Below are 288,358 nucleotides of genomic sequence, written 5' to 3' on the forward strand. Positions count from 1 at the left end.
CAATAGATAAATCAATTAAGCTTAATACAACAAAATAAGAAAATCCTTTGTTAGCCAACCCTACACAGTAGAATCTAACTCTAAAATAATTTCCTTTGTTAACCAACAGAAGCTTGGTTAACACTGCAAACTTACGAAAATCCTTTGGCAACTAAGTGAGCTCGATTAGCACTAGTTCCATCCAACTTTCCTTCATTACCCAAGTGAGCTTGGTTAACACTTTCTTTCTACAACTTTTCCTTTGACGCTCGAGTGAACTTGGTAGACACTACCTTCTAAACCAGGCAAACACAGGAATGCTTGGTAGACACTGAGAACTGTCTTTACTACCTGAGTGAGCTTGGCATATACTGACTTGTAATGATTATGACATTTGTGTAACATAAAAAAAAATACACAATTAATTAGTTATATCAAACAATCTCCCTCTTTGGCATTGATGGCAACACAACATGTCATAGCACAATAAAATTTTGGATTTGAAAACTCCCTTTGTCAGTATGACCTTTTCCTTTTACTAAATTATGTTTGCAATGGCTGTTATCAAGTTCATTCAGAACATCCTCCCTCTTTCAGCATACTTCATCTTTAGAAGACTTCTCCCTCTCTAGATTCTAACTTTATTCTTGTTCCAAAAATTTCTTAGAGATATGACAGTAAACATCTCCCTCTTTGACAACACATTCCAAAGAAAATAACTTTGTAAATACCAATGTACCTTAAGTACTAATTCATTTGCAATATGCCCTTGCCAATTTTGCACCAACTGATTGATCTTCAATAGGTTCTAGTTGTGTTAGTTTGTGGTGACTAATCAAGAAAGTACTATACATACTTCATAAATTCTTTGGGCCCTATTTTATCAAGATTTTGGGCCGACATGTAATTATTAATTATAACCCTAAGCGGTGAAAATAATTGTATAAAAGGGCTTAGGGTTAGGGATTATTTCATAAGGTGATGCAAAAATTGGTTCTTGCGGCAGTATTCAGCTATAAGAGATTACAGATTGTAATCAGGTTGTAATCACTAGATCGTAAAATATTGAACTTGTTATTTGGTGGACGTAGCCCAAAGTTTGGGTGAACCACATTAAATCTTAGTGTCTTGTGTTCTTTTCTATGTGATCTATTATTTTCTAATATTGGTTATATTTGCATGTAATTGTTATTTATGTCTGTGGTTTAATCCTAACAAGTGGTATTAGAGTGAGGTTGTTTTTCAGTTATCCTCTGTAAGAAAGTTTCATAGTTGAGTGGGAGTGATGATAGACAAGGGTAAGCTGAGGGTTGATAGGTTTAATGGGTAGAACTTTTAGTTATGTAAGATGCAAATGGAAGACTATCTATATGAGAAGGATTTATGGAAGCCGTTGAAGGCAAAACCAAGAATCAAGGATCTATATCAAATGACGAATGGGATTTTTTAGACAAAAAGGCACTTGGAAGCATTTGATTATGCTTGGTACCATCAGTGGCATTTAATATTACAAAAATAAAGACGACGGAAGAATTGATGCAAACCCTAGTGAAATTGTATGAAAAACCCTCCGCTTCAAACAAGGTATTTCTCATGAAGTGTTTATTTAATATGAAAATGACAGAAGGTGGATCTATTGCAAATCATTTAAATGAGTTTAATACTATTACTAGTCAATTGTCTTCTGTGGGTATCAATTTTGATGAAGAAATTAGGGCTCTCTTGATTTTGTGTTCTTTTCCTGAAAGTTGGAATGGCTTGGTAATGGCTATGAGTAATTTTGTTCCTAGATCTAGTACCCTAAAATATGATGATGTGATCAGTGTTGTTTTGAGTGAGAAAACTCGTAGGAAAACCTTAGGTGGATCTACATCAAGAAGTAATTTGAATGCACAAAGCAGAGGTAGAACGACTGAGAGAGGAAGTAATTTCAAAAATTGTGAGAAATCAAGAGGAAAGTCAAAGGGGAGGAGGTTTCAATCAAGAGGACCAAACAATTGCTGGTACTATGGGAAACTAGGGCATACAAAGAAAGATTGTTGGAATTGAAAGAAAAATGAAGGAGATAAACTAGATGGAGACAAGGAGGCAAATGTGGTAAGTAACAATTTTGAAGAGGATGCTTTGCTTCTATCTTTAGAAAGTGTTGATGATTCATGAGTTTTAGATTATTGTGCTTCATTTCATGCTACACCTCATAGAGGTTATTTCATTGATTATGTCCAAGGGGATTTTGGACTTGTTTATTTTGGGGGATAATGAATCTTGTCAAATTGTTGGAAAGGGAAAAATTAAGATTAAGATGCAGAATGGGAATCATTGGCTACTACATGAGGTAAGACATGTTTCAAGGTTGAGTAGGAATTTAATTTCAGCTGGACAACTCAGTGATGAGAGTTGTGTAGTTACTTTTAATGATAAAAATTGGAAGGTTTCAAAAGGTTTCCTTGTAGTAGCAAAAGGTGTGAAAGTAGGCACCTTATATTTTTGTACAGGTCATATTGTTCCTTCTACTTTAATTGTTTCAGAGAAAAATGAATGTTTAGGAACAATTATTATAGTTGAGCAAGGAGAACAAGTAGCTATTGTAGATTTTTATACAATGCTATGGAAAAAAAAACTTGGGCACACAAGTGAGAAAGGTATGAAAGTACTTCATTCAAAGAATGTTTTACCAGGTCTAAAATATGTTAATATGGATTTCTGTGAAAGTTGTGTATATGGAAAACAAAAGAGTTTTGTGAAGACTGGGAAGAAAAATAAAAAGGAGAAATTAGAGCTTGTGAATATAGATGTATGGGACCGGCTTTGGTATCTTCCCTTGGTGGCTCTCATTATTATGTTACATTCATTGATGATGCAACTAAAAAAGTATGGGTTTATTTCCTTAGATAGAAATATGATGTATTTCAAACTTTTAAGAAATGGAAATGCTTGATTGAAAATGAAACTAGTAAAAAATTAAAATGCCTCAAATCTAATAATGGCAATGAGTATTGCAGTCATGAATTTGAAGATTATTGCTCCACTAATGGTATTTGTAGACAAAAAACTATCCCAAGGACTCCACAAGAAAATGGAGTGGCTAAATGGATGAATAGGACTATAATGGAGCATGCAAGGAGCATGAGGTTGCATGTTGGGTTGCCTTTAGACATGTGGGTAAAGGTTGTCAATACTACTATATATTTGATTAGACTCCTTTGGGCTATGGTATTCTAGAGGAAGCATGGACTGGTAAGAATGTGAGTTATTATTTTCTGAAGACCTTCGGTTGTGAAGCTTTTGCTCATATAGATTCTGAAAATAGAACAAAGCTGGAAGCTAAGTCAAAGAAATGTATATTTTTTGGATATGGAATTAATGAATTTGGTTATAGTCTTTGGGATTTTTAAAATCATAAATTGTAAGAAGCAGCGATGTCATATTCAATGAGAGAGTGTTACACAAAGATCTGTTGCAGCAACATGAGAAGAAACAAGATGGATCATAAAATATTGGACTTGTTATTTAGTGGATGTAGCCCAGGGTTTGGGTGAACCATGTTAAATCTTGGTGTCTTGTGTTTTTTTTTGTGTGATCTATTATTTTATGATATTGGTTATATTTGCATGTAATTATTATTTATGTTTGTGGTTTAATCCTAACAGGTTGATGCATTCACCAAATTTTATTTAGTGAATTTCAGATAGGGGAATGATCCCTAGCTTAACTCTTAGATACAAAAATGCAGCCTTAGGTAATGGCTTGGTGAATATGTCTTCAATATGTTCCTTTGTATTCACATATTCCAATCTGACTTCTTTATCTTGCACCAATTCTCTTAAAAAGTGGTATTTTATAGCAATGTGCTTTGTTTTGGAATGCATTATTAGATTCTTTGATATGTTGATTGCACTAGTGTTATCACAATATATGACAACTAAATCTTTGATCTCTACCTTCATTCCTTCCAATAGTTGTTTGAACCAAACAATATTAGAGCAATTGACTATTACTGCTACACATTCTACCTCTTTTGTGAATTGAGATGTACAATTTTGCTTCTTGCTTGTCCAAGATGCTAGTCTTTTGCCAAGAAAGAATGCTCCACCACTAGTGTTTTTTCTGTCATCAAGATTTCTTGCCCAATCAACATCAGTAAATACTTTCAAGTCCAAATTGTCTCCAAGTTTGTACCATAAACCATAGTCTTTAGTACGTTTCAGATACCTCATGATTCTTTTGATTTCCATCATGTGATTTTCCTTAGGATTTGTTGAGAATCTTGCCACTATTCCAACTACTAGTGCAATATCAGGCCTTGTGTGTACTATATACTATAATTTTCCAATCATTGATCTATAATTGGTCTTATCTACTTCTTTGGAATCATCATTTTTGGAAAGCTTATGTCTAGTAGACATAGGTGTACCAACTGGTCTTGAATCTTCCATTCCAAATTTCTTCAGTATCTCCTTGATATACTTAGATTGAGTGATGCAAATACCATTCTTGTTCTATTGTATTTGCAATCCAAAAAAGAATTTTATTTCACCAAACATGGACATCTCAAATTCTTTGCTAATTTCTTCTAAGAATGCTTTGCATAAATCATCATTTCCTATAAAGAGAGTGTCATCAACAAATATTTCTGCTAACACAATCTTCTTATATGGTCCTTCCTTGATATACAAACTATTGTTATCATTAGTCCTTTGAAAACCAATCTACAACAAGTAATTATGGAGTCTTTCATACCAAGCTCTGGGAGCTTGTTTAAGACCATATAATGCTTTGTGTAGTTTTTAAACCATGTATCCTTTGCTAAGATCTACAAAATATTTTGGTTTCTTAATGTAAACTTCTTCATCAAGAATGTAGATTTAACATCCAGTTGATATACTTTAAATCCTCTATGTGCTGCATATGCTAGTAAAGTTCTAACACCTTCAAGTCTTGCTATAGGAGCAAAAGTCTCACCATAGTCAATACCTTCTTCTTGAGAATAACCTTTGCATACTAATCTTGATTTGTTTCTTGATATATTTCCATCTTCATTCAGCTTATTTCTAAATACCCATTTTGTACCAATTGCATTTTTATCCTTGGGTCTAGGAACAAGAGTACAAGTTTTGTTCTTTTCTATCTACTCTATCTCTCCATTCATTGCTTCAATCCAACTTTCATTTTCTAGAGCATCTTTAACACTTCTAGGTTCAAATTTAGCAAGTAAACATGTACCTTTTAATTTGCTTCTTGTCATTGTTCCATCTGATTTGTCTCTAATGATCTGATTAGGTGCATGATATCTTCTAACATATCTTGCTAACATAGGCTCCTTGGTCTTTAAATGAGTTCCACCATCTTCTTCTTGAATTTCAGTTTCAAGCTCAAGTCCTTCTATATGTGACTCAGGTCCATTAGGCTCAGTTTGAACTAGCTCAGAAACCTCTGATTGTGACTCAGGTCCTTGTAGCTCGGGTTGCACTATCTACAACTCAGTAGCTATTGGCGTTTTTGGGGACTCGAGAGTTGAAGCTTCTTTTCTTTCAGATAGATTTGGCAAAGTATCAGGTTCATAATAAACAAATCTTTTGTAGTCTTCAGGTTCCTTATTGCTTTTTTCTTCACTCTTTTCTGCATATTCATCAATTCTGACATGTGCACTTTCTATAATCTTGTGAGTGGAAAAATTCAAATATCTATATGCTTTACTTCTGAAGGAGTATCCTAGAAATATGCCTTAATCACCTTTTACATCAAATTTTCCTTTTCTAGATTCTTTCAATAGGTGACATTTGCTGCCAAATACTTTCAATTAACTTAGGTTTTAGTCATACCATAGTTGATAAGGTGTCTTGTTTGAATCTTTCTTCAACTGAACTCTATTTAAGGTACGAACTGCAGTGCTGATAGCTTCCTTCTAGTATTTGAGAGCAACGTTGTTTTCAATCATCAAGGTTCTTGCACAATCCATGATAGATCTATTTCTTCTTTCTACTATACCATTATGATGTGGTGTACCAGGGGAAGATGTTTGTCTTTTGATTCCTCTTTCAATGTAGAAATTGTTGAATTCATGGGAGATGAATTCACCACCTCTGTCTGATCTTAGGCATTTCAACTTCTTTCCAGTTTCTTTTTCTACTCTTGCCAGATACCACTTGAATTTTTGAGAGGCTTCTAATTTTTCCTTTAGGTACATCATTGTCATCATTCTAGAGTAGTCATCCACAAAGAGAATGAAAAACTTTTCTCCACTATTACTTTCTATACTAATAGGTTCACATAAGTCTATATGAACAATTTCCAAGACTTCTTCTGGCTAATAGTCTTTGCTTTTGAATCTTATCTTTCCCATCTTACCAATTTGGCAATTCTTACATAGACCCATGTCAGGCTTCTTCAAACTAGGAATACCTCTTACCCTTTTATGTTTGCTTATCTTAACTAGATTATCAAAGCTCACATGACATAGCCTTTTGTGCCATAAACAAATTTCCTCTACTTGAGCAATAAAACATGAACAATCACTGAGATCTAGATAAAATAGATTACCTTTTGTTTGCATGCTAGAACCAAAAAAATTTCCTTTCCCATCCAGTAGCTTGGCCTATCCATTCATGAATTCTACCTTGAATCCAATGTTATTTAGTTGTGCCACACTTAGTAGATTATGCTTTAGTCCTTCAACCCAATAGGCACTGTCACATACAAGTTATTTAGTCAACAAGATACATCCTTTTCTTTTTATGTTACAAGTTTCATTGTTTCCAAATCTTACACTACCTCCATAATAATATTCCATATGCTCAAATTTTGTTTTGTCACCAGTCATATAATGTGAGCAACCACTATCAATAATCCATATATCATTTTTTCTAACATGAGAGATAAGTGCCATCTTATCTCCTTCATCATCTAATTCATCTTTCACAACAATATATATCATTTCATCTTCACTGTTATCAAAATCTTTAGCCATAAAACAAGATTTCTTACCTTTTTCCTTGAAGCTCTTGTAGTTCTTGAAGTCCTTCTTTCCTTTATGCTTATTGCTTTTCTTCTCATCCTTTCTTTCTTTGTTTGGACACCTAACAGCGATGTGACCAATTTCTTCACAAGAAAAACAGATCAAAGGAACTTTACCTTTGTACTTTCCTCTCCCTTTGGAATACTTCCTTGCAAATAGGGCTTCAACAACTTCAAGATCACTGTCTAAACTTTTTTCTAATAATCCATCTTCTCCACTTCCCGATTGACTGGATTTTGACTTTTTACCCTTTTCTTTGAGTGAGATTTTAGCTTTAAATATAGATTCAATATTCTTTGAAGCAAGAACATAGTTATCATAATTGTCTAACTCAAAAGCTGTTAATCTTCCAACTAGAGCATCCAACCTTATCTTATTAGTTGGATCACATCTCTTTCCTTGAATAGCAGATACTCTAATTTCATAAATAGGAAGAAGGGTTCTAAGCACTTCACTTACAACAATTTCCTCCTTGATGTGTCCTGCAGATGCTTTGATTGCACTTACACTAGCCTTGATCCTTTCCACATATTTTTTAATTTTTTCATCTTCTCTCATTCTCATTTGATCAAATTGTCCTCTAAGGCTTTCTGCTTTGGCTTTTCTTACATTTTCATCTCCTCCATAGATATCTTTCAATTTGTTCCACATTTCAAAAGCAGTTTTGCAATCTTTTACCTCATCAAATTCAACATAACTGAGAGCAGATGTAATATCAATCATCATGATATTATGATTCTTCTTTTCAACAATGTCTTCGACTAATAATGTTCCAATGGGAGTCTTCTATTTGGCATCAAAATACTTGCAACCTAAATCACTGATGGTAGCTAGATGTAATCTCATAAGTCCTTGCCATACTACAAAATTATTTCTATTCAGCTTGGGAATCTCTCTTTTGTAAGACACCTTGATCTTTAGCTTAGGTCTTTGAAACCTTATCTACAAGCACCAAAAGCTCTAATACCAATTTTTGGAAATATAAGAGGAGTAACTAAGAGGGGAGGGGTGAATCAGTTACTACAAAAATAAATCCCAGTTTATACATATTCAATCTTTGTAACCCACTTGATCATCTTAACCTAATTATGGTTTTCTTACCTTAACCATGAAATTTCCATAAACCATTTTCTTTTTAGTTGTACTAAGATTATTTAACATTTCCAAGGTGTGATGTTCTTTCATCAAATCCTCCTTGTGATTCTCACTTGATCTTCATTATAAATCTTCATGCATTGTTCTACTCTTTGTATTCTCCTATGTAAATCATTTAGAATTTTTCCTTGTTCATTGTTCATCTAGTTGTAACATGATAATCTTGATATGTACTTGTCTAAAACTTCTTTATTTTTTGATACCTATTATCTCTCTAATAGCTAACTCCCTTATTTTGAGTAGGCACTATCATGTTCGATGTACTCATAACTATCTAGTTATCTAATAGTTCACTTTCTATTTTTCTTACTTCTGACAAATCTTCTTGTTGATAGTATATTACTATATTCTAATAAGTTACAATTGTTTACCTATTAACTTCTCCTCTTCACTTCTTGATTCTACTTGTATCTTTGTTTAACATTAATGACAAAATTATCATGTGATCATATTCCAATACCTACATGTTTGATGTATCATGTGTCTATTATAAGAATCCCCATCACAATTAGAATGTCACATATACCTCAATCTAATATATTTGAACACATAGTTGAGTTTGAACTATATCCTTGACTATTATTAATGTATTTGTTTATACTTGTACTCATGGTTATCTTAGTACTTATGCCTTGATGTTGGTGTAATATTTCAATATCAACTAAAACTTAACCAAGACCGGTTCAACATCTGTGCCTTGATTTATACATTAATTACCTATATCTTATATAATAAAGACCATATTTGTATCCTCATGATTGCAATGGCACCAATGATGGTTGTATGATCTCATGATGTCCCTTAATAATGCTCTATGATGAACTTAAGGAGCAAACGTGACCTGTACAATTTGTACTTTCATTTTCATCCTAGGATTGCATCTTATTCTTTACATATGGCATGAAATAAGGAGAGTGTCTCCATCTCATAATTTTTAGATAAACCCAGTCATCATTGTCTTTTTTTGTGGTCAACTATGATAATTTATTCTTCTATTTTCATCCATCATCTCATCATCTTTTCATCTCTCACTCATCTCTTTATCACCTCTCATCAAACCTTTTATCTTATCCCCTTATATAGATTTTGACCTAATTTTTAACTATCTCATATTTCTATTAAAAAATGTACTCTTATCTAATTTCAATGCTCTAAAATAGTTGACCAATCTTATGAGGCACATATTTTTATCAACATGAGGCAAAATCACCTGATCTAACCTAATATTAATGCTACATCATTCTAATCAACCTTGCTCACACTAGTCAAATTGGGGTGAATTCTTAATTCTAGGCAATCAAACTTGGTTTGAATGGTCTTCAAATCTCTTTGAATCAATTATAAATCATCTTGGACCTTTTCTAATCTTTATTTTATCAAATATATTTCATTCCTAGAATCTCCTTAATATCATTTTGATTTCAATCCTAAGGGGGTAGGAATATACTATCGAATCTACAAATTGATTATGGTATCACTGTTAGGGGAATCTAAGCTTCACCACTTCACATCAAGTTAAGAATTATTCAATCTTCTACATAATTGATTTCATCAATCACGTCAAATTTCTAAGGACATGTGCTTAATTTGGCTAGGGGTATATCAGTTCTCATTACATCACATCAGTTTTGTATTTTTCAATCAACCAAATTAGTCCTAATGTTCAGTTTCATTGATTTACATAAAATTGTGCATTTAGGATTTTCCCATTGATTCAAGTTCAATCAAATTTCTATTCAATATAAATATTGTTTTGTTTGATCAAGTTTAGAACTAGAGCTACCTAATCTTTTTGATTCAATGTTCATTCAGGTTTAGAATTAGTGAGTCTCACTACTCTTTGTTCGATTGGATAGTACTATGCTTTTTTCAATTCAATTTAGAGATAGTATCTCTTAGAATAGTTTATTGCTTCAAAATAAATGTTTGACTTCATCATATTTTGTTCTACCTACATAGTGACTCGAAGAGGGGCAAATGTAATCACCTATTTTTGGTCTAGAAAACTATAATATTTCTTTGTAAGTAATTTAAAACAAATACTAGAGCACTATTATGCATTAATTTATTTTTCATAATTAATTAATTAATAATCCTTCATCAAATCATCACATAATCATTTATTTGATTGTATCATAATGTTTGACTACTTTATCCTAAGTTTATTTGATTAAATCAACATGTCCCCTTTTGATTAAATGAAAAATTCCCTTTATCCTAAGTGCACATGAAAAAAGCGTTTTAAAACTAAAAAGAAAAAGGAAATTCAATCACTTAAAGGCACACTTTCCCATGTGAGTGGAATCTTTAATTTTTTATTTATTTTTTAAAGATTTTTTCCTCTTTATCTTAGCCTTTCCTTTTTCCTCTTAAGACATGAGGGCATGGATCAACCAAGAATTAATCTCCATCATTTCTCGTTATTTTACCTCCTAATCTTGACCGTCTTCTCATTCTAATAAAAGGAGGCTCTCTCCTTATCTTTTCATATGATGCCTATTTTTTTTAATGTTATGTTGTTACTTTGTCATGTGAATTCTTGATCTTTTTCATTATCATCTAGCTTAGCTTTGTTGTTTCCTTGCCTACATTAGCATAGAGAATCTAGCTAAATTAGTATGGTATAATAATATTTCATCCATGTTAGCATAGCTTGCATCTTTCATTTTAGCTTGCGTTTCTTTATCATGCATGAATTCATGGGTATCATCTAATGCTTGCAAATTCATTGCTTGACATCCTTTTGTATCTTCTATATCAAAATGCATCGTACAAAGGTATTTCTCTCTCTATTTGAGAGCCTTTTATCATCTATTGGATTCCTCCACGCTATGACTAGGAAGCTCTAATCTTCTATTTAGGAATTAAAATCCATTGGATTTCTCAAATATGATTTTATATAAGAGGCCACACTTTTTGTCTCACAACATGTACATATTCATGATAGGGTTTCACTCATATTCTTAGCATTTTCTAACACTTTGCATTTTTTATCTACAATTTAGGATACACAAGAACAAACATATACACCAAAAATATTTCTAATTCCTACTCATGGAGGTGGAAATCACCAAAAAAAAGGGTTGAACCAGGAAAACTCCTTTGTAGCTACCTACACATGTTGATTCTATAATAGGCTTGCAAGTTATCACAATTTCGACCACAAATCCAAAAACTACTCATGCAGACCTTTACAAAGATGTTGGGTTGACTTTGCTACTATGTCCTAATTATATTTCCACATTCCCATAAAGTTTCTAGATGCTTTACCAATAAGTCAACCCATTCCTAGAGGTTTAAGAAAAATAAGATTTTCTAGGTTTTCTATAGTGATTGCAAATTTTTAATCAAAATTACAACCATAGTGTTAGATCTACAATTTTGAGAAAAAAGGGCATATTCCCTTACACATTTGGAGATAAGTACTTCATCATTTGTTTCATATTTTAGCTTAGACCTATTTTCATATCCTAATTGGGTTGATTTCATATATTTAGCACCTAGATCTATCCTAGTCTTGTTATTAAATCAATTATTTTAGTCTACTTTTACATTGTTAATTTTGAGACAATTTGCATTACATGAAAAAGCCTTGCTTGCATACATCCTTATTGATATCTTAGTTTAGTATTGGAATCCCTTAATTCTATTTGTATTTTTTCTAATCTAACTCGAATTGCATTGAGAGTTATCCTAGAAGTCCTTATTTCTCTTGTATTGAATGTCTTAGGGAGAAATAATTAAACTTGTCTTATCTAGTTTGCATTGTCAAATCATTGATGTTATTTTCCCTCTGAACACATTTCTTCCATAAAGAAAAACATGGATGTATTTAGACAATGAAGAAATTGATAAATCAATAGGAAACAATAAGGAAGTCAAGATTAAGTAACCTAAAGTTGAGAGTGTGGGCTCTAATAAGCCCCTACATTATAGAGTCCCTACGTTAGGATGTTGCTTTATGTTGGAAATATATATGATAGGCTAAGTTACTAAGACGAGAGGGGTGAATCAGTAACCAATTAAAATTAATCTTTATATACCAATTAATCCTTCATGTGTATTCTAATCTAATTGCATGCATGAAAAAATGAAAGCATTAAAACATTCATAACACTTTGACACACAATATGGTGACCCAAAAACCTTCCAAATAGAAAGTAAAACTGGGGTGGGGACGATACCCACAAGCTTTAGTAATATAGTATAAAGTTGGCCTATTAAGGCTTACAATGATCACTTTTGCCGATTTGCCCTATTAGGAGCAATAAGGACTACTAGGTCCACCTTGCAAAAGTATTTACAAACATACAATGAAGTATGCACTTGGTAAAGAGATTTACAAAAGACTATTAAGTCTACCTTGTGAAAGGATTTAACTATTCCACTTGTTAGGATGAACCAATGGATGATCTCTGATCTGCAACTTGGTTTGTTGAATGAGATTCCTTTGAGTATAATAATCATCTTTCTATGATAGATAAATCTTTGCTGGTCCTTATACTGTTGCAACCCTTTTACTTTGCTCTACTGCTCTTTGTTTGTTACATCTGATTATCTTCCATATCTTTATGATGTGATACAATACATTACATATATACCAATCCAATTTACAATTCAACAAAGTTAGCTACAATACAAGTTTCACCAAAATACACAAAGTTGGCCCAACTGTAGGAAATCAGGTTCTGATACTCAACATCCATTGTCAATTTAGTAGACATAGAAGCTCAGTTCATATTGATCACTTCCAAGTAGTCTAAACTCAATCTACACTGGTAACTCGGTGAATATTGAGAAACTCAGCATATAAACTAAATCACTTGATCCAAACTACATAGCTTGGTCAATGTTGTCACTAGGAGCTCGATATAAACTAAATCACCTGGTTGACACTGTGTGGCTTGGTCAACACTGGATTCATGTCACTGTAACTATGAACTTGATAACCATTGCAAAACTTGGTTTGCATTGAGAAACTTGGTAAACACTAAGAAGCTCAGTTTACACTAATAATCACTAACCTGGTAGAAATTGTTTGGTGCAAACTAAATACTATACCTAATACTCAATAGCAACTATAGAACTTGGTAGAGCCTGAATTACTTGGTTAACATTGTTAACTGTACAATATGCTTGGTAGATACTAACCATCTAAATAGGTGTGTGTATCACTAATAAACAAACTTGACTACAATGTCAACAATCTCCCCCTTTGGCATTAGTGACAAAACACTTAATCAATCAAAACTGAATTCTCAAAAAGTTTCAAAACAATCTTTATTCTTCATCTTGTGTCTTCAACTCGGTAAAGTATTCTATTTTTGAAAATTTTCAAAATTTATTTTGTAAGAGATGTTTATCTAAATATCTGTACATGTATATAATGTGATGTTGCTCCCCCATACATATATATTCAATATATTTTACACATTATATATATCTTCTCATTTTTTCATTATTGCATCTTATATTACATCTTCTCTCCTTTATACAATATGCTTCTTCTTCCTCTTTACACTACATTATATACATCTTCTCCCCCTTTTTGACATAAATGCCAAAGGTGTATTCTATATAGTAATGTCAAAATGTGACAAGAAATTAGAATGTACCTTTAGAATCAGTGTCATTGTCTTGTCCCAGTTTTCTTGCAACACCTTACTTTTGTGTAATGCAATCTAAACTTATGCTGCTAATTCTATCATGTGATCAACAATGGAGAAGTTGTTATCATGGATGAAGGTTTTAGCATGTGCAATATGTTTCTACAATGCATCTATGTTAGGAAGAATGATGCCTTGTATATCTACAAGTGTGGCCCTTATCTCGGCTTCTTCCTTCAGCAATTCTACCTGCATATCAGTTAGAAGTTTGATCTTTATATAGTGAACAAAACTATAACTCAAATCAAGTGACAACTTTTGTGCACTTGCCTTCAAATCTTCATCCATTTTAGAGAGTTCATCTTTTATTTCCTAACTAAAAATAGATGTGTCATAGAGTTTACTAAATAAAGAAATTACATTATTGCAAGAGGTTTTCAAAGAGCTTCGAATAGTAGACAAGTCTACTTGATGTATTGTAATCTTCTGTGCTACTAGCTCCAATACTTTATTTTCAAATTTCTTCTCTGCTCTTTACAACAATTTATCTTGTCAATTCAAATCTTCATTGAATTTCTAGATCACTTATGCTAGCTGAGCCAAAATTGGTTGAGAAGTGTCAATCTCAGTGCTAAGTACCTCTACAAGAATGTTCTTTTCATCTTCAAGCACTTGAAACTCTCTGTTTCTTTCCTCTCTAAGCCTCTATTGCTTAGCTTTCTTTTGTAGTAGCTCTCCTACTATATGCATCTGATTAGGATTTAGATTAGAGATATCCCAATTCAGCATAACTATATCCTCATCAAGATCAATGTCTTCTTCTTTATCTTTTCCTTTGTTGAAAAATTCTGTACTCGGTTGAGGCTTGTACTTAATTGTCTTCATACTTATTATTTGCATGGTTGGAATAGAAACAGTGGTAGAAATAGATTGACTAGTAGTAAAAGTAGATATAGCACTTATTGAAGAAATACTTTGAGTAACCAAAATTGATGGTGGAGGAAGTACTGACCACTTGGTAGGTGAAGTGCTAGTCACTTATGTTAATGAAGTACTGAGTTGAATAGGTGCGAAGATTGGTTGAGTGCTTGGATTAGTAGTGTTTGACACAACCAACTCGCCAGTAGCTTTCTTTGAGTTGGATGTCTTCAATGCTTCACTCGGAGAATTAGGAAGTGAGGCTATGACTGTTGTTGCAATCTTCTCAAAGTCAGTCTCCTCAATGCTCTGAATCTCAGGAGATTCTCCTTAGTAGCTTCTTGTTCCTAGTCCTCATCATCTATATTGTCGTAATGTGTTACCTCTTCATCATCAATTTCCTCTTCCTTGTCATTTCCATCATCATCATCATCCTTGTCATTGAAATTAACAACAAAATAACTCTATTTATGAAGATTATAGATGTTCTTCCATGTGTTAATGGTATTCCTCACCACATGTTCAATGTCATTAATCAATATCAGACAAGTGTTAAATCTCAATGTAAGTTTTTCTTCATTCTTCTTGATAGATTCTTTCACTTCTTTGTCACTTAGATTCAGCATGAGTTTCCTCAGAGTCTACTCATAAATATCTTTAGTAGTTTTCTTTGCATGCTCCCATCTTGGTTTAATTTTCTCCATTAAATCATTGGGAATCTGTTGTGCAACTTGATCTAGGGAGTATTTCCATTTACCTAGCTATGACATGACCATGTCTTCAACTTGTTGCTTCTCCTCTACAGTTCTGATTTCATATTCCAATGCTTTGAAATTTGTTATGCCGGCTCCAAAATCAATTTCTTTCAATATTTCTTGAAAGGTGGGTGGGGGCTTTTTGAATATCACATCCTCTGCTTCTTCACCCAACTTCAGTTTATTTATGGATGTCCTCCTTGTAAACACTATAGTAGATGATTTTGTAGGTTTGCTTATAATAACCTTACCTTTCTTCTTTATTGGCTCTTCTTCTTCTGACTTTTCTTCATCTGTTGCATCATCTTCTTCTATGTCATCTCCTTTACCTTCAGTCAATAGGAAAGTAGAGTTGGTTTGTTTCAACTTTGCTATTTTTTTCTTCCCTTTGTTGACCACCTAAGGGAGTTTTATCTCAAGTTCAATTCTTTCTTTAACTTCCTCATATGTCCCAAAATATGCATCCTTTGGATCAATAGGTTCATTTATAATGCTTCAATTATCCCTTGGTTTCATCAACATTAACCTCATAACCTAGAGGCTTGACCCATACAATTCTTAGTTTGGCTGCTTGAATATATACTTTATCACAATCAACCATGAAACTAATATCATCTTTTTAGTCTTTTACAAGTTTCTTAGGTCTCCTGAATCTATTATTCATCTTGTCCTTAAATGCATCAAAATAGTTATCCATGATACTAACACAGTTTTCTCCCATTTCTACTATGTATTCATTGATTTGATAAAGGAAAAGTACATCTTTTCTCCATACAATTGTACCTTTAGATGGGAAGAACTTTTGCATAAGAAAAATAAACAAGTTAAGAGTGAACTAAACTTACAAGGGTTATTCTTTGAAGTTTTTATATTCTCCATATTCTTGTTGAACTGGTTGAACATCAACTCAACAAGGTCAAATGACATGTTGTTCTTGACCACTTTAAACGCAAGATCCATAGTTTCACATAATACACTGTTTAGATGACTCGAGCTATATATTTTGTGAACAATTACATGTATTCCAAATTTCAACTCCATATCAGTAACACAACTAATCTTCATTCCTCTTTTGTCCCATTTGGCAAGGGTTTTCTTCTCCAATTCTACTTGACTTAAGCTTTTAGTCATTTTTGTCTTGGCTAGTATTGCAAGTGTTAGTTTGTGGTGACTAATCAAGGAAGTACTATACATACTTCATAAATTCTTTGAAAAAAAAATTGGGCCCTATTTTATTAGGATTTTGGGCTAACATGTAATTATTAATTACAAACCTAAAGCAGTTTAATGCTTATATAAAAGGGCTTATGGTTAGGGATTGTTTCATAAGGTGATGCGAAAATTGGTTCTTGCGATGATATTGGGTTGTAAGGGAAAATTGGTTCTTGCAGTGATATTGAGTTGTAAGGTATTACAGATTGTAATCAGGTTGTAATCACTGGATCATAAAAATATTAGAATTGTTGTTTGGTGGATGTAGCCCAATGTTTGGGTGACCCATGTTAAATCTTGGTGTCTTGTGTTCTTTTCTGTGTGATCTATTATTTTCTGATATTGTTTATATTTGCATGTAATTGTTATTTCTGTCTAAGGTTTATTCCTAACAAGAAGTGTTGTGATCCTATGGATCATTTTCTTTGTTATCAAAATAGGTTGTTCTAACCATAACTACCTATTGTGCACTCAGATAAGGATAAATCATATGCACTTAATCTGAAAATTGCAGGGCATGTGTGGAATGTGAGTCAAACCTTTCACTTCTTGGTGTTGATGTTCCGATTTTAACACACCATTCACACACAACTTTTCCAACAACTCATCCATCTCTAGGGTTCCTATGTCTTGGATAGAACATCAAAAATGCGAACAAATATCATTTACTAGAACTACCTTTGATGGAATTGGAGATTGTGCTCTGGTAAGATCAAGAGTTTCCACAATAGCTAGACTAAGCTTGAAATCAAGTGCCTTCCATTCAACACCTCGAACCAACATTTATGACCCTTTCTTTTTCTTGCTGCTAGAGGATGCCATTTCTCTATAAGATTTGAGAGAATATAGAAAACTTTAACAATAATTCACACAAATCACTTAGATGCATTGAAATCTCTCTACACAAAAAACTTTTGAAAATTTGTGGTGACGAATGAATTTGATTTTGCCCTTTTATCAAAATTTTCCTTTCAATCACCATAAATGCCTAGTATAATTGCTTGGTTAATGACAGGCTGTCTTCCACTTGGCTTGAATTAAATGATTGGTAGGAACATTCATGACTCGGTGTCCACACAATAGTTTATTAACTCCTAACCTTGCTCGGCAGGATCTTGCAACCTAACCTAGCATGGTAGTGTCCAAAATTTCTTTAGACAATTGGTGATCCCTTTGCATCTTGAATGCTAATATGGATCTTTCCTTCTAGCTAACTGGAACTAATGTAAGATGTCTGCTTCAAAATCCTAGTTCTAGTTCTCCTTAGAAATACTTGAGTTACCCAATTCTTGAGTGACATGTTCTTCATTACCCAGACTTGCATTCTCAAAAGATTTTGGAATCCATTGTTGTCTTGTCTACTTTTTGATGTTATCAACCTTGGTCTTCTTTTCATCTTCAATTCTTCCAGTGTTCATATAGTTCTTGGCAAGGTGTCCAAGTTTTATACAAATAAAACATCTTTTAGTGATGTCTCTTGTCCTCATGTGATGTTTTACACAATTCATTCCAATGTATCCAAATTCTCCATAGTAGTGACATCTACACCAAGTGTTGTAGTCCCAACCAAATATAGCTTTTACAATATGTTCTATTGGATTTAGTATCTTAGTTTTGGATTCAAAAGATTTTTGCCCATGCATCTTGCATGCATTCCTTAGCTCTATGACCATGTTGATTACAATTGTAGCATTTTCCATTGAATTTAGCTTTGTCACTACTCCAACATCTATTTGATGTATGATCTATATTACCACATTGATTACAAGTAGGTCTTTGATTCTTTTGAGCTCCTTTCTTGGATGATTAACCTTCTTCTACATATCCAATTCCTGCTTTGCCCTTTTGTCTATAATGGATTTGCTCATTTAGTTGATCCATGTCTGCTTGAGATTTCATCATCCTCTCATTGGTTTGATTGTTAGTGTTTAGATCATTTTGCAATCTTTCATTCTCTAATCTTAGATTCACAATTTCTTCATTTACATTGGTAAGCTAATCAATGAAGTCTGCCTGTTGAAGGGTTAGATGTTGAATTTCATTATTCTTACCTTCTAACTCTTCTTTTATTTTATTTTTCTCTTGCATGACTTTACACAATCTTACGGATTGAATTTCTTGTTCTCTTTTCAGCTTTTGTTACTTCTTCTTGAAGTGTACCATTCTTTTCTAATAGTTCTCTGATTGCTTCATTTGCTTCATCTGAATTGTTTTCTAAATAGATGTCTATAATTCTTTCTTCAATATAGAGTTTGTCATTCATCTAAATTGCAAGATCTTTTCTTCCTTTTAAGGAATGAGAGAGTTGCTCCTTTTCTTTCTTGAGTTGCCCAATAGCCAATTCCAAATCTAGCTTTTCATTGTCAACAACCTTATCAATTATGAATACCTCCATTGCCTCTGATCTTTGCTCAAGCTTTTAAACTTCTTCTCTAAGAACCAGAAAGCTCTGATACCAATTTTTGGAAATATATATGATAGACTAAGTTACTAGGAGAGGAGGGGTGACTCAGTAACCAATTAAACTTAATCTTTACATACCAATTAATCCTTCATGTGTATTCTTATCTAATTGTGTGCATGAAAAACTAAAAGCATTAAAAAAATTTATAACACTTTGACATGCAATATAGTGACCCAAAAACCTTCCAAATAGAAAGTAAAATTGGGGTGGGGATGGTACCCACAAGATTTAGTAGTGTAGTATAAATTTGGCCCATTAAGGCTTATAATGATCACTTCTAATGATCTGCCATGTTAGGAGCAATAAGGACTGCTAGGTCCACCTTGTAAAAGGATTTACAAACATACAATGAAGTATGCAATCGGTAAAGAGATTTACAAAAGATTGTTAAGTCTACCTTGTGAAAGGATTTCACTGTTCCACCTACTAGGATGAACTAGTGGATGATCTTTAATCTACAACTTGGTTTGTTGAATGAGATTCCTTTGAGTGTAATGATCACCTTGTTGTGATAGATAAATCTATGTTGCTCCTTATACTGCTGTATATCCCTTTTACTTTTCTCTTTTTATGTCACATCTAATTATCTTCCATATCTTTAGATGTGATGCAATACATTACATATATACCAATCCAATTTACAATTCAACAAAGTTAGCTACAATACAAGTTTCACCAAAACACACAAATTTGGCCCAACCGCAGCAACTCGGGTTCTGAAGATAAACTTGGTGAGGTTCTGATACTCAACATCGATTATCAATTCGGTAGACATAGAAGCTTGGTTCATACTAATCACTTCCAAGTAGTTTGAACTCGATCTGCACTAGTGACTTAGTGAATACTAAGAAACTCAACATATAAACCAGATCACTTGATTCATACTGCATAGCTTTGTCAATGCTATCACTATGAGCTCGGTATAAACTAAATCACTTGGTTGACTGTGTGGCTCAGCCAACATTGCATTCACATCACTGCAATTGTGAACTCAGTAATTGTAGAACTTGGTTTACATTGAGAAACTCAGTAAACACTAAGAAGCTTAGTTTACACTAATAATCAACAACCTGATAGAAACTGCTCGACGCAAACTTAATACTATTATTGATACTTGGTAGCAATTGTAGAACTAGGAGCTAGAGCCTAAATTACTTGGTTAACACTATTAACTATACAATATGCTCGGTAGATACTAACCATGTATGAATATATGTGTGTGTGTGTGTGTGACTAATAAAAAAAACTTGACTATAATGTCAACAGTTTTATACCTTATTGTTGGAATACAAACACCACTGAGAGGGGGGAGTGAATCAATGGTTTAAAATACTTTTCAAAACTTGAAACAATCACAAGTTATCAAATGTAATACATGAGCAAGATACGTAATGCATAACAAAGTGACATAATATTTTAACATGGAAAACCCCTTAGGGTAAAAAATCACTTTAAATCTAAAACTTTATTGGCCTCTTGGGAAAACCTTTTAGAGCACCAACACCTTGTTTTAGAAGCACCAATCCCTTACACCTGAAGCACCAACTTCATGAATACAAGAAGCACCAAATTCAAAATTGAACAAATGAGATACAAAATTAGAGGATCATCTTTGTTACAATACAAATCATGAATCACTAGTTTCAACTTCTTGTTAAAAACATAATGCATGATATACTTCTATTTTTCTCTTATTGATTATTTTACATCAAATATTGCACCAATGTATACAAGACTCTTTAAATGAATTTATCAAATGATTACATGTATAATTAGATCTAAAACAAAATATATGATTTCAATAAGATGACTTGAATTAAAGTCTTTCAAACTATCAACTTTATTGAAGTGATAAACCCTTGTTTCTCCTCAAAACATCAAGTATCCAAATATGTTTTCTTTTTCCATTATAAAATTTGATCAAATACTCATATGAATAAATAAAGAAGCAATACATAACCCTTTTTCTACCTCTAATAAATGTTTGCAATGAAAATCAATCACAAATAGGAAAATAGAAACATAAAGCATTACCCTCTTCTTTGTTGTTTAAAATCTTCCTACAAACTGTTCGGTCTGCAAAGAATTGCATACAAATCATATAACTTATGTCAAAACAACCTATTGGAAAATTTAGATGAGTGTATCCTCTACTTATAAACCAAAAAAATTGACATTTTGGAGGTAGGTACATACCCCAAACTTTAATTAGACCAAAATTGCTAAAAACTACTCAAATTGTCATAACAATTTCGTAATTGCTTATGATAAACAAAGTTTTTCTCTTTCCATACATGTTTTATGCAAAAAATAACAGAGGCCCTTTTTAGATAATTGAAATAAATTTCAAAAAATGGATAGTTGGGGTCTAACTAATAAAAAATCATGTTGGCTTTCCAATAGACCAAAACTTTTTTTTTTATAATTGTTTTCTTAACCAATGTGAACATTAAGTGTTAATTGTATAAAAATTAAGTGTTTTCCTTGAATATATTTTGAAAAACATTGGAGGACATCAAATAAGATAATTACATGATATTAACCATACCATATTCTCATTACAATTGAATGGATGAATTATTGACATCAATGACAATAATCAAAGACCAATTACCAAGGGTTCAACATACTCCCCCTTTGGAATTGATATCAATACCAACTTCCACCTATATATCCATGTGCATCTATATATCTTGTATCTATACCTATATCTTCATGTGTACCTATAATTGTATATCCATCATGTAGACATCTTCAACCTTATTATCCTCCTCTGACATCAAGGACAAAGGAGATATACCAAGGTTTTAGTGTAACAAAAAGATAAGCAAAATATGCTACCCTTGAAACCTATCACTCATTGATGAACTTATGTAAGAGAAGAGAGGGATAAAAACACCAATCTTGTTCTTGACCCTTCAAATATGGCTCTTGAGAGAGGTTTGGTAAATATGTCAGCTAGTTGATCTAAAGAAGGAACAAATTCTAATTCAGCATTACCATCCAAGACATGTTCCCTTATGAAATGATCCTGAACATCAATGTGCTTGGTGCATGAATGCATAACTAGATTCTTAGAAATATTGATTGCACTTTGATTATCATAATAGATAGGAACTGGTTTAGACACTATTACTTTCATATTTGATAAAGTTTGAACCATCCAAAGAACCCGTTGACAACAAGAACATGTAGCTATATATTTAGCCTCTATAGTAGAAAGTGTATTAGATTCTTGCTTCTTACTATGCCAACACACTAGCTTGTTACCCAATAAAAATGCTTCTCCTCAAGTACTTTTTCTTTCATTTAAACAACCTACCCAATCTAAGTCAGTATAAGCAAGAAATCTAAAATCATCCTGTTTAGGATACCAAATCCCATAATCCAAAGTACCCTGAATATATCTAAAAATTCTTTTAACTGTTATAACATGAGATTCTTTAGGGGAAGATTAAAATCTTGTAACCAAATATATAACATCCATGATATCAGGCCTTGAAGCCATCAGATATAGTAAACTACCAAGCATGAATCTATAAGCAGTTTGATCAACATTAGGAGAATCATCATTTTTAGTAAGTTTATATCCTATTATCATTGGTGTTCTCACAGGCTTACAATCTTCCATATGAAATTTCTTTAACATTTCTTTTGCATACTTAGTTTGGGATAAGAATATACCATTTTCCAACTAAGAAATTTGCAACCTAATAAAATAGGATAGTTCCCCAAGCATGGACATTTCAAATTTATATTGCATAAGCTTTGAAAAATCTTGACTTTGTAGATGCTCAACAATGGTTCGCGTCTACAGTTTCATCAAAATGAAGCTCCACTTGACATATAGTGCACCTCTTGAAAGCAGAAGTCTTCACCTCATTCTAACTGGTCCTCATCTCATCTCTTTGATCTTCTTTCATTCATATCTTCATTCATCATCATGATCATGTGTTTTGATACACCAAATAATCTTCATCTTGCATTCCTACATTCCTACATCATCATCCTATACTATTTGTCAACCTTCTAGGGATTTCTACCTAGTCCAGCCTCAATCTGACCTTTGTTTGACCAAACATGACCATGTTTGACTTATTTCACTAATTTTTTGACCTCTTTTTTCCATTTTGGGTACTCGTACAAAGTTTTAGGTCATTCCGAGTCCAATTGGGTTATTTCTGGCCCCTAGAGCCTTCTAGGGCGCAATCTGCACTTTCTAAGGGCATTTGGGCTTCCCAAGTGCACCATGGGTGCAATTAGTACTTTAATAGTGCACTTAGGCTTACCAAGTGCACATTGGGCACCCTTGGGTGCATTTTGGGCACACTTGGGGCAGTAAGATGCCCAGAACTGCTCTTGGAGCCCCTATTTTGCACTCTAGAGGCCATAACTTTTGTGTTTCAACTCTGATTTTTGAACAGTTAGTTGTGTTGGATTCATATCTTTTTTGTGAACAAATTGAGCTATAATTTTCATTATTTGGTCACTATATTGAGTGGTAACCCTCGAAAATACTCTCGGGCCCCTGAATCGACATCACTTTTCATGCTAATTCATCTTGTTTTCTCATTCCACTAACTCTGATCTTTTGACCAACCTAATTGTATCTCAACAGTGTCTATCATCATTAATATCCTCTTTCACATCAATTGCACATCATTTTGGAAATGTTTCAACATCATCAAAAATCATATCAAATCAACTCGCAATCATATCATACCAACTCAGAATCATATCAAATCAACTTGGAATCACCCCAAATCAACTCAAAATCACCTAGAATCAACAATAACCAACTTGAAACATGTCAAATACCTTAAATCAATTATCATCTATCCAATCCTAGGCATTTTTGTGGCTTTCAATGCCTTGGAAACCTATCAATCTATCAAATCTTATCAATCTGACCTTAGTATTGTCATGGCTCTCAGTGCTAGGTCAAACTATCATTCACATCATCTAATCTTTGACATTGTCAAGTCTCTCAGTGTCAGATCATAGTATTTTCAACCATTTAATAACATTGACAATATCTGTTGATGTTATTATGATCAACCTTATCAATCAATCTCGATCTTGTAGCATTTACAATGTCAGTTAAATGTTACAAATCTTTAGTTCATGTCATGTGTCCTTGGCATGTTATAATTTAAATCCATTAATCAATTTGACCATGGATTTTGTCTATCCATCATAATCCTAGTCATTCTATGTTGTCTTCAAAGGATACTATCACACTTATTTAATCAGTTTGGCCAATCATCTACTAATTCTTCCTATAGGATTAAATAACCCATAATTTAATCGTATGTCAGTTTACTAACTATTCTTCCTAATTATCATCCCCAATTAATTAATTTTATTAATTAATTGATCCATTATTCATGAACCATGAAAATTCTCAATTTTCTAAGTCGTATTTTCCACCATTAATTCCATTTTCACTAATTTCTATTTGTGGGGAATAATGGATTTTTAATTCAATTATTCCACAAAATATTGACATCATCATGACACATGGGTGTGACAGCTTGTGTTTTCTCCTTTGACACTTGGTTAAGATATGTCATAATCCAATATTCTTATTCTCTTATGCACATCCATATTTGGCTTCCATTGTCATAGATTTTTGGCTTTAAGTGGGTTTGAGGTGTCATATGATGCGTCATAGATTCTCTTCCATCTTTAGCCAAGTTTGACTTCAAAGCATCATACAATCCTACACTTGGCATCTTGTGTCATATGCATCATGGATTCTCCAAGGAATCTCTTACCATGTCACATATCCAAGGTGATGATTCCAATGCTCTCATCCTTTATGTTGATTATAAAATGAGCATTCTTTCTCTCATTTCTAGTCCCTAGTTTTTAGTCTTTTGCTCCATCTCTCACACTAAAATCACATCTTCTAGTATTCTCATAGCATTATCACCATCTTAGGCTTTTGCTTCAACATTGCGTGCACTATAGGCAATTTGGAGCTATATCATATGGAGAAGAAAGAAGGACATAAGAGCTACAAATGAAAGAGGGGGTTTTTAACCTTGTGTTTCTTCCTTTTGTTTATTTGGCTTTCATGGTAGACTAGAGGGTGTTGATGTATGTTTATTGAGTTTGTGATTTGCTCATAGTATGTTAGACATTAGCCCATTTTCTAGTCCTACAGATTTAAAGCATCATCATTGGATCCAAATACTATATCATCAACATAAACAAGAACAATGAGAATATCATCACATGTACCACACATGTACAAGTTACTATCAATACCACCTCTTTTGAAGCCATTTATGATAAGATACTGATCCAACCTAGAATACCAAGCCCTTAGAGCTTTTTTCAAACCATAAAGAGCCTTTTAGCCTGTAAACATGATTAGGATAGTCTTTGTTTTCAAATCCTTTAGGTTGATCCATATAAACCTCTTCATCAAGATAGCCATTAAGAAATTTTGTTTTCCATTTGACATATTTTAAAGCCCTTGAAAGTTGAATATGCAAGAAAGATTCTAATTGCTCCAAGTCTAGCAATTGGTGCAAAAGTTTCATCAAAGTCCACACCTTCTATTTGTGCATAACCCTTACAAACCAATCTAGCCTTTTTCCTTGGTATCTTTCCATTTTCATCAAGTTTATTTCTAAAGACCCATTTAGCACCTATTACATTTTTATCTTAAGGTCTAGGCACTAATTCCCAAGTTTTATTCTTTTCAATTTGACTTAGTTCCTTTTTCATAGCATTAACCCAAAACTCATCCATACTAGCTTCTTTATATGATTTAGGTTCAATTTGAGATAACAAACAAAGATGAGCACATTTAGTAGATGTAGTTCTTGTAGATTATTTGAATAGATGCATGTTTATCCTCTATAATTTGTTCTTTAGGATGATACTTCTTCAATCTTGTTCTCGTAGCCTTTCTACCTTTGGGTTCTAGTATTTCTATTTGATCTTTTATCTCTTCTTCACCTTCATCAACTTTTTAATTTTATTCTTTCAAGTATTTATCACTTTCTTGTAGGAAAGTGTTATCTATTCTTATTTTCTTTTTATCCTACACAACTTCATCCACTTTCGCATGTACACTCTCAACAAGTTTATTCAACCTTTTACTAAAACATTTGTAAGCTTTACTTTGAGAAGAAAATCCTAAAAAGATTCCTTTGTCACATATTGAATCAAAGCTACCTATTTTATCATCACAATTTTTAATGAATCGTCTACTTCCAAAAATTCTAAAATGCTCAACGGAAGTAGGATGTTTGTACCATAACTCATAAGGAGTGTACTTAGTTTTTACCCTTAGTTCTGCCTTGTTTAAAATATATATTGTTGTGTGAACTGTTTCTTTTCAATACTAGTTTTGTACTTTAGATTCATCTAACATAGTTCTTGCTATTTCTTTCACTATTCGGTTCTTTCTCTCAACAACTCCATTTTGTTGAGGTGTCCTAGATGCTGCATATTGTCTTTTGATGCCATATTTTTCACAATAATCAAAAAATTCATTTGAAGTAAATTCACCACCTTTATTTGATCGTAAGCACTTAATCTTCATGTCTGACTCATTTTCAACCATTTTCTTAAAAAATCTTAAGAGTGTTAAATGCCTCTGATTTATGCTTTAAGAAAGTTACCCATGTCATTCTTGTATAATCATCTATAAAAAGCATGAATTTTTTTTCGCCATTTAATGACATTGTCCTTGTAGGACCACATAAATCAATATGTACTAATTGCAATGGTTTAGAAGCAAAATATTCTTTTGAAGGAAAAGATGCCTTTGTTTGTTTACCATGTTGACACCCTTCACAAATAACATTATTTTGCTTGCTTATCTTACTTTTTGATGCTTACTAACTTTTACCAAGTTGTCAAAATTCAAGTGCCCAAGCCTTTTGTGCCATAACCAAATTTCATTCATCTATCCCATATTTAAACATCTTCATGATTTTTAGTATTTGTGGTATCTTTTTAAACTGTATACATTCCCTTTAGATCTTTTACTTGATACAACCAATTATCTAGATTTTAATTTGATTTGACAACCATGATCATCAAAAAAAACTTCATATCCATGATCACAAATTTGACTAACACTTAGAAGATTGTACTTAAATCCATCAACATAATACACATCATGAATGAACTTTTTTTCACTAAGCATCAAAGAACCCAAACCTTTAATTTGCATTGAAGAATCATCACTTTGTAGTTAATCAATTTGTCAAATTTTGTTTTATCTCTTGTCATGTGTCTAGAACAACCACTATCAATTATCTACAAGTCCTTTTCTTCAGAATGTAGAGCCATTTGAAAAAACATAAACTTATTAATCTTAGGACTCCATATCTTGGCAACTTTAGTATCAAATTCTTTATCAACTTGTAGACTAGCATAAGATTGATCATTTTGAAATGAATTAGTTTTGTAATTCTTCATAACATGACCAAAGAGATTGAATTTTTAACATCTTAGACCATTCATTTTAGGAAAGGAATAACCAAAATAAAACTTTGAATACCTCCTTGACATGTATCTACAATTACTTATTCTATGTCCATATTGATGACACATGAAGCAATACCCATCAAAGAAAGAAGTAAACTTGTTTGAGTATCTTTTACCCATGAATGAAATGCTTGATATAACCTGATTTTTATAATTATAAATCTGATTAAAATTTTCATTTTTACCTGCATTTGAAGTGGTAGTAATCTAATTTGTATCCTTACTTTTAGATTTAAATATCTCAAATAAAGATTTATCTTTCTTGTCACTAGAACATTGTCCAAGTTCAAAACCAATTCCTATTAGATCATCAATTCTTCTTTTTTCCCTTAACATATTATATGATACTACTTCATTCATTAACCTTGTACATTCTTGATCTTTAGAACTTAAGTCTTCCTTAGTGACAAAGACAATTCTCTTTTGTTCCTCAACTTGTAATTTCAATTCTATAACTTGTTGATTTAATTCCTTAGTTTCTTTTTCAAATTTCTCTTTTTCCTTTAAGAATCAATTTTCTTGAACACTTAAATTCCTTTTTAATTCCTTGATCTTTTTAAGTGCATAAAGAAATTCACATTCTAAATCAGCCTCAACAAGTTCAACATCATCATCACTATTTGATTCTTAACATTAGTTTCTATAGCCATGAATAAAACATTATTTTCATCACATTCAAAACTACTAGATTCACTATCTGATACATCGGCAGTCAAACTCTTCTTCTTCTTAAAGAAACTTTTTTATAGAATTTCTTTTTACTTGATTTCTCTTTCTCATCATCTACTTTATCATGACTATTATAAGGACATTTAGATGCAAAGTGCCCTATTTTACCACAATCAAAGCATTTGAAAGGAAGTTTACCTTTGTATTTACCTGCCCCTTTCTTTAATTTCCTTGATAAATGTGCTTCAAGAACATCAAGATCTTTTGATTTTGAAGAGACTTGCTTCACTTTCTTTTCAACCTTGAATGTTGCTTCTTTGCTTATGGATTCATGCTTGCCAAAATTTTGCATTTCATAAGCTACAATTGCTCCATGAATATATTCCATTGTATACTTGTTAATATCTCTAATTTCTTCTATAGAACATATCTTAGAATCAAATTTATTAGGAAGAGATCTCAAAACTTTCTTTACAACAACAATATCATCAATTTTTTCACCAAGTCCTCTTATGCCGTTTACAATTTCATCTATCTTAAGCATATAGTCTTCTACCTTTTCATCATTACCCATCTTAAGGTCTTCAAATATTGCTTTCAGATGTTGTATATTGGCCTCTTTAACTCAATCATTACCATGATATGTGGTTTTCAATTTGTCCCATACTTCTTTTGAAGAACTATAATGGTTTACCTTAACAAAAACATCTTTAGATAATTCTTATTAGATTTCCACAATCCATTGGAGTATAATTAGTGCTTCTGGATTTGATTGTGTCAAAATTTGATGCTAAAAAATTTTGACACAATCAAATCCAGAAGCACTAATTATAATCTTTAGATAAATTGTTAAGTATAGAAAATTTATCTTTCATGTCAATTTCATATTTCCTCTTTTCATTGGGATCTATAGGTAAAGTATTAGGAACTTTATAACCATTAATAACTAAAGCCCAAACATCAACATTAATAGATAACAAATATGTTTGCATCATTACTTCCCAAAAAGCATAATATGATCCATAAAAAATAAGAATCTTTGAAGAACTATCTTGAGCCATAAACGATAAGTTTTCCATCAACCAAAATCTACCCAAAGTTTTTAAACTTTATGTAAAGAAACTCGCTTTGATACCACTTTTGGAATACAAACACCAATAAGAGGGGGGATGAATCAGTGGTTTAAAATACTTTTGAAAACTTGAAACAATCACAAGTTATAAAATTTAACACACAAGAAAGACAGGTAATGCATAACAAAGTGACACAATATTTTAATGTGGAAAACCCCTTAGGGTAAAATACCACTTTGAATCTGAAACTTTATTGGCATCCTGGGCAAATCTTTTAGAGCTACAACTCTAGGAAGTGCCAACACCCTATTTTAGAAACACCAATTTCAAGGAACACCAATCCCTTACACCTGAAGCACTGACTTCATGAATACAAGGAGCACCAACTTCCAAACTAAACAAATGACATACAAAATCAAAAGATCATCTCTATTACAATACAAATCATGAATCACTAGTTTCAACTTCTTGTTGAAAACATAATACAGGATATACTTCTATTCTTCTCTCTTAATGATTCTTTTACATCAAAAATTGCACCAAAGAATACAAGCCTCTTTCAATTAGTTTATCAAATGATATAAAACAAAATATATGATTGCAATAATATGGCTTGGATTAAATTCTTTCAAACTATCAACTTTCTTGAAGTGATAAACCCTTGTTTCTCCTCAAAACATCAAGTATCCAAATATATTTTCTTTTTCCATTAAAAGATATGATCAAATACTGATATGAATGAATAAAGAGGAAATATATAACCCTTCTACCTCTGATAAGCTTTTTCAATGAAAATCAAAACAAATAGGACAATATAAACATAAGACATTACCCTCTTCTTTGTTGTTTAAAATCTTCCTACAAATTGTTTGGTCTACAAAGAATTCCACACAAATCTTGTAACTTCTATCAAAACCATCTATTGGACATTTTAGAGGAATGTATCCTATACTTATAAACCAAAAAAGTCAACATTTTAGAGGCAGATACATACCCCAAACTTCAATTAGACCAAAACTGCTCAAAACTGCTAAAACAATCATAATAATTTGGTAACTACTTCTAATAAACATAGTTATTCTCTTCCCATACATGTGTTATGCAAAAACTAATGTAGACCCATTTTAGCTAATTCAAAGACCTTTCCAAAAAGGTGTAGTAGTTGGGATCAAACTAATAAAAAAACTTGTTGACTTTCCAATAGACGAAAACTTCTTCTTTTTTAATAATTATTTTCTTAAACAATGTGAACATTAAGTGTTAATTGGATAACAAGTGTTTGTCTTGAATATGTTTTGAACAATATTGAAGGACATCAAATAAGATAATTGCATGATGTTAACCATACCATATGCTTGTTATAATTACATGGATGAATTATTGACATCAATGACAACAATCAAAACCTATCATTGGTTATTGTGACTCATGAATTAATAACTTTGAAACAATTTGTAACTATGAAGAATAAAATTAATGTCAAACTATCTTGAAATCAATGATAAATTTAAATGCCTTTGCATATGTGTAACCAGAATTTTTTCTATTTTATTTCTAATCAATGGAATAGTGATTCAAAAATAAGTAATTAATAAAACTGTTATCCCTATTATAATAGGGAAAATAAGGAAATTAAAAATTAGAAAACTGTATGTATCCTCTGGGGAAAATGGAGATGTGAATAACTTATAAAAAAAATTGATCAAATTCTTAAGATGGTGAGTAAAAGTTAGAGGCATATTCTTACCTTAGAATGGAAGGTAGTTAGACTACTTACATCCCTAGAAGATGAGAACGAGTCTCAGTCAAGACATAGGACTCATAAATTTAACAACTTCAAAAGATAGCAATGTGAGGATTCTTTTTAAATATTAGATGAAGCTACATAGAATTACAAACTAGCTAAGGAATTATCCTTCAAAATAAAAAATCTAAGGTTGTATTGGGTGCTTTCTAGTTGGTTGGAGTGACATCCACCCTATGCACAAAAATAGAATGATACTCGAGCTAAAATCAACCAAGGTCACATGGGAGTGTCTTAAAAATGTGGTTACCAAAAGTCTTTTATTATCAAAACTTAAAGGAATTTTGAGACTTAAGGAAAGGAAGCATACGAGTTAATGAATAATGAGAGAAATTTACTAGAAACTTAAATTAAGACCCTTAATACCAAGAAGATGAAACTATTCATGTGTAAAAATTCATCGCAAGGTTCAAAAATAACATTAGAGTGTTTGTAGACATTCTGGCACCTCATACTATAGATGAAGTTGAAGAAAGAGTAGTATGATGGGGACAAAAATTCAAAGATGATGACATTACAAGTAATTTAGGGAAGAATAAATTTGGCTAGAAGAAAATTATCAAACCTTCAAAAGAAAGGGATTCAAGGGGAATAACACTAAAATAAAGAAAAGAAATGATTATCACAAGGAAGGTAATGAGACTTCTAGAAATCCTATGAAGAAATGACTATGAAATGTTTTACTTGTGGTGGATATAAATATGCTAATTAGTGCCCTGTGAGGATGTTTGGAAAGCAACCTTAGAGATTCTCTACCACGAGAGTATATGACATTTCAACAAAAAACTCACACATAGTGGATAATAGGAAAACCAAAATTCAAATCACTCCCACATAAAGTATAGGCACTCATTATGGATATTTCATTTTCAATCTCATTGACACTAGAGTTACTGTTTATGTCTCTTAGATTACTCAACGAATTTCCTAATCAAGATAAAATTTTAGAAAAATTCTTGGTCATTTGAGTATAATAACCATTCAAGATAGATGGTTTTTGAAGCCAAGGTTGAACTCCCTGAGTTTTTTTTTATCAAAGTTAACTTATATTTAGCTCCCTCAAGGTCCTATAATATAACTCTTGCGATGAACTAGTTATGGAGATATTGAGAAAAAATAGGTTATTTCTCTAAGAAAGTAGATTTCTTAGATGATAAGAGAAACAAAGTCACTAGTTAAGGAATATGCTAAGGAATTTAAGTGTGACAAACTTAATCCATTAAGCTTAAAAGTAGGAGAAGGTGATGTCATATGTTTGTAGTCAAAATGGAAGAGGTTGGAGAAGTAGGGGAGATAACTTATTATGTGATGATAAAATTCTATATGGAATGAAAACTCAAATCTTGAAAGACCATGATATGCCATAATAATTTGAAGAGAAATATCATTTTCTACAATATTTTCATATTTGTTCCTAGAGAAAATATCAAGAAGCCCCCTGATTGAATGTCTGACTTCTCCATTACTCTGGTGCCTAGAACCAAACCTATGTCTAAGGCCTCGTATTGGATGCCCATCGTCAAGCTAATGGAAATCAAGTCAAAACTATTGGAATTAATTTTCAAGGGGTTAATTAGACCTAATGTGTCTGCTTGAGAACACCCATAATATTTGTGAGGAATATTTATGGATTTTTAAACTTTGTATTGGTTAAAAACTGTTGAGTAAGGTCAACATTAAGAACAAGTGCATGTTATTAAGGATTGATGACTTATTTAATCAATTATGAAGGGAAATATTCTCTTCTAGGATAGATATACAATCAAGTTACCATCAATTAAGATTGAAGGAGGAATATATTCATAGAACAACTTGTAGGACTTATTATGATCATTATAAATTTATGGTTTTAAAATTTGCTCTCACTAATGCTCCATCCAACTTTATGAATCTAATGAGCAATATATTTCAAGACTAACTAGATAAGTTTGTTCTAGTATTTCTAGATGAAATCTTTATCTATTCCAAGAATGAATATGAACATCATCGACACCTGCAATTGTCCTTTAGTGGCTAAGGGACACAAATTATGTGGGAATTTGTTTGGATGTATATTCTTTCATAAGGAAAAGTAAACTTTGAGGCATTTCATCTCCACAAAGGGTATTACTATTTGTTTTATACTTAACTTATCCCTTATTGCATGTCCAATTACCTCTCTTTAGAGAAAAAGTAAAATACTTGAAGGAATTGATAAATTCTAGAAGGCCTTTGAGTATTTATATAAATTTGAGTATATAAATATTTTAATGGCCTAATAAGTTCTAGAAGGCATTTGAGTGTGAGTGTGATTGTGTGTGTGTGTATTTATATATGCACACACACACATATATGGGTGTGTGTATACTATGTATATTTATATGTATGTATGTATATATACATCAAGCTTTATAATATAGTCATGCCTTGTGAATAATTGACTCTTGGGAATAGTTGTACTTTATAATATTGCTAGGTTGTCTACAAACTTGGTGAGAAATGTGCCAAAACTTTCTTTTAGTTATTGCATTCATTTGGAGGGATTTTTAGCAAAGCTTTTAGAGGCATATTTCATTTTCATCTAGAAGGGTTTTGTCATCATTTTGAATATATTTTATCAAGTTGTTGCAATCAAATGATGAGATTTGATCCAATTTTCAGTTGGGGAGAGAGGAGAAAGGCTTTACTTCAGTAGACGATGAAGAAAGAGGACACGTGGAATCAAAAGATTAGATTTAGTCCTTCTTTGTTCTTTTATTTATTCTTCATCTCTCTCATTGTCTAGGGTTGGTTCTAGCTTGTTGGGCTAGTTCCACAACTTGGTTTTCCACCATTCTTCATCATTTTTCATGTTTTGAACAATAGATATATTTTTCCTAGAGAAAAATAAGGAAGCAATGGTTTTTTACTAAGAAAAGAGGTTTTGAAGGGGCCCTGAAACCCTATACAAAAGACCTAGAGATTAAGCATTAAAGCCCAACATATGACAAAACACAAAAGACATAGCCAACACAAAAAAGCCAACCACCAAAAGACAACAAAAAACAACCAGAAACCAAAAAGACACAGAAAAGACCAGGGGAGGAGGACTAAAGTCAGACATTAACCCATTCTATTTATAATCTCAATTGTTTGTTTCTCCATCTCATCCATCTTCTCAACAACATCTTTGATCTATTTAATTTTTGAAGAGGCCTCAATAAATATTTTCTTTGTAGTGGCCCTAGTCCTTCTTCCCATACATTCGTTGTTCTCAACTATAGGCCCAAAATCATCAGCGACCATGATAATGGTTTTCTCCCCTGAGTTTCTCTCCATCTTAATGATCATAATCTTTATTTGTTCATTAGAGGCCTTGAGAATTTTATAACTTTGTTCAACTATAATCCTAAGGGTGCCTTCAATACCATTGAATTTGTTTTCCAACTCCATCACCTGGGCTTCCAATCTATAGAAGGTGCCCAAATAAATCAAAGAGCTGGAGAGGGTGTTATCCAAGTTAGTTGCATCCTAGTTCTTGTTCCCATCAACCCACTCCTCAACATTTGTCATGCTTTCCTTCAGGTCTATAATCTAATGAAACATCCATTTTATTGACTTGAAGTTATCAAGAAGGTTATTCCTAGAATTGTTGAGAAGGTCAATGTCTTCCTCCTTTATATTATCACTAAGAATTATCAATGAGGGTCTGGAGGTCCACCTTACCTATATTAGATCCCCCAACCTTTAGATTAATTTTCTCCCTAGCAATCCCCAATCTCACAGAGTCCATAGACATATTTTTCCATGTGATTTTTCCTTCCTTTCACTTGAGATGAAGTCTCATCCTTACTAACATTTTGAGTAGATAGAGGAGTGATGTTTTTGTCCTAAGGGGAAGGAAAATCACCATACTGGTCCTAAATATAGTCTAGGGGGAGATCTCACCAGGTTCCCTTTCATTCCAACTTTACCCATGGTATTCTTCACACTGCCTTGGTGGACCCTTCATCCTGACCATCGGGGTCCATCTCATCCCCTTTCTCATAATCATCAGAAGAAATAACCACTTTAACCTTATTTTTTTGGCTTAGGGAGTTTGACAATCTAAACTAGCTTTATTTTCTAAAAAGTCCCCTTCCTTTGATTCAACTCCACATAATCTTTCAAATCTGCAAAATCTTCCTCATACAACTCCTCATTTGGCTCCACTTTCTTTTTCTATTTTGTGGTAGAGTTGAACCTGGTTCCCTTGGGGACTTGATAGGTGTGTGGTAAGTGGTGTGCTTTCCCTTCCCTTTGGACTTTGGCCCAAGGTTCTCCTCATCAAAGTATAACCCTTCATTGTCTTCGGTACCAAAAAATCCTTGAGAGTCTTCAGGATCATTATCAGTGTATTCCTCCTTACCTTTTAGCTTAGGAAATTTCCCCACAGAATGGGATTTGATGTGCTCATAGATGAGTAACATAAGACCATCATGTAACAGAGGATTAGCAAGATATTTCTCCCTAATTACCTTGCTACTAGTAGTTGAAGAGGAAAAAGGTAAAAAGGGATAGAGACCTTAATGTCGTGCCTAAAATAATTCAATAGAAAAGTGGTGTGAACAAATTTTAGAAAATATGGTATCCAAAGAGATATAATAGATAATGGCTCAAACGAAAAATTGCCAAAGTTTTGATACATTGAGGCTGGAAATAGGTCTTACCTTCCTCTTTCACAAGGGCCTCGCTCTCTCTCGACTCCTTAGGGAAATCATCAATTGCCACATCCAAAACCTTATGGTCTATGTAAAACTTCCTCCCCTCCATTGGAATGTTTGTCACTGTAGAGATGAGCTCTTCATTCATGATGAATTTTTTGCCATCTAGGTTCAGTGAGCCATCACTCCACTTCTTTTGGAACAACTTAGTAACCTCTGGGTTTCTGCCATGAAGTCTCACTATGAAGGTGGTAAGGTCTCAATTTTCCCAAATTTCCCACACCCTCAAGCATCTCTTCCATTTGTTGTAGTTTAGTAGTTCACACCTTCTCCTCTGGTCTCCCATCTATTTTGTGTTGCTATGAGTTATCATATGATCTTGCCATATTTAGTTTCAAAGAAGTGAATACAAAACAACTATCAAAGTATTTTCATTTTGAATCTTGTATCCTATCTTTGAGTTGTGCAATTTTCTAGGTTATGTGGACAAAGAGCACAAATCATGATTATAATTTGTTTTGAGTTGCATAACATAGCATGTTTTTTTGTTAATATAAAGAGTTAAGTAGATGCTTGACATACCATTGACATAATTGTAGATCTCATGGAAGGGTTTTGATGAGTAGAGGATTCATAGTGAAAGCTTGTGTCTCATTTACAAAGTAAACGGATAGATCATAATGGTCATCATGTATGTTGTGGCTTATGCAACAACTAATGGATAGGGTATTGATCATAGCTATAGGATTTACATTTTTCTTGTTGTTTGGTTCATGGTTCTTGCTGAAATTTTTCAAATATTAAAATGATTTTTCCCCTTTCTTTGTAGGAGATGAAAGGAAGACCCTCACTTAGCTTGTGAATTCATAGGTTTTGTAACCAACTATTGCATACCTATGTTATTCCATGAGTAAAGAAGAATCAAGGGTTATATCTATTTTGTTAGACTCAGATTTATGTTTTAGCATTGGTAACATTGATGAATCTAGGATTTACCCAGCTAAGTCCCGCCAAGCCTGAAGAGTAGAAGGATTGTTGCCTTGTTAGTTGGCCCAGGTTCAATTGAAGTGCATCAATCATAGGAATTAGCTTGTCCTTATGTGTATTTTATTTTAGCTTCCTAGTTATTTTAACATTGTTAATTCAAGAGCCAACACTTGTGACAAGTAATCTTTGAATGTAGGTGATCTTTGCTCCATGAAGTTGGATTGATAACTTCTACACTATTTATGTTGGTCATGTTAGGGGAATTTCCCTACTGAGTCACCATATCAACTTGTTAATGGACATTTTGTAGATAAGTCTTTCCTCACTTTGATTGAGGACAAGGAGAATGTTAAGGCAATTGTTCAATGCTTTGATACCTTTTGTCAAGCTTTTGGGTCTGCCAGCTAGTGACATAAAACCCAATGTTATGGGAAATCCTTCCTTTTGAATCCACCTTGGATCCTCCAGTATGGCAAGAGGTGGATTCAACATGGAAAAAATCACACTTTCTAAGTATTCCCTTTGCCTTTCAAGTTTCATCTATTCAACTTTGGAATGTCATTATTGCATAAATAGAGAAGAAACTAACTTATTGAATTACCAAGTCACTCTCTTTGGTAGACTCTTGATTTGGTGGTCTCGCTACTGCTTCTAAATATGCTTCATAAGCTTGACATATATTCTATCAAGCCATGGTGGAAATATTGGAATTAGTTCCCGCATACTTCATTATGTAACTACATGCCCAAGATGGACTATCAATAAATGTTTCCCCATCTTCCAATGGTCTCCATCCTCAACCTATGTTGACATTTATATCTTCTTAGAAAGATTTATGACTCATATTCCTTATGGTTTTCTTTGCCATTGTTGAACCCCCAAGGTATCTCATTTTGCCTGTGTATTCTTTCGAAGTCTTGCCCTTGGGTTCTAGGCTTTGACATCTAGGTGTGCTAGATCCTCAATCCCCTTTCTGTAGGTAGCATGAGACCTTTAGTCACATCTTTTGGTTTTGCAGAAGAACTAAAAAATATTTGACTTGGATTCATGGCTTATTCTAGCCTCTTAGATTTGAACCCTTTTCCTAGAATATGGTTTTGTTGGGAGATTCTCCTAGGCTTCTTTTCAATTCTTTGTAGATATGGCATGCTTTCTAGATGGAATTCCTCTTCACTCTTTGAAAGGATAGAAATTATATTATTCTCATTTGCAACGTCCTTGATATTTAAATTTACCAATATACACTAAAGCCATGTATATGTAATAATGTGATGCTACAACTTCAAGTGTAGGCTAATAAAGTGGCACTCTGACATAGGAGCATCCTAGGGTAGTCTGCAATCTTATATGCAGGGGCTTCAAGATTAGAACGGTGGACTAATGGTTAGTGTAGTTGGGGATATGTTTGAGATATATTAGCAAGCCTTGTCCTAAGTGTGCATGATGATTGGTGTAATTGTGTTGAAGTTAGAGCCATTTTGGTAGCTATTGGTCACATGTTTTTGATTTATTTGGTGACCTTGGAGATTGTATTCTCGAGCTTCAATTTGAGGGAGTTGACATGTGTGCTCTTGGATTTGGATCGATGGATGGTATGTGGACCTATACCTAAGGGCACACACTCTTATATTGTCATTTGAGTTAATTATGCATTGTAGACTTTGGGCTTATCCCAAGTATTTAGTTATTTCATTTAATCTTTGTTGCCAAGCCGATTTGTGCCTTGCAGGTGTATTTAATGTGAGAGTTAATTTAAGGTAACGGTTGCTAGGTTGACTTGTGGCTTGGTTTAGTATAAGTAGGGGGGTCTTGTCTTGTGTTGAGACCTCAATGGATTTAGTTCAACATGGAGTAGCTGAGAGGAACGAAGTTTACCATAGGTAGTAGCTAAGTGTGGGCTTGAGAAACAAGAAGGTTGCTTGATGGCTTGCGAACACAAGTTTAGATTCTTATTAGGGTTTCTACCAGATTATAGTTTGGGCTAGCTAGAGGGTGGATCTTGTGAGGTCTTGTGGAACTGTTATTGTAATTACAATTGTGTTTGGCCATAACGTGAAAGGCCTTATAGTCGGGCATGTTGGATGCAAATCTAATGATTCTATCAAGAGAATTGATGTTGTTTTGGATCTAAATATCTATGTTGTTGTGTATATTCGGCTCTATGCTGATTTTTTGGGGGCTTGGACATTTCCTTTGGAGACTCTCTTGCCTTGCACCGCATCAAGTGGTATCAGAGCTAGTTGATCTTGTGGAGCTAGTTGATCTTGTAGAACTAGTTGATCTGGTGGATCTGTTGCTTTGGGTTTGTGAAGATCTTGGAAGATGCCTCTGAAAAGATTGGACCCTAGGGTAATTGATGATCTCTATGATGTTGTGTAGACTAGGATTTTAGAGAAGGTTAGATCAAATTATATATATGAGATGGAGTGGATGCATAATGAGATCATGAGAAGTATAGTTGGTGTATCGGGGAATGTGAGTATTGAAGGTGGTTATGAAGAATTTGTTGAAGACTTTGAAGCTACTGGATGTAGTGGTGAAGACAAAACTGATTGCATGAAGAGACCTGTGGAAGATAGAACTAGTCAATTGGATAGATCTAGAGCTCAGTTGAAGTTAAAGCACGATACAAATGTTTCTAATTTCTCAAGTACTTTGAACCTTGAAGATGTGATTGATTGGATTGGTGAATTGAAAGACTACTTTGAGTTGGAGAATATTGGAGATCTCGTTAGAGTGTGGCTTACACAAACTAAGTTAATAGGACATGTTGCCCTTTGGTGGAAAGAATTGCAAATAGTTCGAGAAGAAGAAGTTGAAATGAAAATCAGTAGATGGAGATTGATGGTGACTAAATTGAAGACTAAGTTCATCCTTGTTGATTATGAACTTGAATTGTTTAAAAGGTTGTAGAATTTGAAACAAAAGGATATGTCTATGAAGGATTATACTGAGGAGTTCTACAAGTTGACTATTCGGTATGGGCATAGAGAACTTTCTAAAGAAAATGTGGCTAGATATATTAATGGCTTGAGATTCAATATCCAAGATGAGATTGGTATGCTGAATATTGCTTTAGTTGAGGATACCTATCAGTATGCTCAGAGGGTAGAAGAAAAGTTGAAGAGGAGACATCAAGGTAATTCTTAAAGTAAGGAAAAGAAGGAACACTCTAAGAAGGATAAGTAGAATGTTGAGGATGAATCAAAACCTGTTGAGAAGAAGAGAAGAATAGGTAGGGTTGCATTTAAAGATTATTGTTTCAAATGTGGTGAAGGAGGACATAAAGCTTTTGAATGTCTCAATGTTGATAGGAAGGCTGGTGATAAAATAGTTACAGTGGTGAATGAGAATTTGGATTCAGTAAATGAGCCTAAAAGGGATAATTTACTAATTCAACGAGTGTTGCTTAGTAAGAAGGTGTTGGAACCTTGTCAAAGAAGGAATTTGTTCAAGACTCATTGTAAGTTTGGAGGTAAATGCTAGAATGTGATTGTGGATGGTGGAAGTACTAATAACCTAGTTGTTGATGAGATGGTTCAAAGACTTGGTTTGAAGAGAGTGAGACATCCTTGTCTTTATAAGATCACTTGGTTAAAAGATGAACATGCTTTGGAACTGAAGAAGCAATGTCTCATTAATTTTCAGATTGAACAATACGTTGATCAAGTGTTGTGTGATATTGTGGACATGAGTAGTTGTCACATATTACTTGGCAGACCTTGGCAATATGATTGCAGAGCTGCACATGATTGTGTTAAGAATGTGTTTATTGTTGAGAAGGGTGACGGGAAGCATTCCCTGATTCCTTTGCAAAATGCATAACTTAAAAGGAGGAACCCGAGTTTTGCTAGCTGAGTTGAGTTGAAGGATTCTAAAAGGGTTAGAGATTAGCATGGGAAACAGATCTGTGGCACACAGAGAACATATGTGAAGAATCAAAGAAAATAGTTGACAGTTGTAGAAGTGGAACAAAGGCAAGAGTGTGTAAGTTAATGTGGTGGAGGACATGTATGTGAAGAACCAATTTGGGATTTATGTGTTGAACCTTGAGAGATATTCTTTTAGCTATTAAGAACATCTTTTCTTCAGACTTGGGGTGTTTGATATAGGAGTGTCCTATGGTAGTTTGCAATCCTGTATATAGGAGCATCGAGCTCAGATTTTTGGACTGATGGTTTGTGCAATTGGGGATATGTTCGAGACATATTAGTGAACCTTGTCCTAAGTGTGCATGATGATTGGAGTAATTGCCTTGAAGTTAGAGTCATTTTGGTGATTGTTGATTGCATGTTCCTAATTTAGTAGCAAAGATTGGAGATTGTATTTGCGAGCTTCGATATGAGGGAGTTGAATGTGTGCTCTTAGATTTGGATCGATGGATGGAACATGGACCTACACCTAAGGGCACATACTCTTAGGTTGTCAGTTGAGCTAGTTATGCATTGTATACTTGGGGCTTGTCCTAAGTATTTAGTTATTTCATTTAATGTTTGTTGCCAAGCCAACTTGTGGCTTGGTTTAGTATAAGTAGGGGGTTATTGTCTCGTCTTGAGATATCAATGGATTTAGTTCAACATGGAGTAGCTAAGAGGAGCGAAGTCTAGCAGAGCTAATAGCTAAGTGTGGGCTCGGAAAACAAGAAGATTGCTTGGTGTTTAGTGAGCACAATTTTAGATTCTTTTTGGGGTTTCTACCAGATTATAGTCTGGGCTAGCTAGAGGGTGATCTTGTGAGCTCTTGCAGAGTTGTTATTGTAATTGCTATTGTATTTGGCCATAACCTAGAAGGTCTTATAGTTGGGCATGTTGGATGTAAATCTTATGATTCTATCAAGAGAATTGATGTTGTTTTGGATCTAAATATCTTTGTTGTTGTGTATATTTCATTGTGTGGTGATTTGTTGGGGACTTGGACATCTCCTTTGGAGACTCTCTTGCCTTGCATTGCATCACGCTCAAAGTGGCCCACTTGTAAGAATTACTTTAGCATTGGGGCAATGCTTCTTGTATAGTACCTAGAGTTTCGTCAAATATTTCTATTTTTGGTGATAGATCACCACCCCATGCGTGTTGTTGTGGTGACAATTCCTTCGCCCATTGCTCATAAATGACATGTTCTCAAGCCTCTCACTGCTCCTTTGGTAGGGGAAAAGACTTTTGGAGGTGTCACTCGGCTTCTCCACCCCATGGTGGCTCAACCTTGACTTGGCTGATGAACAATTCCACTTTTGCTACTTCGAGTGGCTCTAGCTTGGCCAAATGCTGATGATGATTCTAGTCGGCCCACATCTTCCAAGTGGCTCCTGCAATTCGCTCCACCTATTTTTTATACTACAAAGTATGGAGAGGAAAAAGATAAAACTAATGATAATTGGTCCTTCTCAACCCAAAACTTGGCCTTGCTAATATACGATGTAACATAAATTATCAAGATCCTCGTTCCTCCACTCGCTTTGCTCTAATAACTTAATAGAAAGATAATTTCTCTTAACTTAGACCCTTATTTTGTTGTTGCTAGGGGAGAGGACCCAGTAGTTGTGCACCTTAACTTCACGCTTCTCAAAATTCTATGTGGAAATTTCAAATCACTCTCATTTTTTGATAGTAGCTTACTTGGCAAGTCCCCTGCTTATAACTAAGGTTTTAGAGCCACATCATCAAATATGATGCCACATCAACATGCTTTTTATCGAAGTGTCCAAAACAACCCAAAAAAAAAGTGAGACCAATCATACTGCATTGGAGACCCCGTACTTGTGCAGCTGACGTGGCATTACACTATTGGTTGTTTTTTGGGAAAAGGGACACTTTTCATTCACTTATGGGTAATCATCATTAACAAAAACAACTTTAAAGTCACATCCATTGGTACAATCTTGTAAAAAATGTTGGATATTAAATCAACAAGTATGGGTATTAAGTTAACAACTACTGTCACAACTATTGGAACGTGCACAACTACTAGGTCCTCTCCCCTATCCGAACTTCATTCCATTTCAAAACTTTGAAAAACTCAAGGCATGATCTCATGTTCTCAACTTCTTCTTTTTTAAATATATAATTTTATTACTCAATTCATAGAAATGCTTTCAAATTTTTATCTATACTTTCTGGAGAACCTTACGCCATCTTTGAACCAAAAAACCCCGATATGAGAAAAAAATACTGAATATAGTATGGACCTCTTCTATATCTTTCCACAGTGCAGATATGGCTATTCTAAAGGTATTGAGTTTCTCCATACCTGCAGCAGCCGTAGCAGCAGCCGTCTCATTTTCCACCTCATCCTCTTCTTCTAATTCCTCCCAGAGGTGTCAGCTAAGGTGGAACGCTAGCCAGCATATCAAGAGATCTAATTTCTTGGTGTCTTTCGGAGCATCGCAGACCGCGTTCTACTTCAGCGCAGCAACGCCGAGAGCGCAAGCAGTTCATCTAGAAACAGCTATGGAAAATCCTAAGGTAATTTTTCATAAGTGCTTTGGAGTTATTGTGGTAGCTTGAATTTAGTTTTGATTTTTGTGCACAATTCGCCTCGTTTTCACACAATACTTGAACATTAGATTTGGGTAAATGCTAAAGTTTTAGATTTTATTTTGCCAAGTGAGTATTCTTCGTTGTCATATATCGGCACTTGTGACCGATTCAATTTCTTCTTCTCAGAATTTACTCTAGTACACTTATTATTTTTCAAGTTTGAAGTAGAAACAAATTCTTTTATTTACTAGTTGACAGTTGATGAATAATTTCTATTCCTCAAAGCTTTTTGAACTGCAGAATGTATATAGTCCCCATGGAACTTTCGCTGAAAGTGAATATAGTGGCATGGAGTGGGCTCTAGCGCGCGTTTTAGCAGGCGTTAGGAATAAATAGGAGCTAGGTGCAGAATTAGGGTCCATAGGACAATTTAATTTTGTGCTGTGTCTGCTTTGTATGATAGAACCTGTTACTCGTTTGTAGAAAATAAAAAATTCGAACCCAATGATGCCATCTGGCAAAAATAAGGATAAAAGATCTTTTTAGGCAATACAGAATCATAAATCCTCACTGTACCTAATGCTTAAATTGCTCCTCATAAATAACAGTTTCACATTTTCAGGTATAAGAACAATGAATTTCATGGAACATTCAGTGCTGTAGTAATATAGGCAGTAGAATAGGCAATAATGACACACACAATTCTATAAGTTTTTTGAGTTGAAAAGAATTGCCTATGATCACACTTGCAAAAAATTTCTTTACTTAAATTTTGCCTTGTTGCATACTTGATATGGATTTACATATTTACATTGGGCTGGAAATGAAGATGGAGAAAACCTTAATTAGACTGTGACATAATTTTTATGTAATTTTAAATATAACATAGTCTTGTACCTATTAAATTGATGACACAAGGATTATGGTAGAAGAAGAAGAAGAAGAAAATTTTAATGCCCACGAGGCTAAACATAGCCCATGGGACAGCCTGCTGACTTCAGTTAATCAACTCTTTTCCTATGCAATTTAATTATGCTTCTCAGTGTTCTCCTTGCTGAATAAATTATACCAAGAGCAAGCAGCTAAAATATTCATGAATTTGTTCCTTCTGTCCTTGTATGCAACACACAACAATAAAATGACATTCTGTTTCCACATTCCCCGAATTGCAAATAAGACGTACCCACTCTTCCCATGCCTCTTTTGGTCTATTTCAATGCCCTTTCTCACTACAAAGCTGATACGAGTCAGTCCTAAGTTGAGCAATATGAATTTTTGCTTTCCAAGCAATATTGGCCCCTATGTAAGGTTTTTCAAGTTGGTCACGAGTGGGATTTTGCTGGTATAAGGACAATTCAAAGAATGTGGAAATTTTTAGTGGTTAATATTTGTTTAATTTGCATGAAATACCAAAATTAAACTTTTTTGTTGGGGTTTAAATGTTAGCAGTTTGCGTAGGTGACACATTGTGTCACTGAATAAAATCTGAATAGTATTTTTTTTTTAAAATGAAGATTTATGAAAAAAATTACCAAAAAATTGCTTAAGTGTTTCTTATTGGTAAGTTCATCTTCTGTGATATGTTTGGATTAGATGTGCCACAGTCTAGGAGTATCTCTTTTATGAAATTCATTTGAGAGACCACATCTCTATAGATATGAGGTACCTTGCATCCAAATTGGATATGGTATTTTTGAATGTTCCTTATTTTGAAGGCAACTTTTCTCTCAGGGACTATCTCTCGGACTGCTACAAAAATCTATAGTACTTACTGACTTACCACTTAATCTCGTTGCATTGGGCAAGTACCCACAAAATTTTATTTTAACTCAGATAACTAAGAGAAATTTGTATTGGTGCATTCCTAAAACAGTTTCCATAAGTATGCATTTGTATGAATTCTTTTGACAAGTGCCAAACTCAAGGATAAAGTAAAATGAATGTGCTTGAATTATCATATTGAAGTTTGTTGAACTTTTCAAAATTTGTGCTTCCTTGAAATATTGTTCATAACTATTACTGTTTTATGTTTTTCTTGACTGTTATGATTAAGCTGAAGCATCAACCTCTTATATCATATGTACTTAATTATGCCTAATAATTTTTTAAGATCGTTTATAAGATGTGAGGAATTCACCATCAACAGTAAATATTGTTTTACCATTAGGGTTTTGCTATTGATAAGAAAGTTTTACTGATATGGTAACTAACTATTTTTTACTGACAGTGATTTACTATTTACCAAGAGGGAATCTTGGAGGATAAGTTTGTAATCTTGGAGGATAAGTTTGTTAAAAATGTCAACTTCCTAAGAGGGTTGTTATGAGGTTGTTTTTCATTTTTGGATAGCTATTGTTAAAGATAAAATGACTCCTGGTTATAAACAATTACCACCAATTTATTTAGAAATTATTAACAACTAATTGTTTAAATCATGTAGGTGAGTAAATTGGGTGGAACCTGTTTTATCCTATGCACTAAATGCCTGGATTTATCCATGCAAGGTGTTGGGATTTGACAACCTACTTGGATGAACCATTTGGGAGGTTTAAAATGCTATATAAGTGGTAGTATGTTTCTTTTTTATTAAGTGATATTTTATTGCTTCATAAAGAAGATTTTACATTTTCAATAGAAGAGGCCTTGATTTACCCATACATTGCAGCATACAAGAACTGACAAGCTTCCCTTTGACCATGGACACAGACATTGTATCAAGCAACACATCAAAATAAATAAACCTTACTAAGGAAAAAGGGCGTCTGAGACACAAGACCACATAGGGGTTCACATATGGTGACCCCAACGGCTCAACATTTTGTCCCTAGTTTAGCTGACCATCACTCCTCCCACTGTGTTGACCTTGCTCTCCTTTCTGCCTAGAACTGGTGGTGGTACTGCCCTTGGGATCTCCCCTGTATCTCTTTCTCTGACTTTGCTTGGCGTCGGTTTTCGCTTCCTTCTCCGCTCTTCTGCCAACCTCTTCCCACTAGGACATGAAATGCAACCACTCCATCCATGCCGTCATCGCTTCCCCAACCCTATCCCAAACCGACAATGCATAATTGAAGACAATGAATGATTGCACTCCATCCGTTGACCCTCAAGGCGCCTCTAAAAGTCCTCCATTGTACGAAAACCAACCCCAACATCTGCCAAATACAACCACCGTTGGCACCCCAAATGCCACTCCAATTCCAAAAATAATACAATAATCCTTTCTGCCTTTTCTTTATCTTGAGCTAAAAGAAAGGCCTTGAACAAGGACGAAATATCAACATTCGTCCTTGGACAAAAGTCCTCTCCGGTGAACTCCTTCCCAAACAATTGGCAAACAATTCTGAAAAATTCCTCCTCATCAACATGGAACACCTCTGCTAAATTCTTGGGTGTGATTTAATTGCGGAATCTTGGTGTTCGTTTTTTCTTTTGCATCAACAAATAAAAGTTAGCTTGCATTTTTAAACCTCTTGTTTTTCATGACTTTGTTTTTTGAAAGTGATTGCAGTTGAGTGGGCCTGCTAAATACCCTCCTAAATCTAGAAAGTTGTGTCACTTTCCTTGCGTCACAAGGAATGACGCCATTCCATCATTGTAATCACGACCCACAATCCAAAATCCCCAGTACATGCTCGTGTACACCGCCACTTGTGTCCACTCAACCAATCACTCCACCTCATAATTGCATTGTCTTTCCCAAGAAGAGTTTGAGTATCATCTAAAGACTATACTTTAAAGGAATGATAGATTACTAAATCTAAAGTTTCCCACCAGCTCTGTATGTTCTAACAAACCCACTCCAACGTTAGCCATCTTGTCTGCTAACACATTCCCTTCTTGCCTAGTGTGGCTAACTTGATAATCCTCAAATCCCTCTAAAAGCCTTCGAATCCTTCTAACATATTTGTCTAGAAACCAAGTCTCCATCTTAACCTTTATAGTTGCATTAGTCACGATTTGAGAATCACCAAAAATATGAATTTTCTTACCACCGCTTTTCTTAACCATTCGAAGAACAAATATAGCAGCCAAGCATTCTCCTACATTATTCAACCCTTTTAGCAATGCCTTCGTACCCGGAACCAAAGTATTGTTGTCTGCATCTATAATGCCTCGCTAGGGAACCTGAAAGGATAAGTCTAAATGTTACAAAGTTTGGTCAGAAAGTTTTTTTTTGAACTAACTTTTACTTTCTTTGTTCACTTAATCATAGATGTAAAAGTCTTAACAGGTTCCCTATCCTTAAAGTATTTAAATTTGATTAATTTAAGAAAGTCCTATCTCTAAGACATAATTTCATAACAAATTGCACTTGAAATACAAAAGTGGAACACATTTCTTAATAAATACTTGATACATAATACTTTCCAACTTTTCCAAAAGAATAACTGCAACATTTGTCATTAATAAACTTTCAAGAGAGGGAGATAACAACCATATCTTTACATATCAATAGTTCCCATTAAAACCCTTCTTTCCTATCTACCCAACTGTTTTATGTTGCTTTCTTTAAAATACAACAAGTTCCCTTTTAAGATTTATATTTTACATTAATTCAAATACATCTAGTACATCATAGTTTGGAAACATCTTCAAAACATCATCATAAGCATCTTCATAATCATCTTCATAAGCACCATAAAATTTCAATACTGGACCATGTGCAAGCCTATAATGTTTTTGCGTCCCAACCACATGAAACCATAAGGGACCACTCAAAAAGTTTTGGCTGCATACATATGTATTTATGTATGCGTGTATATATAATTTTTATATGTTTTTGTACTAATGAACCCAAACCACATTTCAAAATTTTGTCGTACCAGCAAACCCGTTCTTTGAACCTGAACTTGAGCCCAGACTCGAACCGGTAATTTAATTGCTTTGATTAAAATAACAAGATATCATAGAAAGAATGGACTTCTAGGGCATCCTATTGTGAATGCTGGGAATGAGGGATTACAAGTAGGGGAATGGTGATGGGTCATCTTCTAGGTACACTGCCACATGGTATATGACTGGGGAGCCTTGTGGGGCCAAAGAGGTACAAAGGGTATTGCCTTTGGGCTTAGAAATGGTGGACTTTTAGGGCACCCCATTGTGAATGATCCTAATGCTCTTTATCATGCCAAGATAATGCATTAAGAATGTTCAATCTTGGGAAGTAGGATAGAAGCAGTGAGATTGAGGGGAATGGTTATAAGACTCCTCACTTGGCACTCCACCTCATATGGATGACATGGGCCACATTACGCTAAGAGAGATGGTAGAGGATCTATAGGGCACCTTATGAAGTCACCTATCTTAGCTCTTCTATGGTTGAGTCTTCTTAAATTTATTTGAGTAATCTAGTGATTAGATCTACATTTCTAATATATTCTTATTCCTAATTAAAAAGATTTATTTTATGAATTATGATTATAAATGACTCCCAATTTGTTTGCAGGGTCTCAATTAATGTTAGGTCTAAAACCTACTAGTTTCAATAAAAAAATGTGACCTAGGGTGAAATTTGGGTATTCTTAATTTGGGGGACGTTACAAAGTGGCAATATTCCTATGGTCCCTAAGTAAACTTAAGTAATGTGTGTCTATTTCCTAGGAGAATTACATACTAGTTACAAAACTTAAACAAACCAACACCTCCCTTAAGTGTAACTTAGGGAGAATATATGCAAACAATGCAAGTTGGCTCTTGACTACAAGGCCATGTTAAGTACCCATGTACAAGCACAATGCAATCTCTCACAAAGGAAGAAAAGGAGAAAGCCAAGTGGGAAGAACAACTCCTTCGCAAAGGAGAGGTGCAAATACAAAATAGTCTTAAAGAACAATCAGAAGGACAAAACCCCATTTGAGGGAAAATTTCTGTCTCATAAGAGAGAGTGGAGAATTGAAGTGACCCCCACCCCTTGGAAGAAACATTTTAGTATTTACATCCCCAAGAGAGTTTACAATTCATGATGCTCTTAGTGAATGGTTTGGTGAAGATACCTACAACCTACCTTGTTGTTGGACAATACCACAAAATACTGACTTGCTCTTAAATTAGCCTCCTGATGTAGTACATATGGATCTCTATGTGTTTGAACTTTGGTCTTTCTATGATGAACTATGTTCTTGGAGATTTGGATGACACTCTAATTGTCACAATGAAGGATTGTTGTGTAATTAAGAAGCCAAACTTAGTGAGAATATTTTGAAGCCAAACAACCTTAGCGGTGTCATCAACAACCAAATGGGGCCAAAACCATGATGAAAGCTGCAGTGAGAGGTGGACTTATGATTGTCAATATAATCTACCCAATCTAAATCCATAATACCAAGTCAAGTCGTGTACCTTCTGCATAGTTAATTCCTATAGTGACATGTACCCTAGATGTAAGGCAAGATCCATTTGACAACTTTCTAATGAAGCTCATGCGGTTCCTAAATAAAGCGTGAAACCAAACCAACCATAAAGGAAATAATAGAGTGTCTGTGAGTCAAGTGGATGAGGTCCCCAACAAGATGATGATACAAATTGGCATCAATAGTTCGAGTAGAACACTTAGCCTCAAGCTTAGGGAGTTAGTGTAGACTTACAATTAACCACATGGAACCAAGCTAGGAGACCAAGAACATACATGGGCTGAGCAAGAGTGATCTCTGAAGAAGATAGAGTGATCTCAATCCCAAGAAAGTAGTATAGATGACCCAAGTTAGTCATAGCAAGCCTATTGTGCAAACAATATTTGACATTTCTAATCATGGATGTACTCCTTGTGCTGATCAAGTCATCATTGTACAACACAAGAAGCAATGAGGGGCACCCTTTAGAAAAATGTAGACATTTGAATTTGAATGAGACTTGGTGAGTTCTATTGAGAGAAAAAAGGTGTGTACCTTAGCATGCTAAGCCAAACGGGTTACTTGAGGCCATAGATAAACTTCCTTAATCGGAAGACCAAAGAAGAATCTTGAACAAATTCCTATAGTCCCTCCATGTGATCTTTGTGAAGAAATGCACTTCACATCCATCTGAAGATTCAATTATGGAAAGAGTCAAATGAATGGAGCTTATCTTAGTAGTGGATGCAAAGGTCACTATGTAATCAATACTAGGGACCTACGATAAACCTTTTGCCACAATCTATGCTTTGAACTTGTTATTGTTCCATCCATTGCATACTTGGTTGGATAGAACCACATATAATGAACCAATTTACTCCCTTTAGGAAGAGGAACTATGTCCCATACGTGGTTCCTCATTTAGGAACTATGCTCTTTATTGTTGAATCCCACTCAAGGATTCCCAATGCTTCTTTAAAGGACTGTGGATTAGAAGCAGTAGCAATGTAGACATGTGGAATGTTGTGACCGAGTCCTTTAAGTGTCTAAAGGACCCCCACCATGATCACTTGCTAAATCAAGAGTTCGCCAAGCCCCATGAGGCCATGAAGTAGATGGGGATGAAGGATGAGTATCATCAATCTTAATATGTGAACTTTGTGATGGTGCAAAACTATGGGTAGGGGATGAATTAGAATTATCTGAATAATTATCATTAGTATCCACTATGGGGGAAGAATTGAGAAGATTAGAGGCCAAACTAGGAGAGATTTCCTCCAAGTGAACACTCCTCTCAATGAATAGCTCATGTTTCTTCGATCCAAGAGTTGATACTCTTTGATGTATTAGGATATCCAACAAAGATGCAAGGCCTACCTAAGATTCCATAGCCTTGTGCTTTGCTGGAGGAATGTGTGTCCAAGTTGGAGAGCCAAAAATTGTAAGTGTTTGGCAATTTTTTTTCTATCACATTGAGACTTTAAAGGAGTCATACCCTTCCATGTCTTGTGAGGATTCCAATTCTAAATGTACCTAGCACAATTAATGGCTTCAACCCAAAATACACGACCAAGAATAAGGATGATTCATGCAATTGATCATTTCCTTATGGGCCTATTCGTCCTTTTTGCAATGTCATTCTATTGTGGTTCGTATGTGACTAAATGTTGAAGATCAATTCTCCTAATTGTACAGAATTGCACAAATTTTGATTGTTTACATATTCTTTGCAAAGGATCTGGACTTGCTTCCATAATTGCTTTCTAGCACAAGACTCGAGGCTTGAAACTTGTCAAAGACTTCATTCTTCTGTGGAATGAAGTAGACGCAAGCAAAGCGGGAGTAGTCATTAATGAAGTTAAAAACATAGTGAGCCTTATTAAATGATAACATTGAAAATGTTGTGAACCAAACAAAGAACTTTTGAAGCTCTCCAAGACTTCCCTTTGTAAAAATTCTCTTCAAGACGCTTACCCATGGAACAACATGGGCATACACCTTTTGAAAAGTTAATTTGAGGGAGACCTGTGACCATTTCCTGTAAGCTAAGTTGCCGGAGACAATGGTAGTTGATATGTCTAAACTGCTCATGCCAAAGTTAACTCTCTCTATTTGAATGAGTGAGCAATGCTGTAGAAGGAAATTGAGGCACAAAGTGGGAGAATGAATACTATTGAGTATCATGATTGGCTTGTCCAATTGTAGATAAGGCATCATCCTCAAGTTCTTGATCACAACTACTTTAGGTGAAAACTTTGTTTCCATGTCCAACATGAGTGATTTGGTAGATTGAAAGAAAATTGACGTGCAAGTTAGGAACATAAAGGACTTCTTCAAATGTTACATCATTCAATTCAACCAGTCCTTTCCCTTTAACTCTACTTGTGCATCATCATGAGAATGTGAGTTACCATGCAAGGCTCCAATGAAGAAAAGTGTTCTTTTATAGGATCCATGTAACCAGAGACACCCAAGTCAAGTATCCATTGCTTCAATGTCCTATAGCTACAACAAGTACTTGTTCGTTTCCTTTCTCTGACTGTGAAGAAGAGGAAGGAGTTAAGTTTTTCTTGCAGACTAATGAAATATTGATGTTCTTCTTGATGATGTTTGTTAACTCATCAATTTAATTAACATGGGAATGATGCTCATCATGACCACCCTTTTTGCAATATGAACGAGTTGGCCTCTCCTTTTGTGTATTTTTCTTTTTGGAAGATGATGTAGAACCTCCTTGTTGAGGAGAAGATGATTGTGCTCCATCCTTGTGTGGCTTTGGCTTTGATTGCTTCTGATCTTGTTAGAACCTTTCCCTTGATTGCCTTGACTTACCTTCAAAGCTTTTGACTTGGAGGATTTAAGAATGCCCATTGTGATCAACTTTGATTGCTCAAGTAGCAACATCTTTGTGAACAAATCAAATAAGCAAGTCAAATTATGATATTGCTATCAGGATTTAACTGTGTGATTTTGGAGTCAAACTCATTGACCCATGATGACGTAGTATAAGCACTCTGTTTTCAACTGCTTAGTTTGAATAGTGGGCCTTCACACAACACTGCACCTTCACTCCACCCCCCACCCCCCCACGTTCCACTCAATCAAAGAACCCCCCAAAAGCAATGATTTGACATTTTATACTCAATGCATTTATAATGGCAACTTTTGAGACAAAGGCGAACTGGGCTTCTGATTCAGTGATTGTAATGGCCTCAATCAAGCTACATTAGACTTATAGCACTATGCAGAAAGATCTAATTGAGATCTGTACATTACAATTGCCAAAATAGGCTAAATTAGGTCAAACGCTGAAAGTACAATTTCTGATCACAGTGGCAACAAATTGATAGTATCACTAAGATGTAGACAAAAAATATGGCCACACGGAAAAATGACTCTTGAAGAGGAGTTTGGAAGAGCCCGAACAAAGCCCAGGAAATTGCCAAAATGAGAATTGCTTAGCTGCAGTAATGAAAAACTCAGTTTTTTGAAAAGACCAGGCACCAAAATTAGAAATCACATGCACCACTGCGAAGAGCACGATATTGTAGCCCAAATAAAAAATATAGCCCTGAAAAAAGACTTAAAATGAGCAATTTATGGCTATTTGAAGTTTAATTACAAAATCAAAATGCACACCTATGAAGGGGCCAAATTTTTTCAAAAATTGCTGATATACATAACACTGTTAAATTTGACATCAAATGATTTTCACAACAGAAGTGCAGGATTAAATCTGATGTCCAAAGGCTGTCACTGCAAAAAATACCTGCACAGGTGACGACATCAGCAGCTGATTGGGCAACCATACGGTATGGATGCTGGCTCAGTCTGCTGACATTGCAATTTATGGATGCTGACATGTCTAATAATATGGGAGGTGTTGATGTGTTTGATGATGATGATGCCACATGGTCTATGACCAATGACATGGCAGTTGTTGACTTGGCACAGGATGCAGGTTTGTACTCCCAGTGGGGTCAGCCCGTTGAGCTAGAATTGGCTGCTCATAATCCGTATGACAAGATGTTCAATAAACAACAAATTGGAGGAATGAAAACAGGTGAAAACAAAAAATATATAGACAAGTTGACTCTTTCAAAAGAATTAAGCATTTGTTATAGATTCATAGAAGAATGAAAGCAAAACAAAAATCCAAAACATTTTTTAACATGGTTCATTTGTTAAAAAAGAAATGTAAAAATAAAAACCGGGAACTTGAAAAAATATGTTAAAACTTGCCTCTTTTGCAGAATCTTCATTTAAGATTGCCTTGGCAACAAATGGACTCTTGCCAATGCATAGGAATAGTAAACCAATCTTTTCGTCTTCAAAATGTCTTGGAGTGCATGCTTTAGGTTTTGCCGGTGTGTTTTTGGGCATGTGGTTGAAGGCAAAGTAGAGGTTTTATTGAAGGTCAAAATTTGCTGGCTGGGCATGTAAAACAACAAAATTTGTTGTGGGTTCACTTGGGTTTATCTTGGACAGAACTGTAACATTGGGAGAGGACCCTGGATGGCCCCTAGTGCATATTGGATCTAGACACATATCTTGGCAGGACCAAATCCAAAACAGCAAGCCTTAGGGCTCAAACTGGTAACACAGGTAGAAACTTTTGCACCCAGTAAATTTCAGAAAATGTACATGTGGACTTTCAAACACTCATATCTTGAAACTTTGTAAATCAAAGCTAAAGGCCAATACAGCTGTTTAATTCACACAAGGATGAGTAGAGTTTGGAAAATTGTGAAGGATTAAGTAAATGCCACACTCTTTTTAAGTTTTGACTTCTAAATTGCTTATATCTCATGACATTATGAATCAAAGCTTAAGGCTGACACAACTGTTCAATGCACACAAGGATGAGAATGTTTGGAAAATTGTGAAAGGCTGTTATCAGTTTAATATGATATGACACACTGTATTGACTGTTGCAAATTAATTTGAAGCGGTTTGACCTTGCTTTATATTATAAGTGAAGAGTGGATGCTAACATCTGATTAGAATGAGCTAAAGATATGCTGCATTTTTCTGTATGAATCAAATATTTAATCTCGTTCAAATGTTTATAATTTCTATTTTTATGATGGCTTTGCAGGGCAATGGAAACATTTTACCAGACCTTATGGTACATTTGTGCCAGTTTCCCATGCTTAATCAATGTTTTTCTTATGTTTAATGTATTCTGGAATTTTACGAGTTTATTATTATTTCTTATAAAGGATGGAATTTCAAATTCTGTCACAGTATTGTTTGAATCAGGGGTATTTATTTGTCACATTTAACCTTCTTAAATACAAATATTTCTGACTTTTGTAATTTGTGCTGGCACAATATTTTACTTTTCTACTCTTTACAGTTCCATGATATAGAACATATACCATATACTTTATGTTCAGTCAAAATATAAGAGATTTGTACTTGCACAATCATTTAACATAGGCCATTTTTGCATGCTACTTTGAGAATTTAACAAATGATTTTCTTTATCCTTTCAGAAAGGAGAATTTCTCGCACAAAGCCCATATTTTCCCTATTATGGATAAGTATTCATTGGCATTGTGTCTACATTTATTTTTAAATCCACAGGTTTGGCAGGAATTGGAACTTGTTTGATTTCTATGGCCTGACTTCACAACACTTGAAGGTTGCTTAAGCTATGAAAAATAAGACTCCGATATAGAGATGGATAGAAATGGAACAGGGGGGATTATAAGCATCTCTTATTTGTATGATGCATAATGTCCGAATTGCTTAGACTGATGCTCTTAGACTAACCAGACTACACTCTCAAACAAATGCTCAAAGTTATTAAATGTCAACATGTATAAATATGACAACCAATTTCATCATTGGATTATGTTAATGTTGATTATGATGGTTCAACTACCACAAACACATAACCAACATATGCAGTTCGGCATAGATATTAAGAAAGCCAAAGGGAGCCTTTTATAGGCCGATCATTGGATCATTCAACTGCACAGTAAATAATATCATGCTCACAAATTCTTGTGTCACTATGGTTTTTTAGCATTTGCCATGTAAGCCAGGTTATGATGTTTGGGAGGAAATATGTTTCTGGGATAGGGGACATTTACGTGGGTGTATCAATCTTGAGATCAATGGAAGAAAACTTAGGGATAAACTCAGAAATAATGGAGGTAGCAATACTAGCTGTGCTATTTTTTATTCAGTCAGGATACAAAATGGGTTAAAGATGAAGTGGTTGATGCTTGTGGATTGCAGCCAACCTTTAATACAAGGTCATACATGAAAATTGTTTTTAATATTGAAGAAGTTTACAAATATTGCTCATAAGAGCAACTAATTGCAGATGAGACTAATACTTATCTCCTTATAAAAAATGTTGATACCAATATTAAGCTCCTTACTTGTACTAATGAGACTATTACTTAGTTCATTTTGAGTATTATCATTAGATAACAACCTAGATATCTGTATTTGTAATGTCCCCAACTAGGACCATACCTGATTTACCCAAAATTTCTCAACTAGGGACTGGATTGTGTTTGGAATAGCAATTTATCTAGTCTTTGCAATGTTCCCCACTAGGAAGATTAACATACATCACTATGCATTTGAATCAAATTGAATTAAGAAACAATGAATGTTTCATAGTATATTTGACAAATAACATACTTAAGTTCCAATTCCTTCTCTCCTAAACATCAATCCTAAGAAGGATGGGAAATTACTTGTCCTTAGGGCCCTTGTAAACCAATTGTAAACCAATCTACAAGTGGGTTCCTTTAAAGCATTGAGAATGCATGTTCATACCCATCTCCGGACTTATCCCTCAAGGCATTGGAAATACATGTCCTTACCCATCTTGGGACTCACCTATGTTGGGAGGAATTACTCCACTTGTCCTTGACAAAACCAGCCTATCTTTTCAAGGGGCCATAGTGAGAAATTAAGGAATAGGCTATGTATATATAATACAATACAATGTGTAATATTCTACTTCCAAACAAAAGAGAGAGCAATCATAGTCGGCCAAATCATTATGCATTATATCAGTATATAAGTCTTCTCTTTGCCTTATAGCAGTCTAATCCACTGCTTATATTCAGATATCTGTCTCTTATTCTGATTGATTGAATGTCTTATTCTCTTCTTATTAAATATTGATCCTCGTGGATTAAAATAAGATAAAAGTTTCCCATTTCTTGAATGAATGATGGGCACTGCCCTCTTATATCTTGTGCTTGGATTGGGTTGCATTCCCAATTAACATGTCTAATGTCTATTCATTAATGCTTCTCATTTGAAGGCTAATCCCATTTCCATATTATAACTTGATAGCTAATCTAGACCGCTGGCAATATGTATCTTCATATTGCTGATTCCCTTCGTACGAATTGATTTGTCTTGTCGCTTGTCTTAACAAAGTGCTATGTTGTAACTTGATATAACATCGACTAATTAATTCATTGGTTAAGGATTATAATAGTTGCCATTGAGGGTCTATGTCTTTTGACATGGCATAATTCTTATTGTGCCAAAGGTATTGATTACAGGATAAATGGTAGTCACTAGTATAATTCTCAGCATTTGTATATATCTTGAATCCTTGTTACTTAACACAATAGCTTTGAATGCCTTAGTTGATTATGTATTCTCTGGTGCTTGATTATTAATATGGCAATTGTTGTCATCATTAATTGTGCTAGATACCATTCCTTCATTAATCAATGATACATCAATTCTTCCTTTATTCTTTGACAGTGAATATTGGCAACTAAATTGATTTGTTATGATGTCGATTAATAAATTGTCTTTAGACGACACCATTGATGCCTAGACTAATGTCGTTAACATGATGAACCATGTATTACTTTGTTATCTTTCTATCAAATCTTTTGATATTTAATATCTCTATTTCGAGCTTCATACTATGGGTTTGTGTTTGAACACGGTCAAGGTTATGTATTTCTGGCTGACTCCATATAATTTGCTGATCTTTATTGATGAGAAACCCTTGAACTATGAGCTCGATGCTATAGTCATAGATGCCTAGACTCAACTCTTTGTATCCACCTTCACAAAATTGAGATGTCTTGTAATTATGTTATATTATAATTTATTTGTTATTTAATTTATATATATTGATTTTATTACGATTCTTAAGTATTAAATCCTATTTTAGAAAGGGGACATCACCCTATTAGAAGCCAAAAGTCAATAGTGGAATATCGAGTCACATCTTAAAAGTCCACTATTCACCCACACCAAAGCCAACGACAAAAGAGTAACAATTACAACTTAGGATTCCACAGAAGGTGACCCTTTGGTGATTTGAACTTTGGTCTCCACCTAAGGTGCTGATTTGAGTTCCAATTCGGGTGGAAGTATGCGAGTACGGTTTTTTTTGTTGTGTATGAGTTTGGGTTTGGGTTTGTCCATACGTACGAAGACATGTATATTGTAAATTTATATATACATGTTCAAACATCAAAGTTATGAATTGAAATAGAGAATTGATACTCATAAATCTATAATTTCCTATAAATTTATATATAATATACCTCATATATTGGGGTTGATCTTGTAGTGCAACGACAGTTGCAACATAGTATGAATACTGTGATCATGGGTCAAACTTCACTTTGAGGTGTTAATGGCTCGGTATGTTCTTGAGAATGCACTCCCCTTCTCCCCCATTGTGACCCTACTATTACAAACTCCAGTCAGAAACAGTTACTGATAGAAAAAAACCTCATATATCATATTTATAATTTGTAAAAATGAAAATACTCAAGTCTCAAAATGTCATTACACAATGAAAATTCAAATTATAAATTTGATATTTAATATTCATATTTTCTTCATCAGAAACATCATATGCTGTTTTGTCTACTTTATATTTTGCTTCTAAATACTTGCAGGCTTAATATAGAGATCTATGTGGTATATTCAGATAGAGATTTGACGAGAATGTAAAAGTAATGCATATTTCATTTCATATGCATGCACATAATTTGGTATATTTGCTTGGGTACTGCAATTGGGTACTTACTGGGTGCTTGAGAAGGACCCATAAAGAAACCAAGCACCTAGAAAGAACCAATACCCGAACCATACTAGTATCAAGACCCATGCCTAAATTGGCAAAATCTGATAACTTAGTTCTCCTTAATGAGAAGTTTTAACTAATTGAACTTAGCCTCTTAGGGAATGCATGGAAACTTGGAATGTTTATCCCTCTATTCAGTAAAATATTCAATATAGATAGATCTTCAGATCTAATTTGCCAGCTTGCACCTAGTTTGACAAATATATCAGCGTTACTCCAAGCTTTTAAGACAAGGGGATGAGTTTTTTTGGGAACAATGATTTTTTTCCAAAAATTAAGGGGATGACTATATATACCAAAATACTTAATGCAAATAAATATTTTAATATTGCAAATATTACAAATTATAATATAATAAATAAATGTAATAATTATAAATTTCCTATATTCCATCAAGTTTTGGGGACAAGGATACATGTTCTGGAGATGAATTTTTTGAAGGACATTTTTGGGGATTTCGAGGAACAATTATTAGAAAAATAGGGAAATTTTTGATATCCCTATGATAGAATTTGTAAAGCATGTTGGACTAACCGCCAACGTTGCCCTTCAAGATTCATGACATGGCTTAACCACCTCCTGTGTTCTATAAATCTAGTGGTTTTATCAGCATTAAAAGGTTGATCTTTTGGTGCAACAACTCTAGTTTGTAACAAGTGGTATCAGAGCTTGGCCACAGGTTCGAATCTCCTTGGGTAACGCTGAGGGGAGGGATTGTTGGATTAACTGGCAACATTCCCCTTCAAGGTTTGTGACATGGCTTAATCGCTGCCTGTGTTCTATAAATCTAGTGGTTGTATCAGGCATTGAAAGGTCGATGTTTTGGTGCAACAGCAACTCTAGTTTGTAACAAAGCATTGATCATATGCATTATAGATCTTATACATAAAGTTTACAATGAAATGCCCAAAGACCATAGTTTGAATTGGAAAATGACAAAAATTGTAAAACATAGAAAATATGTTGCTACTCGTGAACTTGCAAAGAATTTGTGAAATCAATGAGTGTATCTCCCTTGTCTCAAGATTATAGTGGTTGACATAAGTGAGAAAAAGGTTCCTAACTTTGCATTGAGAGAATGGAGAGAACTTCAATAAGATTGAAAACTTTTCCATTTTATGTTGGGAATTACAATTTTTTGAATTTGAAAATGTCTACAAACTATTGTTTTGAGTGATAGAAAATTGTTGTCTTGGGGTTGAAAAAATGCCTTGGGAGGACAAATCGAGGTAGAAACCAGTGTTATAGGACTTTGTGAGGCTCGAGTTGAGTTAGGGCTCCAAAGATTTTTGGCCCTGGACTCTAACTTGGCCGAGTCTTGCAGGACTTGCAGAGTCCATGAACTCTCTTGATTTGGAGAGTCCCGTGGCCACTACTCTTCCATGGCCAGCTAAGCCATAGAGTAAAAAATAAACATTTTTTATTAATTTTTCAAATGATGTTTTTGGCTTTTATGATCGTATTGCAATATCAAGTTCCAAAAACTGTAATGGTGATTCCTAATAAGGTAATCAGTATGGACTAATAAAAAATTTCTTGCATGTAGCAGGTTTAAAACATAACAATTTGTCTATAAAGTGGATTAGAACTAAGATTTCACTAATTTTTTTTGCCAAAAAAGTAGTGACATATCGTAGGTTGTAATCACAAAGTCCTGGAACTAGGTATTTAAAACAGCACTATCAAATTTGAGAGCATTGCAACAAACAAAATGCTTTGCTTTTAAAGGATTGGACATCTCCAGAACACTAAAAGAACAATTTTAAGGTTTGTAAAAGATTGAAAAAAGAAATGTCTATTAAACTGACCATCAGGCAAAGTTAAAAGATGATGACATTTGAGCAATTATGTAGTTGTTATCATTCCAAAAATTCATAATGATCTTTCCAATCCTACTAAGAACAATAAATTTTGGCAAAGCAGTTATGAAATAACTTGCATGGTAGAAAATAATATATGAATGCTTTTGTAAACACTTGATAACAATATGCCACTTTGAGGGAGCAACCTTGTAGTCCACTTCAAGGGAGATGCCACCAATAGTCTTCGACATGGACACAATGCTTAATATGATGATAATAAATAATCTATACCTTCTATAATTTTAGTTTAACTTATTTCCTTAAGAAATTTGCATTGATACTTATGTGATCAATGTAAACTTGTGCATGTGTGAAAAGTAGTTTCTATTTATCTCAATTATTGTATCTTTGATGTTAATTGACTAAATAATGCATGGAATTTTTATTAAATCCTTAAATATATTTGAATTTGCTGGGTTTTCAATTTGCTGAGTCCTTGCCGTGTCCAAGTTCAAGTTTGAGCTTGAAACCAGCTTGCCGAGTCCGAGTCTTGTAACCTCTTAGTTTTGTTTTGCTTGATTTTATCTTGAAAAACCTTGCTAATTTTTGAACTGAAATGGGTTGAAAATATTTTCAAATCTTTCAAAGACAATTCTAACAACATGTGACTGTCATATGTCATAAAAGAGCTTGAAAATCAGTTGCTTTACAGACCAAAATCTCTCATTTAGGTTGAGACTAGAGAGTAGTGTTGATCCCACAAAAGAATAATGCTTTTCTTTTGTTCATTTATTTGGGAACTTTGTTTTAAAGAAGTGTAATTGCAAGGGGATGTTAGACTGGTCTTTGAATGGGTAAGAAGGGATGACAGTGAAGTCCTTTCTCGTCCTCCAGAAATCTTTATGCTTTTAGGATGTTGAGACCAAAAACATTTGACTAGGGATGGCAGGGGATATTTTTATGATGTCCTCGGTTTTGGGATGTGTTAGAAATGTCGAGAATTTGTCCCCAAGGAACATAGTAAATTTCAAGCTTGTGCAACTTTAAATTTCCTCAACATTCACTAAGGTTGTGCAAATGCACTCCAAAGAGCTTGGATTGTGTTCCTTAGAGCTCACATTGCATCTAAACTATGACATACAATACATTTATAGGAGATTAAATGCAAAATGTGACTGAACAAAAATATAAAAATTGCCATTCTATTATGTGCCCTAATGATGGTCACTTTGAAAATCGCATGCCCTAGCACATGTAACTATACGAAGCATGTGCAATCCTAAAATTGTTCCTATGTGTTGTTGTAATTAAGTATTCTTACACTATGAATGCAACTTACAAACTATTTAGGTGCATTTGTATATATGTTTGATTGTGTAAAGTTGGTTGGCTTATCTATGGAACAAGGCGAGAGTTTGAGCTTTGGTTGAGTCCTACATAAAATTAAATTTTTGGGGGAATTTGGAAGCTATCATTGATAATGTTGTTGTAATGGCTAGCAACTTGAATCCTAGAAGCTTCTATTTGATAGTGATTTTCTACGAGGTTGTAGATAGGTATTTTTCACTAGTAGGTGGAATGGCATGAGTGGTTCTACATTGTTTTTTGTTGCCCAAGGAAGACTTCATTACGTTGGGGGCTTCTTTGTGAATGATGATAGAGGTGGCAATGCTAAACAACATGCTAGAGATTAAGGTGGCAATAAAAAGACTGACTTGGGGTTGGGGACAATTTCGATTTGCTAACAGTGGTTGACACTAGCAATGCATATGTTGTAGTAGTCTATAAGTTGGAGCCAATACAACTTTGTATGAGTGAGAGAAAAGGGTTTGTTTTGCCATGTTTTGTTAGGTGGTCTATATCACCCATATTTGACTCCCTTGCTCAATTCTTGGGAATGCATTCTATTGTGAATAGCTTCATTGTAGGGTTTTTGGCTAGATTTTGTAATCATGGATTGGGTTAGTGTTGGTAATGTTTAGTAACCTAAGTTGCTGATTCAGGTTCCTATTCGAGGTTCAGGTGTGGGTGTGGATATAAGGGTTGGGTACATAGGTATGACAATTTGTTTTCCTTGGGTACAGGTTCAGGTTTGTCTACGCGCACACACACACACAAATATTATAAATTCATATTTACATGTTTAAATATTGAAGTTATAAATATAAAAAGAAGAGTGATATTCATAAATCCATAAATGCCAATAAAATAATAAATAAAATACCTCAGATATCATATTCATAATTTGCAAAATGAAATTATTGAACTCTCAAACTGTCATTACACAATGAAAATTCAATTTCAAATTGATAATTAATATTCACATTTTCTTCTTTAGGAACTTGAAGCACAACCTCGGGTACTTCATATTTTGCTTCTAAATATTTAAAGGCTTAATAGAAAAATATGTTCACTTTATTCATAGTACATACTGATATTTGGTTGGAATTTAAAAGCACTGCGTATTTTATTTCATGTGCATGCACATATTTTGGTTTATTTGCTTGGGCGCCACCCCTGGGTACATCTTGGGTGCCTGGGTTGCTGTGGGTCCTTCACTAGAGGACATATAGAGAACCCAAGCACCCAAGAAGAACGCTTGATGAACCACTACCCAAACTGTACTAGTACCAGGACCAAGGCCTAAATAGCGAAACCCCGTAACTTGGTAATGTTTTTGATTCTAATCATATGCAAAGCTTGGATATGCTTTTTGTACCTTGTATACTATACTTAGTTACTAACAACCCGAGTGTGGGACGTATTCATGATTTTCCAAAATACAAATATATTAAATTATTTGAAAGTGTAGATATTAGATAAATTTCTTAGAATTAGTTTTTAAAATTTGCATTTATTATAATGTTGATGAGTATTTAAGATAATGTTATTATTACAAGTAATAACAATTATAAAAGTATACAGTAAGTAATATATATTTAAAATTCTAATAAAAATTATTAAGAGATTGTAATGTCCCCTTTTTGGAATTGCCCAAAATCTTGCCTAGGTACCTTGTATTTGAATATTTTGTTATCAATGGCTAGTTTAGTATTACATACATGTCTTGGTCTACACGTGAACAGTTCCAAAGACTCTGTTTAGAAACAAGATCAGATTTTTGGAAATTGAAACACGCCAATCTTTCTAAAACGGACACTCTAGGAGACGATTTTGAGGACACCACCATTGCTTGCAGAGGACATTAGTTGGGCCAGCATCACCATTGAAAACCTCCTACAATGATTTGCTTAGTGCCGAGTTTTCTGTTACACGATACAGGATCAAGCCTGCAATTTGTGATCGATCAACCTTACCAATGATGAGCAAAGAAATGGGCAATATGAGAGGCAAGCAAAGAAATGAAGGAAATAACTTTGCAATGCTAGATAAGATAAGATAAGGTAAATTTATTAATGTCCAACAAAAGACCACAAGGGTCTATGGGACTGAGAAGCATACATGACAGAAGACCGCTAGCTACAAGAACAGCAAACGGTATCTGGGAAAGAGAGCAAATAGGAAAAACCAGAAATACAAGAAATACAAGAAGTAAGGAGCAAAAAAATGAGGCAAGGACTAAGGGTCCTTCCTCGGTAAAAAAATGCCAAGCACCAAAGAGTATGGGCTAGGGTGAGCAGGGGCCCTAAGCCGCTGCCGAGAAGGACTAGGAGGGTGCTGCTGACGAATATAACCACTACGAGGCCTCACGGATCTGGAGTGACTGGCGGTGGTGGCATAGGAAGGCCACTTTGCCCCACGTGTCGAAGACGAGGGGGAGAAGAAAGCGGTAATGAGCTGAATCGGAGCCTCTCTCTGGGGAAATCGGAGCTGTAACATGTGGTCACAGAACTGCATAGTCTCTCTAAGATATAGTGCAAGGCATCTTTGGTCCGTGTAGCTGAAGAAGGCCGCACGGGAACTACACTTCCTAAATAAGCAATAGAATCTCCCACGAATCTCGTAGTAGGTAGGACAGTGAAAGATGAAATGGATCTCCATCTCGGCCGTACCCAAGGTACATAAGTGACAAGTACGGTCCTCTCTATCTATGTGGTGATCTATCTGAATACGAAGCCGGTGGGAGCCAACCCTGAAGAATCCCTGAGAGATGTGTAAGGCATGACACCAATGCTGAGACGAGTAGCTAGAGGGCACAATAAAACCATCCCACATAACAAGAAAGTGCTCAGCATAAAAGGCCATCTTCGGGCGCAGCCCACAAGCAAGGTTACACCATGTCATGCTGATATACTGTCTGTAAATGTCAAGTTTGACGTGCCTATTCAACTCTTGTTGTGAGGGGAGGAGCTGAGTGGGAGCATCCAAAATAATGTTGAAAATGTTTCAGTTCAGGTGGCATATTTGCAGAAGTATTATTCAAACAAAATTGTTCTGGTGAAAATCTTTTGTTGAATGTATCAAGGCATAGTCTCAGATTATTTCTATCACATATACTATAGATTTTCTTGAATAATCCTTACTTGTAGTGCAGTCTATAACCAAAAGAGATCTGATCTGTGTTGGCATGAAGTCAAGAACATTTGTTACTATCTATTTTGTGAACTTATCTGTACCATTGTAAATCTATCTATCTATAAACTTCATCATGTTCAAGAAAGAGAAGCTTTTGGTTTATATTTGAAGGGACAGTGGGAGGCAGGTGCACGATGATTTGTTAGTTGGATTGATAGTTACAAGTTTACAACTTCCCACCTGATGGAGAAAGGTTCTACTCTATTTGTAGATTGCATTCGATGGTAAAAGGTGTGTGTGTATGCAATGAATGTGAGTTGATTTTGTTGAAGATAAGTTGTGAGTTATTGACATTACTGAAAGGAAAAAATCTTCCTAGAGAAGCTCGATTGAAGATTTTAAGACCAGAAGTGCAGATCGTTGATACACATTTTGAACAGAAAAATTTGATGAGACTATGAGAGCAAATTTTTCAGAGAAATAAGATTTTTTTTGCAGTGATCAGATATAACTTGCATACGGTTTGGGTTAGATCAGAACTCATATAAGAAGAATTCTGAAGAGTGCTTACATGTTGTAGAATTTCATGTCCAAGTGTTATTGATAAAACAATGAAGTGCATTAGTGATTTCAGAATGCAGAAGTATATTTGCAGGACACAGTACAGAATGTTGAAGATGATCTAAACTCAAGGTGTAATGATTTGTATGTCTCTAAATTTGTACAATCAGTGATAAATTGTAATTATTACATTCTTAGATTTGGTGCTTTAAGAATGTTAAGTTGGTTCCTATCATTGAGTTGTGATTTGGAAAGTGTTTTGTGCTCTTATAAGGAATTTGTTGATTTATTGAGGTTGGTGTTCTAAAGCTTTGTAAAGATTTTAATTTGTGAGGCTGGATTAGGACAGTCGATCCTAGCAGCATTTTCTCACTGTGGTTTTTCCCATCTTGGGTTTCCACATATCTTTTGCGCATTGACTTCATTGTGTGGTTGCAATTCTTTCTGATTTCAGTTTCAATTCCTTTTAGTTTTCAGATTGAAGTTTGATAAATTTAAATTGATTAAGGATTGTGTTCTACACCTTGTAAATATCAAGTCTGCTGACTTTCTTTTGTTGGATGCTGATCGCTGCTCTCTTGGATGAGTGTTATTGCTTGATGGTTCGATTTTCCTTGATTGATACCTTGAGGTATGGGTGAGTGATGACTTTCTCTTGTTGGATGCTGATTGCTGCTCTCTTGGATGAGTGTTATTGCTTGATGGTTTGATCTTCCTCGATTGATGCCTTGATGTATGAGTGAGTAATGATTGACAAGTCCCTTTCAAAACTTAGAATGAATCCTCCTTTATACTATATTGGTGGAAGGGGCACTTTTTCTTCATAAGGATTGAGTCACCACTTTTCATTTTTGCCATTGAGAATAATATATTATTCTCCAAATTGATCTCCCTCCGGTCTCAAATGTGAGTTAGAGTCACACCTCTTCATAATGGTCACAACATTTTACAATTACCACCTTTGAAAGAGTCACAACCCTTCATTAGAGTTGCCCTTTTGATAGAATAGCTTCCTTATCTTCTTCCCATTCCTTTCTTCTTCCATTTATACTTCCTTAATCCTTTTGATCCCTTCTTTCTTCCTTCTTCCATGTATTCCACCCCTTGTCAAAAGCAAACAAACACTTATCCTCTCCCTTTTATATCTAATGTTTGAGGGAGTCAATACTTTTCATTTCATGCCTTTTGACCATTCATAAAACTTAACTAAATTTTAATTATAATAAATTTTATTTTATATTCTTTTATATTTTAATTATTTATTAGTATTATTATTTATTAATAAATCCTATTTTAACAAGGGTACTATTGATGGGACTTTTGTGACCACTTCAACTTTCAGGATAAAATACTAAGCATTCTACCCTCTATTGAACAAGGAAACCTTATATGACAAACAATTTGACTTGTGCAATCAACTAAGACAATCCCAGGTTTATAATTCATGTGAGTAACTGTGGTGTTGGACACATCTCAGTTTAATGATGTGATTTGCTGGTAATCGCAAAGGGACTTATGCTATTCGTTTAATTGTATGTCAATTTTCTCATATCATGATTTCACAACGTGGCACTTCAACTAATACTTACAATGGCTTTAAATAAAGTGTGAAAGAGTTTGAGTTTAGAGATCTAGACTAACTCTAGCTATGCAAGAGAATATTGATGAAGTGTGATCAAACCAAACTTTATTTTGCCATGTGAAACTACCCAAAGTTGACACCAATCTTCCATGGGCACATGAATGATTATCAAACCACTTATACACATCAACACCATGAGACATTTAAATCTATGAGCATAAAGTAATTGAAGTTATTCCTTGCAATAAGTTCAACCCAAACTTGCACTACAACTTGTAATTAATAAATAACAAAAGTATGAATATAAGAGGTTTCACCATTGATCAACAACATCTTTCTCATTCAAACACTCAACATAAACAAATTCTGAGTAAGTGAGAAATAAGAAACCATGCAGCACTCCAAAATAACACTACTCTCCACAAAGATTCAATCAATTTGCAATTACCTTGCAACAATTTCACAAAAGTCTCTCTACAAACGGAATGAGTAAGTCTTACATAGAGGCCTCAAGTACAACCAACGACCTAGATTGAATCGAAATCAACAACTAGAATAATTCAAAGCATCTCTAGTTAGGGCTTTCTGTAACTGCCACCTACAAATTTTAGGTGGCTAACCAATGAGAAAATTTTCATTGTGGTAACACATTAAATGTCCTTCATATCTCCATTTATGAATGAACTTGGACATATCGACTTGGAATCCTTTGATCGGTTCAATATGAATGGATACTACCTCAACATACTTATCCTGTAATCTTTATTTCAACTCCACTTAGGGTAGTTTCCTCTAGGTTGTTATTAGAATATTCTAATGTTTCTTTAATGGTCATCTTAGTTAGTCGTTAGTTTATTAGGTAGTTTCTATTTCCGTCATTAGTGTATGATTGTTTCTTTTAGAAACGTCATCGTTTTAAATCTATATAAGGAGCTTTCATCTCCTTTGTTTAATACAACTACAACAACATTGATTTATCATAACATGGTATCAGAGCTATTTTTTTTCAAAAAATAATAATTTCATTATTGGAATTTTTTGAGTTATTTTTTGAAATAGGTTTTGACAATCTTTAACTTCTTGAAATTTTTAGACACATAAGATATTCAACATCCTTTACTTGGGTGTGTTCAAAAATTTTGTTTGTAGGGATATTTTCTAAAATTCGTCTAAGTTTTTTGTATATTTTTTTTCTCTAATCGGCTTTTCATCTGCAACTCATGCGTCATCTGCCTTTCCCCTTCTTGCATGACCAACTTCCCTTGAAAGAGGACTGGCTTTTTGGTATTTTTGGGCTTGCATTTGACTTTTTTTTTGTAAGCCTCTTTTTTATGCAAATATCTGAGCTTTCATGACCGCCTTTGGTTCTTGCACTTTCGGCTAGGGTTTCTACCATTTGATCAAGCTGAAATTTTATTTTACTTGAAGATTCGAATTGGGTTTTTCTAGATCTCTATTGGGTCAGTCTTCATTTTTTCGGGTGCATTGTTTTCCATGCCTCAATTTTTGAGCCAGTGGATTTAGAATCTAATTTCAGATTTTTTCTAAGGTTTTCTGCCCTCTCTTCTGGGTGTCCTTTCATTTTTTTGGGTCTTCATCAATCTGCCTCGAAGTTTGTTGATTTTCAAATAAACGTGTCATGGCATCTCTCACCAATCTTCTCTTGGAAGGCAGTCAACGATTTAATGGAAAGAACTACAGACACTTGGAAGCAGAGAATGATGACGATCTTCAAGTACTGTCACCTTAATGTGCTTATTTTGGGTACGGAGACTCGTCCTACCACAATCAATGCAACCATAGACCAATATTGTAGAACATTTAGAGCTCATTGATCAACGCGAGTCTGCATTTTACGCCTTTTGAGGATTCCCCTTGTAAATTTTTTGGTTTGAAGTTAGATTGACCAGTAAGGGAGGGTATTAGATTAAAATCTCTCTAATTTTGTTTCTCTCTCTTACGTAGATTTGCTTCTATTTCTAATGGTCACTTTGCTTCTATGTTTGCATATTCTCTCTCTGTTTAATATAGAAACTTTATCTTTCTCTTAGAATGTTTCTATTTCTCTCTCTTTGTTCATTATAGAAACATTCTTGTGTATACTTGTATATATAGATCATTTATGATCTTTGTTTAGTAACACATTCATTATTTTACCATAATATGGTATCAGACCAAGTTGATGGGTTTTTATAAAATTTGGCCGATTTTTTAAGGAAAATTTGAGCCTTTCTAGTTTGGAATTTTTTCCAGAAATTTGTTTTTCGTTTTAAAAAAAATAAAAATTGTTGGAGGTATTTTATAAAAACTTTTTTGGTTTGTCTTCGAGGATTTTTGCTAGAAATCACAAGCCTGGTTAAGGGTTTTGATCTTGCAATTCCTTGGTTGTAGCAAAAGTCTTTGATTTTTTAGGACTGCATATACTTGCATGTTCGTTACATGTATTTGCATGTACTTGCATGTTTGTTACATGTATTTGCATGCACTTGCATGTGCTGGTTTACCATGCAAAGTCTTGTGTTTTGCTGCCCTTAAAAATTTCTGTTTAGTTTTCTTAAATTTTTCCCTTAAAAAAATTCTGACGTGTTTTCATAATTTTTTCCCTTAAATTTTTTTATGGGTTTTCATAATTTTTTTCCCTTAAAAAATTTCTCAGGGGTTTCTATAAGTTTTCCTTTAAAAATCTCTGATTCCATAATTCGCAACATTGTGTGGAATTCCTTTGTGGGTTTATATTTTTTTATCGAATGGGTTTTACCATTTTTTGTAAAAAACGAAGCTTTGTATTGTCTGGTTTTGATTGATTTTTCCTCTCAAAAATCATGTTGGGTATTGATTGATTTTTCACCTAAAAAATTGTGTGCAGTTTTTCCTAGATTTTTCTCAAAAAAATACTCCTTTTTACAATCTGTTTTAGGGCATCATGCCCATTTTCAAAGTTTGGAGGGTTTGGTGATTTTTCCGCAAAATCATGCTAGCTATTCTCAGTGTTTGTCTCTGTCTCCAGGGAAGAGCAGCTCCCTTATCTAACATCAGGTTGGATATTAAATGATGATTTATGGTTAGATGTTTTGTTGATTCTAGGAGGGTTAGTGGTGGACTTATCTCAATGGCAAAGTTAGTGGTAGGCTCTTGTCTAGTTTTGCAGAGCATTCTAGAAGGGGGCACCTTTCTTTGATCTTTTATGGACGAATTTTGGTTTCTTGGTCATTAACATTTTGTAGATCTAAGGAGGGTTTCAGCAACAACAAAATGTTTTGTAGAATATGTGACCAAAAGATAGCAGTTAGACAATGACCGTTAAGGGAGGGTATTAGAATATTCTAATGTTTCTTTAATGGTCACCTAGTTAGTCTTTTGTTTATTTATTAGGCAATTTCTATTTCTATCATTAGTTCACGATTGTTTCTTTTAGAAACATTGTCCTTGTAAATCTAGATAAGGAGCTTTAATGTCCTTTGTTTAATATAACTATGACAACAACAATTTATCATAACAGTAGTTTCCACTTCCTTTTTAGTTCATGCCTCCTTTGTATACCTTCTATCCTTGTTTGGCAGAAGGGGGATTAGTTTTTGGAATTGGTAGAGGTACAACGTCTACTATGTCTTAGGGTTATTCCCTCCATTCCCTTTCTTTGCATTGTTGTATTTGATGTCAGCATCATTCTCGTTCCCTTGCCTTATGTTCTTCTTGGAATCCAACAACGTGTGAGCCAACAATCTTGGAAGGCTACCTAGAAGACCGTACATTAGAGTGCTCACCGTTAGTTTGACATGTACCTTACCAGTTCGAAGAGCTCTTTGCTCTACCTCCCACTGCACGTACTTGCCTACCACTGTGTCCTACACATGAACCAAGTCTTGTGTCAACTAGTCTTCTTGAGTCACTTCCGTATTGTCCTCTCCATGTCGTCGTTAGTTACAACTGCATGTTGATCAAAGGTACTACCCATTATGCTTCCATTTAGCCTATCTTCCCTCCGTTAGACCTCCATGTTTAAACTTAGGTAACAATGCCAAAATGTTAGATGCCTAGTCTGAGATGTATTGCCAATATAAAGCAATTATAATTAATCAGAGAGAATTAACCAAGAGAATACAACATTCAAGGGGATATGACAGAATAATATGGCTTTTGATAACATCATAGTTTCCTTCTATAATCACCATGATCCCTTGCTTCCTTCCATTGAGGATACAAATAGACCCGACAATTGGTTTTACACCAACTAACGCTAACTAATAGTGTGTGGAACAACTATTTTATTATTCTACCCCTTATTAACAAAGTATTATTATGGCACAATAGCCTCCACCACCATCCCCTTCCCCCCCCCCCCCCCCCCCCACTAAAAATGTTTTTTTCCCATATGACAAAGTAGAAAACATAAAAAAATCTATTGGGATGGGCTAGAGGACACCCCCTAAGTTGGTAATACAAAATCTTCAATCCTCTTATCAAGTACTATCTTCTTCTCACGCATGACCTTTAGCAACCTCAGAGCATTCATGATATCCTTTTCAGCAGTCTCCAAATTTTGTTCCTTCTCCATATATGTTAACTTCTCCAACTTTTGCACTTTGATCTATAGGATAGTCTCTTTTTGGACAACAAGCATATGCTTCTCTAACTTCTGAGCCATCCATGTAGCCTGTTGCAACTGTAAAAATATAAATTTGAAAATCTTCCATGCTAGTAAAGGTGCGCATCATCTGTGTGCCCTTTATGCCTTGTCACGACATGTGTTCACCTTCTCTCGTATCTTGCCTCTGCAACTATGTTTCATGACACACTCACTGAATTCCGCGCAACACTCTTCTTTTGTAAGCCTCAATAGTGTCGTTATGGCCTTTGTTGCCATAGTTAGAGAACCCCATATCCAACTTCCTTTCTTACTCTGCCATGTCTTACATGGCAATTGTGATGGTCTCGATTCTACCAAGAATCTCTATGTTGAGTCTTCAAATGGGGGGGATGCGACTTTCTCCACCAATGTTTCCACTTCATGTTTTTCTCCCATATGTTGACTTCTATGCTCAACAAAATCTCTGGTTGGGCTTGGGTAGCCTCCTAATCCCGGTGCTCAATCATTAGGGTGGGAGAGGGTGGCAGAATATCTTGCACCTCCATTTGGAATTTTGCTAGTAACTTGTCATCTTCCGCGTCCATATCGCCCCCTTTATGATCACTCCTTGCCATCCTCGCCATCTTGGTGCCAATTGCCATTTGTCCACTGCCAATTACCATCTCCACATTGCTAGCTGCCATTTGGGTGCCAATTGTACTACCAACTCCCAAGGTACTACTAATGGCCATAGTGGTGCCAGTTGTATTGCCAAGTGCCATGGTAATGCTAATTGTACTGCCACTACCATGATACTGCTAAGTGCCATGGTATTGCCAACTCCATTGCCAATTGCCATAGTGTTGCCAACTGTTAAGGTACTACCAATTCCACTTCCACCTCCATTGCCACCACCACCACTGCTAACTCCACTACCAACACTACTGCCAACTTCATTGCTAACTCCATTGCCCATTCTACTATGAACCCCATGACCAACTCCACTACCAATTCTACTGCCGTCTCTATTGCCAATTATGCTGCCAACTCCACTACCAACCTTCTATCGTGCTGCTGCCATGTGAGTGCCAATACCAACTGCCATGCCACTACCAAGTGCCATGTGATTACCATTGCAAACTACCATGTTACTGCAACTGCCAATTGCCATGTAACTGCTAACTGTCATATGACTTGTACAAATGACCCTCCCCGTGCTCCGTATATTCCACTAGTGTAGTCTGTACAATCTAGTAGTATGGTTTGTGTGGCCCACTAGTATGGTCTGTGCGTTCCCTCAGTGTGGTCTATACAGTCCACCAATACGGTTTGTGCAGTCCACTAGTACAGTCTGTGTGTTCTACATGTACGGTTTATATGTTCCACCAATATAGTCTGTACGGTCCATCGATATATTTTGTACATTTCACCAGTTACAATGTGTGACCCATAGAAGGTGAACGATAATCCCTTGTTCCTTTCGTACGACACCCTATGAGTTTTTGCCTTGAATTTGTATAATGATGTTCCACTTCTTGCTACAAGGGTCTTTTATAGGCTTTCATTAAGGTTAGGTTACCAACAACTCTAATAAAAAAATAGGAGGAGACTTTGTGGGGCCTTCTATTTCTTGATTTTCTTTTTCTCAATTCCTTTATTATTCCTTTATTAGCTGTTCAATTAGGATTTTTTCCCTCTTTGTTTTTCAGACTCCTTTTCAACATTCTCAACTTTAAGTCATTTAATTTTACTTAAATATAATTTTTTTCAAAGTCCTTATACCTTTTAGTTTTCTTTGCTTTTATGCTCCTTGGCCTTCCTATTTAACTTTTGCATATTTCCAAAAATTTTAAAGCACCCTTTCTTTATTTTCCTTGCCATCTTTTCTGGTCTCTGGGCTTTGAATTTCTTTTCTATACTTAGTTCTTTGTATTTGACTTCTTTGTCCCTTTTGAACTAGTGGGCAAGAGTCATCCACCCTTGCTACTCCTTTCTTGTATTGGGCGTACTTCTGCGGATAAGTGTCCTCCGCTTTTGCGTGGATTTCCAAGATATTCAACACATGATAGTTGGGTTAATTTTTTTTGTAATGTGCCATCTGCCAGTAGAATAACCCATTGAGGAAATTGGTTTCATCTTCTAAGTGATTCCCTAGCCTCAATACTCATTTGTCATTGTGTTTCATCCCTCCTTCAGTGTACTTCGCTTTGTCATATTCAAAATCTAATGCCAATTCCTGGCTCATTGTTTGGTTTCGAAGGTCGATGGCATATTTCATCTGTTCACTCTCAATGGAGAGAGCGTCTTTCAAAATGTGGTTTGCCTTTGCTTTGATGAGTCACCCTTTCTCGACGAGGGTGTTGTATCCCTTCTTTTCCAGGGAGATGACCACAAAGTCCAAATGGTATTGTTGGGTTCAAATGGTTACTTTTTGGGCCATGAGTGTTCCAATTGGTTTATACCATGTTGGTTGACAACTACCGAGTGGAAAGTTAGCGGCCATAGTGTCAAATTGCCAAGGGCTCTCCATGTCTCTTCTGGAAGAACTTTTATTCTTGACCCTCCATCTATAATGGTGTTTGTGAGAGTACAACCCCTGATTTCCATTTCTATCATCGCAATGGTCCATCTTATACCGATAGTCAACAACATTGGATTTGGAGGTGTGGAAGTTTCTTTTATAGTGCTTTCTTGCCCGACCTCTGTTGATCCTTGGTTGTCATTTTCCTTGCATCCACTTGGCCACCAATGGAAGCACTCATGGGTTTAATTGCCACTTTAAATTGTGGTAGTGTCCCTAGTAGGTTCATGACTCGTACTAGGACAGTGGCGTGCAACATCTAGTGTATGATGTTGGCCTCAAATGCTGATCGTACTGGGGTATTGGTAGTGTGGTGTCTCCATTCTTCTTCCATGGCTAATCTTGTTTCCCTTTTGGCTTCATTTAGTCTTTCTTTCACTGTAAGTGGATCGGGGTATGTAGCTTTCTTTGCTTGGAGTATGATAGTAGCTAGAACTTCCTTTTTTGGGCAATGTTTTCTATCATGTTCATTGCCTTCCCCTTTGGGCAGTGTAATGCTCCCATTTTTAACAGGCTCCTGCAATTGGCTTGGTCAGTTAACCATTGCAACCCTCGTGAGCTAACAGTGGGATTTGAGGGTGCCAGTTGTGGGTTTATAGGCTTTCTAGCAGCCTATGGTGTATTTTAGTTCCGTTGAGGAACTTATTATTTATAGCAAGTCAAATTGTTGGTTCCAATGAGCTCAGTTGAGTTAGAGGAGTTGAATGATGCTCTCAATTTTTATTTTTGGTTTTTAGTTTGGGCTCCAAGAATTTTGGAGGGAGCGTGTATTTATAGTAAGTCACCTCATCAGGTTCATTCATCATCTTTCTTCATCAGGATCACTTTGGTTTTGTCAGATTTCGGTTCTGATGTTGCTTCAATTGTTTTTGCAAGATGGGTGAATTATTATTATTATTCATCTAAATATGTCGAGGTTGCTATTTTTTTTGGTGTTGTATGTTGGTCACCTTAGTATTATAGCTTGTTGGAACCATTTGAAAAGTTTTAAATTGTGGGCACAAGAAATAGTGGCCTTGTGTGTCATAATATTATGTTATAGTGGCCTTGTGTGTATAAATTATATTATAATGACACTTTATTATATTTTAATGTTGTGACGAAGAAGCTTCTTAAGTGGAGTTTATTTGAGAAGCTTGTGCCATTTGGAGATTATAAATATGAGCCCATTTGATGAGAAAAACATTTGATTGATTATTTACTTTTGTTGCTTGTGAAAAATTTCTGATGTTTGGTTTTGTGCCCTTGCTGAAGTATAAGGGTTTAATGTTGGTTGGTGTTCTCCATTGCTGAGGTATAGTGGAATTAATTTTGAGAGTGATTCAAGTGTGAATTGATTGAGTCTTCTTCCGTATATGCTGTGACTGAGTAGGCATTGGGGTTATTTGGAAATCAATTGCACTGGACCGAGAGAAATTGAAGAAGTCCGCCTCCACCTTGAATGGCTTGTTTTTGCAATTCTAAACGCTGATTGCTAAGCTACATGTCTGGGCATTTCAAGTTACTGAATTTGGGTTAATGTTGGCACTAGAAACCAATGCTGTGTATCCTAACCTGAGCATTGGAAATCTGGAAATAATTGGTGGCATTTCCAACAAATATTCTGGATGCACAAGTCTGCACTTTGGGCATTCATCCGTAAGCAGATTGCAATTGACTGCTGCAATCCATCCTAGGCTGTAAATTATCAGGTTCTTGATTATATTTTGCAATAAGGACAATTTCCTGAAGCAAACGATTTGATACTAGATTTAATTGCACGAGTTTGTCACAATTTCCAAGCATGGGATTTGACGTCATTAATGGTCTGCGAATGTGTGTTGTGGAATCATCTACAAGTTCTTATCTTTGTTATATATTGCTCTAGAATCTGAATTTCAATCAGTTATCTTTGTAAATTTGATTTGACAATTATTACTGTGCTTAACAAAATGAAAGGGGAATTATAGAAAGTCGTTTATTTTGATAATTCTTATCAGTATAGTTGATTCATGGTAAACTTGGTTAAAGGCCTGCTCATTTGGTATTAAGCATTTTGTATTATTAAAGAACTCTTTCCATTTAGAAATATATGTGCAACACATAAGGAAGAGATATATATCAGTTTTTGGGTATTTCATCTATGCAAGAAACTTGGAAGTCTGATATAATTGGTAATTGTGAGTAGTTCGTTACACATCTTGGAATTGAGTGCGAGATTTTAAAACATCATTGATTGCCAAGTGTTTGATTAAATGCCAAACTATTGATTAGTAAAGGAGATTGACGTTTGTTAAAGCTATAAACGGTTAAGGGTTATTATAGTGGTATCAGAGCAGTTTCCTGCCATCCTGTGGGGTAGGAAAGAAATATTATTTCAGATCTGTTGTTGTATTTGGAGTAACCAACACTTTAGAATTTTTTAGCCATGGACAGACATAGGAGGATTGGTAGTTTTGGAAATTGGAGGAGTAATGAGGAAGTAATTAGGAAAATGAATGCTTTGCGAGAGAGTATGGAGAAACTTAAGCTTCATCAGCAAAGGTTGGCAGAGAGCTTGTCGGATCTAGAGACGGTTGATAAGACAACGAGGTGTATGGTTTCAGCTTTTAGGAGACCGACATTGAGGATGCAAGGAAGAAGGCTTGAGTTCTCTCCTATTGGCATTTAGGAGGCAGATGTACCTGTGTTCAGTACGTTACCCACTAGTCCTATCCGTAGTCTTGATGATGGACTTTCTACACAGAGACATGTGGATGTGATAGTGCCATTGGTGGATAGCAACATTGAGCTTCAATAGGTTTAGGATTCCAGAGTTGAGATAGAGCAGGGGCTATTGGGGCAGTTGTTACCACTGATTGTTTAGACTCTCTCGAGGAGGAGATTGTTATTGGTGATTTGTATCAGTTGTCACAGTCTTGCTCCTTTGCGATAGGCAGTTGCTCCATCATACGAGACTGATGCATGTATGGAGTCACCCAGTTGAATTATTGGTGATCTGGGTGTTACAATGGAGTCAAAGGATGTTGGTTTAGGCTCTAGCATTGTTGATTCTCAGCTTGGCATAGAGTCATGTGTGTAGAGTCTAGTTGAGGCTTTATTAGGAGATGCGGATGTAGATAATATGGACACATTTGATGATCCATTTGATGATGCTATGAGTTGCACTAGGTATGATACCCCTTGCTAGTTATTGGGTGATGACTCCAAGGAGGTTTTGGATGGGTCCTAGGATCAAGATTTACATGGACTTTCTGTTGAGAGGGTAGTAGCGTCATGCGAGGAATGTTCAATTGCACGGGCTTCCGCTTTTTGACAGGAATGTGTGTAGCTCGATTGCAGATGTGTGCGAGAACAGTCACACATGCAGTGAGCGATCATGTGGTGAGCAATTCCGATTCAATTGTGTATCATAGTGCATTTAGCGATACAAAGAGCTTGTATAGGAGTCTCAGGGTACATAGGCATCATGTGGCTAGTCAGTTGAAGGTGAGTGATGGTGACATCTCTTCAACTTTTGAGTATTACGATGCAATTCGTTAGATGTTAGATAGATATGGTTGGGGTGCTCCTATTTTAGATGAGCATGGTGATAGTAGACTTTCCCTAGTAGAGGTTGATGCACTTCGAGAGGCTGTCAGGATCTTGAAGCATAATTACTCTCAGTTAGTTGCTAATAGGGATTACTTAGGGAAAGAGGAGGAGGTGGCTGAGCTCACTTAGGAGCTTGGGAGCTTGGGGTGACTGTGGACTCTCTTCAATGTACTCAATTGGTTCTTCAAGATTCACAGTCACGATTGGATGAGGTGACTGTGGAGTTGGAGCATGTACAGTCCACACCAACCCCAAATGCAGTTCTGTTGCACATTTTGGCGGTTGGTGGTGAGTTTGCTTCTGTGGGTGGGGATGAGGGATGTGATGATGCGGTAGTCGCATCCATCCAAGATCTGGGTGCAGTAGGTATAGAGGAGTTGCGGGCATTAGTGGAGATGAGCTCTCATGGTGATTTGCTTCCTTCTGCCGAAAGCGAATCTATTTCTTCATTTCATACAATTGGTAGCATTTGACAGTTGGCAGTGCCATGTTTTCAGAGGGATCAGTTGTGGGTCGCGGGGGAGCAGGTTGACGCTTCGACAAATAATTTCTACTGCATAGTCTTTCATGGAGTATCTTTTGGAGAGTTTGGATGTGCGAGAGGATTCATACAGAGTGTCTGAGGGTACTCTCATCCGGGGCTCTTGTGCTATTTAGTGGTTGGTGGGAAAGATTATAGAAATTCTGTCTACGATGCTTCCCCACAAGGATCTCGTGGTCAGGCTTGCTGAGAGAGTTGCCTAGGATCCTGCGTAACCAGTAGTTTGGAGTTAGAGATTGGAGTCGTCTCCTAATTCCCACTTTGATATGATGAGCCCTTGAGAGAGATTGGGAGTTTTTATCAACATTACATTGTGAGGAGTGCTCATCACTTCTCTTTTTGACCCACAAGTAGAGGATTTGGTTTCACGTAGGTGTCGGTTGGCTCCAATTTCATACCATCCATTATCAGGTGGGTTGGCACTATCTTTTGTAGATGGGATTGGTAGTTGCAAGTTAGACCACTTGCAGTATCCACACGCCCAGGGCAGTTTATCAGAGTTTGGAGTTGGTGATAGTGATTTAGGTACTTATGGTCGTTATCATCTCCATAGTACAGTTGGGTGTGTGTCACTTTGATAGGGACTTAAATGTTGACTGAGCTGGTATTTCAGTTGGATTGAGTTTCGATGAGTTGTTATCACCATCAGCATGTACAGTTAGTTTCTAGTTGATTTTGTCATTGATATCAGATATTTGGGTGTTGATGCTATAGGAGTTGCTTGTACATTGTAGGGATAGTATGCAGTTCTGCCCTTGGGATCCAGGTGGATTGTGATGTTCATTTTTTGCTTCAAGATTGCTTGGGGACAAGCAATCTTAGGACTGTAATAGCAGGCTCCTACAGTTGGCTTGGTTAGTTCACCATCGCAACCCTCGTGAGTTGATAGTGGGATTTGAGGTTCTCAGTTGTGGAGTTATAGGCTTTCTAGTAGCCTATGGTGCATTTTGGCTCTGTTTGAGGGACTTACTATTTATGGTAAGTCAAACTATTGATTCCAATGAGCTCAGTTGAGTTAGAGGAGTTGAGTGATGCTCTTAGTTTTTGTTTTGGGCTCCAAGAATCTTGGAGGAAGCGTCTATTTATAGTAAGTCACCTCGTCAGGTTCATTTATTGTCTTTTTTCATCATGATCACTTTGGTTTTGTCAGATTTTGATTCTGATGCATCTACAATTGTTTTCGCAAGACGGGTGAATTATTATTATTCATTTAAATATGTTAGAGGTTGCTATTTTTGTTGGTATTGTATGTTGGCCACCTTGGTATCATAGCTCATTGGATCCGGGTTGAAAAATCTTAAATCACGGGCACAAGAAACAATGGCCTTGTGTGTGAGAATATTATGTTATGGCAGAAAAAGTTCATTTTGGGAATTAATAAATAAATTATAATGACACTTTATTATATTTTAATGTAATGAGGAAGCTTCTTAAGTGGAGTTTATTTGGGAAACTTGTGCCATTTGGAGATTATAAATATGAGCCCATTTGATGAGAAAAACATCCGATTGATTATTTACTTTTGTTGCATGTGAAGAGTTTTTGATGTTTGGTTTTGTGCCCTTGCTGAAGTATAAGGGTTTAATGCTGGTTGGTGTTCTCCACTACTGAGGTATAGTGGAATTAATTCTGGGAGTGATTAAATTTTGAATTGATTGAGTCTTCCTTCTATATATGTTGTAACTGAGAAGACGTTGGGGTTATTTGGAAATCAATTGCACTTGATTTGGAGAAAATTAAACAAGTCCGCCTCCACCTTTGATGGCTGGTTTTTGCAATTCTAAATGCTGATTGTTTCATGGTAAACTTGGTTGAAGGCCTGCTTATTTGGTATTATTAAAGAACTCTTTCCATTCAGAAATATATGGGCAACACATAAGGAATAGATAATATTAGTTGTTATCAATTGTTTGGTATTTCATCTATGCAAGAAACTTGAAGTCTGATTTAATAGGTAATTATGAGTAGTTCATTACACATATTGGAATTGAGTGCGAGATTTTAAAACATCATTGATTGCCAAGTGTTTGATTAAATGCCAAATTATTGATTAGTAAAAGAGATTGACGTTTGTTAAAGCTATAATAGGTTAAGGGTTATTACAAATGCTGCCCTATCAATCGTTTGTGAATTCGATAGTCTCTTAGCCAATCTCTGCTGATGAAGCTTAAGTTTCTCCACACACTCTTTCAAGGCATTTATTTTCCTTATATTTTCCTCACTACTCCGCTAGCTCTCAAAACTACTAGGTCTCCTATATCCATCCATTGGTGGAAAAAGCTTTAGTGCTGGTCACTCATAAAACAACAAAAGATCTGAAATAAAAATAACTTTCCTACCACACAGGATGACAGGAAACCACTCTTATACCATTGTAATAACCCTAGGTTGACTCTTAACTGTATTGGCAAAATTATTGATAATTTTCTTAATTGTCTTTCAGTTTGAATTGAAATATGTATCACTTGAGTTTCTTTTTCTTTAATGAATATGGAAGACCAATACAAATTAATTGATGCTAGGCTAATAATTGTTTTACTATTCAAAGCTGCAACCTCACACACAATTGAAATTTGCAAACACTACAATTTCTAATTCATCATCAAAGTTGGGATTGCAATTATTTTTTTATTCAATTCATTTTTTTACAAAATGACAATTCTAACAAAATAAATATAACCAGTATAAGAAACCTGGAAACTGATTTGTAGGTGCATTCATTGGAAACTGCAGCAAATTGTATATCTTAACACAATTTCAAATGCAGTCCTCAGAATTGAATCCACAATTCTTCAGCTATAGATACTAAACCCTTATACTTTAGTAAGGGCACAAAATTTCAGAACTTCAGAAGTGTCACAAAGGCAACAAGAGAAAAAATAATGTTCAATCGGATGCCTTTCCCATCAAATGGCCTCATATTTATAATCTCCAAATGACACAAATTTCCCAAAAGTACTTCAATTAAGAAGCTTCCTCCACACAACATTAAAATATAATAAAGTGCCATTATAATATAATTTCTTAATTGCTTTTGGCTCCAAAAATGATTTTTTCCACCATAACATAATATTTTGACACACAAGGCCACTATTACTTTTGCCCACGTTTTGAAACTTTTCATCTCAGTTCCAACAAGCTATGATATTGAGGTGACCAACATACAACACCAACAAAAATAACAACCTCAACATATTTAGATGAATAATAATGATAATTCACCCATCTTGTGAAAACAATTGAAGAAGTATCAGAATCAAAATTTGACAACACCAGAGTGTTCTTGATGAAGAAAGATGATGAATGAACTTGGTAGAGTGACTTACCATAAATAGATGCTCCCTCCAAGATTCTTGGACACCAAAGCGGAAGCTCAAAATAAAAATTAAGAGTATCACTCAATTCCTCTAATTCAACTGAGCTCATCGGAACTAATAGTTTAACTTATTATAAATAGCAAGTCCCTCCCTCAAACAGAGCCAAAACACACTATAGGTTGCTAGAAAGCCTATAACCCCACATTGAGACCCTCATATCCCACTATTAGCTCACAAGGGTCGCGATGGTAAACTGACCAAGCTAGTTGTAGTGACCAGCTAAAAATGGGGAGATTACAACCCTCCCATCCTAAGATTGCTTCTCCTGAAGCAATCCCAGAGCAAAATGAACATCACAGTCCACTTGGATCCCAACTGTAGAACTGCGTACTATCCCTGCTATGTACAAGCAACTCCTGTAACACTAGTACCCAAATAACATACATCAACATCAGAATCATCTGAAAACTAACTCTAGGCACTAGTGAGGGCAACAACTCATCAAAACTCAACCCAACTGAAATACCAACTCTGTCCACACTCGAATCCCCATCAAACTGACACTCATACCCAACTGCACTGTGGAGATGGTGACAACGATAGATACTTGAAAGTTGAAACACTACCATCAACTCCAGCGTCTACCAAATTGTCTTGTGTGTGTAGATACTGCAAGTGGTCTAACTTGCAACTGTCAATCCCATCTGCAAAAGATGGTGCTAACCCATCCCATAATGGATGGTATGAAACTGGAGCCAACCCACACTGACACAAAACCAAATCCTCTACCCGTGGGTCTAAAGAGAAGTGACGAGCAGTCCTCGTAGTGTAATGCCAATAAAAATTCTGAATCTCTATGAAGGGCTTATCAATATCAAATTGGGAATTAGGAGACGACTCCAATCTTTGACTCCAAACTATTGGCCATGTAGGATCTTAGTCAATCCTCTTAGCAAACCCAACCACGAAATCCCTGTGGGGAAGCATGACAGACAAAGTGTCTACAATCTTTCCCACCAACCTCCGAATAGCACAAGAGCCTTGGATGGGAGTACCGTCAGACACTGTATGAATTCTCCCACACATCTGAACTTTCCAAAATATACTCCATGAAAGACTGTCTAGTAGAAATTATATGCACAAGAATTGACCTTCTCCCTAGGTATCCACAGTTGATCCCTTTGAAAATGTGGCACAACAGAAATCACATTGCACTTCTCAATTGCTACTCTCACTTCTTCCATACTTACTGCACCCATATCTTGGGCGGATGTTTTTGCTACATCATCACACCTCCCATCCTCAACCGTGGAAGCAAACTCACCACCAACCACAATATGCAACTGAATAGGGTCTTGGGCTAGTGTCAACTGTACCTGCTGTACTTCTATGGTAAACTCATCCAACTATGACCATGAAACCTGAAGAGCCAACTGAGTACTTTGAAAAGAGTCCACAGTCACCTCAAGCTCTTGGGTAAGCTCAGCCATCTCAAGCTCCTGGGTGAGCTCAGCCACCTCCTCCTCTTTCCTTAATAATGTCTCATAACAGTTGCCACCCCACTCCAGAAGGTAATCCCTGTCAACAACTAACTAAGAGTAACTTCGCTTCAAGACCTTGATAGCCTCTCGAAGTGCATGAACTTCTGCTAGGGAAAGAGTACTATCACCGTGCTCATCTGACATAGGAGCACCCCAACCATATGTAGTTGGCATTTGACGGATAATATCGCAATGCTCAAGAGTTGAAGAGATGTCACTTTCACTCACCTTTAATTGATTGGTCACATGATTCCTCTGTAATCCCTGCCTCCTATGCAAGCTCATTGTCTCACTAACTGCACTATGATAAGAAACCGAATCAAAATTGCCCACCACGAGATTGCTCACTACATGTGTGCTATTGACCTCACAGACATCTGCAATTGAGGTACAACTACTCGGTACCTCAACCAACATCTGCTCTGAACAAGCAGAAGCCCTTCCTGTATCACACTTCGTGCATGACTCTATTTCCTCAATAGAAAGTCCTTGTAAATCTTGATCCCAAGACCCATCCAAAACCTCGTCAAAGTCATCACCCAATAACATGCAAGGGGTATCATGCACAGTGCAACTCATAACATCATCAAATGGGTCATTAGATGTTTCCATACTATCTGCATACACATCTCCTAATAAAGCCTCAACTTTTGACACCTGACTCTGCACTCGTGACTTTGCACTAGTGACTCGACGTCAGGCTATGAATCAATAATGCTAGAGTATGAACCCACATCTAGTGACTTCGTTGTAACACCCAAATCACCAACATTAGCTAGGTGACTCCATACATACATTGGTCCCACCTGAGGAAGCAACAACATCCTATACTAGAGCAACACTACAAGATCTCACATACAAATCTCCAATAATAATCCCCTCATCGAGAGAGCTTGAAGTATCAGTGGTAACAGCTGCATCAACTGTCTCAACACTAATTGTGGCAACAACTCTGTGAGCTTCAACCTATTGAAGCTCAATGTCACTATCCTTCGTTGCCACTGACACAACCACATGTCCTTGTGAAATAAGTCCATCATCAACACTGCATATATGACTAGTAGGTGTCATACTAAACACAGGTACATCTGCATCATGGGCACCTGTTGGGAAAAACTCAAGCCTCCTTGCCTACCTTCTAAAGGTGGAAATCATATACCTCGGTGCCCTCTCAACCGTTTCAGGATCTGATAATCTCTCTACTAACCTTTGCTTGTTCATCGTCTTCCCCTTTGGGAAATTAGCATCCTCATGGTTCCCCCGACCATAGTATCTACATAACATGCTTTCACAACTTTTTGTAAGGAAACTTGCAACAAAAAATATAACTGTTTCCACATAACCGACAATAGATCTGAAATAAACATCTAATTGAAATTCACATGCAAGAGAATAGATAACATACGCACAAAAAATGTGACATAAGATATATCCTGGGAAACCCTTATTGAGGGAAAAACCCAACCTCCAAAAGCAACTATCACCATGTATTATTCAACAAAAAATACCATTGCAATATAACCATAATAGCCTTCAAAGCCATAGCCACAACCAAGCAATCCATGTGAACAAACATGAATCCACACATCCCATGCAATGCTTCCAACCTTCACAAATGCTCCCTTAGCTAATTTGTCATGCCTTGTCTTGCTCAACTTTCCTTTTTGCCCTTTTTCCTTCTCTTTGTCTCTACAACTACTCGTGTGGCTGCTTATAGAGTAGTAAGTCCCACAAAATCACCAAGTGGTATTACATAAACCATGTGCTACCTAAAACATTGAGCTCACATTTAATATTGGACATTTAATTCTTTTTTCCCAATATTAAATAACTGCATCAAATACTATCACAATGTTACAATACAACTCATCAGGCATATCCCATGGGAATTTTTACATGTTGCATGCCCATCTAGGTGCTCCTAGGTGCAACATTACATAATAAAATAAAATATTTCAATAAAACAATATTATGCAATGTGTGCAACACCCATAATCTCAACAATCTCCCACTTGTATACATTGCATAGGGTCAATCCGCAGCCACATAAATGAACAAGGAAACAATCCCTCCTAGCACATCCACCATCATGGATCAAAGTACACCATGTGCTCCATTCTAGTATCCCCAACAAAATCAAAGTATCCATCCTCTCAAACATGAATGATGCCACCTCCCATTATGCCACTATCACGAGACATACATAGAAGCCATCTAAAGAGAAAACCACTCAACCTGTCACACAAGAATCATAAGATCTTGTAGCAACTGAAATTCCAAGCACAAACACCTGATCCAAAAGCAGTTACATGTATCCATAGTTGTCAACATCCATAGCTGAAATAGCACCCACCACAAGTGCCAACTTATCCAACTATCCATACCTCCAAAGGTATACCAAGTGAATCTCATATCATCAACATATCCAATTTGTAACCTGCAATCACAAGCCTCAAGAGCAATACCTACCACATATATATTAAGAAGCTCCCACTGCAAAAGATAATTTCAAATTTATAACCAATCCACTCACACCATCTCAAAAAAGTGAATCCATGTAGTATCAAAGACATCCACAATACATAAACGAATAACTTGCAAAAACAACTCTCATAACAAGCTTCCAACACTCCCAATCTCTCCACAACCAACAAAGGAAAGAGATAAAGGAATAACCATGCCATCTTACATGAACACAAACTAGAGATCACAACCTCCAAGCAATCTCAAATCCAATGTAAGTGAATCCAAACATCCAAAAAGATAACCGAGACTAAAGAGAAAACCATGCAAATCATAACTTGTATCATGTCCTTCTACACACACCTCTAGATGTAAATTGTGCCAAGTAAGATCTCCATAAAATCCCAACCAAGAAACCACAACACCCAAACCATACCATATAACTAATCATAGATGTAAGCCTCTCACAAGAAGATCAAACTCATAAACCATTCATAAACCAAGGAATAACCATTCCTAATCCAATGAATCCGCCCAATATAAAACCATCTCCCAAACTCACCCAACATAACAACAACATATGCACATGGAGATTGCCAATGTTAAACCATCTCTCAAATGAACTCTGGAGAACTAACTCATGTGCCATAGCTCAAGATCCATATTAATGAAAGACAAGCATAAACATAATACACTTGAGAAAAATAATGGGCTATACCTCTCAAGTAGTAAACCGCCGAGTAGACTAAGAGTGGAGAATGAGAATGATCATCAAGATATCCGAGTCTCCATCAAGATATCCGAGTCTCCAACCAAGACTTATTTAAGAACAATCTCCTCTCAATTCATATCAGGTGAATTCCCCTTGGACTTCTTTCTGAAACTATCAATCGTACCAACAAATACTTCTCTAATCCAAGAGAAATCAGCATCACCACTGTCTTTAAGTATCAATGGGCACCTGTAACCTATCAATCTATGCCAACTCCAAATGCAACATAGCAATATCATGAAGAATACAACAAATGACCAATGTACTCAATACCAAAAAATTAAACCAAGATCGATGTCAAAGTTCTACCATGGCCTCAGGAACATAAATATGACAACATGATCTAAACCATCTCAACCAAAGAGATAACATGCTCCATATGAACATACCATAACATGTCAAAATCTCTAAACGCATATCAAGAGTATACTATGACATAATAATAAAACCATCATATTTCCAAGGATAACATGTCAAATAAAAGTATAAACTGCACCTTTACCAAGAATGCCATGACTCCTTAAGATGCAACCATCTCCACACACACACCATGAAGAACCATCTCCATACACCATAAAGAATCAAGTGCACCATGCAAATGTCAAAGATGCTTCTATAGCAACAACATCTAAGACATCCTCCAACATCTGCAAACACTTAATAAATATATCAATGCCAAAAACTCTCACTTAATCATGGTACCGAGTCCCCCATGGCATCATAAAATCCTTCTCGTACATGATCCTCCAGCTCTATACACACAACTAAAGAGTCAGTACCAAGTGAAATCAAGATATCCAAACCAAGAAGATACAAACCAAACCAGGAGCTAATTCTGCACTGCCATCTCATTGCTATCACAAGCTCCCACTAAATTGTGTATCCAAACTATCCATGACATCATGATGCAAAACACCCTCTAACCATGATAATCAACTAAGGCATTAAACCATCAAAGAACTCAATGTGCACATCATGAGCTTCTCAAAAGAAACCAAATAAACATGATCTTCAACCAAGAAGATATACCGCCATAACTAAATTGAGAATCCAAACCCATGAACATCAAGGATGTAACTGTATATCCAATCATGTCATGCCAAAATTCATAGCACCATGATCATATCCATGAACTGAGCATCTAACTCTCAAAGTTTCCAACTTATCAGCATAAAATAGTCAACTATAATCCTCCACCATGACTATACCTGGTAACATCTCATCCCTTCTACATGAAGAAAAATTAGTAAATCATGTGACTAGGGGCATAGACAACTCAAATCCAAGCCACAAATATGAATATGCATCAATAATGAAAGATCAATGGGCAAAGACAACCCATATCCAAGCGATAAATGCAGCCTATAAGTATAGACTGCTTACAACATTGCACAACTTATGGACTTAACAAGTCATCATACATATCCAAACCAAACACTGATATCCATATCATCATGAGACCAATCTGAAATATAAGCTGAGTATACAATGACATCAAATCTCAAATCTCCAAAATATACAATGTTATATGCTCACAATGTTACCATACTCAATATATATCATAAACTGGTCAGATCAATATATCATCTAATAAATCATGCCAAACTTGCACTCAATCTAAACCAATGTGTAGATCTTTCCAAGAGCTTTCTGTTGACTAGTCGATGTTCAAAATTCGACTCCGTATGCCCAACTTATATCCAAAACTGTGTTCAAAATAAACAATATCTGACTTTCAAGCTCTTAAAACTTAACAAAATTTTAAAATCATAAAATCAAACCTACATCAAGTTGTAGTGCTTTGAATTAGCTTTCCAATGATTGTAAGAAGTCCGACATCCAATATTCTGAGTGAAAGTTATGGTCGTTTTACCAAAACAATCTTTTTACCATTTTCACAGCAATTTTTTTGGGTGATGAAAATTGTGACAGGATTAAATTTGACGGCTGTCACAAGCTGAAACTAAAAGGACTTTGCATTTTCTATTGGCATGGCCAAACTAGGGTATATTATATATCAAAATTTATAGAAATGCCAATCCGGATCTAATGGTGAGGTCTATTTTTGCCTAGGATGTCATTTTTACAAGCGCCGCCCAAAAACCTTTATTTAAATGAAATATTTAAAAAACAATTTTGTTTAATAATTTCATATGCCCAAAATTTGGCAACATCCCATCATAACAGTAAATCCAAAACTCTCAGATCTGCAATAAACAACCTATGAAACCCATATATCTTGCTAAATCTTTTATTCTTTCATACATTCTCATGGATTCAATCTAGGGTTACAAGAAGAAAACCATAGCTCTGATACCACTTGTGAGGAAACTTGCAACAAAAAATATAACCGTTTTCACATAACCCATAATGGATTTGAAATAAATATGTAATTGAAATCCACATGCAAGAGAATAAATAACATACCCACAAAAAATGTGACATAGGATATATCCTAGGAAACCCTCATTGAGGGAAAAACCCAACCTCCAAAAGCATCATCACCATGTATTATTTAACAAAAAACACCATTATAATACAACCATGAACGCCTTCAAAGCCATAGTCACAACCAAACAATCCATGTGAACAAGCATGAATCCACACATCTCATTCCACGCTTTCAACCTTCACAAATGCTCCCTTGGCTAACTTGTCAAGCCTTACCTTGCTCAACTTTCCTTTTTTCCTTTTTCCCTTCTCTTTGTCTCTACAACTACCCTTGTGGCTGCTTATATAGTAGCAAGTCCCACAAAACCATCAAGTGGCATTACATAAACCATATGCTACCTGACCCATTGATCCCACATTTAATACTAGACATTTAATTCTTTTCCCTAATATCAAATAATTAAATCAAATATTATCACAATGTTACAATACAACTCATCAAACATATCCCATGGGAATTTTCGCATGTTGCACGCCCATCTAGGTGCTCCTAGGTGCAACATTACATAATAAAATAAAACATTACAATATAACAATATCATGCAATGTGTGCAACACCTATAATCTCAACACTTTGCTCGCTTTAACAGACTTGTGCGAAATTGTTCCACTCACTGCATCTTCGACATTGTAGCTATCATAGGACACCCCTTTGCATTGTACTGAATGCGACTTTTTGGCGTGTTATTATTGCTATTATTATTGTTGCCTTGTCCAATTGATTTGGTATCCTCCTGGGGGGTATTTGAATTGGTAGGTCTTGGGGGTGTGGTTGGTGGGGTTTCCTGAACCCCTATCAAGAGCACTTGAGTGATCCTTACTTTTAAATTATAAGGGTACTCTTTAATTGAGTGTTAGGGCACTTGACAAATGTCACAAAATGATTTCTTGGGACAATTTCCCCTTGTGTGTCCCTCTCTTTTGCACTTTGTGCATCAAGCTTCCTTGCTCTCCTTTGTTTCCTTCTTTGCCCTCATTTCCTTCATCATCTGCATCATGTCTTTGCGGATTGCCTAGATTGTCCATGGCTCCATCACTGTCATCGTCCGTATTGCCATCATCACTCGCCCTCTTTTTTCCTCTTGATATCTTACTCTCACTTTTGATGTCCATTGACCTGATTTCACATCTCCCTTTAGGAAGATGGAGGTACTACCTTCATTTTCTTCTAGATGAATGGTGTCAGTCTTATAAACCATCTCTTCTTCAACCTATTGGTTGGTTGACTATCTATTTTACCAATTACTTCCTTTAACCTATGATGGTAAGCTTAGACTTTTTCAGTTTTCCCTTGTGACACGTTATACATTTCTACTATCACCTTGTCATCATTGTAGAGTAGTCTAAATTCCTTTTCGAAGGCATCTTTGACTTCATTCCATGTTGTCATGTTTGTCGCTGTGAGGCCTGTGTACTGATCAATTTCTATAATTTTGGGGGTGGTTGGAAATGCTTTCAACCAATAGTCTTTGTCATTTTGACTGTTGGCTTCCCATATGGCTACATGTGTTTTACAGTGATGAGTGGCATCCTCAAATCTGTTTCCATTGAATCTTGAGAGTTTTATTTGTGTGGGATAGTCATCCTTTGCATCCACATGACACCATGTGGGTTAGTTATTCTCCTTGTCCTTGTGCTTTTGTTGCACCACCAGGATTGCACAAGTCTTCTTCACTTCCACCATCGTCCTCCTTGCTCTGGTAGTGTCGATACTCCCTCCAACTGGGAGTCTTTGGTTGCGTTTCCACTATCCTTGGCAAGACTTCCTATACCATGTAAGGTGCTCTCAAAGAGGTCCACCATGTCGCCTTCAAGTTTTCCCTGTCACCGTCCTTTAAATGTACAGATGGCTTTGTTGGTGTAGAGTTGCTCTCCTCATTATTTCCCTCCTACGACCACGAGATGGTTGAAAGTTGTAGTTCGTGTGCAAGATCCTCCCACTCCTCTTGTGTGGTTGACATTTGAATGTTCGCACATGTGTTACTCTGTTTGGATGGGCTGAGAGATCTTTTTGCCAACTGTCGCGACCGTTGTTGTCTTTGAGCTTGTTCTTGGATATAGAGTGATTTCCTTAGGGTATTTCCACTTCCTTTCCAGTTTGTGCCTCTTCCTTTGTACGCCTTATATTCTTGTTTGGCAGAAGGGGCATTATTTTTTCGAATTGGTAGAGGTACGACGTCTACTAGTATCTCGAGGTTCCTCTTATCTCTGTTCCCTTTCTTTGTATTGTTGTAGTATTTGTTGTTAGTGGCATTCTTGTTACCTTGCCTTATGTTCTTTTTGGAATCCCAACAACATGTGAGCCAACAATCTTGTTAGGCTACCCAAAAGACCGCACATTGGAGCGTTCATCATGAGTTCAACACATATTGTACCAGTTGGTAGAGCTCTCTGATATGCCTCCCACTACATGTATGCATCTACCGCCGTGCCCCTCCCACACGTGAACCAAGTCCTATGTCAACTAGTTTTCTCGAGTGACTTTTGTATTGTCCTCCATGTGGTTGTCAATTACCACTACTTGTTCACTAAAGGTACAACCCATTGTGCTACCATCCGGCCTATCTTCCCTTTGTTTGACCTCTAGGTTTAAACTTAGGCAATGATGCCAAAATAATAGATGCCTAATTTGAGATGTATTGCCAATATAATGCAAGTATAACCATTCCACATACATTATTAACCAGAGAGAATTAGCCTAGAGAGTACAACATACAAGGAGATACGATAGAATCATATGGCTTTTCATAACATCATAGTTTCCTTTTACAATCACCATGATCCCTTGCTTCCTTCCATTGTGGATACAAATAGACCCGATAGTTGGGTCCACCAACCAACAGTAACTGACCTTGTTTGGAACAACTATTTTATTACTCTACCGCTTAACCAACGAAGTATTATTATGGTATAATAGCCACCTACAACAATGTTCTTCATGTGTAGAACTTATTCATTTTCTTTGTTCTTTAAATTCTTCTTGATCTGAATCTTGCCTTTCTTTTTGCATAACTTGATTATCAAAACTCCTTGTTGTCATTCACTTGAACGTTAGCATTTGCAGTCCCAATTCCTTCTTTTGCTATCACCTTCCTTGAACTCTTCATATTGTTGTTGTGATGTCCATCCGCAAGCTCAATCCTTACAATCCCTCCTTCAGTGGCTTCGCTTGATCATCAGCTTCTACGATCATCTCCAATTTTCCATGTATAATTCTTGCAGAACAAGAGGAAATGTTCGTGAACAAGATGGAATGCAAACAGGTTTTGAAGAGCTTGAAATAAGTCATTATAAAATATCCTTTCTAAAAGAACATAATTTTAACTTTCAATTTACACAAAGTGAACACCTTCAATTTCTCATTTCCCCTTGATAATCTTTTAATGCTCACTGAAAATTGCATGTTTTTAACACAAATTTTTCCTGAAATGGCATTTCTTTGGTCTGATTTATGATTTTGTTTTCAAACCCTTGTTCTGATTTAAATTCTTTCCTTTGATCTGGGAATTTAACTTCCATATCTGCTAGCAATACACCTTAATCTAGAAAGACCGGTTGTTCTTGCTTGAAATCACACCTTAAGTTTGGAAAGTTGTTAGGATCTCCTAGGCACCTGCTCATTATGTTTCCTAATTATCCTGAGTCTGATAATGTATCTCATCCTCAAATCTTACGTTGCTCAAGTTTGAATTCTCTCCACCATGCCTTCATGAATTTAATCTTACTTTCCTTTCTTGCAAATTTGTACTGGGGATTATGTTATCTGATATTATGAGTTTCTGCATTTTACTTCTGACTCTATCTCCAAACTCTTTCTTCACTGACTAGATCTGGAAGTAATGGCTTGTCTTGGCCCTCCAAAATCAACTTCAATGGATCAGATTTGCATGTATTTCTTCTCTGCTCTGTTGGTGATTGATTTGTGTTTTGAATTTTATTTGAAATGCTCCATTCAATCTCCTTATATAGCCTCCAAGTGGATGTTAATGAAGGGCTGTGTCTGTTCCCTAAGGAGGACCATCTTGGGTTCATCATGGTTGCTTTTGCATTCAAAATCATCACCAAAGTATAGATGTAGTGGCAGATATAGAGATGCTAAGAGGTATAGATGTAGAGTTCTGGGAAGAGGGAGAGGGAGAGCGAGAGGGAGAGAAATGGATGGATATAGAGAGAGTGACATGTCTAGAAATAAAGGGGAAGAGATGAAGATAGAACTAGAGATAAAGATATAGTGAGAGAGGAAGAGGGACACAAATGGATGGAGAGGGAGAGATAGATAGGGGTAGGGAATGAGAGAGAGCAAGTGGTATATAGAGAGATAGAAATAGGGAGGGAGAAACAAGGTAGGTGGGTGGGTGTGTGTGAGTGAGAGAGTTATGGAGAGAGGTGCACATACATATAAATAGATAGGGAGATAGGGAGGCAGGGAGAGGGAGGGAGAGAAATAGAGAGAAGAGAGTGATGAGAGATAAAGAGGGAGTGATAGGGAGAGAGGGAAAATTGAGACAAAAGATGAGGGAGAGATGGAGACAGAAAGGAGAGATAGTAAGATAGATATAACTTAGGAAAGATACAAGAAGTGAGAGAAAGAGACAATGAGAAAGGTAGAGGCAGAGGTTTATAAATATGAACTAAGTTACCGATTTGTCTTGGTCTTGCCTGGATTCCAAATCAGAGGTGGATGGATGCGTGATACATGAAGAAGCCCTAGGGAAGCTGACCAGAAGCCAGCTACAGGCTTCCAGCTAGCTTCCATAGGGCTTCCTCATGTATCCGAGAGCACCCATGGGCCTAGCAGCCAAAACCATTAGAAAAACCCAAATAAAAACTTAAGTTGCCCAATATGCATGTGCTTAAATTGATTTTTTTTAGATTATTTTTTGCTATGAAACCCTTATGTGAATTTTGAAGCATTCACAACTCATTTTGGAACTTTGTTTGCACCTACAACCAACCACTTGTCATTGGGTCTGTAGTTTGCATTGCCATTATGAAGCCAAGTTCGATATTTTTTAAGAGGATTGATTGAAGGGCGAGAGATAGCTTTCTCAAAGGAGTTTAAATCATTCAAGGTGAGTGATCAATCCCATTCTTGAGTATTTTGATGAAGTTTTTCTAGTTCTTGAATAAAATTTCCAAGTTATTTTTCAATTTTTTTATTTAAAAGATATATAAAGAAGTAAGTTTGGGTATCTATTTTAGTATTTTTTTCACTTCTTTCCACTTGTATACATGATGTTCATAGTTGTTAGGACCTAATTAAAATCTATTTATTTTCTTATAGAATAGGTTGCAAAAACTAGGCAAGAATGGATGCTAGTGGTAGTGCTAGTCAAAGTTCAGTGGGGGGCAAAGGAGGACAAGGGACTGATAATTGCAAAACTGATATAGGTTCTCCTTTGTGGAGACATACAACACAGATGTTACAGGTTGTAGGAGTTGGCTCATACTATTGGAAGTGCAATTATTGTCAAAGCAACAAAGGAAAACCTTTGAATAGCTTATATTCCCGGGTGAAGCTTCATTTTATGGGCCCTGTTGGCAAAAGATTTGGAATGTGCAAAGGCAAAATGGTACTAGGATGGCTAGTGCAGAAACACATTCCTTTGTAAGAGACAAGAAGTTGTTGATGCATTGGTCAATAGATTAAAAAAAAGCTACTATCCAGGTCCATCCTCAAAGAGCAAGATTCATGTACCCATTGAACCAATTGTATCCTCCTAACCCCCATTCTTGCAAGAACCCGTGCCAATGAAGGATGAGGAAGAAGTGGGAACTTCAATCCGCAAAAGAGGCCTATTGCATACTGCATTTAAAATGGAGGCAAGAGACCATGTTGATGAAGCTATTACACGTTGCCTCTATGCAAATGGGCTTCCTTTCAACTTGATGAGATCACCATATTGGAAGGAAATGGTGGTAGCAACCAAAGAATCACCAGCTGACTACAGAAACTCGAGGTATGCAAAGGTGCATACAATTCTATTGCAATAAGAGAAGACATAGATTGAGAAAAACCTTCAACCAATAAAAAAATCTTGGAAAAACTCGAGTCTAACTATTGTGTTAGATGGTTGGAAGGATATAAGAAACCAACCACTGATTAATGTGATTGCAATTTTCCCCAAAGGGGCAATGTTTTTGAAGGCTGTTGATTGTGAGGGGCAAGTGAAGGATTCCAAATTCATTTCTAGAATTCTCATTGAGGCCATTGAGATGGTGGGTAGTGAGAATGTGGTACAGGTGGTCATAGGTGATGCCAAAAATTGTAGGGGTGCGGGTGCTTTGGTTGAGAGTCGGTATGACCATATTTTTTGGACCCCATGCATTGTTTAGTCCCTTAACTTGATCATGTAGAAGATTGGAACTCAATAGATTGGGTGAAGAAAATATACCAAGAGGGGGAGGAGATACAAATATTTGTGACAATCCACCACATGTCACAATCCATTTTTAGATCACACTCCAAATTGGAGTTGCTGAAGGTAAGTTAATTTTTTTAAATTACTAAGTTTCATGGATTTGTAATTTAGTTGAAAATTAAAATTTGGAATCTTATTGTCAATTGACATATTGTTAACTTGCTTAGGTTGCTGAGACACGTTTTGCATCTCATTCAATTGTTATGAGATGACTCCTCAAAGTAAAAGATGCAATGAGCCAAATGGTCATTGGTAATCAATGGAGCATATGGAAGGCCTCAAATTCAGAAAGGGCATAAAGGGTCAGGGATTTGGTCTTAAATGAGAGTTGGTGGTCTTGTGTGGTATATGTATTGGATTTTACCAAGCCCATCATGACTATGCTCCACTTTTCTGATATAGATACGCCTTGCTTGGGGGATGTGTATGATGGCATGGACACCATGGTTGAGAAGGTAAAACATTCTATACAAGCACATGAGAGTGACCCTGCACAAAGCGAAACCTTATGCAATCAAGTGGAAGCAATCATCCACCATCGCTGGAATAAGATGACTACCCCATTGCACCTCCTTGCATATGCCTTATCTTCTAGGTACTATAGTGAGGAGGTACTTGGTATGTTGGGTAGAGTTGCACCATTTGCGGATGAGGAGATTGCTGAGGGGTGCCACAAAGCTCTTACAAGACTCTTCCCACTTGAAGAAATGCATGAAAAAGTGAGGGAAGAATTTAGGCTGTTTGCTTCGGGGTTAAAGCATTCTCCATTTGCACTAAAGGATCAAAAATAGAATGGGAGCTATCACATGGTGGTACATGTATGGTCAACCTTTCAAGCATCTTCAACCTCTTGCAATCAAGGTCCTATCACAAGTGATTTTTTAATTTTTGTCTTGTTTTAAACTTTTATGTTCACACTTGCATTCTAGAATTTAGTGTTTCGCACATTCTTTAAAATTAATTGGCTTTTCATTTGTATGTTTTGCGACAACTATCTAGGTTGCTAGTTCTTCTACTGCTGAAAGGAATTGGAGTACATACTCTTTTATCCATTCAGTGAAGTGCAACCAGTTGGGCTCCAAGAAAGTTGAAGACTTGGTCTTTGTCTACACCAACTTGTGTCTTTTGTCACGTAAGAATGATCATTACAAGGAAGGAGCAAGAAAGGTTTGGGATGTAGTCCTTGAGTGTGCGGATTTGGATGCAACATGTCATGATCTTACTAGAGTTGGAGATGGTGATGATGATAGTGTGGCATGTGGTGCATCTGGCATAAGTGGAACCATGTTTGGTTCAAATGATCTTTCAATAGTTGGAGATGATGATGAGAACGTGGATTTTCTTGCGAGTCCTTATGATTTAGACTCTGATGCATATTAGTTGATTGAATCTTCAAGCATTAACTAGTTTTTATTTTTTGGGAATCTTGAACATGACCTATTTGAACTTATTGTCTAAGACCAAACTCTAATGTTGGACGAACACATATTGATATATCATATGAATTTTGAAATATCTTGAATTTTGATAAAGGGTGAAGTATCATAGTCATACTATTGAATGATTTGTTTTTGTACATTTCTTGCATTTCTTTGCATAGATATGTGTGTGTGTGTGTTTCCTCCCTCATCCGCATCAAATATTTTTTCCCCCGCATCTTGTATTTGCTTTTGGAATCCGCATTCAAATCGGTAACTTATAATTTAAAGATATAAGAAGTGATATATAGAGAGGGAGGTAGAACGGGATATATTAAGGGGGAAGAGAGATGAAGGAGGCAATAGAGGAAATTGATAGAGAGAGAGGGGTGAGAGTGATATAGAAATAAAGATAGGGAGGGGGAAACTTGGAGTTGTGACATAGAGAGAATTGTTAATATATAACATTAAAGATAGCGTATTATAGTTATAAAACTGTGTATACAAGGAGTAGATATAGATAGCAAGGGAGAAACACAATGTGCCTATGTGAGTAAAGTGTATTACAAGTAGTTAATATAGTTATATATAAAATATATATCATTTTCTTGAATATATATGTTTTGAGTTTTATTAATCAGTTTGAAAAACCTAGGGGTTATAACTTTTGCACAAGAAAACAACTTCGAACATGAAATTAAGAGTTTTTGCTATGCTGCGGGAATTGAAAGTAGTTCTCATCTTTCTTGATCCTATATATTAACAGCTGCGGGAAAAACAACCTTGTCTAGAGCTTCCATCAGTGAGCCTCCACTGACCAGGTCATTAGAAATGTTTGGGATCAAAATTAAGAGTTTTTGCTATGCTGCGGGAATTGAAAGTAGTTCTCATCTTTCTTGATCCTTGAATATATATTAACGGCAGTGGGAAAAACAACATTGTCTGGAGCTTCCATCAGTGAGCCACCACTGACCAGGTCATTAGAAATGTTTGGGATCAAACCACACAGAGCAGTCAAAAGTCAAAAGCCTTGAGTCCGAAAGTTAAGCAGTAAAGGAACTACTCACCCAGCATTGAAGCAAAAATCATTTGGGAAATTCATTGGCTAACCAAAAGTGTAAGATTTTTTTTTTTAAACTTGGGAAAAAATTGGATTTTCAAAAACATTTAAAATTGTTAAAAAGAGCCACCACTAACCAGGTGACTGGAACTGTTTGGCATGAAACCACACAGAGCAGTCATAAGTCAAAAGCCTTGAATCCAAAAGCTATGCAGTAAAGGAAATACTTACTGAGCATAGGAGGATATAACTCATTTGGGGAATTAATCAGCAAGCCAAAAATATAAAATTTGGATTTTCAAAAAATTTAAAAATTGTAGAGAAAGAGACAAAAAGTATTATTTTAAAACTTAAGGGCATTTCCATAGCATAGAGATACAAAGAGAAAATAAAATATAATTGGACTGATGAGTTGTAGTAAATAGGTTTTGTTGTTTAGAGTCATATTGTTGATTGCATAGGCAAATATTCAGTCAACTTTTTAAGAGGGCAGTCAGAAAATAGTTGCACAAGTGTGAGATCAAATATTAGCCAAGTCTATGAGGTACCTGAGATCAAAATGAATTGTAGAAAATTTATATTTTTCATTTATATTCATATTGGTGATTACACAGACAAATATTCAATCAACATTTTAAGAAGGCAGTCACCAAATAGCTATCTAAGTCCGAGATCAAATATTAGGAAAGTCTATGAAGTAATTTAGATCAAAACTTATCAAACTTTTAAAAAGGGTAGTCACCATATAGTTGTCCAAGTCTGAGATTACATATTAGCTAAGTCTATGAAGTAACTGAGATCAAAAGTTATCAGACAGTAATCTAGCTACTACAGGGAATTTATCAAAAGTGTAAACCATTTTGAAGTGATCCAAGACTTTCATTGTGATTGAGGCAAGGAGTTTTGTAGGGATAGCTCAATATTTTAAAAAGCCATTCATTATAAACTATAGTGGTTCGTTGCTTCCCCATTATTCATTGCGTATTGTGTAAATGACATCAGTTTTCTTTGTATGTGCTATACAGTCTTTTTCTTCAGGTTCAAAATCCTCACTGGTCAAATGAGGGGGAAGATTGACTGATTAAGACATTAATGGTGGACACTTAGTGAAATCTATATGATCTTAATGATGCTGTTTCAGGGTTGATGTGGCACTAGGTAGTCTGCTCATAAGTTGGTGCTGCATTTGTTGCTGGTTTGGCCAATAGAGAAACAATGCATGTTTACATCCAAAATCTTAGCACAAATCATATCTAAGACACTGATGATAATCATAGTGGAGTCACAATCATAAATATTGTTAGTAATGAGTTAAAAATCCAAACCCAGTGGACTTGATGTTTTGGTCAATCCATATTGGTTTAGTTTGTATTCTGTAGTGTCTCTTACATCATGCTAACTTCCCATAACAGTGTTTCTAATATCATGCTATCTTCCAGTAGTATTGAAATGCCCTTGATTACAGTTTTTGGTGGTGAATGTCTTCTTAAGGCCACACTATAGGAAGATTTCTACTGAATTTTGTGTTTACCATGACTATGATCTGGTAGTTAAAATTTCCACTCTGTTCTGTTTTTTACTTTCGCAGATTGTCATGTATAAAGCTTATGCCCACAGATAAGCTACATAATCACAAATAAAGTTAGAAACAAGCTCAAAGTTTAAACTCTATGGATTCCATAGTTTCCTCAGGTTCTTATTAGTCTATTCTGTATTTTGTGTGGTGTCTGATATATCTTATATTGATGGATTTAAATGCAATTGCATATTGTATTTAGCAGTGGTGGTCTTCTTGGAGCTGTAATATATGGACACATCTGCCAAATTCGCTGGTTTCCATGCTAATTATCCAGCAGTTAAATTTTCAGTGTGTTGTTGTTCCCTTAAGCCATTTTCATGTATAAAGCTTATGCTGATAGTTAACTCTGCAAACCTTTCTATGTTCCACACAAATTATATTGTCTGCTGAGAATGCAAGATAGAGAGTTCAACAGCATGTGCCTCAAGCTTCATCAAGTTGCTACTGAGTTGACAACTCTTTTTATTGCTGTTCTTCTTTGCAGTAAACATCCATCTGAAGGAATGCTTACTAACTAAAAAAAGCTATAGCTTTTAAAGTTTCTCTGGTCGGTTGGGTTCAGCTATTTAAATCTTAGACCATTGTAGTTCCCTCCTAGGTTTTGATTACATTGATTTTAGTGCTGCATTTTACCTGTTGCACAGATTTTAGTTTTTAAAAAATAAAAATAAAATAGGAAGTCTCTTGTGTTTGAGATTGATTAAGATAATTGCAGAGTATCTATATTTTTACGTCACATAGTGACTTAAATGTTGTTTCTCAATTTTAAGTTCTCACAAGCTTCCATCGTAGATGAATTTTGACTGGCAGTTGAATTTCTAATTGTGACAGACAGAATTTATGGTAGACATGAAGTGTGAGGGATGTGTTTCGGCTGTTCGGAACAAGCTAGAGCCATTGGATGGTATGTAGTGATTTATATTTTCTACAGTTATGGAAGACATATTTTTCCATGGTCCATAAGCAACAAATTAGTTTTCTTGAATTATAACACAAGTAACATTCTCATTACTCAGCAGATGTTGATTGTTGATCAATGGTCACTATGTCATTCTTCACTTTTTAACTTTCTTCAATTTTTTATGGTTCTTGCTAGATTAATCTGGTTGAACATTTATTCTTTGTCAGGTGTGAAGAAAGTAGATGTAGACCTGCCTAACCAGGTAGTCAGGGTGCTTGGTTCGTCACCTCTTAAATCTATGACTACAGCTATTGAACAATCTGGTCGGAAAGCACGGCTGATTGGTCAGGGATCACCTGAAGGTATATTTGCTTTTTATATTCTCATATATCAATATATCTTAATTTTTCCTAAAAGAAGGGCAAATGCTTTGACCCGGAGCTATAGACTGGTGAGGCCACAAATGGGGGCCTCGTCCCCAATGGGATTTGAACCTTGATGGCAGGAACGAAAATACATCAACTTAACCATCACAACATAGCACTTTTGGCATATCAATAAGTCTTAATTGTCTGTACTGAAAAGAACATATCCTTTCAGAAGATCATGCATTTTATTTTCTGTGGGGAAAGGTTTTGGTCGTATAATGGTGCTTAAACAGTAAACAATGAAATAATGGGACAATAACACTTGAGGAATTGATATTTAAATAATAATTTCTATTCATGATTGTAAATAGACTTGAGTACGAGGATGGGCACCTGCTTAGTATGACAATTTCCAACCAAAATATTCAGAATTCGTTTATCATTAATACATCCTTCAGAAATGAAAATTGGGTTTTAGTTTTATAATTTTATTTAGAAAATAATTGAAGTTAGTCTTTTCAGTTTTCTTAATCCTATATATTATTATGTTTTACTTTATTTTTATTGTTGGGATGAAGATACTGTGAAAGGTGATTTTAGGGCATGCAATTTTCTATAATTAGGGTGACTTCAAACCTCCATTTATCTTCCATCAAATGGTGAATAATACCTATTTCTCTACCACCATATCATTGACATTTGTCTTCATACTTAGTTGTAATGTTCCTGTTTGGGATAGTCTGTATTTCTTCCTTAAACAGTAATTCCAAACTTAAGATAAATATTGCTTTCTATATATATATATATATATATATATATAATGTTTTTATAATATTTGATTATAATTCTACAAATAATTCTTAAAGTAGAATTAAATCTCCTTCAAGTTGTGATGATAAATACTTTGTCAAATATTATGAATTTATTATAATATTCAGATCAATAAATCACAACATGATACTCAATGTCAATCATTTTGTGAATTCTTCGGGAATACTTGCAATTCTGCTGAATTAGAGGTTTTGTTTTTAACTCAATAGTCACAATACCAAGGATTTTCGTCCTTAGCTTGCTAAAGTGCATGAAAACATTTTCATCCTTCCAAGTCTTTGACCACCTTGGATGTTTCATGGCCTCTTTGACCAAGATTTGCTTTCTTGTTTAAACTGGACAAGAGAAGGAAAAGGTTTTTGTCCTTCTGATTCTCGTGGACCCAGAAGGGATTTCGTCCATCTGATTTGCATGATGTTCTAGAATTCGAAAGATGACTTGATGTATTTACTAGAATATTGTGATTTTATGCCTTAATGAATTACACTTCAATAAATTTCTGCTTCATATTTATTGCTGAATGAATTGATACTCAAAAATATGAATTTCTGAGTTGATTGAGATACCAAAATTTTTGAATTAGATTCAATCAGTGATTCCTGGCGATGCATTTCAACCAGAATTCCAAGCATTTCAGTAATGGGTAGCGCTTTGAGGATGGTGGAAAATGTTTCCTAACCATCCCCGGGCAAGCAGATTTTCTAGGGATGTTTTTGAAACCCGGAAATAGCATGAGTAAGGACGGGAAACAGCAGACAATCCCTGGAATGGCTAGGGATGACTGTTTGTCCTCAGCGATGGAAAACAAAAAATGATGTCCAGCCTTTATTTATTTGCACACTGTTTCTAAAATGGTGGTTCTCACACTTAAGCAACCCTAAAATGACTAAAACAACACAAAATAGCCTATTCTCTCATTCATTTCATTCTTATTCTAAAGAGTGCAAGAAAGGAGAAAGAAGTGGGTTCGAAAAAGAGAAAAAGGAGGCAACAACAGGGTTTCAAGGAGCATTTGGAGGAGTTAGAGCATTAAAGGTGTGTCCTTTCTTTCATATTTTGTTTTCTTGTAAATTTTTATCCAAAGTTTAAAGAATTAAAGTCCAAATATATATAATTCTTTTCCCCTTATATTTTAGTATTTTGAGCTTGCTTTATACATTAAACATGAGCAGTGGCAGAAGAATCAATGGTAAGAGTGATGATGAATGGCAAGGGGAGGAAGTTGAAACTGGGGGTGATAGTGGAAGTGGTGGGGGTGAAGCAAAACATGCACCTACATGCCCCTTGGTTGTTTTAAAGGACTATGCACAAGGTCCTTTTAACTCCAGAAACCTCTTTTCCTTGTTCATCCAATAGATGTCAAATATTTTTTTGGAAGGAGTAGGGTGTATTTATATCATATATGCAAAATTGAAATTAGAGGGAGCTACACAAGGGTGCGGTCTGATTTCTTAGGTGTTTCAGGAAAATGAGTTCAATTTGTAAAGATCTAAAGAGGGATGAAAGCTTAGTGTGTTGTGGATTACATGTGGGGGTAAAAAATGAGCTTGAAGGTGTGCCCTTAATTTTATAAAGATCTAAAGAAGGATGAAATGTTAGTGTGTTATAGATTGCATATGGAGGCAAAAAGGAAGCTTAAAGGTGTGCCTTTGTTAATGCATCATCCCGCACAACCATCTATGCAAAACCCTAGGTCATCCAGTGGTATTGGTATTCATAGTGTGGAAGCCAAAAAAAAGGAAGGCTAGTGAAGGTGGGCAGCCAGGGTCAGAATTAAATTAGTTCACTATGTAGTCATAATTTTTGAGAGATACTTCCATTGCAGATTTTTTTTATGCCTATGCCATCCCATTTCGTGTCACTTGTTCCCTGTCAAAAAATGATAAAAAATGTAGCTTGTTGATCCTTCTTTTGTACTCGTTGGAGATCATAAACTGCACACTATCCTCTTTGACATAGCATATTTTAAGGCAAGTTTACTGACGGAGGACATGAGGCAAACTTGGGTATGGACAGGTTGTTCTATTGTCATGAATGGGTTGACTGGTATTAGTCATTGGCCACTCATGAAGTTGGCTCGTATTTCTTAGATCCATTGATTGTTAAATGAAGCACAAGGATGTAAACCTCCAAATGCCATTTTGAGAGAGATCATAGAGGAGCTTGGGCCTTCAAATGTTGTTTAGGTGATCACTGATGCAACATGTGTCTGAATTGGCTGGTTTGATGATGGTGGGTTCTTTCAAGCTCGTTTTTAGGACTATGTGTTCATGTATTGAAAAATGCATTGATAGACATAGGGAAATTAGATTGGGCAAAGGAAGTGGTGATATACGTAAGAAATATTCAAATGTTTATTTGCAACCACCACACCTCACTCACTTTCTTAGGTAATTCTCAATGAATGAATTTCTCAAACTTGTGTAGACAAGATGCGTTGGTGCTTCCATGTCTCTGCCCCATACCCTTGTTGTAGGCCGAGCAAGTGGTGTTAGACTGCTAGTTACTTTGTTTTTTTCCCTTCATTGTTTGATTTTCCTCGCTGTTGTGCCATAGGTCGGTGGATTGTTTTGATCATTATTTGTTTGGCATAACCTTAACTCTATTTTTTGTAAGGAAACTCAGGTGTGGAAACAACTTCCTACACTAATCCATTAAGGAAAGTATTGTGCAAATTCCTATTAAATTCTTACAATTTCAGATTCGAAATAATGTAAACAATAATATTGCAGTCAACCATGGATACAAAAAACAATTAGAGAAAGAAAACACATAAACACAAAGATATGTCGGTGGGGAAAAACCTTTCGGTAAAACAACCCCACCACTCCAAAACTTGCACAATGTATTATCTTTAACATAGAAGGTTACAACACACTTGCAATGCAAGCTCTTTAGGAGAATGACGACAGAGAAGACCAATCAAGTAGCAACATACCATACCAACAATACACTTTCTCACTCTCCAATCTGTAACCCTAAAAACACACATATCATGCTCTTTCCCTTTTAGGGAAACTTCCAAAGAACAACCGTATTAGGGTTTTACCGTTCTCTGGAAAAATAGGAACCCAAATTTTTTTTCCAGTTGATGCCCCAAACCTCGCGTGTGAGTTTGAGACTCGAGTGTACAATACTCAATGATTAATTGCCACGTCTTCACGTCTTCACCCGTCATCGAATCTTCCAGAGATAACTCTTAAGTGTCATAGGATTTCGTCATAACCGTTTCAGCCATGATCTCCTTACACACAATTCAAGATGTCGACACATACAAGTGCAGTGACACATCAATTTGCCAACTAGACATGCACACTCACACTTGATTACATTATTTGCAAAAAAATACATTTACAAAACAGATAATAAGAATAGGAATTATCCAAGGTCGAGACATCTTATTCCTAACATTTTTTTCCTTGGCGTTCTTGCTTTGGCTTTGCATGTGTGAGTGTCAATCATTTCAAGGAGTGCCTTTAGGATCAACTAGGGTAGATTTCAATCTAGTTTGTATGCTGGATGGTCACTTCACCTATTTATGATGGGGTTGAAGGAGGCATGAAGGGCAATAATGGTGAACCTGAGATTAAAAGCAAAGCCCAAGATGGTAATACAAGCAAGCTTTCTTACAAGGTAGTGGTTGCTGAGCAGTTTTCTCCTATTCCAAAAATAACAAGGTTTGAAGGGAACTTTGGCAAAGTGGGTAATGGAGGAAATCATCTTGGAGAGCCCAACTGCAATGGAGATAGACCAGGAGTGGAGAGTAGAATGCATTCAGCCAAATCAAACCCTAACACCAATAGGGAAGATAAGGAATCAGAGGAAAGTATGACCCTCACTTTGTCTCCAAATGATAATATGGTTAAAGCAATTATAAATGAACAAAATAGGCTTAAGAATGTTGCAGTATTTTTGTGTGTATGGATATTAAATTTCTCTTGGCTAGGAAATTTCTTGATGACTGGATTAACAATACTTGGGGAAAAAAAATGGGCATTTTGTTTAGTTTCAATCAGATGATTCAGAAAGGGCTTTTTCTTATCTTCTTCAAAAATTATGAGATGCTAGAAAAAGTGTTAAAAAGAGGAAATTGGCTTGTAGGGAAAACTTTGTTTAATGTTATTAAATGGTCTCCTAAGAATATGGCCGACCATCTCCTCTCCTATGCTTCGCCTTTCTGGGTTGAAATGAAGAGTGTCAACCTTGAATTTTGGCCCTTCATTCCTTCAATATTAAAACTTGTAGGGGCTGTTCTGCAAGTTGAAGACCCTAAGGTCAGTCTTTTCATTTTAATGCTAGAATTTTAATTTCTTTAAATCCAGATGTTCTCCCTGAAAAATTTTCAGTTAATCTTGGCTTTGAATCTTTTACTTGGAACTTGGTAAAGTTAGGAGATCTGGGAGTTCGTTTTCATTGTAAAGTTAATGGACATAATAGGAAAGATTTCCCTTCTCTTAAGAATATAAAAAAAGAATTCCCTGTCTCAAACCCTAATTCGGGTGATTCTCTCCCCAAAGAGAAATTTGTTAATAAGAATACTCAGAATGCTGACATCTAATGCCCTAATGTGTTGAATGCTAATTTGTAGGCAGTGAATATTAGTGATAGTAAGGAAACAATAGATAAACTCTTGAACAAATTTGTTTCTCTTACTAACCCTCTATTTGAAGTGGAGTTTGAGGTAAGACCAGCTAGTTCTCTTGGTAGTTTGGATACCCCAAACGCCTTTTCCTGTCAACCTACCCGAATGCATGTTGAAAGAGAAAAGGTTAATCCTAATAATGCCCCAGTTCTTAATGTTCAACAACTTGCTCTTTCTAGCATTAATTCTAAGGCTATTCAAGACAAGAATAACAAAATGCAGACTATTGAAAAGACAAGGACCTCTAATGGCACCCCCTCCCATGTTGTGGAGAATTGCATGAAGTCCCTCACTAATACTGCAAACGCCAATATTGTAGAAGGAAACGAGGATGGCTTTATTGAGGTGATTGGAAAGATAAAAAGAACGACCTAAGAGAGATCTAATAGCACTGAGATTATTGAAAAACAAAATAAAACCAAGAGTTTAGACATTCCCTCTTGTTTCAATAGATTATGCAACAACCCCACCCCCAAACAAAATCAATCATGAAGTTGAATCTTCACAGTTGGAATGTTAGAGGATTGGAATGCCAGACAAAAAGTATGTGGTTAGAAATTGGTGTACCAGGATCCACAAAAGGGCTTTATTTTCCTCCAAGAAATTAAAGTCATTTTTCATGCATCTAACACTCTTAAGTTTGTTTGGAATAAAATTACTAGCTTCTTCTCTGAGGCAAAGGGGGGGGGTGGCAATCTTACTTTGACCTCAATGGGAAATAAAATTATTAGCAAAGGTGCCTCTCCCTATCATAGAGCTATTTGGGTCACCTTCAAATTCCAAGACTATACTATTGGCTTATGCGACATTTATGCCCCTAATGACTATAGAGAAAGAACCCATATTTCGGATTGACTATCAAAGAACCTTCCTAACACCTGTCGGGTTCTCACCGGTGATTTCAATATGATTGAATGCAAGCTAGACAAAGTGGGAGGAAATAAACATGAATGGAAAGGCAATGAACTTTATTTTTGGAATAAGATGAAGAGAAAACATAGTTGACTCTCTCTCTAGAATGAAGAATGAGTATAATAGCATTTGGTATGCTTGGTGTAACAATAGTCTAACAAGAAGCGGATTTACTGCAGACGCGATAGATTCTACTTGAATTCTGCCTTGCTTGGTGTTGATCAGTCCAATGGAAACAATCCTGTTTGTGTTCAGCCTGCTAGTGTCTCTGATCATTCCCCCATTCAAGCTTGCATCATAGTTAAGGATGTTAATTTTATGCACTGTATTTGTAGATGCAAGAATCCCTTCAAGCTTAATATTTCTTTGCCGCAAGATGATGACTCCATTGAGGCCATCAGAAATGTCACCGTTCTCTCTAAATTTTGTGCTGATAAGAGTAATCCTAGAATTAACTTGGAGCAATCAGTAGAAGTCTAGAGGAAAATATTTCAATTGATAGGAAGCAAAGAGGCTATTGATAGAAACTATAGTGAAAATTATCTGCAGAGGGAACTTAATAACATTGAAATAGATATCCAATTCAAAAGAGAGGATCATAATCTAGTTAATAATCTCATATACACCAAATCTCAGTTGAGAAAAGTTCAAAACTACAAAATTCAAGGTCAAAAGGTTAGAGCCAAAGCCAAATAGATTAAGGAAGGAGACAGAGACACAAGATATTTCTTTAATTTGATTAAAGCCAATCAAAGTAGAGAAGAAATTAAATGAATTCAAAGTGTGAATGGATTCACTAAGGATTCCAGCGAGATGCTTAATACCTTTGTCAATTTCTATATAAGTCTCTTTTCCTCTAAAGTTGACAACATGAATAACTCTGCTTTGGATCTTTGTGTTAAGCTCATCCCTAAAAAAGTTAGACAAAGCCAATCCAACGTGCTTCAAAAAAATATTGATCTCAAAGAAATTGAAGAAGTCATTGCTCTGCAAATAAACACAACACAATATTAGAAGCCCATTAGTGATGATAAATAATATGTTTCCCAAGCTTGGAAGGCGCTGCAAGACTTTTTCTACTCCAGAAAACTAGTCGATGCATATTTCGTCCTCTGTTATGCCTCCAAATCCGTAAATAACCACAGCCACTAGTTCCTTATTTCGTGTATCCAATTCCAGCAACTTCTGTACTTGTTTCTTCTACTCCTCGATCCCAATTGCATAATTTGGATTAATAGGATTCCACGCAAGGAACTCAATAGGCCTATTGCTACTCTCAACGTAAGATCCCGATACACTTGCTCAATTTTCTGTTGAAGAGTGCCCAATCTCCCCGAGTCCACGGAAGCCTTCAAAAACCTGAAGTGTTCTGGAATTTAATTGAGAAGTGCACATCATGGAGCCTTCAACAATCATCACAATCGCTTCTTCACTTAGACTCTTCTTATTTAACAAATGCCAGTAGAATGTCACCATATACAAAAATGCTTTATAAAATATCAAAAACCTTGTACAACAGCTATGAGTGCTCAACGTAAGTACACAGAATATCCATCAAGAGGATGATAGCTTGATAAAATAAAATTGAGAATACCCAGTGCTTGGAGTAATATCTTTTCAAAAAATAATCTTCAGACTAACCAAATGCACACCCTAAGAATCCAATCAAGCATGGCTCTCAATGTTGGTTGCAGAATACAAAACATCCTAACTGAAAAAAAAAGCTCCATTGTGAGGTAAGGATAGTGACAATGACATTTTATTTTTCCTCATAACAAGTATGGCATCATAAATGAGAGATGATTACTAATCACAATTGCTCAGAATGACAATTATCAACATAACTGCCCAGAACTTCAAACAGCATGCACTCCAGTTATCAGAGATCTGGTCAATCTGGTCTAGCAAGAAAGCTATAATGGACAACCCTACAGCCACCTTGTTGGTAAGATGAATGCCCTTTATCCAACATAATCTCTAATGCATAATAATCCTTAATAATGAAAGGTACTGTCTTAGGCAAGTATTTATGTTATTCCTTTCCTCCCCAAAATAGTTTTGTTCAATTGGAAAGACAAAATGAAGTTCCATTAGTGGCTCTTGCTGGGGACGTATGCTTCTTGTGAGCATAGCGAGATCTCCGCTATCTCTGGAGGAGCAGACCTGCCATTAAGAAAAGTCAGTTTGTATACTTATATATAAAAATCTGAACAAACAAATAAAAATAGAAGAAAGAGGGAACAATGAAAATAAAGAAAAATAAAGAATAGCATAATAACTTCCCTTTCAAGCTTATTGAAAGAATGGCTTGAGGTATTTTCCATGGACTGGAAAATCCTGAATATGACCATCTGTATCCTGCAAGAAATAAGATTGCTCTCCGGCTTTATCAGAAATAATAAATGGTCCGAGCCATAAAGTCTCGAACTTACCATGTTTTCCCTTATCTTGATCCTTAGTGTTCCATTTCAAAACCCAATCACTTGCCTTAAAAGATCGTTTAGAAGATCTTTTGTCATGAAGAAACTTAACCTGTTGTTGCTTATTTATATTTTGTTCCTGTGCTAACCTTCTCACCTCATCTAGCTCAATCAATGCATTTAGCCTATTTCCCATGGTTACCGGGAGACTCGTCTCCCCCCTAAAAGTAGCATCTCGGAGACTTTTCGCATCTCCGGAGACCTCAGAAAAGGTTGGAGACTTCACGACGAAGTCTCCTGAAGTCTCCCCGTCTCCTAATCCAAAAAGTGAAGTCTCCCCGAAGTCTTCTGGTAAAATATAAATGTAAAATATAATATTAAATAATTTTATATATATTAGCCCTCATTTTAATGTTTTTAATACAAAAATTAAGATCACCGACAATTTAAATGATTAAATCATTTAAAATATTTTATTTAATAAATTAATAACTTTAAAAACATTAGAAACACTTTAAAAAAATTATTTTTATTCAACAATTTAAATGATTAAATCATTTAAAATATTTTTGGAGAGATGATTTTTTGGAGAGCATGATAGCTGAAGACCTTGAGATGGATGATCACAACCTTGTGGAGTAGATGATAGTACCATCGACATACTAATACTAGATATATTTCTGTTTTTTGTTTATTGTACAAAGTGTTCATTTTTGTTTGCATATTGGCAATTTAGCATCAAACTATACTTTTTTGAATTTAAAATTTGAATATGTAATGATAATCTCAGCGATTATCAATCTGATATGATGGTGATCATATGCAATATTCGAAAAACAAATGTCTATGAGATACAATATTGTGATCATGTGAGTTTTGAAATCTTTGACTCTATGAGTCTATTTTAATTTTTAGTGTGACATTACAATTATTATTTACTTTAGTCTTACAGTATTACTATTTTCAAATTTCGTATTTACTTTTAGTATTACACTCTTTAAACTATTAAAAAAAATTAACATAAAAAAAAATTGCCGTCTCCAAGTACCCCCGTCTCCTATTTGAAAAATTGCTGTACTGGTACCAGTACCTGTACCGGAGACCTCGAAGTCTCCCCGTCTCCCGGTGACCTTGCTATTTCCCATAAAATTGATATCTTCTAATTGTTCTTCAGTAACAAATTTGTAAACAGGTAATAAGTTATTCAAGGGAAGCTTGGTCTCTTTGCCATAAACTAAATTGAAAGGAGAGAAACCAGTTGACTTCTTTATCGTGATTCTGTCCGCCCATAATGCTAGATTTAGCTTCGTATCCCAAGTGCGTTTGTTGTTATCCAACATTCTTCTAATGATCTTCAAGATGTTTTTATTGCTAGACTCCGCCTGTCCATTGCCTTGGGGATGATATGGAGATGAGTATGATACTGTAATGCCATATTTCCTGCAAAACTCAGTAAATTCATTAGATTTAAAACACATACCATTGTCTGCTATGATCTTCTGGGGAATTCCGAATCTAGTCAAGATGTTCTCGGTAAGAAACTTAATAACCATTTTACTTGTTGATTGCCGAGTAGGTATAGCTTCCACCCATTTGGTAAAGTAATCGGTGGCTACTAAAATCCAACTATGTCCACCACTTGACTTTTCACTAATCTCTCCTATAAAATCGATTCCCCACATTTGGAAAGGTTCTCTTGCTTGTAATGTCCTTAAAGGGAGTGCGCCATCATATTTCAACTTGCTGGAGAATTTTTGACAAGCTTCACACTTTCAAACATAGGAATGGCAATCCTTGAAAAGTTGAGGCCAATAGTAACCTGCTCGTAATATCTTATGTGCTGTAGTCTTGGTTGAGAAATGACCACCGCAAACTCCTTCATGCATTTCTTTGAGGATAACCTCTAATTGTGCAGTATCTAAACAAAATAATAGAATCCCGTCTTAATTTTTCCAATATAGATCTCCCTGAATTAAAACATATTTTGCAGCCTATAATTTAATAGTTCTTTTCTGATTTTCATTCAAATCATCTCTACATTTAGTATGCTGTAAATAATACACTATATCTGTGTACCAAAGGCATCTCTGAATACTAACTTTAGTATGTTCATCATCCATTTGGTTAACTTGACCAAATTTGACTCTGCCATAAGCTTAGCTAGACCCTGCCCTCTAACCAATTTCGTGAATTGAATATCTATATTGAACTCCTGGAGTTGATTTATCCAACGACATCACCTCCTAGTAGTTTTAGATTGCCTAAATATGTCCTTGATAGCAACATTTGGCACATAGGCTATAACCTCAGCGCCTACTAAATAAGGTCGAAAAGATTTCATTGCCTTAACAAGAGCATAAGCCTGTTTTTCATTTATGTCATAATTTAATTCAGCTGCTTGTAAACTCTTGCTACAGAATGCAATTGGTTGTTCAAGCCCCTCATCATTCTTTTGTAACATAACTGCGGCTATGGTATGGTAAGAGGCAAACGAAAATAATTGGAATGGTTTCTTAAAGTCAGAAGATTTTAGAACCAGGGCTTCTTTTATAGCTTGCTTTATCTTAGTGAATGCTCCTACAGCCTCATTATCCCAAACAATCTTTGCTCCCTTCTTAAGCATTTTAGCGATAGGTTTAACAATTTCAGCAAAATTAGAGACAAATCTTCTCACGAAGTTGATTTGCCCAAAGAACGACTGGATTCCCTTAGTTGTTTTAGGTATTTGAATATTATCGATAGCTGCCACCCTTTCCGGATCAATCGTAACCCCTTCCTTAGAGAAGATATGGCCTAATAATTTTCCTTCAGTTACCCCAAATTGACATTTTTTAGGATTCAAAGAGATTCCAAATTCAAGGACTCTTATGAAAATCTTCTCTAAATGCTTACAATGGTCTTCTGCTTTCTTTGAATAAGCGATAAGGTCATCTTGGTAAACAACCATGATTAAGTCAATTAATCCATCGAAAGCAACATCCATTGCCCTTTGAAAGGTAGCTCCTGCATTTGTCAGCCCAAAAGGCATCCTAGCATAAACATAGGTGCCTAAGGTTTTGTAAAGGTAGTCTTATACTGTTCGGATTCTTTAACTTTGACTTGATTATAACCTGAGAATCCATCCATCATAGATAGCAATTCATTACCAGTTACCTTTTGTAAAAAAATTTCCATATTAGGTAATGCATAATTGTCCTTAAGGGAAGATATACTCAAATTTCTGAAATCTATACATAACCGTATATCTCCATTCTTCTTTCTTACTCGGGCTAAATTCGAAACCCACGTAGAATGTCTTATAGGTTTTATAATTCCCGCATCTCTTAATTTAATGAGTACATCTTTCATCTTAGGAGCTAAGGTTGGATTTATTGGACATTGCCTTTGTCTAAATGGTTTGGCATCAAGCTGTAAAGGTATTTTATGTTGAAACAAATCTTCCCTATATGCTTTAAGCTTGTCATAACTCCAAGCGAAGATGTGCCTATATTTTCTCAATAAAGCAATTAGGTCAGCCCTTATTTTTGATGACAATTTGTTTCCTATGTTAACCATTTTAGGAGAACTTTCACTTCCTAAATTTATTTCCTCAATTTCATTTTGGATCTTAGTGGATTTGCTGTTTTTTGGACTTTCCTTATCATCAAAAATCAGCTCTAAAACAACTAAACCCTTAGGTATTTTATTCGTTTTTAATTGCATTATTTCCTTTCCAAACAATGTTTCCTTACTGTCTTTCTCTTCTACACACCCATTCCAATCAATGAATTGATTTTCATAATCTTCTTGACAAGTTAAAAATTTAATAATATCCTTATCATCTTCAAAAACTTGCCAGTTTTGGACATTGTTTGGTATCGAAGGTCTTTTTTCATTTCAACTTGAATGACCTCATCAAAAGGGATATCTATTTGCCTAATAGCCATGTTTGCCATTATATTAGCTAAGTAATTAATTGACCTATCAATCCATCTAATTGAAAAGGCATCAAAAAATTGTAGCAAATCCCATACATAATTCCTATATTGTTTTAACTGTGGGTTCCTAGTTGAAAACCTATACCTGATTTGTGAAACAATTAGATCTGAATCACCTAAGACAGTAAGAAGTATAATCCCATAAGCCTTTGCAATATCAAGACCAATAATTAACGCCTAATATTCAACAATGTTATTAGTACATTCAAAATTTAATAAGAAAGAAAGTTTAAAACTTTTACCTGACGGTGAAATCAAAATAACGCTAGCCCTATTTCCTTCCTTACTGCAAGCGCCATCAAAAAACATTTGCCAAATATCATTACAATTTTCGTTTACATAAATTGAAATTGGATCAGCAATTTTAAAGGTAGGTTTAGTTATGCTTACCTGGAAGTTGTCAATGCCAGAATGGCAAAAGTTAATTTCAGGATCTGGAATATAATCCTCAACCAAATAGTATGACTGGGGTTCTCTTTCAATCCGAATTTCCTTGCCTCCCACAGGTATGGTAGCGTAAGATAGATCCAACTGCACATGACCTCCAACCAAATTCGACCATTGCCTAGATAACAACATACCATAACTTGCTAATATTTCAACTACTGTAATGTTAGTTCTGTATGATATATGTGGAAATGATTGAAAACGAAATTCAACATTTTTAATGATTCCAAATACAGGTACAGATTTGTTATCCATGACATAACATTTTCCAAAAGGAGTATCAACTTTAAGACCTATTTCTTTCATTACATCAGCAGACATGATATTGACTGCTATGCCAGAATCAATCATACAATTCTTTACCAATTTTATCATTTATCAATAGTGTTAAATAGAACGGGTCTACTTGATTTGACCTTTTATTTAATGTTGTTCCTAAATATACAATAGGTGTTTCTTCATTATTTTTAACATCATCCTTATTGTTAATATCTTGCACACTAGATAATATCTTCAAAGTCTCGTCCCTGTAATCAACAAATTTCATCATCTCGATTAGAGGCACAACAATTTTCAACTGAGATAAAGCATGACTCATAAAACTATGACAATCAGATATTTTCTTACCATTAGTTTGCACAATTGGTTGCTTGGTCATCCTATAAGATTGATTACCTTCTTTTTGCTTGGCTTGGGCTTGATTACCAGGCTTTTTAGATGCTTCAATCTGTTGCTGATTTCTTGCAAATATACTAGCAGGACTTCTTTGATCAGTATTATTCTCTTTATTCCTTCTTTGGTAAGTATGCTTAGTGTGCTCAACTGCTGCAATAGTATAAGCTCTTCTTTCTTTCGACGTTAAGCTGCGAAAAGTAGGTGTATCCTCCTCATCTGAAAACACCTGTTGAGCACACCGCTGTTGGTTATAGCCCCTGTAATAACAATCAGCATTTTGGTCTTCATCCGTAGAGTCATCTTCGTCTTTTCCCCATAATGGTTTGGATGATATAGTGTTGACTATAGGTCTCTCTTCATTTTACTGATTTTCCTCCTCAAAAATAGCTTGTGCAACAATACAATGTTTAGGATCATGGGGTAATTTGCAAGCATCACACCATGGGCCATCATCAACGATATCGACTTTCTTCAAAGGATTAGGAGTGTCTTTGGTATGACTTGGTCTTTCAGGTTTTCCGTCTTTCCAATTTGTGTTGTAGGGCATATCCTGTAATCTCACCCAGTCATTTCTGTGGAATGGAGGTCTCTCATTTCTGCTAGGTTTGACTTTTATTTCTTTTAACATATCCATTATTTCTTTTAGTTCGTCCTTCTTAGGGTTTTTAGGATTGTATAGTTTTGGATCATCCCTCTTATTGATCCTTCTGGCTACTTTTCTGTCATTTTCTATTGTCATGGCAATTTTGAAGGCTTGGGGCAGTGAAGAAGGTCTTTGAGATCTTATTTCATAGTGATTTTTACTATCAAAAGCACTTAAATAGAAATCAATCAAAAATGAATCCACGGCCCTGGTTTCCCTCAGAATCTTGTTGAGCACTTTGTTAAACCTTTTGTTGAATTCTGACACTGATTCATTTGAGTTCTTTTTAATGCTTGTTAATTCATGTGATGCAAAGGATGTATCAGTGTGATCCCCAAATTGCTCAATAAACTGATCCGCGAAATTACACCATCCAGAAATGGATCCATTTGGCAAACTTCTATAGCATTCCGTAGCATCCTCGGTTAATGATTGAACAAACAATTTCATGAATACATCTTCATGATCTTCCTCAAAATCTTCAATCTGGCATTCCTTAAATCATTTGATATAGGATTCGGATATCCTTGAATCCCATTGAAATCAAGTTGTCTATATCGTTCAATTGCCATAGGTTGCCTTATCATTTGATTTCTATTGCCTTGATTTTGCATCACATGTCCTTGGATGTTTTGATTATTGTTATTCTGATTCAGCCCATAAGGTTGTCTAATATTTCCACCATTTTGCTGAATTCCTCTATTATGTTGCCCATTGTTCCATGCGCGTTGATTGTTTTGTCTGTTAAAATTATTATTTTGATTTCTATCGCTTCTGTTTCCATATAGTGGATTATCATGACTAGTAGCAAACTGTGCTTCCAAATTCTTTTTGCGAGGCGGGTTGTACTTAGGTGGTGTATTTTGATTTGACTTCTTTTCCCTCCATCTATCTGATCTTTGTTCATTACAAGCTTTAGGTGGGGAAGTAATAAGATCTTTTGATATTCCTATTTTTGCGAGGATATCATCTGGCTGCATTTTTTATGTTTTTGCCAAGATTGCGCTATTACCATTTGTAGTTTCAGCCATCTTCTTTATGATCATGTCCCATTGCATTATTTGTTCCTGTTCATCATCATCCTCAATATGAGTTATCTCGCATTGGGGCTCTTCATCAACCCTACGAATGTGAAAGAATGGGTTACAATTTTCCTCATCCTTTTCGGGACTGTTATGACTTGATTCACCTATTTCGGGTTGTTTGCTGGTCCTTTCTTGAAAATTTCTATGTCCCGTGTAAAACATTTTTGCCTTTTGATTTTTAACTTTCTTGTTTCGTGGCTTTTTCTCAAAAGTTAGTTGTGCAAGTCTTTTAGGCTGGGGATTTACTGATCTTCTACCCCACATACACTTCTAAAGCAAACAATTGATGCTAAAAGTATAATATCCAAACAAGATAGAGTTGCTACTTTTCTTTAAACAGGAAGAAATAAAGATCTAGGTTCTTTATCTAGCAGAGTTAATGCCAATAACTTGAGAACAATTTGCTGAAAATAAGAAATGAACTTTTGTTTTAGTTGCTTTTAAATATATATGTGAAATGTAGACAACTTAGATTAGGCCAAAACTTAGACCCTTGAACACAACTTGAAATTTCAGAAAAGATTTGTAAATTTTATTCAAATGCTGATTAGAAATCTGAAAATTAGAATCTGAAAATTGTAAACAGCAAATGGAAAAACTAAAAGAAAGCTTACTAATGTGTCTACACTTGTAGTGAAAGAAACAAAATCAGAGAACTCGCCACAAGGCTTGTGCTTAAATGAAACTCTAAACTGGTCTTGGAGTAAGTAAACCTTACTTGCGACTTCCCCAGCAGAGTCGCCAATCAGTTGGTTAACAAAATCGCTGGTTAAAAACCTACGAGCCTTGCCTGCTCGATGTTGGTTATCTAACTGATTTTGGCCAACGTGATAGGATTAAATCCTCTATGCTTTAGGTTCCGCTGGACCAAGGCCTGTTTACCCAAATCCAAAACTCGAATGCAAAATGTATTATAGTGGATTAAAAAATAAATTCCTAGACTGGCAAGCGCCAAGGAAGGCTTCCAAATTGCGATTAATAACTTCAAACTTTAATTATTTATTAGGATTGTATGCTGAAATAGAAAAGTTAAAACGAATTACTACATGAAATCAAATCTTCAAGGGAAAAAGATAGAGATATGCCAGCATTGGATTCAAAATTTATGAGTAGGTTTATGATCAGTGCTGAATTCTAATTGGGTGATAAAGTCAAACATACATTTCTTACATACAACTCTATAGTATTGATGGTATAATATTTGTTAATAACTTAGTCAATTTGATGCCACAAATTGTCACACTTTAGCGTATTCAGATCAGTCTATTATGATTTAACCATCACATGGGCATAATAGATACAAATAATGAGAAAGAGACGATATCCTGCACTATTTGTATTGATCAAATCTGAATAGCAGTAAACAAACTAATGTACTTATCAAACTAATAAATTAGAAACAAATAAATAACTCAACTATAAAGGACGAGCTATGTGTAATTCAACTCTAAGACAAATAAAATTTCTTATTGATTTACTGCTGGACAAATCGTGATGAAGACACTCAATCTCTTGATGCTCTATCCAACACAATCAGATCCATACAATTCCTGGAAATAATACTCCAAAAAAAAAAGAAAAATCGAAATCTCCTTTGCTTTGATCAAATCTCCAACCTCTCTTTTGGGAGGAAAGATTCCAACAGTATTGATAAAAGTTTGCAGATTACAATGAAAATAGCTTCAATATCCCTTTTAAAAGCAATGAATCCAGTGCGTCCTTAGTTTGGATTTACAAATATTTATAGACATTCAAAAGGTGTCGGTTTCATTTCTAAGAGTCGCACCTTTTCATATCATACAACCAACCTATTACTTACAATACAATTGTAGTTATATTAAAATATAACTTGTTTTTAACTTTGCTTTGTGCTTTATATTATTCCTTTGTCGGGGCTAAACAATTCCAACCATGTCGTTTAGTAACTATCATGAAATTGTTCTTCACTTCCATTTCGATGATATAGATGTTAATCTGTCCTCCGCATCTGCTCTAAAACACCATGCTGCGGTTGTCAGCGCTGGAAAATGTCGGCTCTTTTAACAATTTTTCTTTTCGCAATAACGTGTGGCTGCATGCTAATCATGTTTACCGGCCCGCACCAGAAAATTTTCACGTCCACATTCTTTCCAATCACTTGCCGTGCAAATAAACACAACATGATAATAGAAGCCCATTAGTGATGATAAATAATATGTTTCCCATGCTTGGAAGGCACTGCAAGACTTTTTCTACTCCAGAAAACTAGTCGATGCATATTTCGTCCTTTGTTATGCCTCCAAATCCGTAAATAACCATAGCCACTGGTTCCTTATTTCGTGTATCCAATTCCAGCAACTTCTGTACTTGTTTCTTCTGCTCGTCAATCCCAACTGCATAATCTGGATTAATAGGATTCCACGCAAGGAACTCAACAGGCTGACTATGATGTATTTCTATTGCTACTCTCAACGTAAGATCCCGATACACTTGGTCAATTTTCTGTTGAAGAGTGCCCAATCTCCCCGAGTCCACGGAAGCCTTCAAAAACCTGAAGTGTTCTGGAATTTAATTGAGAAGCGCACATCATGGAGCCTTCAACAATCATCACAATCGCTTCTTCACTTAGACTCTTCTTATTTAACAAATGCCAGTAGAATGTCACCATATACAAAAATGCTTTATAAAATATCAAAAAACTTGTACAACAGCTATGAGTGCTCAACGTAAGTACACAGAATATCCATCAAGAGGATGACAGCTCGATAAAATAAAATTGAGAATACCCAGTGCTTGGAGTAATATCTTTTCAAAAAATAATCTTCAGACTAACCAAACGCACACCCTAAGAATCCAATCAAGCATGGCTCTCAATGCTGGTTGCAGAATACAAAATGTCCTAACTGAAAAAAAAAGCTCCATCGTGAGGTAAGGATAGTGACAATGTCATTTTAATTATCCTTGTAACAAGTATGGCATCATAAATGAGAGATGATTACTAATCACAATTGCTCAAAATGACGATTATCAACATAACTGCCCAGAACTTCAAACAGCTTGCACTCCAGTCATCAGAGATCTGGTCAATCTGATCTAGTGAGAAAGCTACAACAGACAACCCTGCAACCAACCTGTTGGTAAGATGAATGCCCTTTATCCAGCATAATCTCTGATGCATAATAATCCTTAATAATGAATGGTACTATCCTGGGCAAGTATTTATGTTATTCGTTTCCTCCCCAAAATAGTTTTACTCAATTGGAAACACAAGATGAAGTTCCATCAGAATAAATGAGACACCTCATGCATCGACAATAGTCTAAGGTAAATATAGGAGTTTGAAAGGGGTGAATCAACACGATATCATCCTATGTGGCCATCAAAGTTGGCAGAATTGTTATTAAATTTCCTTATCACACATGGGGCACAAAGAAATCATTTTTAAAAGAAAAAAAACCAAAGAATAGTAACTGTGAACTCCACGCATGCACTAAGGTTTGAGAATATATAAGATAAGCATTTTTTATCTTCTCTATTACTTTTATTTATGGTCGTCTTAGAATATTATATGTTCTATTAACATAGAAATAATATGTTTAAAATATATATTAAGGATTAAATATATGTATATATGTTCAAATCATATACATAATTTAGATATATATCTATCTATATTAAAATAATGAGGATTATTTTCAATGTATGTGAGGGAATGACATTAGTATATAATTATTTACACTTTATTAGAAAGATCTTATATTTAGTATTATATTAGTCTCTATTTTGTTTATATTTTCAATGCATACTATAAGTATTATTTGCCTTGATCTTTTCCTTCGAGAATGTTCTTGCAAGGAAAAGAGGGAGTGACATTTGAGGCAACCTTGAAAGTTAGGGAGCATATAGAGGATAAAATTAAGTTTTCAGTGATCTTGATCGTATTGATTCAGAGGGAGTAAACCATGTTGTGGTGGAATCTTCAATGATCAATAAATTGTAATAGTCAGGAGGATTGTATTTCATGCAACTATGTGATTTTAATGGGCCTAACCCTTCTGTGCATCATAAGAAAGTGGTGACTTCAATTGAATCATCTATGATAAATGATAAATGAAATTTGACGTATGAGTTATAAAGTCATTCAAGTGGCACAATCACACTCAATCAAGATATTGGCGTATTATGGATGAGTTTGTGTTCGCTTCTACTATTAAACGAAATGAATGTTTGGAATTTCAATGGATAAAAAGAGCAAGTTAGAACTTAGAAAGGAGTTATCATATTTGTTACAAAATTGTTCAACATTATAAGAATAAGTGGAAATTTTACATTGTGGGGGGAATAAAAGTCAATGTTCCATTCTCACTTTTAGAGGGGAGACGTTCCATTCTTAGATAATCTAAGAAGAAAATTTTGAATCTTCATGTGTAGATAAGTATTCTTATTTTTGATATTTATCTCTCTCTTATTTGTAATTTCTATATATACTATAAAGTTTATTTGCCTTGATCTTTTCCTTTATGGTTGAGGATTTTCATACAGGAAAAAGAAAGTTGGTACTTTAAACATGCTACCAGGTATTGTGTAGATGATGGTAGCTCCAAAGACTCTGATGATCAAGATGGATAAAATAAGACTCATCTTTGATCATTAAGATTATGAGAGTCTTCTACATTAAGAGGGAGCATGACAATTCTTCGAAGGCAACGCAGGAGCTTATAAGATTTATTCTCAGAGGGAGTCTAGAAATACATGTGGGTGATTGCATGATGTTGATGGGCCTACTCCTACGTATATCATGACGAAGTGATGACTTATCATGAGGAAATTAGAAACTTGATATCAGATTCAAAGTGAGTTTGACAGACATCCTTGGGTAAAGAGAGTTTATGAGGAAGTAACTAGAGGACCTGACTTCCCAGGATCGATGTTCAAAGGGAGAAATTTTGAGATGCAATACCTTGTAGATGATATCTTGTCTATGAGGAGAAGTTCTAAGAGAAATTCTTGATACTACACTCTCCTCTATGAGAGAGAAGTATGAGGTGAAAGCCCATTGTTCCACCCTAGCAGCTATGGTGGGTCCACCCTCTGACTTGGTTCATGGTGGATATCATGTGAGTTACTACATGATGTTGTAATTATGTCGTGAAAGATGACGATCTTTCATTGATTTATATATTTAGAGGGGAGTTATTGAAAGGTGATGATCTTATTAATAACTGGACTTGTTATCATAACAAACTACATTAAGTTGTTGTCCTAGTGTGCCGGAAGTTATGATAATGAACAAAAGGTAACTATTGTAAGGCGACAATCTTATCAATAGATGACCAACCTTCTAAACACCAAAAGTGTTGAAGGTTATTGGTGTCATTGTTATAGGCTGGATTCTGTCGGACACATTGATATCCATCATGTTTATAGGCTGGATCTTGTTGGACATCATGAAAATTATCGGTGTGATTGTTATAGGCCGGATTCTACTGGACACATTGGTATCCATCATGATTATAGGCCGGATCTTGCTGAACATCATTAAAATGATTGGTGTCATTGTTATAGGCCGGATTCTGTTGGACACATTGATATCCATCATGATTATAGGTTGGATCTTGCCAGACATCATGAAAATTATTGGTGTCATTGTTATAGGCCAGACTCTGCCAGACACATTGATATCCATCATGGTTATTAGGCTGGATTTTGCCAGACACCATGAAAATTGTTATGGTTCTTTGAGCCAGATATTGCCGGACACCATAACTTAAATCTATTATAGACCACACTTAAAGTGTTATTCAAACTTATATTATAGTATTTGCTTAATTTCCCTCCTTGAAAAAAGGAAAAGTGTTGAGAAATTTAGTCTCATTATAAATTGTAGCAAATTCTATATATAATATGTGTGTTGATGGATTTATGTTGATATCCTTAAATATGCCATTCTAGGAATATCATACTAAGATGATATCTCTTCGTATACTTAAGAACATAATATGTTTTGTATCAATCCTTCCTAACTAAGAGGGAGTGTTAAGTTTATAGTTACAGTTAGATTGATATGACCATGAGTTTCATTATTGATGATAATATAAATATTCTTTTATATATATATATATATAAAATAATGTATATATTATACATATGGTTAGTTATATTATTTTACACTAACTAATGATGTTTAAACCTTGGAGACATGTCTCTTTAAAAGACATGTCTCCTTCTCTCATACTTATATGAGATCCAAATCTGCATTTGAAACATATCTATAACCATGGCAATATAATTACATTTGCAGACATGATCCATGTTACTTAACACAACTCTGCCTAATAATGAAGATCTCCTTATAGAACAATTTGCTGATGATAGTGCCATGTTTGTGGAGATGAATGAGAGTAACTTTGTTTACATGCTTGATAGAATACATTTGTTTTGCTTAGTTTCAGGAGATAAGATCTCTCCCTTGAAGTCCACTATTTTAGGTTGGAAAGACACCCCTCTTGACTGGTGTTTACCGTACTGGTAAGGAAATCAACACATACAGACAATGGAACAGAAGAGCAGAATTATATTTGCATATGCCAGACATATATTATGCTTCATAAGATGAATGATAGTAGAAGATGATTCATTATTTACAACAATCCCAGACGGGATATAAATACTATCCGCCGAACCTTTCCGGAGGAGTCCGTCGGCCACAAACATTATGTCTGCTACAAACTATTTACCCGTCGGCTATAAAATACAAAACACTGACGACAATCATTCCGTTGGCTACAGAATACAAAACACCGACGACAATCATTCCTTCGGCTACAGAAACACCGCCGAGACCATCCAGTTGGCTGACACCACCCCCCCAAAAAAGAAAAGTCGTCTTCGGACGACAATTACAAAATATCTGAGGCAAATTAACAAACAAAATACATTATCAGAGTGACTACAACAAGAAAAATTTGCTTCTGTCCCATCACTTCCACATTCATCCCGTTACATTTGTAGCCTTTGCTAACACAATACTGTCTCCTCAAGCTGACCTTGATAGCTACCCGTGCTGCTTTCTCTACTTCCAACACTGGGTCCATTGAGCTAAGTGTTGCTGCACTGCCTCCATGTGGATGATTAGCTTCTCCCGAGCTCTCTACGCATCTACCAAGACAGCCTCCCGGCCAACACCTACTCCTAGTGCCTCTGGTACACAGAAAGTCCATGCCTGAAACCAATTCAACTCTTCTCAACTGGTCAGACTCCCACGATTGATATCTGCAACGACTGGGGGTCCAGGGGGCAACGCCCTCGGTGGGGTTGAGGGGCAGCGCCCCCGTGGGGTTTTGGGGCAGTGCCCTGAGTGCGCTTCCTGTCGTAGTATAGGGTGGGGTCGAGGGGCAGCGCCCCTCACCGCCAAGACCAAATTAGCACTTCAAAACCCACACAAAACTGCACGGAACACACCATTTCTGCCATTTTTGCCAATTCTACACTCTTTCTGACAGCCACTGATGCTTCCCCTTCCCTTTGGCATCATCTGTAACTCATTCTGAACAATTTGATTCTGTCGTTTTTTTTTTTGTTTGTTTGTTTGTTTGTTAAGCAACCCCTCCTGCTTCTGTTTGTCTGTTGCTGTTCTGACTCTTTACAAGTTCCTCCTTCCATCGCTTTTGTTTTCCTCGGCCATGTTCTGTGCGGAACACCGACAATACCTCTGGCTTAATCTTTCTTTTTCTCCCACAGAAGCGTACAACTGAAACTGTGAACATTCACCCATCCGCAGACTGGAAAGAGGTCTTCGCAATGCGCGTGAATACCTAGCGGGAAGAGGACCTTCGGATAGGTGCTCGTGGAGCACCTCCGGATAGGTGCCCGCGGGACACCTCCCGTGGACCTTCGGACAGGTGCTCGCGGAGCACCTCCGAACAAGTGCCTGCGGAGCACCTCCGGACAGGTGCCCGCGGGACACCTCCCGTCGACCTTCAGACAGGTGCTCGCGGAGCACCTCCGGACAGGTACTCGCGGACCTCTGGACAGGTGCTCGCGGAGCACCTCCCGGACAGGGGCCTGCGGGACACCTCCCGTCGACCTTCGGACAGGTGCCCGCGGAGCACCTCTAGATAGGTACCCGTGGAACACCTCCCGTGGAGCACCTCCCAGACAGTTTTTTTTTTTTTTTTTTTTTTTGTTAAAACTTTTTGACAAAAAATAAAATAGAAAGACAGCACCTCAATTTTGCCTCCAAGCGTCGCCATTCTGCAACGACGACGGAGTCAGTTGGCCATTCTGTGACAGCGACGGAGTCTTCCTGGCACCATATATTTGCAATTTAAATCCGTTGACTACCGGAGGCACCTCTTGCTCGTCCAATGTCTCCAATTTTATCACCCGATTGTCGCTGACCTCTCGGGTCTGATATGGTCCAACCCATCTTGCCTTAAACCTTTCCTGTTTGATTTCATCCCGACTGTCGTACTTGAGTACCAACTGCCCCGGCTAAAACCTATTGAGTTTTCCATGCCACGCTTTATGTCTGTTTTGTGTTACCTCCGTCACCCACTGTGCCTGCGGGCGTCGCGCATCTAGCTTATTGCTGTCGGTACCCTTCAAGTAATTTTATGGTGCAATGCGTTCTTTTCCTCCTGTGCGGTCCGTTCACCATGTACCAAATGGTGGGATTTTTCTTTTTTCTGGGTTTGTATTGTATGTCCTTTCCTTCTTCAGCCGTAACCTCCTTTGCGTCATTTGCTTCTCTGTATTCCTCCGAACACTCATTTTCCTCCTTTTTCACCTTCGTCGACCCTTAGCATATTACAACTCGGAAAGAGTTCGTAGTCTTCTATTTGCCAATGGTAAAGGCCATTCACCGAGTCTAGGTTGTCATCATTCGATCCTCCCTCTAGTCTCAATATTCCTTCTTTGTCTGATTCCATTCTCTTCTTTCCTTCATCATCACTTTCTGAATCTGACGATGCTGCTTCCTCGCCGACCATTTGTGTGTGTAGGTCAATTGTGAATCTTTTGCCTCCACCCTCCATTGATAGGGTATTTCGTTTCCAATCATGTTTTACTTTTGCTTGCACCAACCAATCCTGTCCCAGAATAGCATCATATCCTTTTCTTTTCAATGGAATGACTACGAAATCCAATAAAAATGGTTGCGTACCAATGGTTACCGGTTGCGCCCTCAAGGTTCCTAACGGTTTGATCCCGTGCTGGTCCGTCGTGAACAACTGGAATGTAGGTGGCCACAGCGTCGGCTTCCCCAACTTCTTCCAGGTATCCTTCGGTAAGACTTTTACGCCGGACCCTCTATCAACAATTGTCTCTATTAAAACATTTCCCAAAATCCCCATCTCGACGACTGTCGGATGCTGTCCGGATGTGAGTGCCAGCAGCATTGGGTCTGTTGTCATCACTTCCCTACTGTCCCTTCCTGTGTCCTCTGTTGCTTTCGAAAATGGTGTATGATTCAGAATGGCCATCTGTAACTGGGGCATTGTGAGAAGGAGGTCACTTATCTTGACCGGTATCTCCGTTTGTAAGATCTGCCGTACAATATTTTGTTCTGCGAAGTTCCTTGCCAAGGTGCCGGTGATGTCCTTGAACTAAGATGTCCCTGTCGACGATGCCTTACCAATTTCCACCTGCGCTTGCCCCAATTTTCTCTTTTCCTCCGCTTGTCTCCGTGTAATTGCCAGAACCTCCTCTACATCCGTGCCGATAGTGATCAAGTTTACTCCAGACTTTGGACACTTGGAATCTTCGTGATCACCGGGTCCGCACCATCTGCATAATAATTTCGATGTGTTTGCCGTTGTACAATCCCGCGCAAAATGACCCACAAATTACATGCTTGGCATTGAATGATCGGCCGTCCGTTTGCATCATACTGTGTTCGACTTCAGCTCTGATTATTATTGTTATTGTTCGCATTGTTGTTATCTTGCCCTCTACTATTATTCCTGTATCCTCCGAATGTGGCACCTGCACTATTCGTATTTTTGCTACTGCCTGACGAGGAAGCCTCCTGTGTAAGAAACACCTGCGGAGATCCTCTTGTCTTCATGTTAAAGGGGCACTCTTTTGTGGAATGGCCTATGATCTGACAAATGTCACAAAAGTGGTTCTTCGGACATGATCCTTTAGTATGACCGTCAGTTTTACACTTTGTACACCATAGCTCACTACCTTTTGGCTCCTTCTGCATGTTTTTAAACTCCTTTATCATGCAAACCATATCCTTCTGTAGGGCACGAACCTTCTTGCTGCTGCCTTTGTCGTCGCTACTATCATCTCCGACAGGCTCGTCGTCATCAGAATCAGAGGAGCTAGTTTTCTTCTTCTTTGTCTTCTGCTCACTTTCAAGGTCCAGTGCTCTGTTATAAGCTTCCGTGTATGACGACGGTGGCACAATATTCATTTTCCTTCGCAACTTCGAGCGTAGGCCTTCTATGAACCATCTTTTCTGAAGTCCGTCTGTCGGCTTACTTTCCATTTTGTTTATTAAGTCTTTTAATCTCCTGGCGTAGACGCGGACAGTTTCGTGCTTCCCCTGTTTGGTATTGAAAATCTCTGCTATGATTTCATTATCATCCCGCAAGAGTTTAAATTCCACCAGGAACTCCTTTCTAATGTTATCCCAGCTATTTAGCTTTTGTGGATCCGTATCTAAAAATCAATCAATTGCCACACCCCGTAGGGTTGCCGGAAATTGCCTGACCCATTCGTTGGCATTTGTGATTCCATTTGCCCACCAGATCATCTCACATGTCTTACAATGTCGGATGGGGTCGGCTGTACCATCGCCCTCAAACTTTGGCAGCTTTTCTTTGGGTCCCGCCATCACAACTAAATTTGGTAGAGAGGCGTTACTGGGTCCTGCGACACTAGCTTCGTTTACTCCAACACTGGAGGTCTGCACTCCCGCACCGGAGGTCTGCACTCCCGCACCGGTAGTCTGCACTTCCACACTGGAGGTCTGCACTCCCACACCGGCGATCAGAACTCCTACACCGGAGGTCTGCTCTTCCACACCGGTGGTCTGAACTCCCACACCGGAGGTCTAAACTCCCACACCGGAGGTCTCAACAGCTGCGAACCTTGGTGAAGAAGAAGGATCTTTTGAAGTTGTCTCTCATGGAAGTGTATCTCGGACGAAGAGGTCACTCCACGCTCGTGCACCCTCGACACTCCGTGTTGTGCGAGTCGATGCTCTTCCGTCTGAATTCTCTTCCCTCGGCGAACACAATTTCAAGAATGCCTCCTGTGCTTCTTCTACCAACTCCACCCGTTGTCGAGTCTCCTCCAGCAGTTCCTCCGCGCTTCGGTTTCTGTCGGCAATCTTCTGGAATCTCCTCCAGCGGTCTGCCTGCTGTGCCAGAATTAAATTAGCTTGAGCTGCGCGAATCTCATTTTTATCCTTCACTGTGTTCTTATTTTTATTCAACAGATTCGGCATTTAATTTCCATCCGCCTGCCTGCGTACCAAGTCCATTGCACAATGGCGCCAAATGTTTACCGTACTGGTAAGGAAATCAACACATACAGACAATGGAACAGAAGAGTAGAATTATATTTGCATATGCCAGACATACATTATGCTTCATAAGATGAATGATAGTAGAAGATGATTCATTATTTACAATGATCCCAGACGGGATATAAATACTGTCCGCCGAACCTTCCCAGAGGAGTCTGTCGGCCACAAACATTATGTCCGCTACAAACTATTTACTCGTCGGCTACAAAATACAAAACACCGACGACAATCATTCCGTCGGCTACAAAATACAAAACACCGACGACAATCATTCTGTTGGCTACAGAAACACCGCCGGGACCATCCAGTCGGCTGACAACTGGCTTAGTAACAAAGGCTGGAAATGGCAAGGGCCTAATGATATTGTGAGATATTTGGGGATTCCTTTTGCTTCAAATCCCTCTTCCAAGGAGATATGGAACTTGATCTTTAAAAAGATAAAGAGAAAACATATTAAATGACAAACTCATATGCTATCCATTGTAGGGAGGGATTGTTCAAAAAGTCCTTTCTTCTCATGCAGTTTATTACTCCCCAGCTTGGATGTTAGCTGATTATCAATCTAATAAGCTGGAGAAAATTTTGAGAGACTTTTTGTGGTTGGATGGCATGGGCAATAATTAAAGGCATTGTGTAAAGTGGGACTGGTGCTGTTCTCCAAAAACATGGGCGGGGGGCCTTGGGCTCAAAGATCTAAAAGTGCAAGGTTTAGCTCTTGCCTCGAAATGGATTATTAAGACTCTGAATGGGAATGAACCTTGGAAAATCCTTATTAGAAATAATATTAGTATGTCTTCTATTAAAAGATGTAAAGATTGGAATAATATCCCTCTCTTTGATATTGTTTTTGGCAATTTTGACATAAAAGTCTTTGGATCCAAGGTTTTCTCTTCCATTTGGAAAGCTTGGTGCCATGTTAGATCCTTGATTTGCAACAGATCTGCTATGGGGAAATACCCATACTATGCTTTGCTTGATATATCTATATGGTGGGTATTTATCTCAACAACAAACCGCTTGCTCGACCCAATGTTGCTCTGCTAAAAGATGGCATAAATTATGTATTTCTGTTATTCAAGACATTATGGCTGACAAGCATTTGGGGTCTTGGGAGGATATTAGCATGAAGTTTAATATTCCAAACTCTCAGAAGAAAACTTATACCCTTATTTCCAGGGCAGTGGGTAAGTTCTTTCCTGGTAATATTTTCAATTCTCAACAGTGGCTAGATCAGATCAAGTGGATGGATGGCAGTAATTTTAATAGTTGCTCCTGCAAACAGATTTACAATATGCTTAAACACAATGAAGATATTATTAATAGAATCAAACTAGTTTGGGGTTTTAACTGGGAGATATCTAGATGGCACTTTGTTTTTGACTTGTTTTGGCACTCCCCTGTTGAGACTAAAGTTATGTATTTTAGATGGATGCTTCTTACAAAGCTTGCTCCTGTTCTTTCCTCTTGTTGTGTTCAACCGATTATCTGCTTTTTGTGCAACTGTACGGAAACTTTTGAGCGTCTTTTTTTTTCGAATGTGTGTTTGCTAAAAGATTATGGTCAATGTTTTTTGGTCATCCTATCATATGGAATTGTAATGATAGTCTCTTCTAGCATGAAATCCTCGCAGGCTTTGTTTCCGAGTTTGATATCAAGTTGAATAGATTCTGGTTTATTTTAACTGCTGAAATCATGTGGATCATTTGGAACATAAGGAATGAGGAGATTTTCCAAGAAAACAAACGGGAGCTTACTGAGTTTAACTTGAAACTCACACATTTCTATATTGTTTCCCAAGTCACAACCACCATCGAAGTGCCAAAGAAAAGATTTAATGAGTTTCTCAAAGAATTAGCTACGATTGTCTTCAAAAGAGAAATTTAGAACTTTAATGATTGGGATGCTGATCAGATGCTTGATAACCATGGTGACACAAAGAATCAAGGGAACTAGAACAACTATAACCTGTTTGAACAGCCAGAGCAGAACACTAATATCGATCCTTATGATATCAACACCCTGGACCTCTCCAGAAATGAGAGAAGGATTTCTGATGGAAGGGAGATCACTGATGTCTGGGACTGCATGTATAACTGGCATAGTGAAATTGAATGGAACAAGGATTACAATGTACAGAATGAATTCAATTAATGTAATATTGAATGTTGCAGCTGATCTTCCTTTTTGTTACTTTTTTTGAATGTAAAGCAAGGCTTATATATTCTGTACATTTTTTGAAACTCTCATAATCAGCCGACATGTAATACTTTGCTGACTTCCTTCATATTTTGTACTCTTCTGTTCTCTAACTATCTTAATATAAAAAAAACTTGTAGAGACAAGATATGCCAACTACATCATTTTGTTAGGGAGGATGGTTAAGGATCCAAATATTCATTTGCAACCATCACAATTCACTTGCTTTCTTAATGATTCTCATTCTCAAATTTGTAGAGACAAGATATGCTAGTTCATTTTGTTAGAGAGGATGGTTGAGGTGCATGATGCTTTAGAGATGATGGTGGCGAATTTGGAATGGAATAGATGGCCTAACGAACTTTGAAAACACTCTTGAAGGAAAGCCATCAAACAAAAGATTGTTAATGACGGTGGTTTGCTGGGAAGTAAGACATTGTTGATTTTCAGATTAAATTAGAAAAATTCTGAATTTTAGATTTATTTAATTTTTTTTTGAATTTGTTCTTGTTCTTGTTAGAATGTTTAGACCCTCAAGGTCCACTAGGTTTAGAATTTTTAGAATCAGTTACTCAAGGTCCAGTAGGTTTAGAATTTTTAGAATCAGTTACTCAAGGTCCACTAGTACCAATTGAACAATCAAACACTTAAACACTCTTTTGTTCTACTTATGCTCCAACTCGGTCTCTACTGTAATCTAAATAGCAATATTAGCTAGTAGTTCACTAGCTAATATTGCTAATTTGTTCTTGTTCTTGTTAGAATGTTTAGACCCTCAAGGTCCACTAGGTTTAGAATTTTTAGAATCAGTTACTCAAGGTCCAGTAGGTTTAGAATTTTTAGAATCAGTTACTCAAGGTCCAGTAGGTTTAGAATTTTTAGAATCAGTTACTCAAGGTCCAGTAGGTTTAGAATTTTTAGAATCAGTTACTCAAGGTCCACTAGTACCAATTGAACAATCAAACACTTAAACACTCTTTTGTTCTACTTATGCTCCAACTCGGTCTCTACTGTAATCTAAATAGCAATATTAGCTAGTAGTTCACTGTCCTAATATAACAGACTTGTAGAATTTAAACATTTGAAATGTAAAACACCATAAAAACATTCAACACAAGTTTGACACTAGGGTTTTAATGTGGAAACCCAATTTGGGAAAAACCACCAGCAATATGTCACTACTTTTTCAGTTTTCTGAAGTGAGTCCTATTAGGAGCCAACCTTGTTAAAGGTTACAATACACTGTTAAATGTGACCTGGTTGGAGGATTTAATCACCCTATTAAGAGTGCCTTTGTTAGAGGACTTTAGAAAATTCCTTTAGAGTGCCACCCGGTTGAAGGATTTACATAGACTGTTAAGTCCTTAATGACTGTTAAGTCAACCTCTGATTAAAAGGATTTCAATACAAACTGTTTACAATGATTAGAAAGAAAACAATAGGATTTGATCTGTATTATTACAACTTTGCAGTTTCAAATCTCAGTTCAGTTCATGTGCTGATTCCCTAATAAGCTTGCCTTGTCACCTTTGTCCTTGATTTTCTTGGCAACCCTTCAAGCATCACCGTTTTGTTCACAACAAACTTAAGCCTTCTGTATAGATTCACTTATCAACCTCAGCAACTTTGTTCCATCTTACTGGAAATGTTTCAAACACACATAGCTTCTTTGCTTTCTTCTCTTCTTCTCATCTCTTTTTAAAGTTCGCCTCTGTGCCTCCTTAAATAGATAATTTTGGTCCTTTGGCATTTCTCATAATCACTGTAGATCTTAAGGTTTGTGATATGATCCAACTGATTCATTGTATCGGTTCATTTCCTTTTCCAAAAACTTCTTATGGAATTCATTCATTAGATATCTTACCTAATCCTCTCCTTGAATTAAATGATTTAACACGCTAATCCTTATCTTCAACACGCTTTCCATATCCCAAGAAATCAATTGAGTCGGCTGGAATTCACGATTTCTCACACGCATTCAGAATTCTGACACTTGATCATTACTATGTTCTGACACTTGGTCATCACTAGGTTCTCTTGATCGACACTTACACTGTTTACTTGATCGACATTGATGCTCAGTCAACAATAAGTTTCACTTGGTTTGTACTGGCGCTCGGCTTGCTTTGTTTTAGCGCTTGGTCAACACTAGCGTCCCTCAACATGAACTTCAAGCTCCTTAATCTTTTTCTATATTCCTCGGTCAAGCTTATGTAATTTGTCAGTCTCTTCTCATGTCTTCATAATGTAAACAATCAAATTATCTTGTGAAAGTCTAACTAATCAAATGTCCATTGTAGCTTCCTTTTCATAACTCAACCTTTCCTCTAGGTACTTTTGTTATGAGCAACTTTTCAAATCCTCTTCATTAATCAAATAGATTTGACATTTAGATCAGATAGCAACATGTCTCATTAGTAGATTTGACATCAGTGACAACATAACAATTGTTTCAATTGTAGTTTCCAACAATTCTTACTTGATTATTTCTGCACTTTGTAGTTATATTATCTTCATTGCCTTTCTTGTTGTAGGTGTCATCAGATATGCTGATACACACTCCTAGTCTTGGAGAGACATATATGATACTTTTGACACTATGATTTAGAAGATAGAGGTAATTTTGGTCAAGGATAATCATTTGGACTTTTATGTGGATTATATTAAGCCCATTGTTATGTGGAGGTGGAGTACTATGAACTCTCTTTTATGACCTTATCACACCATCACCTGTTGCAAATGGGGACCCCCCATCTTTTTTTTTGTAGAAGAGTTGTTGGTTGCCTTAGTTTAGATGTGATAGTGGTTGTGAACTCTTTTAGTTGATCAAGAGTAGAATTAGAGCAATTTTGATGATTGATTAGGAGTTTGGTTGCAAGTCCAAGTCATGGGCAAGATTGTCAAGCCAATTCAACAAGACCAAAACCTAGAAGCCTTTGCAAGAATTTTCAGTGTTAGGTGCATAAATGTGGAAATTAATTCCAAGATAATCATGGTCTCTACCCTTTTACTTTCCAAACCAATAAGGATGCATGTAAGGTCCCAATCTAAGTGATGACTTGAGCTGAATCTGGGCATGGCTATAAGGGGGCCAAAGGGTTTCCAATCAGCTTCAAATCTTAATCAAGTATGGTGAAAGATTAGTGAATCCAAGATTAGATTGGTTGAGAAAAGGCATGGAGTACATGAAATCTGGGGAAAGAAGTAAGAGAGTTCAATGCTTAGCTGGTTTTGAAGAACTCATAGGCGAGCGCAAGAGGGCCACCTATTCTACCAGCCTTCATATGGAGCCTTAAAGGGTGACAACTTTGAGCCCCACAACAAAACAATCTCCACATTGGCAATGTGAACATGAAGTGCTCACACAAGAGTATAGCGATTCTTGAAAGTTCTCAAGTCATGTTCAATTGCAACCTTCACCATGAGTATGAATTGATCAAAGTTTGAGATCAGGTTTGAGATGGGAGATAACTCTATTTGAGAAGAGGAAAATGAAATAAGAAATTAAGTATGAAAGGCAAAAGGTTGGAAGTAAAAACCATGCTTGAGCCCAAGCGATGTGCAATTTTCAGCCCAAGCACGGATCCCCATGACTGTACATTTCTCGCTATCATGCTTTGAAACAACTAATTCCTAGTCAAATTTTGGTCCAAGGTTGGATTGAATTCAAGGAGCTCAAAGGTTAGTCATTTTGCACTTTGCACTTTGAGCCCAACATGAAGACATTTTCAACCCAAGCTTAAAATGTGCTAGTACTATAAGAGGGCAATTTTCAAAAATCCAAGGTGTGTGGAGCCCAAGAACAAAGCAGTCTTCGCTCTGAGTAGTTGAGCCCAAGACATGGGGAATTTCTGAAAACCATGAGCCCAACAAGTTGGTAAATTCTAAATTTCATGTTACACAACTAGATTTCAATTTTTGAAAAGATGATTTGCAGTTGAAATTATCTCCTACTTATCAAAAGATGATTTGCAGTTGAGATTTGTTGAAAAGGAAACTTGATTAGGTTGGCTAGGGGGTCAAATGGAAAGAAAATAAATCAAATTTAAATCAAATGTGGAAGCCTCCTTAAGTTGGCCTAGCTTCTAAAGATGTGCATATTAAGCTTAAAGTCTGTAAGGGTTGGGTGTTGAAATTTATCTCAACACCCAACACAACTCAATCAAGTAAAGTGCAAAGTAGATTTGGGAAGTGAAAATTAGAATTGAAGCTTGCAAACTGAGTGTTTGATGGCTTGCAAGATGGATGTTAATGAAATTAAATAGCTTTCTGGGCATGTTCAAGTGAAAGCAAAATCGCTTCAAACTAAGGGAAAAAAGGCTTGGACCAAAATCAATACTTATTTTCATGAAGTTGGGAAGTTTGTGAATCATGTGCATGATGTTCTTTTATATGTTGATTTCACTTAAATTCTTGATAAAAAATAAAATGTTGACAATTATTTACTCATGAAACAATTCACTTTAACACACATTTCTTTTCTTGTTTTGCAAGGGTTCATTAAGATGTATATGACAAGCAAGAAAATGGCATGGGTCTTGAGCACAAGCGATGTCCAAGGGTGAGTGCTTTAAGGCTACCACTTCAAGATTGACATGAGAGTATTAATAATTCACAAGACATTCATTGAGCAAGCGAGGGATCAGGGTTTGAGTTCAAGTTAAAATCTTCAAAATGGAATTCGGAGAACAAGTTGCACCAAGAAGATGAGCAAGCCTACGAATGGGAGACTATCAAAAACTTGATTTTCTTTGAAATCCATGTTCAATAGAAAGATTCAATGCCATGAAGCATGCACATCACTTCTAAGGATCAAGGTGAAGAAATCAAAATTTCAAGTACTAGCAAGATTGAGCCATTTCAATGTGAAGATTCATGAAGATGAAGCAATTTGGAAATAAGAGCCTTTACAATCAATTGAAGGCTTGAATATGTTGAGTGTCAAGACATATTGCTAGAGATGCAAAGACTTCTTTATGATGAGGGAGAAAGAAATGATGAAGTTTATAAGATAAGCATGTTGAGGTGGTGCCTATTCATTTTTAATCAATCAGAGGATCCTAGTTCCACATGTCTAGGTTCATCCAATCAAATTGTTCCAGGTGTACATGTGGAATTAACTTAATGTCTTCACCGAGCCTATTTTCTCATTGGTCCATCAAAGCAATGTAATTTTTTCATTGGCCTATAGATTTGTGTCCAATTGTAATTGATAATTGTTGAACAAATAATAGCTGCATCAGATGTAGGAATGATAACTGATTCTATGATACACACACATATGTATGTACGTATGTAATATCAGTATACATTGTGTATACTGATATATACACACATTCAATTGTTCATATTTATATCACCATTCGATCTAATCGATTATCTTTCTTGCTCCCGACCAAAAACATCATAAGTGCCAAGTATAATATCGATTTTACTTGCAGATTTTGTTATTTCATGTTCCATACGTAATCCCAATCGAGCATTGATTATGGGTGATTCAGATTCAGATTGTACTTGACAAACATTGGTGTTTGTCAAGTCATAAGTCATAACTTATGCGTAAACCCCGATTAGTGATCGGCTATCTAAACTGAAATGAAAAGACACATTCGAATAGGCATTCCATGAATGGACATGCTTCCACTTTGTGGAGACATGGAGACATGTGTGCTCATGGAACATGCCTCCTCCTTGAACATATATTGCAGATCCGATCTCGAAAGAGGGACACAGAAATCAATTAGTTTTTGCCTCTTGGAAATCGAGCACCATAAAATCAGATTCAGACTTGAGAACTAATAGTCAGTAATTTTCAATATTGTTTTAGCATCCCTTTTACATTTGACAAGAGCAAGATTATCCATATGCTGATTACAATGTGCACATAAGGTACCGAGATTTGTAAGAATTATATTCTGAAAATTAAATGACATAGATAGTTCAAATCTGAAATAAATTAAATCTTCTTTAACATGGTATCAGAGCTTTGCTAAGGAAGATCCGATTATATGTAAGAGTTTGGATTACTTAAAACTCAAATATTCTCTCTTGAAATTGAAATCAGATTCCATTCTTCATAATGTCGAGTGTAATCAGATTTGAGGATTGTCTTGAAGGTGCAACCGATTTCACATTATGGAAATTTAGAATCATGATGATATGGAAAGAAAATAAATTAGACTCATTTGTGAAAGAAAACAAATCAGGAACAGAGAACTATCCTAAGAAAACCCAATGGATCAAGAACAATGAAAGGGCTACCAAACATATAGTAGATGCAGGCAGGGATCATATAGTACCTGTCTTATCAAAACACGATACTGCATACCTAATGTTTAAATTTCTTAAAAAGCACATATAAATTAAACAACACTAGTATAATCTTTGCTCTAAAGAGGAACCTTAATCATGTAAAAATGAACAAGGGAGAATGCATTACTGCACATTTCATGAGAATCACCAAAATAAGAGATCAACTCTCAACAGTTGGAAATGAAATTGATAGCAAGGAGTTAACATTAATAACTCTTGGTGGCCTACCAACTTCATGGGAGTCATTTATTCAAGGAATAAGTGCAAGGTCAAGACTCAAAACATATTGTTTACAAGAGGAATTTGGAAACAATCAGAAACTCCCTAAATTTGATAGGTTGAGAACATACTGCTTACAAGAAGAATCTAGACTAATGACTGGAGGAAACAGTCATAAAACCACAAATGAGGATATTGAAGTATTAAACACCAATTGTCATAAGAAAGGTAAGAACAAAATTTTCAAAAGAAAGAACACTTATGGAAAGGGATCGTCCAAGAAGAGGAAAGACATTTCCCAAATACAATGTTTTAGATGTGATTAGTATGGACACTTTGCAATCCTGATAGAACAAAACAACAAGCACCTTTTGCTAGAGTTGGAAAGGCTCATATAGAACATGATTATGAGAAATTTGTCTTCTATTCAACATTGTGAAGCCAAGTATCAAACAAACTCAACTCTTGGGTGATTGATAGTGAATCATTAAGACACATCACAGGATTCACAGAACTCTTAGATACTATGGTAGAAGAAACCGATGAAGAAGCAATTGTTGGGGATGATTCAACTTATCCAGTAAAGGGGATTGGAACTTGCACTATAAATTTGAAGTTTGACATCTCTCTTCAACTCACTGAAGTATCATTTGTACCAAGAATAAAGAGGAACCTAGTATCCATTTCTGCTCTTGAAGAAAAAGGATATAAGGTTACATTTATAAATGGAAAAGTTCTGGCATGGCCAAAGTACTCCGCCATAAAGAAAGCACAAACTATAAGAATGAAAAAAGGATGTCTTTACAAACTTTGCACAAACATAAATCAATCCCTTATTCATGAGACCTTTGACTCAAATGAAATTTGACACCGAAGACTAGGACATATTCATTTTTGTGCCCCACCTTCAGTAGAAAAAATGGTGACAGGGTTGCCCAAACTAAAACAATTCCATGAGGGAGCATGCAAAGGGTGTGCCCTAGGGAAAAATACAAAGGGGACTTTTCTAAATAACTCTAGTTAAACTAAAATTGTATTAGAATTAGTTTACTCTGATTTTTGTGGACCTATGCTTATATCTTGATGGGAGGATTATTATATTATGTAATCTTTGTAGATGATTTTTCTAGAAAGACCTAGATATATTTTCTTAAGTGTAAAGAGTTCGAGGAAATCCAAAGGTTTAAGGAGTTCAAAGCTCTTACAGAAATTTATCCGGGAAGAAAATCAAAGTACTAAGAACAGATAATGGGAAGGAATACACCTCAGATTTTTTGAAGGAATTTTGTGTAAATGTTGGGATTAAGAGGGAGTTTAGCGTACCTTACAATCCACAGCATAATTGTTTTGTTGAGAGAAAGAATAGAGTATTGTAGAGGCTGCTAGAGCAATTTTGTACGACTAAAACATAGAAACAATTTTGGGCAAAAGCCTCTAGGATAGTTGTCTACATTCAAAATAGATGTCCCCACTTACATCTAGATAACAAAACTTCCACGGAAGCATTCATTGGTGTAAGACCTGATATAAGTCACTTAAGAATTTTTGGATGCCTTGTCTACATTCATGTGCCTAAAGAAAAGAGGTCTAAATTAGAAGCCATTGGAAAGAAAGGGATATTTGTGGGCTATAGTGAAACATCAAAAGCCTATAGAATATACATACCTAGACAGTAACAAATTGAACTCAACAGAGATGTCTTCTTTGAGGAAGACATTGCTTTCAAAAGTTCCAAGAGTTCTCATGAGCTAGAAAACTCAAGTTTCTCATAAAAACATGGTGGAAGATCTTGCTTCTGAGATTCATAGGGAGTCTCTTGAAAGAAACCATAAATGAAAATCAGTTTTCTCCAGTAGAAGAACTCAACAAAAGAGACCACTTTGGGCCAGATTGATGATCGAGGAAGTTAAGAATTATGCAACACCAAAAGGGACTTTTAGAGAAAGTAAGAGACCCCACATATTCTCCAGCTATGTTGCCCTAATGAGTGAGATCATTAATTTAGAACAAACTAATGTTACAAAAGCTCTCAAACATCAAGTATGGAAAGATGCTATGATAGAAGAATATCAATCCATTGTAAAAAATGATGTGTGGGATATAATACCAAGACCAAAAGAGAAATCTTTTGTCTCTTTCAAATGGCTCTTCAAAACCAAACATGCTGCAGCCCGTAGTATAGAGAAATACAAAGCTTGTTTTGTTGCCAGAGGTTTCTCACAAAAGGAGGGTATTGATTATGAAGAGACGTTTGCACTTGTTGCTCGTTACACCTCAGTCAGAGCATTAATAGCTATAGCAGCGGCTAAAGGCTGCAAGATCCATCAAATGGATGTGAATAATGCATTCCTTAATCGGACTATTGAAGAAGAAGTCTATTTAGAGCAACTTGAAGGCTTTGTGATACATAATGCGGATTCCCATATATGCAAATTAAAGAAAGCCTTATATGGACTTAAATAGGCCCTCAGAGCCTGGTATGAAATAATTGATCGCTATCTTATGGGACTAGGATTTTTCAACAATGATGCAAATTCAAATCTCTATTTTAAGGTAATTAATGGTGATATGTTAAAATTAATTTTTAATGTTGATGGCTTGCTAATCACAGGAGATGATCACCTTATCACCCAATGTAAGGACCTAGCCTCAAAATTTAACTTGAAGGACTTAGGCATTTTAGTATACTTCCTTGGGTTGGAAGGCTGGTGGAAATCAGATGATATCACTCTCAATCAAGGAAAGTATACTATTGATATTTTGTAGAGATTTGAAATGTTTGATTGTAGACCCATGTCTACTCCTATGGAAACTAACTTACACAAATTGAAGGAAGCAGCAACAAGATCAAAATTTGCAGATCCTACTCTCTATAGACAAATAATGGGATCATTGATGTACTTGTTTAACACAAGACTGGATATATGTGATGCAGTGAATGCTCTACGCCAATTTATCTGTGAATGAAAGTAGATACACCTTGTTGCTATGAAGCACATATTGAGATACCTTCAAGATACTATTAAATATGGTCTTAAATACTAAAATGTAGATTTAGATCTACATGGATACTTTGATTCAGATTGGGTTGGAAGTGTAACCAATCATAAAAGCACATCAGGATATTGTTTCAGTTTAGGAGTGGCTATGATCTCTTGGATCAACAAGAAACAGTGTTTAGTGGCACAAAGCTCAGCAGAATCCGAATACATTGCAGCCTGTATGGGGGCAAGAGAAGCAATATTGTTTCGGAAATTACTTGTGGGATTATTCGGTGAGCCCTTGAATCCTACTATTATCCATTGTGATAATCAGAGTTGTATTAAGCTTTCAGTGAATCCAGTTTTCCATCATCGATCAAAACATATAAAAATTCCTTACCACCATGTAAGAGACATGGCAAAAAGGAATGTGATTCAGTTGGAGTATGTTAGTACAAGTGATCAAACAAAAAACATTCTCACCAAGCCTTTCCCTAGAGTGAAAGTTTAACACCTTAGGAAGAAACTTGGTATGGTTGAAAATGTAAGTCATAATTGAGATTAAGTCTCAAATTATTTATTTGTACTCTCATATATATTCAAAAGATGTTTAATGTGTAACCCTTTTTGTTATGTGTATGACTCCATAACTTTATAGGCCCCCTGTGTACATTATTGAAAGGTGACGATTATTTTAGATAATGAACACTTGTATTTGATGACCACCCTTAAACATCACACACTAAAGAGAAAATTAAGCTTGGAAAAATAAGTCAACTTTGACTATTTAACACTTTTAGTATTGGAATGAAGATTAGTGTGTGACGTTTAAGTCGTCTGGTATATGACATTGTAAGGTGATGGCCTTACAATGATTAGTCTCATTATCATGATGGATATCATGCGACTTGATATCCGTGGACATGTCATGATAGTATCTCTTGGACATTTTGATAGATATCATGAGTCATGATATCGATTGAAGATCATTATGATCCTTTTGAGATAATCATGGTGGATAATATAACTGTGGACATGCCATGGGTTGTTATGGTAAAACATCATGAGACTTGATGTTAGTGCACATACCATAATTTGATATCATGAGTAAGGTGATATTCCTTCTCACAATAGATGAGTATATTGTTGTGATATATACTTGGTTAATACCTTGTCTTCCCTAGCAAAGAGGGAGTGTTGAAGAAATGATAGCTTCGGTCAGATGTACGAATGATAATCGATTCTATGATATATATATATATATATATGCATGTATGTATGTATGTATGTATCAGTACACATTGTATATGTGGATATATATAAACACATATTCAATTGTTCATAATTATATCACCATTTGATCTAATCGATTATCATTCTTGCACCTGATCGAAAACATCATAACTGTCAAGTATAATATCAATCTGCATTTAGAGATTATTACTTGCAGATTATTGTTATTTCATGTTCCATACATAATCCCGATCGAGCATTGATTATCAGTGATTCAGATTGGACATTTGTTTGTGCAATATTACATCAGATTGTACTTGGTAAACATCGGTGTTTGTTAACTCATAAGTTATGTATAAACCTCGATTAGTAATCGGGTATCTAAACTGAAATGAAAAGGCACATTCGAATATGCATTCCATGAATGGACATGCCTCCACTTTGTGGAGACACGTCTGTTCATGGAACATGGCTCTTCCTTGAATATATATTGCAGATCCAATCTCCAAAGAGGGACACAAAATCAATTAGGGTTTGCGTCTTCGAAATTGAGCACCATAAAATCAGATTCAGACTTGAGAAATAATAATCAGTATCTGTCAATATTGATATAGCATCACTTTTACATTTGACAAGAGCAAGATTATCCCTATGCTGATTACAACCTGCAGATAAGGTACAGCAATTAGTAAGCATTATATTCTGAAAATTTAAAAGACATAGATAATTCAAATCTGAAAAAAATTAAATCTTCTTTAACAGTAATTATTTAATGCTTGTAGTTGGTAGTTGCATTAGGGTTGGGTTGGCACAATCTTGGCCGTTGATCTTAAGATTGGTCGTCCATTGTATTTGGAGCAACTATATAAGGCGTTTCGCTCTCATTTGTAAAGAGGCAATTGGCGAAATTGTTGCCTAAATGCTACCAAAATAATTTCATGTTCATTGTTGATTTCATGGTTGATTGCTTAAGCTTTTTGGGGTGTTGTATGGTCTTTTAAGTCTTCACTTAGTTTAAATTTTCTTGAGTTAGAAGTATGAGGTTAGATCTCTAAACCCTCATTTTGTTTTCACTTTATTACAAGCAATTGCTAGGATTAGTTTGAAGAGCTTAATTTCTATACCCTTCACATTCAAGAAGTTGATTGATCCTCCACAAAGAGGTCATGTAAGCCCCGAGTGTTCCAACGGATCACATCACAATTCTGAGATAAGTCCAACATAAGAAGGAACCTTAATTGCCTCTACGATCTTTTTTCTATCTTTAGTATATGTGGTGTCTATGATCAAGAGAGAGTTTGATATTTGGTGTGTCCTGTTGGAATACTAATTGTTTCATCCTGCATGTTGAAGTGGTTGCCAAACTCACATCAACACACTCCACCTAATATGTCAGAATTTGCACTAATTCCAAAATGGTATTAGCCCAAGCCTACTTGTGATGATGTCAAGGTGAGACGTGGGTTGATGAAGGCCCTCAAAAGATTTATTTTCTTGAGAAGCCTGGTATACTTAGTGAAAAATGAGTTGCCTTCTCAAATCTTGATGGTCCAAACTTCAGCCCATCAAAGGTGAAGATGTATAGAGTAGTAATTGCACAAAAAAACCCTATTCGGTAGTGGCAGTGGGATGGGTTAGATCCACCAGGGTTGATAACACTTTCCATTTGCCTTCTCTCATAGGTTGCTGGTTCTTTTGCTATATAAAGGAATTGGTCTATAGTTACACATGGCTTTATCCACTTCATCAAGAGGATTAGGGTTAGCTCTAAATGATTGGAGAATTTATTTAGTGGCTATGCATAGTGATCTGTGACTTGGGGATCATTAGACTCTAAAGTATTGACAGATTCCAGCTTTATGGTGGGATATTAAGCCTGAAAACGCCACCCAGATTGATGGGGATGACACATAGGAGGGATTGGTTGGGATCTCGTTGGATGATGTAAGTTTGTAACGTTTAAGGCTCAGTCTGAAAGTGGCAGTGACACTGATATGGATGAAGATTACGGCCAGCAGCATGCTATCCTTCTATGACTTTGAGACTTTTGGCATTATATGATACATTGATTCAATGATATATGATATGGTGCTTTTTATTTCGTTGAAACCTTCATCCTTTGGACATTTTGATTCTAGATTCAATGAGTTCTATATATTGGTATACAATTATGAATGTGCAAAATTGAAATTTGAACTCTCATGTCAAGTCAATTGCTATGTTCTATGATGAATGGTTTTAGATTTGTCAATGTGTTTTTTTTGATAGGTGAAGTGCTTAAACCCGATTAGAGATGTAACGCTATCTACTATCAGCAATTTGTTTGAAGTAAGCATTTTCTATGTAAACACTAAGAAGTCTAAATTATCATACCTGTAATCGACTTAGCTATCCTACTTTTCCATCCTTTCTTACATTATTGCTCTATTACCAAATGCAGTACATATATCTGTAGTTACTTCTTAGCCACTCCTATTCTTTCATCCCTTACTGACATTTTTTATTCCATTACAAAATGCAGTGAGAGACACTACAGATTGTTTTGATTTTCCTTTTAATGATTTGAGGTTCCGAGTTTGACTGCTAGTCTAAATCATTTTATGGTTTGAATAAAAATCAAGCGAAGAGGTGTAATAGACTAGCAGTCAAACTCGGAACCTCTGTATTATTTTGTAGACAATTTTCAGAATGTTTCAAAACATTCCAAGTGAGACCTGGCATCACTATTGATTTAAACAAAAGAGTTGTGTCAATGGTTCCATGTTTTTCTAAGCTGCATAGATATAGAACCTTCATAATGTTGCTAATCAAAGAATTACCTCACTATTGCAATGTTAAAAGGACTTATAGTATGTTCTCTTAAAATAATCTCTAGCAGATTTGCATTTTGAATTTCTAATTCTTCTTCTGAATTAGATGCTGTTTATGTTTCTATCTATGTGAGTTTTGTTAGCATTTGGCATTTTGGGTGCAGACTTCTTGGTCTCTGCTGCTGTTGCCGAGTTTAAAGGCCCGAAAATTATTGGAGTTGTGCGATTTGCTCAGGTAAACATGGAACTATCAAGAGTTGAGGCCAACTTCAGTGGCTTGTCACCTGGGGTCCATGGATGGACCATAAATGAGTTTGGGGATTTAACAAGAGGCGCGTCAAGCACAGGAAAAATCTATAACCTCTCAAGTTTTGATAATTCAAAAGAGGTAATTTGGACATCTATTATCCTTTATATTTTAAAGTGATTTTAAAAATCTGCTTTGAAGCTTTCCTCATACTCATTACCACCTGATAACGTTTCTTTATTTCATTTTGAACTATTTTATAGAGATATTGCATTTTTCCAGTTGTGTGATTCGATTTCCAGTGTTTTTATGTAAAAAGTGTACAAAAAATGATAAATAATTTATTATCGAACATTTTCTAGTTCAGAATTTCATTCATGTAAACCAAGTTATAAGTCCTTAAACCCCTCTCTTGAATTTGTATGTAGTCGTTTGTGGTTTATGTAGAACGACCTGTTCTTATTTTAATCTTGGTGTACACTTTCTGATTATTATATAGTTATCTATCTGAAAAGAGACTTATTTTGGCTTTGGTATTGTTTGTGGACTTTTCTATAGTTAATGCTGTTGCCATGTTTTTTAGTTATCATTTTCTTGTGTCTTTCTGAAGTGAATTCATTTAGCAAGAACAGTGGAGAAAGATTCATCCTACATTAAGAAGTTAGATTTTTGTATGATAAGCTTTACCTAAGATTTTTGTATGGTATTATTGTGACCTTTTCACCCATCGCCCTATTGCAAATGGAATTCCCCCTATTTTTTTGTAGCCTAGTCTTTTTGGCTATTATTCTTGGTAGTTTGGTGTCAATCTTTGAGATTCGTTGTGGTTAGACTAGGAATTCATGTAGTTGCATGGTTAGAATTTGCATTCACCATAAAATTGGGAAAATACAAAAAATACATCAGTTTGTGGTCACGTTCTTTCAAAATTCTGCAGGATTTACAGATACCAACAAAGACCTACTTGTGAACATTCACATTTATCTTCAATTGAGCTACCCAATGGGTTGAAAAGTAACCAATTGAAACCTTGGAGTCAGTTAATTTGGTCAGATTTTCAAGAGAGAAATTCCTAAGGATTTCTGCCATTGTTGTCGTGTAAAACAACTGCTCAACAGAAGCGAGAGCAAACTTTGAGTTTGGATGAAGTGTTGAGTTGAAAATCCCGTGTTCAATAAACTAGTAAAATTTTAAGTCTTTTGGTGAAGTTATATTTTTTCAGGGTCTCCTATTTTCTAAGGATTTATATTTTTAGTAAGTCTTAGATTAGCTTCATTTTGAGTTTTGAAGTAGCTCCTATTATTGTAGGGTTTCTTACTTTTTAGGGATGCCTATTTTTAGTAAGTTTCAAATTGCCTTGAATTTACATTTGATCAAACTTACTATTTATAGTAGGCCTATTTATGGCAGGGCCTTTTGGGAACTGAGAGCACGAATAGAAAAGGGAGAAATTGTGTATCCAAAAGTGTGATCAGATGGCATGGTCTAAAAAAGCACTTTGAAAAAGCAGTCTCCTAAAGAAGTGAACTCCAAAAAAGCAATTCAAAAAGAACCCCCTTGTAAAAGCAGTTCAAAAAAGTGTCGACAAGCTAAAAAATGTGAAGCATCTGTTTGAAAAAGCATACATCTTTGCACAAATTTTAAAATGTGGTCAATGTGCAAAGCATTGCTTGTTATGCAGAAGTGCAAGGATATGTCAAATAACGTATATAAGGGGACAAGTTCAGTTGTTGGGGTGAGCTCCAACAATGGGAAAGCATTGTAATTGAGTCGGGAAAGCATGAGAAATGAGCAAAAATGGTTGAGTGTTGGACAAAGATGCATGGAGGAAGAACAAAATCCATGTAGCCCAAGTTGGAAGGAGAGAAGTCCAAAAAAATGGTCAAGTCCAAGAAAATCCTCTTGCATTGCTCAGATGCACCTTGGGTGTTAAGGGGGAAGCATAAATTTGCCCCCGTGTTGAAAATCCTCTTGCATAGCTCAAATGTGCCTTTGGTGCAAATAAGGTAGGCAAGCAAACAATTGTCTAACTATTTGAAATCCTCCTACAATGCTCAAATGCACCTTGGTGCAAATACATGGTAGTCAATGAACTATGGGAAACATGAAAATTCTCTACAAGGTCTAGTATGCACCCATGAAGGAAGTGTGTTGACAAAGTTAAATGATTTTAAGGGAATTTTGGTCTTTGGGAAAATTAAGAGCAAGAAGTGTGCCAATTTTGTAGAGAGGATTTATAAAGAGGTGTGCAGAATATTGAAGAAAATGAAACATCTAAAGCAGATTAGAAAGAAAGAAAAATAAATTATAGAAAGAAAAGAGGTTATTAGAGAGAAAATATGGAAGATTTTTAGTGTTATATTTTAATTTTCTTTCACTTGTTCACTCGTTCACCCATTTGCTTTCGTTTCCTCGACGGTGATTGTGAGCTCTTTTCTTCTCATCTTTTGAGACTTCTTAATCCTTCATGTTTTACTAACTCCTATGCGGCCTCCTCCATGTTTGATCTGATTGTAACAGCTATTTGGGAGTTCGTCATCCTTTCCATACCTCACCGCCCTTCACTTCCCTTCTGCAATAAACGCCGTAATACTTGCACTATGAACCAATGGTTCGATGAAGACTGCAAAGCCTTGCATTGCTCAATGCGTTTTGATTTTGAGGCCCACTCCCCCGCCTTTTCCTACCTTCGCTCATCATATCTTCATTTCCTTCGCCATAAGAAATAATCCTTTACCACTCTCCAATACAAATCTCTTTGCTCCACGTTGATCCACAATCCCTAGCTTTTTAAGCACACCATTTTCCCCCATTGTTCCCCTCCATCCTCTACCCTTGACTTTCACTCCCTCACCACTCACACCACGACTCTTTATGATATCCTTGGGTAGCCTCCTATTCACCCCATTTCGCCTTCTTTCAGCCACTTATTCACCCCCCTTACATTCACGAGCCCATCTGATCTATGAGATGTAGTAGAGCTCCAAATGAGGAGGGGTTCCAAGCTGAACTCTTCGAGTTTGGTGCCTCAGTTTTGGTCCCCTATCTCTCTATACTATTCAATAGAGTGATTTCTACTGGGTTCCCAACTTCTTGGTCTAGGAATCTGATTTACCCTATCTACAAGACCCGTTTGGTCTCTAATCATGGGAACTACGTAACCATTATGATTGGGCACATGGTTGCCAAACTATATGCGACAGTTCTTAATGCTATGTTATCTACTGAGCTTGACAAGAAAGGATGTAGAGCTCGAGGGCAGGTCGGTTCCCAGACCGACTATTAGACTATGGATCATGTTTTTACTTTACGGGCTATTATTGTGGAGGCTAGACATAGATTAGTGAAGGTTTACTGCTGCTTTGTGGACTTTCGCAAGGCTTTTGACTCTGTTCCTAGGTTGGCTCTTTTTGAGAGGCTTCGGAAGATTGGGATTTCAGAGATGTTGCTTACTGCTATTATGAAACTATATGAGACTGTGGTGGGTAGATTCAAGACCCCTAAGGGCTTCTTTGATCCGATTAGCAAGGTCAAGCAGGGTTATCCTCTCTTCCCTACTTTATTCAGTTTATATATTGATGAGCTTGAGGACTTCCTTTTGAAGTCATCGCTCTCGGGTGATGGTTGTTATTTACACCAGGCTTTGATCTTCATTCTTTTTGCGGATGATGTGGTTCTTCTTGGTTCTCCTCCAGAGAGTTTACAGAGGCTGCTTGATGGTTTGGCTTCCTTTTGTGATCAGTGTCAACTTGTGGTTAACTTGGGTAAGACTCAGATTATGATCTTTAATTTCTTAAAGACTTCTCATCTTCATTTCTTTTTTCAGGGTCAAGTGATTGAGATTGCTTCCTCTTACATGTATCTAGGTGTTAAGTTTTTTGGGCCTCGTTCAGTACAAGACTGGCGATTCAGTCTAGAGTTAATAAGGGTATGGGTTATCTTGTCATGTTTGAGAAATAGTGTTTTAGACACCACTTTCAGGATACCTTGTCCAAGCTATCCCTCTTGGACTCCCTTGTTTGCCTGACAGTTCTTCATGGATCTTTGGTTTGGGGTCCATCTCTTCTTGGTTTTGATTGGGCATTAATTGAATGGATTTAGACTTTGCTCCTACGGCACATCATCAGATGTCATGGGTTTACTTCTCATAGTATCATTGTTGTTGAATTTAGTGCTCATTCCTTCAGTCTTGCGGCCATATTTGATCTAGTTTAGTTTCTTCATCATCTACGTGGTTTTGTTGATTTGGTTAATGGGTGGGAACGACATTCCTTCTTAGCACATTGTTCTTCTGTTTCTATTGTGAGTTCTAATATGTGTTCTCGAGCTCGTTGTTGGTATGCACATGCTGATCGAATGGGATTGATATTGACCATCTCCCTCCTTACCAGTTCTCATTGAATCCCCCATATTACCTCCTCCCCTCTCGACAGGAGTTGAATGAGCATGTCAGACTAGATATTTACAGACAATATATCATCGCTACCTGAACTAACCCGTCTAGTGGGTTGTGTTTGAGGATGGCCTTTTATGTAGAGCACTTTTTGGAGATTTGTGATGGGGTTATCGTTTGTCCTAGTTACTTATCTTGGCAGTGGTCTCATGCCCTACATATCTCACTTGGGTCCTTCAGAGTTGGTTCTTACCTTCTTCGGGCTTAGACTGACCATCATATTGACAGTGGTGAACTGATTTGTAAGCTATATACTTTACAGGAAGTTGAGACAGAGATTCACTTTATTTTCTGTTGCCCTATCTATTATGAGATTCGAGGGAGATTTCACTGCTTGTTTCGAAATTGTTTTTCTCTTTCTTATTTCTTCAGATACTATGATCAGAGATGTCTTGCACTTTATCTTCAGGAGGCCACTTTGCTCTGTGTTAGTTCTTTATAGACACTTCTTCCTCATCGATACTCATCTACTCAACTACAACTGATAAAAAACCGTTGTTTTGGACGGTGCATATGTATAAAGCCTCTTTTTTTTTTCGTACTAAACAAATTCATTCTACAGTACAGATAGCCGCACGTAATGACAGATCAAGGCCGTGTTATTAAGAGCTTGTGGTAAAGATGGGTTTCGTTCTAATGCCTGCAAATAATATTCTAAAGCCTTAGTATGTTCCCCATTACTTGTGTGGATAAGACCTATATTATACAATATATAACTTAGGTCAACTCATTACTACCTTTTTCACACCCTTATCTCCTTTTCATGGTATGAAGAGGTCGTCTAGCTCTACCGAATCTTGTGGTCATTCTAGATCTGTTAGACCCCGGATACAGTCTTCCACGAGATCACAGAAGTAGACTAGAGGTTCTATCCATCTGCAGTCATCTTCCTTTGTGACAAACTTCTTTTTGCCTAGAAAGGACTCCTAGTCCTTGTTTTTGCTGCTCTTTGTTTGTTTGTTTCTTCTTGTTTTTGTTGCTCGCTTTTCTCAGACACTGTTTGGTGCTCTTGTTGTTGTCAGATTACTTGTTGTAATCTTCTAGTCCCATAGACCTTTTGCTGGTCTTTTGTTGGACATTAATATTACTATCTTATCTTATCTTATCTGTCAATTATTTAGCAGGAGGAAGAATTCCTGTTCAAGACATTTAGGGCCCGTTTGGCAATGGGAATACAAGTGGAATAGGCATATGTATATTCTTAAAATTTTGAATTCTATGTTTGGATGCACCAAATTAGAATTAGAATAGGAATAAATTTGGAATACATATTCCAATTTTGGCTCAAAAATGAGCATTTGCAATTCCACTTAAATAGGTGGAATAGGAATATGTATTCCTATTCCAAATTTTTAATTTTAGAAAACATATATTTTTGAGTCCTTGAATTCCACATCAAATTCTAGGTGAACCAAACAAGAACAGGAATACATAACCCCATTTTCTATTCGAGAATAAGTATTCCTATTCCCATTTTTATATTCCCACAGCCAAACGGGCCCTTAAGGTTCGAGACCTCAGATCTCAAAGTTCATGTATAATGAAGAAGGAAAAGTGCAAAACCATGAAGTTCCTTTGGAAAAGCTAAAGATCCCAGACAAGAAAGAGCAAGGATGAAGAATACCAATTCGAGACGTTCAAGAAAGGCATTCAAGTTCTTGAAATCAATTCAATGTAAAATACTTCAACAATGATAGTTATGGCAAGTAGGAATGACTCTTAATCACCTTCCAAAATTGGCATGTCCCGGTTCTCTATATTCAATCAAAGGACTCCTTGACTGGCTATTTTGGGGGTGACAACATTTAATGCATAATGGGCATTCATTTCATCCCACTCTCTTGTTGAGTGGACTTACGTACTGGGCATTTATTACCCCACTAAGGGAGTGGCTCTCTTTTGATTGGTCCAAGTGGAACCTCTAGTTAGTTGTTGATTCTTTCTTCTTGTCCTTACCTTAATTAGGGCTACGGTGGCAAAATTTTGACTTTTATTTTTTAAATCTTCGCCATCAATTGTAATTTGATATCTATATAACGGGTTCACTTCTCAGTTGTAAAGGACAAGAATTTTGAGATTATTACTAAGAGCTACTCAGATAATAAAGTTTTCATTTTTGGTTTCGTGGTGATTACTTAATGTATTTTGGTCTTGCATGGTTTCATTGTTCCCTCACTTAGACTAGATTTATTTGTTAAGTGCTTTGATTTTAGTGGAGAATGTAATGGTGTTTGACTAATTTCCATGGTTCTTACTTTTGGTAGTTTGCTGATTGTAAGCTATTGTGTAAAGTTAACCTAAACCTTTTTTTGTGGATGCTCAACTTCTATCATTAAAGGTGCATTGTTCATTATGACGGTGTTTATCATGATATGAGAATTTTTTGCATAACTCATAGAAGATTGCAGTAGTTCCTACAAAGTTGTAGTTAACTTGGCGAGACAGAGGTTGGTTATTGGGAATTTGTCCATTGGACTACTATCCATTGATATTATGGTAAAATAATGAATGTGTTTCTAAACAAAGATCATGAATGATCTATATATACAAGATACAAGAGAATGTTTCTATAATGAAAAAGAGAGGAAATAGAAACATTCTTGTAGAGTGAAAAATGAAAACGAGAGTTTCCATAATGAACAGAAGGAGTTTATGGAAACATTACAAAAAGAGTGACCATTAGAAAAAGACGGAAGAGAGATTAAATAGAAACTATCTAATATTGTAATACCCTCTCGTAATGGTTGATCTATCATCAAAAAACAAAAAATTGCATGTCCTCAAAACACGTATAAAGCAGCCTCAGGTTGATTAGAGAGGTATACATGTTTTGCAATGTTGGCCTGTGGTTGAGACCCTCCATGCTTCTGCTGGTCAGATTCAATGTGTCCTGCATTCTTGGATCACATGACCAAATTTGTGGCAATAGTTGGATCGGATTTGCTTCTCCTTGGAACAATTCTAAGACTGAGCAGATGATTGAGATTGTCATCATTCTTTGCTTCCAGATGTTGTAGTTCTTTTCGTTGAATCGCTGACTGCCTTCCAGCATAAGATTGGTGAGAAATGCCATTACACATTTTTCATTGAAAAAGTGTGAAAAAAATGAGATGGCACAAACTTCGAGGCAAATTGATAGAAGACCTAGAAAACTTGAAGAGACTCTTGGAAATGAGTTCAAAAAACCCAGATGGAATTTGTTGTCAGATTTTGATTCTGCTGGCTTGAAAATTGAGGCACGAAAAATTGGACTCGAACTCGGTCTCGGCGACCGAACCTAGGAAGGACTCAGCAAGGACTTGACAAACTAAAAAATTCGTGAAATTCAAAGATTTTTAAAGATTTTAAGTTTTTTTCATGCATCATTTAGCCAATTAATGTCAAATACACAATAATTAAGATAAATAGAAGCTACTTTGCGTACATATACAACTTTTCATAGATCACATAAGTATAAATGCGAATTTTTGAAAGAAGTTACTTAAACTAAATAACATAATAGAAATCTGAAATATAGTGTTACTATCAAATATCTACTATATCCATGGAATATGCAATCCATGGAATCAAAAGTTCAAAACATATATCAAAAGAAAGGCTCATAGTAGCTTATGTCTTCCTACGAGTATGTCTAAGATAGGACATGGAAGACTCTAGAGCCATCCTCTCTCCTTGTGTTTGAGGTTGAACCTCAGTGACATGCTCATCATGGTCCTCCTCCTCATCCTTGGACTCATCCTCATAATCCTCATCATTAGAATTGGATCCATCACTCTTAGCCTTAGGGTCCTGTATTAGGTCTCCTTTTGCTCTCGCCTCCATTGCCATCGCCATTGCCTCTACCTCTCGATCCACCTGATCAACCCACTCCAAGTCTTCATCACTGAAGACAAGATCATCAACGTCTGTGTTCCACCCTGCTTATATCATCAACCTTCTTTTTCTATTCTTTGTATTTGCAAGTGATAGAATGACCTTTTTAGGTCTTACTTATGATTTACATACCAAAAAACAAAGAATAACATAAAAAAACTTTTTCTTGATCATTTTTGGATGCTAACCGCTAGCTGAGTCAGGCTATCAGAACTCGTCGAGTCAACCAAGTCAGCTGACTCGGCGAGTTAGCCAAGACTAGTGGAGGACTCGGCCGAGTCCGAGTCAAGAGGCATTTTGCCTCGTTTTGCTTGGCTTGCCTCGGGACTTACCAAGTCCGGAAAGAACTCATTGAGTCCTGTAACACTAGTTTTAAGTGACTATAGAGCACTTTATGTTATAATTTAATATCGAGTTTCTTTTTTATTTTTCACTTAAGTGACTTTATGCACTATATATTCTAATTTAATGTTGAGATTTACTTAAATGTTTTATTTTAAAACATTTAAATGAAATGTTACTTTTCGAATATATTTACACATAATATGTAAACTATATAGTGTAAATATTGTATTTGTAATGTGCTAAATTGAAAACTTAAGTGATGCAACTCCATTACATGTAATTTTTGAAAATAAAATACATGTAAATGCATCTAGAGAACCCAATTTTGGCCTAGATATGTAATTGCATGTAAATGCATTGCATATTTAAAACATGCAATGACATCTAGAAAGTGATTTCATTCTAAGTGCAAATACATGACATGCAATGTTGACATTTTAAAACTTGCATTTGCATCTTGAGAGTGCAATTTTGGCTTTGTGCACATGCAAATGCCTTCCAACTCCACATTTTTCCTCTTGGAGTCTAAAAATGCCTAAACACATGTGCTTTCCTTGCATATTTAAAACATGCAATCACCTCTCAAGACCCCAAAAGACCCCAATGTTGGCTTGGAGTTGAAGGTTTGATTCAAAACACATGCAAATTCAAGGCATAAAAACATGACATGTAATGGGCCCTCGTAAACCCGATTTTGGTCTATTTGATGAGCTTTGTGTCTTTTCCTTGCATATTTAAAACATGCAATGGGCTCTTCTAACCTGATTTTGTTCTATATACGAGTTATATGCATTTTCCTAGCACATTTTAAATTTGCATTTGAGGTTTATAAACCTGATTTCGCTCTTGCATATAAACATGTTAGATGCAATGACATGTCGAGACCTCCATTTTGGCTTCTTAGTCAAATACATGCATTTGCATTGACTTTTTTACACATGCATTTGGACTGGGAGAACCTATTTTTCCTCTACATGCAAACTCATGAATGTAAAAGATCTTGGAGAACCTAGTTTTGCTCCTTGAAAAAAAACGTTTGGGTTTGTGCATTGCCAATGCACATTTAAAACATGCAAAAGCCTCGCATAAACCCGATTTACCTTGAAGTAGTGTGTTTTGGTCAAAAAAGTTACATGCATTGGCTCATGGAGAACTCAATTTTGGCTACAACATGAGATATATGCATGTCTTGCTTACACATGCGTTCGGGCTTTCTAAACCCGATTTTGAGCATTCCGAACCAAAACGATTATCTCAAATGGCATTTGACCACATTTTCACCCATCAGCTTGGAAGGAAAGGGATTCTTGAAGCATTTACAGCCAATATGTGCACATGTAATGCAAGTTGGAGTACCCAATTTTTCCTGGAAGAGACTTTTTCAAACATGAGAATGACTTGGAGAAATGCAAGCTGCACTTTGGAAGATGTTTGCAAGATCATTTGCAATATCTTGCACATGCATTTGCATCTGCAAACCATGATTTGAAGTTAAGGTTTAAATCTTTCAAAGGCATTTGGTCATTACATGCAAACACACTTGCTAAACCTAATTTTGGAGAGAACAAGTTCATTCCAACTTCATCCTCTTCCAAATTTTGCTCTTTGCTCTCCAAGTAAGTGTGAGAATCAGATTTTGCTTGCATTTCTTGCTTGTTTTCCTAATTTGTTGCATTCTTTGGTGCTTTATCACCCACTTGTTTAGATGCAACCCTAGATTTTTGTTCTTCATTTAATGTCAAAGCAAGAGGTTTTTTTTAATTGTTTTGGGTTTGTTCATGAAGAAAATGACTCTTAGAGAATGCAAGATCATTTCTATGCTTTCATCTTCCATGTTCATCATTTATCCAAATACATCCAAATTCCATATTCCTAAACATGTAATCGCATTCTCTAAATCTGATTACATATTTATGCCAAGTAAAATGATGAGTTTTTACCACATGTAATTGCGTCTCCTAAACCTGATTCTGGTCGGAACTCACATTTTTTAACATAAAAAATCTCATCCTACGCATTGCATGTACATCCTGACTTGTATTCATATCCAAAGCAAAAGCCCCATTTTTCCTACATGTATTCCATCATCCTAAACTCGATTTTGTTCATCTTTGCTCAAAATATAAGCCATCCTTATACATTTCCAGCCTTCCAAAGTGTTTAATAAGTATCTTCTCTATACTTTGAGCACCCATCCCTCATGGATCCGTCATTGTAAGTCAAATCCCAAAGTTTTCAAGTATCCATTCTTATTGGAAGATGTTTTCATCTTTATGTTGCAGCACACTCTTCAAGATATGTCTGAATTTTCTCAAAGAGTAGAGACATCCAGTCAAGAAGATATGCTTCGAATCCAAAGAAGCAACATTCATTTGGTTTCTACTTCCCAATGACTCCTCTAGAGCTTGAGTTTGTTTGGAAATGTGCTAAAGTACTTTGATCAAAACGAGAGAGAGAGAGAGAGAGAGAGAGAGAGAGAGAGAGAGAGAGAGAGAGAGAGAGAGGAGATGGTGGGAAAATTGTTCTGGGTTTACATCCGAGCAACATTGAAAAGGTTCTCCAAGTGTTAGAAGTTCCAGAATGTGTAAATATGACAACGGAGAATTCACAACTTGATCACATTGAGTTTTCAAATACAATTGGCAATTCATCAAAGAGAATATAGTGGAACAAAGTACAGGGACTCCCACTTCGGCGATCGTCCATGATTGCATTATCAAGAACAAAGGCTTTGTTGATAATCTACAAGATTGATTGAGCAGTTCCAACATTTTATTCATATTGTTGTAGTTGCAAAAGATAGATTACATGTAAACTGATTGCATGCAATCTGACTACATGAACTTTAGTGATGTAATCTAATAAATCTTCTTTCTTAGTTTGACTGAGTTGAGGTGGTTGAGTTTTTCCCACCTTTTTCTCCTTTCTCTCACTACTTTTTCCTAGATAAGGAGCACCCCCCTGATTATAAAAATCATCTTTTATTGTATGGAAGAGAGCTCTGGCAAACTTGTGCAATCATAACTTTGATTGTGTAGTACTAATTTGGAAGAAAAGTGAATACAAAAAAGCAATTGGATTTGAAACTTTGGTTGGAAGCAATTGTGATAGAGCAAATTAGAAGCTTTAAGTAGGATTTGTGTCTATTGTCTTTGATTCATGTTACCATTGTTTGTTTAAGCAAGTGAGTAAACAAAACAATTGGAGCCGAAGCTTTGAATGGGAGCAATTGTAGTGATAGAAAACTAGAAGCTTTGACTGCAGGTTATATTATTGCCTGATATTCACTCAATTTGTTAGGTTTAAGTTACTTTTCTATCTTTGAACTAAAATAACTTATAAGATTATAGCATAGAAATCATCTACTTTTGAAAGTCTTTGCACTCCAATATTAGTGATTTACTTTTATAGTGTAGAACAATTGGACTTAGATCCAAGCCGATATACTTCCAATCATCCTTTTAGTTGGTGCCAGTTTACCAGTATCACTTTCTCCAATTTCTAGATAGAAGTATAGTGTAGAGGTTCTTCTTGCCCATTGCCCACTTTGTGAGTAAGTGAATTCTTTTTTGAAACAAGAGGAAAGAATATTAATAACACCCTACAAAGTACCTCTAACTTCTTGCTTACCTTGAGTTGATTCAAGGAACAGTGAAAAGGGGGAGCCTTCCCTTCAAGGTAGGAGAAACTTTGTCTCACACGTTGTGGTCGGTCATCCTATTTTGTGATTGAATTTGCACAAATTGTTAGTTGAAAAATATCCACCCAACATGGTTTATCAAAGACTTTTGTATGGTATGACTATGCTTCGCTAAATGAACAGGTTGTTGTTCAATTTCTTTTATCACTGTAATATTTTGCTTTGAATGAGTTGCAATGAGAGTTATTACAACTTCTGTAATGTTTTAATAGCATACCATAGACAAAGTCTCATAGTCCTTTTCTATCATTCAAACTTGTCTTTTTTTTGAGTTGACACCAATACTTAGATTTATTGACACATAAATTGAACTACATACAGTGACATAGACACATACACACACATGGATACCTCATTAATAACTCATGCACATTGATGGGCACACAAAACACACACATACACCCAGGGGCACATGCTTAAGTTCCTATACACCATCACACATGCACATGCGCACACATGCACATAACATGTAAATACATACACATCTGCTCATGTGGACACTAGACATTTTGACAACCTTAAACTCAATACACAGAAAAAAGTGCACAAACATTATACAAATACACATGTTTTCTCATCACTACGCACACAAGGATCTCACACAGACACAAACATGTGTATGCACATTCAAACCCACAATGGGGATATTTTCCCATCTCTTGATCATGTGACTTATTTTTGTCCTCAGATTATTTCCATTTTTATAAAATTCTCAAGATTTTGAGGTACTTGTAATCATCCATCTTTTGTGGTCTTGCATTTCTACATCCCCCAGTGAGAAACAATTTGAAATAGCTGCCATAAAGAATTTGTTGGGCCTTTGCAACTTAATACTCATTACTTTGTACCAACAAGAAATAAATATAGCTATTGATTGTAACATGATAATTTTTTCTGTTTCTAAATAAACAATTAATTATAAACAAAATAAACAGTATCTTTCATATTCACATGAAAAACAATTATAATAACTACTCTGTGTTCAAGTGAAAGGGATCAATGACTATAACAGAATAACTAAATCCCAGTCAGTGGAAAGAGAGTAACTGAATTATCAATATTAACCAACTAATGTATCTTCAATTGCAAATGAAATACATAAAACTAAAGTACTCGTTAAAAAGAAGATAACTTGAATGCATGTCATATCTCTATCTTTTGAATGTCTTAGCATCTGATGGAGAGGAAAATCTTTGTTAGGGGCTTAACCTCCCAACCGTGGACCCTTAAATATCCCCACACAATGTCAACTGGGAAAGGCCTTCACTATCGGGGATTAGGCATGGGACATCCCTGTCCTACCACTAAGCATACTGGTGTAGACTGTCGGCTAGGCAGCCAACTAGACTATGGAGTCCTTCCCATCAACCCATCTATCCAATTGCTAGAAACCCTGACCTCTAGTCATAACAGCAACAAGCATGCCACTAAACCTACCATAGCCAGGGATTTAAATCGACACTATGTGCCCAATCACCATCAATCGACTTGACAACAAGATTAGTACCCCTTGATCACCATGAGCTAACTCAGTCTACAATACTTGTTTAAGTCCACTAACTGTTTATTTTATATCTGATTTCTTCCTCTTATCTTGCATGTATAACTCATTTTTCATTTACTATCAGTCCACACTCTTCATCTTGACCTTGTTGGTCATCCTTGATGAATCTCAGAATGGCTGTTTGTGTCCTTGAACAATCACTATTTATCATAGTCAGTTACTTTCTGCCCAGCTTGGGCTTATGGCAGATATTTACATAATCATTTCTTCTGATTTATTATCAGTTTCCTTCACTCACTGAGGTTGCTTCCTCTTATCTCAGAGGCATATTGAAGATGCCCCTATATAAGTATTGCATGGTGCTAGAGATTCTTCCAATTCTGAAGGAAAAATCATAATAGTATGCACTACTTAACTTTGATCCTTATACATGCTTAATGCAATAAACTTATGCAAACAAGGCATTCAATTAGGAGTTAGTCTGTGAGGCTCTATCTATCTATCTATCTATATATATATATATATATATATCAATGCTTCCTTCATAAATCCAAACTAGAATTCTCAAAGCCTTTTAATATAACAAAATGGCAAGAAAAACTTAGAAAGAATGCACGACCTAATAGAGGTATTATCACCCTCAAGTGCTAATGAAAACTTGATTGCTTGGTATGGCTCGTTGCTTGTAGATTCTAGCAACACTGGTACAAATGAATCATAGTCAAGCAACACTTTGATTATGTAAGTATTCACATGTGCAAACCCACGACACTGTAGGTGTGATCTCAGGATAAGGCTGACGAGATATGAATGCTATAACAATGAGAGACACAACACGAAATGTGCAACTTGTAGCATAGTTTACAATTTGCAATAGAGTAATATGAAATGCTATAGCGGATATTGAGCATGGAAATACGAATGAAGTTTGCATAGATAAAAGAAATCACTAAAGGGTCACATATGCGAACTGTCCCACTGCTATATAATGAATCATATAAAAGAGAGATTGTTTTCTTGCTCCCCCCTGCATGTTCAGTTACGAACAAGATAAGAAAGGTGACGACATCATCAGTTACTTTCAAGAGTGTAATGTCCCTGCTAGAGATTATGTTGAATACCCGCAACATAAGTCAATATCCCAATTTTATATATATATATATATATATAATTAATAAAACATATTCCTAATTTCCTATGTTATCCCCTCCTTAAGGGAAGGCTGTGATCAAATGTTTAGCTCCTAGGTGAGTGCTTCCTGGGGTTCTAACTTAGAACAACTCTCCACTAAACATTGTCTTCTCACTATAACTCTTCCTATTAGGCCTTCTGGATAGTCATGATATATCCATCCTTAGGAGAGATTTCTCCCTTCCTAATCCTTATGGGCACCATTATGGTATGCCCATGCTTCATATGCATTTGTCTGACTATATCAATACACTAACCTTCAGAGATGTTAGATCTCTGCCTTATTTCAGTTTTGGCACTTTGTGTCTTTATTGAAGCTTTTCAGAGATGTTTGAAGTCTTTCCCTTAAATCCTCGTCTCCCTAAGTGGATAGGTGACTGGAATAAGGTATTTTTATAACAAAGGCTCCTCTTGTTATTTTATTTCCTTGTTGTATTAGGGCGATACTAGTTTAATACTTAACTTACTGAGACTGAGACTGCTCGCACAATGATCTTGTATTATTTTTGATTCTATAGAGGACTTGCTTATCTGCCCTTGATTTGTTACCAAACTCTGTTGCGTGATATGCATATTTACTAGGAATGTCTTCTGTAGTTCAAGAAGTTGGATCTATAGTTTTGATCTTCTTGATATCTGTCAATGTTTGTCCAGTATTAAATGGACGTCACAATCTATAGGATTTTTCATCTACACTAATCCCATCTGCTTTAATCTTATGTCCTAGGTAAAGAATCTCAGTTAGTCCAAACTCACATTTTGAAATATTGACATATAAGGATTCTATTTCTAAAATATTTAGGACTTCGATTTGTTGCAGATGTTTTTCCCATGTTTTATGTTTTACTATAAATGAGTATATCATCAAAAAAGTGAAAAACTTCCTTAAATACTGTCTAAAAATATGGTTCATGCATGATTGGAAGGTGGCCGGAGCATTTGTAAGACCAATTTGAAGTACTAGATATATTTGAAATGCCCATAATGACATTTGAATGTTGTTTTTGTGCATCTTCCTTATTTTGATTTGGTGATATCTAGATCTTAGATCAATTGTTGAAAAATATCGGGCACCATGTAATTTGTCCATCAACTCATCTATCCTAGGGATCAGATATCTATTCTTGATAGTTTTCTTGTTTAAGGCTCTATAATCAATGCACATTCTCTCAGTCCCATCCCTTCTCTTGAAGAGTACAACTAAGAAGGCAAATGGATTGCTGCTTGGTTGAATATGTCCCATTTCTAATAATTCTTTAATAGTCTTTTAAATTTCCTCTTTGTACTTATGGGGGTGCCTGTAAGGGGTGGTTATGACCGATTTGGCTCCTTCTAATTCTATGGAATGCTCAAAGCCTCTTGTTGGAGGTAGACCCGGTGGAATATCTTCAAAGATCTTTTTGTGTTTTTGAAGGATGGGATGGATATCTGCATGTATCATAGGTTCATTACCAGATGATTTATCAAGGAACATACATTGAGCTACCCATTCTCCTTGATCGTGTCTAAGGATGCATTCTATTTTGTTGCAAGGCACTACTTTGGGGGATCCATTAGGTAATCCTTTTAATGTTATATCTTTACCTTCATTTTTGAAACAAGTTTCCAAGTTGGGGTTATCTATAGTCAAACGTCCTAAAGAGTCAATCCAATGAATTCCTAAGACAACATCATTTTGTAGCTTAACAACATAAAAATCTGCTATTATAGTATGGTTACTTAAATTAATTTCTAATTGGGGAATGATCTCCATGCATTGATCAATGGTGCCATTTCCCATTATTACTTTAAAACCTTTGAATTTTTGAGTCTTTAATCTCTTCCTTGCTACTAAATCCTTGTTGATGAATTCGTTAGATACATCGAAATTTACTAATGCAATCACTCTTTGACCTTTTAATGTTCCTTTGACATGAAAAGGTCTCTTTCCACTTTCTCGAGTAACTACTGCTAGTGTTCCAAATTCTTTCTTGTCCAACTTTGTGTTTTGATTTGGTGCTTCATCTTCACTTGTTTCTTCCATTCTATGTAATTGTCCTCTTTTACATTGGTGGTCTCGTCCCCAAGGTTCTTTGCATTTGAAACATAAAATTTTCTTAGATAATTCATCCATGTTCTTAATTGCTTCTTTCCCTTGGCATCAGTGCCCGGGGTTCCATTTTTCTTTACAAAGGTAATATGTTTTATCTTTATTTTCCCTGCTTGATCCTTCATGCTTATTTGTAGTTGTAGGAGGGTAAGTTCTAATTCTTTCCTTAGATACATTGGATTCCACCTTTCTAGCCTTTTGGATGGCTTCTTCCACTGTTTGAGGTTCTAAAGGATTGACTATGTTTTGATAGAATCTTTTAGGCCTTCGACAAATAAGTATGTAAGCCTTCTTTGGGATAAGTCACGAACCATGACTGAAAGTTTTTGGATCTCATTTACAAACTCTTCCACCATTCCATGTTGCTTTAAGTGTGTTAGTTCTTTGAAATACCATTCATGTTTGACTTGATCAAATCGTTTGATAAGCTTTTGAGAGAATTCTTGGTAAGAAGTTATATTTTGATGGCCTAGGGAGAGGGGCCCATTGTGCCACCATTCATGCGTTGTTCCCTCTAAGTGGGGTATGGCGAATTGTAGGGCATCTTCTTCAGTCATCGGGCTAAGAGTAAAATAGGTGTTTAGTTTTTGGAGCCAGGCATGGGCTGACATTTTTTTGTTCCATCAAAATTGGGTAATATCACTTTGTTGATTTTGTGTTTAAGATCTTTGTTTATTTGCCTTCTTGTTCTATTAGGGGCCTCGTGTTTTTGACCCTCACAAAATTCTGCAAATGTTACGAGTTCTGTGATTTCAGGTTCAAGGCTTGCATAGGCTCTTGCATTATCTACTATACTATTGGTGGGTTGGTCTACTCCTCCTTCCACGGGTATTTCTTCCCTTGGTAAGAAAGGTGGTCTTGGAATTTGAGAAGAAAATGATTCATTCATATCTGGTTCATTTGAGCTTATATCTCTCCCATGGGAAGAGTTATTCTTCAGATCATTAATAGAGTTTCCCATATTTTGCAAAGCTTTTAGAAGGGCCTGATTGGATTTATCCAATCTTTCATTTTGACTCACGAGGGTTTGATTAGTTTGTTCCATGAATGTCCTTAGTTTGTTGGCCATTTCATTCACAGTATTCTTCTTAGTTCTTCTTTCGTAAGTTGGCATGAAATGTTGTTCACAAGATGGCAAAATCGATGTGTTGATACCACTTGCTAGAGATTATGTTGAATACCTGCAACATAAGTTAGTAAGGTAGTATCCCAATAATATATATATATATAATAAAACATATTCCTAATTTCCCATATTATCTCCTCCTTAAGGGAAGGTTATGATCAAATGTTTAACTCCTGGCAGAGTGCTTCCTGGGGTTCTAACTTAGAACAACTCTCCACTAAACATCGTCTTCTCACTATAACTCTTCCTTCAAGGCCTTATGAATAGTCATGATCTATCCATCCTTCGTAGGAGAGAATTCTCCCTTCCTATTATCGTATTACCATCCTTCATATGCATATGCCTGACTATTTCAGTATACTGACCTTCAGAGATGTTAGATCTCTGCCTTATTTCAGTTTTGGCACATTGTGTCTTTATTGAAGCTTTTCAGAGATGTTCGAAGTCTCTCCCTTAATTCCTCCCATCTCCCTAAGTGGATATGTGACTGGAATAAGGCATTTTTATAACAAAGCCTCTTCTTGTTAATTTATTTGCCTTGTTGTATTAGGGAGATACCAGATTAATGCTTATCTCACTGAGACTGAGACTGCCTGGACAATGATCTTGTATAGTTAATGATTCTGTATGGGAATTGCTTATTCTTTCCTTAATCTGTTACCATATTCTGTTTCCTGATATGCATATTTACTAGTAATGTCTTCTGTAGTTCAAGAAGTTGGATCTATAGTTTTGGTCTTCTTGATATCCGTCAATGCTTGGCCAGAATTATATGGATGCCACAATCTGTAGTCGTTTGTTTATTTCCTTTGTGGATTGTCTAAGACGAAACTGGCCATTCAACCTTCCTGCTGCAGTGATTGATAGATTGCTCCCATGACCGCAGCTATTACTTTTTCTCCTGTGCATGTGTGGTGTTTGGAATAGCTGAACTAGAGGCTGTTGTTTTCTTCTTCTTTTCTATGTGCAGTGCTGAATCAGATGTTGTCGCCTGGGTAGGCTATTGCTGTGTGTGGTTCGGTGTGTGTGCTGGAGGAAAAAAACAATATTCCTACTCACAACTGTCATTCCTCTTCCTCTGAACTGTACGCCAAACTGGAAGTATGCTTCTTGCTCTCCTATTCCATCCCAGTCTCCCTCCCGTTATTGGGATTTATATGCAACGATGTCAATGAAATACTAGTCACGACTTTTCCATGTTTCGATGAAATGAATGATAATTTTGTTCTATGATTTGATTAAAGTAATTTACTTTAATACTTACTAGTAATTTTACAATTTTGAAATTAATACTATAGCGATTAGGATTTATAATCAATGACTATAGTTTTGGATGCTATTATTATGATTGTTTAAATAAGTCATTGTATTAAATAATTTATAAATTGTTAATTTTTATAATTAACATATTTAAAATAATTACCAATTAATTATTATTTTAAATGTAGTGATTTTATTAATAAATTTGTAATTTGGATTTTATTGTTAACATATTTAAAATAATAATTAATTTAATTATAATTGTTAAACAAGGTAATTATATTATTTGAGTAAACATATTGTACAAGAAAAAGTTCATAGTTCTTCGAGGATTATTGCAAAGAGATTCTAAAAAGGCTGATAGCACATGTGGCAATATCAAAAAGAAAGAAAATATCTAATAGGCCGCTAGAAAAGAAATGTGGTTACCATGAGAAACATGATAAATAGGGTCGATGATATGAAATATTATTAAACCATAGCTAAAGGTTGGAAATAATAATTCCACTTTCAAGGTGTTTATATAATGATACCATCCCATATCTACCTATACTCGTATATGCATGCACACGAGTAAATGTATATATGTTTGATATTCTAAGCATACGTATCTTGGGTATACATCTTATTTTAAGTGTGCGTATACGCTCATGAATGTCTCATTTGAATTCATGCATATATATATATATATATATATATATATATATATATATATATATATATACATGCACAAGTATATATTGGTACCATGGTATCATTATATTATAATATGTTAGTTATCACAGGAAGCTCTGCAGTTCATACTAATAAATAAAGGTAACAATTTTGTTCCATTTAATTACATTAATATTTTAGAAAATGCGTAGACTAATTTAGCTCATGGTGATCACATGGTATCCTCCTGTTGCCTACTCTGGTTTTTCCCTTGACCAAGGTGGTTTAGGAGCCATACTTGTTAGCTCAATGGTAGGTGGTGCCCTCATGCTCTTTCCTTTTATGGCAATGCTTTCCCCCCTTCGCCGTGTTCCTGCAAAAGAAACTTACCATAGTAATAACATATTTCTCATCATTTAATCAAATCAAAATCACTACAACAAGTATTCATATTAGCTATCCATTTCTAATTCATACAACATCACAATGATTAACCATTATTCCAATTCCCATGAATTTATAACGAATAACGAACACTTCCATTTCACATGAACTATAACAATTAACTAAACCAAATCAACTCACTTCACATGAACTTCTCAACAATAAAGAATATTTTATTTTTAAGCAAAAATAAGCATGTAACATAGTCTCCCCCTTTTGTTTAGGACGATGATCTTTTCCATTTAAACATTTAAAAGAATATTAAAAAAAATGATGTTTGTGTTAGTATGAAATCATCATAGTTCAATTGAATTCATAATTTATCTATTTCAATCCATAGTTCAAGTTCTTGGAAAAAAGATGTGGAAATTTCTGGAGGATTTCATCATAATCTTCCCGAGTGGTATTATCCTTAGCATATAGGTCCAATTGGACCTTACACTGAGTGGTAACTCGATTTAGCAAGTGCAGCTTACACATTTTGAGGATTCTAAGCAGTACTATTTGACCACCCCTAGATCTCGCACCTACAAGAGGTTCTAGTCAATAACATGTTCATGGATGGTTTAATACTTCTTAAGGTAAGAAACGTGAAACACATTATGCATTTTGGCAAGGGCTGAAGATAGAGCCATTCTTTAGGCTATAGGATTTATGACTTCCAACACGTCAAATGTTCTCACATATCTCAGGGTTAATTTGTCGTTCCTACCAAACTTGATAGTACTATTATGTGGTTTAACTTTTAGGAGAACCTTTTCTCTCATTGAGAATTCTCTAGGAATCCTTTCTGCATCTGCATAAACTTTTTCTCCGTCATTTGCCTCCTTCAGCCTTTGATGGATCTGCACTACCTGTTCCTCCATCTCTAGAAGCATCTCAGGTTCGGCAATAATTTGGTCCTCAATTATGTTCCAACTTACAAGGGTTCTGCACTTACATCCATATAGAGGTTCAAAGGGTGCCATCGTAATGGAAAACTGATATGAGTTGTTAGAGGAAAATTCAACTAGAGAGAGGTACATCTCCCATCGATAGTGTTGATCCATGTAATACACTCTCAAGATATCTTCTAATACTTGGTTTACTCTTTTTGTCTAACCATTGGTCTCTAGATGATAAGCTGAATTGATATTTAATTTGATTCACAAAGATGAGAATAAAGTTTGTCAAAATCTAGATGTAATTTTAGCATGATCTTTTCTAGGACTTCGTGAAGTCTAAAAATCTCTCTTACAAATTTATGGGCAATATCTGGTACCCCATCTATTAAGTTTCTTTGGTCGTTTAGGCATTCCACTATCTTTGCAAGACAATCTACATTTGCTTTGTGCTCACTGAGCCAATTTGTTTCCATGATAATATCATAGGACCCTAGAGGTGCTACATACAAATTAACCTTAGTAGAGAAATTTGGGAAGTCTACCTGAGCCTTAAATAAACATTGGTCTACCCGAGCCTTTGACTAGCATATTCAACAGTCTAGGGTTTTTCCATAAATCTAGTTCTTATTTTTTATTTCTATTTCCAGGGTGAGGAGGTTGAGATTATGATTTCCTATGTGTACCTAGGGGTCAAGTTCTTTGGATTTCGCTTCAGTTTGAGACCCGCCATCCATCCTAGAGTTAGTAAGGGGATGGGCTTCCTTCCTGTGCTTGAGAGATAGTGCTTCAGACATCACTTTTAGGACACTTCATCCAAGCTGTCCCTCTTGGACTTTTTGGTTAAGCCGATGGTTCTTTATGGATCAATGGTTTGGGGCCCCTCTCTTCTTGACTCCGATTGGGCCTCCATCGAGTGCGCCCAGACTTTGCTACTCTGACATATTATCAAATGTCATCAACTCACCCATCATAGTATTATTTTGGCTGAGCTTGAGGCCCATCCCTTTAGGTTGGCCACTATTTTTTATCTGATTTGGTTTATTCACTATCTTTGAGGCTTTGTGGACTCAATTGTCGACTGATATAGATACTCGTACTTGGCTTATTGTTCCCTAGTCGATGTCGCCGAGTCTATTCTGGCATCTCGTGCCCGTTGTTGGTTTGCACATGCTTCTTCTTTACTGGGTTCGATCAGGATTGATATTGATCGCTATAATGTTTTGTTCTAGAGTTCCCTTATGAAGTCTCATAGTATGTTTTAGGTAGTCTTGTCATTTGCTTTAGGTAGTCTAGCTATGTGCTCCAAGTAGTATCCCTCAGTGCTTCAGGTCAGTGCTTTGGGTTAGTGCTTCGGGTGGCTAGTGTTTCAGGTCAATGCTTCGTGTGGTTAGTGCTTCAGTGCTTCGGGTGGCCAGTGCTTTAGGTCAGTGCTTCAAGTAGTTCTCCCTTAGTGCTTCAGGTGGCTAGTGCTTCAAGTAGTTCTCCCTCAATGTAGGAAGGTCTGTACATGTGCCACACTAAGTTGGGAGGGGAGGGACACAGGCCGTACGGTGTATGGGAAGTCCGTATGTTGAGCTCTGGATGTCATACAGAATGCAATTGGGTGATGATCGTATGGTGAGTGCCAGGGGAATGTGACCTGTACAATAGAGGGGGTGTAGGGTTGGACGTACAATACAGGGCCGTACAGTAGGAAGGAGTAGGCTATATGGTGGCTAGAGAGGGCCGTACGATTGCTATAGAGGGCCGTACGGTTATTAGGGGTGAACAAAATGACTGCTATATGGTGAAGACAAGGAGATGGCTGTACGAAATGGTGAAAGGGTCGATGTACAATGATTTGTGCTAAGCCACGGTGATGGATGGTGTGCGGATTGGAGGAAAAGAACTAAGTCCTATAACCAAAACTTATAGATCCGAATTTATGAGATAAATCCAAACAATAATGGAGATTTGAACACAAACAACCTTTAATTAATATATGCTGAAAGATGATGCTCTGATTTGCCAGATCTGAGCGAAGTATTATAGGTGACGGAATAGAGTGAATCCCACCGAAACCGGAATAGCTAAGTAGGGAAGATCTTTCACTTCCGAAATGATGAACAATAGAGAATCTCAACTGGAATTCGCAGTACAAAGAAATAAATCCAAATTGCATACCTACAACTACAAACAAGTCGTGCTTAAATACCCGTCAGGGAAAACCTTTCCGAGGGTGTACAAAGATAGCCGATAACAAAACTTACCAATGGAAACTAAAATAAAAATAGATCCAAGATATATTAAATCAATCGGAACCACAAATACAAATAATAACTTGGGCCCATATTAATTAATTAAAGTAACTAATTAAAGGTTCTTTTATTATATTATTTAAATTCTGGGACCAGTTTAATTAATTAATTAAATTAAATTATTACATTCAAATTTGGGGACATGACAAATCCTCGCTGCCCAAAATTGCTTGCCCGCAAGCAATCCATCATCAAACGAAACACCAATAGCTCTCGAGTCTCAAATCAAATGTGCGGGCAATACAAGTGAAATGACGTCGATCCTCCGTAGCACCACATTGCTATCAAACTTTCGCTGCGCCACTCTGATATGAATATTGTCGTATCCTGAGTCACCTGGGACCCGAACCAAACACACATGTGAAAGGAGTGAATGGTCTTCAAACCTCCCTTACATCATGCTTTCATTAAGCATTCGTTGTGCCACTATGATATAAACATCGTCATAGCCTTCACCAGGATCCCAATGACACAAATTGATGAAATCTTTCACGTCATTATGTTCAAAAATCTCTTTGGGTATGGTCATGCACACAGATGCTAATGCTGGCACAAACTTAGCTACTGCCATAATCACGACGACCACTATTATATTTTTGACAGATGAAACCTTGACGAAGAGAGATTTAGTGGTGAGAATGTCGTCGAAGGCGGCCTCGAGTGTGAGTACCTCGATGATAGGAGCTTCAGTGAAGGGTGCTGTGATGATGGGAGCCTCAACAAAGAGTACCTTAGTAAAGGGAACCTTGGTAGAAAAAACCTTAGCAAAGAGTACCTTGGCGACGAATAAAATTTTAGTTGCAGATAAAACCTTAATAGGACATAGAACCCCGATTGAAGCCTTGAGGAATGATAGAGCCTCGACAATGAGCAATGTCTCAATGGTGACAAACGTAGCTATTGCAACCGATGTAGCCACAATGATAGACACACCATGATGATGGAGACAACGTCGTCGATAGACACAACTATGGCGATGGATACACACTTGACGACAGATACAGACTGGACGTTGATAGACGCAACGACGGTGACGAACATGACGATGGACTTGGCAATAGACATGGCTGCGATGACAACAATGGACAAAATGAAGATGACATAAGACGACGATAGCAATGTCGGACATTGTAATGGACAAGGCGACGATGATGACAACAGATACAATGACGATGACAGATATGGCGACGGTGACAACAACGGACACAATGACGATGACAGACACTATCTCGACAGACACAGACTTGGCATTGCTAGTGGACACAATGGTGACAGACATGATGGTGATGGACATGAACTCGACAATGAACACAGACTCGGTTTTGGTGACTGACATGAGGGTGATGGATACAAACTCAACGATGGACATGGACTCGGTGTCAGTGTTGGATACAAACTTGACGATGGACATGAACTCGACGTTGGTGATGGACACGATGGTAGACACAATGGTGACAGACACGAACTCAACGACGAATGCGAACTTGGCTTTGGTGACGAACACGACGACAATGACGGTGTTGGTGACAAACATGATGGTGATGGACACGATGGTGATGGACACAGTGTTGATGAACACGATGGTGACAGACACAACGATGACGAACATGACAGTGACAGACATGATGGTGAAAGACACGACGGTGACGAACACGAACTTGATGATGCACACAGACTCAACATTGTTGATAGACGCGATGGTGACGAACACAAACTTGGCGTCAGTGATGGACATGATGGTGACGGGCACAAACTCGGTGTCGGTGATGGACATGACGGTGATAGACACAAGGGTGAGAAACACAACGACAATGGACACGAACTTGGCATCGGTGACGGACATGATGGTGACAGACACAAGGACGGTGACAGATATACAACCCTAGCAATGGGCAAGACCATGATGATGGACATTGCTTCAGCGATAGACACACAACCTCAACAACAAACACAACCTCTATGATAGACATAGCCTCGGGCACAACTTCGATGATGGGCACAACTTGATCCGTCCATGTCTTCACAAGATCCATGCAAGCAACTTCTTCATTTTTTTGGTGTTCTCCCCATGTTGGTGTGGGAGAAAGATTTAGCAAATCCTCCTGGAGCGGCCCTATAATCATGCCTTCATTCTCCTCACGTAAAGCATCACCCTTATTGTTGTTAGTCATTTTCTCCCACTTGTGCAAATGAGGTATTAGTTTTTCTTCACAATGCTTCAAAACATTACTAACCAATCTATATGCTGCTATAGAGGGAATACATTATGGATTAGGAATAGCCGATAACATAGATGTGATGGGTTGGGATATTTCATCCATCTCTTCAATGCACAAAATCATAAGACTCCCCATAGCAACTAAAATCTTAGTATCATGATCTTCCTTGATGGTGACCAAGAATTGATGAAACATATCATGGACCAAATTTCGCAATTCGAGATCTAAGAGAAGGTTACTTTGACATTTGTACAATTCTCCAATATTGTAGATCTCCTACCAAAAGGGTCACTACTGAAGTCATTAAGACTCTGAAAGCTGTCAGCTATCAATTGCAATATCTCTATCATGGTGTTATCATCATACGGTGCTTTAGGAGCCGAAATTCTCAAGACCTCACTAAGACATGATACAACTGCCAATCTTTTATTCTTGTCATGGTGTCTCAAAAGCTTGGGTTGACTTAAGGCTCCTTAATCGGTGAGAGTATTCTCTGTATAAATGTTGAAGGTAATTTGTTCACCTGACACAAACAAACTTCCAATATATCTAATAGAAGATCAACACCCTCACTGAGCTCTTTGCCAATCCTTTGTAGTGTCTTCAACCACCACTCTCCATCGCTGTTCGGGGCCATAGTGTGATCCAAGTACCAAAATCTCTCAATCATCCCAGCAGGCTGGCAAGATCACCAGCTTTGATACCACTCTAATGTTTCGTTCTAGAGTTCCCTTATGAAGTCTCGTAGTATGCTTTAGGTAGTCTTGTTGTCTGCTTTAGGTAGTTTGGTTGTGTGCTCCAAGTAATATCCCTCAGTACTTCGGGTTAGTGCTTCAGGTTAGTGCTTTAGTTAGTGCTTTGGGTGGTCAGTGGTTGAGGTAGTTCTCCTTCTGTGCTTCGGGTGGCCAGTGCTTCAAGTAGTTCTTCCTTAGTGCTTTGGGTCAGTGCTTTTGCTTCGAGCCAGTGCTTCGGGTGGCTAGTGCTTCAGGTAGTTCTCCCTCAATGCAGGAAGGTTTGTATATGTGCCACACCAAGTTGGGAGGGGAGGGACAAAGGCTGTACGATGTATGGGAAGTCCATACGCTAAGCTCCAGATGTCATACGACATGTAGTTGGGTGATGGTCGTACGGTGAGTGCCAAGGGAGTGTGAGCCATACAATAGAGGGCTATACGGTGGCTAGAGAGTGTTGTATGGTGAGGACAAGGAGATGGCCATACAAAATGGTGAAAGGGTCGATGTATGATGATTTGTGCTAAGCCACGGTGATGGGTGGTGTGCGGATTGGAGGAAAAGAACTAAGTCTTATAACCAAAACTTATAGATCCGAATTTATGAGATAAATCCAAACAATATTGGAGATTTGAAAACAAACAACCTTTAATTAATATATGCCAAAAGATGATGCTCCGATTTGTCAGATCCGAGCGAAGTATTACAAGCGACGGAATAGGGTGAGGATTGAATCCCACCAAAATCAAAATAGCCAAGTAGGGAAGATCTTTCACTTCCAAAATGGCGAACAATAGAGAATTCCGACTGGAATTTGCAGTACAAAGAAATAACTCAAATTGCATACCTACAACTACAAACAAGCCGTGGTTAAATACCTGTCGGGGAAAACCTTTTCGAGGGTGTACAAAGATAGCCGGTGGCAAAACTTACCAATGTAAACTAAATTAAAAATAGGTCCGAGATATATTAAATCAATCGAAACCACAAATACAAATAATAACTTGGGCCCATATTAATTAATTAAAGTAACTAATTAAATCTCCTTTTATTATATTATTTAAATTCTGGGACCACTTAATTAATTAAATAAATTAAATTATTGCATTCAAATTTGGGGACATGACAACCGCCTCCCTCTCTTTCAATTCTCAATAGATGCATCTGCACACCTCCTCCCCTCATAGTAGGAGTTGAACAAGCTTGTCAGGCTTGACATTTATAGATAGTACATCACTATGAGATGGTGTAACCCGATTGGTGGGTTACATACGAAGATGGCCTTTTATGTTGAGCACTTCCTTGATATTTGGTATGGTATTATTATGCGCCCTAGCTACTTTTCTCGGCGTTGGTGTCATGTCTTACGCATCTCCCTTGGGTCCTTCAGAGTTGGTTCCCATTGGCTTCGGATCCAGATTGACCACAACATTTATAGAGAGGATCGGACTTGTCATTGTGCACCATGGCTACAGTTGAGACGGAGATCCATTTCATTTTTCATTGCCCTGCCTACAATGAGATTAGAGGGAGATTCTATTGCTTATTCAAAGAGTGCAGTTCCCTCACAACCTTTTTCAGCTATACGAAGCAGAGGTGCCTTGCATTGTATCTCAGAGAGACTACGCAGATTTGCGACCACAGTTTGTAGCTCTTATTCCCTCAGAGAGAGGCCTCGATTCAGCTCATCACCAAATTTTTCTCTCCCTCGTCTCCTGGTCATGGAATGAAATGACCATCCAGTGCCGATACCACCAATCATTCCAGATTTGTGTGGCCTCGCAGTGGTTACCATTGTTAGTGACAACCCTCCCAACAGCTCTCGGCAGCGGCTTGGGGCCCTTGCTCACCCTAGTCCGTACCCTTTGGTGCTTGACTTCTTTCGGCCGAGGAAGGAGCCCTAGTCCTTGCCTCGCCGTGTTGTGGCTCTTTGCTTCTTTTATTTCTTGTTTTCTCTTTCCCTTGCACCGTTTGGTCCTTTTGTAGCTACTTGTCTTTCTTCTTGTACGCTCTTCAATCCCATAGACCCGTGGGTGGTCTTTTGTTGGACATTAATAATTTTATCTTATCTATAGTTTTGGGGATATAAAATATTCTGTGGCTGTAGTATCAATTAATATAGAGATGAGGTTTCCATAAATCTTACTCGGGGTTTCCACGAGTCCCAATTATTGCTCTGCCTAGCGGTTATCTAGGGCTGCATGAATCTTCTATTGGAAAATGACTTGCTAAGGAGGTAAGGGAGGTTGTGTTTGCTAGTTCGAGGTGCTTTTGTTAGGACATTAATTGGCATCATGGTCTCTGTCACATGTGAAACAACCCTTGGCTGGTCCTTTCCTCTCGTTTCCCTTATTGCCATTGTTACCGCTGAAATTTTCTCTCGATTCTTTGTTATTATTCCCTTTGAAATCAGATTTATTGGGCTTAAAGTTTTTAAATCTCTTTTTGTGAGCCCCAAATTCAAAATTGGTGGCATTTGAGTTGACTTTTCTTTTGTTGCGCCGAATGGAATCAGCCTTCCTAACCTTGTGATCCTGATGAATGGCCCTTTCAAGGGCTTCTTCCATGGTTTGTGGACCCAACACGTCCACTGCTCCCCCAATTCTGTTATTCAACTCCATAACAAATTTCCTAACCTTGAGGTTTGTGTCTTGCTGATAGGCAAGGACATTTTAGTAATCGAGTGAATTTTTACCAGTATCCATGTACTGTTAGGTCCCCTTGCTTGAGGTTTTGAAAGTCTAACAACTTCTAACATTAAAAGTTTGGGGTAGCCATCGGTTCTTGAAGATGGTGATAGATCTGTCCTATGTGATATCGGGAGTCTTGATGTTCAAGTAGCTGCTTCTCGAAAAGGTGATAGATTCCCCAAACCACCTTAGAGGATTCAGAGAAACTCCTGATCTCAAAATATTGTTCAATTTTTGTTAACCAAGCTTCAACGGCTTCTCCGGATTTGGATCTAGAAAATGTAGGGGGTTTAATCTTCTTAATGTCTGTAGACAGATCAATAACTATCTCCTGTCTCTTTAGCTTTTCAGATGGTGTTTTAGGAGGTTTGGTGTCATGTGCACTATGAGTAGATAATTCTTGCTCAATTCTAGGAGGGGAGGAGTGAATATCCTCCTGTCCCTTACCAAGTTGAGTTGCCAAGGCATTCATTCTTTTCGCCATGTTTTCCATCCTAGTTAGAGCGTCCCACAAGACTTGGACCAGCAGGTCCGTAGGGTTCTCAGGGATTGAATTTTGAAAAATGGTCCCAGTGGACATGTCATTCTCTACGTTGTTTTCGTTATTTGACATGGTGTTTGTTCCCTGAAATATACAATTGGTTCCTTTATCACTATTATGTTTTCATACATATGCTTGGAAAGAGAGAAGATACAATTGTTTGCTTAAAATAAATTAAATGCAAAATGCCATGTGTTCTCATTATCCTTCAATAAACAAAATAGAGATCTCTTGCTATTGCAACTAGATTTATTTGCAAAATTCCTCCCTCTTCTAAGGGTAGATAAAGATACTTTATCAAAATTTCTCAAGGAAAACATACACCTATTCCTGGATATCCTATCTGTTTCCTTCCTTGGGCTTTTCTTGCCCTTTACAAGGTACATGATAGACATAGTTACACCGCCTTGGCTGACGGGGGATGGTGGAATGGGGGGACAAGTTTCCAGGATGAGAGGATAGAGGGGTCGTAATTTGGGGATGGTTGGGAGACGGCGGGGGAATGATGGTGGGGGACCGGGAGGGGGTTGTGTATACTATACATATGGTACTTAAAATACTACTTATGAAAAGATGTATTGCAATATAAGATACAAAGATGTAAAGGAGTAAATACTTGAACATTGCATTGAATTGGAACATCGAAAATTAAACACATAGTCAAATCAGCAAATAGTCAACACCGAGGCATCCCCCATCCTCGATGGAGGTGGTGGAATTTGGTGGTGTCGTTGGGGATGGGGGAATGGAGTCCCCAAGTCCTTGGTGCGTCTAAGTCTCCAGGATGTGGGGCAAAAAGAGGGGTGACACGTCCCTGTGTTACTATGATGATAGATCATAAGTGGATTCATTTGTTTGGCATTCTGTGTTTGAATAAGTTTGTTTCTCATAATTGCTGTTTTGGTAGGAGTCCACCCGATTGCCTTTCTTGATCTGAAGCAAAGCATGGGCTAGATTTTCACCGTCCTTGGGCATAGTACAATAGGAGTAATCAAATTTTGGCATGTTCTTAATCAAAAAGAAGAATATTGGATGGCGGGGTTTCTTTCGAGGAGTAATTCAGGTGAGCATCTTGTTTCCATTTTAGCATTACATTTTTAATTTTCTAAGCAAGACAATGAGGAGCCCCTATGTTGAACCCAGAGCTCATATGTAACATGCTAATTTTTCTCACTTCGAAATAAACAATTAATTTTAAAACAAAATAAACAATTATCTCTCATATTCACATGAAAAACAGTTATAATAACTACTCTATGCATTCAAATGGAAGGGATCAATGGTTATAACAGAATAACAGAATGACTGAATCCTAGTTCATGGAAAGAGTGTAACTAATTTATCAATATTAACCAAAAAACATATCTTAAATTGAAAATGCAATACATAAAAGTAAAGTACTTGTTAAAAAGAAGATAATTTGAATGCAGATCATATTTTTGTCTTTTGCAAGTCTTGGCATCTAGTGGAGAGAAAAAACATTGTCAGGGGCTTAACCTCCCAATTATAGACCCTTAAGTATCCCCACACAATCTCAACTGAGAAAGACCCTCCCTACCCACGATTAGGCATGAGACACACCTGACCTGCCTCTGAGCATCCTGGTGTTAGAGTGTTGGTTAGGTAGCCAACTAGGCTATGGAGTCCTTCCCATCAACCCATCTATCCAATTTCTAGCAACCCTAACCTCTAATTATCATAGTGTTGGGTGGATATTTTGCAACTGACAGTTTTATGTAGAATCCAATCATGAAATAGGATGACCAACCACAACATGTGAGACAGAGTCTCTCCTACCTTAAAGGGAAGGCTCCCCCTTCTCATTGTACCTTGGATCAACTCAAAGTAAGCAAGAAGTTGAGATATTTGAAAGGGTATTATCAATATTCTTTCCTCTTAGCTTTCAAAAAAGAATCCACTTACTTGTGGAGCGAGTAATGGGCAAGATGAAACCTTGAACTACACTTCTATCTAGAGGTGTAAATGGTGATATCGATAAACTAACACTAACTCAAAGGCTAGCTGAAAGTGTACCAGTTTGGCTCTAAGTCCGGTCTTAATTTATGCTATAAGAATAACTTTTACTATTGGGGCACAAAGACTTCCAGAAGTAAAGAATTCTAACTATTTTGTGAATTAAGAAAGAGATACAAGCTACAGTCAAAGTTCCTAGTCTATATATCTCCACAATTGCTCCCAGTTAAAGCTTTCGCTCCGATTGCTTCCTAACTCTTTATACTCTATTATCAAGAATGCAAGAACTCATGAATCAAAGATAACAAATGCAAATCACGGTCAAAGCTTCCAACTTGCTTAAGTCACAATTGCACTCAATCAAAGTTCAGCTTCAATTGTTTCTTTGTATTCACTTTTCTTTCAAATAGCACTACACAATCAAAGCTATGCTTGCACAATGTCTCTAGAGCTCTCTTGTATACAATAAAAGATGATTTTTTACAAAGAGGGGGCACTCCTTTATATAGGTAAAGGAGTTGAGAAAAAGAAGGAAAAAGTGGGAGCAACTCAACCAACTTTGACCTGGTCAAACTAGGTGAGAAATTGTTAGATTACATGTCATGAGGACATACAATCGAATTACATGCGATTACATGCATTTGAGTTACATGTGATTGAATTACATGCAATCCATCTTTTGCATCTACAAAGTTGTAAAACACTTAAAGAGAATGATGAAATTGTTTAATCCGAATGAATCAATCCTATAGACTATCAGCAAAAGCCTTGCACTCTATGATGATCATGGAATTGGGAATTCCTGTATTTTGTACCACTGCATTCACCTTAATAACCATGGTGTTGCATCTTTTGATAGCCTCCTAACTCGCTTTGATGGATTGCCTGTTGTCATTTGAAAACTTGATGTGATCAAGCTTTTTCTCATTCAAGTTGTCATGAATTCTCCTTTCTAGATTGCACATTATGGAGTCTGACACTTTGAAAACCTTGACTGTGTCTGGATGTAAATTCGGAACAACTTTCCACCAACATCTTTAACTTTTTTTTTTTTTGGTGAAGCGAAGTGCTTGGTGCATTTTGGACACGAACTTAGGTTCTCAGACAACCATTGGGAAATTGGAGACCAAATGAATTACCACTTCTTTAATTCAAAGTATGCCTTCTTTATTGGATGTTTTCATTCTTTATAGAAATTCTTGCATATCTTGACTTGCTGCAACATGAAAGTTTCAATGGGATTGAATCTGTTATTGGAAGATATGGATTCTGACTCCATGAGAATATTGGCAAAATGGATCTCTGAAGAACAGTATATTCGGAGTATTGATTAGATACTCATGGAACATATGCAATGAATTTGATGTGATATTAAAATTACATGCGGTGGGCTAAAATGGGACTTAGGAAGATGGATGGCATGTAAATGTGTATGGGAAAAGGATGAGTTCTTATAAAGATGCCTTGAGGAATGAAGGCTAGGTGCATGGGAATGCATGCAAAATGATAACTTTTGACTTTATAAGTGTACCCTTTAGTTGAAAACGGGTTCTTTGGATGTCATTACACTTAAAGCGAATTACATGTAAAACGAACATGCATTTAGGTTCGAAAGATGGAAATGTGTGTAAATGGGAATGAAGGATGAGATTGCATGTAAAGGTAGATGGAGGGTGAGATTACATGTAATCGCATGTGGAGAACGAGATGCAACATGCCATGGCATGTAATGACGGATATGGAATGAAATGATGCACTTGCATGAAATGGTGGTAGGTGGAGCGAAGTGAAATGTGATCAAGTTCTTGGGAAAGAACTTGCAACTTCTTCCAAAAGAAGAAAAATGAGAAAACAAGCCAACAAACAATGAAAAAAAGCACAAAGTAAACACGTACCTTTGATTTTTTAGACTCAAACATGTCAACAAGCAAGTTGTTTTCATGCACAAATTCGAATTTGGAGTTTGGGGAAAATTCACAAGTGTGAAAATGAGAGTTTTCATATATTTAAAGACAAAACACACTTTTCATGGCATATATATGAACAAGTGTGCAACATCAAGCTAAAATATGCATCAAAATAGAAAGATAAGCATGAATTAGTAAGCAAGATTGAAAACGTCCACTCACTTGGAGATCAAAGAGCCAAAATGGCAAGTTTTATAGACTTGAAGACCAAGTCTCCCTCAAATCCGGATTTATAAACAACTATTTGACTTCCTCCACACTTGGAAATAATGAATGATTAATGAGCATTCAATGATCGAATTTGTCATGAGAATGCCAAAAACATGGTCTCCACAGGCAATAGTATACATTAAAACTAAAAAATGACCTCAATTGATCCAAATGTATGGGCTGGAAATGCTATTTTTTGGGTGTATTTAACAAAAATGTGCCCTTTTAATGCAAAAATCTGGGTCTTTTTTGCAAAAATGTGGCTAAAAAATGCATGTATTTGAGTCGTTTTTTATTTGGGAATGCAAAAATGTCTTCACCAAATGCATATAAATGGACCCAAATGCAAAAACATGACTCCAAAAGGCAAAAGAGTGGATAAAAACCCAAATTTCTGGGCATTTCTCCAAAGGCAATAGCATGCATTAAAACTCAAAAATGACCTCTATTAATCCAAGCGTATGGGTTGGAAATACCATTATTTGGGTGTTTTAACAAAAATGTGTCCTTTTCATGCAAAAATCTGGATCGTTTTTGCAAAAATGTGGCTAAAAAATGCATGTTAATTTGGGAATGCAAAACCATCTTCCCCAAATGCATACACATGGACCCAAATGCAAAAATGTGACTCCAAAATGCAAAAAAGTGGATAAAAACCCAAATTTCTGGGCGTTTTTAGAAAAAACATGATTCATAAAAGGCATGAAATGAAGCATTTTTGCCTTGTATGAAGCATTTTGGACATCTAAAGACAAAAACATGTTCTTCAATAGCAAATATATGGATCAAAGCCTCAAAACAACTTCTATTTGAGCCAAAACATGATCAAAATTGCCCTAAATCTTGGGCGTTTTTCATCAAAACGTGGCTCAAAAATGCAAAACTGAGTCATTTTTGTCTTGGATATGCAAAATCATGGCCCCCAAATGCATGTGCATGCATTCAAATTCAAAAACGCCCCCTTGTGATGGATGTCAAGCCTTTATATGGGCAGATCTAAGCATTTTTTATGGAAAATGTGTTCTTGTAGGAAGAAAACATGAAGTTTTTTGACCTTGAATCTTCAAAAAAGGGTTCTATCTTTGCCAATGCTTGAAATACATGCTAAACACATTCTCTAGGAGGGATTACATGTTTTAAAATATATGTCTTTTGCCGTTTTCATGCCAAATGCACTCTTGAGGAGTGTTGCATGTTTAAAAATATACATTTGGTCAAAAACGCACTCTTGGAGTGCTATTACACATTTTAAAATTATGTCATATGCACTCAAGGTGCAAAACACACTCTTCGAGGACCATTGCATATTTTACATGCAAATATGAAAAGCCATTTAGTGCAAAACACACTCTAGAAGGGTGATTGCACATTTTGAAAACTTGAATATGCATTGCTCACTCTAGAAGGCTTATTGCATACTTTAAGTCAAAGGCATTTACATGCCTTTAGTTAAAAACCGCATTCTCTAGGAGCATTTGCATATTTTACATGCAAATGGGTTAAAAGACATGTTTGTACAACTTAAGTGATCAATTAAGCACATGTTTAATTGATTTTTTAAGAAATATCACTAAATTTGGTCAAAAATAACATTCACAGTATATAATTTAATATATAATGTGCAAATATCTTTTAAAAAGTAATAAATATTTACTAAGATATTTTGAATTCAAACTCAAAAATTAAATCAAACTATATAGTTATTATAGTCAGTTAAGCGAAAAATTAAAAAGCAACTCAACTTAAAAATATGACATTAAGTGCTCTATAGGTACTTCAAGTGAAAAATTTAAGTGATAAAGTAACTTGAAAACATAACATAAAGTGATTTTAAGTTATATTTCTGAAAAAGTGTAGGTCAACATTAAAATATAACATGATTTTTTAAATCATGTAGTTGCACTTGGAGAGTCTATTTTTTGAGCACTAAAATGATCATATCTTTTAATTGCCAACTTTGATTAAGCCTTAAGATAGATCGAATCGAAGGGAAAATCAAAAACAATGATTTGAGCAAACCAAAATACCAAAAGCTAACAAAACGCACGCTCAAATATGAGAAAAAAAGACATTGAAGGCTTCAAAATTCAAGCATAGGCTCAACAAATAGAAAAACTAAAAAGTCTCAATGAAAGCCTTCAATAAAAGGATTCATTATATCAATTAGAGTTGATTGGTTGATCAATGTTATCTAATTAAATAATGAACTAACTCAGAAAAATGCAAAACTAAACTAGAAAAATTTCGTACTTTTACCATTTTGTGTTGACAAAATGTAGGACAACACATAGCAGCAAGCATGCCACCAAACCTACCCTAGCCAGGGATTTAAATGGACACTATGTGCCCAATTATAGACTGCTCGACTTGACAACATGATTAGTACCCCTTGATCACCATGAGCTGACTCAGGGTACAGTACTTGTTTAAACTCATTAACTGTTTATTTTATTTCTGATTTCTTCTTCTTATCTTGTAGGTATAACTCATTGTTCACTCACTATCAGCCCACACTCTTCATCTGGACCTTGCTGGTCATCCTTGATGAATCTCAATATGGCTGTCTATATCCTTGAACAATCACTGTTTATCACAATCAATTACGTTCTGCCCAACTTGGGTGTATGACAGATGTTTACATAATGATTTCATGTTATTTATTATCAATTTCCTTAACTCATTGATCCTCTTATCTCAGAGGCATATTGAAGATGCCCCTGTATAAGTATTGCACGGGATTAGAGATCCTTCCAATTCTGGTTTAAGTTCTAAAAGGACAATTATAACATTTTGCAATAATTAACTTTGATCCTTATGCATGCATAATACAATAAACTTATGCAAACAAGGCATTCAGTTTGGAGCTAGTCCTTAAGAAATCCAAACTAGAATTTTCAGAGTCTTTTAATATATAGCAAAATGGCAAGAAAAACTTAGAAAGAATGCACGACCTAATAGAGGTATTATCACCCTCAAGTGCTAATGAAAATTGGATTGCCTGGTATGGCTTCTTTCCTCTAGATTCTAGCAACACTGGTACAAATGAATCACAGTTGAGGAGTACGTTGATTAAGTAATCATGTGTGCAAACCCACGACACTATAGCTGCAATCCTAGGAAAAGGCTAATGAAATATGAATGCTATAGCAATGAGAAACACGATACATAATGTGCATCTTGTTGTAGAGTTTATGTAGTATGAAAATGTTATATTGCAATTATGGTGCACGACAATGTATAAACAAATTTGCAATAAAGTAATATGAAATGCTATTGCGGATATGGAGCACGAAAATATCAATGAAGTTTGCAAAGATAAATGAAATCGCCAAAGGCTAGCATATGCGAATGCCCCCACTGATATATCATGAATCTTATAAAAGAGAGATTGTCTTCTTGCTCTTGTGAGCATGCTCAGTTACAAGCATGATAAGAAAGGTGGCAATGCCATTAGTTACATTCAAGAGCCTCTAAAAGGTTGATAGCACATGTGACTATTTCGAAAAGAACAAACATATCAAATAGGCCACTGGGAAAATAAAGAGTGTCGATGACACGAAATATTATTAAAACATAGCCAAAGGGTGGAAATAATAATTCCACTCTCAAGGTGTTAATATATGGATACCATCCTATATCTACCTATACTCGTATATGCATGTACACAGGTATATGTATATATACGTGATATTCGAAGCATACATATCTTGGGTATACATCTTATTTTAAGTGGGCGTATATGCTCATGTGTGTCTCATTTGAAGTTATACACACACACACAAACACATATATACATGTACATACATGTACATACATGTACATACATGTACAAGTGTATATAGGTACTGCAATATTGTTATCTTATGACATGTCAGTTATCACATGAAGCTCTGAAGTTCATACCAATATATAGAGGTAACAGTTTTGTTCCATTTAATTATTTTATTATCTTATTAAATACGTAAACCAATTTAGCTCATGGTGATGAATTGGTATCCCCTTGTTGCCTAGTCTGAGTTTTCCCTTGACCAAGGTGGTTTAGGACCCATACCTATCAGCTCAATGGTAGGTGGTGCCCACATTCCCTTTCCTTTACTAGCAATGCTTTCCCCCCTTCGTTGCGTTCTTGCAAAAGAGACTTACCATGGTAATGATTAACCATTATTCCAATCCCATGAATTTATAATGAATAACCAATACCTCCATTTTACATGAACCATAACGATTAATTAACTTAACCAAATCAACTCACTTCACATGAAGTTCTCAATGATTATAAGGAATATTTTATTTTTAAGCAAAAATAGGGATGTAACATTGATGCTTAAAAGCACACTGAATATGAGTTATAGAAAACTCCATTAAGAAACAAGTTTAGTCAATGGTGGATGACCCTTTAAAAATGTACATAACAAAATCCATTATAGCTCAGCTCTTGGAGCTTGATTTGCATCAGTGAAGCTAAATTAACATGTAGTTTGAAAGATGCCTCTATGATATGTTCTTAATGAGGCTTTGGGTATTGGCAATGTGTCTTAACAATGTTGAACATATGTTTCAATGACATACTTTTGAGCCGTGGAAATTTGTTTGTCAAGGCCCTGGTGACATTCAAGTTGTTAACAAATACAACCATCAAAACATGTTCTTTATCTATCTAATAGGGTTTTTTGTTTTTAACCCATGAAGTTTGAAACTTGGCCAACTTTATAAAACCATAAAAAAATCATTTGAACCTTCCTTGGTTTTGTACAAGTACAATGCTATGAATTTTTTTTTTTCTAGACAGTTGTTTTAATGTTTAACTATTAAGTTGCAAGTGTGCAAGTTGTTGCCTTAGGAGTCTAGTTATGAAGGTTGGGAGCTAAACCTTGATCTTCTTCATTGCAAACACCTTAGCAATATAGGAAGCACATTGTGGCTCAAAGTAGTAGTAACATCAACTAAGTGGATTAGGGCAAAAACGGCCAAATGAAAATATTCTTGTTTGACACCTAGTGCATGCCAAGGTGTACACGAGGCATGAGTTTATTATTTTTATTAAATTTTAGTTATAGTTTTCAAAGGTTTTTTTAGTAAAATACAATTTTTACTATTTAGATATATCATTTATCTTTTTATGTTTTGTTTTTATCTATATTTCTTTTAAAACAAAATTGAATATTCTTATATTTAATTTGTAAATAATGTCCTATTTTATAATTTAGTTTTTTATTCAATATATTAATATTAAGTAGATTAATTTTTAAGCATATTTATATTAAAAATTTACCATAATGTCTTTGAAATTAGCTTAGTATTGTTATATTTATGGATTTATTACTTCATTTTTTATTGACAATTTGCAAAGTAAGGGTGACCTCACATTCAAAATAGCTCAACATAAATAAGTCTTTTTTGATCCATGGAATAGGTAGCAAAGAGAGAAACAAAAGGAGAGCTTTTAGATAACTCGAAAAGAGCACCAAAAACAAACATCCGCACCATTAAGATTTACAAAGATTTTGAGTAAAAGACAAGAAAGGTCAGCATGACTTGATTTTTTTCTCTGTGTCTATTTGCCTCAGCAAGGATCGCTTCCATAGTCCATTGAGAACCATCATTAGTTGAATCTTGAGCTACCTTAGTTTTTTTGCCTCGTATTTTCTTCTTCAACTTTTGGTTGGTTTACTATGTTTTTCTTTGAAATCTTACTTGAACTTTGGGAGATGCTAAGGGTATTAGAGCATGCTAGGGTATGTACTTGTTCCAAGTAATCAACATGATCCTTAGAGAGGTTGTTAGTGTATCCTCAACATTTGAGAAATGGTTATAATGTTGTTGAATGACACCATTGAATATATGTTGAAAATCATGAGGAACCTCCAAAGGGCCCCAAACTACCCCGCTAGGAGAATCTGTGTGCTATGAGCTAACCCCCCGAAAAAAAAATAGCATTAGGAGAGGATTGCATTAAGTGACTTATAAAAAATATCATATTTTTTCCAAACCGAGTTAGCAACAGGGCTGTTAGATATGTGGACCTATTTTTTGGGGGTGAAAAGCATGGTGGCCCGAAAAAAGCTTAATAACCAGCAATTATGTGCCACATTTGAAGCATCATTGAGGAAGGTCTTTGTGATTAATATACTACATGCACGAACCATGTGCAGAATTAGTTTGAATTATGAGTTAAGGGTTTGGATATGTGGATCTAGCACAAAGTTTTGGAAACTCTTTTTGAACTCATCTAGTCTTATTAATTTTCCAACTCAGTTGATCAAGGTTAAGTGAGCCTTGAAGATTTTGTAGGCACAACTGATTTGGGATGGAGGTGATTTGCACATTAGCAAGGTCACTAGGAGCCTTGAACAAAACCCATTCTTCCAAAGAACCAAAGACATTATTCTAAACATACTTGAAATAATTGAAGGAGTGAAAGACAGAGATGCTGGAAACTCCTCTGTCCCTCCTTGGGAGCGCGTATCCACGTATCCAATACTGCCCAAAAACACATTGAATATTGTACCCATGGCTGCCTGACAAAACTTAATGTTCCAACCATATCGAATTCTATGAGATTTGAACTTTTTTAAAGATATGACATGAATCTTCCCAAATTTAATATAAAAAAACATTAATTAATGCAATTTATTTAAAAAAATAAATTGGTCTAAACAAAACTTGCACTAAATCAAAAAGACAAATAAAATGTTTTTTATATTTCATTTACCCATTTTTTGGGTCATCTTTTAATGCAACTCTATTACATTTACATACTGTAAAGTGTTAAAATTAACTTATAAATAGTTATGTAGCATTTATGTGTCTATATTACTTTTGAAGTAATAAAAATCTCCTCTAATAACTTAGAAAACTGTGCTAAATATGTGTTATGTGTTTTTAATTGATGTCTTATTCAGCCGTATCCATATTGGGGGCCTTAAAAGACAATCACATCCGTATTTCTATCCATATCCATGCAACTTTAGTGAATTAATAACTAAAATAAGCCAATGGTCGAGGAAATCCACTGTGGGACCCTCCATATGATGTCAATTGTTCTTTCACCAGCCCGAGAAATCTTCCATAGAAGGGCATTTCCTTGTAGTTCTTAAGACAAGAGCTTTAGAGTAGAATTTCTCAAAGATGTGATTGATGCAGTTCTTTGAGACTGAGAAATGATAGGTTGAGGCAGAGAAACCTTGGTATCACTTGGAAAAAGGATAGAAGGAGACATAGGTTTCTTAGATAGGGGTAATGGTTAGGAGAGATGTTGCCCCTAGTCATACCAAAGCCATTTTGTTGGTTAAGTCCCCACTGTCGGGCAATCCTTTAAAGTCAAGTTTTCGAAGAAGTTGCTACAGTAGTAAGATGGATTTGAGGAGTTAATACACAATTTGTAGTTCATTTTCGTGTTCTCTAGAGGCCCTAGGTTGTAAAGAGGTGCCAAGGAAGTGGCCTATTCAAAAGCACCAACAAAAAATTATTGAGCGTAACAAAAAATACTATCATTGGATGTCATCTTTTTGTTGATCTTCTATCACGAAATTCCACCTGCAAGAGGCCTATCACCCTTAAGTGTACTCAAATAACTTCTAAATTTGAAATGCCCAAATTTCTAGAGAACTCCTGTAAGAATTTATCATAACATGTTTAAATTGCATGCTGAAAAGCTTACACATGCCTATACAAGGGGTTAATATGATTTGTCATGAGTAATGTTGTGTGCCAAGTAGGTGGCACACACCCTTTACTTAACAAGCCTTAGAAAATGAAAAATGTTAATTTGGCCTAAGAGGATGCATTGATATGAGTTGTGAAGAATGGAAAATATTTGCACAATGAAGTATATGCACTAAGTAAAAGGATGAAGCAAAGACAATTTAGAGTTGCACGGAGGGATTGCAAGCACACCATTTTGGGAAAGAAAAACAAAAGTTGTGGTTGCTATTGTATTAGCATGTGTGCTTGGCTTGTAGCGTGAGCCTTAGCCAAGAGTAGAAATTAAAACAAAAAAGGAATGGCAAGTAACGCATTGATGTGCACCTAGAAGGTAGAATGTAACAATATAAAAGCATTAACTTTTATAACAAAGAAAATAATTTTTTTGAGTACAAGTGCATGGTAGGGAATTGGCGTGCACTTAAGGATTGTCTTTTAAAGAAATGTAGCTTAGAGCATCGGTATGCACCTCTTAACAGAGATGCACCTATAAAGAGTGTGAAGTTTAAAAAATCTAGTGTAATGGTGTACTTATTAGCAATGGTGCATGCTTGTGAACAAAGGTTCTCTCCTTAAATGTGCTTGAAAGAATATTAGTAGGCATGTTCAAATGAGCTTCTTTCATCTTTTCAATTTTTTTCTTCAAACTCTTCTTGGGTGGTGCTTAAGTGTGTCGATTATAAAAGCCCTATTTCAATCAAAATTTCAAGTTAGTTAAATTATGATGATGGACGTGTTTGTGCAAATAAGCTTTTGAGAAGGTTGGTAAAAGAGAGCCAAATGTATTAATTCGAGAATATGAACGCAATATTGCACTTTTAGGAATAATATCATTTTGCCTACAATCAATGCAAGACTCATTAGTACACCACGGAGGAATTGTACACACTTTCACAAGTGAGTCAAATCTTGAAAAAATAACCTCCCAAGTGTTGGTGTGCACCAAGAGTCTACACGTATTGACACACACAAGTGAGTTATAATCTTGTTCAATTTTTTTTACACCCCTTTGATGCATGCTAGGAGGCTAGCACACAACAATAGAAGAAGCTTGGGTTTAGTCAACTTTTCCCTTTAGTGTGTAGGCAGTGCTTGGTAAATGGTGCATTCCAAAACAAAAGTGTTGGGTGTTTTAAAATCTTGAATGGGTGGGTGCTTGGACAATGCTGCATGCCTATACAAAGGAGGAAATTTTGTTGTTATTTTGCCATATGTCTAATTGTAGATTTGCACCAATACAAAAGTTATATTTTGGTATACCTATAGTCAAGCATGATTGATAGAAGAGTGACACACCTATGCAAGAGAGGGATGAATGAGTAGATTTTCAAGGTTTTTCAAAGGGTTAACCTTAGTGGAGTTGTAGAATAATCGAAGTCATCTTGAGAAAAGTCTATATTTTTAGTCTTCACTATGTCTAGTTGTTGGCATTTTTAAAGAGAAAGCATATGCAGGGATTTGCTTTTTATAGCCCGTGCTATTAGTTGTCTTTATTTTTAGCAAAAGGAACCCATGCTTTTTACAAGGGACAATTTTAATATTTTGATTGTCAATTCAATTGGCAGTCACATGATTGTAATTTTTAGAATTAGTTGATAAAATAAATTTGTAATAAAGTTGGCATGTCATCCAAGCAATTGCACTTTTAGCATAGAAGTGTCGTTGATTTAATTATTTTCGTTCAATTGTTTTAAACAATATAAATAAGAGCTTTTTAACAAATAGTTAGGGGGTAATTTTGCTCTGCAATTGGTTTCCGGCTCTATTTTTTTTTCAAACTTTTGATGGTTGATGATGGAGAGGATCCGTCGTCCACTCCTATGCCCAATGGTCTTGTGCTTTTGGGCCCTTCCTCTAAACCCTATGCTCGCTGAGGCTAACCAAGGGTTGTGGCCAGTGGAGACTGTTGTTGTCTTAAAGACCTAGAGTGTTGTCTTAAAGACCTAGAGTGTTGTCTTGGAGGAGCTTGTCGGGTCTATAGCTCAATACCCCACAAAAAATGGCTGGAAATCTGCATTGGTGGGGGGTGCTAAGAGCATTATGGAGTTAGTCCTCGTTAATATTAATACTACGGACAAAGGAACAGAGATAAGGTTCCCTAACTCTATGGTGGATAAAACCATAGCAAAACTTAATATGGCGGTGGTGGGTAGATTCGTAAACTTTAGGTCTTTGATAGAGATGGTCAAGAAATAGGTTGCAGGCTGGTGGAAGCTAATAGGAAGTGTCACCATGTCTTCCATGCCTAGTAGCCTCTTCCTCTCCCGTCTTACGACTACTGAAGATCTCTACATGGTCCTAGCGGGGTCCTAGCTATATGGTAAGCATCCCCTTTCTATGGCCAAATGGAAACCAAGGTTCGACCCTGCTAAAGACCTATTGCGCATGGCTCTGGTCTGCATTAGACTTCAGGGCCTATTGCTGGAATTCTAGGATGTGCAGATTTATAGGTGGATTGGGGACTCTTTCGGGAACTTTATTGTTGTGGATGGTGTTACCCTGTCCAAATCTAGGCTAGTCTTTGCATAGTTTTGCGTAAATGTGGTCATCAACACAACCCTTCCCAACTGTCATCCTAAAGTCGAGGTTTGGGAAGCACATACAAGTGCTAGTGTTTGAAAATGCTACCATGTTTTGCCAACAATGGAGAACCAGAGGACACACTGTAGATGCTTGTAGACTTGTTGCGGATGGTGTTACCCTGTCCAAATCTAGGCTAGTCTTTGTGCAGTTTTGTGTAAATGTGGCCATCAACAAAACCCTTCCCACTTGTCATCCTAAAGTCAAGGTTTGGGAAGCACATACAAGTGGTAGTGTTTGAAAATGCTACAATGTTTTGCCAACAATGGAGAACCAGAGGACAAACTGTGGATGCTTCCAAACCAAAGGAACAAAAAAAGGAGAAAATGACCTCCCTAGGGATTGTGATAAACACCAATGGGGAAAGCTCAAAAATTAGTGATACCCCTAACAAAGTCACAATGGTGGCAAGCAATGAAGACTCCCACAAAATGGAAGTAGAGACGCTGTTGGAGGAAGGAGAAATCCTGTCCCCCTTGTTTTCTATTGGTGATGGAGTTTCTGATGGTTCTCATAGTAACCAAGCGGTAGTGCAACACCCTGTTACCAAAGAGGAGATGGAAAGCCCTCAAGAACTAGTTATTCAACAAATTGTTGTCACAGAGGGGATGGAAGGCCCTAAAGATCTAGTTATTCAACACCCTAAGGATGAATGTCCTTAGGATGTAGTGCAAAACCCTATAGTCACCAAGGAGATGGAAAGCCATAAGGATCTAGTTAGTATAATAGATATCTTTGTGATAACGACTCTCAACCCCCAAAACTAGGTTTTACCCTAGGAGGAGGAACATTGGCAGCAGTTCAAAGACACACTGGCAAGGGCCAAAACAAAGGAAGAGGAAGGGGAATGATAGACACAGAAGAAGAATAAAGCCAAGAAGCTTGAAAAACCAGATGTGGGAGGAGACACCACAAGAGGTAGACTAAAAGAGAGGGTGAAGCGACAGAAAATCATTGCAAGTGAGATTGCTGTTGGAAAGCAACTCATCTTAGATATCAACCACAAAGGTAAGAAATTTTCTTGTCTTGGAATATTAGGGGACTAAATAGCCTAAGAAGCAGTTTGTTATCAAACAACGTATTTTTGAACACAAGGTGGATATTCTATTAATCTAAGAAGTTAAAATGACGTAGAGTAAGTTTTCTCTTTTAGTGAACAACCTTTGGTCGAGGGCTTTGTTCATGTACTCTGAATCCAATGGGGCCTTTGGAGGTATTGCCAACCATTGGAACTTGACTAGGGTGAAAGGTACCCTCTGTTGTTTTCCTATAACTACCTTTTGGTTTCTTTTGAGAAAGATCAGTACTCTTGGCAACTTTATAATTTGTACGCTCCCAACACTAGGGCAGGCATAAAATCTCTATGGGATGAGATCTCAAATTGTTTGTAGTCTAATCCTACTAACAACTACCTGATGTGTGGGGACTTCAACTCCCCCCTTTACCCCTCAGAAAAGGCAGGGGGGCTAGTTGACTATAATGATAGCATGGGTGATTTAGCTAGTTTCATAAACAACTTTAATCTGGTGGATATAAATCTTGCTGGCAACCCTTTTACATGGTCCAATAATAGGAAAGGCTTCCATCTGATCTAGGTCAGGTTGGATAGATTCCTTGCCTCCTCTGCTTGGGTAGCAACCAACAAATCTCAGCTGAAGTCTCTGCCTCGTACAACCTCTCACCCCAAATCCCTTATCTTTAGATGGATAGACTCCTCAGAGCTTGGTCACCCATTGTTCAAATATGAAATCATGTGGTCTTCTTACCCTTCCTTAAGGGAGATTATCAAAAAATGGTGGAACGCTACCATCATGGGCTTTGCCATGTATAGAGTTGATACTAAACTGGAGATTATTAAGAGTGAGGTCAAAGGCAAGAGTAAGCATAATTTTGGGGACATCTTTGCTACCAAAAAGGATCATTCAAGTGCTCTGTCCCACCTCCAAGCCTAGCTGGCCAAGGGCAATGCTCCATGGATGTAAAAACCAAGAATAAAAATGCAGAGACTGGAAACAACTCGTGGTGAAGGAGGAAACATATTGGAAGAAGAGATCGCATGTGCAATGGCTGAAGTAGGACGACAGGAATACCTCTGTCTTCCACCGATCTACTACAAATCATAGGAGGAACACTATTGACTCTCTTTAGAATGAAAGGGGTGAAACTTGTAATAACAAACTGTTGCTTGGCTCCCTGGCTACCAACTCTTTAAGGCTTTCTACTTAGCTATGGGTAGTGATACTAATAAGTTCCAAGATCTGCTCCTTGAGCACCTATCCAATGTGGTCATGACTAAGGACAATGAACTTCTTAGGCATGTCTCTAGTGAAGAAGTAAAGATAGTGGTTTCTACCATGAATGCTTACAAATCCCTTGGACTAGATGACTTTCCTCCTGCTTTCTACTAGGAGTACTAGGACATTGTGGCTGTGGATGTGTCTAGAGCTGCTGGAGATTTTATCGAAAAATGTAAAGACAACACAATAATTTTGTTGTTGTTTTGATTCCTAAGCACAATTCGCCTAAGACCATCAATGACTTGAGACCTATAAGTCTATTCACCACATTCTAGAAAACCCTCTCCAAAATCATGGTTAATAGGATCAAGACCCTGCTTGACAAGATCATCAACAAGAATCAAAAGGGTTTTGTTACCGGGAGGCAAATTCTTGATGCTACGATTTCCACACATGAAATCATCCACTCAATGGACATGAGTAAGAATGCAGGTTTGGCTCTCAAACTTGATATTTCTAAAGCTTACGATAATGTAAACATGTCTTTTCTTGACAAAGTCCTTTCTCGTATTGGTTTCAGTAGTAAATTTATCACCTTAATCAAGGAGTGTGTGGAAACTGTTAACTATTTTATTGTTAATGGCACACCGGGAGAGTTCTTCGGCCCTAGCAAAGGTCTAAGGTAGGGGTACTCCCTCTCCTCCTACTTGTTTATTATGATTGCTGAAGTCTTAGGCAGTAACATGCAAAATTTGGTGGATGTGCGGAGAGTCAAAGGAACCAGACCGACCTCAACCTTGGCCCCCTCTACCACTCAGCAGTTTGTGGACGATGCTTTTTTCTTTGGTGAGTCCTTTGTGGTTGAAGTAGGAGAATGGAAGCTCCCGTTGGATCAGTATGTTGCTGCGTTAGGCCAAAACATTAACCTCCAAAAAAACAATTTTTGTTTTTTTTAAAATATGGATAAAGACATTCAAAACAAGATCACTAAAATTTTGGGCTGCTAACCTTTTGACCTCCCATTCACCCATCTTGATTTACCTCTCACGGTAAAAGAAGTCAAAGCTGGATTCTAGGACACAATCTTGGCAAGGACCCAAAATAATTCTCGGGATGGAAAGGTGAAGTGTTCACCCATGTAGGTAAACTTTAGTTGTTGAAGTCTTCTCTTTAGGGTATTGTGGTTTACTAGCCCTTTTCAAAATTTCAAGTACTATGGCCGACAAACTCGAGAGGATACAATGCAATTTCCTATGGTCGGCAACTAAAGAGAAACAAAAACTATCCTTAGTTATTTGGGATACTGTCTGCACTCATTATAAGTACGAAGAGCTGGGGGTAAGGAAAATTAGCAATATCAATTGGGCTCTGAATTGTAAAATTGGATGGAAGCTGATTATGGGGGCAAAGGATTGGTGCACCACTATGAGGGCGAAGTATATGCAAGGGGGATGCTTTAGGGAGAGATTCAAGGACGGGAACCTTCCTCAAGGCTCCAAAATTTGGAACAATATTACCAAATGCAAAACTCTGCTACAAAAAGGACTTAAATGGCACCTTGGGAATGAGCAGAACATTAGATTCTGGAAGGACAACTAGAACACCAAAACCCCCATGGACACTATCAAATGCTCTAATCTATGCAATCTATTGACTCATAGGTTGGGGGAAAAAGTGGAGGGATACATTAGGAGCAAGAGGTGGATTGACCTGGTCCAACTTGTGGCTAACAATTAGGGATTGTGCATCACTGCTCAAGAGTTGTTAGATAATTTGTAGCACACTAGAATGCCCCAGTCTGACTATGAGGATAGGATTCTTTGGGTCCCCACTACCTTTGGCATTTTCTCCACGAGTTCGGCTTGTGACCTCACTTTAACCATGCCCAGTGCTAGTCAAGAATGGGGTGAAATCTAGGAGTCGCACCTAACCCTAAAATAAATTTCTTTTGGTGGACCCTCCATCAGAAAGTCCTTACCCAGGATAACCTTGTTAAGCGAGGTTTTAGCCTGGCCAACAGATGTGCCATATGCAAAAAAGAGAACATCAATCACCTTTTCTCCATTATGAGTCATTAAGTTTGCCTCTTACATTTGGCATTAGACTTTCACTAAATTGAAACTTGCTTGGCCTATGGATGTGGATCTTAAACAATTTCTAAACTGACGCACCTCTTCAAACCACCCTCTTATCTGTATCCTATGGAAACTTGTTCCTCTCCACATCTGCTGGTGTATTCTCAAGGAGAGAAACAACATGATTCTCAGAGAAGAGGAAAGCACCCCCCCAAACCACCCTTCATTTAGGCCTAAGGTTGCTATTGGAGAATGTGGCTACTAGTCAAAGGAAATGCCCAGACTCACCCCCTTCTTCGGTTGATATAGGGTTTGCTAAGGAATGGTACCTCCTCTAGGGATTTTACAGGTTTGATAGCACCAAAAGGGTGGCTAGAGCCAACACCAAATGGTCTCCACCCCCTCCTGGATGGTGTAAACTTAACTTCAATGCTACAGTCAGAATGGAGCTTCAGGCGGGAGGTGGTATCCTAAGGGATCACAAGGGAAGATGTATGACTGCCTTTGTTGGACCTGTAAAGGACCACATGGTTAACTGGGCTGAGGGTATAGCGTTACCGTGGGGTCTAAATTTACTATGTTCATAGGGATCACTAATATTGAGATAGAAGGGGACTCTAAAGGTATCATTCAGGTCATCTAAAGAGGGAATAATGCTGGGTGGAAAGTTAGCACAATACTTGAAGACTCCACTACCCTCCTACAAAGATTTCAAATCCATAAAATTGAGCACATTTACAAGGAGGGAAACGTGGTGGCAGACTCTATGGCTTCTGTTGGGCTTTAGATGGAAGAGTTGAGATGCTAGAGGGAGGTAAATCAGCTTCCAAAAGACACTCGGAATCTCGCAAGGAGTGAGGAACACATGGGTATTTGTTAACCATGCATAAAATCAATTTGATGGTTACGTGGCACAGGAGATAGGGTACTAAGGGTAAATTTTTCTCTCTAGAATTTCCATAATTCAAAAAGATACTTGGATGATTGCAATCATGAGTTGGAAAGGCAATCCCAACCTCAATCCGAGTGTGTATTGGCATCACACTAATGATTTTACATCATCGCAGCTTGATTTCGAGTAATTATAATCTCGTCGGTCCCAAGAATAAAATTAATAATTAACGTAAGTTAAGTACCATTCCAGTTCGAAAAGTGAATTCTTCACACGTGTACGACTAGTTAGAGCATTTAGCAAGATAGTACTTCCGTCTTGGTCATTATGGCAACAAAATTAAAGACTACAACCTCAATAAAAAGTTGTTTCTGGGTTTCATTCTAAAATTTGCGCTGCTAAAAATTAGCTATTTGTCTCTACATTTTGCTAAGTGCTTGCTTCTGGTTACCATGGGAGGGAATAAGCTCCGTATTGAGCCTAATAGAATAAAAGCCTTCGGAACTAATGCAAATGCCATGTTTTGTGTGAAGAGGGAAGGTTGTTGCAATTTATGGAATGCATGACTGGAGGGCGTGATGAGAGTGTCTCTAAGCAATTTCTTACTTCTTGGAATGATAGAAGCTGTGAGAGGCCTTACCTTCAAAATCAATGAGGAGGCCATAGCCAAAGATATGGGTTTGTGCATGGAGGGGAGAAAATGGAAGAAAACCAGCAAGACGTCACATTATGATGCCCTCAATCAAATTTTCAAACCTTGTGAGAACCACTCAAGAAGCAAGGTGGGTTTAGTAGGGAAGATCTTCCGGGAGTCTAGAAAGATATTTGCCACATCATAATGAAGTATTTCACCCTTGAAGGTAAGTTCATGGTGTACTATTTATACCACCTTCCTTTCTTTAACCATTTGTGCCATAAAGTTATTATTTCTATTCTATTTTATCTACTTCATTCCATTGAAAGTAATATTGAAGCTAATCGCAAAGTGAAGGATAATGTTATTCTGCACCAAGGTCTATAGTTCAGGCTCTATAATTTTCACCGTGCATTATGCCTACCTGTTGTGGAGCCCATTGCCATTGTGAATCATGCTGCCACTCCCCCTAGTTCATCCCATGAAGTTGGTCCTTCTCAGCCAGGTACTAGCAAAAAAAGGATCAAAATTGAATTGTCCTCCCCACCTGACCCTAGTGAGAAAAATCAGTCATTATACCAAGTCCCTCCCAAAAAGAAAAAAGGTGTATATTGTTGAGTTGGGTGACATATAGAAACTCCAGGAGCTCGTAGGTCAGATAGGCTTGCTAAAGAGAAATGCAAGCAGGCCTTGAAAAAAACTAAAGGGACAGACTCTGACAATTCCATTGCAAAAACTATTGAGGATTCTTCCGCTCATTCCTCGAGCAAGTCCCATGACTCCCCCTCCCTCTGCCATTAAAAACAACCCCCCCACTCCTTCACCCCCTGCTAACACTCTGAATATCCAGATCCCTAACCCCACCCCCAACTCCACCCTTTTGCAGGTTTCTTTCATGGAGGCACAGAAGGTCAATTTCGACCCCATGGTTGGTGGGTTGTTGGGGTGTTTTAATGGCAAGTTGGAGAAGCTGGAGGGCAAAATGCTGGAGATGAGGAAGGAGGTTGGTGGGTTCAATAGGAGGATTGAGGACTCTAACAAGTTTGCCATCAAGGTTATGCACGTTTGCTCCGTTACGCTGTTTACGCTGCAAGAGAAGATCACTGGGACTAAGACTAAGACTGACGAGGATTATAAAAAACTGTTCTAGTTCCTAAAAGAAGAATGGATTTCCATGCTGCTCTCTAGGCGGCTGGTTGGCAATTTGGATAGTTAGTCTTATGGTTTTTTAAGTTATTTGGTTAATAGCCGAGATGGCTTTAGACTGCTTTTAATTACCCGCCCTGTGTGGCATAGATACTATGTTTATTTTATGCTGAAAGACCCTTTTATGCATGCTTTAACTATGAACTCTACATTTTTTCTTATTGATAGAGGCAAACTTTGGGTTGCTATTTGTGCTGAAAGTGTGCTAATGTTATCAATGTAGTTTAATATGCTAGTAATTTGTTCTTTGGGTTGCTATTTGTGCTGAAAGTGTGCTAATGTTATCAATGTAGTTTAATATGCTAGTAATTTGTTCCATGGGCCAGCACCCTCTTGCTGCTTTTAATGTTCAAAAATAATTAGTTAGGGGGTCCCAATTAATGGTTATTCTCCTACTTTCATATTGCTGATTTTTCTATTGTGTTATAGTAAATTCAAAATTTGTTATTCATTATGATTAAATAGAGTTTATTAAGGCTATCCTGCATTTAATTACTATTGAATGATTTTGTCATATTTGCTGAATTAGATTAAATTACTTATTCCAAATTTGCAAACTTTGTATTTCAGATCTATTTGAAGTTGATAACTGTCGTTTTGTATCATTTCTTTCAAATTATTTACCAAGCGTCTGTGCTATGTTTAAAATCTATTCAATCCTTGTGTTCTTGAATTGTCCAATCTCTGATTTTAGGTGAACAAGGTAAGCGTCCATTTGGAGGATTTCTTTTCAATTGATAATATAAAAATCGTTTTCTTTTAAGTGCTGAACATACTTGAGACTTATACTTCATGATTTATGATTGAAGAGGGAAGATGAATATGAGTGTCTTTACTTTCGTTGTTGCGCAGCATTCTAATTGGTCAAAATGCTTGCATCTCAAATTTGAATGAACTGTGCGGCTTAAGCATGTGCACTTAATTTTTCAATTGACGCTTTAAATAAAATCTTCACAGGACCATCAATGTTAATCATTTATCTACATTTAGATGGGTTATAATTGATTGATTTACCAATCTAAATATCTCCTCTGTTAATGCAGGCTTTAGGTGACTTGGGGACGCTTCTTGTTGATGATAATGGGGAAGCTAATTTTGCTGGGGTCAAGAATATGCTTAAAGTTGGAGATTTGATTGGTCGAGCAGTGGTGTTATATGAAGGGGAGGACAAATCAAAGACTGGGATAGCAGCAGCTGTGATAGCCCGGAGTGCAGGTGTGGGTGAAAATTACAAGAAAATATGTTTGTGTGATGGAACTGTGATATGGGATTCTACAAATAGTGATTATGTGAAGGCATGATTTGTGTTCATTACAGTAGAGGACTCAGGACTCAACATGAGCAGTCAACGATTTTATTTCTTTGATGGCTTCTTATAGGTTTATGTCTTGAAAACCTGTGTGGGCATATTCAAGTATTTACATTTGTGGCGGGCTTTATTGTGTTGGTTAAAATCACTTTGATGACTATATTCTATAAGTTGTCATTTCGGTAACTTAAAAAGCTGAGTAAGCATTTGTAAGTGCGAGGAAGGATGGTTAATGTATAGAAAATCACCGCAGCTTTTCGCCCCTTTTCACCTTCTGTCCCAACTAGAATCATTGGCTCTGTTCAGATCAAAAATCATCCCTTGAACCCATGAAAACATTGCAAGGCATTTCTTGTGGCAGCCTTTGTGAGATAACATTTGTCTTGCGAGCTTTCCTGTCCTACATCAAATAAAGGGTCACTCATTTGTATGCTATTTTATATAATACAAGTATACTATAGTTCAACTTGGTTCGCGCCATCTATCAGTTTGTAGAACTTCCTGAGAAGATCATTTCTATGCACATTTGGTTCTGCTCAGTGTCAGTTCGAATGTCTTAGTTTGTTCTCTGGAGTATATTTTAGAATTTATTTTATAAAAAAAAATTATGAGAAAAATATTAGTAATGTAATAACTACTAATAAACGGGGATAAAAATAAAAACGAATACAAATGGCCTTAGCAAGGTTAAAGAATGATAATCTATTTCTTCAAAACCGTTCGTGGATGGTGAGCAATGAATTTGTTCAATGTGGTTTGGAATAGCTTTGCCTTTTTAGATTCTAAAGATAATTTTGTTTGTTTATGATTTTGACAATCAAAGTATTTAGATTTTTTTTGAAAATCAGTTAAAAAATCTCGTTGATTGTGATCGTAAACAATTTCAAAGGAAAATAAACATTTGTATCGGCGATCTATCCTCAATCAATACAATGATTAGTACTGATAACTCAGATTTATTAAGGTGTGGGCATGTGTTTTCTTAAATGAAATATTAAAACCAATGAAAATATTCAAATAATAAACATAATTGGATTTAATTGAAGAATAATTTTTTTTTAAATGTTCAAAACCTATGTTTCTTGATAATGAAATTTAAAAAGTTCTTGGGGGTCTAGTGGAAATGATCTTTTAGGTTGGATCCATGCTTTGTGATTTAACTGGTTTTCTTTCACTAATATGGAGGTCAAGAACATTTAAACTACTTTAGGGTGATTGTCATGTTGATAAGGGATATGTTCTTGTAAAACAGTTCTTAATTGTGTAAAAGATTGAAGATCATATATTTAAGTTATTTTTAGTGTTTCAAATTGAAATATTTAGTTCTTTAGAATGATAAGATAAATTATACTTGAAATGAATTTAATTGAATACCAATATCTTTTATGGAATTACAGAAATTTGTTTATTCAATTATTGGCAAAGGAATGGTCAAGATTTTGAGTTTGAAATTTCAATTTGAAAAGTTTTAATTTGCAATTTTAGAAATGACTTAGAACATAGAAAAAATCATGCGAAATTGGCTAATGGATACATAGGAATATGTGTAGAAATAGAATGTGGATTTCATGAACATGTTGGGACAAGTGAACGTATGGATGATGTAAGGATATATGTATTGGAATGTGTTTAAATGGATAGGTGAAGAGCATGGAAAAAGGGATATATGCATAGGAATGTGGGAAAAAGGGCTTTTTTTTGCACAAAACTTGTTCTTTCCTTGAAATAAACTAAAATATAATGAGAAAATGAATGCAAGTTTTACCACTAATTGACCCTACATTTAGGTGCATTTCAATCCTAGCACGATCATGCTTGTCAAAGTATGTAACACTCATGAATATGAATGCAATAATAAATGTATCTAGAAAAGGAACACATATAAAGTAATGGAACCTACAAAAATATCATTATGGGGGTTTATTCTCATGTACCTTACATGCGAACCTATGAAAGAGAGTAAACATATGTAAATGGTAGCTTTTGTATAAAAAATAGAAGGAAATGCAATTTAAAATTCTTTTACAACAATCATAAAATATGGAGGATTACATTAGCAAGTGCTTGAAGTGGTAGTTATATAACATAGCTTGATAGTTGATGAGTAAGAAGGTACAATTTGTACCACATATGAAAGTCTAGAATCCATAGGCACCTTTGATTGTCAACAAAAACTCAAAATGGGAGCCTTAAGAGACAAAATCTACTCTCCAAAATTTGGTTTCTACAAAATAAATGATAAATGACATAGGAATGCAAACTAAACCATTTTATTTTGGCTACACTTTCAAGTGCATTTAAATTATGTCGCAAAATGATTCAAAACAATGCAAATGGTATGGATTGTTGTGTTGCATTGCTCATACTATTGATACTAATGTTACGCTTATGAGCATTCCATTCCTATACCTACATCATCACCTAATGTCTACATATACATCTCCTATCTTGGCTAACTCTACACAAAATGTTAGTTAAACACATGTTAGTTGTGGAGGAATTCCTATCCATAAAACATTGATATACCTCCTTGTAGTATCCTTTCTTTTTTTCCTTCACATCTTTGTTATCCACTTACCATAATGTTCCATTTGCTTACTCCAATGCTCTACCAAATTATTAAAATGTTGAACTTCCACAATCAAGCATGTCAAGTCTAATTTATCCTTTGAAGCCACTATCAACAACTTTGCTCAAAGCTTGTCATCCTTACGACAATATTTGGCTTCCAAAGCCCAATCAAAGTTCAATATTCCCACATGTCGTATAGCCAACCCATGTTCCCAAGATCTCGTCCATGTTGTTATCCCTTAATACATATATATTCCTAAATTGGAGTTATACAATGAAAAAGGTGACCCCTTAACTCATGTGAAAACATTCCAAGCCTTGTGTAGTGATTTCTCAAGTGATTATAGGCTCATGAAAAAAATGTGTCATGCCTAAATTGCATAATGCTAATGTGATAAACCTACCTCCCATCGAACCTATAGGTATTTCCAAGCTCTACAAAGCTTTATGTCAATATCATTGTTAAATCAGTTGTAGATATTAAGAAGTGTTTTAGATTAAAATATATTCTCCAAGACCTTATTGATTCCAACACTATGACTATGGAGGGTGTGAATGATAAAGGAAACAAATTCATAGTGCACCCTAATCAAAACCTTCAAATATTTAGTAATCCTTGCCTTCTCATTTACCATTATTGTTGAGTCTAATCAACTCAATAACATAAAATATAATGATATGTGAAGGATTTTGAGTAATACAAATCCACAAAACCCGAAGAACACCTGCATCCAAGAACCTGTCACAAAGAAGTAAAAACAAAGAAGAGGCAAGGGTTTTTCTTTGAGAATATGGAAAATATATTATCAGATTGAAAAGATGAATGAAATTTACAATTGATCAATCCTTATAGGAGATCATAAAGCTAAAGGGGAAACCCTAATAGGTAAATGACATGCAATAATTACTATTTAATTATTAAATGGAAATGCAAGTGCATGAAGGGAAATCTTAATAAGGGAGTAAAGGTAATTTAATAACCAATGAGCAACAATGTAGCTACAAACAATGCATGAAAAAGAAAGTAAACAACAATGCTAAAAGAAAACTTGGGTCGTGACAACAAGGCATGATGAGGTACCCAATCACAACCAAATCTCTAAGAAACGAAGAAATAGGGAAAACCACGTGTGAAAAACCCTACTTGAAAAAGAGATAGAAAGAAAAAGTACAAATGATATGTCTCAAGAGTCTCTCTCAAAATCATAATTACAATGAAATCCCCATGATAGAGGCTTGAGACTCCATAGCCCCTCCCCCCAGAATGGTAGAACTCTTGCATCGATGAACAAACCAATGTGGCTCCACTATGAAAGAAAAAAAGGCAGTGGACGACAAGGATGAAACCCCTAAATGTAAGGTGAAGCTAGAAGTGCTAGCTGATGCTTAAAGGAGAATGCATGAGAATCCTAAAATGGAATCTCCAATAGAGGTGGGATAACAGGTGTGTTGAATCTGTCATCTAAGAGGAGATGAGTTTTCTTTGATATATCCTCAACAACTGTAGTAGGTGGCTTGATGACTAGAGTCGTAATGGTAGGAAATGTTGAAGAGTAATCATGTGCAATAGATGGAATCTGAATAGGAGGTGGAGGTGTAGAAGTCACAACATTGGTCTTAGGAACAGGACATAAGTCCAAGTGACCTGACTTTACCTTAATAGTCTCTCGTGAAGGAGAGTGAGTCTTCGATAGTGGAGATGGTGATCCAAAATAAGAGAAAGAGTACAAGCGGAAAGAATGATCAATAATCCCTGTAGCAACAATATTACTTGTCTCACTATCTCTAATGTGCACTGAATCTTGTGCAAACTCAACTGTCTTCCCTGTTCCATTGCGTGTAACCTAGTAAATAGAGAAAGTTAGAGGACAAAGATGGAACACATAGTACATCATGAAATGTACCATCGTTAATGTCAATAGAACCTTTTCCAAATACATTCATAATAGTGTTGTTCCCCATCAAAATGTGTGGAGTAGGAGAAGCCTCAAAAGAAGAGAAAAAAATCTTGAGAAGATGCCTTATGGTGTGAACCACTTGAATCCAATAACCATCTAGAAGAGTGTGGAGTAATAGTTGGACATAGTGCATGACCCTTTCCTATGTCTTTACCATCTGACTGAAATGATGATGATGAAGAAGATCTATGAGAAGTAGAAGGAATATCAAAGTTTCTCTTCTGAAGGAGAGTTGTCAAATCTAAAATTTGTTTGGCATAACCATCTAATTTCTTCTCACAACAATGTGACTCATCATGATTGAGCTTATTACAATAAGCATACTTTAGTCTATTTCAATTTGATTTATCTTCCTTAGGAGGAGGTGGGCCTGATGTGATGTGAGGGCTAGAATCAATCTGAGACTCTGTAGGATGTGACTTTTGTTTCTTCTCCGTTTCCCCAGAAGATGGCCGAGCTGCCAATGCATAAGTCTATGAGCCTATGAGAGAATCCAACTAAGAGAGCTTAGCATTCTCTCGAGTCCAATGATCATAAGAAACCTAAAAGGATGGCATGGTAAATTTAGTACCCAAAGCATCCTTGGTGGAATAGAAGGTAGAAGCAAAAATCTAAAAGTTTCCACAAAGCTTTGAAAGAATCAAGTAATGCACTCAGTGTTAGTCTTGATTTTCCCACAACGTTGCAATAAAGACCTTTGTTGTTTGAACTTCATCAAGAAGTTCTCAATGGAAGGAAAAGAATCTAGTATAAGAGAGGTAAGCTCTTCCTTAATCTGAAGTGCCCTAAACTCATTTGTTGTACCAAACAAGTCGTCAAGCTTGGTCCACATAGCTAGAAGGGTATTGCACCCATCAAGATGAAACTGTAGACTGTTGGATACCTATAAAGAAATCAACCCTATTTCCTCATCAGTCTTGTTCTTGTGCTGGATAACCCCAAAAGGCCTCTGCTTGCACTACATCTAAACAAGATCACAACCCTTTTGACCAAAGAAGTCATGTTGTAAGGGACTTCCATTTGTGAGAGTTATGAGGCGTCAGAAGTTCTAGACAAGAAGAGGTCTCGGCTATTTTTTTTGAAGGTGTTGGATTTTTTTTTGAAAAAGTTTTGGTTTATTGATGTAAATAATAGAAATGATAGTCCAAAACACCCCTCATAATGCAAAAAATTGAACCCCAACTGCTAGAAGGAATGCATAAATAAGAAAAGAGGAAACAATCTTTAATTTAAGAATCAAATGTACCTTTGAGAAATAATTATGATGATAATAGAGAATCTAAATAGTTCTCGAGAAGAGCTTTCCAGTGCTTCTTTCAAATCAGAAAATGGAGCTAAAATGAGCAAGTTATGCCCCCCTAGTAGATAGAAGACATCATCTGACTTTGAGCAAAAAAAATGTATGAAACTAGAAAAAAAAATATTAAGAATACCTTCATCATCATGTTTTTCTCAGAATCAGCTTTTTAGCACATCTTTCAGATCCAAAAAATGCGCCCGTATGCTCAAGATATAACCAAAAATCCAACAAGGCCTCCATAGCAAATTTTTTTTTGGAAAGGGCTAAACTCTGGCCCTTGGTCCCCCACATGATTATGGGCTAGCAGTCAAGAAGAGTGGGAGAGGAGGTCAAGCGACACAATTGGCTACGGTGGTTCATGGGTGGCAACTAAGTGGCACGACGAAGGCAGTGTGGTGGTGTAGCAGCAGCAGGGCGGATGTGACCACGAGTGGTGAACAGTGACCACCGGTGGTTAACCCAGACCGTTGGCGGTTCATAAAATGCAATAGAATTAATAATACCATCAAGGTTAAAAAATTGTGAGTTTTGAATTTTTGTGATTTATGTATTTTTGTGTCTCAAAGTGCATTGCAAAGGCCATACGACCCTTGTATGTAATTTTATTTTTCCTCCCTTGTTAACGTTGTCCAAAATTGACATATTTTATATTAAAATGGGGTTTATGACATCTTCTGAATCCAACCATGAAGTCTATTTGGCCTCAAAGTGATCTAAAATTCAAGGACCCCCTATTTTCACAAAACTTCCTAAAAACAACCAAATTTGTTCCAACAAACCCTCATTCCTGCTTTCTTAAAAAATTGAACAAACTACAACAGGTCAGGCTCTGGTACCATGAAGGATTTGAGCAATACAAACCCACAAAACTTGAAGAACACCTGCATGCAAGAAACTATCATAGAGAAGAAAAGAAAAAGAAGAGACAAGGGTTTTGGTTTGAGAATATTAAAAAATATATTATCAGATTGAAAAGATGAATGAAATTTACAATTGATCAATCCTTATAGTAGGAGATCATAAAACCTAAAAGGGAAACTCTAAGAGGTAAATGACATTTAATAATTGCTATTTAATTATTAAATGGAAATGCAAGTGAATAAAGAGAAATCTTAAGAAGGGAGTAAAGGTAATTTAATAAATGAAATTAAATTAACACTTTACTCTAACAATATGTGTAACGAGGCAAACAATGTTGTGAGCCTTATTGAACAACCTAAAGATAAGACTAAACTTTGCATTACCTTTAATTCAAAGGAAACTATTGGGGCACTCAATGGACCCCTATACATTACTACAAAAATTAAAGTAAAACTCTCGCACATAGTGCTCATTGATCTAGTTTGTATGATGAATGTTATTATTGAAGAACATATCTTTAAACAATATTTACATCAAGATATATATAAGAAAAACATGGTATTATGATTAAGGTGTATGATGGTTTTTCTATCCTACTATAGGTTCCACCACTTTTCTCATTGATGTAGGTACTAAGTGCTAGGATGTTAACTATACTATTATTCCTAACCAATGTTGTGTGAAATTGGAACATCCTTGGCTCAATTCTATGAAAGTTATATCTTCTTCAATTGATAAGTGTTTGAAGTTCCCTCAGAATGGGTGTATTGTAAGCCATTAGCAAGATGTGCAAACTTTATCTTTGACTTACTTTGGCCTAAAAAAATTTATCCTTTGAAGTTGTGAGAATATACTATTTTTGTATCACATAAAAATTTGAACATGAAAGGATATCAACCTTGAATAAACCTTAGAATATGCAACTTCCTCATCCTAGACCCATACTCCTTCCAACACATACTATATATATAAAATTACAAACACTCAACTTCTTGCATCTATCAACCTAGTGAGGTTTCTTTTGTTCCTTCTCATATAAAGGAAGAAAAGGAGCATATTTTGAGTGATCTTGATGTTGTAAATATATATTTGAACCAAATAAAATCATGGTTTGAGAGATTGTCAAAGAAAACACCACAAAAAGGAACATGAAATTTCTTCCAAAATCATTTCCTCTGCTATGATACAAAAGGTTTACTTGATTTCATTTGACCAACATTTTACTAGGCAAAGGGAAGATTATTACCTTAAAAAGCTAAAGTTGCATTAAACAAAATGATTAATTTGGATGATCATATGTATGGACAAGCTAATTGCCAATAATATTGTTGCTGAAAATGTTGATTCTAGAAATTATGATAGAATGTAAGTTATTGAAAATAATCATGAGCTTTCTTCAATATTTATAGGCATTAGTCCTAGCTCCCAATGACAAACAAAGTGACTCATCATTAGAGCACGAACTTGTTTGTAACTCATAGTAGCTCCATCTACCATGCTTCATGTTGCTTCTCTTGCATCTTTTCCAACATACCTAAATAATCTTAAGAAAGATTGGGAGGTAGATGAAGTACTTGATAAGATTCACTTGTGCAATACATTCTTTTGTGTGTTTTCTTGCATGTAATGTGTCTCCCCTTTGATGTGCTTCTTTAAATGTCTTTGTCTTATGTTAAGATATTTTACGATGATCCATCTTGATTAGTTTTCACAAGGTAATAAAGGGATTAGATCTTCCATGACATTTCTTCACTTGTACCTTGACTTCTATATGTTGTATCTATGTCATGTTGTGCATGTGTTATTTTCATAAATGTGCTTTTGTGTTGTCTACTTGGGGATGATACAAATGATCAAAATCTTTCTTTTTGACTTCTACAATGTTGACAAAATACTTTTGTTTATTCATCTTGTGTGCTCTTCTTTCATTGTGCTCATAGTTCCACCACCTTTGGCGCATGAGGTAAATACATTGGTGTTATACTTGGTATACATGAGTTAGAAAATATACATATTGACCCTAGTTAGTATATCTCATATGTTCTTTCTTTTTTTTAGGTGCTTTGTCCTTTCTTGGTGGTATATCATTCTAGCAACATGTTTTTCTTTTGGATGCATATGCACTATGTTACGACAATTTCCCCAATAAGGTGTACAAATCAATTTTAATGTGTAGGGCATACACTTTTCTCTTTGTTAAACTTTGTGCTTACAATATAATTCATTTTTTTAGTTTATTTGGAAAACCATGCCTTTTCTTGGTAGTTATTTGCACTAATTTATTTGGATGAGTTGATTAGCATAACACAACTTGCTAGGCTATTTGACTTTCCTTGTACTGATTATCTACATAACTTGTAGTACAATCACAACCTTTTTAGTTGAACATAGCCACACTCTCTCTTTTATAGTTGATTGTGTTTCTTATTTTATCTTGTTATTACCTTGATATCCAAAGTTTCTTGGGGCTTGATTTTTCATACCTTTTTAATACTTTGGTGTTTACAAAGCTCCTGTGAATGCAAATTTACACTCCCACCAAAGTGGGAGATAAATAAAGAATCATAAAATATATCTCTATACAATTTAATTATTTTTCATGGTAAGTGATAAGATTATAAAAAATAAATTTCGTATCATATTGAGAAGATAGACAACTACAAATTAGATTTTTGTAGATCTAAAAAACAAGGCTTGATGTTTTTCCAAGCAATATGGTCCTAGTTTTTTGACAAAAATAGGAAGATTTTACGCAACATTTTAATTCCAAAAATACTAATTTCATTTTCATCTGACATTCTTGGGTCAGAAATGAAGGGCCAAGCCAATTCCTTAGAAGCACTAGGCGAGACCATGAAGTATTCAACTAGAAATTGAGCCAAGGAAAGAGTGAATGTTGCAAGGGAAAAACTAGTTGGATTTGAAGGGTGTTATGACCTGGTAAAGAAGTGAGTTGAGCTACTACATTTGGAAGGAAAAGTCTCCAAAATCCCTAGGAAAGGAGAAAGGGTGCTTTTACTACTGATTGGTCTAAAAGGCCACTAAACCCTAACAAACCCTTAAAAATAAGGTTAGGCCTAGAATCTAAAACCTCAAGAATCGTGAGGGATCAACATCTAGAGTTCTTTTGGACACTTCTTGAGGAAAGTTAGGAGGTCTAATTGAGGGTTAATATTCCTAATAGGATATTTTCAAGAGTTTCAAGGGATCATATAGGAACTTAATGAATAAAGTGAGGGAAATGGATGGAAAGGAGTCCAAGACACCCTAGGATGAACCTCCAACCTTTGCAAGAACATTTGAACTTGCTAGGAGGCTAGATTGGAGTTTCAAGTTCATGAGCAAGCCTTAATAGGTAGGTTAGGATATGGGAAAATTTATTCTTAGTGGAGTAGGGATTACTTGTGTAGGAGGGGATATCTAAGAGTGTTTATCCATTTACTACATTACCCTAGCTTAGTCCTATCAAATTGATAGCAAAGAAAATTTGATTTTGGGAAAATAAGTGCATGTATGATAGTGAAGGAGAAACTTCCATAAGATCCACCATGGTGACTAATGTAGAGTTGGCAAAGAAGGTTTGGGAACAAGATGAGGAGAATTTGGAGTTAAAGGCTAAGATAACAACCTTGGAAACAATACTTGAGAGAGCAACTCTCAAGATTGAAGCAGTGGCCAATAAGGTCAATCAACAAGAGGAAAATAGCAAGTAGAAGCAATAGGTGTTTGATGAAGAAGAAGCACCCACACCTAATCTTGTCATAATAGAGGAACCATTTCTTAGAGCCATAAAAGCATTGAATCGAAAAGAATTGGAAGGAGTACCACTTTTTAGTGGAAAGTTGGATACATACCACATCTTAGAATGGGTGTAGGGCATGGAAAATTACTTTGAAAGTGAGAATGTCACATAAACCCAAAAAGTGAAAGTAGAAAAGGCAAGAATGAGAGGAGCAACTCTCACATGGTGGAAGTTTGTTCAAGATTAAAGAGAGAAAGAAGGTAACAAACCCTATGCTAATTGGAAGAGTATGGTAAGAAAAATCCAACAAACCCACCTTCTTGAGGACTTTGAAGTGCAGATGCATACAAATAGGTAGAATCTCAAGCAAAGAGATAATGTTGTGGCAACCTATATTGAAGAATTCCAAAAGCTATGCCTTAGATCCAAGGTGTAAGAAGCTGAAAACATCAAGATAGAAAGGTATTTTAATGGCTTAAGGTGGAATATTCAAGAGAGATTAAATTGTGGACTCCTAATACAGTACAAAAGTGCTATTAGTTAGCACTTAATGTTGAGGAAAAGATAAAGAAGAAACAAGACTTCAACAGTAGAAGCAGAGGTAAAGGCAGAGAATAAAGAAACCGAAGAGGGAACTTTGGTGGTGGAAGACGCTGAGCATCTAGACCCCAAGGGGATAGTAAGCCAAATGAAGCAAGTGGTTCAAACAATCCAAAAGGAGGATTCAATCAAAGAGGCAGAGACAATAACAATTTTAGGGGCAGAGGTAAGAGTCAAGGTAGGGGACCTTCATATTTTTCCACTATGAAGTGTTATACCTGCAACCAATTAGGACATCCCTCTTCTAGGTGTCTAGAGAAGGCTTCTTCATCAGAAGAAAGAAAGGTGACTTATGCTCAAGAAGATGTTGGAGGTAAAAAAGTAGAAGATCTCCCATTGGATTTAGAAGAAGGAGAAAATTTGATGTTTAGGACACTCATTAGAAAGCCCATGAAGGAGGAGCCAAGTCAAAGGAGAGCTCTGTTTAGGGTCAAATGCAAGGTGCAAAACAAGGTATGTAAGGTTATTATTGACTCTGATTCTATTGATAACATAGTGTCTGAAGAAGCAATAGATAAGTTGAAACTTAAAAAGCTTCCTCATAACAATCCTTATAGGGTCACCTAGCTACATAAGGGTCAACATGTAGAGGTGAAAGAGAAAGTGTAGGTAGACTTTAATATTGGAAGGTATAAGGAAAGAGTGCTCTGTGATATACTGCCCATGGATGCATGCCACCTCCCTTTAGGGAGACAATGGAAATATGATAGGGAGGCACAATATGATGGCAAGAAGAATGTATACAAGTTTAAGAAAGGTGAAGAGACTTACACCATTCAATCTTTATTGGAAGGGGAGAGCAACACAAAGATGGAACTTAACGGACTCATGGTAGGTGAGAAGGAGTTCCTTAACATTGTGAGGGAAGGAGAAGGCATAGGGTATACCATTGTTGTCAAGCCCCAAAATGCAAAGTGCACAATCAGATCATAGTTACCGAAGGAAGTGTAGAAACTATTGAATCAATTTGAGGACATTAGAGGTGATGGAGAGCACACATTGCCACCTAAGAGAGCTATCAACCATTAGATAGAATTCATCCCTATTGTATCCCTATTGACACCTGGCTAACATGAGGAGATTGCCAAGCAAGTGCAAGAGTTGTTGGACCATGGATTAATAAGGAAAAGTGTAAGCCCATGTGCAGTACCAATTATCTTGGTGCCAAAGAAGGAAGGTATTTGGAGGGTGTGTACAAATTAAAGAGCAATAAAAAAGATAACAATTAGGTACATATTCCCAATCCCAGGATTTCAAGACCTACTTGACTATTTGGGCATTGCAAAGTACTTCACCAAAATTGACTTGAAGAGTGGGTATCATCAAATAAGGATTAAGGAGGGAGATGAGTGGAAGACAACTTTTAATACCATAGAAGGATTGTATAAGTGGCCAGTGATGCCCTTTGGCATGTCAAATGCCCCCTCCACATTCATGAGGCTCATGAATGAAGCATTTGTTGATTACATGGGTAAGTTTGTTGTAATTTACCTTGATGATATCTTGATTTTTAGCAGTACAAAGGAAGAACATTTAAGGCACTTAAGTCTAATTTTGAAAAGGTTATATGATGCTCAACTCTCCATCAATTTGGAAAAGTGTGATATTATGAAGGAGGAGTTGGTCTAAATTGGTTTTGTCATCTCACAGGAGAAACTCAAGATGGATCCTAGCAAGGTGGAGGCTATACTTAGTTGGCCAACACCCAAGTCTGCATTAGAGGTAAGGAGCTTCCATGGCTTAGCACAATTCTATATAAAAAATTTTAGCCATATTTCTGCACCATTGCTAGAGACTATAAAATGTGGGATTACATCCAATTTTAAATGGATTGATGAAGCCACTAGAAACCTTGAGGATTTAAAACATTAGATTGCCACCCAACCTATTTTAGTCTTACCTAGCTTTGAGAAATTATTCACTATTCAGTGTGATGCTAGTAACCTTGCCATTGGAGTAGTACTTATCCAGGAGGGTAATCCAGTTGCATTTCATAGTGAAAAGTTGAATGAATCCAAGAGGAAGTATTCTTCCTATGATCTTGAGTTGTATACCTTGGTTCAAGCCTTGAGGAAATAGAGGCATTACCTATTGCCTAAAGAATTTGTGGTGTATTTTGATAATAAGGCCCTAAGCTTTCTCAATACCCAAGAAAAACTAAGTCACAAGCACATGAAATGGGTGAAGTACATTCAAGCCTATACCTTCACGATAAATCATAAAAAAGGCATTGTAAATAGGGTTGCAAATGCACTTTGCCATAGGTTGTTGACTTTACAATAAGTGTAGATTAGGAGTGTGGGGATTGAGAAGACTATGCTGAAGCTTATAAGGTGTGTATGGATTGTGCTAACCATTTTCATCATGAATACTCTGATTTAACCTTGCAGGAGGGCCTCTTGTTCAAAGGCAATCAACTATGTGTTCCAAGGGTATCTATTAGGGAAAACCTCATACAAGAGAAGCATAATGGTGCTTTGAGTGGACATTTTGGCATTCATAAAATAGTGGATTTGGTACAAAGGTTCTACTACTGGCCTACATTGAGTAGGGATGTGAAGAAATATGTGGAGTGCTGCATTGTTTGTCAAAAAGCCAAGGAAGTTTCCAACAATGCAGGGGTATACCAACTATTACCCATTCCTCAAAGGCCTTGGGAATGTTTGAGAATGGATTTTATGGTGGGCCTACCTAGGACAAAGTAGGGCTATGACAGTGTTTATATCATTGTGGACAGATTCACCAAGATGGCTCATTTTGTGCAATGTAAGACCACACATGATGCATGTGCTATTGCTAATCTATTTTTCAGATAGGTAGTAAGTTTACATGGATTTCCTCTTAGTATAGTATCTTATAGGGACACTAAATTTATGAGTCATTTTTGGAATATTATGTGGCATAAATTGGGCAGTAATCTCTCATTTGGATCTTCCTATCATCCTCAAACAGATGGATAGAAAGAAGTGGTCAACAAGAGTTTGGGAAACCTCTTGAGGTGTTTGATCATAGAGTATGGTTAGATTTGGAACCACATCATTGTACAAGTAGAGTATGCTTACAATGATGCTATCACTAGATCCACTGAGAAGAATCCATTTGAAGTGGTATATGGAGTGCATCCTAGAGGCATTCTTGAGCTCAGGCATATGAAGACAGGTGCAAAGGTCAGTGCAGTGGTTGAAGAGTTTGCTCTTTCAATGAAAGAGGTCCATGACATAGTCAAACAAAGCTTAAAGAAGAATACAACAACCATGAAGCAAAGGGAAGATGCCAAGAAGAGAGGTGTAGTTTCAAGTTGGGGATTATGTTATGGTCCATCTCAATAAGAATATATTGTCCAAAGGAGAATCACATAAACTTCAAATGAGGAAGGTGGGGTCATGCAAAATTCTAGCCAAATATGGGGCCAATGCCTACCAAGTTGCTCTACCAGTAGATATGGGGATCTCCACTACTTTCAATGTTGCTACTTGGGTTGTAAAAGGAGATTTCAAGAAGAAGAGCATTGAACTTTCTTTCTTTCCCCCTTAAAGTCCTAGAAGGACTTTTTAGCTCATTTGGGGAGTATGGTGTAGGAGCACCTAGATTAGGTCTTTGAGAAGAAAATAAGGATCTAGGAGTCTAGATAGGGCATAGACCTAGTAGTTGTGAATAAGGATTCATGAGTGATTCATGAATTATGTATTTGAAACAAGAAACATTAATGTATGCAGGATGTGAGCAAATTAGGTGCAATGTTGCATTGGTTGTCAATTAGGAGAAAGGTGCAAATTGTGGTTTTAGAGGGCTAAATAGGTAAATAAGGGTAGATAGGCATGAAGATGGTATAGATATGACCTAAATACCTTCCATAGTTGTTTTGAAGTCATAAGGTTTATGCCTGCTAGGTCCAAGTTGCAAAAAGGGCAATTTTTCTTGTAAAAGTTACAAAATTGGTTAGAAGTTGTTAAGAGGTTAGCAAAGAGTAAATGTTGGTTTAGTTAGTTGTAGAATTGGTACGTAAGGCCCTCTAAAGAATTTTTGTATGGTTGGAGTTTTTGGGGACATATGGATGCACACAACAGTTGAAGAAATCTATCATAGTTGAATGAGAAACTGAGATTTTTGATTCCAATAGGATTGACTTTGTGTTTTTGCTATTGGATCTAGTTTCTATATTTTTATTATATTATTTTTATTTTTGTTAGGAGAACTAAGTAATTTATTTTGAGTGCACAATAAAATTTTTTGGAAATAGTTTGCTTGTTGGCTTGCATTGGGCGGACTGGACAAAAATACATCTATGGACGTTCCCCATGGTTAAAACCTCATGAAACCTTGAGGAATGCTAGTAGACATCCTATAGAGTATGTGGGAAAAATTATGGAGTCTAAAATGAAGGGCCAAACCAATTCCTTGGAAGCCCTAGGCGAGACTATGAGGTATTCAACTAGAAATTGAGCCAAGGAAAGAGTGAATCTTGCAAGGGAAGAGCCAATTGGATTGGAAGGGTGTTATGACATGGTAAAGACATGAGTGAAGCTACTACATTTGGAAGGAAAAGTCTCCAAGATCCCTAGGAAAGGAGGAAGGGTGTTTTTACTACTGATTGGTCTAAAAGGTCACTAAACCTTAGCAAACCCTTAAAAATAGGGTTAGGGCATTAGGTAGGAGTTGGGAACCTAAAATCTCAAGAATCTTGAGGGTATTAGAAAAGGGTATCAACATCTGGAGTTATTTTGGAGAATTCTTGAGGAAAGTTTTGCACAAAACCCAAATTATTTAGTTAGGAGGGCTAAGTGAGGGCTAATAGTCCTAACATGAGATTTTCAATAGTTTCAAGGGATCACATAGGAACCTAATGAATTAAGTATGGTAAATGGATGGAAAGGAGTCCAAGATGCCCTAGGAAGATCCTCCAACCCTTGTAAGAACTTTTGAACCAATTAGGAGGCCAGACTGGAGTTTCTAGTTCATGAGAAAGCCTTAATAGGTAGGTTAGGATATGGGAAAAGTTATTCCTAGTGGAGTGGGGATTACTTGTGTAGGAGGGGATATCTAAGAGTGTTTATCCATTAACTACATTACCCTAGCCTAGTCCTATCGAGACAATATGATTTGGAATTATAAATATTCTTTAAAAAATTATTAGCATTTTTTTAAAATTTATTTTTCTTTAATTCATATGTTTATATTTTCAACAAGTTGTGCTTCAATACTCATCTTCTTATATTTCATGTCTGGTTTTCTTTCAAATCCATAATAGTTGCAAGACTAAGCCTTATATGTAATAATGTTTAGGAGGTTTATATATAGCCAAAGAAAAAGTGAAGATAGTGAAATGTTTATTCCACTATTATATACATCCTACTTTTAATTGATAATAACATATCTCTAGTGGCAATTATAGAGGAGATTTGAGTAAATTTTTTAATGGAACTCATGACAGGTGATATAAATATTTAAATATTCTACTTTAACTATTAATGGGAATTGACTTTGTACATTTCATTATGTTTTTATTCTTTCATGGCACTGTTACTTATGACATTATGTAATGCCCCACTCGGAGATCCTTGGAAACGAGGATGAAATACAAGCAAGATAATTTTTTTTTAACAAATGTAAGTGCACATGACAAAAACATACACAGATCATAAAGATCACAATAGAAGACTGTCCAACAATCAACCACCAAAGATCTCCAAGCATCACCACTAACCAAAACATAAATGAGAAAACATAAGAAATCAACCAAGCTGAAAGACAAAACTTAACTCCTAAAAATTGGCTAAGTCTGAAATCCTAAAGCCCTTAAATTTCCTAGAATCTTCATCTTAGTCCATAGAGGTCTAGAACCTATCTCAAAAGACTCATCACATATATTAAAATATATCTTAAGTATAAGGAATTAAACTTATACTTAAACAATATATTTTAAACCCCTTAGGAAATCTGTTTTGAACTAGGAAGGTGTAAAACCAAAAGGGGTGTCTGAAACCACCTTTTGAACTTTTCTCTGACAAGCCTAGATAGCCCCTGTTTTCCCCATGAATCTAATAGAGTGCTATTTTTTGCATGAAGATGTGCAGCATGCCCCACGAGGAAGTGCCTTCCATGTGAGGATGTGCATTATGTTGCGCAAGAAAGCACCTTTCCAACAACGTAAACTAGTGCTGTGTTTTGTGTGAAGAAGTGTAAAACTGCGCGAAGAAACCCAACACACCATGTGAGGACTTGCATTCTCATGCAAGAAACAACAATTTTGTATGAGAATCCATAATAACAAGCCAAAAAATAATAAAGAAAGAAAACTAGAAAAGGAATTCCTTTACATTAGGGAGTACCAGATCCACTTTTTGAGGAAAGAACACTCGAACCATATTTGAAAGATGAAAAGTAGGAAATAAAATCCAACCATCTAATCATATAGCGAAGGAAAAGAACAGAAGGAACATCACAATGTACTGAAAGCAACATCACTGTAAATGGAAATAACATCGCAATGAACATAATTAACATCACAATGAGCAGTACAAACAAACCAAGTATGTGGTTCCTCCCAACCGTTAATGGCATCGTAAGACCATCATGGGCCCTAGCCATCCCCTACATGTAACATCCCAAGTCACCGATCAGATTATCGATGTTATCATAATAGGGACGTTACTATTAAACATGCTACAACATAAGCATAATGAAATCTAACATGCTAGAATAAAGCATAAGATAATCCCACAAGTAGATAACATCACCTATTACATGCTAATCATCATAATAAGGAAATGCATCAAATCTAACATCATCTAGACATGATATACAAGCATCCCAATGAAAGCATAAATCACAAGAAAGAATACTCTAGAACCCGAAGCACTAGGTGAAAACATCCAACAACGGTCACACTAGAACAATAGACCATCTTTGTACACTAGTCCCTAGTGGTGGTATAGGTAGCTACACCTCCCAACCATGTGGCACCCATAGGTCTACATGTACTATGCTAATGGAGATAATGATCCAACCACAAACACATGCAAAGCAAACATCCATGGCTAACACACATGCCAAGCAGTATGATGACTAAATCCAAGACATAAACAATGCATAAACTATAGGTTCTACTCAAACATCTCAATGGGATACTAAGTAGGGACTGACATCATGGAGAGTCACTACACATTGACAAGCCCAAGTTTGGGTCATGCATTTCAACTCCTTAACGAAGGGCCTCACACACACATTTATTATCTTAAGTTTTATTACCACCTAATGTTTTATTTAATTATCACTTAAAAATTCTTCATGCCAACCCTATGGGACAAGATCACCAAGCTATGAGATAGAAGCCCCCTCCATATGCTACCCTACCCTACCCATACTCATCCAATGATGAGTGCATGTAGGCATGCAAATTTCCAACCCAACCCCAATGATCATAGCTTTCAGAAGTACCATGGAAGGTCAGGACTCGTGAGTCATCCAACAAGTGTACGTGCACGTACTCGTGTGTGGTGCACCACCATCATGAAGATCATAACTCAAGGACTAGATGAGAACACAAATAGAAAGTCACTCAACGAAAAATAGACTTGAGAGGACGGACACAACATGCATCCCAAAGTATCATAAAAGTGCAATAAAGGTCTGACTGATATCCAAATAGGTAATCTAGGTCCATGACCCAACTCATGCCAAAAAAACCTAAAAAAATAGGGCAGCATGCAAAATGAGGTAAAAACCCTAAAATTTGGAAAAATTCTAAAATTTAAACCCATTTGGCCTTTGGGTGCAAAAAATCTAAAAATCTAAAAATAAATGAGTTCGGACACCGTATGCAAAAATTACCAGCCTAACGGCTCAAAACCTCAAACCCTCATCCCAAAGATAGGGAAAACATTCATACCCAACCAACTGGGCATAACCAACAAACAAAAATGGAGGGGAACACTAGTTCTCAGCCTCCTAACATACTGCTACAAGAAACAGAGTAAAAACAATAAAACATGAAGGCCCTACCTGATAGAAAAAAGGGAAAAAATTGAAACCCATGCAATAAAATAAATAAGATGCCAAAATTGCTAAAAGTGATGGGAAAGCATAAACTCCTCGAGCCAGATCCAATGAGACTGATCTCACAAAAAATTGACACTCACAGCTCCCAGAACAAGCAGAAATTGAATCCTTCATAAAAGGATTCACAAAAGAGCTCTCAAATTTCTATTTCAAAAAGTGAGAAGTGAATAATAAAATCACTTTTTCAATACCTATTCACTTTTTGAGTGAATAGTTGATTAGGGTAAATAGCCAACTAGAGCAACTAGACTCCAAATCGACCCAAACAAAAATAGGTTATTACTCGTAACAAGAATTCACTTAAGGAAAAGCTGCTAGAAATTAAATTTGAAAATATTTAAAGCACGAAAACCCAAAATTATAGAAATCACTTAACACTTTCGTGATAAGGCAAACTTCTAAATGCATAGACACACTCACTAGTCTAATCACATAATGCATATTTACTAATCACTAAAAGGTTTTAATTGAAACAATTAAAATAAGGATACATCAACCATATAGGGATGACATTGGTAAAATATGAATAGTTGAATCACTAACTCCATGTGCCTCTACTAGGGATATAATTCTTGCACACTAAAAGACATGATCAAGTGCAATTGCATATAACATCATAGTCAAAGCAACATGTATTAAATACCTAATTACTCCATTTACAACACTCATGTTCATACAAAGTGTAAAGAACAAGAATGAAGTAAATAACCATATCATAAAATCCATCTCATAACATAATCAAAAATAAGTCCAATAAACCATATAACCGAATATCATCATAGATCCACTGTCATCTCAAAATAGCATCAACATGCAAATATGATAAACTAAACAACATTGCAGTATAACATCTATGGTAGTAAATCAAAGTATAACATTTGACCCTCAGGTCATCTCAAGGTACAAATAACGATAAGAGTATCAAGTATCTCTCGCATAAAAAATGGACAAGGTGTAGATTGCAAACATGAGAGGTACTACACATTATACGAATCACAAATGTCTATCTTCCTTGTAAGACATATTTCAAGGCAACTATCAATGTTTCATATGTTTTCCCCTTCACATTTTAACAAAATGCATGAAACACATTTATTACATAGGGATCTTTGTTAATTAAACTCAACCTTATCCTCTTAATCCTCAACCTCCTTTCATACATAGAATAAACAAGGATGCTAATTCTTTTGATTCTTATCAAAATATTATCCATGATCCAGATGTCAGACATTTTCTAGGTGATTTATCTCTACTTATTTTGAACCATAATTCTTATCCACCATCTAAAAGGATGTGAATATAATATCCCAAAGGAGCACATTCTTCCTCCTTATAGCACATATGTCTAAAAATTTCTTGATGAATCATCATCTCCCTCCATATTAAATGATAGTTATAGTATGTGATATGATATCACTACTCAACAAGGATACAAAGGTTTAGGACTTGGTATTAACAAACAAGGAATTAAAGTTCCTATTAATCATCCTCAACAAGATCGTAAAAGTGGTTTAGGTTTCATTTCCTATGTTAATCCTTAAACATCCTCATCTCAACCAACACCTCCTCTTGATATTATTTTCGAACTTCAATTAATGATATATCACCTTATTATGACTACTTGGCATTGGTAAAAATAATCTATTGGAGTATTAAGTAAAACCATAAGATAAATTTCCCTTTTAGAAACTTCCCCAAAAACTAAAAACCTATATTGGTGTAATTTTTTGTTTCTATCATGATAGCAACAAACTCTTACTTTTCATTTCTCTTTAATTTACATAATTTTTTCAAGATTCTATTGATAACTATATTATTCCATTAATACCATATATTATACATTTAATTTGTATCAAAGTCAAGCATTAACATTTCTTCCCCCTATTATGTTGTTTTCTATTGTGCAACATCATTTGTGAAATGAGCTTGAGGGCATCACAATAGCTGGAAAATCCCTCCTACTCTTTCAACTGGGGTGAAAAGGTTCATCACTACCCCCACCCACCTTCTCTTAGAGACCCATCTCCTCCCTTATTTAGCATGCATATATATAACACACACACGCATGCACGCACACACACGCGCGCGCACGCGCACACACATAATGATATCCTTCCTAGCATGCATTTTTTGTTTTATGTAAGTTGATACCTTATGCTTGGTAGAAAGTGCATATCTTCTATACATGAGAAATCATTTAGGCAGCTTAATATTTCATCCCTTTATTTTTTTCTCCTTTTCAAAGAGTCAAATATTAATTATGAATTCTTATATTTTATACTATGATGTCTTTTCTTGCATAAATTAGTTGCATTTACACAATTTGTTAACTTTATGCTTGAAACAAGATTATAACATATATATTTGAGGGGATGTATATTGAGATTGTTTTCCTTTGATGTCTTTCATATGATCCTTGATCTCTTTTGTTCATTATTTTATATCATGATGTCCTCCTATGCATGAACTTATTGTCACAAGTGTTGAACCCTTGGTATTAGGTCTTTGATTATTGTCATTGATGTCAATAATGAAATTATAATGATCATATGATATGCTTAACATCATGTAATTATCTTATTTTCTGTCCTTCAATATTGTTCAAAACATATTCAAGGCAAACACTTAAGTGTTATACAATTAACACTTAATGTTCACATTGGTTTAGAAAAATGGTTATACAAAAAATAGTTTTGGTCTATGAGAAAGTCGACAAGGCTTGTTATCAAATAGACTGCAACTATCACACTTTTTGGAAAGGTCTCTGAGTTAACTAAAATGGGTCTTTGTTAATTTTTGCATAACACATGTATGGAAAGAGAAAAAGTCTATTTATCAAAAACAATTACCTAACTATTATGATAGTTTTAGCAGTTTTGAATGGTTTTGGTCTAATGGAAGTTTGGGACATGTACCTACCTCCAAAATTTTTACTTTCTTGGTTTATAAGTAGAGAATACATTCCTCTAAAACATTCAACATGTGGTTTTGATAGAAGTTGTAGAATTGGTGTGGAATTCCTTGTAGACCAAACAATTCGTAGGCAAATTTTTAACAACCAAGAAGAGGGTAATGCTTTATGTTTCTTATTTCATATTTGTGATTTGATTTTCATTGCAGAAGTTTATTAGAGGTAGAAGAAAGGTTATATATTGCTTCTTCATTCATTCATATTAGTATTTGATCAGATCTTTTAATGGAAAAAAGAAAATGTATTTGGATATTGGATGTTTTGAGGGAAATAGAAGTATATTCTGCATTATGTTTTCAACAAGAAGTTGAAACTAGTGACTCATGATTTTTGTTGTAACAAAGATGATCCTCTGATTTTATATCTTATTTATTCATTTTGGAAGTTGGTGCTTATTGTATTCATGAAGTTGGTACTTTAGGTGTAAGGGATTGGTGTTCCTTGAAGTTGGTGTTTCTAAAAAAGGGTGTTGGTGCTTCCCAGAGTTGTAGCTCTAAAAGATTTTCCCAAGAGGCCAATAAAGTTTTAGATTCAAAGTGGTTTTTTACCCTAAGGGGTTTTCCACATTAAAATATTGTGTCACTTTGTTATTAATTAACTATCTTGCTCATGTGTTAAATTTATATAACTTGTAATTGTTTCAAGTTTTTTAAAAGTATTTTAAACCACTGATTCACCCCCCCACTTAGTGGTGTTTTTATTCCAACAAGTGGTATCAAAGCAAGGTTCCCTATATCAAGTTTAACAAATTTGGGTAGATTTTGGTTGAGTGGAATACTTATCTTTTATGGCTCAAGATAGTTCTTCAAAGGTTCCTAGTTTTGATGGATCAAATTATGCTTTTTGGGAAGTAATGATGCAAACATATTTGTTATCTATTAATGTTGATGTTTGGACTTCAGTTGTTAATGGTTATAAAGTTCCTAATACTTTACCTACAGATCTTGATGAAAAGAGGAAGTAGGAAACTAATATGAAAGCTAAATTTTCTATACTTAATAGTTTATCTAAAGATGTTTTTGTTAAGGTATTGCATTGCAGTTCTTCTAAAGAAGTATGGGACAAGTTGAAAAATACATATCATGGTAATGATAGAATAAAAGAAGCCAATATAAAACATTTAAAATCAAGATTTGAAGAGCTTAAGATGGGTAATGATGAAAAGGTATAAGACTATCTCCTTAAGATGAATGAAACTGTAAATGGCATAAGAGGACTTGGTGAAAAAATTGATGATATTGATGTTGTAAAGAAAGTTTTGAGATCTCTTCCTGATAAATTTGATTCTAAGATATGTTTAATAGAAAAAATAGAGATATTAACAAGTATATAATGTAAGATATTCATGGAGCACTTGTAGCTTATGAAATGAGAAAGTTTGGAAAACAGGAATCCAAAAGCAAAGAAGCAACATTCAAGGTGGAAAAGAAAGTGAAGCAAGTATCTTTAGAATTAGAAGATCTTGATGTTCTTGAAGCACATTTATCAAGGAAATTAAATAAAGGAGCAGGTAAATACGAAGGTAAACTTCCTTTCAAATGCTTTAATTGTGGTGAAATGGGAACTTTGCATCTAAATGTCCTTATAATAGTCATGATGGAGTAGATGATGAGAAAGAGAAATCAAGTAAAAACAAATTCTATAACAAAATGAATTTCTTTAAGAAGAAGAAGAGTTTGATTGCTGATGTATCAAATAGTGTCTCTAGTAGTTTTGAATGTGATGAAAATGAAGTTTTATTCATGGCTATGGAAACTACTTGTCAAGAATCAAATAGTGATGATGATGTTGAACTTGTTGAGGTTGATTTAGAATGTGAATTTCTTTATGCACTTAAAAAGATCAAGGAATTAAAAAGGAATTTAAATGTTCAAGAAAATCAAATCTTAAAAGAAAAATAGAACTTTGAAAAAGAAACTAAGGACTTAAATCAACACGTTATAGAATTGAAAAAATTACAAGTTGAGGAACAAAAGAGAATTGTCTTTGTCACTAAGGAAGAGTTAAGTTCTAAAGATCGGGAATGCACAAGGTTAATGAATGAAGTACTATCATATAAAAGAAAGTTAGAAAAATATGAGAACACTACTTTGGATGATATGTTAAGGAAACAAAGAAGAACTGATGATCTAACAGGAATTGGTTTTGAACTTGGACAATGTTCTAGTGACAAGAAAGATAAATCTTTATTCAAGATATTTAAATCTGAAAGTAAGGATACAAATTAGAATGCTACCACTTCAAACACAGGTAAAAATGTACATTTTAAATCAGATTTATAATGATAAAAATCAGGTTATATCAAGCAATTCATTCATGGGTAAAAGATACTCAAACAAGTTCACTTCTTTCTTCGATGAGTATTGCTTCATGTGTCATCAATATGGACATAGAATAGGTAATTACATATACATGTCAAGGAGGTATTCAAAGTTTCATTTTGGTTATTCCATACCTAAAATGAATGGTCTAAGATGTTACAAATGCAATCTCTTTGGTCATGTTATGAGTAATTGCAAAACTAAGTCAATTCAAAATGATCAATCTTATACTAGTCTATAAGTTGATAAAGAATTTGATACTAAAGTGACTAAGATATGGAGGCCTAAGATTAATAAGTCTATGTTTGTTCAAATGGCTCTACATTCTAAAGAAAAAGAGTTTTGGATAATTGATAGTGGTTGTTCTGGACACATGACAGGAGATAGAACAAAGTTTGACAAATTGATTAACTACAAAGGTGGCAATGTTAGTTTTGGTGATGATTCTTCAAGGAAAATTAAAGGTTTGGGTTCTTTGATGCTTAGTGACAAAATTTCCATTCATGATGTGTATTATGTTCATGGATTAAAGTACAATCTTCTAAGTGTTAGTCAAATTTGTGATCATGGATATGAAGTTGTGTTTGATGACCATGGTTGCCAAATCAAATTAAAATTTGGACAGTTGGTTGTATCAGGTAAAAGATCTAGAGGGAATGTATACAATTTAAAAGATATAAAAATTACTAACAATCATGAAGATGTTTGTCTTATGGGATAGGTGAGTGAAAGTTGGTTATGGCACAAAAGGCTTGGGCACTTGAATTTTGACAACTTGGTAAAAGTTAGTAAGCATTAGAAAGTAAGAGGTATGCCATGTATAAGTAATCCAGAGAATGTTATTTGTGAAGGGTGTCAACATGGTAAACAAACAAAGGCATATTTTCCTTCAAAAGAATATTTTTCTTCTAAACCATTGTAGTTAGTACATATTGACTTATGTGGTCCTACAAGGACAATGTCATTAAATGGTGAAACATATTTCATACTTTTTATAGATGATTATACAAGAGAGACATGGGTAACATTCTTAAAGAATAAATCCAAGGCATTTAACAAGTTTAAGATTTTCAGGAAAATGGTTAAAAATGAGTTAGACATGAAGATTAAATGCTTATGATCAGATAAAGGTGGTGAGTTTACTTTACATAAATTTGTTGATTATTGTGAAAAACATGGCATTAAAAGATAATATGTAGCATCTAGGACACCTCAACAAAATGGAGTTGTTGAGAGAAAGAATAGAACAATGAAAGAATGGCAAGGACTATGTTAGATGAATCTAAAGTACCAAACAGGTATTGGAAAGAAGCAGTTCAAACAACAATATATATTTTAAATAGGGCACAACTAAGGGTAAAAATTAAGTACACTCCTTATGAGTTATGGTATGGACATCTTGCATTTGTTAAGCATTTTAGAATTTTTGGAAGTAGATGCTTTATTAAGAATTTTCATGATAAAATAGGAAGCTTTGATTCAAGATGTGATAAAGGAATCTTTTTAGGATATTATTTTCAAAGTAAAGCTTACAAATGTTTTAATAAAAGGTTGAATAAACTTGTTGAAACTATACGTGTGAAAGTGGACAAAGTTGTGCAGGATAAAAAGGAAATAAGAATGAATAATACTTTCCTACAAGACAGTGATAAAGACTTCAAAGAAGTAGATAATAAAATTGTTGAAGGTGAAGAAGAGATAAAAGATCAAATAGAAACACCAAAACAAAACATAGGTACAAAGGCTACAGGAACAAGATTGAAGAAGTATCATCCTCAAGAACAGATTATAGGGGATAAACAATTAGGTATTCAAACAAGAACAAGAACTACATCTAGTGAATGTGATAATCTAAGTTTGTTATCTCAAATTGAACCTAAACCATATAAAGAAGCTACTATGGATGCATTTTGGGTTAATTCTATGAAAGAGGAACTAAGTCAAATTGAAAAAAATAAAACTTGGGAATTAGTGCCTAGACCTAAAGATAAAAATGTAATAGGTGCTAAATGGGTCCTTAGAAATAAACTTGATGAAAATTGAAAGATATCAAGGAACAAGGCTATATTGGTTTGTAAGGGTTATGCACAAATAGAAGGTGCAGACTTTGATGAAACTTTTGTACCGGTGGCTAGAATTGAAACAATTAGAATCTTTCTTGCATATTCAGCTTTCAAGGGATTTAAAATGTACCAAATGGATGTTAAAATGACATTTCTTAATCTTTATCTTGATGAAGAGATTTATATGGATCAACCTAAAGGATTTGAAAACAAAGACTATCCTAATCATGTCTATAGGTTAAAAAAGGCTCTTTATGGTTTGAAATAAGCTTTGAGGGCTTGGTATTCTAAGTTGGATTAGTATCTTATCAAAAATGGCTTTAGGAGAGGTGGTGTTTATAGCAATTTGTACATATATGGTACATGTGATGGTGTTGTCATTGTTCTTGTTTATGTTGATGATATAGTATTTGGATCCAATGACAATACTTTAAGTCAAGGTTTTTCAAAGCTTATGCAATCTGAATTTGAAATATCCATGCTTGGAGAACTATCCCATTTTCTTGGGTTGCAAATTTCTCAGTTGGAAAATGGTTTATTCTTATCTCAAACTAAGTATGTAAAAGAAATGTTAAAGATATTTCATATGGAAGATTGTAAGCCTTTGGGAACACCAATGATAACAGGATGTAAACTTACTAAAAATGATCCTGATGTTGATCAAACTACTTATAGATCCATGATTGGTAGTTTACTATATCTCACAGCTTCAAGGCCTAATATCATGCATGTTGTATGTTTGGTTGCAAGATTTTAATCTTCACCTAAAGAATCTCATGTTATGGATGTTAAAAGAATTTTTTGATATATTCAGGGTACTTTAGATTATGGGATTTGGTATCCTAAACATGATGATTTCAGATTTGTTGCTTATACTAACTCAGATTGGGCAGCTTGTTTAGATGAAAGAAGAAGCACTTTAGGAGTAGCTTTTTTCTTGGGTAATAAGCTAGTGTGTTGGCATAGTAAGAAGCAAGAATCTAATACACTTTCTATTGCAAAGTCTGAATATATAGTTGCATATTGTTTTTATCAATAGGTACTTTCGATGGTTCAAACTTTATTAGATATGAAAGTAATAGTGTCTAAACCAATTCCTATCTATTGTGATAATTAGAGTGCAATCAATATTTCTAAGAATCCAGTTATGCATTCATGCACCAAGCACATTGATTTTTGTTATCATTTCATAAGGGAACATGTCTTGAATGGTAATTTGTTCTTTCTTCAGATCAGCTTGTTGACATATTTACAAAACCTCTCTCAAGATCCATATTTGAAGGGTTAAGAACAAGATTGGGGGTTTTATCCCTCTCTTCTCTTGCATAATTTCATAAATGAGTGATAAGTTTCAGGGGGAGCATATTTTTCTTATCTTTTTGTTACACCGAAACCTTGGTATATCTCCTTTGTCGTTGATGTCAAAGGGAGAGAAAAATGAAGATGAAGATGTCTAAATGATAGATATACAAGTATAGGTACACATGGATATACAGGTGGAAGTTGGTATTGACATCAAAGCCAAAGGGGGAGTATGTTAAACCCTTGGTATTAGGTCTTTGATTGATTTTGATTAAGTAAAATAGGTTTTGAAGGGTGCTTGAAACCTTATACAAGTCTAAAGATTTTCAATAAGTACAGAAACAAAAAATACAGTAGACAAAAGTGAAACTAGTCACCTCCCAAACAAAGGGTAACCAAGGTGATAGAAAATCCTATCACTAGCCAAAACCAAAGATCCAAGTAGAAGGCAAAAAATTGAACTGAGAGCCAAATACTACAACAGAGCTCACGATTTTCCCTTTGATTTAGAGCCTCCCTTGCATGATCAGAGTTTCATTTCTAAAGGAGGAGCAGATGGCTTAGTTTTCTTTCTTTTTACTACAGTCCAACCATCCTCCATCTTAGCTACCTTAGCAATCCAATCCCCATAAGAAACTAAACAATGGAGCCTAGGGGAATCAAAAGAAACAATAATCTCCCCAGTAGAGATCGTAGCTAGCTGGCCCCCCACAAGACCAGGAGGAACATTCGATATAGGGGCAGGGGTAGGAGAGGGTACAAGGTCCTAGCTCCCAATAGGACTAGGAGGAACATCCAATATAGAGGTAGGGGTAGGAGAAGGAACACAGACCTAACCAGGAGTCTAGACATCCTCCGCTATCTCCGACACTAAATGATCATTAGTAGGGGAATCATCTGCAGGGTAATCCACAGGATCTAGAGGTGCATCCATGGACTTAACTACCATATAGTGTTTAGAAGAGGCCTTTGACCACCAGGAAGGTGGTCGCCTTGATTTAGTCTTCACAATAGCATAGCGAGCAACAATGTGACTTGTCATATGACATTTTCTACTTGAAAAGGGATACCTTCATATCCAATATTTGAGTCCAAGAGCCTCTCGAGGATTCCAAACAAACCTTCTTAGGGAGGCCCTTCAAAATATCCATCTCTACAAGAATTTGAGCACGCGTTGAATGGAGAATATTCAAAGTGTTTGAGTCCACATATAAAAAATCACCGATGGCATCCCCAATAGCTTCATAAATAGAACCTAGCTAGAGATGCAACAAGAGATTTAGAATCTGGACCTAGATAGGAACCATGTTAAAGGATTCTATAAGTGGATTGAAGTCCATATGCCATGGTTTGGCCATAAGTGGAAATCTATCCTGCCATGAAAAATCGTTATCACACAAAATAGTCTTCCTATCTTTAATAGTTTTAAACTTTTCTATGAAACATCCTTTAGCCATTAGAAAGATGTGGACATCACGATCTAAAATTGGTTCCCAATGCTTGGAGATCCAAGCATGAATATTAGCAAGAGAGGGCCAAAAACTCCAAAAGCAAAAAATAGTAGTAAAGGTAGAGAGCTCTTCTATCGTACTATAAATATCATCAACTGTATCTGAGTCTAAAAGTACCCTTATAGGGTTTGATACACTTACAAGGGAAACTTCATGGGGATAAGAAGGCCTAGAATGAGCAGCTTGAACAACACCATGAAGACCCGCTTCAAATGTAGCCACGTTGGCATAAGAGGCAGCCCAACCCCCTGAAGGCTTAGGAGAAATTGACCCAAATCCAGCTGAAATAGTAGTAGAAGGCATAGTGGCAATATGATATGCTTAACATCATGTAATTATATTATTTTGTGTCCTTCAATATTGTTCAAAACATATTCAAGACAAACACTTAAGTGTTATACAATTAACACTTAATGTTCACATTGGTTTAGAAAATGGTTATAAAAAAAAAAAGTTTTGGTCTATGAGAAAGTCGACAAGGCTTGTTATCAGATAAACCCCAACTATTATACCTTTTTGGTAAGGCCTTTGAGCTTGCTAAAATGGGTCTTTATTAATTTTTGCATAACCCATGTATGGAAAGAGAAAAAGTATGTTTATCATAAACAATTGCCTAATTGTTATGAAAATTTTAGTAGTTTTGAGTGGTTTTGGTCTAATGGAAGTTTGGGGTATGTACTTGCCTCCAAAATTTCAACTTTCTTGGTTTATAAGTAGAAGATACATTCCTCTAAAATATCCAATAGGTGGTTTTGATAGAAGTTGCAGAATTGGTGTGGAATTCATTGTAGACCGAATAGTTTGCAGGCATATTTTTAACAGCAAAGAAGATGGTAATGCTTTATGTTTCTTATTTCATATTTTTCATTTGATTTTCATTTGAGAAGATTATCAAAGGTAGAAGAAGGGTTATATATTTCTTCTTCATTCATTCATATTAGTATTTGATCAGATCTTTTGATGGAAAAAGAAAATATATTTGGATATTGGATGCTTTGAGGAGAATAGAAGTATATTCTGCATTGTGTTTTCAACAAGAACTTGAAACTAGTGATTCATGATTTGTGTTGTAACAGAGATGATCCTCTGATTTTATATCTTATTTTTTCATTTGGAAGTTGGTGCTTCTTGTCTTCATGAAGTTGGTGATTCAGGTGTGTAAGGGATTAGTGTTCCTTGAAATTGGTGTTTCTAAAACAGGGTGTTGGTGCTTCCTAGAGTTGTAGCTCTAAAAGTTTTGCCCAAGAGGCCAATAAAATTTCAGATTCAAAGTGGTTTTTAACCTTAAGGGGCTTTCCATGTTAAAATATTGTGTCACTTTGTTATTCATTAACTATCTTGCTCCTGTGTTAATTTTTTTATAACTTGTAGTTGTTTCAAGCTTTTTAAAAGTATTTTAAACCATTGATTCACCCCCCCTCTTAGTGGTTTTTGTATTCCAACAACAAGATCTTTCTCCCTTATGAGATTAATATATTCTTTACAAATTCTCACTTACTTGGAAGCACATATCTTGTATAATGAGGTTGTTTACTATGTAGACATAATGTGACGTCTTTCATCTTTCCTTCCATCTTTATGGCTTTGTATTATTTCACAATGATACATCTCTTTAGAATGAGATAATTTGTTTCACACAAGATCCTAACATCTTTTCTTATCAATCTTTTTCATGCCTCCCAAAGATACACATGTGCACGCACGCACTCACGCACGCACACACACACACACATATGTACATGACACATGCGTCCTTGACCAAAACCTCTTCTTTATTTGTAAAACTCTGATCATTATAAATAACTTCCCTTACTATGCAATTCAAGGGTTTTCATCCCTCATAAAAATCTCTATTTCACCTACTAACAGGGGGGATAAATGGGCACATTCTTGTTCTCTTACCTATATTGTCTTAAATTGGAAGCACCATAATTTAATGATGATTTAGCATCCATTTAATGTGATTTCATTATCTCCTTGCATCTCTCTTCATTCTTTCTCCTTTCTTCCTCTTTCCCCTAGGTGGAATTAGGGTAAGACTTATTTGATCCTCTTTTAACTCCTTTTTTCATGGCAAAAATCTTGAGGTAGGATCTAACCACCTAGTTCCTTCCTTTCCTTTATCCAATCATTATGAATCCCTTATCCATACTAAAATGGCTATATCTTGAGTTCTACACATGCTTCCTCAAATTTAAGACCTATTTCAAGATCCTAAAGGAGTGTCGATAATTATGGAAATTGGTTGGCAAGGATGTTGTGCACCACTGCCAATTAGGGATGTAGTGTGCCCTTTTTAGGCCAGTCAAGTACTGAGTGTGTCCCTAATTGGGCCCTATTTAGGATCCATTTCCCAAGTCCCATGTCTAGATTTTTTAGGTGTGTTGATTCTTAGGTAAGTCAGCCTATGAAGAGAGTTAAATCTAAGCCCTTTATAAACCCCATCATTTCTCCATTCTCATTTATCATGTTGATGTTCAAGAACTTGTGCCCAAGCTCTCAAGTTCTCAATCACTCTCCAAGAATTCAAGGTATTCAAACAATATCTCCATGGAAGATCAAGGACTCATGCACTTAAGTCACTAAAGGAGTTTATACACGATTTAACACTTTCAACATTCAAGATCTCCCTTCATAACTTCAAGATCCATTGTTGTATCTTCTACATTCATCCTCTCAAGATCTACATTCATGTGCATTCATTCCTAAGTCAGATTTCAAGAATAATCATTCATGAAGGTTTTAGTTTCACTTTTATTTCCTTTCCTAGGAGTTTTGAAGTTGAGTCAAGGACCTATTCCATCTACATACTTGATTACATTCCAATTTTAAGAGCATATTCAAAAATTTACATTACTTCATGTTAGATCTATCATTGTTATTTTCTAGCATCCCATTTCCATTTTCATTCATGTTTAATTCCTAAATTGAGGTTTGATTGAGGCAGACTCCCCAAGCAACAAAAAAAACTTTATTTTGTAGGTTGTGGATCTTGGATTGGTGAACAGATTGTAAATTAAGATGGCCTTTTTGGCATTCTTCAAAAGTACAAAGTTGAAATCAAGGTCATATATGATTTTGCAAGACCACAGAGGTCACCCTTGGCGGATCGTCGAACAATTTTTTGGTTTTATAGATCTTGTTGTTTTCAAGTGTAAACAAAGAAATCAATAGTTTTGGAGCTAATTTGACAACCTATTTCCATTTCAATATAGTTCATCATCTTATTATATCTTCTTTTCCAACCCTACATTGCATATCTTCTTACTTATACCCTCTTAAGGTGGAGGTGAGAGGGAAATAAATCCAAGATATTCACTCCTTTGGTATTAGATTACACATTCATGCTTCCTTTTGTGTCAATAGAATCTAATTCAAGGGGTAGATCTTGGTCTTCCCCCCTTTTAAATGTGTTTAAGGTGGTTTATTCAAAACACTTCCCCTATTTGTCTCAAATATGTTATTTTTTTTTCAAGAAATCATATTGAAGGTATATGTCTTGTCAATGAGATCTCTTCCTTTCAAGGGTCTATTCTCACAAGCATAAAATCCTTTCATAATTGTCTATATTCGTACCTCATAAGAGCTAAAACTATTAGCTAATTTTATGGCATACATTTGTTGAATTAGGGATACTTCCTTGCTATTGGAACTAAGTATCCGTATTCTCCTCCTTATCATATCTACTATGGAGCCATCATAAGGAGGGGGCATACATATAGCCTCCCTTTTACATTACATGTATCTTCATTGATAGAAAAAATTACACATACATAGGTCAACATGGACTTCCCATCCTTAAAGATGGATTCAAACATAATTTCTATGACTAATCCATACAAAAGGAATCAAACATAATTTTTGAATCCCTAAACATAGATAGATGCAAGTGTTTAAGATATTATTAACTAGAATGATACATAAATTTCTAGACATTTTAAAGTTGTCTTTTGTGTGGGTAATTAATTTTCTGTGGGTTCTAGGCCCAACACAAGGGTGTTTCATTTTCTAATCTTAATTATGGTCAAATTTTAAACTATGTAAGAGTCAAATTTTTTATAAAAGGAGGTTTATTCCCCACATCCACATTTGAAAGAAGCAACCAATCTCATATTTATGAAAGCATTATCAAGTGAATTATTTTGCATCGAAGACATTCAATCATCCATTGAAGGCATCCATCAAGCATTCAATAATTGTATTTCCATCATGCATTCAAGGAATTTCCTTCCATAGTTGATTCAAAGAAATACAAAGCACATTTCTTGTTCCTAGAATTGTGGTGACATGAACAAAATTTAATATGAAAGGAGTTGGCAATAGGAATCAAAAGAAATGGGAGTATAATAGTTGACATAATGTCACTATTTCACAAGGTCTCTATATCCTTATAAGGGCCATTTAGAGATGATGGTGGGCCCAATTCCAAGGATGGAAGAGTTAAGTGTTAAACTTTTTCTCTATTTTCAAACGAGAAGATTCCTCATAAAGGTCAAAGAGTGAATTAATGATGGTGATGGGCTTGATTCCATGGGTGGAAGTGTTAAATCCATGCTTATCAGATAAAATATTTGCCATGGGGAATGAACATGAAGATTCAAGAAAAGATAAATATGTAGTGCAAAGTGCTTTTTCCATTTTACAAAGTTGAATGTATCTTGAAAAGGAGAAGTTGTGAAATAATGACAATATCACTGTTTCACTAGAAAGAAGTATTATTAAAATAAATTATAATGTGGAATAATGAAGGTTGAATGTGAAGAGTTGATCTAAGACCAAGAAGTTCCTTGAGTGTTAGTAATTTTTTGTATGAAGTATTTCATTGATTACTATTCTAAAAATAATTCATGCAGTCATTTGCATATGGTTGGTCTTCAACTGTCATTTGGGTAACTACTTGAAGACAATTAAAAAATATTTATTGTGACATTGTATAGCTATTTCAATGAGGAGAAATATAATGTGAGAGAGGAGAGAAGATTGCACGTGAAAAAAACTAAAAAATATAGTGTGTAGTGAACTTGTTGTAGAGGTGGAATGAATGGGTAGTATTGAAGAGAAAAATCATAAGAGCAGATTTTATCACATAGAGTTACAAATAGAGATATAATTTTTGTGAGATATTTGTTTCTTATGGAAATAACTCAAAATTCTTAGATTGAACATTATCACTTGTATCTAGTAAGGGGTTGGTTTTCCTAGAAGCAAGTGCTTCCAAATCAGGTAGGTATTGGTGTTACTTGGAGTGAGTGCTCCTAAATATCAAAAAAAGAAGTTGGCTCTCTAAACATTCCAAGCTAAGGTTCAATAAGAAGACACATTTCAAGTGGATTTTTAACCCTTAGGGATTTTCCACTATTTCTATTGCCTTGTAGATTACACTTATTTTGTTGAATTTTCTTCTTGTGTTTATTAATTACAATTCTTCTTATAATTTGTTGAAAGTAAAAATTATCCCATGGTAAATATTTTTAAAATGTGTATCATTTTTAGTTTGTGTAGATAACTAATTCAACCCTACCTCCTCATTAATTCTTGCACCCAACATTAATATAGCTCATGATAGCCTTCCTTTAAGTGAAAATATGACCAAAAGAATTCTCGTTCCATTATATCTTAAGTTGAAATTGATATACTAAGTTTCTCAATTAACCTATATATAGAGAATCCATTAATATAAATGTTCTAGTAGTCAGAGATAAAATTTTGAAAATCAAGGTGACAAGTCTAGATAATCCCAATTTGGAAGGGGTGGAAGGTATTTAGTTGGATATTTGTCTAGTTTTAAAGTAAAGGGTTACAACCAGAGACTTGAATATAACCTAATAGGAAAATCAACTAAGGTTGAAATGATCTTAAGAGGAAACAAATGAATCTCTGCTAATTTTTTGATCACTACAAAAATGTTCCTTTGGAATATATTATCTGGGGTTGAGATACTATAGATCAACCATTTTGACTGATTCACCAATTGCTTAAAAATAAGATTAAGATAATGATTTTTTAAAGATAAGTATCAAAAAGAGGATATTAGGGTCTCTAGGAGAAGTAAACTAACTAAATACCCCATTTTCATCCCAAACAATGACTTGAGAGAATGACCATATGAACTTACTGACTTTTCCAAAGTCTCAAGACATATTTTGGTCACTTGAAGGGGAAAAGTCATGGCTTATAGCTTTTGATTAATATAATTGATGATATTATGGTTCTGAGCATTTTCCAACCCTCTTATATTTATTTAGATGAAAATAATTGCTTAGATCCTCCAGAGCTCATCTATCCAAAATTGTTTGACTCATATTAGTAATGTCTCTACAAGTTTATCTATCAAGTCTTCATAGTAGACTTGTTTATGCTAACATCCATTGATCCACAACAAATCAACTTTGAAGACCTGGAAGTGAGGGAAAAATGAGAGGTTGGGAGAAAGGGGAAACTTAGACCAATCAACAATTTTGGACTTGAAGATAGTGGAAATTGGGAGAGAAAAGAGGCTAGAAGGGGGATTAGAAAGATTGGTAGGGATACAAATGAAACTACCAAAAGACCCAAGATGATGGAGAACGAGGAGGGGTAGCAACCAAAAAAATGAGGGAGAGGGAAGAAGGGAGGGTAGAGTTAAAAAATACTAGATAAATGAACAGCGAGACTACCAAAATAGGAAGATGGAGAGGATGAGAATAAGGAAGAGAGAGGGAGATGAGAAGTAAAATGAGATGGAAGGAGAAGGGTTGAAACTCTTGTCCTTTAAGACATTCATAAGATAAAAAAGGAAAGACTACAAAGGAGAGTTGACCAACTCATTAGAATAAATGATCTCTAGGAGATACATGTCCAAAGAGTAGGACACAACCTTTTTAGAAGAAGGGAAACCCATGGAGGAGGATTTAAATTTCCCCATGGAGGAGGGATGACTTGGTTTCTAGGTACCTCAAGGGTAAGAGGTAAAGGGGTTCTCTAAGGAGAAGAATTCACAAGTCCAAACAAAGTTTTTAAATTGGATAAGTTGAGATCATACACCAAGCCTAGGTTCTAGATTGATAGAGGTGAGAAGAATATTAAGTGCCCCCACACTAACAAAAAATAAGACATAAACAAGCATCATTATAGTTGTCATGAAATTGTCCAAAGAGATGAATTAATCATAAGAGTTAGCAATGCCAATAATATTTACCCCATCCCTAAATTATAGGGGGAAGTCCAATAGATGATCTACATATAACCCATATGTAGGATTAAACCTATGTTTACATACAAATAGAATTTGTTTCCCAAAAACCAAGGCCTAGAGTAGCCAAGTCTCATAACAATATTCAAAAGGAGAAAATGAAAAACTAACCAAACCTTTAAGAAAAGTAGAGAAAAACACATTTACTTTAATAAGCCAATAAAAATTAAACCATCTCTTGATAGATTCAATATTTTATCATTGAACAAAACAAATTCGTAACCAAAGTGTTCTCAATTTTTACCATAAAATTGTTGATGGTTGCTTGTTTAATTTTAATGGTCACTCCCTCCTCAAAACATGCAAGTTTAATACTTCCTTGGGGAAACAAATTTTTGGAGGCAAAGAGGTCCTTCCATGTGTTGGAGGAATCTAATGGCACATCCTTCAAGTGAGAAATTGTGGAGGACCTACTAGAGGAAATCTTCTAGCAAAAGCCAAATCCACCAGCATATTGTCTTTGGAAGAAAATGCATGAAAAATCTAGCTTCAAGACAACACCATCCTTGAGAACCCCAAGTGAATTAGGTTCCTTCCCATCATGAAACCCCTCATTATACAAATTAGTAGTCACTAACATGGTCTTAAAAGCTTATGGTCATCTTTACCAAAAGGGGGTCCAACATTAGGAGATTCCTACTCAAAGCTCATATTACATTTTTTTGTACTTTTTAGTAAATTACACAATTAACACGATTATAATTATAGTTTTTAATGCATAAGTGTTTTTATAATGATGTCTTTTAAATCATATTCATTCCATAAAAAATAATAGACTTAATTTTGCATAGTTTTAATAGTTATTGTTATTAGAGTTAGTTGTTTTGCATACATAATAAATTAAGTAGTTTTTATAGTTTTTATTTTTTAAATTAAGTTCTTGGTTAACATTTTAACATTTTAACTTCCCGTGGAAATTATCTCCTACTTATCAAATGACTAGTGATGCTGACACAACTCACCCTTTTGGTTTGCATGAAACTCTTTTGATCTAAATTTATGAACTAGTGAGACCACAAATGGGGGACCTCATCCCCTTCTCGCAAATCTAAGCCCTAAATATGTGAGCACATTAGGTCGATGAAGGCACAAACCTGTGATCACAAAGTCCGAATGTGGGTTTGAACCTAGGTGGAGAAAACATCAAAACCTAACACACTAAGTGGTGAAGCCAAATAATCAAAGTAGTTAATAAGATTATAATTAAAGCTATTTGTGTATAAATATTTTTAGAAAGAGATATCCTTCAAAATTATGATGACCACAAAAGTTTTTATTTATAAGGTTGTAATTAAAGCTATTTGTGGATGCATGTGTATAATCATTTATATACTTTATCTACCTTCTATCTTGCTTCTAAGTCAATGCCAACTAGTTCTATTGATTGATAAGTAGGAGATAATTTCCACATCAAGTCAAATTGTGATATTGCTATCAGGATTTAACTGTGTGATTTTGAGTCAAACTCATTGACCCATGTTTCATGAGTGGTAATTCAACATGAATCCATCTCTCATGAGAATAAATGGAACACTTAGCATTCATTTAATCTAGGTGATGCTCACAAGGGTGAAGCAACCAGGACTTCCCAAGAGGTCACCCATCCCAGTACTACTCCAGCCTGAGCGAGCTTAACTATGGAGTTTCCTCCATGGTTAAACCCAAAGCTTGCAACCCCATTTGCAAAACCTTCACCAAGTGTTGTGCCTTATGAACCATTCATTAGAAAGCCCCTTAAGCTCATCAATTGAATAGTAGGAGATAATTTCCACAGCAAGTCAAATTATGACATTGCTTATCAACATTTTTACATACTATTTTATTTTTGATCTCATATATTCATATGTACACACACACACACACGCACGCACGCACGCACGCATGCACGCACGCACATGCACATGCACACATTTACACACACACACATATATACATACAATGCATTCGAGATCTAAAATATGATTGAATTCTCACACATTGTCCTCTCTACTATATTCAAGCTTGTTCACACAATTGTCTTATTTTTTCCTATCAGGTCTCTTTTGATATCTTCCTTAATGTTTGCACACTCTTATATTTTATTGTCCTATTTATTCATCCACCTTATATTCTATTACATCCATGTACTCTTTTTTCTCCATTTATATATTCTATTACATCTATGTGCTCTTTCTTCTCTTTTCTCTACCTTAGGCTAAGCCTCTTTAGTTAAGAGTCAAGGACTACCCACTCCATTGAATTCACCCAAAGCATGATCCCAACTTCATACCATTTTGATGTCAGAAGCTTGTTTCGTTTCATTTTAATTTTTTTCAATTATCTTTTTTGACTAACATTAGAACTCCATTACTCTCTATTCACTTTCACATATTTTATTATTCCAATAAAAAAACTAATATTTCCAAACAAATTTCCACTCCAAATAATAAAATGATATCAATACTTTTATCTTGAGAGTGTCTATAATTAAATACTTTAAAAATAATAAAATAAAACCGATACCTCAATTTTTTGAGTTTTTTGTGTGTTTATAATGGCACACTCAAAACCCTTTCCCATTGTTTCTTGCTGAAATTCTGACGTGTTAGATGCCCAACTCCACATCAAAACTTTACATCCATTTCAATGCGTACGTGTTTACCCACCAATCCACAAACACACCAAGCCAAGAGCACTCTAATTCCTCCATGACTCTTTCATCTTCAATTATAATCAACTCGACAAAATTTTGGACAATCAGTCCCGTTAAACTCTGTTCATTGTTGTTCATTCTCCATGTCTGGACTTACAAACAAACATATGATTCCTGACCATCTTATGACTCTCTCAGAAACACATTATAAATCCTCCCACCACATTGATCTTCACTAAGAAAAACTCAAGCATGGGGAGAGTTCTTCTTTGGGTTCTTTTCTATTTTGTAGAGGTGGGATTTTGTAGTTTCAATGTTCCACCTCCTCTGCCAGTTTTGCCACTGCCAAGTGCCAGTCAGCTGAAATGGCAGCAGAGAGAAATGATCATGTTTATGCACTTTGGTATCAATACTTTCACCAATAATGAATGGGGAACGGGGAAAGAGGATCCTAAGTACTTCAATCCAAATGGGCTTGATGCAAATCAATGGGTGAAGGTGGCAAAAGAGGCAGGATTTTCTCTAATAATCTTGACTGCCAAACACCATGATGGATTCTGCATGTGGCCTTCTCAGTACACAAATCATTCAGTGAAAAGCAGCCAGTGGAAAGATGGAGAAGGAGATGTTGTTAAGGATTTATCAATGGCAGCAAAAGCCCAAGGCCTTGATTTGGGTTTATATCTGTCTCCATGGGATCGTTTTGAGCCTTTCTATGGGCAAGAGCTGCAGTACAATGAATTCTATTTGGGGCAGCTGCAGGAGCTCTTTAATTGGTAATAATAATCCTATTTTGCTTTGAATTCTTATCAATGTAGAGGTTTCTAATGTGCTTTGAATTCTTTTATTGAATTTGAAATACATGGTAAATAAATGGCAGGTATGGGCCTGTAGAGGAAGTATGGTTTGATGGGGCCAAAGGAGATAACACAACGATGACATACTTGTTCTCAGAGTGGTTTGCCATTGTTAAAGAGTTGGAGATATATGCAAACATTTTCTCAGACGCAGGACCAGGTGTGAGATGGGTGGGGAATGAAGATGGGGAGGCAGGATTAACTTGTTGGTCCACCATCAATGGATCTTCCTATCACATTGGCCAAGCAGGCACTGAGGGGTAAGAATACATATAAACATAAAACAACATATATAATATGATGAGTAAGAGATATTTTTTAGATCAAAGCAAATTGTGATATTGTATTGCTTTTAGTTTTTTTTATTCATTGATTCATGTTTGATGAGTAGTTCTATTAATCATGGAGGAGACTTTGCTCAAGCTAGGCCACCCTTAAGCATCCCACATTAAGGAAGAAATTAAACTTTAAGTCAACTTTGACTATTTAACACATTTGACCTAAGAATCAAGCCTTAGTGTGTGATGTTTAAGCCGTCCGCTCAAGCTAGAGCAGTATTGAAATGGTTGACCTCTGAGAAAGTTCTGATATTTCACCTCTGTGAACATCACTTAGATGCAATAAGTGTGAAATGTTTTATCCATTCTCATTAGAAATAAGTTCACTTGAACCACTATTCGTAAAATAAGAACCAATGAGTTCAACCAAAGAAAAATTAAATAATTGAATTCTGATAACAATGTCACAACGAATATGACAACTGATTCTGACCTTTCTTTGTTTTGAAGTTGTTTGGAACTTTTTTTTTGAAAAAAGATAGCTTTTTTTCTTGCAGGTATTTGAATAGTGGAGACCCACATGGAACTGATTGGATTCCTCCAGAATGTGATGTTTCCATTAGAAAAGGTTGGTTTTGGCATTCAGATCAGAAACCCAAATCGCTAAGCCAATTGTTGGACATCTATTACACTTCAGTGGGAAGAAATTGTGTTCTTTTGTTCAACATTCCGCCAAACACAACTGGGCTCCTCTCTGAAGAAGATGTGGAAAGAGTAATGGAATTTAGCAAGGCAATAGAAACCATTTTTTCAAAGGACTTAGTTGTTTATGCTTATGTCACAGCAAGCAGTTTGAGAGAGGAAGCCTTCAGCCCTAGCAATGTATTAAGCAATGATATTTGGACTTATTGGGTACCCAAGGTTTTTGAGAATGGCGAAAAATCTCATTGGATAGAATTGAATGTCAAAGAAGATGTTGAATTTAACGTTGTGAGGATTCAGGAGACCATTGGATTGGGGCAAAGGATAATGGAATATGGGATTTATGCATCGGGTGGTGAGGAGAATAAAATGATGCTTGTGAGTAATGGGACTACAATTGGTTACAAGAAGCTTCATAGACTTGAAAAGCCTGTGAAGGCTATGAGGGTTCAACTGGTGATTTGGAAGTTTAAAGGGGATGTGCCCCTCATTTCTTCTTTTGGCATCCACTTTGATCCATTTTACAATGCCTCTTCCTCATGAATGTTATTAAGATGTTTGTTTTTCTTTGCTTTCGAGTAGTGCTATTATCCAAAGTTTAATTTACCTTCATTATTCTTATAACTTTGTGTCTTTATGACACTCTATGTGTTGTAAATGAATTCCCTTTCTTGATATAATTATGTTATAAAAAGTAAAGCACAAATTATTTCACATTTTTGTGAAAGGAGAAATGAGATAATGAATATAAGTAGATTTTTCTTGTGTGAAATCTAAAGTTATATATTCACAAAAGGAAAGTCAGGGATATAAGATCACTTCGCATGAGTCACTTGATATCAAGATAGAAAAACTATAAATTATCAACTATTCATAAAAAAAAAAAAAAAATTCAAAGTCCTCAAGTTGCAAACATTGTGCCAGCCAAAATAGAAGATTCATGTTCATTAATATTATTAAATTATCAAACTTTATTTATTTTTCAATAAATTTTAATTAAATTTAAATAATTTTAATTCAAAAACTATATAAAAACAATTTAACTATCACTTATAATATATATTGATTTAGATGAAATTTTCTATTTTTTCTTCAAGATATTATTTCTTTAAGAATTAGATTAAATTCCTTAGATCAATTATTTGAGTAGATCTCTCCATATCAATTAACTAATTTTTCAATCACATGGTTATCAATAGAAATCTAATCTTTAGATTTAGTTAGATAATGAAATATATGTAGGTTTTACTTGTGTGAAGCATTTTATTATTGTTGATATTAAATTAAATTGTTAAACTTTTTTTATTTGAATTTAGTTTTATTAATTTTTTTGCAATTAATTATTTTTAAAAATATTTTAGATCTCGCTTATGATGTATTCCATTTGGTGAAATGGTACGATAATGTTATTTTTTTCTTCTAACAAATTTTTTAAAAAATAATTACAGCTTAAATTTCTTAGATCAATACTTTCTAAGCATTCTAGGGAGTAGATCTCTCCTTATTAATTAAGTATCTTTTATTCAAATGATTGTAAATAGGATTTAGTGATGATTAGGACATATGGAACATCTCTTTATATTTTGTTTTAGATTCAACATGTCAAACCTAATTGGCAAACATCATATTACAAATAGTGAACATAAATTGAAGGGCTTTTATAAATTAAAACCTTTTTTTTGTTGTATATCTCTTCCTAAATTTTGGTGTCATTGAAATATTTAATGAGTCTATTAGTCTTTCAAAAATCTTTGATGGTGCTCATTTTTGAAGATTCATGTGGAAAAAAGGGAGAAAAAGTGTAGATAGGATTACAAACTAATGCCATTTTTTGGCTCCCAACTAATATTTGACCTCATTGTGCCTACTATATATAACCAAATTGGCAAATCCATGAATGGGTTTCCCTTGGTTAAAATTGCATATACATCTATTTTCTTTATAATTCGTGTTCTTATCAAATGTCAATAATTAAGAATAGAAAAATAAAATTTATAAGCATGGTCCTTGAAGGTTTTTCAATCACTTTCATTAGTTTTTGAAAATTTGCATCTTTTAGAATTTTGGACTTGTTTTCATAGTCTAACTTGGTTTCTTGAGCAATGCTCTCTCTCTCACACAAATATCAAATTACCCACCTCTCTCTATCTCCCTCTACTTATATCACCTCTCTTTCTCTCCTTACTTCTCTCCTCCACTCCCTTATCTCTCTCTCTCTACCCCCTTTCTCAATCTCTCCCCCTCCTAGTCTATCTCCATGTCTCTATACTTTTTCTTCTCTCTCGTTAACTTCTCCCCTAATTTTCCCCCAACACTCTTTGTCAAAACTTCTCTCTACCTCTCTCTTCCCCTCCCTACTAACTACCCCCAACTCTCCCTCCTACCTCCCTCCCTATGTCTTAATTTCGATTAACCTTTCTATCTTCCTTTATTTGTCTCAATTATCTCTCCTTTTCTATGTTTATCATCTATTTACCTCCCTCTCACCTCTTTCTATGATTTATGGATGAGATTATGTTTCTATAGAGATTAGGTAAAAAATCCATTTCCCCATCTCACCCTTTAAATCCATTGTAAAATAAAAATTTTAAAAATATGAATATGTGTGTGTTTGATGATATAAGAATTTTTAACAAATTGAAAAAATGAAAACATAAGTTTAGGTAACATAAATATTTATGTGTTATGTATGCCATATGTTTTCATATTGATATTTATATAACAAAGGGAAGTGTGTTCTCTTGGGCAATTATTCGCAAGAAAATCTCTAACTACATATAGGTTTATGAGGATGAGATATCAATGTCCCTATAGGAGTGTAATTGTATAAAGGCTTATAACATATAATGGATAATCTTTTGTTGGAATGTCCTTTCACCTAGGAATGATGGAGGTGTTGCATAGCAAGTTGAGGTAGGAAACTGCACTCCCCAATGACATCCTCAACCTTTTTTAGTGATGCCCATTTTTAAGCAATAAGGTTAATTACTCCAATCTATGGATAATACGCATCTCGATTTGAAAACTTTAAATTTAGAGCATGGAGATTTTAATATAAGATGGGGTTTTTAGAATCCTTTAGGATCAAGGTAGAAGATTCTATTGTTGAAATGGAAAATAATAGATTGAGAGAACAAAGCACTAGGGGGTCTTTCATAAGTTGGGATGCATTAATGAAAAAATATTGGTATGGTCTAAGAAATCCTTTGGTTAGAGGGTCAAGTGGGGATAATTCCTACATTAAGAGAGAATCTAATTGATGCAAAAAATTTGGAAAGTAGATGACTTAAGGTCAATTTTGATGGTGCTTCCTAAGGTAACTTGGGTGTGCAAGATGCTTGTATTAATAGGAAGTGAAAAGGAAATGTTGTTTGTAACATAGTCAAATGCCAAGATAGTCAAATGCCAATCCTTCTTAGCACCTGCTATAAAATTTAAGGCTTTTGTAATTAGATTGAGAAAATGCAGAGAATTCGATTTGAGCTAAGTATGTGGTGGTTGAAGGAGATTAAATAATAATGAACAATATATATTATAGAATGACCATAGTACCAATAGAAAATCACAAGCCATGTTTGAAAAAGCTCTGCATATTTCATAGGTTTGTAAGCTTTTCCACATTGATCATGTCTTCATGATAGTCAATAGGGACGTTGACTCCCTAGAAAATAGTGTAGCAATCCTTATGTGATGTGTAATTTAGGCCTGGATGAATTAAAAACCAAATTACAACACCTTAATTGTCTGATGTAAACCCATTTTGGGTCATTCCAAATGAGCTTGCGTGTCTACACCAAAAAATCTAAACCTATCAAGCTGTCATTTATCTTTAGTTATTTTCTAAAAAACTTTTTCATATGATTAGTAAGATGGATCAATTTCTTTAAAATTGTTAAGGTTGAAAAATTATAGGTAATATGAAGACTTTTATTTATTATCCATTCTTGATTAATGCATTTAAAATGGAATTAATACTAAGACTCCTATATATATTAAAAAACTATAGATAAGAACCACAATAGTTAATCACCTTCTATATTTATTTTTTAACTTTTTCATATGACTATGTAAGATGAATCATTTACTTTAACATTGTTAAATTTTTAAAATTATATCTAATATGAAGACTTTTTTTTTATCATCTATTCTTGGTTAATGCATTTAAAATGAAGTTAATATTAAGACTCCTATAAAAATTTAAAAAGAAGATAAGAACTACAATAATTAATTACCATATACCAATTTACTAATTTTTATATTTATTTAAAATTCTAAGTACTCTAAAAATAAATACATTATAGATTTATAATGAAAAACACCTTGATCTAAACATAAATTAGAGAAAATAAAAAATAAAAATAACAAGAGTTGTGTTACACTAGAGTCCTTGCCTTGGGAAAAAATAAAAGATCTATAAAAATTGAAAGAATGATTAGTAAGAGTGATCAAGAATTTATTTTAACATAAGTAATGGCAATATTGTGGCTCATGTGTCCAACTTTCTTTCGCTAGTGATAATCATATTATTCAATTATAGTTGGCAAACTACTCATTGTATGTTCAAATAGAGAAATTTTAGATTAGTGGTGACAATTAGGAGAAACATATATATCAAAGACAATGGATGAAATAATGACAAACACATCAAGATTGTAGTGTTAAAATATTGTCCCACATTCCTTCCTTTTTATCATTCATTGGGAATTTGTGTTTAAATTTTACAAATAAAGGCTAGAAAATCTCATCACATGAAGTTATGTGAGATTATCAGAGATCTAAGAAAACATTAAGGAAGATAACTTTGTAATTCAAACAAGAAGTATTTTTTGAAGGTCGTGAATTAGATTTACATCATTAATTATAGTTACCTAATTCAACCAACATATTAGTAGATGATGATTAAACACACACCTCTTCATTCTTTAAATAGGGCCTATTATAGTACTTCAACCACCCACAAAAAAATTAGTTTAGTAAACTCAACACTTCATGAGCAAATACAATACTAAAATCATTTATAATGTATGTGAAAATTTAGCTTATATATGCATTTTATGGGTTGATTAGTCATTTAAAGTTTAATTGTATGAATTTAATAAGATTTAACATCGGGAAACAAATATTTCATATTTAGCAAGTAAAATTTCCCTTTCTCTACACATGTTAAGCTTGTTTAAACAATTGAATGCTATACTTAAAATACTTAAATATAATACCAATTTACAAATTACTTAAATATAATACCAATTTACAAATTACTTAAATATAATTTATTCTACATTCTATATTTTCTTTTATATTTATTATTGTTTTATTATTAATTCTAATTTAATTTATATGAACCCAAATAATAATTGACTCGTATTTTGGTTGAATGAAAATATTCAATAATTCAAATAATATTTTTTTTAACAACTAGTATAGATCATATCTTAAATAAATCTATCTAAAACAATGCCGATAGATATCTACTACAAAATGATTAAAATTTAATTTACAACACCCAAAACTACTTATATATCTTTTATCTCTATTTTTTTTTTCATTAACTTAAGTTTTTTATTATAATTTCTAAAGAAAATCGATGATTTTTTATATTTTCAAACATTATAATTTTCTCAAATATTTTATGTGGTGTTTATTAAATTATTTTTAAAAGTATATTATGTTTATAATTAAATTAAAATTTTTGATATGTAGATGATTGTCAAATTTAACCTAAAAAGATAAAAGTTAACATTAACAGGCTCACACCATTCCACTCCACCCATTCTATCATTGTAGAATGTATTTTTTAATACGTCACGGTCTTCAAATACGAACCTTTGAATATAGATGACATTACATTATTTTAGAAAATACTTTGTAGCCCATTGTTCACATATTATATTATTACATTATTATCATTGTTCATTGGTTGAAATATTTTCTGTATTAAAATTAATAGAAAAAGTTCAAACCCAAGAAAAATTAGAACCAACCAATCAGAAATATAAATAAATTTGTGAAAAATAGCTATATAAAATAAAGGTCATCCAAACTAACTAATGGTGCACAAATGTTGACAAGAATGCATGCCGACCACCCCATAGAGCTTTTGTTGTTTTGCTATTTGATATATACCTATAACTACTATAAAGAGAAGTTTCCTTCATGGAAAAATAGTGCAGGCATAATCCATGGTTTTGTTCCCTGCCCCTTCAAACTTGTTTCACATACATAGATGACAATAAAATACAAGTCTTCCATGACATAGAAATAAAAATTATAATAATCATGTGGCAAATATCCTTTTGCAACTAAAGTAAAATAAAAAATGTCACAGATTAGTCTACCAACAAGAAGAAACAAGAAGAATGTTGGATCCCTCATTCTGAAAGCATTGGAATTATTATGGATGCAAGCATAAGAACCCAAACAAGCATAATGACAAACAACCCTGACAAATCACAGATGTAAGAATCTCAATCCATAGCGATCAATTGCATTGACAGATTAAAAGAAGGTTAAATATGTAGATGAAATGATGAGATGAGGGGAAATAAATAACACAGTCTATTTCAATCACTAGTGAGGTCAATAGATGAAGAACGTTTTGGATATGTTAAAAGGAAAATAGAATTAATACTTTAATGTTGCAAATGCTTATAATTAAACACTTTAAAATTCTCTCCTGACGTGTTCGATCCGAACTTCACATCAAAGCTTAGCATCCATTTCAGTTCTGACGTCTTCAAACAAAAATTGATGAGTAATAATTCACATGCAAGCATTCCAGGTAGAAAACCATAAAAATTTATCACGGGCAACATATGGCCAAACTAGTGTAATTAGATTATAATGAAATGCACAAAATTTCAGTTAATAATTTGTGTCAATCCACTGAAACTCTGTTTTTTGTTGGTCTTCTTCACGTCTGCAATTACAATCCCATGACTCACCTCTTCTTCTTATAAATCCTTCCCAAAACATCGATCTTTCCTGGATCAGTCTAATATGATGAGTTTTCTACTTTGGGTATTCTCTGTTTCAATATATTATTTTGTAGAGGTGGGATTTTCTAGTAATTTGAATGTTCCACCTCCTCTCCCACTTTTGCCTCTGCCAAGTGCCAATCAACTGAAATGGCAACAGAGAGAAATGATAATGTTTATTCACTTTGGCATCAATACATTCACCAATAATGAAAAGGGAGATGGGAAAGAGGATCCTCATTTGTTCAATCCAAATGGGCTTGATGCAAATCAATGGGTGAAGGTGGCAAAAGAAGCTGGATTTTCCCTTGTTATTCTGACTACAAAACACCATGATGGATTCTGCCTCTGGCCTTCTCAGTACACAAATCATTCTGTGAAAAGCAGCCCATGGAAAGATGGAGAAGGAGATGTTGTGAAAGATGTATCAATGGCAGCAAAAGCCCAAGGCCTTGATTTTGGTGTGTATTTGTCTCCATGGGATCGGTATGAGCCTTTCTATGGCAATGAACTCCAATACAATGAATTCTATCTAGGACAGCTTCAGGAGCTCCTCACAAGGTAAAAATTCCAACTTTTATGAAATCTCAAACCTTTTATACTTGATCCCAACTACAAGTTCTTATTCAATCAGTGATTGTAATTTAATGGCAGGTATGGCACCGTATCAGAGGTATGGATTGACAGATTCAAAGGAGACAACACAACAATGATATACCACTTCTCCGAGTGGTTTTCCATTGTGAAAGAGTTACAAATACATGCAAACGTGTTCATAGATGCAGGAGTAGACATCAGATGGGTGGGAAACGAAAATGGTGTGGCAGGATTAACATCTTGGTCCACCATTAATGGATCTTCCTCTAGCTTTGGCCAAGTCGTTAGAGGGTAAGATTACATTGAAAACAACATGTCACAATAGATTTGGACTTTCCTCTATTGAATAAAGTTGCTCGTAACTAAACAACGATTAAGTTTTTTCCTTGCAGGTATTTAAGCAGTGGGGATCCATATGGAACTGACTGGATGCCTCCGGAATGTGATGTATCAATCAGAAAAGGCTGGTTTTGGCACTCTGATCAGGAACCCAAATCGCTAAGCCAATTGTTGGACATCTATTACGCTTCAGTGGGGAGAAATTGTGTTCTTTTGCTCAACGTTCCACCAAACACAACAGGCCTTTTCTCTAAAGAAGATGTGGAAAGATTAATGGAATTCAAAAGGGCAATAAATACCATTTTTTCTAATGATCTGGCTTCTTCTTCTTCTTATGTGACAGCAAGCAGTGTGAGAGGGGAAGCCTTCAGCCCAAACAATGTATTGAACAATGATATATGGACTTATTGGGCACCCAAGTATGTGGGAAGCAACAATCAATCTCATTGGATTGAGTTGAATGCTAATGAAGCTATTGAATTTAACGTTGTGAGGATTCAGGAGACCATAGTGTTGGGGCAAAGGGTGATGGAATATGGCGTTTATGCATCAGTTGTTGATGACAATAAAATGATGCTTGTGGGTAATGGGACTACAATTGGTTACAAGAAACTTCATAGGCTGGAAAAGCCTGTGAAAACTATCAGAGTTTTGCTAGTGATTTGGAAGTTCAAAGGGGATGTGCCCATAATTTCTTCGTTTGGCCTGCACTTTGATCCATTTTACAATGGAGTTCCACTCTAAATGATTTGGGGTTTCAGCATGAATAATTTTCGGAGCTCTCATGTTGCTCCCAAGTAGACTTATTTAAGGAAGTTCTAGGTTTTCAAGTAATGTTATTAAATAAAATTTAATATAACTCTATTCATATTTGTAGTCCATTGTAATCAGAGTACGTAATTCTTGATTCAATTATGTAAATTTTCTTAGCATCAACATTTTGGATCACACTATATGATCTATTATTAGGATGAAAGAAAGCTACAAAAATAAATGGAAGAAAATTGGGGGAAGGTAGGGGGAGAGATGTAATGATCCCATCTTTTGGCCTTCATGTTCTCCAAATCTAAGTGGAGGATAAGAAAAATTAAAGTCATTTAATTAAAAATTAAAAGGTGAATTTGTATTAAAAGCTTATAGGGTATGTATTAATTATTGGAAGGACGGAAGCCTCTCATGATTTAATTAATTATTGCCAAGGAGGAATTTCTAGGGTATGCATTAATTATTGGAAGGAGGAAGCTTCTAGCTCTTGAAATTAATTAATGTTTTGTTCTTTCCAGAAGGATGAAGAAAAGGATAAATAGGGCTGAAAGTTTCATTGTTGATCATCGGATGATTATGAATTGCATTTGATAAGAGCTTGGATGTGTGAATCACACTCCTTTTTTGGCAATAGAGGACGTTCATTCTCTGTTGTAACATTCTAGATGTCATTACCTTAGGGTTTGGCCTTTGGAATACATCTCTTTGTATTTGATTGCAGCATTTTTAGAATTAATATAATTTCAGCAGTTGGTTCAGCTTTTGGGCATTCCTGGGTGTCCATTACAAGAGAGAAGAAAGAGATCACAGAGCTCAAAAAGTAAAGAAAGAATTTTAAAAATGAAGACATAATTTTTTTTTAAAAGGCAAATAATGCCCCATAAAACATACATAGAATTACAAAAGCATAAAATCATGCACAAAGATATTAATAAAAATAAGGTAATATAATGAAAATAAATAATAAATAAACAATAAATAATATATAGAATAAGAATAATATAAAATTTAAAAAGACAATAAGAAATCATATTTCATTAATAATATAATAATATATAAAAGTTAATAAAAAAATACATACACAAACAAAATAATTTTATAATAAATAAATACCCACCTAAAATATATTCTTATAATGTGTGTTTGTTTATATCCACATATACATATATGTATACACACATATATACTCATACTCATACACATACAAATAAGGAAGCGGAACAAAGCACACAAAATCTATAAGAAAAATATATAGAAGCACGTGTTCATGTTTTAAGGAGAGGAATATGGACCTGAAAAATGTATTAGGAGGAAGGGAGGGAGGGAGTGAGGGAGGGAGAGAGAGAGAATCCAAGGCGCTTGAAGGTGACTAAAAGACAGGTTCATAGGGAGAGAAGGATAAGGAAAGGGGAGGGGTCAAGGATTTAATTCTTGTTAAAGGAATTTCCAAGAGGAACTTAGGGAGAACCACTCATCCCAATTATGGCTTGATTGGTGGTTGTTGATTTTAATGGCTTTCATGAGCTTCCTTTTGAAGAATTTAACATATCCTAGATAGAAAAGCACTGAGAGTCATCTAGTTGAGATCGTTTTTTGTAGCATATAACATATCCAAGGCAACCACAACTTTGATTTGATGAGCATATTGAGTACATTGTATGAAGAGCCTTCAACATCCAATACATATTTATTTTGAAGCTAATGTTTAATGTGAAAATAGGAAGGTAGTTATGTGATGAACCATTTAAATGAATTCAATACAATCATCAATGAGTCAGATTCCAAAAATGCTAATTTCAATGGAGAGGTTTAGGCTCTTGCAATTCTGTGTTTTTTGCCAAAAAGTAGGGACAACTTGGTTATGATAGTTACTAATTCGATTTCAGGTTCATATATGTTGAAATTTAATGATATTGTTAATGTATTCCTAAGGAAGAAGATGTGCAAGAAGAGTAGTGATGAGATTATAACATCCAATTGAATGGTTTGAACATAAAAGATAGCTCAAAAAAGAAAGAAAGAGACAAGAGGCCAAACAATCACAATAAACTACAAAGAAGATCAAAAGCAAAACAAAATTGATAAATGCAAAGAATATCAAATTTTGAAAGTATAGAAACCATTTTTTGGTATTGTACAAGTAAAAAAACATTAAAAGAAGTTTATAGTCTTTTAAAGGTGGAAATTAGTCAAAAGAAAATGAAGCCAATGTAACATATCAGGAGGATAGTATTCTTGTTTTAATCTTGGAAAAAAATTTGACCAATGTTTGGTAAATCTCTTCACTATGTCGAAAGAGTTGACCAATTTTTGTAAATGGATTTCTTTTAACCACTAGGGTACTGTGCTAAGTAAAGTGTGAAAGGATACATTAGCAACTAAACTCTTAACTACCTAATACAATAGTTTCTCATGCATTTTGGCTAGCACTAGCCTTCATAGTCTCTCTTTCACTTAACCCTTTACAATAATTCTTCAACTTGTGACATAACAACACATGACAACTCCAAAGTTAGTTGTGCAATTTAAATTTTTTTTGGCATATCATACTAGGTCGTGTAGAGATAATACCATTGCAATGTGTCCTAAATAAATTACTCCTTTGACAAGATTCCAATACCCTTTTACCAAATAGTACTCGTCGAGCCAACAAGTTCTCTCCTTCCCTCTCGAGTTCATTGACTGAGTCTTCAACCTCATTCAAAACAGAAGTTCTTCTATCACTAGCCTTTTGGGAACATTCATAAGCTCTATGCCCTTCTTCACCACAATGAAAACAATTAAGGTTTTAAAGGAAACTTTACCCATCCTCTTCCTCGACTCAACATGTTTTGGTTCATCTTCTGCACTTGGCTTAATCTTTGTCAACTGATCTCACTTCTCCTTTCCACAGGAACTACCCTGATGTCTCCTCTTCAACTTATCTTTTGCCTTCAAAGCATACTAATAAGCATCCTAAATTGAATCAATCTTCAAGATATCAATCTCATCGTGAATATTGAATCTCAAACCATTAATGTATCAAGACACCTTCTCCTTAGAAAGTTCTTTATGTCTGGATCGAATAGTCACCTTGTAGAACTCCTCAGTATAATCCTTCACAGTCATATCCTTTTGTTTCAGATTCTACAATCTCTTAAATAATTCAAGTTCGTAATTAGCAAGAATGAACTTAGCCTTCAACTTAGTCACCATCAACCTCCAATGAGTGATCTTTATCTTACCTTCTTCTTCTCTATCTCTTTGTAATTCATTCCACCCAAAGAGTAGCATGTCCTTTCAATTTAGTTTGTGCCAACCTCAATCTAAGCAGATCACCAATATCCTCTAACTCAAAGTAGTCTTCTAGCTCACCAATCCAATCAATCAAGTCTTTAGGATTGTGATATTGCTATCAGGATTTAACTGTGTGATTTTGAGTCAAACTTATTGACCCATGTTTCATGAGTAGTGATTCAACATGAATCCATCTCTCATGAGAATAAATGGAACACTTAACACTCATTGGATCTAGGTGATGCTCACAGGGGTGAAGCACCAGGACTTCCTGGGAGGTCACCCATCCCAGTACTACTCTAGCTTGAGCACGCTTAACTATAGAGTTTCTTCCATGGTTAAACCTAAAGCTTGCAACCCCATTTGTAAAACCTTTAACAAGTGTTGTGCCTTATTAACCATTCATTAAAAAGCCCCTTAAGCTCATCAATTGATAAGTAGAAGATAATTTCCATAGCAAGTCAAATTGTGATATTGCTATCAAGATTTAACTTTGTGACTTTGAGTCAAACTCATTGACCCATGTTTCATGAGTAGTGATTCAAAATGAATCCATCTCTCATGAGAATAAATGGAACACTTAGCACTCATTGGATCTAGGTGATGCTCATAGGGGTGAAGCACTGAGACTTCCCGAGAGGTCACCCATCCCAGAACTACTCCAGCCTGAGCATGCTTAACTATAGAGTTTCCTCCATGGTTAAACCCAAAGCTTGCAACCCCATTTGCAAAACCTTCACCAAGTGTTGTGCCTTATGAACCATTCACTAGAAAGCCCATTAAGCTCATCAATTGATAAGTAGGAGATAATTTCCACAGCAAGCCAAATTGTGATATTGATATCACTACTCATGAAACATGGGTCAATGAATTTGACTCAAAATCACACAGTTAAATTTTGATAGCAATGTCACAATTTGATTTGCTATGGAAATTATCTCCTACTTATCAAGTCTTCAGGATTCAAAGTACCTGAGAAATTAGAAATGCCCATCTTATGCTTCAGTTTCAACTAAGATCTAGATCTATCCAACCGACCAAATATGTCTTCCACATGTTTGTCAACTTGATTAGGTTTGTCCTCACCACTAGATCTTGCAACCTCAAAAAATTTAGGAGCTTCCTCATAACCATCTTCAGTACCCTCATGTCGAGGTACACCAGCTATAGCACTCATGATCTCATTTTTCATCATCTCTAGCTCAAATATGAAATCTGATCTAGTCTTCTCTGAAATCCTGATCTCTACAACATCAGAGAGATCATCAATCACCCTAGGGTCCAATCTTCTTAGAGGCATCTTCCAAGATCTTTGAAAACCCTCTACAACAAATTGACAAGATAAACCAACACCACAAGATCAACCAAATCCAACCTTCACTCTGATACCACATGATGCAGTACAAGGCAAGAGAGTACCTAAAGGAGATGTCCTAGTCCTTAGAAAATAACCACACAATGGTCCAATATAAACAATAACATGAAGATTTAGATCTAGAATAAGACTAATTCTCATAATATAATCATAAGATTTACATCCAACATGCATGGTTGTAAGGCCTTTCAGGTTATAGCCAAATACATAAGTAATTACAATGGTAATTTTGCAAGACCTCACAATATCCAAACCCTAGCTATCCCAAATCCACAATCTGGTAGAAAACCCCAAGAAGAATCTAAACTTGTGTTCGCAAGCCACCAAGCAACCTTCTTGTTCTCCAAGCCACACTTAGCTACTAGCTTTGCTAAACTTTGCTCCTTCTCAGCTACTCCATCTTCTCCATGCTAGATGAATAATGATTCAAGACTCCACAAGACCTTTTTCTTATACCTAACTAAGCCATAGGCTGGCCTAGAAAGTTACAAATTAAATAAACCCTCATATTAAATACAAATTTAAGCCAAAAGTCATCCTACAACAGATATTAAACACAAAATGCCTTAATTGGATTACAAAACCCATTAAATACACCTAGGATAAAGATCCAAGGCCCAAATAGGTCCACACACATATCCTGGGTTGATCCACATCACGATCAAGCTCTACACGCAGTAAATGAACCAAGTTGGCCAATCCAATCCACAAGAACTCCATACAATGCACTAGACTATTGAGCATCAACACACTCACCAAGCATCGTCGGCCAATAATAGATGTTGAGCATTAATATAGCATAAGCAAAGAAAAATAATGTATGTTGAGCTCCTTTAGAGTCTGAGCTCCTTCAACAACCAAGCACCTTCAATGACTAATATCCTTTAACAACCGAGTGCCTCGGTCAATATTGCATCTAGGAACTGCCCAATAACAACTGCGCAATATTACCTCTTCTTCGACCGAGTCCTCCAACTCCAAGGTCAAAGAAACTCTAACATGCGGGATTTCCAACTTCCCTAGGATGCTCCTGCATCACCTTAAGTAGATAGCACAAAATAGCCAAACATATGATGATCACTCCAAGAACATGTGATCTTTTAGTAATATGTGTTTTACTTTCTACTTAAGAATTACCATTCTTTGTAACTTTAATCGACTATCTATTACCTTTCTTTGTAAAGTTAACATACTAACTCTTTGCAAATTATGTTTTTTATTCCCTTAAGAAACATGACCATGTCTAACTACTTGCACCTAGTTTGTATGCCATATATCAACTATTAGATTATTGGACTTGAAGCACCCCAACCATTTAATTAAGTTTTATTAGCATGATCTTTATTGTCTATTGTGATATTACCCTTGGGCTCATATTTGAAGGTTTCTTGTGTTTCATGGTGACATTCCCAAGCCAATATTGTGTACAACCATATAATTAGCTTTACTTGTCAAAGGCATGATTGCATGTCCCTGGGTTACTTTTTGTTATGCCCTACTCTACAATATGACTTAAGTAGAAAAGTCTTCATGTCACCCTTCAGGCGAGGATTTCCTTGCATACAAGTTTATATACCTATGACGGGTTGTTTCAAATGAACTCCCATGTCTACGCTAGCAAAACTGAGCTCATCAAGTTGTCATATCTTTCTATTATCAAAGCAACTCCATCTCTTTTAGTAAAACATGCTGATTAAAAAATTATAGCTTGGTAGGCTTAGTTGACACTAAAATACAAATCTCATGTGATAGAAACAACAATGAAGTGGTGATGATCGATATCATTTTGCACTAACAAATGAAGGAATTATCGTTGATCCAAGTGCAAGAAACAAGTAATGCACAGACATAAGAATCTCGATGTGTTTTGTTACTATTCACACACCAAAAAAACATTATAAATGAATCCCATTTAAGGATAAATGACAAGCATATAAAATATGGGAAACTAGAGCTTCTCAATATAAAGCTAATGACAACATGACTTTAGAAAGATAAATACAAATTTGTAGCTTGGCGGGCTTAGTTGACACTAAAATACAAATCTCATGCGATAGAAACAACAATAAAGTGATGATGATCGATATCATTTTGCAATAACAAATGAAGGAATTATTGTCGATCCAAGTGGAATAAACAAGTCATGTCACAGACATAAGAATCTCGATGTGTTTTGTTACTATTCACACACCAAAAAAAAAAACATTATAGATGAATCCCATTTAAGGATAAATGACAAACATATAAAACATGGGAAACTAGAGCTTCTCAATATAAAGCTAATGACAACATGACTTTAGAAAGATAAATATATCAAAAAGGTTTGCATATATTGTTGAATGTGAAATATAATAGTTATTAGGTTTTTCTTCAAATTTCTTTGTTTTTGGCATCTAATAAATGATATATTATTGTTGTATGAAACAATTATTGATAATAATAAGTATTATAATTCATGATATCTTTCTAAATTTCCATTATTTTGTTTATTTATGGAAGACTTATTTAGAACCATTCAAATTCACCAACAGATCAAATGTCCACAGATAGTCCTATATATTTTGATTCATTGTCACAAATAAGATTGATTTATGTAACAATACTTACACTACTTAGCTTATCTCTAATTTATTGTTCAATCTCTTCATGAACCTTATGAAACTCTTACAGAAATTAATACTATATAATATTCATTCACTAGTTAATATTCTATTTTGTCCCCTTTCCTTTTCATTAAACTATTTTCTATTCTCTTAACTTATTTTATTTTTCTAAAGTAGATATCTATAAATAAAAATATTTAAAATATTCAATATTTCACCTTTAAAACTCCTAATTATTGTCATTAAATACTCTAAAATCCTCTCATGTCATATGAGGTGTGATACCCAATTTCACATCCAAACATCCAGTCCACTCCAAAAATACTATCACGGGCGACAATTCCATTACTCTCGTATGCATCTTTCATCTTATATTATAATGAAATCCAAGAAAACAAATTGGGAATTAACAACCTTATCATTCATATCTTGTTCTTATTTTCTCAGAAATAATTTATAAAACCTTCCCAAGCATCGATCTTTTCTAAACAACTCTGATATGGTGAGAGTTCTGCTACTCTGGGCAATGTGTGTTTTAGTCTCTTGTTTTATACATGTTGGTTTTTCTAGTAATTTGAATGTTCCACCTCCTCTGCCGGTTTTGCCAGCGCCTACTGCAAATCAACTGAAATGGAAACAAAGAGAAATGATAATGTTTATACATTTTGGCATTGATACATTCACCAATAGTGAACGGGGAGATGGGAAAGAGAATCCTCAGTTGTTCAATCCAAATGGGCTCGATGCAAATCAATGGGCAACAGTGGCAAAAGAAGCTGGATTTTCCCTTGTTATTTTGACTGCCAAACACCATGATGGGTTCTGCCTCTGGCCTTCTCAGTACACAAATCAGTTGGTCAAAAGCAACCCATGGAAAGATGGAAAAGGAGATGTTGTGAAAGATCTATCAATGGTAGCAAAAGCCCAAGGTCTTGATTTTGGTGTTTATTTGTCTCCATGTGATCATTATGAGCCTTTCTATGGGGATGAATTGCAGTACAATGAATTTTATTTGGGGTAGTTGCAGGAACTCCTCACCGTGTAAGAGTTTTGAACCTTTGTGAAGAGTTTACATAATGCAAAAAGATGTGAAAAAGTTGTACTAATGTATGTTTTTTATTAGATAAACAAGTTTTACAGGGATCTTGAAATCCAATAGTTAAAACATAAAAGGCTGATAATAAGCGTGAAAGCCCAGCCAAAAGAAAAGAAAAGTTTAGAGGCTGATAATAAGCATAAAGCCAAAAAGTAGAGTTCTGAAAAAAGACCAGGAAAAAAGACAAGTAATACCACGTCCTAAAACCAGAACAAAAGCCAAAAGACAAAGGAAAACAAAAGAATAGGTGAGAGTTATTCCTCACTCTTTCACTCCAACTCTTGCATAACCTGAGCAGCCTCAAAGGCTAGTTGATTCTCCTCCGCTTCCAGCTGTTGCGCCCTTTGGTACCCCTGGTCCTGTTTGGGAGTGGTGTTGTCCTCTGCAGAGTTGTCCTCCGTTCTGGCTTCATCCCTGTCTTTTCCTTCCTCATCATCCTGCATTTCTCTGTCTTTGATCCAGCCCGTAAGAGAGATGATGTTTTTGTTAATGGAGCTTAACAAAGAGAACATCTAATTCGCAAGGTTGTGATTGTAGTTCTCCAGGTTGTGTATCCTTCTTTCAGCTAGAGTGAGCCTGTCAGCCGAATCCGTCCTCCTATTAGCATCCATCCCATTCCTTGTTGCCTCAATATGTCTCACTTGATCTTTGACCTCCTCCAGCTCATGGAAAAGCCATTTGATTGTACTAATGTATGTTTATTGCATATGATTTTCTTGTATGACTTTTGTGACAAATATTAACATTCCTTAGTATAGTGTTCTAAGGATTGGATTGATAGGGAAGGGTGTCTATCTACACATTTTAAGATGGTGTACTTATTGAGACTAAAGTGTATGCCAGATTTTGACAAAAATAAATTGTGGTCTTCATAGTTTGAGAAATATTTTTTCACTTCTTGGTATTAACAAAACTCCTTGAAGCGTTATCAAAGGTTCAAAAAATGGACATTTTAATGTAATGCTTGAAACCCATTCAAAAATGTACCAATATTAACTCACTCACAAATGTCATATTTGTGGACAAATGTTCAAGTCGTTGTCCCCAATGTCTTTATAGATGTGCACAAATAGATCAATTACCAACCAAAAAAGCAAATCATAATCAATTATTGGTATATGTGAAAATTTCAATCCAATATATATTGTGCATGCTCTTATTGAATCAGTGATTGTAAATAAATGGCAGGTATGGTCTCATATCAGAGGTATGGATCGACAGATTCAAAGGAGATAACACAAAAATGATATACCACTTCCCCATGTGGTTTTCCATTGCCAAAGAATTACAGATACATGCAAATGTATTCTCAGATGCAGGACCAGACATCAGATGGGTGGGAAACGAAAATGGTACAGAAGGATTAACATCTTGGTCCACCATTAACGGATCTTCCTACACCTTTGGCCAAGGCGTTAAAGAGTAAGACAACCCATTTCAAACCTCCTCTGTTTTGAAGTTTATTAAAACTAAACAACAATGTGGGTTTAATGGGTTTAATTCCCTGCAGGTATTTGAAAACTAGAGATCCAAATGGAATGGATTGGAAACCTCCAGAATGTGATGTATCAATCAGAAAAGGCTGGTTTTGGCACTCTGATCAGGAACCCAAATCGCTAAGCCAATTGTTGGACATCTATTACGCTTCAGTGGGGAGAAATTGTGTTCTTTTGCTCAACGTTCCACCAAACACAACAGGCCTTTTCTCTAAAGAAGATGTGGAAAGATTAATGGAATTCAAAAGGGCAATAAATACCATTTTTTCTAATGATCTGGCTTCTTCTTCTTCTTATGTGACAGCAAGCAGTGTGAGAGGGGAAGCCTTCAGCCCAAACAATGTATTGAACAATGATATATGGACTTATTGGGCACCCAAGGTTTTTGGAAACAACAATCAATCTCATTGGATTGAGTTGAAAAATGATGTTCAAAGCTATTGAGTTTAACGTTGTAAGGATTCAGGAAACCATAGTGATGGGGCAATGGGTAATAGAATAGGGGGTTTATGTATTAGATGATGATGAGAATAAAATGATGCTTGTGAGTAATGGGACTACAATTGGTTACAAGAAACTTCATAGACTTGAAAAGTCTGTGAAAGCTACCAGAGTTTTACTAGTGATTTCGAAGTACAAAGATAATGTGCCCATTATTTCTTCTTTTGGCCTGCATTTTGATCCATTTTACAATGGGCTTTCACAGTAACATTTTTAATGGAAGCTTGTTTTTCTTCCTAAGTTGTGTGAGTAAAGAAATTTTGATTTGTGCTACAAGTCCTTGATTGAACAAATAAATTCTTTGAAGCTTTACATGTTGCCTTTATAAGTCTTCGAACATGCCTGGATGCTAGGAATATTTATGGGTTTATTTTAGACGAGTTATGTATTTTACCAGTTATATTTATAATTACGAATGAATCTTAGTTTAATATAGTGCAATAGGTTTGTTTAATATTTCTTGAAAGTAAATTGTCAGGTTCTTAGGTAAATGAAGTGTTATATATCTATTTAATATAATTTTCATGAGTACATGTTATTGTGAACAAATAATTTCAAATCAATAAACTTGAGTTTAGAAACCACGTGTTAGCAACAAGATGCACGATTACATTGTATAGATCATTGCATTGTATATATCATTTTATCACATTTTAAGTAGTAGACTTCATTGTATAAAGCTCCATGGCTTCTTGTCTAATGGTTGATGAGACTTCATTGTATAAAGCTTCATGGCTTCTTGTCTAATAGTTGATGAGTATAGCCTTTTGTGAATGTGGAGGCATGTGGATCAATTAGTAGTTGATTCATTGGAAAGTACATCAATATGGATGGGTGTGTATGTACGGTGGCTATTTTATTCATAAATAGATTAATAAAGTTGGGTTGAGCATCCTAATTGTTTGGGCTTTCTTTGTGTCTTTGTGAGTTGTACTAGATCAAACTATATTAGTCATTGCTTCATCCACCCAAATTAAGCGGAACCAATAGGCTATCTAGGAAACAAGTTATACTAAGGGCCTTACTTATAGGTTTGAAAGGTGATTGACTTGGCCAATGCTCAATTGTGAAGAGTATTTAATGCACCTCAAACTATAGTAGGTGTTTTTCCCATTTCACAACACAATCAAGTACAAGACAAGTGTTTGATATGTATATATAGAAATATGGTGAAACACTCCTATCCTGCTAAATAATTAATTCCCATAGAAAAGGAATGCTAGGAAATTAAACATGATGCCTTGGATCTCACCCATTTTTAATGCATGTATAAATTTTTAAATATAATCAATTAGCATGAGATCTACAATATAATTTTTTAAAGAAAATAAGTTATAATTAATTATATTGACATTATAATTAAACTTTTAAAATAATTTTTACATTACCAATAATCACATGATAGAAAATTACTTATCATTACACATAAATTACAAGTAATTTCTAATAAATAATAATCACAAATAAGTACATCATGGGTCATGAATCAATCTTATTAGCAAAAAAAATTTAAATATCTAATGTTTTTGGTATAAAAAAATTAAATATCTAATATTTTTTATATTAAAAGTTTATAGTAACTAAACCATTCAAATGGAACACAACCCATTCTTTGGATGATGCATAGGCACATATAAAAATGAATCAAGAAGCACAGTAAAGGACATTGAAGAAGATACATGAAAAACAATTTTATTGTAAAGGAAAACCCCTATTTGTTTGATTGCTCATATAACATGAGAGGATATATTATAAAGGGGTAATTGTAATGAATATTCAAAGTACTTAAATACACTATCACATTTCATATTTCCTTTACCTTGAACAAATATACCAGGCAACAAATCCACTTAAGAAAAGTGTGGATATTTAATAAAAAAGATAGTATGTTTATTACTAAAAGTTTATATGTGAATTAGATAAATAGCTTTCAGCAAAGAAAAATTAATATTATAGCTCAACATACTTGGACTCACAATTCCATGAAAATAATAATGATAAGGGAAGATATTAACTAAATGAAGGATTATTGAAATTCTCAAATTTGTCCTACATATGTCTACCATAAGGGGTATGATAAAGGTTGGAGCATCATAAGCAAAGGGAAGATAAGTGATCAGATTTAAGGTAAGAATACTTTGATTTTTAGGTGCCTTTTAACATTATTCATAGATATTATCATAAAATTATATATGTGTTTATTAATTGAGATTAATGAACATATAATATATAAATATAATTAAGTGTATTAATTTTGTTTTGTTCTTGTATACTAATAAATTTTTTATATGAAGAATAAGAGAAATTTGATAGCATTGTGTTAATCTATAGGGTTCACACCATGGAGATTGATAAGACTCAAAGCATGGGGTATGCGAGATGTTAAGATCTCCATTTGACCACCATGGCTAGGAATCGATGGATAGTCTCCATGTGCCAAAATATTTTGATGATCTCAACAATTGCATATGTGATTGGCCTTGGATAGAGGATGTCCCCTCCAAAAAGAATGTTAAGGGATGCGCTCCCGAAAAGATAATGAGGTAGCTATGAGCTAGGAAGCCCGATCTGGAGATGTCCTTAAGATTGGGATTATATTCAAGAATTGAATAATATAGTTAATTTTATTATTTTTGTGATGCTAACAATTATTCTACAAATTTTTCTTGTCCCAAACTAATCCTAATAGTGGGGACATTACAAAGCCACATTGAATTCAATAAAAATGTGTATTATACCAAATTCATTCATAAAGGGGATTTAATATAACGAAATATGTAAAGTATTATATTGTTTTCTATCAAAGGGTCAAGGAATAAATTAATTAAGGGTTGGGATTAATATTGGAAGTTTTCTAAATGGATGGTGAAGGGCAGATTACATAGTTGGTATAAAAATTAAATATATAAACATTTTCATCTTATATAAATACACATGAAAAAAATTTACAAAACAGGAAGTTGAATATGTCATAAATCTCAGCAATATTTGCATCATATTTTAAGATTAAATACAAAATAAATAGAAAAAACCTAAATATACTTAAAAACCTAAATATACTTTTTTTAATAAATACTCAAAAAAATAGAAATGAAAATAGGTATAAAATACTTTGTTATTTGGTAGCTTCAGGCTAGAAAGTTAATGAGCACAAATCTTCCATTTACTTTTTTAACACTCATGATTCTATTCAGCACAGGATTGTTGGTATCCTACGGTTTCAGATAGGATCACTTCCTTTGACTTATCTTGGCATCCCTATTGCTGTTTCCAGGCAACCACGTCTCTTTTGGAAAAATTTGATTACCAAGCTTCAGGATAAGGTAAATCATTGGACTCATAGATGGCTTTCTACTACTGCCTGGGTTACTCTTCTTCAAGTTGTTATCCAAGCTCTTCCTACTTATCGAAGCATGGTTCACGCTACACCTATTTACTTTCTCAAGGAGTTTGATGCTCTTTCTCGACAATTCCTTTGGAGTGGTAATTTGCGTAGTACTAAATGGAGCTTGGTTAATTGGGCAACTATTTGTAGGCCTAAAAAGGAGGGTGGTCTTGGTCTTCGATCTGCTCTATTGAGTAGTCAAGCTTTGGCTGCTAAACTTTATTTGTGATGGTGCTCTGGACAACATCAACTTTGGGCTCGTATTATCACTCATAAATATTTTCATGGTGTTGATCCTTGCTCTGTTTTTGCACTTCCTCTTGAAGGTCGTGGCTCAATGGTTTGGCATACTTTGAAGACAGGTGTGATGTTGGTAAAGAGGGGTCTGTTTTGGATATGTAAAGGAGGTTCTCAGGCTTTGTTTTGGTCTGATGCTTGGGATGGATTCCCTTCCATTTTATCCATATACCCTCATCTTCAGCCTCTTTGTGACTCTTTTCTTGCCGCTGGATGGGATAAAGTGGCTCATTATAAGACTCCTTATCAATTGGGACCTGTTGTTGGTTACAGATGGAAGCATTCTTTTGATTGGCCTCCTGGAGGTACAGACATGGATCGTCAGGAGCTTTCTCAAATTCTAGCCTCTAGAGAGTGTTCTTCTTTGCTTGGTCCATATGTTTTGGCTTGGGGCGGTACCTTGTCTGGTAAATATCATGTCTCTGCTGGGTATCAGGAGATAACTAGACAATTATTTGGGGATGCTGAGGTCCCTTGGTGGAAGCAAGTTTGGAATAAAGTTTCTTGGTCCAAGTGCAATTTTTTCATATGGCTAGTGGCTCACAACCATTGTCTTACCTGGGATAATCTTTGTAAATGTGGATTTCAGGGCCCCTCTTATTGTGTTTTGTGTGGTAATGGAGAGGAGTCTATCTCCCATCTGTTCTTCCATTGCTCCTATTCTACTCAGATATGGCACCTTTGGTGGCACGGTTGGGGTTGCTCTTGTCGGCATGCTTCCTCTTTGCCTGAGTTCTGGGCCCGCTTGCGTACTGCTCCCTCCAAGTCTTCTTTTCTCCATGCTGCTTGGATTGCTGGCCCATATTTCATGCTTTGGCATATCTGGTTGGAGAGGAATCGTCGCATATTCCAAGATGTTCGGCTTGGTGTTTTGCATCTTTGGTGAAAAATATCACATTCTCTTTAGGAAACTATTCTTGTGAAGTGTGAGCTTGATGGGGGTATGGATCCGGTTGATCTTGCTATCTGTAATCGCCTCGATTTTCATCTGCAGGATGGGGCTGCAGCTCATAGGTTTCCTTCTATCTCCAGGCAACTTCACCATCAGAGGAAGGGTCGGGTTAACCGGGATGGGCACTGGACTCCTCCTCCCTGTGGAGTTCTGAAAATTAACACTGATGGCTCTTCCCATGGGAATCCTGGTCCGGATGGTATTGGCAGAGTGGCTCATTGTAGTTCTAGGGATGTTAAATTTTTCTTCTCAGTTCATAAGGGTGATTATACTAACAATCTCATGGAAGCTCAAGCTATTTTATATGCTGTGGAACAGTGTTGCTTGCGGGGATGGAGTAAGATTATCTGTGAGTCTAATTCCCAGGTGGTGGTGAACATGCTTTCGTTGCAAGAGCTTGAGGATGTTAGTTGGTAGCTGGCCACTGTTGTTAAGCAGATTCTTTTCTTCTCTTCCTCTTTTCAGTTCATTAGGTTCACATATATTCCTCGTGAATGGAATAGAACTGCTGATTGTTTAACCAAATGGGCATCTAGTCATGATCCGGGTTGGAATATTAGGGATAGGAGGCAACTGTCCTTTGAGATGGTGCAAGAATTTGATGATCTTGTTGCTCAGGATCGAGCTCCTTGTTGAGCTCTCCTTGTTGTATTCCTTTTTGTCTTAATAAATTTTTACCCCTCTTTTTGCAAAAAAAAAAAACTTTGTTTGTGTATATGATAAAATGAAGGATATTTAAAATGGAAGCCAATGTACAAAAAATACTATTAATAAAAATATTAAAATATTAAAATGAAAACATAATTGAACCTATACAACAAATTTTATAGAGTAAATCTTTGATAAACCAAACTGTAAGGAATTTTCAATCTATTATACGTACCCAAAATTAAATAGAACACAGATAAATAGAAAGATATACCATCAAATCCATACTTCTCCAACATTCATAACTCAACATCATTCTAAGAACCAAATACACCAATCCACATTTTAAATCTAAATCTAACATTTCAGTTTTACCGATTCCCAACTCCTTTTGCATTTTCATTAATCTAAATTTATGTAAATGTTTGGCAATGAAAATCGGTCAATACCAGAGTGCAAAAAGTAGTTGTAAAAAGTCATGTGCCTACCGAAATAATTGCAATTGTGTTGAAACTACTGTAATGGTGTATCTTTTTGTGAATTGTGTTTATTTGAATTGGATCGTCATCATTTTCCTAAACAAAATGTGTAATGTAACCACTATATTATTTATTTATATCATGTATATTTCTTACAAGTGTGTTTGATGCATAGATAAGTTTTCAATAATTAATTTATGTAAAATAAAAAATAAAATAGTGGCAATGAGAAAATGCACTCACCAAAATTACATAATCCATCTTATATTCAGCATAGATCCATTTTTACATTCTAGGAAATCAATAGTACACTTCTACTTTAACCTCCAATCTATTGAGTGAAAAAAATAAAAAAATGATCAATTTTTTTAATAATAAATTCACTAAAGATGATCCGTACTAATAAAATTGCTTAAATGTTTTAAATTTGAGAAGATATTTAACTAATATGTGAAATTTTTGTTTTTTTTTTTCAATCTTTGCAAAAAGTAATTTCTGTAAAAAAAATCAAAATAGTGGCAATAAGAAACTGCACTCACAAAAATTACATAATCCATGTTATACTCAACATACATCCATTTTTTTCACCAAATTTCTCTATTTTAGCATAGCAAGAGAATGTTTCCACAATAGGCATCAACTTGTGAAATACAATGATGAGCTTCCATGTCTAGTGCAATGATAAATCATATCCAACCTTCTTGACCCTAATGATGTAATTATCTTTCTTTTAAAATGTAAAATTCTAATATTTTAAACAACAATATAAAATTCTTTTGTTCCATAAAACATACGCACCAGTCAAGCAAAAAGAAGACATGTGAGAATGAATAATATGATTAAAAGAGATCTTAGATTTTTTTATTTTTATTTTTTAAGTTTGATTGCAAGTTTCATCAGACTAGATTTTTTCTCACTATGGTATTCACCCTATAAAGTAAATTCCCCTAAATTTCACTGGTGTTTATTTCAATCAAACCATATTGAAATACAATGCAATGGTGTGAGGCTACAACACCTCATGCTAAAATTTTTGGAATATAGTATTTGAATATTAGTGTATTTTATAGTTTGATTGATTTCAAATTCTAGAAGGGCTATTATGTATCAGAAAGTTTTACCTTAATTTATGAATTTTTTTCCTCTAGCATTCTTTTGTCCACTCAGCAATGGTTTCTTTTAAAACCATTCAAGCAATGTTGGCATTTCAGAGGTCCGTTAGACCATTTTGATGTTATTGGTTTGTCAAAGGCCATTGGTTGTTGTTGCTTGTATGGAGCCTCTTCATCCAATGCATCAATTTACTATGCCCCTCCCTAATGTTTCCAGTTTTTTAACTTCTCCAGAGATAATTATGGGGAGTGGGGGTGCGGGGAACTTCCATACCAGGTGGACATGGTGACTTGGTTTCATTAAGGACATTGTTTGAAAGTGTCAGATTCCTCAATTTCTTGAGCCTTCCAATACTTGTTGGGATCTCAAACCTGAACTAGATAGTTTAGCTCCCTTAGATCTGCCAATCATGAGAATGGGGTCTCTGAGTTTGTTTTTAAAATTAATATAAATCATAGATCATGCTTCTCCACAATTATGAATTGTTTAAAAAGTGGTTTGTTTGCTTTATAAAGAAATGCTTTGAGCGAAATAGATCATTTTAACCATTATTATTTTATTTTTTATGACAGATAATATGGTATTTCAGAGGCCATGGAACTTCATCAACTAGTCCTCTTATTATTAATGGTGCTCGTTGTGCCCATATTCGTAGATCTAGAGACTAATCTCCTGCAATCTAACTGTAGCACTTTCGAGACCAACAACATCACTGTCTTTCAACATAATTTGAATATCAGTTTTGCATCTATTCTTCAAGTGGTGGCTTCATCTAGTTTTGCCATGAAAGAGCAACTCATGGGCTCAGACCCAGTTTACATGTTGGCTCAGTGCATGCAGGAAGAAACCTCATCAAACTGCATCGAATGCATCACAACTGCACAGAACTGCTCTTATCTTTGCAGAGGAAGAATAATCTATGACGACTTCTTTCTGTGCTATGAAAATTATAATTTTTATACAGAGGCTAATGCTGATGAAAATTCACAGTTCTATGAAAGCCAAAGTATTGGAAATAAGGATGAAGCTCATTGGTTTTTTTACACAAGTAAAAGTTTTTTAATGCATCTTTGCACTTCAACTCCAAGAATGAGTAATTTCTTTGCCACGTAGTTTGAATATAGACTCCAATGGAATACAACAATATATGGGCTTGCCTGGTGCCTGAAATATCTTAGCAGGGAAGGGTGTGTGAATTGCTTAAACATTACATAGACAATAATAGATGGATGTTTATCTCAGTCGGAGGGACGTACTATGGGTGCAGGCTGCTCTTTGCAATATGCAACATACCCTTTCTTTCCAGTCAACGTCGCTTCTGACCTTGATCAATCTTCATCTACAGGTTGGAAAATTTTAAACCAAATTCTTTTAGGGAAGGTGTATATTATTACAAATCTATCTAAATGTAAATTGGTTATCTAGCATTTCTAGATCCATTCAACAATTGAAGTCATTGCAAGAACTGAAAATGGGGAAATTCTTGCAAGGCCTAGTTGCGCAATGGGCGAAACCTGGAAAAACCATCTTCTCATGCTAGATCTCTATGTTAATAATCTCAATGGCCATTCCTTTCCACCATTAAAAGATTGAGTTTCTTGCCTGATTTTATAAAGCATAGGAAATGATGAGCTTAAGATGGTTCAGTGCAACATACCATTGTTATTGACACAGATCATAATGGACAAGATTTAGGTTAGATTTTTCTCATTATAGATTTTAAGATTGTCTCATATCAAATCATAATGGAAAAGATTTCTTGAAGATTTTTCTCATTATGAAAGTGGATGCAGGAATCAAAAACTGATGGCCCAGCTCATTTGTACATCTCAAGACGTAACATCAAGTGATTGTAAAGAAAGAGCAATAGAAAGGTGAAGTATTGTATGATATGTTTTTAGATGATGAAAAAACTACTGCTGAAGATGGTATACGATGATGGTATAGGCGAGTGAAGATGGTTTTCAGGTGTGTGAGACAACTTCCGATTGTAGGCAATCCCAAAGGGAAAGCCTATTGGCTAACTAAAAACACCATATTTTATTTCCCTCGATAAAATGGATCAAAATGTAACCCAAATGATGAAATGAGAGGAGTTCCACCTTTGCATTTCCAAATGACAAGCATAACCTTGGAAGATTTCACAAGGCATTTTCAATCTATCAAGATTCGTGTACCCAATTGTAGTCCCATTACTCATAAGCATTGTTTTCTTCCCATCAATACCAAATGCATAAACACCATATTTTATCACCCTTTGCCCAAGTCCAATGGCTTCCTAACTTCTTTGCTCTCCAAACATATCCAACTTACTTTTTTGTTGTTTTTTTAATTCTTGGGTGCCTAGTAAGTCCAAAGATCGTTGTTCAATACATTGCTAGGATTAAAAGTTTCCCCTCTCACATTGCTTGCTATCACATAAGAAGAAGCAACTAAGTCCTTTGAAAAAATGGTTTTAATGGCCTTTGTGAATTCCATTAGCCTTTCTACATCTTCTTCAAAGATGAGCCCTATTGCATTTGGTGGAATTCAATAATGTGAGTGCAGAGCTGTGATGCAGAGCCATGATGTCATGATGTAGAGGCAACAATCTTCTATGTAAGTGAGTGTGGAGCCATGATGTAGAGTCGTTGCAACCTTGAGCGCTTGTAGCCCAACACTAATTTGATCTGGTATAGTCAGTGCTAAATGTCCTCATCCCTATGTGTCTCTCCTAAATCGGATCTATGAGCTGGAGTGAGCCAGTGTAGAGCTGTGATGGAGAGTTGGCTTTTGTTGAGATAGTTCTTTTCTGTCTTTTCTGTTGCTGTATTACAGAGTTGTTGCCTTAGATGTCATGATGCAGAGTTGTTGTAGCCCTAGTGTGAATCATGAATGATCATTAAAACATTCATTTTTATATAGATTCTGTTGGTTTTTTCTCATTTCCCTAGCCACTATTGCAGAGTCATTCCTTCTCTTTGCAATGCTCTACTATGTTGGGATCTTCCTCGTTGGTCTTCTTTGTTGTTGTCTCTTATTGTTAAGGTGAGTCCACTCATCCGCTGCCATACCCTAGCTATCCGTCGTTGGTCCCTAACTCGAACGGGAAAAGAACCATTGGTGCACTGGTGTCTACGGGTTGTTTGTAAATAGTTTGATAGATTGCCAGTTGAAAGTTGTGTAACAAAATCATCCAGGGGAGGGGACATTTCCTAGACGAGTGGAAGTTTATCCATCTATACTAGGGATACCCAATCTGATCAAGTCACATTCCAATAAATAGTTGCTCGCTTGACAAAAATGGAGACTACACACAAGGCCTTACAAGACACAACTCTTTCGTCATCCTCACTCTCTCTTAGTCTCAGTGATAGGTTGATTAAGGTTGAAGCTAAGAATCAATCTCTTTGGGGTACTGTGTAGTCCATATGTGAGACACTTTTAGAAACACTGACTGGTTTGAAGAGTCAACTTGACTACCATATGAAAAAGAACTTGGATGTACCTATAAAGCTAAGTACAACTAATATGGATATTGCTCAACTCAAACTTCAAATGATTAATTTGTAATTGTCTAATATCGACCAATTGAGGAAGAAATAACTTGAACTCCACAACAAACAATCCTACTTGAAAATTGAAATTGAAAAATAGTTGAAATCATGGGCATCTATTTGAAACAACCCCATCTCCACTTCCACTTCTCTCCTTGGAGTGGAGAATCTAGTCCAAACTAAGATAGTAGATGAAAGGGTCAGGCATGCCAGTGAGGTCAACTTGCGAGTTCGTGGTCTTTCTCTTCCTTCTTCTTCTTCTTCTTCTTCTTCAAAGCCTCTTGTAGTGGGTTACTCTTTCCTCAAGGACTAATTGGACATCACACTAGACTATGCCTAGGTTGGGTATGATAGTACCCTTTTTATTTGGTTCCTCTCAAATGTCGACCGCCTTTAGGTTCTTAGGGCAAAGAGGAAGCTTTTCCCTCTCTCTGCCAAGATTTATCTTGATTAGGATCTTACTAGATCACAAGTGACAAAACTTAAGCAGGCTTGAGTTCTTATTATGGCTTCCTGCTAGGAGGGTAAGTGGACAGTGATCAAAAACCTCAATGCGGTGATTTGAGACACTTTTCCTACAGGTTGGGAGTTGAGGTTAGCCTCTAAGGCTAATTGATGTGCACAGTCTATACAACTTTGCAACACACATATCTTTGCTCCCTCACTCTCTCTGTCTCTTCTTCATCTGTTGCTTGACTTTGTTCTTGTTCTTTTGTGAATATCAGTTGGTGTTCTTTTATTAGTACCATTAGGTGTTCTATCTAGTTCTATCTTATTGGTTGTAAGCTTTCAGTCCCATAGACTGGTGTTGTGGTCTCTCGTTGGACATTAATATATTTATCTTATCTTATCTATCCCGACTGAATTATAATACATATCCAAAAATTTGTTTAGCAGTTTGGGTTTCTAAAATAGATGCCAAAACCAACCTTTTCTAATGGATACATCACATTCTATAGGAACCCAATCAGTTTCATATGGGTCTCCAGTGTTCAAATACCTACAGTGAAAAAAAAAACAAGAATTTATTTTACATTTAGTACTACAGTATATTTGCAGAGGAAAAATGGAATTTTTTTTTTGGGGGTTGATATGAAATACCCTTCAATGGAAAGGTCTCCAATCTTCAAGGTCGAAGATCCATTGATGGTAGACTACAATGTTGAACTTGCACTCCCATTTTCATTTCCCACCCATCTGATGTCTAGCCCTGCATCTAAGAATATGTCTGCACATATTTGTAATTCATTAACCATAGCAAACAACTTGGAAAAAATAAAATTCATTGTGGTGTTATCTCCTTTAGCTCCATCAAACCATACTTTTGATATGGGGTCATACCTGCAATTAGTGTATCGGTCTTAAAACATCAAAAAAATAAATGAAAATTTTCGACTTGGTGGCTTAAGCTTTCATGTTTAACTATAATTTTAGAAACTTTTCACTATGTGGGTATTGAGTTCAACACTTTTAAATGACCACTTTTTGATCCTTCTACAATTGATAATCTCTACAAGGAATTTCCTTAATACCCAAAACTTGAAAAATACTTTTTAAAGCTATCAACTAACATACAAGACAACAATTTTATTTTGTCAAAATCTCACTCATAGTTTAAACTCAATGAATATACAATGTTAAAATAAAATATGTTGATAATAGTACTTCTCCATATCAATACCAATCCTTAAAATAGTAGGAATTTTTTTTTAAAAAATTGATATGATAGCTATCTTGTCCAACTCCACCTATCCATATAGCGTTCAAAAGTTCCATAACCAACAATCAAAGTTAACTTTAAGAAAAACAAATACAATATGGATTCACTTTAGTAGAATAATAATATAAGATATTCATATTTATAGTATAGAAATAGAAATAGAAAATTATTGAATCAATATTTAAAAAAATAAAGGTGTACATAGAAAAGAGGCTAAACTTGGGCCACCCTTAAACAATATCACACATTAAGAAATAAATTAAGCTTGGATAAATAAGTCAAATTTGATTATTTAACACTTTTAGCCTTAGTATGCGATGTTTAAGCCATCTCCAAAACTTGTTATTGATTAACTGCAAACTACAAATTACATTGGATATCTGAGAAATCACTTATACTATTAAAACTATGGAGAAGAAGTGGAGTAGCAATTTCACATAGATTGAATATTAGTCACAGAAGCAATACAAGAAAATTGTTTGTAGTAAACAAACATTTTATAGATTTTCCACATCTTTTTGCATTATGTAAACTCTAACCTTATGAGGAGCTCCTGCAACTATCCCAAATAGAATTCATTATATGGCAGCTCTTGGCCATAGAAAGCCTCATATTGATCCCATGGAAACAAATACACAACAAAATCAAGGCCTTGGGCTTTTGCAATCATTGATACATCTTTCACAACATCCCCTTCTCCATCTTTCCACTAGCTTCTCTTCACAGAATGATTTGTATACTGAGAAGGCCCGAGGCAGAATCGATCATGGTGTTTGGCAATCAAAATAACAAGGGAAAATCTAGCTTCTTTTGCCACTGTTGCCCAGTGATTGGCATCAAATCTATTTGGATTGAACAACTATAAGAACTGCCCATACAAAATAGGTTCCACATCATCAATCTCCATAAAAAAGAGGAAAAGTCTACAAGAGTCAAAGTTAATATACCCACTGACTGGTCAATGAAAATATTTAGATTTAAAAGGATAAAAGAATATATATGTGTGTGTGTGTGTGTGTGTGTGTGTGTGTGTATATGTATATATACACACACATATATACATATATATATATATATATATATACATATGTACATATATATGTATATGTATATATTTATATATGTATGTATATATGTATGTATATATATAGATATATATACATACATATATATACATCTATATATATATATATATATATTTGTATATATATATATATAGATGTATATATATATGTATATGTATGTATATATATATGTATATGTATGTATATATATCTATATATATACATACATATATACATATATACACACATACATATATACACATATATGTGTGTGTGTATTATATATATATGTATATATACATATATGTATACACACACACACACACACACACACACACACACACACACACACACACACATATATATATATATATATATATATATATATGTTTGTATGTATGTATGTATGTATGTATACACACACACACACACCCATATGAATAACATTGTTCAACAAATCCAACAATTGACTAATCTAGTATATTTGGAATGTTTTGAACATGGTGGACTAGTTGATAAGAGCTCCAAAACTTGCTCAAGAACATATAAGGTGAGAATATTGTAGGAGTGCTTTACCACCCTACCACAAAGTTGTTAAGCTTCCCTAGAATCTTTCCTGACATGAAAGATACCTAGCCCGACAACAAGGAAGTCTAAACAAGTAAAATTAAGAAGAGTAATGGAATTGTGACTACTAAATACATCCATGTCCAAATTTTAAATAATATGTTTATGGGCATGCCCACCCTACATCTCCCCATTTGACTTCATTTCATACACATGAAAACACAAAATGGATATCCACCAGGTATAGTCACAATGGAAAAATAATAAAATACACTACCACAAGCAACCACAATAGAGATATCTTTAATATTTTCAATAAGGACATAATTCACAACCATAACCAATAATGATAATAACTAATGCAAAGAAGTATTTTAGTCAAGCACAATTTCAAATAAATAGTGACCCTTAGCCACAAAATAGATCATGAAAATACTACCCCTCTTGTAGCAACTTAATTATAAGAATCTAAATGAAAAGATCATTTTTAGTTTATCAATGAAGATAAAGACTAACATTCAAACAAATACCCAACATGTGGGACAAATTTTTCTCCCATTTCATGCATACCCTAGATACTCACTACCCAAAAAAATAACAATTAGATCCTTCATTAAATCACTAGTATTCAATCCTTACTTAAAAAAATCCCAAATATCAATTTCTATAGACTTTGGGCCCCCTTCCCACTTGGACTACTTAACAAATCTAACAAAACAACCATGTAATGAAAGTTAGAACACCCAACCATTTTTTTCCCCTTATGGAATGCATCTTCCTTATTACATTTAAAAGGATAATGTTTATGCTTATAGTGCTGAGACAATTCACATATTTCACATTAAGACACTAGGAATGGTTCTAAAGGGAAAGTATTTCTAATCTCTTTATTGTACTCTAAAAAAAAATCTACGTAAATAAGCCTATCTATAATGGTAGTTTTCATAAATAATTTTGATAATAGGGATAGAAAAATTCTTCTTTCTTATTGTTTAAATCCATGTCCATATGCTAATTTATGGGGAGGAAGTAAAAAAAAAACATTTCCTTGCAAAAACTCTCTAAACAAAACTAATGCTTCCCTCATCATAATAATACTTAAATTATGATTTAATACTCATAATTACATCCACAATAGTCCGCCTAAGATATAAAATGTTGAAGGTCAATTTAATTAATAAAAAAAGAAAAACCATAGATCAAATTTCCATAAATTATATTTTCAAATAGTTTAGGAGAGAAAATAACCTAAGAAACCCCTTCCATCGACCTTCAATGTTTATTATTTTTAGAAGCAAATTTTCTCCCAAGAATTATCTCAACAACTCTAATTGATAATAATTCTCAATCCGGTTATGAAAATAAAACTAGCTTGATCATTAGAAAGAGAATTAATCTACAAACCGCTCAAATAAATGTCTTCAACATTTATCTTTACTACCTAATTTTTAAGATAATGAAATCAAAATCTTACTATCATTTACAAAAATTCATCATCTAGTCTAATGAAGATAGAGATGACTTTCTTACTATCATTCAAATAGATATTAGAAAGAGTTTTATTTTAATTAAAAATACACCTAACCTAATATGTAATATATCCATCTATAGAGATTACACTTACATGAGTTATAACAAACAAAAAGAAAGTAAAAACTCTCCCATGCAAAACAAAAAGGAGAAACACAACCTATCAAGCCCACAAAAAAATTAAAACAAATTCAATGCAAAGGAAGTGCATTTTCTTGGATACATGAAATGATATATGAACAATAAATTTCAGTGTAAATCAAAGAGGAACCTAACAAACAATTTGGTCATTTCCCTTTGGTCCCTTGATTTTCCCTTCTGTCTCTCGTGCCTCCTATGTGTTTTGTCAATGGTTTGTTTTCATCCTTTTTAATCCCCAAAACATTCTTTTTATGGTCAACCAATGCATGAAGAAAAGAACAACGATGTTTCCATTTCAAACAATTTATTTTTAATAGTTTATTTTCATTAATTTGCAACTTACTATTTATTGTTTCAATTTTCTTTGTCTAATCGATTTACATATATAACTAAAAAAATGAGAGTGGGAGTTGACTAATCTATGTGTCAATGATACATAGATTTGTTCAGTTTGCTAAAAAGTGGGTTGCGACATCCTTCCCCACTTAAACAATGCAATGCATCATCTTGATGCAGTGGTATATATACAAATAATACCCAAGAATCTCACAATGTCAAGACTAATAATCGAACTTCCATTATTCACAATAATCAATGATATCAACAATATTAACTTTCATCAACTTAATAAGGACATCTTTTAATTTCCTTAAATAAAACCAATATTTTATTTAAATGAATTCAAATAAAACTAATGCATGGCCTCTCAAAAGAAAATTAACATATGTTAAAGTACACATAGTTTAAAGAAATACAAACACACACTTTAAGTAAGAAATCAATTATTTCAAGAATATTACTATGTGAGTGTGTGAATTCCTTTACCACTCTATAGTTTTGCAAGGTTAGACAACCTCTCTCTGACAATATTTCCCCTTTCTTATGATGTGGCATTCCCTATGTTGCATTACAGGAACAACATCAAAATATCATTCCATTATATATGATCAACTAAATCAAATATCAAATGAAATATCAAATCAATTGATTCTTTATCTCAATGATTCTCAAAATTAACATATTACCTTAAAATCACATTATATCAAACACATACCAGTGCTTATTTATCATACCATGCATTTGACCCCGCTATTAGGTACTTCATATCCACTTCCTGTCATACTCATATATATGCACTCAAAATACTTTTAGCTCATTCAGATTGTCAGAGGCTTAAATTTTAATGAGATCAATTTCGATTTCAAGATTCAAAACTTTTCACATCTAGCTCATGAGTAACATAGATAATCATGTGTATGTACCACCTAGCATGTGGTGTTCATAGGTGAGTAAGTATCCACATCAATAGGCCAATACACATGAGAACCTAATTAGGTAATGCAATCACATTACATGTATATCATCATCAATTGAATCATCGTGAAATATAATGACATCCACATACAACATCATCAATATAAGTTCATCAATATTTAATCATCATTATGCATACAAACACTAGCAAAATTTGACATCCAAATGTGTTTACATTAAAATACATCAACTAGCTCAAAACTAATGACATATATATGACAAGTAAATGAATGATATAAAGGCCGCATAGTCAAGTATATCAAGCAACATTGACCCAAATTTCTACATATTATTAGATAATTAAACTAAATTTGAACCGCACACATTGACCAAAGGTCTAAGTTGAATACATGACAAAGTTTATATAAACTGGAGTCCAAAAAGACAACTCAAATTGACCAAATTATCAATCGATATTTATTGATAAGGTTAAATCAATCAAATTATGTGTTAACAACTTCTTATAAAATAAGAGTTGCACAAGGTGGATTATGACATATAGATGGAACCAATACAAAATATTCTCGAAAATAGATACACTAAGGATCTATACATACCCTTTTACATTCTCACTAGAAGATTGCATTTCCATAAACTTACCACATATGCCAAAAAGCAAGTCAAGTCAAACTTCAAATGTCGACTACACATAGTCCAATCAATAATTAAATACAATATCTTCCAATTAATTTTGCAACTTCATTCTAGTTTTTGACCTTCATGTCGAAATGATAGATACAATAATAATTACATTTCATATGTGAATCATCAACCAAACTGATAAACACAAGAATAAACTCAAGATGTTGACATACACATTGAACTTCATTCCATTGTATGATTATATCAAACATAAATCAAAAGTTTCATACCTCAATGAGCATCATAGAAAATATCGACCTACGCATCAAACATAGAACAATAGGTACATCATAGAAGTATAATACAGTTTTATGCATAATTAAGAAAATCATCCACGTATGCTCACTAATCACCTGTAAGGATTAGTAAATAAACTTTTCTCATTCATGTGACCTAGGCCCTTATGTCCATCTCATCACCACAATAAAAATAAATTTGAGTACAACAATTGTTACAACTTATAATGATAAGCTTTCATACTATGCAAGTGTGCTTAACCAACATAAAAATTGTGATGTATGACCTTCTAATCATTTATTCATCACATAAAATATGGTTGAGGTTCTTTCCTAACCAACCATGAAGCCTTACACTTCCTTGGGATCCTACCTAACTCGTAGAATTCCCAATCCTACAATTCCTATGAGTCTTAACACAATACAAAAGACAAGAGGTATCTGGTGTAGCTGTGAAACAAATTAATTTCCACATATGTCTAAGTAGAACTAATCAGGGATATGGCAAGGATGATGGGACATAGGAAAGCATATTCAACAAACATACTCTGACATATGCACATAGCTTTGGCCAAACCATTTTAGTACTAGAGTTATACTGGCAGATAGAGTGGAAAAGAAAGCATCACTTCTATCGTATCCTTCCCTGTCTTGTCCACATTCAGCACCCCTCACCAGAAGGTAAGCTTTCCAAATCTCATACATAGTAAGTAAAATGAAAATCTCAATGCAAGAGGAAGAATGACATGTTCTTCACAATCTACTCTCTTATATATTCTATCAACATTCCATATTGAACATGACATAGATGAACACATTGCATCACATTACTAGCACCATAAAAACACACCCTAGCCACCTCAAGATCAAAGAAATATCAAAATCATGGTTCACAAAGTCCAAAATTAGAGAATAAAATCAATTGAAATAAAATTGAACATGGGTAACACTAGATAGATCATAGAAAATTTAGTGGCTAGGTGGTCATGCAAAACATAGAACATATAGACATTTCAAGCTAGCTCTTCATCACTCCAAAGTTCATGAAATTGAAAAATAACCTAACCAATTCAAATCCAATCCTTATAAAACAGAATGACTCTCACTAGTCATCAAGAGGGAGTAGATTCTTCACAACACCTTGCATCCAAAGAGTGCTATGAACATGACCAAACTTCAAAAAACATGCATTACATGCAATACATTTTGATAATTATATCTATTTCCTTTTGGAATCTTATGCATTCCTAAATTCAAAATGCAACATAAAATACTTTTGCAAACAAAATCTTTGTTCTTCCTACATATCATACTATGTTATTCCAAGAGTTTCGTGAAATCTAGTATCAAAAATCTTGCACCACATATGCATCAGTGTCACTTAACAATAAAATACATATTTTCATTTCTATCACAAGACAAGTTTGAAATTTTTGCAGGCACTCATAACCTAATGCAAAATTCAACCATCAATTAACTATCCATCTTTCCTTCTACATACAAAGAACAAGTAGTAACTTTTTAAGTGAAATCCAAGCAATATGTATATTTTGAAATCATAGGATTTCCATCCAAATTCAATCAAAATAGTCTAAGGTACTTAATTTATCAATCATTTTTAGAAGTCCCATTTTGACAATTTTTAAAAGAAGAAAAGATCCACCAAAAATTATCACATACACAAGGAGTAAAGTTTGATAGACTATTTGACTTCTATAATTCAAAAAAGAGCACCTCATCCCTTCATGTAAAGAGAAACCATAACAAGAAATTTTTTTAATCAGCCCAAGGAACCAACACATACATACATAGGCTAAGCTAGTTGAATCGACCTTGGCTTATAACTAAGCATAGTGAACTGAAGGTCCTAGAGTGGAACCTAGAGCTTTGATACCACATTTAAGAATTGCCCCTACAAAATTGCCACATCATCAATCTCCACAAAAAAGAGGAAAAGTCTACAAGAGTCAAAGTTAATATACCCATTGACTGGTCAACCATAATATTTACATTTTAAAAAATGAGAGTGGGAGTTGACTAATCTATGTGGCAACAATACACAGATTTTTTCAATTTGCTAAAAAGTGGTTGTGACAACAACTTAGGATTCTCTTTCCCATTTCCCCATTCACCATTAGTGAATGTATTGATGCCAAAGTGAATGACCATTATCATTTCTCTTTCTTACTATTTTAGTTGATTTGCAATTAGCACACCCGAAATTGGTAGAGGAGGTGAAACATTAAAATTACTAGAAAAAAAAACATGTATAAAACAAGACACTAAAATACAAATTTCCTAGAGTAGTAGAATTGTTTCCATATTAGAATTAGATAGAAAAAATCAATGATAGGAAAGGTTTTATATTAAATTGTTTATGAGAAAATAAGAAGAAGATATGAATGAAAATGTTGTTAATTCCAGACATGGACTTTCATTGGATTGGCACCAATTATTGCCTAATTTGTTTAATGTAGTCCATTATAATTTGAGATGAAAGATGCATGTGAGAATTATGGGAATTTCACCCGTGATGGTATACTTTTTTGGAGTGGACATGATGCTTGGATGTAAAATTGGGAGGCACAAGTCACATGACAAAGAGGACTTTTGAGTATTTGATGATAATAATTAGGAGTTTTAAAGGTAAAATATTGAGTTTTTGAAATACTTTTATTTATAGATATCTACTTTAGAAAAATAAAATACGCTGAGACAATGGAATATAGTCCAATGGGAAGCAAATGGAAAAAGGAAGGGGTCAAATAGAATATTACGTGAATGAATAAATAAAATATGAATTTGTGTAATTCAATGTCAAAATTTTTATGAAGTCAAAAAGATAAACTAGAGAAAAACAAAGTAGTGGAAGTCAAAAGATAAATAAGGAAAAAAAGAAGTAGTGCAAGTATTGTCACATAATTTTATTTTATTTATCACAATGAATCAAAAAATATATAGGATTATCAATTGGTAGTTGGACTCTTGATGAAGTTGAATAGTTTTGAATGCGCCACCAAGAATCAAGTCTTGTTGAGTGCATGACTCTAACACCATAAGGGATGAGATAGGGATCATGTCTCAAACAATTTTTGGTAGAAGAGATACCCCTCATTGTGTGTGTGTGTGTGTAAGAGCATAACTAAAACAAAAAGTAAGAATATTGACAATTCAACTACAAAATAATATAAAATATTGTGAGAGTCACGCAATTAACATGACTTGATCGTTGGTGGGCTCATTCAAAACCATTCAACTTCACTAGCAAACCAAGGGCCCATTGATACTATTTTTTTTATTCATTGTTGCAGATAAGATTGTATTATGTAGTAATCCTTGCATTACTTTATTTTTTGTCTAGTTAAGTTGGGAGGATTTCTACATTTGCATAATTCTTTAGTATAAGCTTTAGCTAATTTTAAAATAAATTGAGACTTGTTTCAATATATTAAATTTAAATTTAAAAAATATTTTGAATACTGTTAATAAATTTCATAACGTGTGAAATGAACTTGCCACTTCACAAATGTTTGTAACATTTGAAATGGCTACCACATTTTCCATTTCCACCTCATTGTGTTTCTCCTATTTCAATATTTTAATGTTCTCTCATTGTTGCATTGATTAATAAGCACTAGAGTTATGAAGAAAGATTCGTTAGTAATGCTCTTAATTAACCATTCATGGGGTTAAATGCACAATCCATTGTCACAGTTGAGGCTAATTGGGACCGCTTGGCCGAGTCATACTTGATGGAGTGCAACTTGGTCAAGCTTTCCTAATTTACCACAATTTGGCGCCAATTTGACCAAGGCCACTCATCCAACTGTCACTCGGCCAAGTATCTTGAGTCCCATAAAATGGGGTGCGTGCTCTCTATCCCCCATTCATTTGTGCACAGAGGGCCTAAAAGCTATAGTAGGAGGGGTTTAGAGGATAGTAAGCTGAGTCAAGGTAGGTTTAAAAAAAATGTATTTTAAAAAAAAAAGTTTAATTTTAGTAATATGATAGTTTTAAATTACTATTTCAATTTGTAGTTAATTAAATTTATTAAAAAAATGAAATGTACTTAATTTATATAATTTGTATTTAAAATGTACTTGTTCAAAATTTCTAATTAGTTAAATGTACTTAGAATGTTAATTTTAATGTTCTATTAGTTAGTAAAATTTGAAATTTTAAACCTTAGTTGTATTTAAGTTAGACAAACATTAGGAAATTTTAAAATTTTAAACATTAGTTATATTAATTAGGAAAACTTTAGTCTGCATACAAAATATTTATGTTCTATCAGAGAGAATCCATTAGGTTTCTCAATGTAGACTTCTTCTTCAAGTTCTCCATTCAGAAAAGCTAACTTGACATCCATCTAATAAACCTTGAACTTCTTGCTTGTTGCATAAGTCAAGAACATCCTTATTGCTTCCATTCTTGCCATAGGTACATATATCTCTTAATAATATATGCCTTCTTATTGTGAGTAACCTTTGCAAACAAGTTTGGCCTTTTTTCTCACAACTTCTCCTTTCTCATTTATCTTATTTCTAAATACGCACTTGGTTCCTATAACATTTTTGTCTAAGTCTAGGAACTAATTCCCATGTCTCATTCTTCACAATATGATCTAGTTCTTCTTTCATTGCTTGCATTCAGTGATCATCCTTACATGCCTCATCTATGTTCTTAGGTTCCACTTGAGAAATCAGACATAATTCCTCATTCACTCTATTCCTTGTCATCACACCTTTATCCTTGCTCCCAATTACCTTCTCTGGAGGGTGATTCTTTGTCATGTTTCTATTGGAAGTAGGAGTTGACATCTTAACTCTTATCTCTTCTCTAGGTTAATATCTTTGTTCTTCTCTATGCTCAATAGATACTTCATTCTGCAAATCATTATTAGTCTTAAAAAGAACTTCAACATTCTATCTAACAAATCTAGAATTATCCTCTTCTTCATCAGAATTATAATCTACCATTGTCTCTTTAGTACCAAACTTTTCATCAATCCTTACATTTGCACACTCAAATGTTGTCTTATTTCTATAGTTGAAACATTTATATGCTTTACTTTTCAATGAGTAATCAAGAAACATACCTTCATCACTTCTAGGATCAAACTTACCAATATCATCATCTCTCTTAATGTAACACTTCCTTCCAAATATTCTGAAATACTGGACTAATGGTGAATGACCAAACCATAATTCATAAGGTTTCTTGCTCATACCTTTCCTGATCTAGACTTTGTTCATAGTATATACTACAGTGTTAACTGCTTCTATCCAAAATATTTTGGAGAAATCATTCTCAAATAACATAGCTCTTGCTTCTTCTATTACTGACTTGTTCCTTCTTTCAGTAATCCCATTTTGTTTAGGTGTTCTAGGTGAAGATAAATTTCTTTTGATTCCATTCTCTTCAGAAAACATGTTGAACTCTCCTCCTCTAGCTGATCTCAAATAATTAATCTTGACGCTAGATTCATTTTCAACTCTATTCTTAAATATCTTGAATTTCTCAAAATCTTTAGACTTCTCTTTAAGAAATGCTACCCACATCATCCTAGTGAAATCATCAACAAAAATACTAGCTATTTTTCCTAATCAACTATTCACTTGAAAAGTGAATAAGTATTGAAAAAAGGGATTTCACCATAGAATCCTTTGGTTCTTGTAGAACCACTTAGATCTATGTGAACAATATCTAGTTTCTCTATAGTAGAGAACCTCTTGCTAGGAAAAGACACTTTCCTCTGCTTAGCCAAAATACATTCCTTGTAGACAACATTAGTAAGCGTAATAATCTTAGGTAGATCTCTCACTGCAAATGTATTACTAAATTTCACAATTTTATCAAAGTTTATATGAAAAATCCTTCTATACCATAACCAATTGTTATCAACCTTTGCAACAAAGCATGTTATTTCAGTAGGATTCAACTAAAATACATTACCTCTAGATTTGGTTCCAATACCAATCAGCTTACCATATTTATCTTTGATAATGCAAGCCTTCTCTGTGAATTGCACTAGATATCCCATGTCTACCAACTGTCCAACACTTAACAAATTATGTTTCAAACCATCAACAAAGTAAACATCATCACTGTTAGTTTTACCATCAAGAGTAATAGATCCAATCCTTGTAATATGATAGGTTGCATTGTTACCAACTTTAACAATACCTCCATCATGAATTCTAAACTTGAAAAATTTGTTCATATCACCAATCATGTGATGTGAACATCCACTATTAATTATCCAATCTGATTTCTTTTCAACTTGGGTAACTAGATCTCTCTCTTCTCTAATTTCTATATCAAGATTATCTTCCTTAATACCACAAATCCTAATTCATCATCATTTTCATTTTAATCATTTTCATCAAATTCTTCATCCTCATTAACATATAAAAAATTTCTATCCTTATCTCTTCTAGGCTTAAATTTTCCACTAAATTTTTTCTCTCTTTTAGGACATTTAGATGCATAATGACCATATTCATCACAAGTCCAACACTTAAATATTTTCTTACCATCTTTCTCTATTTTGATCAGAAGGGCTATTCCTTCTTCAATCTTTTTATGTTCTTTAGATTACCTACTACTAGCAAAGTCGCCTCTTGCACTTGTACTTCTCGACAAATTAGGTCAAATTTTTGGAGCACTAAAAGTTGTCTCAACTCTGGCTAATTCTCCAGACTATCTCATTTCTACTTCTACATATTCTAATCTTCCTAGCAATGTTTCCTTTGTGAAATATTTGGTGCAAGGCATCACTAGCTAAATCATCTAAGCTATTTGCTTGAGTGGTGGTGAAACTTTTCAAGATCTTCCATATAACCTCATCATATTGTTTAGTTCCACCAAGAGACCAAATTCTTAACTTCTTATAGATTCATCTTACTATCTTGAAATGTGCAAATCCAATTTTGCAATTTCACTCTTTTTGCATGATCATCACCTTCAAAAGTAACTTCTAATGCTTTCAAAATTTCATGAGAAGTTTGAAATGTCTTTACCTGATTGTATTCCTTCTCTTGAAGAGCTAACATTAGGGATTCTCTAGCTCTCATGTTACACATGAACAGATCTTTGTCTCCCTCACTGCATTCTTGTAGCTTTGATTCTTCAACAATTACCATCTTAGCTTTTGTCAAAAGCCAATATCCTGGACCCATGCATAGCAAATGAGTCTTCATCTTTTCCTTCCAACTATCATAGTTGATCCCATTGAATCTTGGGCTATCCTTCCTCAACATATTTGCCATTGATCTCCTAAAGATGTTAAGTCTTATCTTCAAGGACCTAATGCTCTGATACCAATTGTTAGAATATATAGTCCACTAATATAATAGGGGGGTGGGGGGTGAATCAGTTATCCAACTTTTAACACAATCATTAACTTTAAACAATCTTAACCAAATGAGTAATGTTAACTTGAACCACAAGAAGATACTCATACACAATTAACAACAGATATGTTAACTAGGGAAACCCTTGATCAGAGGGAAAACCTAGGTGGGGATGGTGCGCATAAGATGATGTACTAATATAAATATTTCTTGTTAGAGGATAGACCTTGTTAGGAGTCTATTACAACACTCAATACATATGAGTCCCTATTAGGAGACCCTGAATCCATGTTAGGAGATTCCAACCTCGTTAGAAGTTGTGCCAACCCTGTTAAGAGTTGTGGAAGATAGATGGACCCACTGCCCAAACAACTTCAAGGTTAAGATCGAAGAACCCACTATCCAAATGATCTCTGTATTATTCCATATAGAATAATAGACTTGAAATGTACTTCTTCCTCTATCTCTAACCTATTAACCAGAGTTTTGCTCCTTTAGATCTTGTAACCAGATCTCATACTACACATCCAATGATCCCTTGGATCACTTACACACATTCAGTAAGCATTCTCCTCCTTCTCGCACTGCGTACTAATACTTCACATTCCACTTGATCCTTTGAGTCAATACTACTTCATAAGAAAGGAAAACAACTTTCCTTTATACAATATCTTCATAATAATTCCTTGAGTTGGCCTTGAGGCTTTCCCAATTAATTAAAATAAGACAATTAGTTAATTCACAATTACAATATCATTGTCAGCTCATAGTCTATACAAAACTTTACACATGTGAAACCACATCTTTTGCATACACTAGCATCACCACACAACTGTCCTCTATCACTGTGTAACTGTATATCTCTTCATTACATCTCAGATGAAAGATAGTGATATATCATCGTAACTCTATTTTTCAATGCTCTATTCATGCACTACTTCTAGTAAATCAAGTGCAACTTCCATACAACATTAACTTGTGCATCATCTAAAAGTTTCTTAGCTTTTATGCATCTTAAGATTACTGACTACTATTCTTCCAGTCTTTACAGAATTATTGCTATGTTGACATCAATGACAAATACAACCATGAATGCAACATATCAATACTCTCTAATGCTTAGGATACTCCCCAATGTAGTATCATCAACTTTCACACTCACAAGGTATAACCATCCAATGGAAATACAAGATTAGATAGAAAGGAACATCTACACAAACACATCTAGCAATGACATCTAGCTATCAGATCTCAATGGTATCAAATGATGCACTACTACCCAACCTCGTGGAACCTAAATGGCCCACTCCCACCACACTAAAGAGATAAACTCAAGTCCCAAACTGATATCAATCGACAAGTCATAACCAACATCTAGGTCAAGGAAATCTTGATAGCAAACTATCTCAAAGGGTACCAAGACACAAGTATCATCTAAACCTAGAGGCAACAAGACACGCAGGAAATCTACTATGTAAGTGGGCAAGTGTCATTGCATGATCCAACTCTAAGGTTACTTGAAAACCTCTCTAGACTCTGGCCCCCTAGTGTCTCTATGCAGCATCAATATCCTTTCGTATAGACAAGGCATACTAACAAGTCAACTTTAACGTTACCTTGGCAGTCTCTCAAGACTTTGGCCCCCTAGTGACTTTATGTGGCACTAGTATCTTGTAAATTCTTTTTAAACCCATTTAATGAAATTTTATCACTTATTAAAACAACCTACAATGGGTTACCTAGGTAGCCACTTAGGGCTCTAGCCTCCATTGCAAGCCACTTCCCAACTTATACATAGATTACCTACTCTAGGCTCATAAAAGTACAACTCATAACATTACAGTTTGCACCTTAGTCCTTTACAAGCAACTGGAAAGCATCAAAAGAAAAATCATAATAATCAAATCAGTCCTATACAAGCAACTAAAAAGTATCCAAAAGACAATTGATCGAAAACTCAAAGGTTGCACCAGAAAAGTCACACCATTCACCTCAGTTCTATATAAGAACTAGAAAGCAATAACAACCAATAGATCAAACTCATCATAGAAGACATGTGACTACATCACAATGGTTAGGTATAAAAGATCATATACAAAACATCCTCATAGAACAAAAACTCCCAAGCCTCTGGTAAACAATCTAACTAGGCAAAGAACTAAGTCAAACCCGAAACCCCAACACCAGTAAACCACACACCACATACAATACATACAAAAGTATCTTTCATAATTCATTAGGTTTTGAGGACACAAAAGTTCAATTTTCACTTATTGGTTTTCAAGTTTTCACTTTCATTTTCAAAACACAAAGATTCAATAACAACCAACGTTTCAATTTTCATCTTTCAAAGTGTGATAATTACTAAGGTTTTCAAACTATCAAAAGATATAATAAAATTTCCCTTAATAGTAGAAATTGTTTCCATAATTCCATCATCAAGTAAAATCCGAGTTTACTTTAAAATATTCATTTTTCCCAAATTTACAATTACCCGTTTACCTCACAATTATATTGTAATAACAAATTAATTAAAATTTCAATTAATTATATTTATAGCAACCTCATAATTAAATATTATTATTAAAATATTATTATCTATTATCAAATTATTAATACTAATAATTATTTAATTAATAATAAAATTATATCTATATAATACATATTATTTATTAATAATAATAATTATTATTAAATTAACTAATATAATAATAAAATAATAATATTATTTTTTATTATTAATTGATAATTAATAATTAATAATTAATATTATTAATATATAAAAAACCTTACATAAGTAAATAAAAATTGTAATAATTAAATGCGCTACAAATTGCATATTCCAAATCGTATGGGAAAGCTACTTGCTGCTTGGTTGCCAATGGTAGGCGCTACTATGACAACCACTACTACGGTAGCTGAGTAGAGAGAAGGAAGCAAGATATGGGGGTGGGGGGGTGGTGGCTCTTGCCCATCATTTTAAAATTATACTTATTTTTTAAACCACAAGCCTCTAGTAAGAAATAGGAAGGGAGGAGGATGGAGGTGGGGTTGGTGGCCTGCCTCCCGAAAACAATGTTGTTATTTCTATAAAGAAAAAGATCATAGTCCCCCTCCCCATACAAATTCATACCCATTTTTCATGTTTTCTTTCTCAAAAGGTATTATGTGATAAAAATTATCACGGTAAGAAATTTATCATGGTAATTTTTATTACCATATTTTTTTTTCATAAATTTCTAAGACATATCTAATAGGAAAAATACGGATAACGAATCAAATTTTACAACTAAAATCTTGATTTCTTTTCCAAACCTCCATCTTGAATCCACTAAATCAAACAAGGGTTTCAAAACTAAATTTCATTTGTTTATAGATGATTTAGAAACAAAAAATAATAGAATCATGACAAGGGTTTCAGATTCTCAATTCATATACAGAGGTTTCTTAAATGAAGAATGATAAAATCACATACAAGGGTTTCATCCCAAATATAATCTGAAATAATTTCAACCAAACATGGAGAAGATGGATATTCTTGATGTAAGAATTACTGCGCAAAACCAATGAGATCCTACCTAGATTTGATGTTAAACAATGAACACACAAGATACACAAGAATTTTCCTTCTCTTTTGAAAGCCCTCTTCTCAAAAATTGACTCCTCCAAACTTGTGTATGAAGAAATGAGCTATGATTTCCTAATAAAGAGCTTTCCCCAAATTAGGGCTTCGATTGTGGAATCACGCAAAACCCTTTTTCTTAATTGTTTTATTATATCTTAATTTTCATGCACACACTTTATGAAATTTAATTAAAATAAACTTTATTAAATCAATTCATTTCTCTTTTTTATTAAATCTTGAGATGTTTTAATTAAATATTTATTAATTTAAATAATAATAATATTTAGATTTTATTATAAAATTCAAACTCCTAAATATATTATTATTAAATTAAATTAATATGATTATGCCAAACTAAGAACTTTAATAAAATCTTTTATATTTAATTCTCTTATTTAATTAATTTCTTTATTAATTAAATATAATTAAATATTAATTTTATTTATAAAATTTTCATTAAATTATCTTTTAATTTGATTTAATTATGACTAAAAATCATCATAGACCCATAAGACCTAATAGAAAAACTCAACTGAAGACAAACAACATAATCAAACTCTAGGGTCAAAATCATGAATTCATGTCACTTGACAAATTCAGATGGGTAAACAACTCAGATACTTATCTTACTTTCTAGGACAATTAGCTTAGGGTTAGGATTCAGACTCAAGAATTATCCCCTATTTTACTATTGAGATACTGTGATAGGGTACACTCATCCTGGCAATTTAGGGAAGTCAATACTTGGTACCTGCAATCTACATATAATCCACACATGTACATACACATATAATCTAAACTAAATAGGCAATGGAGGGAAGTGGTGCATCATGTAGATCCCTACTAGCAGGTGACTATGACTCCCTCCCTCAACCACATCAAGAACATCAATCATAAAGTAAAATAGACAAGTACACCATACACATGCAAGTATGGGGTAAGTAACCATAAAACTGCATATAAATCACACATCTAACTATCATCATGAGATAATTGAGATCATTGTATGCACATACATATATCATCATTGAAATAATCTCGAACACATTAAATGACTAACTCATTACATAAATCAACTAAGTCTAAAATAACATCAAATCAAATCTGGTAGCCAAGTATTGATAATCATAAAATTGGCCTAAAATAATCTAGCAAAAAAATTTGAAAAGTCAACAAAGGGTAGGCATTACAATCATTCTACAAGACCTTACCTACATGACAAAAACTCTTCTCTAACTATAAAAACGCAAATTCAAATTATAGAACATTGCAAAGACAATCTAGAATTCTGAATTGACATTTAAATTTCACAATGTAATTAAATTTATTTCTCTTCAAATCAACAAATACAAACTCTACATTTACAAATTTATGTACATGTGTACGCACACACACATACACACTTGAATGTATTAGATTGATCAATTTTAAGTTAAATGCTAATTTTTTATATCTATTCACTATGCACACTTGCAGTGTTTATCTATTATATTATTAGATCTTTATTTCATACTACATTATATATCATGGTATCTAGTGGTTTAGAGCCCAGTGTAGGGGCTTCTAGTAGTCAAGAATCACACACTTCATCTTAGGACCATACTCTCCAAAGTATGATGACTCATAGACCTGATGTTCTCACAACATTGTGAGGCACTCTGGATAAGCTAGAGCGGACTCTCTAGGTCCCCTTAAGTCAAACATGTATCCTAAGTACCTATATGTGTAACATAAGGGGTCCCTATGTTACTTTGAGTAATATAAGACTCCTTGCTACCTAATGACACCTATTATGCCCCATCAAGAGGAATTGGGACTTATTGTGAAACCTATAACACACATAATGACCTAGTGGACTCCCTAAGTCCCCTTAAGTCAAACATGTATCTTTATTACCTATATGTGCTCCATAAAGGGTCTCTATGTGACCTTGACTAATACAAGACTCCTTATTACCTAATGACACCTATTATGTATCTATAATACACATAATGGCCTAGTAGACCCCTAAAGTCAAACATGTATCCTACTTACCTATATGTGTACCATAAGGGGTCCCTATGTGATGTTGAGCAATATAAGACCCCTTATTACCAAATGACAAATATTACACCCCATTAAGAGGAATTAGGACCTATTATGAAACTTATAACACACATTAATGTCATCATAGGACTCCTTAGGTCCCCTTAAGTCAAATATCTATCCTAATTGTATATTGTGTACCATAAGGGGTCTCTATATGATGATGACTAATATAAGACTCCTTATTACCTAATAACACTTATTATGCCCCACTAAGAGACATTTGGACCTATTATGTAACCTATAACACACATAATTACCTAGTGGATTCACTATTTCCCTTTAAGTCAAACATGTATCCTAATTACCTATATGTGTGCCATAAGGGGTCTATATTTGACACTGAGTAATATAAGACTCCTTATTACCTGATGACACCTATTACACCACATTAAGAGGCATTATGAACTATTATTTAAGCCATAACACACATAATGACCTAGTAGACTCACTAGATCCCCTTAAATCAAACATGTATCCTAATTACTTATACGTGTACCATAAGAGGTCGCTATGTGTATTGACTAATATAAGACTCCTTATTAAAAAATGACACCTATTATGCCCCATATTAAGACCTATTATGTAATATATAATACACATAATGACCTAGTAGACTCACTAGGTCCCCTTAAGTCAAACATGCATTCTGATTACCTATATGTGTACCATAAGAGATATTTATGAGATGTTGAATAATATAATAATCCTTATTACATAATGGCACATATTATGCCCCATTAAGAGGAGGTAGGACCTATTGTGTAACCTATAAGACACATAATGACCTAGTGGACTCACTAGGTCCCCTTAAGTCAAACATGTATCCCAATTACCTATATGTGTACCATAAGGGGTCTCTATGTGATGTTGAGTAATATAGGACTCCTTATTACCTAATGACACCTATTACATACAATTAAGATCCATTAGGACCTATTATGTAACCTATTACACACATAATGACCTAGTACGACTCCTTAAGTCCCCTAAAGTGAAATATGTATCCTAATTATCTATATGTGTACCATAAGGAGTCTCTATGAGTCATTGAATAATA

At 35.3% G+C, this 288,358-nt stretch overlaps 1 protein-coding gene and 4 pseudogenes across 2 annotated transcripts; 4 read left to right on the top strand and 1 right to left on the bottom strand.

The window, feature by feature from the left end:
- Positions 1–42,994: 42,994 nt before the first annotated feature.
- Positions 42,995–197,095, top strand: CCS (copper chaperone for SOD1). The gene is made up of 6 exons (XM_089830739.1): positions 42,995–43,273; positions 54,716–54,745; positions 100,255–100,327; positions 100,552–100,686; positions 143,758–143,981; positions 196,364–197,095. Exons 1-6 carry the CDS (start codon positions 43,025–43,027, stop codon positions 196,619–196,621), a joined length of 969 nt encoding a protein of 322 aa, XP_089686865.1. The 5' UTR covers positions 42,995–43,024; the 3' UTR covers positions 196,622–197,095.
- A 38,907-nt stretch (positions 197,096–236,002) lies between these two features.
- Positions 236,003–238,130, top strand: LOC149556425 (alpha-L-fucosidase 1 pseudogene; annotated as a pseudogene).
- Positions 238,131–244,586: 6,456 nt separating this feature from the next.
- LOC149556426 (alpha-L-fucosidase 1 pseudogene) lies at positions 244,587–246,241 on the top strand (annotated as a pseudogene). The gene is made up of 3 exons (XR_016364548.1): positions 244,587–245,122; positions 245,216–245,449; positions 245,551–246,241. The product of XR_016364548.1 is annotated as an alpha-L-fucosidase 1 pseudogene (transcript).
- A 7,774-nt stretch (positions 246,242–254,015) lies between these two features.
- On the top strand, positions 254,016–256,817 carry LOC149556427 (alpha-L-fucosidase 1 pseudogene; annotated as a pseudogene).
- Positions 256,818–265,523: 8,706 nt separating this feature from the next.
- Positions 265,524–274,938, bottom strand: LOC149556428 (alpha-L-fucosidase 1-like; annotated as a pseudogene).
- Positions 274,939–288,358: the final 13,420 nt, after the last annotated feature.

This window comes from Cupressus sempervirens, chromosome 5 (assembly GCF_028749045.1).
Source record: "Cupressus sempervirens isolate cs-2001-9-10 chromosome 5, ASM2874904v1, whole genome shotgun sequence".
Taxonomy (NCBI): domain Eukaryota; kingdom Viridiplantae; phylum Streptophyta; class Pinopsida; order Cupressales; family Cupressaceae; genus Cupressus; species Cupressus sempervirens.

Excerpts from the sequence above, each read along its gene's own strand:
- CCS (XM_089830739.1), top strand. The coding sequence starts at position 43,025 with ATGGCTATTCTAAAGGTATTGAGTTTCTCCATACCTGCAGCAGCCGTA. Across the intron at positions 43,274-54,715 it reads CAGCTATGGAAAATCCTAAG|GGCAATGGAAACATTTTACC; the intron begins GTAATTTTTCAT and ends ATGGCTTTGCAG. Across the intron at positions 143,982-196,363 it reads GTTTTGATAATTCAAAAGAG|GCTTTAGGTGACTTGGGGAC; the intron begins GTAATTTGGACA and ends CTGTTAATGCAG.